This window comes from Oreochromis aureus, linkage group 23 (assembly GCF_013358895.1).
Source record: "Oreochromis aureus strain Israel breed Guangdong linkage group 23, ZZ_aureus, whole genome shotgun sequence".
Classification (NCBI taxonomy): domain Eukaryota; kingdom Metazoa; phylum Chordata; class Actinopteri; order Cichliformes; family Cichlidae; genus Oreochromis; species Oreochromis aureus.
In genome coordinates this window covers 45,094,421-45,381,506 of record NC_052963.1, presented here as the reverse complement: position 1 = coordinate 45,381,506, position 287,086 = coordinate 45,094,421, and the positions used below count along the sequence as shown (strand labels likewise).

The following is a 287,086-nucleotide window of genomic DNA, read 5'->3' as shown; positions in this document are numbered from 1 at the left end:
CAGGAACAGGATGCCAACCAATGATCCATTGTCATTTCACTGGACATTTACCAGGACACCGTCAGACAACTTATAGACTTTGTGCAGTCTGGATAAAGTCTGCTTAATGTCGAACACTTATGTTCTCACATACAGACACACCTGGCAATGACGAGAACGGCTCAGGGTCGCAATGCATAAAGAAAACTGCTCACCATTTTCAGAGCTGTCTCTTTATACGAGGAGTCTTTTCTAAATTAAAGCTGTGATGTAATCCCGTCGTGATTGCTCAGGTCTCAAAAAGGGAAAAAATCAAAAAACAAAACCAAACATTCAGAAAGTAAAAAGAGCATAGAGAGCTTTCATCCCTGAGGACAGGAGAGGATGGTTAACAGGACAGAATGTAATAATGTAACACAATAAGGCTACAAAGGTCATTACAGAACTGCTGAGAGCAGCTGAAAATACAGCAGACATTTCTGAACATGTGCTTGAATACAGTTATTCTAATATTTGGCTCATTAACAGCTGTGCAGTGTTTGTGCATCACATGATGTGATTGGCTTTAAAGTAGGAAACGAACTCACTGTCATGCTTATTTGAACGCCAGTGTTCCAGTCATTATACACACACACAAACCTAACAGTATACTGGCTAAACTGGCCGCGTGCCCACACCATCACCAATCCTCATAGTAAAACTGCTCCATAAATCCATAAAGTCGCGTTCAAACAGCTCACGTTTATGACGTTGTTCAGAGTCCAGATTTCAGCTCCGTGATGTTTCTGTTTACTTTGGTCCAACCTGATCAAATAAATGTCAATAATTACCTAATAATGCCTCATACTTTTGCTAACATCCTACTTTAAAGCATTTCAGTATATAAATAACTGAATTTCCTGTATTAAAAGGATGTGCTGATGACTACATGTGAGTGTAGCTGCACATTTATGCAACATGTTTGTGCAGGACTGGGTGTGCTCGTGAGAACATAACAGGTTATTCTACAGGCATAGCTGCATATAAAACACTTGTAGTGACATGTGGAAATGACAAGACATGACACCACACCACAATCATGCACTGATGACAGAACAAACCCAGTGGATTAAACCACTTATCACTGATACAAAAGCAACACACAAGTTTGACATGTGCTAGAAAACATGTCTTTTTTTACTTCTTGATGCGTGCTCAATCATCCAGGTAAATCCCCAAAAGCTGATTCTGTTCATCTGGATGTTTTCAGTGGGAGAAACGTTTGGTCGCTCATCCAGGTGACGTCTTCAGTCTCAGCTGACTGCAGGTTTACATCTTATAAACAGGACTTTTGCACAATGACTGACACTAGCACCAGTGAGGGAACAATGGGCTGTGAGGTCAGTTTATGATCAACTTTCAAGTTGATTCTGTTCCAGATGAACAGAATCAACTTTTGGGGATGTTTTTTTACTATAAATGATTTTCCGACACCACATGAATCGTGTGTTTTATGTTAACAGAGCTAACACATTTACTATAGCATGTAGTCAATCGCTTTTAGCTGATATACTGAATTAGTTCACAGCTCCAAATAAAGAGAACAAAATCACCTTCGACATGTGATCGGGCACCTGTGCAGGTTCTCGTTGTTGGCATCATGCCAGTTATATAATCACTTTTTATCTAGCTGAGAAGCAGAAAAGCAAGTTTTGTGACATATTTAGATGTCAAAGTAAATTCACTGGCATTCACTGAATTCAGTGAACTTGACCCAGTGAATAAACAGAAAATAAAGCTTTGTATATTATAAGGCACTGCTGGGTGGGGCTCTTCCCACCAGGCGTTTCTCTTTCATTCATAGTGCTGTTGAAATATGACTGGAATGAAAGGCAGCATCATGTGAGCATGCTCATAAAGCTTATCAGCTTTCTGGTGTAACACACAGGTTGATAAGCGATTGCAGTGACAGGATGTGTCGCATTTCTTTCTCTGCCTTGCTTCTGTTTCTGGTTTCCTGTCTGCTGATAACGAGCACATAATCTTTAACATCACTCGTAAAACTGTGTGACAGTGCACCGTGAGGTCACGAGTAATCTTTGTTAAAAGCTGCCTGCTGACCGCTCATAATATTTGGGTAACTGTAAAGATTTTATTTGCAGATGTGTTACAGCCAAATACAATTATACATGAAACAAAATGAAGATATTAGCTCTCATTGGGCCTCTTCTTTTTCTCTAGACGTTTGCAGGACAATCAGAAAATCTCTTTAATTTAAAATGTTCTATTTGCCTCATGAAACATTTAGACCAGGAATGTTAAATTCATTTTACACTGAGGGCCACAAACCACTGAAACTCTTTCCGCCAGTGCAAAGATGTTTAACTGGACATCCAAAAGTTATCCTAATATCATTTTTTAAATCTCAATTTTCTACATAATAACTGTGTAAAATGACAGAACAGTTTCTAGTAGCTCAGTGTCCAGACTCTCCCATATTTAAAAAATATAAAGCTTTGTTTGATTGATGAAAATGTTAGCCAAACTGTCGATGGCAGACAGTAAAAAACTGTTTTCTGTCATTTAATTGTTAAACTGTTGCTTGACTGATTTGGTGTAGTATAAATGGGGGAGATCTCTGTCAGCAGGAAAAGCTGTAAAACTTTTGTTTTTAAAATACAGTTAAGCCATTTTTTGCCCTCCTTCATATTTTCCAAAGCAGCCGAACTGAAGTTATCCCTGGCCCGTTTTGGCCCCCGGGCCTCACGTTTAACCACCAAAATTGCGATATCTTGTCTTGTTTCTATGAAGCGATGAGGAAACACCCCCAAATAAACAGAAGTGAAATTACAACCCGAGCAGAAAATCTCGTGAGCCTCCTCCTCTCGCCCCCTGTCGGCAGCACGTGGCATTGTCACAGTGAGTGGCTGAGCAGATTTTGGCTGGTGAGAAACGACTATGATCCTCATGTTGTGGCACAAAATCCAGTGCAGAAAATGATGATGATGATGATGACAGCACACGCCTCTCCATCCGACTGCCCGCTCTCCGCCCTCGCTGGTAGGAGCGGGGCGCGTCCACACGCTCCTCCTCTCTAAATTGCCGCTGTAGCCTTCGCTTTCCATCTTCCATCACAGGATCGCGGACAGGTGAGCACAACATCTCCTTTCTGCGGTGTGTTAGATACATAAATGCCGTTTAAAAGCTGAGTGGGTGGTTTGTTGGATGGTTGATGGGCCCGTGGGTTTGCTGTGCTTCCGCGACTAACAGCTGATGGATCAAATATTGCGTGTTTTAATTTGATGCGCTCGCCGTGCAGACGGCGCACAGTGGTTATGGTCTGTCTGGTCATCTGACTGCGCAGGCTTTCACATCTGCGCTCACGTTCTTCCACAGCTACGACCTGATCGATACGCGGATCGATTGGATCTCAGCAGCAGCAGCTTTTAAACCCAGACCGTGCAAACCGTCGACTGTTTACAGGGAATAACAGTAGCCAGCTTACAGCATATGACTGTGTGTGTGTGTGTGTGTGTGTGTGTGTGTGTGCAGACAGAGACTTGAATGCATGAAGGCTGCGCTGCATAGATTTTGCTGAAAAGCACGCAGAGACACGTCTGCCGATAATATCGATGCGCCTCATTGTAAGACGCTGCTCAGGTGTTTGGACCTGAACACCAGGTTTCTGTCTGTCCAACACTTAAAATGTTGATAACTGATTGTCCCATTCAATCAGGGGCAACGTAATCAGCAGCAGGTTGCATCTGATCCCTGTTTGTGGCAGGAAGCAGCTGTGCCGCTGTGGGGAAATGTAACCTGTTAAAGCCTGAAACATGAAATAATTCCAATTCATTTGGTGTTGTATTTGCTGCTGTGCTTTTTAATTTATTGCTTAAAAATGTTTTGTGAATATTTTCTGGGGAAAATAACGCACTGATGATACACTAGATGTAACGAGGTGAAATCACCGTTATTGATCACTGTTATTGATCATGTAATGAAATCATATTGCCATGTGAGCTGATGCAGCAGCAGCGATGACACAGTGCAGTTGTTCTTTTCCATCATTTCTGTGCGTGAGCAAACAAAGTGTTTCCTCTTGTCCTCTTTGTCATAAATTTGAATACGCTTCCCTTTCTGGTAAACTGTGTTTCTGCGACCAGACAATACTCACCTCTTCCTCTTTCATCTGCCCCACAGAATGGAGGCCCTGCTGAACGAGTGGCTGTGGCGGGAGGAGTTCTGGATTCCTCCTGGGAATCACTGGAAAGACATGGAGATGAAGGAAGGAGAGGGCCACTTTCCTCTACCCAGGGATCTCATGTACACCTTGCCACTAGCTCTGATCTTTATAGCCCTCAGATATATCTTTGAGAGGTGAGACCGTCACGGCCGGAGCGTGAAATTCACACATGCGAGTTCTGCTTTTTGGCGCACAGTTTTGTCCTTTTCAATTTTACCTAATTAGTTGAAGGAAGCATTTAAGTATGATGCTGTTTGTGGGGTAAAAGTAATTTTCTGCTTGACTTGTTTTGGTCTTGGTGACTGGCTGGAGGGTGTTTGCTGCTAAGCTGCTGAGGAGAACGGCTCCTTTCCCCTTTATTCATGTCCTATATACTGTGTGAGAGTCCCGTCTCCTCCCAGGCTTGTTCCAGCCTTGTGTTAAAGTGTGTGCGAGTGTTTCTGAGGGAAAATACCTCTTATGGCGACTACAGAAGTGATCTGTTTGTAGCTGAGGCTTAACGATGGGCCCCACAATGCATGGCTACTAATGCTGATTCTCTCTAAGCAGCCTCTGTAAGATATAGTCCACACCAACCACTCACTGACTGCTGCCGGGCTGATGGCACAGAAAATCCTACTAGTGCTTATTATATGTGTCCTCCCGGTGCTTCAACAGATTCCCTAGAAAAGGTCAGAATATTTCTGCTATCACAGCTGAAGGGATTTGAATGTTATCTTCAGATACCTGACATTTCTTAAAAGACTGTGTTTGGTTTTCAAATATTTCAGTTACAAGAAAGTAGATCTTCACTCCTCTTTATAAGCATTTCATAGCGTTCTACTTAAACGTAACCATTTGAACACGCTGCCCATTTGCATGAATTAAAGAGAAATAATAATAATTGGAGGCTACAGTTCATCAGTGAGATCATCTGGTCTGATGATGCGTTTGTCGTCAGTTCTCAGTGTTCTCAAACACCTTCTTGGTTTTACAGCATTGAATGTTTCAAGCTGTTGTTGTGTTCTGCCAATAAATATATGATCACATTTATGCTTGTGAGCAAAGCTGCTTTAAAAGGAATCATCACAGTAAACCTGTTTGTACAGGTAACTAGTTCTTCTGGTAACAGGACAAGAATTTATTCTGGGCTGGCAGGGACGTGGTCCACATGACCACAGCTTGCACGCCTTTCCATTATCATTATCATCATTGTCAGCTGCTGTATTGTCTGTGCGTCTTCAAAAAATGCACGAGCTGCCTTCGTGTGAGCTGAAGATTAGCATCCTCGTCTGTACCTTCATCAGCGATGTTGTAGCAGATTGGTAACATTAGCTGTAATAGTAGTCCGGGCTCGGAGGATGATGGCGTGCGCTGTGTGCGAGTCGTAGAGGTGGGCACTTTCATTTGTGCTCGCGTAGACGTCGGCCAGCTGGAAGGTGTGTCTCCACGCAATCTTCTCAGACCACAGCTGTGTGTGTGTGTGTGAGTGTGTGTGTGTGTGTGTGTGTGTGTGTGTTCCTGTAACCAGAGCACTGTGTGTCCCTCTGTGAAGCTGCCCTGACCTTCTCTCTAATCTCTCCCTGTGTGCCCACTTCAGGATCATTATCTCTGAGATAGAATTACACACACACGATTATGCACGCACACACGCACGCACACACGCACACACACATGTTTATCTAAACATCTCTTCATTGCTGATACCCTCATATTGTATTATTCTGTTGATCTTTCTGTCTCCTTCCGTCTGTAACACACACACACACACACACACACACACACGCGCGCGCGCGCACACACACGCCCACGCACACGCGTGCACACACACACGCACACGCGCGCACACACACACAGATCAAGTGTCTCTTGATGGGATAATGACAAAGGCTGTCTGGGCACAAACCGCCCATGGCAGCAGCTCTACAGGCTGTCAGGAGTAATGAGCTATCTTGTTGCTGTTCTGTGTTTGGAGCACATTGAGCAGCTGTTGATGACATCACACATTAATCCTTCAAGTACTGCAAAACTAATTACTCCCGTTTGTTTTATTAACAGGGTTGCATTTGCTATTATACACATATATACATATATATATGTAAAACATCAGAAAAATGAATTTCCCCTCCTCATCTCTTCTGGTCTCTGTCTTCTCAGGGTCATTGCCATCCCCCTAAGCAAAGTCTTAGGTGTGAAGGATCGGAATCGGATTCGAGCCCCTTCCATCCCAAAGCTGGAGGCTTTCTATAAACAGCACAGCCAGCAGCCATCGCAGGTTGGTGCTTCACAGGACCCTCCAACTGTCCATGGAGTGGAGTACTGTAATTATGGTACACGTAACAGGGATAATGCAAAGGAAGAGTCATTGCTTTAAATGTGACAGTCATCTGTAGTTTCTCAATACAGTAAATATTCCACCAATATATGAATAAATGAATTGTTGAAGTCACTTATAAGCATGCAGCCCAATAGGTTAAAGATCAGTGTGATGATCCCAGATGCACACAGATTTTTCTAGTGTGCTAAAAACATGAAAACCTACAAAGTATTTCCTATTTTTTAGGATTATACTTATGCTGAGCTTAAAAATGACATCTGTACCCAGAGCTCCGCCTTGGTTAAAGAACAACTACATAAACTGTATCTCATGATCATCTGTATAAATATGTAAATATCCTGCAAAGTCAATGCAAATTTAAATGGAAAATCTCACCTTGAGCCAGGCACTCTTAATGTTTAGTGTGTCCCTAATAAATAGGAACATCTGTTATTTGTGTCACAGAAACAGTTTATGCGTGCTGGTGTGGCTCCATCCAGGAGAAAAAGGTACGACTGTGTGCCAGCTTCCTCTGGAACAAGGAACAGTTTAAAAACAGGTCGTCCCCACAGAGATGCGGCTCAGTCCTGAGTCACATTCAGGCTACGAGGCTCGTGCTTACAAAGACGCAATAATTAGCATCTCAGTTTATAGCAGGCGTGTTTGCTGCACTGTGAGAGAAGCAATTTTCTTCCTTTTAAACATAATCCTGTCTGTCGCTTTAATATTCATCATTCCCTTTATGTTGCCGATAATCAGAATAATTAGTTAAAATCTGAGAACAAAACGGCGCTATTAGTCTGTAACTGTTACTTTTCTCCGTATCATGGAAGTCCTCCATCCTCCTCTTGGTGTAATTTGGCATTGCAGCAGAGCAGCCGTGTTCCTGTGCAGACAAGCAGGGTGTGCACCTGTCAGGACGAGACATGACTGAACACATCGAGTGGAAACGCACCGCTCCATGAGCGCCTTTATATATTGTTTTTTGTTTTTACACCTGTGTGTGTGTGTGTGTGTGTGCGCGCTCTGGCTTATTTGCACATCTTATATTTCCATGGGGCCCCGAGCAGCAGCAGCAACTAACGACTTTGCTGTTCCCCGTGTAAATACCTTGGCCACAAACACGTGAAACAAAGTAGATTTATTTCCCGAATACAAGGATTGTATTTCTATTGCACAACGCAGTCGTGGGAAAATCATTTCACTGCTCAGTGTGGTGTCACAGTTTATCCTTTGATACCGTGCTGGGGCTGGGGGTGCAGAGAGGCTGTGTAGCCAAATAAAAACATGCATGTGTCACACCTAACCCTGTAATTAGGTTTCACTCAGCAGAGGGACCTTCGGCGCTGTGATGTAACCCTGTGTGAAGTATCCGGGGGCAGGGAAGATCACACTAACAGCGGTCGTGTTTCACGCTCATTAGCAGATGCTTAGATTAAGCACATTTATCTCTGTGGGTGCGCAGCTACACGTTGGCAGGACGAGAGAGCTGTGATGAAGCTGTAACAATGCCTGCTATGAGAAAGCAGCTCGTATTTAAATAGTGTGTGTGTGTGTGTGTGTGTGTGTGTGTGTGTGTGTGTTCAGAGTGAAGTGGTGGGCCTGGGAAAGCAGTGTGGACTCTCGCAGAGAAAGATCCAGACCTGGTTTAGACACAGAAGAAACCAGGACAGACCCAGCAACACCAAAAAATTCTGCGAGGCCTCGTGAGTCTTTCCTATTGGTCACTCAGTCGTTGAGCCATTTCCTGTTGGACAGGTGTCACACCTGTGCCTGGTTACATCTTTGTCTGATCTCATAGAACAATATAGTTCATTTACACAATATCTGCTAATATGGGGGTGTCAAACATAAGGCCCAGGGGCCAGAATGGGCCCAGCAAAGACACCGATCTGGCCCACTAGATGGCTTTGGAAAATGTGAACTGAACTTTTACATTTTCTAACAACATTTTAGTTTTATAGCTTTTCTGAATGATAAAGACCTCCACATCGGAGCTTCATGCTACACCAAAGTAATTACTACCATATAAATGACATTTTCAGTCTCTCTGTGTAGATTCATCTACAAAACTATCATCCAGGTCATGATAGTTTTGTCAATCAACAAAAACTTTCTCTTTTATAATTACAGGCAGTCTGGCCAATGAGCTGCCAGAACTTTTTCTGTAATTTTACACATTTATTTCTTATGATTAAAGCCCAAAGAGTCGAGCTGTCAGACCTCTGACCTTGTTTTTCACATCTCAGAGACTAAATGTGGAGTTCTTGTCACTCGTCTCGCTCATTTAAAATCAAAGTGGGCCGTTTTGACATCCCAGCTCTGATTGATAATGGCGTCTGTTCTCATCTGTGCAGCTGGCGCTTTGTGTTCTACCTCACATCGTTCATAGCAGGGCTCGGCTCTTTAATTGATGTAAGTGTCACTTTTTTCTTTTAAAAGATTCAAATCCTTTCACTGAATTTTGAGAATCTACATCTGCTTACTACGATGTTTAAATAAGCTCGAGGCAAAGATTACTGTCGTGTAGAGATTTATCGTTTCCTCCATCTTCTAGACGCCGTGGTTCTGGGACCAGAGCGAGTGCTGGAGGGGTTATCCCAAACAGGTAGGACACAGATTTCCTTCACCTTTTCTCCAAAGTGCCGTTGGGGTGTAAATGCTGGGGTTTGCAGCATGTGTAAAATGAGTCGTAGATTCTTTCATTCATGGTGATTTGATTCTTTTCTCTGTTGTTAACATTCACATTCATGAAGAACTACGTGACATCTGTAGCTGTGCTAAAACTGAACATCTGCTTCAGCCGGTCTCTGCATCACTCTGATCATTTTACACAGCAGTGGCTAAAAACAATAGGATCTACTTAAAGCGAGGAAAGTGCAGAAGGAGCACACAGATCGTTTTTAATGCAGACTCCACACAGACTTTTTCAACTCCGACTTCCTTGACGGCAAAGCTCTGAATGCTTTTGTGGTTTCTTTTCAGCCTGAGTTTTTAACTTGCCGTGTGGATGATTGCACACATTCTCTCTTTATCTGCATTTGACTGATAAGCAGCAGGCTCTGCTACTGCAGACTTCATTTTTTTCTCAGACGGGTAGAAAAGACGTATTTTTAGGGTAAATACCTCAGTCAACGTCCTGTCATTGTGTCGCTGCAAACTTTGACTTTTGAGTCTTCTCCAAATGTTTTTCTTTGAGATTACGCCATGACTTCCTGTGCATAAAGCACGTCCTCTGTGCTTGTAAATGAGAGCAAGAAGCAGTTCTTACATGGCCACTGAACTTTTGCTAGACTTTACCCCTGAACCTTTCAGACAGGTGAAGCTGTAAATGCTCAGCAGAGCTGAATGCCTGCCTCCACTACCCCAAAAAGCCCAGACCTGTTTCAGCACACTTAAAGGAATCAGTTCAGAAAACTGTCTGTTAAACTCTTTCAGTTCCTTAAAAGCATGTAGTTAGATTTCAGTGATTAACAATCAAACACATCTGTCTGTGAATGCTGCTGCGTGCATCACCATTGTGTTTGAAAAGCTTCTGTTTCAACCACTGAATGATCACACTGACCTACCGTCACTCTCTCCCTCTCATGCATTAGCCTGTGTCTGAGGCTCATTACTGGTATTACATGTTGGAGATGGGCTTCTATTTGTCGCTGCTCCTGAGCGTCTCTGTGGATGTGAAGCGAAAAGTGAGTATTAGCTGAAAACACACAAAGAACACCTGTAACCTGGTTATTATTCCCCATTTTATCCCTGAAATGTAACGTTTTAGTCCAATGGTGAAAAAAGCAAATGCTGTTTTTCCCTCCTGCAACTATATCGAATGCAGTTTACGCACTGGATTATCTGCTATTACATCATAACTCTGTGTACTTTGAGTGTTGCATTAAATCTTTGGTCATCATCTAACAAAATAATCAGTTCAGTCCAGTTTTCATCCATCCTCTCCACAGAAAGCTGAACTGCACTGAATACTATAAATATTCACAGTCAGATAATCTCATTTCAGTGCTTCTGTCCTTCAGGACGCTTTGCTGCTGTCAGATTTGTTTCATATTAAATTAACGAATCAGTGCAGACAATCATTTCTGATATTTTAACCCTGCTGGTTTAAACAGCACACGTGGAGCTGCTGTTGATGCTGCTGCATGTTTTTACGTGTGCATGCATGTGTGTTTGTGTTTTAGGATTTCAAGGAGCAGGTGGTTCATCACATTGCCACCATATTTCTCATCGGTTTCTCCTACATCGCCAACTATGTGAGGGTGGGCACTTTGGTGATGCTGGTTCACGACTCTTCCGACATTATTCTCGAGGTAAAACACCACACCTGACTCCAGATACTCTGTGTGTACAAAAGCCACTACTTCATTCTTTGTTTTCTAACAAAGGAGAAGTAAGTGCAGCACTTTGCAAACATATTTTACTTTTATACGCTGCCTCATTCACAAGGGTCTGCCACAGCAGGGCGCTCTAACCAGCATGAAAGTCAATGTTTGTATGACCACCTTCATTTTGGAACACAGCCTGAACTCTGTGAGCAGTGTTGGGGAGTAACGGAATACATGTACCGCCGTTACGCATTCAGAATATAAAATATGAGTAACTGTATTCCGTTACAGTTACCGTTTAAAAAGGTGGTATTCAGAATACAGTTACTTTGTTGAAATAAATGGAATACACGGCGGTACTTCCCTGTTTCATATTGTCGCGGGTCAGGACTGTTTGGGTTTGTTTGACAGCTACGTTCTGTTGTTCCAGGCGGCAGCGTTACGGTTGCCATGGTAACAGGGTGACGCTCTCTCTCTCTCTCTGCGTGTTTCCTGGGTGAGAGAGCGCTTTTTTGTTGTTTTTGTGCTAAGCTAAAAGGCAGAATGCTACAGGCATAGCTCTAAAGAATGTAGCCTCATGGGCAGTGTAGTCCGTGCTGCAGCGAGAATGGACTGCCAGACATGTGTCTGTGAGCGAGGGAGGGAGAGAAAGGAAAAGTCCGAGCTGTCACGGAGCAAAAACGGGAGCTGGAAGCATGTAAATATAATAATAACCACTGCAGCCAAGAAGAGTGCCTGACGAGCCCAGCTGTAAGTAAGCTATTAAGACTCAACTGTACACTGTGTTCGTGTTTTCCTCCGGAAAAAATAAGTTCCGTTGGAGCAGCCTTTCAACGCCTCTCTCTGTCTCTGGCAAGCAAAGTTGACCCAGACAACAAAGTAAAGCTATTTTTCGGCTACCAGCCCGACACGGAACCCACAGTATTAGCCAGAGGTCCCTTTACTACGGTTCGGAGCCGCGGACCTTCAGTAACAGTAATAAATCACAGCAATAGGACATTCACGTAGTTTTAAACAGCACGATAATATATTAAGTAATCCAAAGTATTCAGAATACGTTACTCTCATTGAGTAACGTAACGGAATACGTTACAGAATACATTTTGGGGCATGTATTCAGTATTCTGTAATGGAATACATTTTAAAAGTAACCTTCCCAACACTGTCTGTGAGGCAAGATTTCTTTAAGCACACTTAAAGAATAGTCCCCGGGACGTCATGAGGCACATCCCAAAGCTCTCCTCTTAGATGCTGGCTGTGTTTTGTTCCATTCCCTGTCAGGATGATACCACACTGGAAACTATGAACAGGCTCTGGGGAGGCTAGTCCATGTTTTTCCATCTAGGTTTGTTTTGACTGCAGTGGCAGTTTGTTTGTCAGAGCTGCCAATCGGATGCTTTCCAAATGGTGAATCGAAATTTGGATCAAATGTGGATTCATCACTTCACAGGACTCGTTGACACCGATTTTCTTTGCATTTCTTGTGTAATTTGGTGTACCCCACCCATTTCTCCCTGTTTCCCAGCCTGAAGAGTAACTTTTTGGCAGCCACCCTTCCACTGAGACCATTTTTGAGGAGGCTTCAGTGAACAGTAGACGATCAGCTGAAGGGACAGGTGTATCCCTCAGGTCCCGGAACAGGTCTTTGCTGGTTTTTCCCAAGTTTTGAAGGACATGATTTCTTCTTGTCCTCCACGTGTTCAGGTCATTTATAAATATTCACAGAGACACTTCACATCATGCTGAAATATCCCTGTCAAACTCTGTTATGATTGGCATTTTCATAAGTTCAACAAAAGAAATGGGAGTTAATGACACGGGGTTTTTCAGCAGGCTGCTAATAACCTGTAAGTGCCTCGAGGTACAACTTGAGTTGGTTCTTTGCCAAGTTGCCTGTTTGTGTAGACACAACACTGGTTCATCCCTTGAGTTAGGAGCATTTTTTTAAATGCTTGAACAATTCATAGATCAGCGTTAAGTGACTCAGGTCCAAGGACTGGACTGAAAACGGGTGAAAAAGCCACCAATGTCCAGAGAAAAACTTTAAAACTGCTGCTCAAGACTACTTTTAAAAACTCCAAGGTTGTCTGGCATCTTGGAAGCAAAATATAAAACAATGAGTGGTGGTTCGAGACTTTTGCACAGCGCAGTATGGAGGAGACTGCATCGTTATGCTCGCACACAAACGTTTAAAATGGCAGATTATTGCACAAACGGGGAACTTGACATGAATTCAGCCTATTGTGTATTTTTGTGAATTTCCTTCTTCTTTCATACAAGCACACACGTCCTGTGAGCCGTGCACAACGAGAGGTTTTGTTCTATTGTTGCAAAAAAAAGAAAAACTTGTCGCGGTTGTAATAGTTTTACGGCCTCCACCCTCAGTGACAGTTGTTCCTTTGTCCGTGGGTTTTGTGAGGCTGTTTCAATGATAAGAAGTGACGATGATGATTGTTTTCGCGATACATGAGATGAGGAAATATGCAGTCGTGTCACCTCGGGCATGACAGGGTGTTGCCTGGCCGCTGATAAAAATCATAAAGGGAAAACGATGCTGGCTTCAAACCCGATAGATGATTCATTACGGCACATACCACACGAGTGCAGGTGAGTTCATCAGTGAGTCTGAGGTTTGATTTCGAGCCAGCCACACCCTTACATCACGTGATTCCCCCACTTGTTTTCTCTCTTGCTGCACTTTGAGTAATGCACTAAAAACACCTGGAAAGAAGAGATAACATTTGAGTCAATAACCTCAGGTGACGTCTTTACACTTTTACCTTCCTTTTTCTGACAGGTGGGTAAGATGCTGCACTACGCGCTGTGGACGACGACATGCGACTTCCTGTTTGTCCTCTTTGCTCTGGTGTTCCTCGTCACGAGGCTCTATGTTTTTCCAAGCAGGTAAGAAACTGTTAAATCAGACGTATTTTCATATGTTGGTATGTAAATGTCCAACTAGGTTTGATGTACAGTTTGTTTTTCCAACAGCAAGTTTCCCGTTATCGGTACGACACACGTTGCTCTGAAGCTCGAGAGTTTGTAGGAACAGCTGATTTCAGCCTCTCTGTGTCTGTGTTTGCTTTCCAGGATCATCCACACCACCCTGATCGTTTCAATGGAGTTCTTCGAGCCCTTCTTTGGTTATTATTTCTTCAACGCTCTTCTGTTCGTGCTACAAGCGCTGCACGTCTACTGGGCCTATCTCATCCTGCGCATGGTCTACAGGTTTGCCTTCGTGGGCAAGGTGAGACGAGGGGCTGTTTAACGAGGCAGCAATAGGAGGGAACGAGGGAGGAATCGGATGGTTAACTCTTTTATTCTTCTCCACAGATCGAGGGTGATGTTCGCAGCGATGAGGAGAGTCCGGTTGATGACAATGATGAAGAGGAAGATGGGGGTGAGTGCAGCTGGGAGCAGAGGAAGGATGCGATTAACTCCAGACTGGCATCGCTGGCTAACAACTGCGTCCTGAACAACCTGACCAACCAGACAAATATAAACAGCAGAGTACCCAAAACCAGATAGTGGAGCGGCTTCACATCGAGTCCGCAGCTTCGCAGGAAAAAGAAATCCTAATCCCTTCTGCTTCCATGTCTCCAACGAGGTCCGTTGATGATTTCGGGTCAGGGTAGGTTTGCACAGATGATTGTAGATCCACCGAATGTGACATCAGGAAGAAACGCCACTGCTCATAACACTAATATCAAAAATCATATAAAAATACATATGATGGGAGCGTGTGATCACTGCGTGAGTGTGCTGCAGGTTTTTTATTGATGCTGTTTCTGGTCCCTGGATTATAAAAACGTGTAAATATTAAGAACAGCGTTTTAGTTCATCTTTGCTTTTTTTGAGTGAGAGGTTAAAAAATATTGTTTGTATTAAAACAAATTAACTCTTGTGTATAATGTGGTGTAATCTATTTTAAATGGAACAAACTACTCTGACTGATTTGTCCACATGGCTGCTCATGCATACAGTTCTGATTGTAGTAAATCTGTTGATAAATCACTTTATAGGCTGTTTTTATTCATTATTCACTGTATTCTGTATTTGAATCCCTCTTATGATTAAAGAAGTTGTATTTTTCTGCGACAGAGCTAGATTTTTTAGGAGAACTGTGGCGCCCCCTGGTGCACAAAGCAGACGCTGCCCCTTTCTGATGCCTTTACAAAAAGTATTTCTTCTACAAACACGGACGTGAACCGTGTGTGTCTGTGCATCGTGTCTTTTTCTCACAGGCAGCATGATTTCCTAATCGGGTCTTTAGTTTTGTGCCTTGGCTGCTGTGTTTTAAACACTATGATATGAAGTCTGTGAGCTACTAGGGTTGCCTTTTTTGAAACAACACACAGGAAAGGCCTTATTGTAACGTGTGTTACGTGTTTTTGCGTTGTCATTTCTACCTTTGGAAGCCATGAACCTGATTCACACAGATGGGCATTATTGAGCTATTTTAGATAGTGGAGTTAAATACATAGATGAAATGCTCCTGTTTAAAATGAATGTAGAGATATTAGGAGCTGTATCTTTTAATATTTACCAGATTGTGTTCTGATGCTTGCATACATGTCTTTTCCCACCGTGCTGCTGCAGATGAACACATCATGTAATTCACTACCGCTGTATTAGTGGGAACTGGTGAAGGTGACTGGGTGAACATCCAGTCATCATTTATGTAACGATGGCTGTGATAGGGCTAGAAACGGGGCGTGTCTGTGCAGGGATGTGATGTCACTGAGGCCCACCGCACAACAGGGGGTTTAAAGTGAAACGCTGGAGCGCTAAAAGGGTCGATGCAGTGAATGAGACTGAGACCCACCGGGAGGTTGTTTTTAAGAAGACTGTTTTATTATGAGTGTTGATTTGTGACAACTTGAAAAGTTTAAATAAATGACTTCTGAATAAAACTTGTACAAATTGAGTCAAACTTTTATGAAACACTTACATTTTGTTCATACAAATGAACACACACACACACACACGCACACACGCACACACACAGGTAACCATACACAGTACTGTGCAAAAGCTTCTTTATGTTTTGCTATCGAGGTGACAGACTGTCTCGGTATGTTTTTAAAGTGCTCTTGAGCAATATTGCTCCAGGCTTCATGAAGGTTGGAGGTTGGCTGCTTTTTCATTCACTTTTATGTTGTGCAGTGTGTCCTTAAACATCTGAACAAATTGGACAAGTGGAGGATTAAAGAGGTGGCGGGCCTGTCTACAGCACATGAACAGTCTCTGAAAGTCCTGTCCTAAAGAGTTAAATGAAAAAAAAACACACAAGCAAAGCCCTGACACAGGACCTGAGAGATGCATCTGGCCCGTCAGCTGATCCATCTGCTGTTCGCTGAAGCCTCATCAGAAATGTTCTCAGTGGAAGGGTGGCTGTCAACAAGCCATTCTTAGGGAAAGGAAACAGGGAGAAAAGGCTGAGCTTTGCCAAATTACACACAAATTGGACTTAAACTTAGTGGCAACGAGTCTTGTGGAGTGAATCTACATTTGAAATGTTTGGTTCAAATCATGGCCAGTGTGTACAGGAGAGGTCAGGAGAGGTCAGGAGAGAGGTACAGCAGAGTGTCTACAGCCATCTGTAAAACACAGTGGAGGCTCTGTCACGGTTTGAGTCTCAGCCAGTGGTGTTGGGGTGTCCTACCTCACTACCTGCATGAATCTTTTCTGAGGTCGTCCTCTTTGCCTCCTGCTTGGCAGCTCCAACTGTACTTCTAGCTCCATCAGTCCTCGTCGCTCCAAATGAAAATCTTAACTCTGCCACCTCCAGACGTGCTTCTAGTTTTTTGTCAGGGCTAGTCTCTCCAACCTATACATCACAGCAGGTCTTGTAGCTTCTTGCTTCTATCCTTCTGTCTAAAATCACTCCTGACACTCGTCTCCACCCACTCCACCCTGACTGCACTCTCTTCTGGACTCTCCTTTTTCTTGGATGGTTGATATTAAACTGATCTACCTTCACTATCACTGCTCTTTGCATGTCTCCCTCTCATTCACACATGTGTATTCTGCTTCTACTGACTTTTACACCTCCACCTGCTCAGACTCTTCCGCCTGCTTCCTGCTCTCACCACACTTTACAACCATGCAGTAAAAGCATACCTGATAGAACAAAACACACTGGAACACTATCAGTCATGGACTGGCCTCCACAGAGCCTGGAACTCAGCGTTATTGATCTCTGGGATCATCTTAGTAGAGAATGGAATAAAAGAAGAGCTTTGCATGTCCTTCAAGAAGCCTGGAGAACTATACCTGAAGACTACTTAAAGCTTGCCTGAGAGTTCAGCCTGTGCTTTTTAAAGGTGGTCAGACCACATATTGACTTTCCCTTCATGTTTGCACATAAGTTGCTGCACCCATTTCCCATTTTCCTGACCAAATATAAAGAAAGAGGGATGGCTCGAGAGATTTGCACAATATTCCACATTCATCATAGAGCATCATGGGAGCATTCTTACGGTGACACACCCTCTGAGGGGCACGGGACAGGGTATGGCATCATCGACCTCAATGCAGGTGTCTATGTAAGGGTCCAGCAGCACCATGTTTGGGAATGCTTTGTTACTCTTTCTCTCGCTGACCAGGTATATCTGCCCAGTGACTGAGGAGCAGCCACAGAAGAACTTCTTGTTCAGACATTCCTCCTCCAGCACCATCCACTCATCTGTCTCCATGTCAAAACGAAGGGCTTGGCCCCCGAACAGGTAGAGGGCACTGTTGAGCTCCGTGGCAACCAGGTCATATCTAAAGAAGAATTAAAAAAATATGAATCTTTCTGTTTAATTGTCAGCTAATCATCCTGTATCCTTTATTTTGACATTTCAAACTTCATAAGAATGTAAACCTGGCAGTATCAGAAAGATACTCACCGTGGAAATGGAGAGTAGGAGACCACATCCCACTGATCCTGCTTCACCACATACCTCTGAATTCCACCATAAACCTCGCCGTTTTCATCCAGGCCGCACGCCACGTAGATACACGACCCCAGAGCAGCAGTGGCTGCCCTCTCTACGGCCCTGACCATGGGGCTCACTGCCTCCCAACCCTCCTCTGACCCAAGGACCAGCCTTTCTACATCATCCACAAGACCTTCGTCCATACTTCCCCCCAGGACGTACAGGACTGACTCGAGCCCTATGGAGCAGTGGCTGTGTCTGGACTTCTGCAGGGCTGGCCCGTCCACCCAGCGCTGGTTCCCACATTCGTAGATCCGGACCCAATCCACACTGAACCACAGAACATCCCGGAAGTAGCCACCTGTCACGACCACACTGTCTCCTAAATAAAAAGGAAATTTACAAAAATCTGTGAAAATGTAATGTCCAATATTCATGTAAGATAATAAAAACTAACTTAAGAATATTAAAAATACTGCACATGAAAAATAAGCACAATCTAACTTTTGCCAGTTTCATTATCATATTATCTTCATTATGCATCCATTACCCACTGCAGCCACGGAGTACTGTGTGAGGTTCTTCCTCTGCAGAGGCGCGCAGCTCTGCCATCTACCATTCATCGGGTGATACTGGTACAGCGCCTGTTCTTCCTGATCATGAGGCCCGCCCAGCACGAACAGGGTCTCTCTGGCCCTGGTCCTCCTCATTGACCGGCCCACTGACCAAGATGCTGGGAAATGTTCATTGAGCTTTAGGATGAGCCTGGCTCTGGGGTCAGAGCTTTTCATTCTGGTCAAGAGTTCAGTGATAAAAGGCAAGGACAGAGACTCGGGCCTCACCAGCTCAATGAGCTCCAGGAAATATTCTTCTCGTTTAGGGTCAAATGACACCCAGCGCAGTATTGCCTCCAGAGCCAGATCGTCTTTATGGATGGTTAGGTCATCGCTGGCAAGTAGATCTGCTACGGACTCTTTTGAGAGTGACAGAAAATCCTCTTCAGCTGAAATAGCAGAGAAGTGAGTGAGCACCACCTGTCGTGCTGCGGCATGAAGCTGAGTGCAACCCAGCTGCCAGGCGTAGGCCATCATCCCCAAACAGTTGCTGAGGTGCAGCTCACGCTCCAGGAACTTACAGCACAGCAGCCTGGCTCGCTCCAGCTGTAAAAAGTCGGACGTCTCGAGGATGCCCGTAACATTTTCTCTGTCCAAAGACAGGCTGCATGTTGTGGTATATTCCATCAAGGTCCTGAAATGCTGCAGACTCACACCTTTAATCTCTACCTGCCTTTTGCTGCTCTCCAACCCACAGCCAAAGAACAGAGCCCTGAAGTAAGGGCTCTGCAGGGCCAGATGTTGGCGGTTGACATAAAAAATCTCTCCTTCTACTTGTAGACTAGCATCAGGTGTTATATCAGCCTCAGAGTCCTTCACATGTGAAGCAGACTCATCCTCTTCTTCTGATACAAGCGTCAGTTCAAAGCTCTGCAGTTTCAGCTCATGGTCACCTCTGTCAGCCATGTCACAACAAACAGTCACCCCTCCTCCTGTCTTCTACACGGCTCCCCGTCCCTCTGCTCTCCAACACACCAGCTGGTGGTATTAATAGACTTTCCCCTTCTCGACCCACGTCTGGCAAAGGAAAAGGAGGTCAGATCCAAAAGCAGATGCTGATTATAAAACTGTGAGTTATAATATAAAAACTAACTCACGATACCATCCATATTAAATTAAATCATGAAGAGTCAATAAAACTATTTTTAAAAAGCAGTGACGTCAAGTAAAAGCGCTCGGTGTTTTGATTGGTGGAACATTCTTGAGGTCGAAATTTCACTTCCGTGTCACGCAGCTAACATGGCGGTGAGTTCGTGCATTCAAATACTTTTCTACCTTTGCACCCTTTGACGTTGTCAGATATGCTGTTAGCCCGTGAGTGTGTGTTTCAGCCGTAACCACAGATGTAAATCAGCACATTATAAGTAATATAAGGTGTTTTTGTTGTATCACGTTAGCTAACACGGCTAGCCTAGCTAACTGGGCTCATGCTCAGCTGGTGTTTGTGTGCGCGGTTAGCACACACGCGACTCACAAACGGCGTGTTTTGTTTTCTCTGCGCAGGATAAAGACAAAAAGAAAAAGGAGAGCATCTTCGACTTGTCCAAATACATCGATAAGCCGATTCGTGTAAAGTTTCAAGGAGGACGAGAAGGTAGGTGGATTAGTTATGATAACAAGCTAACAGGTAAGCAGCTAATGGAGACTTTACACCATGTATTTGTTTCCTCCTCAGCCAGCGGTGTCCTTAAAGGATTTGACCCTCTGCTGAACCTGGTGCTGGACGGCACTATTGAATACATGCGCGGTAAGTGTGCGCTTTAATGTCAAGACCATGGAAGGGGAAAATGGATTTACAGGGACAAAGAATGACACAAGACTGCGCCAGCACTGAAAAGTGTTTTGCGTTTCCTTTAACCTGAACACAAATGAATCATTTGCAACACTGAGGCAGAGCCCAGACTAACCTGAGTGGTGCTGTGATCACATCTACTCAAGGAGGACCCAGACTTGTAAAGTAACACTGCTGGTGATGATGAATATATGATGAAAGAATTTAGATGGTCCCATAGTTGGGAAATTTTATTTAATATATTGAGTCGAGCTGTGTGTTTAACCAAGCTTTGCTCACACTGAGGCTGGTGGTCGGCTGAGCTATGACTGCTGCAGCCTTCAGTCACACTGAGGAGTTTCTGTGCTAAAGTCATGTCAGCGTGTGGGTGCAAGTGTGAGCCCAGCTGAGTTAAATTAAAGTTTAGTTGGTGGTTTTGACACCACAGTGAAGTTAGGGTTGAAAAAACTGATGGTGGTGGTGGTCAGAGGGCCCGGTGGCGCCAGTGTCCGGCAGCCTCGCCTCTGTCAGTGCGCCCCAGGGTGGCTGTGGCTACAACGTAGCTGCCATCACCAGTGTGTGAATGGGTGGATGACTGGATGTGTAAAGCGCTTTGGGATCCTTAGGGACTAATAAAGTGCTATACAAATACAGGCCATTTATAAATACAGGCCATATATTTAAACTGATCGTGCAGCATCGGCTGCTGTTGTAGATAATGTGACGCTTACTTGTGTGCTCCTGCAACTCTTATGTTTAGATCCAGATGACCAGCTGAAGCTGACAGAAGACACCAGGCAGCTGGGGCTGGTGGTCTGCAGAGGAACCTCCGTAGTGCTGATCTGTCCTCAGGATGGCATGGAAGCCATACCAAACCCGTTCATACAGCAGCAGGACGGCTAACACACAAGCTCTCCCCTGCTCACTTACACGTACATGTACACGCTTGAATATTTAGTTGTTTCTTTCCCTTAGTTTTTATTTCGTTTTAACAATAACGGTAATCATTAATGGAGCCAAGCCGATTTAGTTAAGCAGCAAAAAAACGTTTGAATGCACTTCACTTTTATTTCAGTCTGATGTGCAAATTTGTAAAGATTTGTGTTGTAAAGAGCCCATAAATGTGGGATGTGTAAACAGTACCATTTTCTTTTTATCCAGAATAAGTGAACTTTTTACTATTCTTTGTTGTTTTGATAAGAAAATAAAGTGAAAATGTAATTATGCCGACTTTTGGAAGTTTTGCTCTACTCTCCTGGCTGCACAGCTTTACATTCAGAATTACAGTTGTGAAATCGACCACTTTAAATGTGATTTAGAGATTCCTGAAAATCGTCAGCATGACTCAGCTGCTGCTGCGAGTTAGATATGGCTCCATTTTTATCTCATACACTGAGTTTCACGTGTTCCTCTACGGCGCGGGTTCTCTGCCATTCCACATGTCAGGAAAAACTAAGTCACACCCCAAACTTTTAGTTTTTAATCATTCAGTGAAACCAAGCAAAGACTCAGAGATACAGACACAGGTGTGACTGCATCAGCAGTCTCGTATTTATCCTTCCTAAAAACGGCTTTATTGAAATGAGTTCCTGCTTTATTTTTCTCCCTTTATCCAGACTCCAGCTTCTGTGGCTCGCTCCACACTTTTGGACCCACTGCTCTACAGCTGAGCATCACTGCTTGCTGTCCAGCTTAGCCGGCAAAAAAATACGTCAAACGCTTAATAATGCAACGCCAATTCCAAAACAGTTGGCATGTTCTTTAAAATGTGCACAAAAACAATACAATGATTTGCAAATTTCATAAATCTGTATTTTATTCATAATAAATAATTTAAACGTGATGTTTTCTAAGAAAATGTGCCATTTTAAGATGTGATGGCAGCAACATGTTTCAGAAAAGTTGATATGGCAGCTACGAAACAGAAGTTGTGTGTGTATGTAGTTGTAAGAAACAACTGTTGAAAATTTTAAAACTTAAAGACTCAATATGTCATCAAAAGAGGCCACGAATCTGGGGAATGCCAAAAATTAAAAACTTTATTAAAAACAGACATGTGCCTGTTGTGCAAATCACTGCACGGGTTCAAAAACACTGCGTCATCCACAAATGCACATTGAAGAGAAGAAGAAATCATCCGAAGAGAAAGCCACACGATCCAGAAACATCCCGGCCTTCTCTGGCGGAAAACTCAGTGTGATGGAATTTGAATTTAAAATTCTTATTTGAAAACTTGGACTAAAGACGAGAGGGCTTGTTGTGGGCACCAAGCTCCAAAGGCTCCATCTCTGATGTTACAGGGGGGTGTCAGTGTCTGTGGACGTGGACTATCTATGCTGAAAGGTACTTACAGGTTTTAGACCAACACGTGCTCCCATCCACTGGTGTCTTTTTTCAGGGAAGGCCTTGCATATTTCAGCAATACGATGCTGAAACACATGAATCTATTACAGCAGCATCATAGTAGACAGTGTGCTGATCAATGTGCAGTCCAGTTTCACCAGCTGCAAACATCTGGAGCACCATGAAATCAGAAAAATACAACAAACAAGGCCAGAGCTGATTTCTGTTGATATGCTCCTCATCCCCCTGACTTCACAGAGAGTGGTCGTTGTACTTAAACACCTGACAGAAGTCACCTGGTTATGTTCAGTGATCCGTGTGATGATGTCGTTCGTGATCTTAAAGTTTTGAAATACTGGGAGTGTCTGTTGAGTGTGAGAAGATAAACCATTCGAGCCTGTAAACGCAGCAACAAAGAGGCTGTTGTGGCTTTGAATAGTTTGGGTAGTGCTTTCGCAGGGCGGGGGGATAATCCCAGTTTGCACCTCGAGCTTTACACGGAGCATTTCTTTGTTTACAGCAGTACGTGTCTATTTTTTTTTGTTAAAAGTAGATCCATGTGCTTTGAAATTAGGGACAACTGTTACTGTTCAAATAATTACACAGTAGTTAAACTGTGTTTACAGTTATGGAAACTATGAATAAAGCCTTAAATACACTTTAAACTTGTGACGCCATTAACTTCCATGCAAGAAGTCAGTAAAGTGACAGACTGGAGACGCTGTGGGCCTTAATGGTTTGCCAGCTTGTTGTGAGTGCAGAACTTGCAGCCAGGAACAAAAAGGCCGAATTAAAGGAGGCTTGGCCCCTCCTCCTCCTCCTGTTGCTCAGTCACTGTGTCAGTGGAGCACTGACAAGCAGCACCTCAGCCGCTCTGGAGCGTTTCGAGCCATTTTCATCACTGCTTTGTTCCAACTTGTTGTACTGAAGGATGCGTGTTTGTTATTTACCTGGAGACTGTGGACGCTGTGAGGTAACGGCAGAAACACCTGTGCACACCGGGGTGTAACCAAAGGGATCAACAAGGATGGAAGGAGGGTCGGCCGGAGATTTGTGAAGACTTACCGACTTTTAAAGGCAAACAGAAAAAGGTGAGTTACCTGCGGGACGGGAAAAAGGCACGCCTCCTGGCTAAAGGAACAAATAGCGGACCTCTTGGTCTCCTCGCCCGGTCTTCAGTCTCCGTGTCTGTTCTTGCTGGAACTTCGGGATGTTGTAAATGTCAGTGCTGAGAGCAACAGATGAAGAGGTGAGTGAGTCTACCTCAGAACATAAAGCCTGCATTGTTTAACGCTCCGCGGTGTGAGACGTACCTGAGACGCTGTGTGGAGTTTATCTGCAAAGATTTACGGACGTTTTCTTGTCTTTACTGTGACCTTTCCCCACATCGGATTTGTGATTGCCAAGCAACATGGCCCCCTTGGTTTATTTTACGCACTCCTCAGTCTGCGCCGCCGGGCGGTACCTTTTTTTGTACTTTTGAATAGTTTGAGTAGTTATGATCATTATTTCTTTACTGACAAACAGTTTTTGAGAGCTAAACGTATCTTTACATTTAACTCTGTGTGTGTGTGTGTGTGTCTTTTACTCTTTGAAGCTAAAAGAGGCCGCACAAACACATGAGACATCAGTGGAAAGGCCAGGATGTCTTCTATTAAGCACACCAGGACTTAGTAGCCCAAACAAAAGTTCATTACAGGGAACATAAATGAATAAGCTGGGTCTGAGGTCGATATATATGTCAGATAAACTTCATTCCTGTCTCTGCCAGCACTGTTATTTAGTCTCTATGTTCAGGAATATTAGCCTAATCATAAAAGTGTCTGTTGTTGATTAAAGTCATGTTCCCAGTCTCATGTCACACTAAATCCAGTGACACGCAGCACATTTCTTTCACTCAGGCTTGAATCGTTTTGTCTGTGAGGCATTATGGTGCTGGAGACAGTCGACGGTGAGTTGTGAGGCGGTGCTGTGAATCCAACATGGAAGCGCAGAAGGATGAAGGCCGAGGGCCGTGGTCATCTTCGCCTCCCGCTCCCTCCAGCTCTGTCTGCTACAGGAGCGGTCTCATACTCTTCCTCCTCTTCTTCCTTATTATTGGCATCTTTGTGGGCCTGGTTATAGGTGAGCCTGCACACGAATGTTGGGTGTAATGTTTTGTGACATTTCGTGGTATCAGACGTTTTTAAACTGATCCAGCATGAACCGTTTACAGATTTCACTGCAGATGCGATCACTTACTGATAACTTTGTCCTGCTTTACCCCCAGCGTACCTTGTGCAGGAGCAGCATCATTTCGTGGAGACGGTGGAGCTCAGAGGTCTGAAGTACGATGCTGCACTGCAGGATAAGAGCTCTGGTTTCTCCATAGTACTGTCCTCAGTTTTAAAGTCCAGGGTTAGTGCTGGTTCACAACACAATGAGAGCGCAGGTCTTTATTTAAAAGGTGTTCAACTGTTACTAATTCTCACCTTCAGATTAAAAATGTCTTCACCGCCTCATCCATAACACATCACTTTGTTGATTGCAGCGTTGTTGCCTATGGGTAAGCACTGAGTCATTTATTCAAGACAAAAACAGGATGTAAGATGGAACATTGCCAGTTTTTTTTTCTCTCCTTCCTAGTAACATTAATGGAGATGTGATGGCGACGCTCCGACTGGTCTTCAGGGTGTCCAAGATCCAGCAGTATTCGGAAAACTTTGTTCAGGACTTGCTGAGTGCAGGGCTCAGCTCACTGATGCACGGGAAACCGCTGGAGGTGCCTGAGTTTGGACGGATCGACACTATCATCCTGCTGGGTAGTTAAGCTGTCACCAGAGTCTTTACGTTTGTTAGGAGTGACAAAGGTTTAGTACATCAGCTGAGAGCTTCCAGGCCTCGTGGAGCTAACATTCCTCCTTCTTTGTAGGAGCCAGTGGAAAGTCATTTTATGCTATTGGAGACAGTATGATAGGTAAGTTACACACAGGCACAAAACCAAAGTTACATTTGTGCTTACTTACATCAGTAATGTACCACCAGCTGGATGCCAATAAATTACTGTAAAAGTACTTATAGGAAAGTAAAGTTACTGTAAATGAAACAGTAAAAATGTATTTGAACACTTTTAAATTTATAGCAGTGGAAAGTTTATCATTTACATCTTTATTTGTACAAGAAAAAGGTACATCAAACTCTATATCTGACTTCCATCACCTCAAAGTCTTTTCATTTCTTTTATTATTAGCCAAGCTAAACTCAGATGTTCACCTAATGATGGCACTTCCATCTGGAATGAAAGGATTTGCCGCACAGACATCCGTCCTCCTCCCAAACATCCATTTAATTAATTATCCTGTTAAATCGTGCATCGTGTACAACAAAGTCTCAGCTTTTCAGGAGCCAAAAATCGGCCTTTGTGTTCTGAAACAGTCCATTTTCCAGCTCATCCAGCAGGTTTTCAATGTAGTAATTTATCTATAGAAGTAAGAATTGTAACTTTGATAAGTCACCAGTTTTGCAAAAACTCTACTATCCACTGTTGTTGTTATTTATTCATTTATTTTATGCATATTGAAAGTTTTTTTTGGCTCTCCAGCCAGCTGTCCTGACAACACTTTCACCTGTGACAACGGAGAATGTGTCACTAAAGTAAACCCAGAGTGTGACTTCGTCCCAGACTGCGCAGATGGATCTGATGAAGCTCGCTGTGGTGAATTCCTCCTCAAACTACAGAAGACATAGCTAACCACAGCAGCTCCGTTATTCCCTCTGTTATTAATGAGTGTACATCGTTACCACAGACCTGAGCAGATTATACTGCGACATATCTGCTTTTAATCACTTACACTAGTTTTTCTTCACCCAACCCACAGCCTGTGGTACGCGTCCTGCCATGGGGAGTCGGGTGGTGGGCGGTGAGGACGCACGGCAAGGGGAGCTGCCGTGGCAGGTCAGCCTGAGGTTCCATGGGCAGCACATCTGCGGAGCCACCATCATCAATGAACGCTGGCTCGTCAGTGCAGCACACTGCTTTGAGAGGTAGCTCTCATTTAAATCCATTTAAAAACAATAGTTTGAAATTGTATTTTTGCTTGGTAATCAGTACAGTCATTAAGCTTTCAGCCTTCAAATGCTCAATACCGTTGGATCAGAGTATGGAGAGGTGAATGTAACTTGCAGTTTACAGGTGCTTTACAGAAGCACAGCACTGATGTACTTACTGTATACAGTACTGTAGTATTTGTATGTTTGGCTTCTTCCACACTATTTTGGAGGTAAATACTGTACTTGATTGTCCATGCTGTTCATTTTAAAGCTTTAACTATAAATTGTTTTTCAAACATACGTTTACTAGTATTTTTGCCTTGTTGGCAGATCATCATCATCATCACCTTTATTTATAAAACAACCACAGCTGACACAAAGTGCTGTACATTTGAACTAAATAATAAAATTAGATAAGATATAAATAAAAGCGAAAATAAAATAATTAAATAAATAACTAAGTCTCACTGAGGTCAAACACCAAAGAATAAAAATGGGTTTTAGGATGTGTTTTAAAGGTGGACAGTAAAGGGGCCTCTAACATACAAGGGCAGGTTATTCCATCATTTAGGAGCAAAGATAGAAAAGGCCCCGCCCCCTCTGAGCTCCTCCTGGATCTCGGTACTTCCAGGAGCAGCTGGTCAGCTGACCTGAGAGACCGACAGGGTGTGTGGGGATGAAGAAGCTCAGAGAGGTAAGGCGGGGCTAGACTGATAAAGATACCCAGCAGTACACAAGTAATTAAAGTTCTCTACCAGAGCACCATTAAATTAATTTACATATTACTTCATCATTAATTATGATGTATATGATTCTGGGTGCTTTAACTCTAGGAATGTTTTGATCCTAAGGTTTTCCCACTATTACTTAAACAGGGCTATGATGCTTCTTTCACCACTTTGCAATCAGTTACATAAAACACATGTTCTCATGTGCTGTCGTGCAATAAATCAGTATTAGGACACATGACTGCACATGAGCCTGAAAATGATTTTCAGTTTCTGTTTTTGATCAAATATTCTGTTCTGGCTTTTGATGCTAGAGAAGTCCTTAAGAAACAACAATCCCATTTCATGAATATACACCATAATTTATGATTGCCCTCTTCTGGTTTTAGGGTCAATAACCCCAAAGAATGGACAGCCCTGGTTGGGGCGACGCTGGTGAGCGGTGAGGAGCCAGAGTCCAGAACGATTAACATCAAGTCCATAACTGTGTCTCCAGACTACAACCCCATGACCACGGACAATGATGTAACTGTGCTGGAGCTGGAGACGCCGCTCACGTTCAGCTCTTCCGTGCAGCCTGTCTGCATTCCCTCCCCATCTCATGTTTTTGCACCTGGTCAGAGCTGCATTGTGTCCGGATGGGGTGCCGTGCACCAGTTTAGCTGTGAGTCCGCAGGAGTGCACACAAAACACAACAGACGAGTCATTTAGAGTCAAAACTTCCTGATATACTTTAAGAAGCAAGAAGGACTGTCAAACAGGTCGATGGGTGATTATTTCACACACCTGAAGTTGCATTTTTGACATTTTTGACATTTTGCATTTTTAGGATTTTCTTGCATTTTTGACAAGAAAATCCTAAAAACTTGTTCTTGAAAGCTGTCGTCTTGTCATTTAAGGTGAAATATGACAAGTGGGAGTAATCAGTGTGTCGTGCGTTCTTCTGCAGTCACGCTGCCTTCCACGCTGCAGAAAGCTGTGGTGAAAGTCATTGACTCCAAGGTGTGCAATAAGTCATCTGTGTACAGAGGAGCGATCACTCCAAACATGATGTGTGCTGGATTCCTGCAGGGCAAGGTGGACTCGTGTCAGGTCAGTGGTGGAAACGGTTCATATGCGGTGGCTGTAACAGGATGAGAAAGGGGGCGTCTCGATACGTACACTGACGATCTGAAGGTCTGAGGATCGCTAAAAATATTCACACCGTTCTCACCTTAAAAACTGAGACCTATAAGCCATCTGTTCATCTCAGCATAACCGTGTGGTGTTAATTATACAGTGAGAACACGAGGCTCAGTCTTAGAGAAATCCACTTCAAAATATCTTATGTTGCATAAATTTTGTAACATGTTTTGGAAAAATTAATTTCTCTGTATGTAAAATGTTCTTTTTTTTAGACAAAAATATGAACTTGTAAGAATGTGTAAAATGCACTTATTACATAATTGTTTCAACATTTAAAGCAATAACTGTGAATTAAGACAGCTGATATCGTTCCCCTTCTTGGTCGTGTTGTCTCCCTAAGAAAGACAAAATGCTCTTAGACATGTCTCGCAGTAGCTCAGTGAGTTTCAAGGTTCAGAGCTGATGCTTAAAATCGTGGTGATTAGCCTAATGATGCTAACATCCTGACCAGCCAGAGCAGATTACCTGATGCTGAATAGTTGAAAGTTACCAAAGATGACACTTTTCAGAGTATCATGTGTGTCCTGTGCAGGGGGACTCTGGAGGACCTCTGGTGTGCGAGGGGGCCCCGGGAAGATTCTTCCTGGCTGGGATAGTGAGCTGGGGTGTGGGCTGCGCTCAGGTCAACAGACCTGGGGTTTATTCCCGTGTTACCAGGCTCCGTAACTGGATTCTAAGCCGGGCCGATCCCACCTCGGTTCATGATTATGTTCCCACTGTGACAGAGTTTAATACCCCACCAGCACCCAGGACCTCAGCTGATAACGTGTCGTCTGCAGCAGCGCTGCCGCTGTCTGGTAATGTCAGCCTGAAAGCTCCTTAATCTTAAGAGCTTTATCAGTTACTGAGATTCATTTATTTAATCTCTCCGTGTTTTTCCAGCCTTGAATTGCAGTGGAAACTTCAAGTGCAGCTCCACTTCCTGCATCAGCAAGGTCAACCCGGAGTGTGACAGAGTCGCAGACTGTCCCAACGGGGCCGATGAAAGAAACTGTGGTAAACTTAAAATGCACGAAGGACGGTGTATGAGGAGGAATTTAAGGGTCATTCTTCTTAACTGCGTTTTTTTTTTTTTTAAAGACTGCGGCGTGCGCCCTGCACTGGGCTCCCATAGGATCGTGGGCGGAGTCACGGCTCGGAGGGGAGAGTGGCCTTGGATCGGGAGTCTTCAGTACCAGAGGCTTCACAGATGCGGTGCCACCCTCATTCACAATAGGTGGTTACTGACTGCAGCGCACTGCTTCAAAAGGTATTTCATACATTTATATCAAAACTCGTTTCACTGAAAGCTCAGGAATGATTCTAATATTAATAAGTTACATCTATAGTGACTCTACTCCCAATAACTGGGCCGTGAGCCTGGGATCTGTGCTGCGATCTGGGGTAGGAGCCCTGGTCGTTCCCATCCATAGGGTAATCATCCACCCGGCCTTTAATGGCACCAACATGGACCATGATGTGGCTTTGCTGGAGCTGGCCGTCCCAGCCCCGATGTCTTACACCATCCAGTCTGTCTGTCTTCCATCACCAGTACACCGCTTCTTAAAGAGCGCAGAGTGCTACATCACAGGGTGGGGATCCATGAGAGAGGGAGGTGAGAGATGAACCCACAAAACTAAACGTCCTGCATTTAGAGGTCACACAGAAAAGAAATGAAATGTCTTTAGTAAGAAATAAAGGCAGGGGAGCACGAGAGGCGAGATCATTTTCACGTTATTGACTTAACTCAGCCTTCAGAGGTAAGAAGAAAAGCAGGAATAGCTGCGTGGGCTGTTCGGCCTCTCACGACTGAATGTGATATGAATGCTTAGCCTCTGACTTATCTACCTCTGAAAGTCCTGCTGTTAAAACAGGACAATGTGGATATGGATGTTTGTCAGTCTCCATAGCAACAAAAAAACTGGTACTGTTGCGATCACACCTGTTCTGTGTATAATGCTCTTTCCACAGGTTCATTGACCAACCTGCTACAGAAAGCTGCCGTGAGCATCATTGACCAGACGGACTGTCAGCAATCATACGGTAGCGTTCTGACTTCAAGCATGATGTGTGCGGGATTCATGGCGGGAGGTCGGGACACCTGCTTGGTAAGATGTTCACACTTCCTGTTTTACAATCGTTAAAAAGTTCCTAACCTGGAGACTTGGTTAACATCAGGCTGGTGCACTGCATGTAGTGCTCGGAGGCTGGAGGAAATATGACTGTGCTACTGGTGTCTTTACAGTGAATGGTTAACCAGGCTGGAGCAAAGTCAGCCTCGATCTTCACCCTTTAAAGGGTTCTCCGCTTCGCCTTTGGAAACAGGCTGACGATAAATTATGGTTTAAAAACAAGAATCAGATGTAAGAGAAAAAAGAAAAAGAATAAATCTAGAAAATGTGACCACCTCACAAACATACGCTGATCTGATAGAAAATGTACGCTTTCTTTCACAGCAAAGGCAGGCCACCCCTTTGCACCCTCTCCATAATCTTCTTATGTAACGAAACCCTCATGCATTCCTGTTTCGGTCAGAGCACCTGGCTCAGCTGCAGACTGACTGACATTCTCTTTACTCCCCCGCTCCCATACTCATCTTCAGTCGGCTATTCTGCTCTTATAAATGCATTAAAGTTATTTAAATTCCAAATGAAACTGTTGATCTGTTTTTTGATATTGCAGGGAGACTCTGGAGGGCCGCTGACGTGCCGTCAGCCCTCCGGTCAGTGGTTTATTGCTGGAGTAACCAGCTGGGGACACGGATGTGGCCGAGTCGGTTTCCCGGGAGTTTACACTCGTGTGACGTCTATCAGGAGCTGGATATCCACATACCTACCGTTCTGATGAAGGAAGAACTGTGTCTGCAGAGAACTGAGGTCATGCTAAACAGCCACACACAAATACTCAGTGTACACAGCACTGACCTTTGTGACCCTCCGGTCACAGGTGCTGTCGGTAGTGCTGTGCTTTTACCTGAACTGGGCCCATCCTCCTCCCACCTGAACTGTGGCTTAAACATTCAGCTAGCACGGATCATTTGGAGTATTTATTACATTTATTTATTGTCATGGATGGTAAACACACTGCACATGGCCTTGTGTGGAGAACATTCATTTATGGGTCAATATAATGGTATTGTGATCTTTTACTGTAAGGTGGATTTGTGGGGAAAGTCTACTCTGTACAAAGTCAGTGACGTGGGACTCGGTGTCGTTCTGTTGGTGGATATTCGCTCTTTTGATCAGAAACGAGAGAACACCTGATTGATGAGATTTATTATTTTTTCTTGGGGAAAAAAAATATCACTGATTGCAAAAGATGTTCACAGAGCTTTTCTGGCTCCTCACACAAACTCAGGAGGTTCCCAGATATCTAACAAACCGCATGCACACGAGGCTGAGAAAGGTGCAGTACCCCGTCTAGGGCGAGGGAGACCCCGCTGAAACAAACCCACTACTGTGGAGGGCAGCAGATAGAGTGACAACCAGAAAACATGTCAGACAAAACAGTGTTGTTCTCCAGCTGTACTTTGATATAGGTCTGTTTGGAGGCTTGTAAATGTCAAATTCATGCTGGTGAAAACACCAAATTGCTCCTCGATTCTTCCTGATGATTTTTAAGCACTTTTTTTCTTTCCTTTAAGGGCTCCAGGAAATATTTAGTCTCGAAGCTCAATCACCCGGCAAAGAATGTGAAACAGTGTTTAAAGGAGAGTCTGCAGTGACTGGGAGAAGTTTACTGTTACTGGTATTACAGGCAGAAGCATTCGATGGGCAGGCAGATGAGTCACAGTAAGTAAGGCGGGCCTATTGAGCCAAACTGCATCTGGAGTCCTTTTAGCAGCACAGCAGGCTCAGCCTCCTGTCGCAGCGTCAGCAAACACTTTCAGACACATTCACACTTAAGCAGGTAATTTAGTGTTTCCAATCAACATGGCAAGAACACGCAGAAAATGAATTATTATATTTCTAACGTAAAACACAATCGATTTAACATTGGTAGTGAACTGTTCCTCAGAGCAGAAAAACTGTCCACAGAGACACTGGTATGGCTGCAGTCCACAGGCTCTGCTCTGCCTGTCACAGGTATTGTGAAAGATGTTGCGCCGCTGTCGTGGCAAAACTCGTGCACAGCGTGGGCCCTCCTGCAGAGCACTGCATCGGCCCTCGCTGTGTGCGGCAGCCTGAAGAAGGGAAAGATGAAGAGAGAGGAGTTCACATGCGAGCTCTTTCTCGCTGCAGTCTGGAGTTGTATGTTCGGGACACGGTGTTCCAGGCGTCCATATACCGGTCCATACACATGGCGATACACTTCTGTTAGGGACAAGGCAAAAAAAAAAAAAACACGGGTTAAAAGTCCAGAGAAATAATCCACTCGTGGTCTATAAAGAATTTAACCAATTTAAAACTGTGATTAATACCAAAAAAATGTTTCTGATGCACTCCTCCTTGTTTTCAAATATAAATATATATATAACAAGTTTATCCTAGGAGCAGTTCTGCAGGGAGAGACAGACCAACGCAGATCGACTCTAACCTGGAAACGAGACACTGATGAAGACTCGGGAGTCGATACATGTTGGTCCATCTTATCCTACGATAAACCTGTTATATTATTCTACAAGATGATGGAGTACCTCAGCAACACCTTATGTTTCTGGTATTGCGCTTGCATTTGACCCACTCAAAAACACCTGTCAGGTAAGCCTTTAGAGCCCTGCAGCACTTTCGTTATGCCCTCCTGTTTTCTTAAAAACGTGATCACTTCTTTGCTCGGAGCAGCAGTGCATCACTGAAGCAACTCAGTCCGCCAGTGCATACCTGCTCAGAGTTGTCCAGTGTGCTTCCAGGCTTGCCTATGCACTTCTTGAAGCATTTATCGGTCATTCTCTGAAATATGAAAAACAATCTTTTATTAGCATTTACAACTCTGACAGCAGCAGCGCAGAATATTTGCATGACTTTAAAAAAAAAAAAAAGACCCTCCAAAGTTGGTCTGGCTCAAAAGTATCTTTTTATGTCAGCAGCATTTCGGCTCGTGTGTTTATATGAGCCGTGTATTAACATGCTGACAGGATCCATAAACCTTACAGAAGTTATTGCGGGCTAAAAAATAAAATAGTCTTACACACAGGACGAAGAACAAAGCCATTGTACAGCTTTGACCCGTAAAGGTAAAAGCACTCAGCACTTACTCAATGTGTGCTTGCTAGCTTAGCAGCTGTGTTCATTGATTTACCTGCAGCAGCTCCTGAGCGTTAGCCACCGCGATCTGGACCTTGACCTGCTCCATGATGGTACCGGTGTCCATTTTTCCGCCGGACCCTCCTGCTGAGAAGTCTGAACCAAAGCCGTCCATTTCCGCCACAGTCGTGTTCTTCAAACTCACCTTTGCGGAGCTTCTTCCAATACACGTGCAAACAGCCGCTGCTAGCCTTAGCCGGCGTTAGTTTCCGATGCCCTTGACAGAAGCTGTGCCTGTTGCGTCATTTCCGTGTGAGCCACTCGGCGTCATGGGAAATGTAGTTTTTTTTTCCCAACAAAGGTTGTACTGCTACAAGTAGCATTTCTCCTACAGATCAGGTATAGTACTACTATTTACATTTTAACATTTAAAAACGGCATTTTTGTGGGACCATGTTGGCGATACAGGGAAGTACTGTGCAGGTTTGCATTTAGCATGTAAAAGCCAAATAAATGGTATTTAAAAGCAACTATTTAGCTCTCTTGCTAAGTAAATAAAATAAGGATGAAGCGGAGCTGAAGTTTATGCAATACTTTTTACATAGTCCTGTTATTTCAGCTGCTCTCCTGTCTGTTAATCATCATCATCATTATCTATACAATGTTTACTGAGCCAACGTTAGCATTTTTCTAGCCAATTAAGAGACACGTGTAGTGTCACTTTACGCCATATTTTCCCTTGCGTGAAAGTGAAGAAATTATCCAGAGGAAAAAAACGATATAAACCGCCGCTAAATTTTCTGTTGAATAATTTGATTCAAAATTTGCAAAGCGTGTAACGTTTAGGTGACTTCTCCCCTATTGGTTTCAGAGTTAGCGCATTAGAGTGTTGGACATAAAAACCCGACTTTAAAAAGTGCACATCCTGCAGAGCCGGTCAAAGTGCGGGACATTGTCTCAATATGCGGGACAGCGGCGCAAGGGGTAAAACATGCGGTGCAGTCCAACATGAAGGCATCTGGTCACCCCTACGGTTAACAGGTTAACACCTGATCCACCTTAACAAAAGTGCTTTTGTTTGCCACATGGTGGAGCTGTTCTCCGCTAAATACTCCCTCGAGTTGGACTAAGTTCAGTTAGGCTCTTTCACAGTGTGTTATCAACAGTTATCGATACATTTGTGACCGTTCATGAAGCAGATATTCTTTGTGCAGATCAACACTATGTGAGCTCAACTTTCCTGTCACTCCACATAATAAGACAATGACTTTAATCTGTAACGAGGCTAATTTCCTCTACTGAAATTAATTTTTTATTCATTTATTTTCCACCCATCAGTCATAATTTTGATTTCTTTTATTATTAACCAAAAACATAATAATAAAGTATTTAATGCACCCCTTAGATTTAGATTTTGAGCTGCTCCTTTTAAAGGATGACAGTGTGTAACTATTAAATAGTTACACACTGTCATCCTTTAAAAGGAGCAGCCAGTCTTTAAATTGTAGTCTGAGCACAAGTTTTCCTGATCCTCTGTGTGTTACTTTGATCAGGATACACTTCATCTTTTTAATAACTAAACTGCATTTCTCTTCCATCTATGGATGGGCTGTCACTCTAAAAGGAGGGACAATTCTGTCAAATCTACTTGTTTAAAGATAACATCATTTTCAATAAATGTTAGGACTAAACATGTCAGCTGTCCTTGATAAGCAGGTCATGAGCCAAAACATTTACTGCAGACTAAAATAAATGAAAAGCCAGAGTCGACTACAGGAATAGAAAGTCAGAAGAAGCTCTGTGCTCTTTGCGTTGGGGCCCAGGGTTAAGGATGGCCTCTCCAAGGACCCCCAGCTTTATGTTTCAGACTCGATGACCTCACTAAGAAGACCACCTGCCTTGAGCGAACAAATAAGTGGTACAGTGTAGTCAACAATGGAGTGGCGGTTACTGTCATCTAAACAGACGCTCACTGAGTGGTTTATTGCACTGTCGGGGGTGTTGATGAACAATCGTAGGGGGTCTGATTAGTGTTGCGCCTGCCCAACAGTAATTAATGACCAGTCATACAATGCTTGGAACAACACACACACACACACACACACACACACACACACACTCCACAGACCGGTTAGGCTTCAAGCCCTGGGGGTGGAAAGGGCCGGGGGAGGGGAGGAGTGGGTTAAAGTACAGCAAAATGAATTAACCCTAGATTACAATCATGAGTTCATTAATCTAATCTTCTTAAATGCTTAATCTCCTTCAGGCACACTTGTGTGCATGAAAGCATTTGGCTCTGCCAGCAATAATGAGCAGCGGCTACAATGGTTATAAAAATGAGAACTACCAGCCAGTTTATGACGGTCAGACTTTGAGGTATTGCACCAGGATGTTAGGTTACTCCAGGACGTTCCGGTGTATAAGAAACAGACATTTGCTTACTTGATAAATGAGATGCACTCAAATGTAAATCCCCTGTCAAGCAAATAATAGGAGAGGAAATGGTGGATAAAAGGGAAGACGGCTTAAAACACTGCTTCTCTTATCCACACAAACTCTGACAGCTAAGCAGCAGCAGCAGTTTGTAATCTTCAAAAGCAGCTGCTGAGCGACACTAAGAAGGAGTTCAAAACAGGAAGAGAGGCAGAGGAAACCCGAGATGTGTGGCACCCACTCTGGTGGACTTCAGTCTTCTTGGTGCACAAACAAACCAGTGTTGTTTAAATCCATGAAGTCTTTTATTACGCTTTTCCACAGCAGACACTGTGGCCTGTTGAAGCACGACAATCACTAATAACATTATCAGAAATTCAAATCCATTTAAATTCAGCCACTGCAACATTGTGAAACTGACACACCTTAACAGAATAAATTGTTCACATCATCAATCACACATGTAGACATGCCCTGACATGTCCCAGCAAAGGCTGGTACTCACACAGATGCTTAATTGTTACATTTTCTCACTTTAGTCTCTTTTCTAAAACTTTGAGTTGTAAACAAGTACAAGTGGGGTTGACTTAGACGACTCCTAACTGACCTGCTTCTCGTCCTGATAGGCTGCTTGGAACCGAGGCGCATTCTTTATGAATTCTTGCAAACCTCACGAGTGCTTAATTCCTGCAGAAAATGCCAAGAATTCAGCTGAAGAAACAATCTTACAGCCCTCAACCTGCAATCATATGATCATTAAGACTGTTGTTCCAGAAATTTTACTGATTGGCCGTCTTGTATGGTGTGCGAAAATCCTTTAAGAACTTCAGTATGCAGTTTTCTTACTCTAATCATTAATTTTTAAATTCTTTGTCAACCTGTATATAGTTTACATTCCAAAATTAAAGTGTACACATAGTTGATCTGTCCATTTTCTCCCACTTATCCTATTCGGCATCAGGAGGGGGCTGCTGGAGCCCATCCCACTGCATGGAACAGGCTCTATTATCTACATGGTTGCTATTTTAGTGGGTTTTAGTTTTGTGTTAAAAATAATCAAAAGTTTTGGAATTTACTGCCACAGTGTTTATTATGGAAGATTTGTGCAACACTGAGACCTCTGTGTTATAAAAATGGTGCAAAATAATGCAATAGCTGACCGAGTTGGAATAAAAATCTGAAAAAATGTCAGTAATTTAGGCAAAATGTTTGTGTGGTTTCTGGTCTGAATTGTCTGTGGGTGGGGATGGGTGTGCTGGATGGCCCTGTGACTTTCTACAAAACCTTCCAGAGAGCAGATTATTAAATCTTACATGATGTAACCGCCACGTAACTTTTCGTGGTTGGTTATTTACAACTTCACACCGCTGTCTTTCACAATCAATGCGCACCAGTGCAATTCTGGGTTGAGTTTTTCCAGTAACAATAGTTATTACATGAAAGCGTGTTTATACTGTTCATCCTGGTCTCATTTGACTCAAAGCTGGGTAAGCAGACTGGTCTGTGAAATGAAGGTCATTTTAAATGATATTTAGAGCTGTTTTGTGACATCAAAGTGTAAACATCTCAGCAGCAACAACTTTCAGGAAAACCTTTCCTAAACATCAGCCTGTATTACACGTGTATTTTTAACGCTGTGCGTATTTATGATGCCGCCCTGGATAGTTTTTCCTCCCAGTGATTTTTTCTGTCTATCGTTATGTCGTCTTTTTTCACAGAAACCCCCTTTCTATTGTCTTGTTCCGCTAAATCCTGTACAAACACAGGCTACTCGGCGTTCATTGATAGCGCTGAAATGGAGATTTTCTTCTTTACGCGCAAGCCAAGGAAAGGCGAGAACAAAGCAGGCAGGTGAAACATACAGTGACAGGTGTTTCGGGTGATTCATGGCGATGGTTTCTGAATATAATGACGGACACTGATCCAGGTTGGCAGGAGAATAAAGGAAGGCTTTGCGCTGATGTTCGAGCCCATTGGCCGGCGGGAGCAGGAGTGGGAGGAGCCAGAGGAAACACCACCACTGCTGCTTGGACTCTTTCTCTCTGCGCTCAGCTCGTCGCTCTCCGGCACGCTGCTTGGCTTCACCCACAGAAAACAGCGAGCGGCTAACTTCCCAAAAATTCTTTTGTTTCGGGCTCAAACCCAAGATTGTGAAGACAGACAAATGGCTGAACCGTCTCCCGCGAGTTTAGGGTGTGATACAGCTTTAAAGTCGGGAAGCGGACTCGCCTGAAGTGTGCCACAACTTCAAACACAAACCCGACGACGGGAGGAAGTTGTAGCCGAGATAAAGAAAGGAGTCGGGATCGCTCCCTTTCCCATCGAGGTAAGATCCAGTCCTACCACGGCGATCATGCGTGTTTGTTATGACTGAGCTGTAACAGTGTTTCCTCGGCTGATCGTAGCAGCCTGGATGCTTTGCAGCTGCTAACTCGGGAGGAAAGTTGAGCGCATGCTGGAAGTGCTGACCAGAGTTTCACATTTACTGCACAAAACGAATTGGATTTCACGCTGTTTCCCCCCCACCCACGGAAGTCCACCGTCCCTCTTTCAGCTGGGTTGAATAGCCGATTTAAATTTATCTGCCGTGAAACAATGGGCGCTTTAAAGCGGAAGATATTTATTTGGTCGTTTTCAAGTTATATGTGAGCTCTTTGTTAGCCCACCGCGCCGTGCCAGGACAAGTGGGTAACTGAAATACTTCCTAGAATTTTTAAACAAACCATATAACGTCACTCCCACTCAAGCTTCCTATATAAACGATCAGAAAATGCTCCCCCCTGTTTCTCTCTTGTTGCACTGCGGTTACATAATTTTATCCTAGAGGAGCTGCTCTGAGGTGTCACATCTTATGTGGGCTTGAAAGCTCCTGTATGTGAGCCAGCTGAGAAACAGAACAAGCTGGCAGGAATTTATTGGCTTTGCCGTGTTTGGAGGTGACTCACAGCCCTGAAATGGAAGAGGGTGGAAAGATGTGATACACCCAGGTGTTGCTTCTAGCCTAACCTTAATGGTTGAAGGTTATTCTAAGAGCCGGTTGTTCTCACAGGTCTGACAGTGATGCATGCTTTATAGATTTTTGCACTGTGTAAATCACTGGTGCACTAAAACACACCAGGTTTACGTGGGAGTGCGCCTTATCTGATCTTCTTTCATCTCTCCACAGTCTGAAGTCCGTTTCCGCTGCAGCCCGACATACTGATAAGAGTATTTCATGTAGAGCCCATTCATCGGGTGTTGGCAGAGTTTTTGTTTAATCATCAAATGGGAGGAGTGTTCACATCAAAAGATGTTGCATGACATTTATATCTGGCCAACTGTAATCAAAATAGAAATGTTAGAATTAGCTTTAAGAGTAACTTATCCATGGTTGTTTGTCTCTGTGTTCCAGGTTCAAGTCAAGATGTCTGTCAGCAACCACGAAAACAGAAAGTCTCGCTCTAGTTCTGGCTCAATGAATATCCAACTCTTCCACAAGACGTCCCACGCGGACAGCCTGTTGACTCAGCTCAACCTGCTACGCAAACGCAGAGTCTTCACAGATGTCGTGCTAAAGGCCGGCAACCGTTCCTTCCCCTGCCACCGGGCCGTCTTGGCCTCCTGCAGCCGGTACTTCGAGGCCATGTTTAGCGGCGGGCTCAGAGAGAGTCACGACGGTGATGTCAACTTCCACGACTCTCTCCATCCGGAAGTGCTGGAGCTCCTGCTTGACTACGCTTACTCAGCCCGGGTCATCATCAATGAGGAAAATGCAGAGTCACTGCTGGAAGCTGGAGACATGCTTCAGTTTCATGACATCAGGGACGCGGCAGCAGAGTTTCTGGAAAAGAACCTTCACCAGTCCAACTGTCTCGGGATGATGCTGCTGTCCGACGCCCACCAGTGTCAGAGACTGTATGAGCTGTCGTGGAGGATGTGCCTGGCGAACTTTGCTACTCTCTTTAGGACAGAAGACTTCCTAAGCCTCCCCAAGGACAAAGTTCAGGAGCTCATCCTTAGTGAGGAACTGGAGGTGGAGGACGAGAGCCTGGTGTACGAGGCCGTTATCGACTGGGTCAAGGCGGACATGGAGAGGAGGCACAGCGAGCTGCCCGAGCTGCTGCGCTGCGTCCGCTTGGCGCTGTTGCCTGAATCGTACCTGCTGAAGAACGTTGCTTCAGAGGAGCTGGTGATGTGCCACAAGGTGTGCCGGGAAATCGTCGAAGACGCCGTGCGGTGTAAGATGCGGATCCTCCAGAACGATGGGATCGTAACCGGATTCTGTGCGCGTCCAAGAAAAGTCAGCCAGGCCCTGCTGCTGCTCGGAGGTCAGACTTTCATGTGTGATAAAGTCTACATGATCGATAACAAGACCAAGGAGATCACCCCCAAAACAGACATCCCCAGTCCCAGGAAAGAGTGCAGCGCCTGCGCCATTGGTTGCAAGGTATTTATGCAATGAACCGACTTAAATGTGTCATTTTTCTTTTTGACCCCTCGACGATGTAAACACGCTTTGGTTTCAATCTCTGTCCCTCAGGTCTATGTTACTGGAGGACGTGGGTCTGAGAATGGAGCGTCCAAAGATGTCTGGGTCTACGACACATTACACGACGAGTGGTCTAAAGCGGCGCCGATGCTGGTAGCCAGGTTCGGACACGGTTCCGCGGAGCTCGACCACATGCTGTACGTAGTGGGAGGACACACTTCCCTCGCCGGATCCTTCCCCGCCTCTCCGTCTGTCTCTCTCAAGCAGGTGGAACAGTACGACCCTCAGACCAATAAATGGACCCTCGTGGCCCCGCTCAGAGAAGGAGTGAGCAACGCTGCCGTTGTTGGCGCCAAAAACAAACTCTTCGCTTTTGGGGGCACCAGCGTAAACAGAGACAAATACCCCAAGGTGCAGTGCTTCGACCCCTGCCAGAACCGGTGGTCGGTGCCGGCCGCTTGTCCACAGCTGTGGCGATACACGGCAGCGGCCGTGGTTGGCAACCACGTCGTCGTGATCGGCGGTGACACAGAATTCTCTGCCAGCTCGGCCTATCGGTTCAACAGCGAGACGTACCAGTGGTCAAAGTTTGGCGACGTGACAGCCAAGCGGATCAGCTGTCATGCAGTGGCGTCGGGAAACAGGCTTTATGTGGTCGGAGGGTACTTTGGGGCTCAGAGGTGCAAGACGCTAGACTGTTACGATCCAGCGTCAGACTCCTGGGACAGCGTGACCAGCGTGCCCTACTCGCTCATTCCCACTGCCTTCGTCAGCACATGGAAGTACCTCTCAGCATAGAGATGCACTGACTCTCGGAGGTTTTGCGGTGAGTAATTGTAGCTTCTTAAAGTGACGCAAACAAACAAGATGTCAATTACTGTATGTGTGCTATTCATAGTTCCCCCTTAAATCTTCAGATAATGTATGGGAGCTGGCTAGCGTAAAGGACACTGTTACAGTGTTACACTGTTACAGTGTTACACTGTTACAGTCCAGGTGAATGCCTCTTTAAATCGTACAAGTTCAGTTTAAAGACTCTTCTGTGTTTTCAGGGTTGCTAATGGTTACAGTGGTTACACATTATCTAGCTGCTGTGCCGGCTGGGTGTCGGATAAACATGGAGGAGTCTTGGTTTAGAGAGCACGAGGAATGTCAGCGGTGCTGATAATTACAGAGCGAGAGCTACACAACAAGACACTGACACTGACGGGAGCGAGGTGGAGAGGCAGGGATCAGGTCTGTGCTTGTAGTGAACAGCAAAAGGGTGCAGGGAGCTCTGCAGGCCCGGTGCTGCTAACGGAGTGCCTGTAACGAGTCGGTTTGAAAAGTCGATGCGTCACGTTCGCTGTGCTTTAGATAAGATCAGAGACATTCTGTTTGTTAGCTCGTGTGAAGCAACACTTAAGATTTCGACATTTTACAGGACGGGGAAACAAACAAGTCCTCGACTTGATCCCAGGTTTTGAAGTATTTTAAAAAAGGAAAAAGGAAAGATGAATTCCATACGTGCTGATGAGTTTTTTCCACCGTAACAAACAGTCAAACCGGTCATCTTATCAGGAATTCAGGAACAGAGAAAGTCTAAAGGGTATAAAAATACGACTGACTACAACAACTCAAGAATAATGGAGCCAACTGGCCTGAAGGGAAGGCAGGGACAGTTTTCAGTTTCATGCGAGTCTATCGATTGATGCTTTTCTCCTGAGGCGTTTTCAGCTTTTACATGGTGAAGCGCAGTCAGCAGCTTTATTTATTTATTTTTCACACGTTCCCAGTGGTTTGAAATTTCACGAGGCCCGTGCTGTGACCTTATTTCAGTTCTGGTGCGATCAGTGGAAAACAGCTGAATCCTGCAGCAGTTATTGAATTTGAAATTAAAGGGTTTTATCTTTATTACAGTAATAAAACTGTAAAGAAAAAAACAAGGAGGGGTTTTACGACACTGCAGCCAGCAGTCGTGTAGTTTAGCTTAGCACAAAGAGTAGAAAGAGCTAGCCTGGCTCTATCTGCTCTGAAGCTAACTAAGTGTTTGCATGTGACTCTGTAAAAGTAACTAAAGTTGGAAAAGGTCCAACTAACTTTTAGTCTTCATGCTAACTTAATTGTTTTCTACAGAGACTGTAAACAAAAAATGGACACAGCTAATATGACACCACCTGTTTCTTTGTAAATGTCAATTACAAAGTTTCAGTTTCAGTCTTCTGGCAGTTGCCATCCCGTGTTATGGAAAAAAATAGCTGTTGTGATGGAAATTGAAATTGTCTGTAGAGAGCAAATGCTTTCACTCCTGGCTGTTTTAATATGGGAGTCTGAAGCCTAAGCAGTCACACGAGGATCTGTGTTTTTGTTGCCTGCACTGAGGACATTAAAACAAAAAAACAAGCAGACTTCAGAGAAGCAGGAATGACTGCTTGGCCTTCAGGTCTCCAGTTGTCCGTATCCTCAAAGTATAATCCAGGCATAAGTGGACTGACTCGCTTTTGGGGCCAGACTCAAGTGGCCTCTTGAGAAACTACAGGTTTTGTTGCTTTGCGTTGGTTTCACTTTCCAGCCGGGGGGTTACTGCTTGGTCTCCTGGCTCCTGCTTCATATGCTGTGCGCCTCACCATGAGACTGAGAGATCGTGATTAAGAACCAAGTTGACTGAAACTAGACGGACTCGATCAGATAAACATAAATACAGCTGTTCTCATATGTACTTGACGAATGTTTGGCTAGCCAATAGCCAGAGTTGATACAGCTCAAGTTAAAATTCTCATAGAGCCGTCTCACTTATATACGTATGCGCATATTTTGTTATTTTCTGTTTGACAGACCCAGGTGCATCCTGGGTAAATCCTCCACAGTGCAAAAACAACTGTAAAGGCACCTCCTCTTTTTATTCTGCCGAGGAGTTTGAAAGTAAAGCAGAAGCAGAAGTGGAGGCTTATGTGTGACTTGTGTCGACAGTAAACAGCTGGAGATGATGGAGCTGGGGGCTTAGCATTATGAGGCTGCTGGTATGGGCCACTGTATCCATGGTAGCCAAGGTTTCTGGGGTGGGATGGAGACAGACAGGCTGCCTGTGAAAGATCAAGGAACCGCGTCTTTACGAACCCTCGCAGTTACAGTAGCCGTCCTGCTGCTGACTGCCTTTATGTTTAATTACTGCACAGATGGAGAAAGCTCAGATTTCCAGCTTGTTAAGCACAGTTCTTCCCCAGACCCTTGTTGACTTTTTCTCTCACACACCCAAGAAAGGAGGAGGGGGCAAAGTTGGAGCAACATACTGACACAAACGTACGCACAAACTGAAGGAGAGGAGGAGATAAGTGAGTAAGACCAGGAGAAACAAAGCTATATTTTCCACCGTTTGGCAGCCGAGTCTAACGCCTGCCTAAAAATACGTTGCTCCAGAGCTTTCAACTTTCAGCCGGGGTTAGAGAGAAGAATACTGTTTCTGCAAGTGTGTGTTTGTTCCCTCCCAGCAGTCTGGTGAGACTTTACACAATAGTAAAATCACTTGTTTTTCACTTACACACACACTGCTGGCATTGCCTTTCCTAGTAAAAGCCAGCCGTCCTCACTCTAATTTGGGAGGAATGAAGGTGTGGCTTGCTTTCCCATTAGTAAAGATTTGTTAATGTCGCCTTGTGGTTTGCGTGGCCTGTATGGGATTACCAGCCGTGCTGTGCCTTTCTTTTTCTTTTTTGTCACCACCTACTGCAGTTTGTTGCCCTGTGCATTTCCACCAGATGTGACTAACCGCAGACTTCAAGGCCAAGCCAGAACCCACTGTGGACGGGGGAAGAGTATTTGTAAAGGCTCAAGCGTTACGGCTCGTGTTTGTTCTGGGAATGGGAGTAAGAGCCTGTGACGTTCACAGACGGGTTTAAAACACGCAGAACTAAACGCGCGTAATTTTGTTTAGACTCTTTTGATCGTATGTTTAGTGCGTCTTCTGGGAAATGATAAGCTGGATGGCATCCGGGGGGATAGCCTGGTCAGTCGTGGGTGCCAGACTACAGGCAGACAACATGTAACAGGAGATCCCGCTCTCTAACCACTGAACTGTAATAGCTTTGAAATGCCTGTTATGATGCCTGAGCCTTTGCCCCCCCCCCAATTCAGCTTTTTAACGGCTTTAACCGACACTCTTGTGAGGTGGGCATGGCCCTCTGTGATAGGGTACACCTGGAGAGGTCAGAGGTTACCGAGGGACTCCTTGGTGGTTTGTCTTCATCCTCAAACAGCTGCTGTGAAATGGAAAGGTCACGGTGGGATCGGGGAGGAGGAGAGCAGAGGCCTCAGTCACTCAATACTAATGTTTTATTAATGCCTCGCTGTGAGGGCCACCAGGAGCACGGGCTGAATGAAGCTTTTATTGTGGCATCTGTGTACAACAAGGCCCCCCCCAGCTCACACACACACACACACACACATGCGCGCACATACAGTCAGAGTTAGCACGTGCACGCACACTTGGTCTCGGGTCCCTCGAGTAATCAATCTGCCACATTACAGCCCTCAGCACAAATGCTGAAATTTGCATAAACCTAATGGTGTTTTTATTGGTCTTTTCTCCACGCTGGGACTAACAAAAGGGGGAAAGGGAAGACGATGCTTAAAATGGCTGAATAATCACCCAGACTAATTTGATTACGCCCTTAAAAAGAGACGAGCTGTCATACAGTTACAGCGGCCCCCCTCAGAGAGCCAGCTGGGGAAGGACAGAGTGTGTCTGCCTGGTAATTAATCCGAATTGCGTAATATTTGCTGAAGTGGTGCTGAAAGTGAGGCTCGTCCAGTCACAGAGATGTTCTTTGTTCCCGTCTTAAACTGGAGTTTCTGCAGCGATTCATCAGGCACGCCTCATTATGCTTTAGAGCCGTACCAAGATGCCTGTAAGCCGGAGCTCATTCCCAGAGTCCTTCACGCATCCCTGAAAACAATGCAAACTCATGTAAATGAAGTGACTGCGATTCATGCATCGGTCAATACGCTGCAGTTTCAGGTGGTCATTAGTAAACATGGCACAGGCCTTGTTGCACACAGGGGACAGCTAAAGAAAGGACTGGGCTAAAGAAAGGACTGGCTTTGGTTCATTGGGCGTCTAGAAGATGCAGATGTGGGTTTTAGTTAAATGCAGCTTTTGCAAAATGCCAGGTTTCACTCTGTGAGCCGCTCCTCTCCAGGTGTCTCAAACTGGACGTTGTCGAATTTTATGAGACAAAAGCTTTTGTGAAAACATGAGGTGAACCTCAAAGTGGCAGACCCAAGCAGAGCAGCATTTAGTCCCAGCCCATCTGCAGTGGCACACGGCGGTTGCTCCTGATTGGACGCACACAGAGCACCTGGATAATGCCTGGGTTACAGTCGTGTCTAAATCAGGAGCCATACTTTGAAATGTGGGCAAAAGGTGAACGCTGTAAACGATACACCACGGTGTTGCGCAAAACTGACCTTGATGTGACGGGTAATAAGGAAGTGACGGTCTGGAGCTCATCCCAGATGACAGCGAGCTAAAGTTTGGTCATGTGAGACGAGGATATTATCTCTCAGCGGATGAACTAACCACGGCAGTACATTAGCTCTTTGTTGCTTTGGTGTCTTTAAACACTTTCTTCACTGTCTGGACCTGCGGCTCAGCTCATCGTACCCTGGACGCGATGGCCTGAAGGTCCAAATATACAGCCACAGTTCTTATGAAGCTTTGATAAACAGAACTGCCACAGTCGGAGCAAAGTGGCTGCGTGTTTGGGTTTCACCATCTGCACAGCAAACAGTGCTGCCAGTGAGCCATGCACATGTGCACTGACAGAGAAAGCAGAGGCCTAAAGTTACATGTGATGCAATGAGTGCTGCTATTCTTGCTTTTCAAAGCAGGATGAGCTAAGCTAGCTGAGGAGCCTAGCTGAGCCTAGCCTAGAGTCTTACTGAACCATGAACATGTAAAATTGGAATCATATGATTATTTGCAATAAAGCTAAAAAAGATAAAATAGTGGTTACAATTTAACAAAGCCAAGCTTTGTGTATATACAGTAATGAGTGCAAACTTCAGGCTGTTTAAAATGCTCGATTTCAGACGGCTCTTTCTTTTCCACGCTTGGAGCTCCACCCACCTGCTGTTTTAAAATCTTCCGTTTGTGAAAAGCAGCCAATCAAAAGTGGCTCATTTCACAAGGCAAAAGTACTCTGACAGAGTTCAAGAATAAATATCAGGACGTGGAATGCAGCATAACAATAAAGCTCCTTTTCAAAAGAAGGTTTTATAGAGATGTGGAAATGTCACCAATACGTCTGCTGCCATGGTGGAGTCAGCACGCTCGCAGCGATAAACAACTAGAGCCTGCACAGCTCCAGCCTATCACAGCAATCAAGAGTTTAAATGTGCAAACAAATATTCTCGTACTACTTCTTTGTTTCTTGTTCTCGTAGCACAGCGCTCCGACTGAGTCTTACTGTTACGCTTCAGCAAAGTATTCACAACAGTCACAGATGTGCGTGGATCAGTGAAGGCTTCTGTAGTATCATCGCACTTTGTCAGCCGTGGAAATTAGAGTCTTTAGGTTATCCAAACAAACCCCCAGCAGAGCCCGAGTACGAACTCGCTGCCTCCCGCTGCAGCGGCCGGGGCCGGGTTATCAGTATCTCTGCAAATGTGCAGTATGCAAACCACCAGGTTCAGGTTTCTGTCCAGCGTCCCAAATATCCAGAGGACGACTTCCTCATACCGCAACGAGAGGAAAATTAGACAGTGAGGTTGCAGAGGAATATGAGATTCCAAAGAATTCATTACAGTGTTTGTATTTTTAAAGAAATGCTGCTTGCAGATGCAGGAATTTGAAAATTGCAGCATAAAGCCTCCTATCGAGATAAAGCAGATGGTTTTTGGAATATGTGCTTTTTATCTGAGTTCACTGAAGCTTGTTTTCACTCACAGGTCCCCACTTCTGCAACCCTCAGATATTCATTACTAAGCAACAAAAATGGTTAAGGGTGTGGGGGGGGGGCTTAATCTCACATGCCAGGAGGACTGTGGTTAAGTGTTGCTGCATTCAGAGGTAATATTAATGCTCTGTGGCCACAGCCTGATAAAATAGCACAGTGATAAGCTGCTGTGTAGCCTGGAGGTCTCTGCGTTCCTCTCCCTGAGAATGTCCAGGCCCTCTGGTCATGTGCCCGGCGTTCTCATACAGGGTCCTTGTACAGCAGAGTTCACGGGACCCGCACGTTAATCCCTCTCTGTCTTTTTCCCTCAGATGAGCCACGGAGTCTGGTATGCAGGAATGTGCCTCCCTTCAGCGGCTCCGAGGAGGAGGAGGAGGAAGAGGAAAGGGTTTTGCGTGTTCCCGTCGTTTCTCCTTCCAGACTGATTCACATTATCTCCAACTGCACAGGAGTGAAGGCCTGGAAACGGCACAGAGACCTTTGTTTTTTACCTGATGTGTTTACTCGTGCTTCTTGTGTAACTTTGCCGTGTTGTCCCCGAATCTGAAGTGGACTCGCTGGTGTGTGTCCAGCAGGGCCTTGTGAGCACGTCTCTCTCTCTCTCTCTGTAGCTGCTGTCACTCTGTCAGCCCTGCACTGCTCGTCCGGAGACGTGCATCATCTCACCAGTGCATCACCGCTCTAACTGACACTGTAGCTTGTTTCACAGCGAAGAAGGAAGTCGAGATGTCCCTCTTTGCCCCCGCCCACTCCTGACACTGTTTACTCAGGTGTAATTTATTCCGACTGAATTAGACCTTTGCTGTGGCGGCATGTGGAGAGGGAGAGAAGACGTTTGGGGAAGTGTATGATTTTGTGAACAGAAACAATCTTCCTGTCTGTATTTTTAGAAGTTGGACTTGGGCTTCCCTCAATTTTGGTGAGCTAAATTTGTATCCTCTTCCTAACTGAAAATACAAGCTCGCAAAAAAAGAAAGAAAAAAGAGGGAATGTGGCCCATCACGAAGGAGATGCTCGTCTGTGTCGGCTTCAGATGATTTCTGTTTTATTTCTGTCTCAGGGTCATGTGTACTTGCTAAAGGAAGGGTTACATCTTTTGTTATCGGTCTTCTGAAAACAGATTTTTTTCTAGTGAATGTACTTTTTTTTTTTTTTGTGATACAAACTCTAATTTTGGAAATCTTCTTTATGTCGTTTTGCCAAGTGGAAAACGTATGATTGTGCTTAAAAGCATCGGTCATATTTGAAACAGAAATGTTGCCAAAACCTGAATAGCTAACTTTAGTGTTGTTGTGGACTTAAAAAACAAAACTTAGTGTTTTAGCCTTGTAGCTGCAATATTGTTTTTTTCTTTTCGTGTCTTTACAGAAGTCTTTAGTGTATATAGTTTTGTACATTTGCCTCGTAATTCATTTGTAGAAGGCTTTAAATTTGCACAACTCTCTTAATTGTCTTAATTTTGTATCTTTTGTCTTAACCCGGTCGGGTCGTGTGAGTAATCGAAGCCTTTTTGTAGCAAATCGTCAAAAATATGTTAATTTGCTCTCTGTGCAAGTCTCCAATGTATCGCAGTATACTCCAGATATACTGATATATTAAGCTATTACTAAAACAGTCTGTTACTACTTGTTCTATAGTTTGTTACTCTTCAATAAATGTCATCTTGTTGGAATCCTGCTCATCCTCTGTGGAGAACTGGAGTTCAGCAGCTGTGTTATTAAAAACGCTGCGGGCAGCTGCACGATCACACAGGTGCTTCAGATAGTTTCCAAATGCAGGTTAGGAGTGCTTTTGGTATTTTACCAAACACCCCGTCTCCTTCCTGCTCTCTCTGTGCACTGAGTCGCCGCTCAGATTAACTGCTCATAGTTTATCTCTTTGACGATATCACGTGTCATGATCACATGGTATGTGAAGCGGAGAAGAAAAACCTTCTAAAATCAACATTATAACAAATAATAATAATAATGGATTGCATTTATATAGCGCTTTTCTAGACACTTTACAGTTTCTCACATTCACACACCGGTGAGGGCAAGCTAGAGTTGTAGCCACAGCTGCCCTGGGGCAGACTGACAGAGGCGAGGCTGCGATAACACTCAGATCTTTAAAATATACCCTGATGATTCTCACCAACAGTCAGGAGATGCTCCTTCTATAACAACGCTTCTGCGGCCACGTTTACGTGACAAACAGTGCAGTCTGGGCGTTGGGTGGGAGGAAGTGGGGCTGGCACGTTTGTGTAGAAGAGGGAGGAGAACCACCAGAGAGGAATGTACCCACGCTCAATGTGAGGGCGGAGCCTGTGAGTGTGCTGCCTGCAAGCTCCAGGTTTGTAACAAACCTGCAGGATTTCCACTTCTGAGGTGTTTAAACAGTCGGGCAGCAGGACCTCTGTCTGTACTTTGACTTGTTTGGTGTTTTAGAAGATAACAGAAAGTTTGAAGAGACTTGGTTGGCTGTTAAATCTGTAAATTAGATAAGTGCATAAAGTCGTGTAACACAGCTTCACCACACACCCTGATATATTTATTTACTGAATTACTCCACAATGACAGATTTTAAGTTAGCCATAGATCAACTAGATCAAAACAGAAAACACACACACACACACACACACACACACACACACACACACACACACACACACACACACACACACACACACCTGTCATTAAAACAAAAACATTGCAACTGTATTATTGGATGACCTGCACTCGTGAATCAAGCATTCAAACGGTGACAGTGTTTTAATTTTGGCTTTTTGGACACAGAAACCGTAATTGTCACAGTTTGATGGCATCAGACTCCTGATCTCACAAACACAAAGTTGAGAAAAAAGTGGAAAATCACAGATCACGGTCCAGCTTTTCCAAGCTTCCTCTTCAGCTTTCACTCTCTGTCCTCTGGCTGCAGAATAACACACTAGCTCTCATTTTAGACCGTCACTATTTTCATCCCCTTCTGTTTTTCTTTCTGTTTTCTCCTCGCCTCGGCCTCAGTGGAGATGAAATGAGCTACCTTGACAATGCTTGAGAAGGACAGATGGATGAACAGTGAGTGCGCCTGTGTCGGCCTGAGAGTGTCAGACACAAAGAGGGAGACGGGAAAATAGATCATCTGAAGGTTTTTCAGTTTCTTAACATTGAATTCTTGTCTGCATAGTTGTAAATGTCTAAAAGGTTAATAAAAAGGCAGCACATTGAATCCAAAAGACTCGCTGTACACCAACATGTTCAGTCTTTGGCCTAGAGCGAGTGACATAATGCAACAGCGTCGTTAAAATATTCCAAAGACAGACGAAGAAACTTCAAAGTTCGCTGTTAATTGGATGTAAGCAAAGAGAAATGTCCCTCTGCAGCCGTTGCATCGTGTCTGGAACGGGCCATGTCCAGTCAAGCATGTGCACACGTTTGTGCCACCGATTCATCAAAAGGTTAATTTATGAATTTTTGGAAACAATGCAAAGGCGCATAAAAAGATGAAACGGCCTCTCTGAAAGGAGAGCTGGCACCGGACGGCGGGATGAGCCGGTCGGTCAGTGGCTCCTATTGTGATGCTAAACTGAGCGATTTCAAACAGAACTTGCCGACAACACAATTAAACCACGGCGAATAAATAGACGTTTCAAAGTCCGCTGGAGACAAAAGAACCTCAGACAGAGACACAAACACACAAACTGGGAAAGGGGGATGGAAGGTTGGATGAGCTGTCATGACTGGATTGGACGATATGTGGAGTCTCTGTTTATGTGTGTGTGGTTTTGGTGTGCATATGCATTTATGTGTGTCTGTGGTCGTGTGTTTGTGTGTGAAGCGGGGGGTTGTTGTGAACCCGTAAGAAAAGGAGCAGCGAGGTGGAACGGACAGGGACGTTGCACTCTGCCTCTCCACCCAAATATCGGCATGCGTCTGCTGGCCTGAGACCCCCTCAGCTGGGGGCCGTGCCTGCTTTGGACAGGAACAAAAGGAGACGCCTTGATGACGCGTTGGCGGGGGGAAGCCCGATCGATGGATCAATAAAGGCCTTCTGGGCAGCTCAGATCTGAGCGGAGAATAAAGGAGCTTTAATTCTGAATTTAAAACGCTACAGAGGGGAATAAATCAGCGCTATCTGTCTGCATCAAGATTGTTCAAGTGCTTAAATCTTCATCTTAAGATGCTTCAAGGTTTCCTATGATCTTGAGATATTAACGTGAATGGCACCGTTATAACTTACCTGGTTTAGGTGACCTGGGTTTGAGGTCATTTCCTCTCACTCTCTCCCTGCTTTCCAGTCTACTGTCCTGTCAATAACATTTAAAATAATCCCCCAACCTGCAAACAAAAACTTGCAATAGTTTTAAACAAAAGTTACAAATATGTGGTCCAAGTGCAGACGCACAAGGGGAATTTCTGCATGTGCAAGTTTGCCAGGACTGAAAAAAATCAGCAGAAACTGCAGAAGGGAGGAAACTTCACTCCTTCACTCTTACACAAGTCTCCCTTGTTGCACAGGCACAAATCAATCTTCGTCAACCGTGCCCCGCCTCACCTCTATCTCGTTTTACTACTGAGAAAATGACCACAAGCCTGTCCAGCCTTTAAGAGTATACAATTACCAAACAATGCCGTCCCCTGTCTCTGTGTCTGTGCCGTCTCTGCTACTGGTGTAAAATTTGTCCTTCTGTCCCCCCCCCCCCCTCCATAGCTGTGGGCATCTCTGCTGGCAGCCGCTCCACAGCTTCAGAGCTGGCTGGGTAAGCAAATGAGGAGTAAACAGAGTGTGAGACAGATAGACAGCCAGTCAGCCAGTCTAACCACTGGAACGAATGCAGGGGTTGTCTCGTCTCTGCTTTCTGTGTGTGTGTGTGTGTGTGTGTGTGTGTGTGTGTGTGTGTGTGTGTGTGTGTGTGTGTGTGAGGGGCTCTGAGGAGCTGACAGGTCGGCTAGAGCCAAGCACGCAGAGCTGAATCTCCTGAGTTAAATGTGTGCTGGCAGCAGACTGAGCCATATGCAGAGTGTTGTGTGTTTGGAATTTAAAGTAAATATACATTAAAAAACAGGATATTTGATTTAACGAGGTGAAATTTAGTCTTAAAACTAGAGGTGGTCCGATACCAATATCGGTATTGGTACCAATATTGGACTGATACTGCCGCGATAGGATGGATACTTGGTTTCTATCCTCTTTAATTATACACCTACTATACTGTGTTAATTTTTTATTTTGGGGGGGACGTGAAAACATTTACCTGAAACTATGAAAAATGTCTAAAGCTGTTTGTGTGTAATTTATTATAGCCTAAAATCACAGTGATCATTATTGTTGTGAGTTAAAAGTATGACTATCGCTGTTATTGGTAACGGCTTGTTATTTACTTACTCGTTGTTTACTTAGTTACTCCTACATGTAAGCTTTTATTACCTCCAGTCTGCAGCTTTGTGAAAGCTTTTATTTAATTGCATTTTTAGGTAGAGTTTAATGAAATCCAATACAGGTGTTCTGCCATGACGTTTACTTTCAAGAAGCCTGTAATCAGCTTCTGTTGACGTCCTCCAAGGTTTCTATAAATGGAAAGAACAATAAAAAGTAAACACCTATGCATACAGTGTTGTTTGGCACCTTTAATTAAGATCTCAGTGACAAACACACATGCTGTGCAGCTGAATTTATGCATCCGTGGTATTGAAAAAACTCCATTCACATGTATAAACATTTCACTCTGCGTCTGTTTCTGTAAACTTGTGCTAGCAACCTGTGACCCTCCCTCTCTCACTTTCTCTCCACCAGATTAATTTGTGAGTGTAGTGAGGAAGGGAGGGAGATGTGAGCATTGTGATGGAAGGGCGCATTCAGACTTGCCACAGAAATAGCTGTTTACACAATGGAACAATTACCCAGTAAACTGCAGGGGAACGAAAGGAGGAGAGGACAGGAGAGGAGAGGAGGACACAGCCCACCAAAGCTTTCAGGTCTTTGACGGGCTTCATATATTTGCTTCCTTGCACTCAGACTCGAGCTCCACCAAACAAGCGTCTTGCGTTTTACTGCTATTTGCCTGCAGATTCAAATTTCAAGTCGCCATGACGATAACAACCCCTGATTGTGGGTTGGTCCAGACTAAATGGTACTAAGTGCTGCACTTACTGTAAGTACAATTTTGGGGTGCTGTATACATACTCAAGTATTTTCATTTCCTGCTCGTGCTTCTACTATGGCGGGAAAACGTTACACTTTTTATTCCTCTACATTTATCTAACTGATGATATATAAGAAAGGAGATATAAATTCATCCATTCTTAAACATTGGAGTTGCAGAGGTCCTGCAGCAAAACCTTAACTCTAACCGATCCTATGACGAGGCGAGACGCAGGATTTAACCTGGACACGTCACCGATCTGTTGCAGATATTTAAGACTTTGGTTTTTGCAAAGCTGTCTTTATACAGCACTAATGCTGCTGGCACGTGCAGCACAGCGACGGTTCCTCTGATAGCGTCTTGTGGTTTCATTCAATTAACTGCACAAAACAGCAAAACTGTGAGAAAAGTGCAAAAACTTTTATTGATGTTTTTCAGCTTTTCTCCTTTAAGAAGATATGATTTCAAGCAAAAGTTCTGTATAAAATGGGATATTAACAAAATGTTTGCTAAAAAAAAATCGATAGAAGTATTTTGTAGATTCTTCTCCTCTGCTTTGAAGACAAAGGTGGGAGGACCATGTGAAGCATGTGCGTTGGTAGAGGAGCGGTATGCAATCACGTCACTATGGCTACGTTCACACTGCAGGCGAAAGCGCATCAAATCCGACTTTTCTGACCCTACGCGACCCATATCCGATCATGGTATGACAGTGTGAACGGCTCAAATCCGATCTGGGTCACTTTCGTATGTGGTACTGAATCCGATACATATCCGATGTTTTAGAAAGCGACTGCTGTTTGAACGGTCATGTCGCATTAAATCCGTCTTTTCCGTCACTGACACGAGACAGACGCCAATTATCAGCGCCGGAGAAGACATCGCGAACGCTTCCTGGCCATCCCGTGTAGATGTCAGTGAAACTGTTGGGAAGACAACTTTGGAGAAACGTGAACATTTTATTTGTACTGTATAATCTGCAGATTCTGACAGAAATCTGCAGATTATCCTTTGAAGCACAGCTCAACACGGGGACAATTTCATTCACAGGAAAAAACACACAATGGCTTCATCCGCCGATCGTAGCCGATGAGCAAAGACTGTGGGCAGAGCAGAGTCGGGCCAGCGGACATTCCAGGCAAGCCGGGCATTTTTGGATTCGTGTGGTACAAAAAGACGCCTTTCTCTTCCTCTACCAACTAAAAACACTGCAAAGCTCCTTTTTTCATCTCATGAACTGAGACTTTATTTCATGTAATTGCCATTTCCTCTGAGTCTCATTAATACAACAGAGAATTCCCAGTCGGCTCGGAGCGAGGCTCAAGGAGGGGGTTGCACAAGGTTGGGTCGGCATGGAAGGGGTTGATAGGTTGCCTGAGGTGACAAATTTATGCTCACGCACATAAAAACACACACACAGCCTCTCCAATCAGAAGCCCCCTTTTGCTCAGAGAGACGAACATCAAAAGCATCATCCACAGCCTGATGAGAAGGCCTCGGAGGCGGAGCAGATTTAAACCCGCCCTCTCTCACACACGCACGCCGCAGAAAGTCACACCCAAACAGAATTATGAAAACAGACCACAAGCGTGCGTGCGCGCTCGAGGCGACCCCTTCTGCTGAGCCGTGTCTGGCTGACCACTCCGGATGAGACGTGACACCGAGGATGAATAATACAATAGAGAGACACTCAGATGTGTCAGCAGCATCTGTCTGTGTCTGGGCCTGACGTGTGTCGTCCTCCCTCCTCATTCACAGCAGAGCGCAGAGGCTTATACAAAACTAATGAAGCAGACACGCTGTATTAACGCACACTGTCTCATGGATGTATGCACACATATAGAGACAGACAAACAAGTGTGAGTGCAGAAGGTGCCATGTGGCAGCATCGTGACCTGCATCTCATCTCAGACCCCTCAAACTCCCCTGAGAAGCTCGCTCTGCTTTTGATATACAAAAATGATTTCCCAGTCAGGAGGAAAGGCCCGGCGGAGGCCGGCCGCTGCAAGCAGAAGGCAAAACGCTGAATGATTCATGACAAATCTCACTGTAGCTGGGTGCGTTGTGCAAGGAGGAAACTGAACTGAGGAGGTTCTGTTCAAAGAAGGCGATGACCCAGCTGCTGCTGTCTGATTGGTTACACACAGCATTTCCCAAAGGGCCGAGGGGAGGAATGACAGCTCGAGAATAAAGAGCAGAAACAGCAGGGAGAGGTTTTCTTTATTAACAGTAGAGCAGTCTGCCTTTGTGTGGAACAGGTTTGGGTGCAAGTTACAGTAGATGACTGAGCTCTCCTTGGGAGCTGAGAGACATTAAGGTATGATCCTACTTAATGCCCCGCGACACTGTGCCAAAAATCGATGACATTTTAATGGCCTGAAATAAGATCCATGGATCAAAAGAGACACTGTGTGTTTGGGTAGGTAAGATTTAAAGTCTGCTGTTCACATGTCTGCACGATGAAGAGTGATTTCACAGCTGACAGTGTCGCCTCTGTTGCATAAGGTAAATTCTGAGGTGATGAAAACCTCAGGACACACACAGCTGTGTTAACTGTGCCGGAGGTCAAGAGGCGAGCAAAAGATACTTGGTGGCGTCTGCCTGTAAACTGAACTTTGTCTCTCTTTGTCTAATAGAAATGAAGCTTGTGGTTAAGTTCAGGAAGAAAGATCTGTAGTCAGTCATCTGCCTGCTTTTGTTCTTTACATGACTACCGCTTTCCCACGCTGTCAATCTCAGTACCGACATCATTATTCTAGTCCAATCATCTTCACGCCCACCTTCTTTGAACCAATCAGGCACCGCTTCTCATGGTTTAAATCAGTGCTCCTCCTCATCTCCACCTCAGTCTTCATCATCATCATCACCATCCTCGTCTAGACTCTGGGTGGTCCTGCCTTAAACCCTGTCCATCACCGTGATGGGTCATCAGAGTCAAATCGCCATCTATAGTGACACGATAGCATCACACAGCTGCAGACTTGTCGTACACCTTGTGAATCTTCTGTTGAAATCAGTTTTCTGTGGAGGCCATTTAAGCCCAGTGAACTCACTGTGAAGTTCAAGAAACCAGTTTGACATGATGTGAGCTTTGTGACACGCAGGCGTCAGAAGACATGTGCACTGTGGTCAACAATAGTCAGGTAGAGTGTGACATTTAAACAATACGTAATTAAGCTGTGCCGAGACCAGATGCATCCATGCTTTCCTGCTGTTTATGTCAAATTCCGATCCCACCATCCCAAATCGAGACTCATCAGACCGGGCGACTTTTTCCAAGCTTCTATTTTGCCTAATTCTGGTGAGCCTGAGGGAATTCAGTGTCCTGCTCTTAGCTGACAGGTGTGGTCTTCTGCATTGTGCATTCAGAGATTCTCTTCTGCATATTTTGGCTGTGACCAGTGGTTATTAGAGTTACTGTTGCTTTCCTAACAGCTCCAACAGTCGGGAGATTCGCTTCTCACATCTGGCATCAACAAGGCATTTAAACCCAGAGGGCCGCTGATCACGGACCGATGCTACCAGTATTTAAAGGAGCTGAAATCAGCTGCTCATGATTTGAAATGGATGTTTAACACTTGCAGAAGAAGCCACATTTTGATTGCTTTTCTTTTCAACATAAGATGGAAAAGTTTTAATGAACACATCTGCTAAATTTTCGTTTGCCTATAAAGAATAGGGAATACTTTAAAGGTCAGTCAGCAGCAATGCGAGGCATGACTTTGCTAATGTTTAACTTTAATATCCTGATCTAACCTTAGCCAAACTGCTTTTATTACCTGAAGCAAACTGTATACACCCACATGCAACTCCCTCCCTCAAACATGGGTGCAGTGGCTGAACAAAAGGAACCAGCTCTGAATAAACATTACTCATAGCCGAACAGCTCAGGTGCACGCAGGAACTGATATGCCTGCATCAGGCTGAGGTGTCCTGTGTTATTAGCGCTGAGTTTGGGGGAATTTGCATTATTTCCAGTCTCAGGGCCCGTTCACACTTTTTCAGTCATGGTCTCAGCTTTGTGACAACTTTTCTCATTGGATTTGTAGATTCATTTCTAAACTGCAGGGCTGTAACTATATAGAGGTATTTACTGCAGTACTACTGAGTAATTATATAAACAGATTTTTAGCAACAAAATTATTTTTTCCTGTGTGCAGGAAATCCGCCCGGCTTTGTCCTAGTCTGGTGTTTGCCGTTACAGCAGTTAGTGGCCTTTTGGTCTTTTGGCAGCGTCTGCCCGTCTCCACTCCCCCACTCCACCCGCCTTCCCCTCGTCAACAACAGCCGCCAGACAGCCAACCGATCCTGCCAGCTCTGGTGGGAGGCTGGCGACTGCTCCGTTCCAGCTCCTAAATCAGAGAGGCTGTGTTTAGATCCCCCATGTAGAGCTGAGCTGCACTTGCACTGGGAGCGCCGCTGTCTTCCAGGATGAAGGAAGGACGTGCCGATGCAGTTATTCTCTCCTGTTTATCCTTCAGATTTATAACCCTGTTTAAATCCTCACCTTCTAGTTACATTTATAAAAGACTATGAAACAAAACCCAGAGAGCTGCTTCTGAACGCTGAGACGTACTCAAAGAAAATCTCAAATAACAGACCATTAGCAGGACACAAAGGCAGACAAAGGAAACAGCTTTCGTTTGCTTTGATGGTCTGACTGGAGTGAAGTGCACCGCCTCGGGCTGCATTCTTCGAAACAACAAATCCTCACGCAGAGTTTAAGTGCACCATCAACAAAAGTGCATCTTGTTTACCTGATGTGTACCTGGTGAGAGCGTCTCTCCGCTCGCTTTTATTCCCTTTTGATTTGTTGCACATCACTCTGTGCGTATAAGGATTCCTGCAGGCATTAAAGTTCCCTTTTACCCTACATATACATGCATGCAGCCCCCCTCCCCCTCCACGTCTTGCCATTTACTTGGAAACATAACACATGCTCTCCAGACTTTCAAAAACAACTTTGATAATGGCGAGAAACTTTTACACAAAGCCCCCGGGTCTTTCCAGGGAGAGACTTAGCTTCTTAAATTGCCCACATCTTCACATTCTGACATGAAGAAGGTTTTCCATGCTTGCTGCCAGGAGGCTAATTTGCCTTGGCACCACGAGCATTGGACTTAGGTACCAGAAAATGTGTTTGAATAAGTGCGTGTGTGCGCGTGTGCACAGAGGGGGAAGTTCTTTTTAATTCTTTGAAATGCCACAGAGACCTCCCAGCCACCCTGCATCAGCCCTGAACAATACTGCATCCTGAAACACAGATGAAAAGTGCTTAAAGCTGCGAACAGAGAATCACCTCGTAAAATGTTGAAAGGCTCTTTATTGGCTATGAAACAACTGGAAACTGATCAGCTTTAAGAAGTGGAAACAACGTTCTTTAAAGGAATGCACTTTGGCACTAATGTGATGGAAGAAAAGGCTTCAATCACTGAATTACTCATTTCAGCTTATTCATATAGCCTGGCATAGAGACTAACAATAAGACGGCCAACACAAAGATGAGCTCATCCAACAGATTTCCTAAGCACACCTGTTCAACTGCATGTTAGAGGAATAACATCTAATCAGCCAATCACATGGCAGCACCTCAGTGCACTGGGATATGTAGACTTGGTCAAACTGTTGTTGGTGCCAGATGGGCTGGCCTGAAACTGCTGATCTTCTGGGATTTTCCAAACAGAGAATGATCCGAAAACTGGTCAGAAAAAGAGAAACTATCCAACCGAGCAAACACCAGAGTTTACCCGAGTATCGTTGCTGACCATGACCTTAGTGCGTCCATCTTCTGATGGCTGCTTCCAGCAGGATAACGCACAAAGCTCAAATCATCTCACGCTGGTTTCTTTAACATGAACTTAGCATGACTGTAGTCAAACAGCCTCTAACGGAGCACCTTTGGGCTGTGGTGAAGCAAGAGATTCAAAACTAATGTGCAGCAGCTGTGAGATGAGATGAGATGAGATGAAACTTTATTAATCCCTCGGGTGGGTTCCTCTGGGAAAATTCGGTTTCCAAAAGCACAGCACCGACCTTGTAAGAATACAAGGGAATTGCACATTTCAAGTATTGCACCGTTGACTATTAACAAAAAGGGTGAGAGATGCTGTGAGCATGGAGCAGAGTCTCATTGAGACTCCTTGTTGAATCAATAACACAAAGAACGAAGGCCGTTCTGGGACCCGTCGCAGTACTAGCAGGGTGTATCTAATAATGTTTGATGTTGATTTTGTTCATCTGGACGTAACGTTTTTGTGAGCGAGAGAAACCTTCAACCACTCGTACGAACTTCTTCGGCTCGTGTTTCACCCACTCAAACGTCCAGATGAACAAATCCACCTTTCTGAGTATCTAATAATAAAAGCAATTAAACAACTACATGAGGATGACAAAGCGATGGTCATCATTGGTTCTTTTGATTTCCCCTAAAGCCTCTGACTAACTGTAACAATAGCAAACACGGAGCCGGGCAACGTGTTTTTCAGGTTCCACCTGATGTGCTGAACGGTCCAGGGGAACAAAAGACCCCGCGGACACGGGAATGACTCCGCACTGTTTACTTGAGCAATCGGGTTTTCGGTTTCTCTGTGAGATCACAGTTTCTGAGCCCACCCTTCATCCTTTTTAAAATGAAGCCCTTCTGATGATGCACAGACAAACTGACACCAACATCTGAACCAACCATCCAGATAAGTACTGCTTGTGTTCTCGCACTGTGCCCAGGCTTTAAATTACACGCACTGGTGTTACAGCGGTGTCAGTTTTCTCATCTAATCCTCGGTAAGATAACAGGTGCATTTCAGACTAAACATTGTTTGTAGTCGAGCGCAAATTTGTCTTGGCGAAACTCAGACATGACAATATGAGACTCTAATGTTTACGCTCCTCTTCAACGGGCTGATCTGTGACAATGGGGGCCATTCATCACTTCCTCATATGGTGTAATCGGCACTCGGGCACACGGGAACAAAACTGGACCAACGAGACAGTCGCCGGGCTGTAGCTGACTGCAAAATGCAAATCCTGTGAGCACAAAGGGCGAGTCAGCACAGAGCACACTTCCTTTATAATCCATCGGAGCCTTTTCGACTCACCTGAGGCGTCTCTTCCAGCAGAACAATAGCCCTCCACCTGATCTGATTTCTACCTGGTATAACCTTTTCACCATTTCCCCCGACACAGGGACCTTTGTTGATCCCAGATGAAGGATCAGATGAGCAGGGTTGAAGCAACAATGATTCTCATTCATGTGGAGCAAAACTTCGCTTATAAACATCGTACTTTACAGCTCGTGAGAAACGGTGCCTGCAGAGACATACATGCACACAAGCTGTTTCAGGCCAGTGACCTTCACTGTTCCGCTCTTTATCACTGATAACAGTCAAAACTCAAAATACTGCATCCCGCACAAGCTTCCCTTTCCCAGAATACACCACATCCTGCCAAGAAGGTTATGTAAGCCAAATCTGAAGCAGCCTTGGCTGAGAGACATGTTTTACTGCTGGCTGTGTTCCTGTTATCACCTTGGGTGTTTGAAAAGAGGACAGATAGAGTCTGCTTTGTGTCTTTTCAACAAGAGGATCCTTGTGTCAGCCAGGAGCGATGAAGAAGCCGTCAGATAAGCAGACATGTAGCACATTCCTTCATAGCATTAGTTTCAAACACAGCGAGCAGGACAATGCTGAGGATGCAGGTTTAGAAACGCTGCAGCTGACAAATGAAACGAAAAGGTCACGAGACGGTTTGGGAGAAAAGCTGAAAAAATGTTTTGGCTACAAGACCCCCCCCCCCCCTGCGTTTGTGTCAGCCTTACAGCATGAAAACATCATGTGTCAGTGAAACCACTCGACCTCCATACTGAAAGCTTCCTTGGCCACATTTTGTGCAGATACTGTTTCCTCTGGACTTTCACGCTCTCATCGATTTGCATGAAATTATTATATCTACCTGTTAAACCATAATCAGCTCAAAGTGGGAGCTGTGGGTTTCACTGGGTGATGCAGTTTGTTCCTCAGCCTGTTTTTTAATCACACCAACACGATCTTAACTCACCACCTGTCCAGATTTGAAGATTTTGCTTTACTGCAATTCATCTCCTCCAAACTGAAATTCAATTTTTGAGGCATTTTTCACACACAGCAGGAGAATAGTGCACAGAGGACAGGAAACTGGTATTAATGCTGGTAGATGTGCACAAAGCCACTGATATCAAAGGGGGTCTGTGGACACATTTAAATGTGTTTTGTCTTTTATGCGGGGAGATAAGAAACCATTTCAGAATAAAGTTCCTCAGTGTAAAATTGTGATCATCATCTATTGTACATAATATCATCACAAGACTCAGAATCTGGAGAAATCTGTGTGTGCAGGAGACGAGGCTGAAAATGAATAATGGATGTCCCTCACTCCCTCAGGCACGACTCTGTGCCTTACAGCAGGCACATGTGAACACGATCATTTCAAATGGACTGAAGAAAAATCTCTTCAGTGATTCAAAGTTTGAAATTCCTTTTAAAAACATGGACACCACGTCCTCCAGACTAAAGACGAGAGACACCATCTGGTTTGTTATCAGCACTCAGTTCAAACGCCTGCATCTCTGGTGATGGGGGTGAATTAGTACCTATGGAATTGACAGCTTGCACATCTGGAAAGGCACCATCAGGTATATACAGGTTTTACAGCAACATAGACCGATCAAACATTATGACCACTGACAGCTGACGTGATGAACACTGATTATCTCTTCATCGTGGCACCTGTTAGACAACGGCCGAACTGTGATGGCCAGACGACTCTCCAAAAATGCAACCCTTGTGGGGCGTTCCAGGTCTGCAGTGGTCCAACGAAGGAACAGTGGTGAACCAGCAGCGGCTCACTGATGGGCCTGATTACCACCTACCTACCAAACCACTGCTGCAGACCATGAACACCCTTTCATGGAAACGGTATTCAGCAGGATAATGTGCAATGCCACAAAGGAAAAATGGTTCAGGAGTGTTCGAGGAGCACAGCGATGAGTTTGAGGTGTTGACTTGGCCTCCAAATTCCCCTGAGCTCAATCTAATCCAGCATCTGTGGGACGTGCTGGACAAACTAGCCCCACCTCCCAACTTATGAGCAAACTGCTTTCTTAAAATGGTAAATTTTAAGAAAGAAACTGGATGTTTTTTTCCAGTTATTTATGGGAGAGAAGATGCTGTACTTTAGAGCAGCTTGAAGGAAATTTTGAAGTTTAACAATTTCTTTTATTATGAGAAAATATTTTACGTTGAAGAACAGCTGATTTGTTTGTATATGTTTTATTTATTAGAATTCAATATGTCACAAAATTTGGCACTTAACATTATGTAATAATGCGACAGCAGCGGGGGTGAGGAGGTAAATAATTTTTGAGTGATGACAACAAAAACATGACTCCAAGGGTCGCAAGTAGCCATGATGACCTAACGGCTCCTTCCAGCAAGCAGCGCACTGAACAACAAGTAGAAAACCACAGCGACACAGAGTCCATCAAACCAAGATTAGTCAGTCTGATGTTTGTCTGCACGTCTGGGCTCTGCGGAGAATCTATTTGTTTAACTCTGTGGCGAGAACAGGCTCTGACTCCTGACTTCCTGCAAACAGCGTTACATAAACCGCCTTCGAGCTGTGAATCAGTCGGGCTGAGATGGACTGGAGACGCTGGATGAGAGAAGCGGGAAGAAACAGGGAGACAGGAATTGGGCAGAGCAGTGGAAGGACTGAGACAGAAACAAAGACAGATTAAAACGCAGCTTCCCTCCGCAGGGGAAGCAGCCTGGAAAAATAATTGTCGAGAGGAGACAGAGGAAAGCCACTAATGACAGCAGACAATAAAAACTGGCCGCTGCTGTAGCGTCTTCCCAGCCAGAATGACAATAAGGGAGGAGCTGGCAGCCCCACTGTTAGCGATGTCCACGAAAGGATTGAACAGCCTCAACCGCAGCACCTGAATAGATCCTCGTCTGGGAATAGACTGTTATTAAGTCGTCTAAACACAGAGTCAATAACACCGCCACGGCACCTCCTAGACACTGGGAAATGGCACGGGTGCTAGCTAATTGGGTGGTCAGGATTATTTTGACGAGCAGTGAATAAAAGTGCATATGAGTCAGAATTATACGCTGCACGTGCACGGCGAGCCAGTAAACACAAATTTAGTTGCGTCCTCGACTTTGGACTAAACAGCAATGTTCCAAACGCTTTGCACAGAGGAGAAAAACAAACCAAATTATTTCAAGACTTTTTTATTACTAAATGTTTCTAATTCAGCAGTTTGTGTCCGCAGGTCATTCTAAATGTTGCAAAGTGAATAAAATAAAAGGGTACAAAAAAAAAAAAAGATCAGTTTTGCCGAGTGCTACAAATGTCATTAGACAGCTTTCACTAAATAAAAGTTCACATAACAACAAAGACGCATTCTCAACATTCATTTTCCCTTTCAAGTATGCTACTATCCAAAGTGACTAGTGTAAAGTTGGCAGAGGAAATAAAGTATTTACACATTACAGGTCCAACAAATATGTGTAAAAGCAAAGCAACAAATCCACACACACCGTACACAGGGACGTGACTGACCGGCTTCCACATTGGAAAACAGAAACGAGACTACAGCGAAGCAACATTTAAGACTCGAGTTGATCCACAAGGCAGCCTTCATCTCCCCTTTGAGGTTTCATTAAAGTCTCGGACCTGAAGCAGAAGCAAAGCACTCGTACACGAGCTGAAAACACAGAAATACAGACGTACCGAAGGAAACGTCCCGAAAAGTGTGACAAAGCTTAAGTGGCTTTTTCAGCTGACATGATCTTCATGATCGAGTCTCACCTGCTAAAGAACCACCAGAGTAAGCTGGCTGATGAACCTGTGAGCTTGCTGGGATTGATTGTGCCAAACTCTAGAAAACTACAATTCTAGAGCTTCCACCCATGTGAGCGTCAGTCCATAAATACAAGAAACTCACACACTACATATTAGGTGGATAAAAAATGTAAAGAACACAATAATCATTTGTGACTAAAGCGATATTTGAGATGAGGCGGCAAACGGGGGTGGGGTGGCTGTAGCTCAGGCGGTAGAGCAGGTCATCTACTGATCAGAAGGTTGGTGGTTCGATTCCTGGCTTCCTCCAGTCTGCATGCGAAATATCCTTGGGCAAGATACTAACCCCAAATTGCTCTCCAATGCATCCATCAGTGTGTGAATGTTAGTTAGAAAATGTGCTTGTGTGACTGGGTGAATGCACAAGTTGTATAAAGCGCTTTGCTCAGAAGGGTAGAAAAGCGCTACATTTAAATGAACCAGCCCATTTAAATGGGACCAAAGATCTGATGAAGGGCATGAGCTGTAAACACAGCTGTTATGGACACTCAGTCAGCTGAACGCCTCTTTGGTTTAACCAACTGAAACAAGCGGATCATTTCGTCCATGAACTCGTTGAAACTGTGACTAGTACCAGAGACCCGACAGGCAGCGTACCGCCGCTGATTAAACACATTCGTTTACACAGCAATGATGAATGATTGTGATTTGTGCCAAGGTTGTATTCAGGAAGGTGAAAGAGTACCAGATTGTACCTACACAGCCATGTGTGTATTTTAAGTGTATATACAGAAATACACAAAACAGACACTGTGTAGGAGGAGGGCGACCAGTATGTACAATAATATACATAATATACACAAAAACCTGCTCCAGGTCGAGCCTGTGATCACAGCTTCAGCAGCTCATTTTGGATCAACAAACTCTGACGTTCCCCACGCGTGCAGAGGAACAAACCACAGCAGGCGACGGCTGTACCTCCACAGCTGTCACAGTATCGCTCTTCTGTCAGGCAGGCACAGAGATTTAAGACAAGGCTGATGAAACGTCTTCAACAATAAATACAGTCAACAGAAACTCAAACCTCAAATAAAACGTTTACCTCAAACTGAACTGGCTAAAATGTACCCAGCCAGACTTTGTTTTTTACAAACTGTAAAGTCATCAAAATGAGCTCGAGTGGCAAAAAACATTTCATAAACAGATTAACATATCATTAAACCTAAAAATAATAATAATAATAATAATAATGATAATAAGACTCATGTGGATTGAAATGGAAAATAAAGAACCTTTAAACCGCTTCCTTCCTGTGTGATCGTTTATCTTATTCTGATATTGGAAAAGCTGACAGGGTGAATGTGACCTACAGCACACGTTTTTATGTCTGTGTCAAACAGACACTGTTGATTCCTTTGACATTTGTCCTCTCCAGACAGACAGCAGAGAGGATACGGTGGGCCAAATCATTAAGTTCTCCACTGTGTGCAGAGCATCTCTCTAGCTCTGTATATATGGAATATGTCGGGTGTATGTGTCCACTCAGAGAACCCGGGTTGCAATGTAACCAAATGTAGTCAAGAATCCCTGTCCACCCTGTATATTCCATATATATGGAGCTCAGAGAACTGGGGTTATATTGTAACCAATTGTTCCATTTCACGATATATTTGATACTTTTCAGTGTCTGAAGCCCACATCCTCTCCTGAAATGGTTACATTCCAATATGTCGTCTTATTTTTCTATTCAGGCTACTGACAAGAAAACTAAAGCAGTTTAAAGATTGCTTTTAAAATAGCTTACAGCATGAAATGTACAGTACACCCACTCGAGCTCTAATAAATGTTTCATACAGATGTGACTCAAAGTGATGATGGGGGCGGGGAGGGGGGAGGGGCTTCCTGCGGTGAGACAAACTCAATAAAGTGATGACTAACTCAGACATCTTCAATTAGCTTCCTGAATAAGTATAAGTGTGGGAAAATTATAGCCTTAAAATTAAAGCTGATGCTAATAAATTTGTATTTGTTATGTTTCAGAGTCAGCAACAAACGGAGCGTAAAGATGGGAAAAGACTAATTTTTATGAAACATTTATTTGTTGTTATTCAACACAGAGTGTTTGGGGGGAAAATGATGCCAAGAGTTCAAACTATGTGACAAAGATTCCGAGTTTGTCTCACTCTGCATGAGTTTCATTAGTTGTACAATTAGCCCAACTCCCCCTTGGTTGAAATGAAGTAATAGGATGCGACAGCTTAGACAAGACGGGTTTCATAAAAAGATGAAAAACCAAGGACATAATCCTCAGTTTGAACCTTCAGCGATAAACACAATTAAGACAAATAACAAAATGAAAGGAAGCTTCATCATTTTAACAGCTGTACAATCAAACAGTACACAGTTTGTCTGTTCATCCATCAGTCTGGGCTGAAGTATTTACACTGTGCAAATGAAACATCGAGCAGACAGTGTTTGTGTATTAAGAGTTTCTTTTACGTGGTTCAAGGTCCCGTAAGATCTCCATCGCTTCATCGACTGTCCTGATTTCACTCCTCTTGACAAAAAAAACAACAGTTTCTCTTCCTTTCAGTCACATCCTGGTTCAGCTCTCACGGCTAATGTCTTTGGATCGGTAAAACTTCATTTACACCTTTTTTTCCACACTCTGGAAGGAGCCTTTGTTTTCCCGAAGGTCTCTCCTTCGTGATTCAGCCGATTAAGTTTAGATATAAAACTAAAAATTAAATAAAATAAGATTAAACGATTACACTAATATTGGCAGTTTAGGACCAAATGAGGGTTATTAAAAACAAATGTCGACTTTCTTTCTGTGTGTGAACCACTGCAGCCCTTCTCCCCGCAACAAACTTCACCAGTCTTACTGAAACAATGCGTCTGCCTGCATCGAACGTCACATGATCGCATGGAAGGTGCTCTTCGTAATGGGCCGTATGGTTTAATGGGGATCACCATCAATCCCTGGACTGGTTTCTCCTCTATCAGAAGAAGATGACATCCTCCTTATTGAGGTCCTCTGTGGTGAACTTGTAGGGCGGCGGCATGCTGTGGCTGTGGCTGAGCCCTTGAACCTGTGCACCGGGATTGAGGCTCTGCGGCTGCACGGGGGAGTGGAACTGAAGAGCGCCGGTGCTCTGGGAGTGGGGAGGTATGATGGGAGGCTGCACGGAGGGTTGAGAATGGGACTGTGCAGGAGGCATGGGGGGCTTCTGAACATTTGGAGGGTGGGAGGCAGACCCGATGTCTGGTCCAGCGTTGTCTAGAGAACTGGGCTGATCTGCAGGAAAGGCAATAAGAGAACAAAGAATTACTGCAAATACAGTTATTCATAGCAGCTCGATGCAGCCAGGCTTACTCATACAGGAATGTAATCACATAAAATCCTGCCAGCGCTTTTTTCTTTGTTAGCTGCAACAGAGAGGACAGGATTAAAGTGTTAAAATGTCTGTGTCAGCAGCACAGCTTGATATTAATCATACTGCAGCATGTGAAACTGATAGGTGTTTACACAGGGTGAGGCTGGGCATGAAGGCAGACTTTAGAGAGGAATGTGACTGGGTGGGGTCAGGTTTGTCCAGGTGGAGAATGCAACTCTTTTGTTTGCGTCTATGAGAACCAAGATTAATAATGCAGCAGGCAAAGACGGACGAGAGGAGATTGTGTTTGAGTTCGTCTGATTGAGCAAGCGAGCGCGTGCGCAGCGATACCTGCGTGGTGATGTGGGGTGTGCGACTGAGGAGGGGCCGACATCGGGACCTGCTGGTGGGGGCTGACGGAGCGCTTGACCTTGTGGGCGTTGTCCTCTTTGGTGGAAAGCTTCAGTGGGAGCGCCTGCTTCATGTCCAGCGAGGCTGCGGGGAGACCGAGGGAGGGGACGGGAGCAGAGAGAGATTAGATGAGCAGCCTGGCCTCTTTGATAAGCCTGACCCAGTGAAGACTGCCAATGTGATTCTAATGAGGCTGATCAGGCCGAGCGCAGGTCAGGCAAGGAAAATCCATTTTAACAGAGAGTCTGCTGCACTGATTAACATCACCTACGGGAGGAAGAGACTTAAAACCTAATGGCCTAAATCCAACATCCAGAGTGCTTTGCTAAAACAGCTTGCACCTCATCTTGAGCTTTACAAACTGCTTTGAGTAAACAGTCTCTCATGAGTGTGAGCAAAAGACGACCCGCACTGTTATCACCTTTTTTGGTACCTTTCTAAAAAGGACTGCACTGTATAGTATTTACACCTGTGGCCATTTAATAGCAAGTCTGCAAGTGCTGGAATTTCTGATCAGCGGTCATGATCCCGACGCCTCACCGGTGCTGTCGGTGCGATGGGAAGCTTTGCCGCTCTTGCTTCCTTTCCCTTTGCCGCTGTTGATTGCTGCCAGCTTGGTGGGGATCTGCTGCTGAACCCCGACCGGCTTGTGCAGCTGGTTGGTGGTGCTGAAGAGATGAAGCGGCACATCTGTCTTTAGCGACAAAGTCGAGGAGCCCGTCTCACGTCGCACTATCACCTCGGGACGCTCCGGATAGTCGGCTTGTGCCACGGACATGCTGCCACGCACCAGCGGCTTCGGAGGCAAGTCGGTGGACCCAGAGGACATGAGGAGATCTCCATTTAGACTTCCAGAAAGGGGAGCCACCTGCAGGACAGGAAAGAATGGATTATTATTAAGGTGGACTTTTAAGCTCATTTTCTATATCGATGCATCGATTCAGCTTAGAATCACAGTCGCAAATGTTTGCACGGCCCGTGTGTGTGTGTGCGCATGAGAACAACTTCAAACAAATGCAGGGAATACACAGATCGCACGCCATAAATCGTCTGGCCTCTGTAATGGCAGGGCGTCATCAAATCTGCTGAGGCGCTGGGTATTTACAGGCTAAAGAGGGAATCAGAAACACATTGGACTCTTGCTGAGCATGCATTTTGGTACATCTGGTGCAAGCTTTTGATTCCCCCCCAAAGCTGCTTGAGGACAATGCACACAGAGACACAGACACAGAAAATCAGAAACATAAAACCCTTAATAATCCGTGAGCACACAAAGGCGTGTTGAACAAAACGAACAGGACTGCTAAACAAGCAGGCGAACAAGAAAACGGCTCCGGTGACATGAGCGGATAATAGAAATCGCATTGTCCACTTAATTACTAGAAGGGAGGAAAGATGATCTCGAGGCCGAGTCAACATTAGCGTCCAAGTTGCATTCAGTGAGACTGACCAGGAGGATTTCTGCAACAATGCAGTGATGCGGTGTTTGTGTGAATAATCCCACAAGTTTCATCGCCACAGAGGCTCCTTTCAGCGGGCTATTGTAAGAAATACTACACAACCAAACTTTGCTAATCCCCCTCTGCAGCACTGTGACCCAGTTATGGTGGAGAATGACATTTATCTGACATCATATAAGAAGTCAAAGAACAATGGGCCGACTACAAATCAGCCAGAAGGGGTTAACTCTTCACCGTTCCTCTTACGTGATAATGATGATAGTAATAATAGCTGCTTGGGTTTACTGGACAGGAAATCTTTGGGGATTACTACGATGGTCTTAATTATAAAAATAAACGAATAGCTTTCCTCCAAACAGTGTTTAATGTCGTAATAATATCAACATCAGTTTCTCTGTGACCAAAGCTAAAGCCTGGCATCAGCCTGTCTGGAAGCAGTCCATGTGCAACATGATTGATGATGCTGCTGAGCACTTCCTGTGGTGATGGGGAATGCCTGACTGAAGGCAGACTCATCTGAACGCTCTCATGTGTGGAGACTGTAGCTTCCTCTAGCCGAGACAGTAAAGGGGCCCTCTGTGGGCAAAGTCTCCATACATCCTTTCTTGACCCCTCGGTTTTCCTTCTCCGTAATTTTTCCTCTTTCGGCACTCACTCATCTCGGCACACAGATCCTTCATTGTTCCCACAACAAGGTGATCTGCTTTAAGCGACGCAAACAGCAGGTTTCCCGGGCAGTAAACCATGCACAAGCTGCCGAGCACAAAGAGCTCTGACTGACAGCACATAAACAATTAGCACTGGCTGCCTTCCAGAGGGTACTGCTAATGGTAGGTTTGGACTAGCTGATTATAGAGCCAGGTTCCTCTCATCCTGAAAACTGCCTGGATATTCCCATATCATAATGTATCCACGAACCCTGCACGAAGACTTCTACATACTGGACAACACCAGCTCGGGGACTTTTAGCCAGGAGTAATTTATGTGTTGAACAGTAACGTTAAAAAAAATTGTTTTTTATGGTTAATTTGTAGCTCTGATCCAGGGTGAAGTCACGAGATTAGCAGGCAAAACACGTGTAATCCAAAATCAAATTGCACCTAAGTAAATCATACAGTTCCTGAATGCGGTAATTACTCAGAGAAAGTACCATGTTGGAACACGGTGTTTCACAGCAGCAGCTATTCATGGCACAAAATTATTAGGCAACATTTTTTCTTAATGCCTGATGAATCTTTTAAGTCTCGCATCAATCAAAAGTTCAAACATTCTCCGTCTTTTCCACTCGGTACAAGTTTTACATTTCAGTCGATTCTCTTTGGCTACAAATAATAACAAACATGTGGAGGAACGGCATCACTTTAACCCATTTATGACATTACAGTGACTCACCAGCTGCAAAGAAAGAAAGCAGCCGTGTCTGTTACAGACTATCGCAATATGTTTGGGTTTTAGACGCTGTTTTCACATAGACAACATCTCCTTCGACCAACAATGATCAATACACTGCAGCTTTTTCAATAACATGTTACAGCCAGTTATTACCTTAAAAATCCTCATTAAAAAGCAACTTTCTCCAAGACTGTGAAAAAGTACTTTCCTCTCTCAGAGCAAATGATTCAGTTGGACTGTGAGTAATCTGCCAATATTGTGGTTAAAGAGTGAACAGTACTGCACACAGTGTACAGCTAACAGGTGGGGAATAGCTACAGTGACAGATGGCTTAGAGAAAATATCTGCCCTCGAGCGCGGTGCTGCGTCTGAGCTCCACAAAGCAACTGTTAGCAGCTGATTATAGAAGAACCCAGAAACAGGCCTTTAGGTTTCTGTGCACATGGTGAGGTGTTGATGAGTGTTTACTGCGAGTTTCACAGACAGAAACACACTGAGACCAAAGCAATTAATATCAGTCTGGAGGCTAAAGCCAAAGAGCAACTAGTACTTTTACTTTTTTCTTTTGCAGACTTTATGTTTTAGTCACATAAAGAAATCATAGAGGATCTAAATAAAACCGTTATGCATGTTTGGCTCCTAATTATTCCACCTTTGTGCTTTCATGCTCACTCTGAGTTGCTCCTATTGTCTTGCACTGCCCTTTACGTCACATTCACCCATTCAACTGCTCGTGAAACCAATCAGCCGAGTCAGCAGCTCAATGCAATTATGCAAAGAAAATATGAGCAGCAGTTTTCTGGGTGAAAATGCCCCGTTGATGCCAGAGGTCAGAGGTCAGAGGAGAGCGGCCAGGCTGCTTCAAGCTGATAAGAAGGAAACAACTCAAACACTCGTAACAACTGAGATATGCAGAAGAGCATCTCTGAAGGCACAAACTGTTACACCCTGATGCAGCAGAAGACCTTTACTGTAACTGAGGCTACGAATCGTACGAGCGCACCAAACATGGCACTACACAAGATTAGGTTGCTGAGTTGATTATTGATTGTGATCCTCTCAATAGCACAGACGGTGTTTTTACACTGGTGTTCTGTTTGCAGATTGAAACTCATAAGTCTTTTAAGAGCATAACACTTTAACTTTTACAAGGTGTGATCAAAACAAAGAATATGACCGTGCATGCTTATCAAACCAAGGAGACATAAAGGCTTATCTCTTATAAAAGCCCCGTTACAATCTGCAGGTTCCTCATGAAAGAAGCAGTCGTAAACTGCTGGGAAAAAAAAATATCACCTTTCCCTGCAAGCTTCAACCTTTGTCCTTGTTTACATAAGACCGTTTCCCAGCATTTAGGTTTTTATCAAAGAAAAAAAAAAACAACTGGTGCACGGAGCAATTTGGCCAACTGTTTCTTGATCTGCCCCTCATGTTGTTTACTTTCACTTAAACCTAAAAATCGAGATGTAACCTCAGCAACTCTTGGCTTTTATGACCTTCCAATTGCAAGAGTATTGAGCAATCAGACCACAGCCAACCCAAATCCCGGGGCCAACTACGATCAGATGAGATAACACAGATCAAAGAGGAAAAAGTGCTCTCTGCAGTCAGAACATGTCAAAACCTGCACAGTTCTTGCTCACGTATGTTAAGAAATGCACACACAGAAGCATGTCTTTTTATGAGGTCTAATCAAAGCTCTCTGGGATTGCTGATGAGTCCTAAATTTGGTTGGAGGCAAATAAATGTCTGTTGATATCAGCTTGGCCAGGAGCCTGGAACAGATCCTGCGGTTGTAGCTAATGAAAAGACCGTTTGATGTGTTTGACGCAGAGGGAGAAGAAACCACTTCCAAATCTCTCAAAACCACAGCCAAAAAAGTCCCAGCCAACAGTATAGAACTGAAACCCATAGACACTGCACATATGTACAAAATGCATGCACAAAGACTGATTATATAGTATGTAAGTGTGATATAGTTCAGGTCTGAACAAACTTGACAGAAATCTTTTTCACCGTCACCGTTTCTGCAGAGGGCTCTATAATTAGAAGAGGATTACTCATGACAGAGGATTAGGTCAGTTCACCCAGAGGCTCTGCTGCTTCATCAGAGCAGGGGATGTGGTTCTCCTGGAGCCACTGTGAAGTACTCTAGATATAACTCACAGTCAAAGGCCTCTGCAGCTTGTAATGAGATGATAACTGCAATAATTCACGTCAGCTGGTTATGTTTGTGTACACTGTGAGTCAAGACTCCCGTTAACTGAGTGCAAAAGAGCACTGTAGCGTTTTTTGGGACGTGTCTGGGCGTGAATGAACAGCGTCGTGTCAGCTGACAGTTACTCAGCACGGTATGCAGGCTGGAGACACTGGCCAATCAGCAGAGAGGGACTTATGACATAACTATAGATCGCAATCAGACAGAAATACATGCATATGAGCCCATGTAACAGCACCAGTGGTTTACGGTCAGACTTGAGTAATTGCAGTCCAGTGGCGGTGAATCACTGTGCTGCAGTCAGAGTCATCACAGCATCATTAGGTGTGTTTTGCATTGGAAAAAGGCAGCACGCAGATGTGGAGTGCTGGGAGCTTTTCACATTTACGCTTTAATATTAGCATTTGAAATTAGCTTTAGGTATTTCTAGTGGCTGTGAAAGAACTTGAACCAACACATCGCGCTGTTTCATAAATCATAACACTTTTTCAGGTAAGCAGGGATGCAGCAGGACTCAGTGAGTGCAGTGAGTCCCAGGTCTGCACTGAGCTGTGTCAGACTGAATGTGGCAGCTCTCTGTTCATGGATTCATTAAGCTTTGCTGTATCAGCTACAAATGAACTACGTAAATTAAAAGTATGTGATTCAGGTGGCGACTGTAAATGCTCCATCCACTCATATATTTTTTCTTTGACAAACAGATAAAATCTGTGTCAAGACAAAAGTTGCCGGTGCACACAGACACCCATCCAATCAACTAAGCTGTAATTGGTTGTTGCAGACCTTTGAAAACACTAAAGGCTGATATTAAGTAACTCCTTGACAGATTTGTTAACATCGGGCATGAAATTACAGTCAGTGGCTCTTTCTCAGAACTGCTCTCCCATGAAGCTCACAATGCAATGCATTGTAGCGTAAGGAGGGGAGGTATAAGCAAACACGAGAGCGGCTGGGGGGTAAGGAGATGACCCACACAGAGGTGGAGTTCTGGGCTGAATTGTAAGCCCGTCTATGAAACCGATGCTTCTGTCCCACTCGTAGGAGACCTGATAAGCAACAAAAAAAGGGTCCTGTGGCAGCTTATTCATGTTTCCGCTGTAACTGAAATGTTTCAAAATGATAAACAGAGAAAGGGCATTCTGCACACTGACACACAAATTAAGCATCATGCAAAAGCAAGCACAAAGATATTAAATGCGTCAAATCAAATGCATGCAACACGTGTGAGCCCGTAATACGTCATAACAATAATAACAGTAAATGTTGCCACATGCGGCCACTAGCACGGGTGCCCCACCTCAATGGTCTTCCTCTTGATCTTCTTCTGGTGTTCCAGGCGTTCCTTTTCTTTCTCCACAGCTCTGGTGGACTCTCTCAGTCTCTCCAGGTCCTGCTGGTACGTCTCCCTCTGCATGTCCAACTCCTCCCTCTCTTTTGCCAGTTGCTCCTGCGTAACAAGAAGTGATGCTGCAGCTTAAACTTCGTTAAATATAACCTCAGCAAGTTTAGTCTTCAGCAAGCAGAAAACCAAACGTAACTGTTCTGCAGCTCTTAGGTAACAGAGAGCGCCTCACCTCCGTCCTCCTGCACTCCTCCTCTCTTTGTCGTAGCCTGGCCTCGGTAGCCTCCACCTGCTGGCGGTGCCTCTCTCGCTCCTTCTCCCAGCGCTGCTGCTCCTGCCGGTGCTGCGACTGCAGCTTGTGGAGGCTGGCCAGCTCCTCTCTCTGCAAGGCCAGAGTCCGCTGCTTCTCCTGCTCCAGGAGCACGTTCCCCTTGTGGCGGCCGGGCAGGGAGGCCCGCTCCGTCAGCGAGGCCCGCTGCAGCTCGATCTGACTGTCCTGCTGTGAAACGATGGCCTGAAGAGACACACGAGACCAGGTGAAACAACAAAAACACTGCAGACCATTTTTGCACCGAGACGATGACGAGCAGCTGAGATGTTATTTTAACAACCAAAACATACTAATGCGTTTCATTTACAGAGTGAAGGGGAGACTTTTACCTGCAGACTGTAGAGCCTCTGTGAGAGCATCAGCACTCTGTCAAAGAACTAGAGTGCAAAGAACAGACAAGGTCAGCATGCTCAAATATCCACAACACAACATTTTACTGGGTTAATAAACATCTCATGGCTCCAGCAGGCACGACTGTGAGCATCAAACCTGACATTGTTCTGTAGCTGAGAGATAAGAGGTGAGACGCTTACTTCAGCCTCTGGGAACGAGTCGGACCAGATGCGATTCCACCGGGCAGGAGAGCTCTCGTCCACCTGAGTGTGAGATACACAGCAAGGCCATCATACTGCAGTGCTACACGTTATGTACAGTACAATATATAAGATGTGTCAACATATGACCTCAGCACTGAATTATTTAATTTCAGTTTAGTAGAATTAATTTTGTGAACTAAATCCAAAAGTGATTCCAGGAAACAGCCGTGGAAAACAAATAATAATGTTTAATAAAAAACGAAAACCAAAACGTGTGAAGTATTAGTCGGTATTTCAAACTCAGAGCACTGAACCTGTGTATGAACCACAAACTGAAGTCTGCTGGCTTACTGTCCAGCAGTGAAATTTACAGGAATCAAATGAAAGTTCAGAGAATTTGTTTATCGAGGCTTCATCTATGTAGAAACAGACGAAGTCACCTGCAAACACAGGGTCACGCTCAACATCGACACGTGGAAATTTCCAGAGGACTTGCTCTGGTTCTTACTATTTACAGGAAATAACAGCGACTCATCCCAAGAAGTGTGTGTGTGTGTGTGTGTGTGTGTGTGTGTGTGTGTGTGTGTGTGTGTGTGTGTGTGTGTGTGTGTGTGTGTGTGTCCCTACCGTCTGCTCCAGGGCGTGGCTGCCACAGAGGTCTTTCAGCTGAGGGTCAGAGCTGGCTCTTTGACTCCTGTCTCTGTTTCTGGACTCGCCAGAAAAGTTCTTCTTCACACTGCCATCTGGCACACACACAGACACACACACACACACACACACACAGACACACACACACACAGACACACACACATACAGACACACACACACGCAGACATTAACAATTCTGCGGGAGAGAAACTGACCAGCAAACAGTCATAATCTAAAAGAGTTCCACAGAAACTTCACACATACAAACAGATTTGTGTGTAAAACTGTCCCCACAGATTTATTTTGTTTTGTTTATACATTTTTATTTATCTGTACTGTATGTACGACGTGAAACAGACTTCTTTGCTGCTCGCAGTGTGCTGGACTCACTCTTGTTGAAGATGGCGGGGGTGCTGTCATAGCCCCCAAACGTGTCGGCTCGCCTGGGCAGAACCCCAGAGCCGTTTCCCTCCTCCCACCTGGCGGGCGCAGGAGGCCCCTCCCTCACTCCAGACTGCAGCAGGTTCTGAAGGTTCTCCACTGAAGCCAAAACAAATCAATAATATTACTACCTACTAATTTATAAACCAGCTGAGAGAAGAGAATGTGTGTAAATGTCATTTAATTCCCTTTGAAACTTCGACAGATGCACATATCGTCATGCGGCCTAGTCCTACCCTCAGTGATAGCTCCTTTGAGCAGGACCTCCCCCTGCTGGAGGTCTGAGAAGTCTCCTCGAAGCAGAAGTCTGGAGCGCGACGCTGTGTCTTCCAGCCCTGCCACAGACTCGGCCATGTCCGCAAACAGCTGAAGCTTCTCGGTCAGCGCCTGCAGGATCACTGCATCCTTCTGGCTTAGCCGTTCTACAGTTGGGAAACATGACACAGAAGACTCATGGGGCTAATTCCTGGAGAATAAGCTTTAATATTCTGGACTTCTATATATTATAAGGGTAATATAACACATGAGCACCACCTTGTGGCCTCTAGTTACCTCGAAATTCTTTAAATCTGGAAGCTCGTGCCTCTTCTTCCTCACTGAACAGCCTTTCCTCAGTGTGAGGACAGCTAATGGGGGAGAAGACAGGAGTCAGATGAGGGAAGGATCCTGGCTTTGATTGAGGTGTGTGAACACTTTCTTTGGATTAGCCTGAGTGATAAACAGATGCGTGTTTGTGTGTTGCTGCAGCTACCTCTCCGCAGCTTGTCGTATTTGCGTCATCCATGCGTTTCGCTCCTCCTTCGAGGCGGTGTGGATCTCATACATCTCCGGCTCATTGGAAGAGGCACAGATAAGAAACATGGCTTTCTCCTCGTGGGCAACCTCCCTGACTATGAGCTTATGGAGCGAGATAACTGACGGCTTGTTATCCTGGGAGGACCAGAAGAACAAAAGGGAGGAGGGGGCGGAAACGAGAATGAGAGCTAAACCGATGAATTTACAAATCTGTCGCCCATCACAAAATAATTCTGCTCCTTTTTACAATTTCCAAAACACACTGAGCACATTTCTCTTTGATGCCCTTTTATTTTTCATAGATACCGACGTACTCACCACTGCAGCAAATACATATCTCTGATCTTTTTCTTGAAGCAAAAGCAACACATCTGACAGCAGCACGGCAAGAATATCTAAAGGAAGAGCAACAGAAATGACAGAGATGCATTATTGATTTATAGAACCAGAACACGTGCACAGACAGCAGATGAGTAACAGTTTTATTATGTGATAAGCGAACCTTTGAGTCTGCCTGAAGCAGCTCTCCAGCTGACTGTGCTCTCATGAAGCAGCCGTCTCCGGCCCGGCGCGAGGTCCTCCCTCCGAAAGACACGACCGTCTTTGAATTTCCCCTGTGCCTTGGGCTCCATCCTGCTGTGTATTTCTCCGAGCCTGGAGTTCTTCTCGTGGAGATTAACCAGCGTGTCCACCTGTACGATGGTGTCTTTGATCAGACCCAGCGCCCGAGTCAAATCCACATGCTCGTCCGTACCAGCTAGGAATGAGGAAGAAATGATTAAACACAGTGAACCAAGTCATTCTGGGCAGTAACTGTGATCTACTGAGCAGAAATACCTTCAGTGTTGTGAAGAATGCGCTCAACTAGTACCGGGTACTTTGTAATCCGCTGTGTCACCAATAAAATACACTCAGTCACTCCGAGCCGCCGCACAATAGACAGGTGACTGATTTTCTGCAAAGAACAAAAGCAGAAATATTTTATTTAACTCTGCATGGTAACTAACGACTCTTTAATGTGATATAATACATCTAATTCTGTATCTATGCATCGTACTCGTATGATGATTTGGAACTTTTTGTTGTTTTGCAGCTGATCTTTGTAGTAGCTGACAGCTTCAGGGTGGTGACTGCAGAAATCTCCATAGCTGTCCTTCATCTTCTCTCCAATTTCACCTGAGAACTGGACAACCAAGAAACGTCAGCTCTGTCACTGAGAAAATCGATGGTGGGCATCAGCGTGCATGCGTGTCTCCTCCATACCTGTGCGATCAGGATGTCTGCCAGTTTGTTGATAGTGTAGTTCCTGTCGCTGGGCGGGACGAGGCTTTCTCGGCGCCGCTCTTTGAGACGAGACAGGAAGTTTGTGTGAAGGTCGAGGAGGTTTTCCAAGCGGGGGAACAGACAGTCCAGCCTTCCTGCGTCCATCTGGAGGTTCTCCTTCAACTCCCGGACGTAGACGCGCAGCATTATCTTCAGAGTTCTCACATGATGCATCTCTGTCTGCATCAGCTCTACAGGACGACACACGCATGTTCTGTAATGCACATGTGTGTGTGATGCACTGCAGTGCACTGAGGTGCTGGATGTTACGTAAAGCTCCTGGTTTTCCCCTCATATATACACTTGGTTATATTTAGGCTTTTTAAATATTAACACACATATTTACACATTAAGGTTTATTTACAGCTCTCACCAAATTAAATGTGTGATTCCAGCTGTGTTATAGTTGAAGTGCACGGCCCAATCAGTGTGCCTTTCAAGGTAAAAGCGCCATCTGCATCCGCGGGACAGGCGACTCAGTGGCCCGACGCGTACAGGAGCAACGAAATCACACTTACCGTATATCACATCTTGTCTCTTCGTCGTTTCTTTAGTGTGCTTTTTGAGATACTGCTGATCAACCGCCAAACTCCACGAGTCTGCCTCCAAATCCTGAGCATCAGACTCCAGATCAGCCCGCACAGCTGCATAGTGAGCATCTGAGGGGAGCAGCAGAGGCATCAGACCTGCTCTGTTTTGTTGGATTATAATTATTTTTAAAAGGACTTTTGAATATTGTTACCTTAACATGAGCAGAATTTTATAAATAATGAAGAATCCTAAATGATTCTTATTGTGCAGGGTCCCTGTTTAACAGCTCATCGTTCTGCGCTTCGACAGGGCTGAACCAAATTATTTTTAGGCCCGTTGCCTAAATTAGACATTTACAGTTTATAAAATCATCAGCTCTGCCGAGACGACGCACGGCTTTGTTTTCATCTTTTAAACGATAAGTAGCAACTTTCTGTCTCACTAGAGTAAACTTGGTCACCTCTGCCAGCTCACACTTTGCGAGCAACACTAGTTCTGACACACTACAGTCGATCGCTTCCAGCAAGGCCGAACCTGCGTCACACGTTATCATCAAGGTCACTTTCCTCAAAGGGCCGATAACAACAGTGTGACTCAAGATTTCTGCCCCTTTCATCAGTTATCCATGAGCACAGTGCATGCTGTGATGTTCTTAATATCAGAGATAATATAGGTGATTATCCTCCATATTTTTAACAACTGTGTACACAGTGAGGAAAAACAATCATCCTGCCATGTCATACAAGCGTGGAGTAAAACAATAAAGATGGGTATCGGCAGTAGCCCTTTCATGAATAAGCCCATAAAAAAGACACCGTGCTCTGTCTCACTTCCTCACTCCAGCCTAGAATACAGGTCGAGGTCACTCCTGAACCCACAAATCGCAACCAGCAGGACACACTCTGGGTTTGGGGAAAAAAGCCCTGAAGGCGAGCTGTCGCTCGAGCAGGTGGCCCTTAGAAGACTCAGTCTGAGAAAAGCTGGTCAACAATTTCCCACCGAGCAACAATTCCAACTGAGACTGGAACTGTTATTCGAGTAATTCCAGTTCAAGCCGCACTTCAGTCACTCACACAGCTGCTCACCTTCTACAATGATGGACTCGGTGGTCGAAGGAGCGAGGGAAATCGCGTCTTCATTGTAGCGTTTGGATCGGGGAGTGTCCGTCTCATCCATCTCCCCAGGGAGGGATCTGAGGGAAGACAACCACAGGTCCAAGGTGGCATACATGGTGAAATGGAGACAACTGAGTCCTGCTAGCAGCCAACACGTTAGTTTAAAGATCCAAAGTAGCAAATAAATCAAAGAAAGTAGAGAAAATCTTTCTTGATTTCTTCTTCTCCACTTACTGTTGCCCATCTCTGGCTTTGTCTTCTGCTCATTTACACCTCTCCCTTTCACTGCCCCCCCCCCCGCTACCGAGCCATGCAACAGGAAAGCAGGCAGCTGCAAGCAGTCTACACTCAGCTTCAAAGGGCGTCACATTAGAAGAGACAGCCTGCCTTTAAGTGTCGACTATAAAAACATCTTACGGTGGCAACGACTAAATATTGTTTGAGCTAAAGAGACGAGAATCTAAAAATATGAGACATTTACATACGGCAGAGCCTGCAAACATCTACAGTACAGCAATATACATTTAAGAGAAAGACTGCTCTGTGCTCGTCTGTGAACTTTTCAACTCGCTGCAAAAAAATAACCATCTCTTGAAAAGGAGACGAGTGAGGAAGTTTTTGAAAGAAAAAAAAAGCTTTTCAGGGGAGAAGTGAATGAAGTCTGTACTCACGCTGAACTATTGTTGTAATGAAGGTTGTAGCCAATGCTGGAGGTAGCAGCCGTGGAAGTGCTGGTGGCGAGGGCGGTTTGCGAAGCGCTAGATCCCAACGCACTAATGGTCATGCCTGGGCCACTGAATGAACCTCGATGGCCATCCAGGGCCTGAGATGCAGCTGGGCCCGCCTGATCCCACTCTCTGTCCCGGTCTTTTAGCGCTGGGAAAGAAAGACGAGAGACAGGTGATCGGATGCAATTAGAGGACACAGAAGAGGAACATGAGGACAAACGAGGAGAGGAGAGAGAGAAAGGAGAAGATGACCAGCGAAGTGGAGCGGAGGAGGAGGAGCTCTTCGCGTCCTGCCCGAGCCGACCCCAGTACTTTCGCAGCCAGGATCGCGGCAGGGACCGGAAGAATCTGCAGGTGATCATGTCGCGGTGCATCAACATTCGCATCCCCACACGTCCAGACAGACCCCACGAGGAGGCGGAGGACGATGGGGAGGACGGTTTAACGACCCTGGAGCACGCTTTGAAGGGTCCCTTTGTTTGGCAAGCTCTTTTAGCAACCACCAGCTCCATTGCAAAGGTCTTCAAATCGGATGAGTGACTCAAGGAGAAGTGCAATAATCCAAACTGATACTGAGATATTACTGTACAAGCAATAGGCGAGGTCACCAGTGTAAAGAATGAGCCGAGAACAGTGCGAATCCTGCTTTTATACGCAGCCCACGAGACTCTTCAAGCCCGAGCTCCTCAGAAGAAGTCACTTCTAGAAAGAAGCACGCCCTTTGGTGTTTCTCGCACTTTCTGATCCTTCACGTCTCCTCAATTCCTCCCTCTCTTGCTGATCTTCCTGACCCCCTGCACAAGCTACTGATTGGCTGGAGGCAAGACATGAGGCGAAATCAGGCGTGGGTGACAGGTCCCCAGCTGTTCACAAGAGAATAACAACTGCTCCAGGAGATTAACTTAAGCTGCTGCTGCCGCCGCCGGTGCTCACATCCCCTGTGGGTTCGGTCGCATGCAACCGGACCTGCTGCATGTTACAATTAGTGATGAGTGACTTTTCCTAGGATAGACGGCAATGAATAAAAGCAAATGATTTCATACATTTGTATCATAGTCAGCAAAGCCCATGAAAAGACCAAAACCACTTATATATTCATCCTGCTAAGCAGTATGGTCTGTGTAGCCACAGGGTGATTAGCCTACTCAGCTGTGCCATACAGCGCCATTGCTCAGATTTAACACTTGCCTTTGAGAAACTACTTTAAAGAGACTAAAATGTGCAGATTCACCCAGTCTTTTATTTTCTTCATAAAAGCTTTTGTTCAACAATGACGCCCTACGGCAAAGAATAAGATGAATCAGGTCAAAATGCACAGGTGACACTTGTGTAACACTTCATAGTAGTTAGATGTAGTAGTATTAGTACAGTAGTTCTCTGTGTCTTTATATAAATTCGGTACATAAACAACATTTCTAAATCAGAGTTTGGACAAAAGGTAAACCAGAAGTAAATCTGACTGTTCTTAACGGTGGCTAATCATCACCTTTGCCTACCGGCTGTTGGAGGCCAATCTCCCCCTCCTATGCTCAGTGTGTAGGCGCACACACCACAGAGAAACAGACCCACATACACACAAACCAGAAAGAAATAGGACAAGTCCACCATCAGATGTCTTGAGGGTTCATGTTTTTAATCCTCTGCCAACCACCGGTGTGGCAACCAGCTTTCTAATTAGACATAAAGGGACTAAAGCCACCTTCTCAGCCATCGATGAACCCCCATAGTTACACTGATACTGTGTCAGTGGGATCTGCGAGCAGTACATCCGCACATCAGCGCTCTACTCACCAAGGTTAGGAGATCCCGATGAGCCAGTCTTCGGTAGCGTATCTCTCTGCGTGGAGAAAATAAAGAAAGACGACATTTTTAAGGCCAGTTTCTCGTGCTTTTATCAACAGAGATCAGATTATAAAATTATTCAAAATTACACGCAGTTAGTCTTTATTAACAAGTTCATATCAGGCACAAGAACAGAAAAGCCGAGCTTCCTAAAGCCCGGCCGCAAATGAGCCGGGAAAAGCGTCCTGACAGAAGTAGGTTTATATGTCTCTGAGGGGATGAAGTAGCTTCATGCACCATCTTAACATTTTTTACTATTTCGTTCCCAGTCTTCTGTCTTACTCTTACATTTTTGAATGAGACAAAAAAAAAGGAAATAATGTCATAAAATGTACAGTATAGAGTTATATTTCAGTTTAGTTTGTTTAATAAAAATAACAAATGAAAAACAAATGTGATTATTTGTTACACTTCCTGATATAATTTGGCATTACAGCCCTTTCAAATAAGATGTCGTGTGCTTAAAACCCAGAGACGCGTCCACACGAGTCACTGTCCCTGCTTTCTGATCAGCGCTCCATCAAATCAATTAACACTAAAAATCCCCCAAAATAATTTTTAAGAAGTATGACTTGTAGACTAGGATAACCTTAGTCCTCTTTAGCTTGATGCTCCAGTGAGCTCATATTGTGCACATGCATAAGAGACGGTCACGTATGTTTTGAAGTCATGGGCGCGGTTATTGCAACATGTTTCAACAACCCTCGTATTGAATGTGGAAATTACATGCAGCAGCAGCAGCAGCATCATTGAGACTTTACTGTCACAGTGAACACTGAATGCTGCCATCACGGTCAAACAGCAAATTCTGATGTTTCATCGTCAATCCAAAAGTCATTTTAACATAAGCATTCCTCCAAATTTCTCATGTTTGACAAAAAAAAAAAATCCCGTCTGAAGGTTTCTACGTGTCATCACTGACTCACTGCCATAGTGTTGCACAGAAGCACTAATGGTAATCGAACCACAAGAAGAGGACACAGGAAGTGATATGCAACTCCTTCATGCAACATCACATTAAAGTCCAGGCCTGTAGAGTGCAATCAAACCCAGCGTGGCCTAATCGTGGCTGCTCGCCGTGTTTCGAGTGTTTACCTTATTCTTGCTGCTGGTGCACTCTCCCAGCAGAGACTTGCAGCTCTTGTGAACGTTCACAGCGCAATCTGAAAAACACCAGGGCAGAAACTTACAGTCAGTGTATCATTAGTCTTTGCAGGAGCAGGTATATACAAGACCACAAAGTTTTGGCAATGATGCATGTTTGAAATGAAAAAGAACAACATTTGACCAGCTCCTGAGGGCGACGCCATCACAAGTAAAAAGCTGGGATTCAGACAAGGCAAAGAAACAGAAAGCTGAAGGATAGCACTTTCAGCTCATGCAAACAAATCACAATGTTTGTTTTCAGATGTGTATTTGCAGTGTAAAGTAAAACTGGTGGGACTGGTGCAACAGTGGCTGTGGCTTCTGTTTGTTTCCACATAAAGACAGAGTTAGAGCGCAGTCGGGTCAGGAGCTTCCTTTTTCTCAGTAACAGGTTTATATTTCCGTCCACCTTTCTGTCTTTATTAAAACCAAAGCTGCTGCTGCCTGCGTGTTTAGATGACATGCCTGTATATACCTCTCTGCTAATTACACAGATAAAAGCTGTTATGGAAAAATATACTGGGGGCAAGAAAAGTTCTCCTCCATCGTGTACGCGCTTACTGAAATCTTGCAACCTGGCAGCGTACAGTACAAACCACATACTGTAAACGCCCTGCCTGGTGGACAAGGCTAGCCAAACAAATGAGTTATGCTTCAGCATGCAAAGCGTGTTCCCATCCCTTCCAGGTAAAACCACGATAATACAAACAAGACAGACAAGCACATGGTTGCGTACGCAGACTGAAGCCGTAAAACCTTATCTAACGCTGTGACTGGTGAAAAACAAACTTCAACTGACTGCGTCAAGTCAGTGCATCACAAGAGAAAGAGTGACGTCGTAAAATAACTCGTTCATTGATGATGTTTTATATCCTAAAGCTGCCTACTTTACACCGATCCCCCTGTTACACGGGGAACAACGCAGGCAGTGTGGTGAGTGTTTAAAATCAGGCTTCGTAGCTGGCTGACAAAGGTGACGCTGGCGTGAGCCGTACCAGCAACTTCCACTAAATGCTGAAAGTTTCTAGTCCTTACCCCTCCCTTCTAAATGCTGGTACCACACTAAAGCTGCTACAATGGAGACAAATGACAAGTCTGTATCTTCTTACCCAGAAAAAGCCTGAAGCAGAGAGACAGGTGATCGTTTGTGTGTGAAAACGCTCTGCGTGCAGCTTTTTGCCTTTTAGCTTTTTTCTCTACTCCCCCTCTGTGTCTGCTGCTCACTCGCTCTCATAATAAATGAACAATTGCTGGCTCAGCTGAAGGAAAAGAAAACAGAAACTGGCTTCTGAATAATCTAAACCAGCACCGCTGTGTCTCTCTTTGAGCTGTGCTGAGCAGATATATACATACAGTTATGAATAGCAACTAGAAGCACTTAGATTGCATTGAATCTGAGCCCATTTTCCCCTTTTGGACTTTGTTTAGCAGCTAAAGGCTGAACAAGAAGCAACTTCAGAAGAAACTAGAGTCAAAATTTCCAACTTTTCATCCTGATTCAACTAAAACACGAAAAATAAAATAAAATTTAATCTTCTTGCTAATCTGGCTGTTTGACAGACCAGCTCAAATTCATTGTTTAATGAAGACAACCAGCCCCATGGGCAAGGCTGGGACAGGTACTGCTTCGTCTTTTGGTTGCTCCCTTTAGGGGTTGCCACGGCACATCATTTGCCTCCGTCTCACCCTATCCCATCACGCCAATCCTCTGCATGTCCCCCATTATATCCATGAACCTTCTCTGTGGTCCTTCTCTATGCTTGGAAGCTCCATATTCAGCATCCTTTGTCCCTCCACCTGCCTCCCTCTAATTCACACTCATACTTCGTCTTGCCTCTGCTGACTGCACGTGCCCACACTCTCTCAGCCTTGCTTGTTTGCCTTCAAACTGCTCAACCTGAGCTGACCCCAGGTATTTAGGCTACGTCCACGGGTATTTTTGAAAACTGAGATTTTCCGTTTTCGTTCTAAAAAAAAAAATCCCGTCCACACGTAAAAGCCAAAAACGAAGGAAAACGCTGCCAGGAACATGCCAAAGCAACAGGTGGCGATATATTCCTAACCGTGTAGAAATGTTGGCCAATCAGGAGTCTAGAAGCCTGGGTGGGAAAGAGTAAACAAAGATGGCGCATAGAAGCAGTACTGAGTCGTATGTGTGGAGGGACAGTAACTGTCTGTGTATATGTAAGCATTTAAACACTGCAGAGTAAAATTAACAGTAACAGTATTTTGTCTAAGTCCACCATTGTAGAAATTCATTTCACCGAAACAATAACGTGGCGCACAGTGTGACGTCAAAAAGGCGCACACCTTTGACGCTGCGTTTTCTCCGTTTTCCTCGTCCACACGTAAACGCAAAAACAGTTTTTGAAAATATCCACCCTGGCAGGAGTTTTTAAAAATCTCCGTTTTCAGTGACCAAAAACGCCGTTTACGTGTGGACGAAAGGTGCAAACGCACAGAAAAATCTGCGTTTTCAAAAATACCCGGGTACGTGTGGACGTAGCCTTAATCTCATCCACCCCCTTCCACCTTCACAGGTACACCTGTCTCCCTCTCATTCACACAGACATGCATCCTGTCTTCCCTTGCCTAACTTTCATTCCTCTTTCTTCCAGAGCATACCTCCACCTGTCCAGGCTCTCGTCTACCTGCTCCTTACTCTCACTACAGAACACAATGTCATCTGCAAACATCACAGTCCTCAGAGATTCCTGCTTGACCGATCTGTCAGCCTGTCCATCAACACTGCGAACACAAACGGGGCTCAAAGCCCACCTCGAGCCCACCTCTGACTCCTACCACACAGCTCACCACTGTGTCACCGTCCTTTTATGTGTCCCGCACTTCCTTATACAGTACGGCAGTTCCTCTCTTGGAAAAGTATTGCTAAGAAAAAAAAAAACGAGAAGCAGACGGGATTAATAATTAAGTATATCTATGTGGGCTTTAAAAAAAAAAATCAATGTCATTGCAATATTATCACTCAATAGAAGTAAAAGATTAACCCTAGATAAGCAAGAACAGTAGGTTTTCTGTTTACTGATATCACCGAGCTTATCATTGCAGCTTGTTAACAATAGCACACTGTGCAACAGTCATGCTGAAAACACACCGGCTGTGAAAGAGAAAAAGATCAAAGTAAGCAGAGCTCAGGTGTGAGGACGGGATCGCGTATCATCAGCTGTGAGCGTCTGATACTGTTGAGAAATGTCAGAAGTTACAGTCACTGATGTCAGTAGCTGATCCACGGGACACTCGGCTCCCTAACAAAACCACGACCACACCCAACATCTGCTGACACCCCATCGCACAACAAGTCTTCTTGTGGTACAGAGTGCACACTTCAGTGAGTCAGTGAACTAGAAGTGAAAATGATACCTAGCTCTCTGCTGTAACTGATAGAAAATTAGAAGAAAAAAAAGCTGTGCTGTTTCTCCAGTTCTAGAGAAAATGTGTTATCTCACATGACCGGCAACTGGATTTGGCAGAGGTGAACAGAAGAAAACATTATTTCACACATCACATCATGTAAACACTGTTTTCACACACGGCCCAGAAACGCCGTCAGGTTCAAGACAGTGTGAAACTGCAGTTTCCGTCGCAGGTGGTTTTACAACATGCAATAACAAAGGATGCATATTTTAGATCCTAAAGCAGCTGCGAGTTTGCTGATGCTGGCTTTGAATCCATTTAGAAAGAATTTAAGAACTCCTGGCTACCTGATGGTGCTCGGGTGGCTCAGATTCAAGCAGCTGTGCATTTTTGTCAATCTTAAGCTCTCGTTGCGAGCGTAATCCTGCTTCACACATACACAAATTAATTTCTTTACTTTATTCCTTACTACATGAAAGATGCAGATTGAAGGTGCAGCCTGGTTTGTGGAAAATATATATAACTCATAGCAAAGACAAAGTGCAAAAACACAGGAAGCTGTTGTGTTAATTCATGTGAAAGCAATAACCCTGTCACAGATCTAAGTATAGGCTTTAAACCATAGAAGCTAGCACTGCAATCGGTGTCAACGGCCACAAGAGCTCATTTTAGGTCACATCCACTATTCACTTACGGACTAATGACGACTTAAACAAAAAACACTGACTATAGACGCTTGCTGTGAGTGGATCCAGTGGCTCTGTTATGACCAGAATACCAGACATGGCATTCAAAGTTACTAAGGCAGTCCATTTGGTTCCAATGACTTAGAGAACCAGAACCCTTTGTATGTGAACGTCGTTCGATTTATGTGAATGAAAAGCACTTTCAAGCATGTCCTCTCTGTCAGGTAAGTTCCACCATGTATGAATTCTCTTAAACGCTTGTTCAACTAGGCTTGCAGGGGGTTGGAGTCTCTCCCAGTTGACCCAGGGTGAGACGGGGTACTCCGAGGACAAATCCCCAGTCCACTGCAGGGCTGACACAGACAGCTATTAAACCAGGGATATGGATATCCACAGTTAACCTAACATGCATGCCTATCAACTAGATGGGAAACCGAGAGAAAACGCATGCAGGCACAGAGAGCATGCAAGCTACAATAGAAGTTAAACACATCACCCTTCCACAGAATAACTTGGACATTGCAGTGTCACAATTTGAGAGGAAATTAACTTGACGGTAAAGTTCAATAAGTAGGCTACTTATGGTTTTGAACCATGTGAAAACCATGTATGACCCCAATCATTCTTTTCAGTTCAAAGAAAAACCTTATTACCGCAAACAGCTGAACAGATCGACTAAAGGTAAAGAGGAAAACAGGTCACTTTAAAAAAAAAACATTCTAACACAAAGCTTCCTGTGCAATCATGCATGCAAAAAAAAAAGAAAAAGAAAAAATAAGTTACTCTTAATTCCCCAAAACAATAGCGACAAAAACATTTGGGGCAAAGTCCAAAGTGGCCAGCCAACCCAATGACATCATCTAATGAAACGGGAGGGAAGCGGAGCTTCTCTGCTGATTGCAGTTCTCCACCAAAAGACCACCACCAATAATCTAATGCACAACATAAATTAGCACAACAACTATGCCTTCATTGGCGTACACTTGACCTTGCTTGGGTTTGAACTATTAGATTAATCTGGTTCACACTCCTGGAAATAATGGTCCAAACCATTCTACTTTTTCTTGGTAATGGTGCTTTTTTTCCCCATTTCCTGATTAATTAGACCAAAGGTTACCAGTACAAAAGTAGACAACAATGGTCCACAGGAGAATACTACTGTGAGAGCCAAACCTTCAATTGTGTAAAATGCAAACATGAAGAGAGCCAGGCATGCTTGAAGGAAAGGCAGTGATGCATAAAGAAGTGGTGTGCTAACAGGCAGAGATGGGTGAGACCCAGAGTCAGTGGAGTGGGCTGTTATGCACTGGTAGACCTGCCAAGCACAATTAGCACCATGTGACCCAGTCAGAACAGAAAGGCTGAAGAGTGAGGTGACAGGCTGAATGGTCACCCCTCAGCCTGGGGCATTCCTATCGCCTGATGCCAACAAAGCTCTGGCAGACAGACATCACCTGCCCGGCTGAGGAATGGAAAGCATCCCATTTTATACACTGAAGAATATATAATTTAAAAAAGAAAGAAAGGAGGAATAAAAGCTGCCTGGGTCTCAGTCAGCTAAGGGGAGGGAGCAAAGACAAATAAAGGAGGCTGATGAAAACGAAGTGGAGACAGCCTAGGTCAACACTGCTCTAACATTACTGCTGTAGATGTGAATACGCTCCGTTTCAAACACGTTACATGAGAGGAAACGCCAGTAAATTAGGCACACCAAGTTATCTTGGAAGCTAACGTTAGCAATCACCTGTTGAGCTTCGTGCAAAGTCTACGACCGGCAGCAGAGCAAAGTCACCGAAAAACCCACGTAAAGTTGAACTAAAGTTCAACAAACAGACGAGTTTCGTGGCGTTATGGGTTTGTTTACGCCGCAAAGACACAAGCTTTCAGCTAACCTTGTGTTTCGAGAAGGAGAGGTTGTTCGCGAGCTAGCACGCTAAGCGCTGCGTGGCTAATAAGTAGCCAGCACTACCCTGAGAATATCTGGGAGCTAATTTGGGCCAGCTAAGTATAAATTAAACTCTCGGGAAAGTAAGTGCCTCGCCCTTATTATCACACCGACTCAACTCTGGAGGGGAAAAGAAAAAAGCTCCTAGTTGGCTTTGATTAGCTTTTAGCTGGCTTAGCTAACGACAGGGATGACTGAAAAGTCCACAGAGGGAAACAACGGGAGTTATCCACCTGATCCCGCTTGAGACCATCGCTACAGTCGCCGCTTCTTACCGCTCCAAGAAGACTCGGATTTGCCTGAATCAGCTGCATCCGAAGGGAAATGTAGTCTGTCCGTAAGTTAAATAAAACACACTGGCCAGTGAGATCAGTAGCAACAAGTATCACACATACTCGGTTTTGTCCAGTTTGTGTCTCCACTGGGAACAATCTCTGGCATACAAACGACGCATTCCACAGGCTGAATCCCCACAGGGCTGAGTTCAAATTAAAGGGACACTCACTTGTTTTCTCACGCCTGTGTCCGCGGAACAACAACACATGAGCATCTAGGGTTTGTGACTTCATTCAGCAGCAGCAGTGATGATTGATGGATGGAGAAATGTAACAGATGCATTATTATTATCATTATCATTATTATTATTATTTTATCCAGATTGTTTAACACAATCTTGGAGAGTAAAAGAGTCTGAGCATCGGAGGAAAAGTGTACTGGTACTGATTTTCAGGACCAAGGCTGATGTACAGAGCTGAGGCAGCTATAGAGGGATAAAGCTGATGAGTCATACCGTGAAGATATGGGAACGAGTTGTTGAGAGGTGACGATAAGTGAACAGCAGTGTGTCCTCATGCCGAGAAAGGGCACTACAGATATGTTTGCTTTGCAAGTGCTGATGGAGAAGTATAGAGAAAGTCAAAAAGAACTGCACTGTGGTTTCTGTGGATCTATGAAAGCAAGAGAGGAACTGTGGTACTGTGTGAGGAAGGATGTGAGGGGTGTTAATAGGAGTGACAGGCAGGTTCAAGGTGGGGATAGGATTACACCAGGAATCGGCTAAGACCCTTCCTTCTTCTCTGACACAGTGATGGAGGCTCTGTGGACTATGATATTCACAGCCAACAATGTGATCTGTAGTGAGAGCGGGGAGCAGGTGGATGAGAGCCTGCTTCATCCGCAGGTATTAGGGATCATTTGCGGCAGAAAGATAGCAGCAAAATGAAAGAGAATGTTTACAAGATGACAGTGTATGGTTGAAGATGCTCAGATTTTCACTGGGAGTGACCAGGATGTACAAGATTAGAAATGAGCACATCAGAGGGACAGCACAGGATGAGCAGTTTGGACATGTGGATATGCTGGGCAAAGGATGTTGAAGGCGGGAGGAGGGAAAGGAAGGAGGACCAAAGAGAGGATTCATGGATGTAGTGATATATAGAGGGTTGTTGTGATGATGCTAGGGACAGGGTGAGATGGAAGCAGATGATCCACCGTGGCGACCCTTAAGGGGAGCAGCTGAAAGACGAAGATGTCTTAATGTTTTCTGCTGATGTCAAAAAAGAGGCAGTCCAAAGAGGAAGACACTGAATGTGTGGCGCACCGAGCCTCGCTGAAGGATACCAGAGCAGCTCTGTTTAATAAGCAAACAATAAGAAACAACCATATATTACATCCTGACCGCCAGACTGCATGGTGTATAAATATCCTGGACATATTATGGCCTTTGTCTGCCACAGAATAGAGGGAGCAAGGAAATATTGGGTTATAGTCATGAAATAATGAAGCAATAGCACAGAATGACTAAATGCCCCCCAGTGCTCCCATCCACATGTGCCAGTGAAAGGAAAGAGAAATGGTGATGATATTGAAAACACTTCTGTTTCCTTGTTACTGGAAACTTTATTTGTTGATGTGAAATTCTCAACAGCCAGACCACATGGCTTATGAGAAGACGGTCTCTGGATTACAATAATGTCAACACATGTGACAAAAGTCCGCACCGCCAGCATCAGTCACTGTGATGGAAAGGAAATACCCAGTGGGAGTTTAAAACTGTCACTTTAACAAACCTGTATAAACATAAATGTAACATCAATACTGAGAGTTCGTCTAGAACCAGCATCGAGTTTAAAGGCATCACTTTAAACACAGTTGTGAGAAAAATAAAGTTTTCACTGGACCACCTATAGTAGGAATGAGATAGTATGACTTTATCAGTCTGTCTCATTATTGTGGAGGAATCCGAGCCCACTCTGGAGCTCAGCTAGAGCAGGTCATCCACTATGCTAAAGTATCCTTGGATATTGAACCCAATGTGTTCATCAGAGTGTGAATGACTGCTGTATAAGAGCCGGGCCATCGAGCGTTTACAGCATTGCTTCAGTTCATTGAGGTTTGTGGGCATTTGTTTATGCTCTTAAGGTCCGCCCACAGCATTTCTGTCACTGCCCCTCCTAGAGTCCGGAACGAGATTTCTTCCTGTTTAAATGGAGTTCTTCCTTCCCACTGTCACCAAGTGCCTTCGCCTTCCAGTATAAAGAGCCTTGAGGCTGTTGTTGTAATTTGGCGCTGTATAAGTTAAACTGAATTAAATTTAACTGACCTGACTTGACCGTGCCATCGAAACACCTCGATTCTTTTCTTTTTCAGTCATTCTGCTGTAAGATTTGCTGCTGTGCTTGGGATCATTGTCCTGTTGCGTGACCCAGTTTTGGTCAGACAGACGGTCTCACATTTGCCTCTAGAATACTTTTGTATACTAAGAAGTTCACAGTGGACTCAGTGAGTGCAAGGTGTCCAGTCCCGGGGCTGCAAAACGAGCTGAAAGCATTGCCCCGGCCACCACTGTGCCTAACAGTTGGCGTGAGGTTGTTGTGCTGGTATGCTGTGTTTGATTTTCTCCAAACGTGGTGCTATGCATTGTGGTTTGGTCAGATGCAGTTTTGAAACCTGTGCTGCCATCATGTTTATCAAGTGAAGAGGCTTTTTATCATTTTACTGACATGAAACTTAACATTTGACATGCAAACTGAGGCCTGTAGGGCCTTTTTTGTCATTTTGTGTAGCACCTTGCTGCTACTCAGCCTCTTAAAATCTGTAGAGTCAGTTACTTAGTTTAATTATACATTCTAGAAATTTGAAGAATGAGTTTTGCTTGCTACTGTCTATTGTTATGTCGTGTTACTGCTAGTTTTACTTGAGTAAAGTTCACTTCAACATGACTTGTCAGACACGTTATGGTCAGATCAGCACGAGATGCTTAAGTGGTATTTGGGCTGTGAATAATACAGACTAAAGGTTCTTAACTGCTGTCTACATCCACTAACACAACTGCCATTATTAAAGAGTTTCATTGGTAAACTTTCTTCATGCACGGTACAAGTAGTTTATCAGAAGCTGTTACAGTTATATATAGTCCTCCAAATGTGCAAAGACACATTCAATAACAATATTCTGACTAGCCTGTACGCTGCCCTTGATTGGCTTAAGAGTGACAGACCAATGGATTCATGAAGCTGTGGTTACCTTGAGACAAAGCGAGGCTCAGCTTTTTCACTTCGAGCTCATCCAACACATACAAGACGCCAGAAATCTGAAATATGTTGCAAACTAGAAAAACAAATCTAAGGCAAGCTGCAGCTTCACAGAAACATCTGCAAGAATTTTGTCCAAACAAGTTCACAGAGGTGTGTGACCTGATGAGGTAAAGTAATGATGAGGCTAGAGAAGGGCAGGCTGTGTCATCCTAACATCTAACAAAGGAAGGGAACGCCTTATTTTCAGCAAAATGTCTTCCCGGCAAAAACAGTCCCAAAGAGGAGCCACAGTCACTCTGACGAGTGGTGAAAACATTTATGTGCTTTAGCAAAGATGTTGGTGTAAAGAGGCTGAACGGGTGTTTAGTGAGCATACGCTCTTCGTGTTGTATGTGTGTGTGTGTGTGTGTGGTTCGTTTACCTGTGTGCATGAGTGCGCCACTAAGTGAGTGTGCATGCAGTATAAATAGATGCGAGCTTGTGCATGAGCGCAGCACCTGTGCACATGTGTGTCCGACTGAGAACAAGCGTGGGTGCGTGTACACCTGTGGCTGTGGTGTTACTCACTCGTGCACTGCAGGCCATGCTTTTTCTGCAGCGCCTTGCTGCACAATGAGCACGTGGCACAACTGGAGAAGGAACCTGGCACCAAATGATGCCCATTGCTGTGAATGCCACACATTTTCTCTTTGGGCTCCTTGTCCTTCACCTTCTCTTTCTGAAACTCTTTTTCGCGGTTCTTACCCTGCAGAGGAACAAGGAAAGAGGGAGATTGTTTTTTTAATCCAAATGTTGTGTTCTTCTGACATAATGAACATGACATCTCATGGCTGAGGCAGGACATACAATTAGGATAGAGAGCAGCGATTGCAATCTGCTTTTAAATGCAATGATTCGGCCAAACGTGCCACGCACTTCAGTGCAAAAGGTACATTTATATTTCACCATAAAGTCTTAGGGGCTTCACGGGATTACCTTATCTTTATTGAAGGAGCCGGTCATCCTGTTCCTGAGAGAGCTCAGAGTCCTTTTTACTTTTGTGCCCCTTTCCACCTTCTCTATACGATCCTCCTCTTCTTCATTTCTGGTAGATGAGCAAGAGAATACAGTAAAGTACAAACTACAAGCTAATGTAAAGACACCAAAACATCTCTGTGGCGTCTTTTTCTTCTGCTTCCAGCTGCTCCCTTTAGAGGGTGAGATGGAAGCAGATGATCCATCCCTGGCATTAAAAGCATTGCGCTCTTTGTTGAGTTTCATTTTACTTTTATTGTGTAGCATCAGGTCATCTCAGGGTGCTTTACATAGTAAGGGAATAAAAACCCAAACATTTTCCCCTGAAGCACACATAAGAAATTCATTCTGGCAAACATTGTTGATTAGTAACAGTTTTTCTGATAGTTTCCATAAAAACAAACCACATTATTGCAGAACCAAGAGCAGCCTGCACTGTATCAGCACTTTGTCTTTCACTGCTTTTAGTTTTGTATCCCGTCACCGATGGCTAATAAAACACCTCTCAGGACTCGCTGTACCTGTAGTTATTTTATCACAAACATTCCCAAATGTGAAACAATCAGCTTCAGTCACAGGGGATCAACGATGAGGGCCGCACTTACTCGTTAGAGAGGAACTCGTACCAAGTGACACTTCCTGAATCTTTGGTGTCTGATCTGCTGTTTCTCTGCTTCTCTCTGTCAATGACAACAATGACAATGAAATGATTCAAAAATCTGCCAAATGTGAGAAACATGCTTGTCATGGCTCGAGTTTTTAAACTGTACAAAAACAAAGAGTGTTGTTTCGACTCAGTGAGTGTTTTCCCCAGTGATAACAGCGGTGTCACTGCACAATGTCAACATGCAAAACATGGCAAAAACATGCTTGCACTTACAGTGCAGTGTGTGCACACGCACGCACGCACGCTCTACAGTCTGGCTCTGCTGGTGCTTTATAGACTGGGACGCCGCTAGAACAGCAGTGAAAGCACGCAGACCTCCCTCTCCTGTTTACTTACCCGTGGTACTTCTTCAGCTCCTGCAGAACTTTCTGTACCATCACCCTGAGACAAACAAGACACTGAGACTAAGTGGAGGAGAGGAGAACAATTCTAGGAGCTGGGTCAGACTGTGATTTTGAGAAGAATCCTCCCCCGTGTGCTGAGTCCTCACACCGCCCGGGTACATATAAAATAACCCCCCACACACACACACAGACACAAAGGGGCCATCTAAGGAGCTGGGAGAGGGAACTGTGGGAGGAGGAGGTTGCTGACATATGACATGGAGCAGAAATGTCAGCAGAGAATGGGGAAAGCCCCTCTGTTATGTGGGAGTGAGATAGCTGCAGCACACCATTTAAAGCTACAGAGCAGGATTTGCACTGCTGCACTAAAGGATTTAAAAACTGCAATAATACAATTCAGCACAGTTTAGAAGACGTGTTTCCTCCTGTAAATCAAACCACTTCCTTTGCTTCTTTTAAACATCTTTAAACTTGCACTGCCAGTCGACAGAAACACCTTCTCGAACGCCGTGAGAACCAGCAGCTATTTCGCTGCTCAGACTGCAGATGTAAATGACGTGTACTCACATATGGGTCTGTCCTTCAGTAGAATGCAGGTTTTCTTCCGGGTCAAATTCCTCAGCTACAGGTGATAAAGATAAACTGATCATTTATGAGAAAAGATGCCTTCAGATGACAAAACCTAAACTGAAATTTGTTCTACAGGCGTTAAAGCACCCAGCCCCACCTCCTGCTGCCCTGGCAGCCTGTTTGGATGTCTGTACAACACGAGAAATGTGTGCAGCACGGGAGCAATCGTCTGTAGCAAGGATCTCTGAGCGGGAGTATAGCTGCCTGCCGGGCTCACCGTGGTCCTGAAAGAAGAAGAATAAATGCACCTGTATCCACTCCTCAACAAACAGCAGATACACACTTACTGTATACGATAGATTTTTTATGCAGACGGCAATTTACATTCAGTTATTTTGGTCAATGTGGTCAGACAGTTCTTTGCGGTTTAGTTAATTTGTTGTTTAGTATCAAATATCCAAGCTGTGGTCACCTACAGTTTTCCTATTGTCCATATATCCCAGAAAAAAATCCTCTGTGACTTCTAGTTTTTTCCAAACACTATTAGAAGCCCATTGGTTGACGTGTTCATTCACTGCAATGCCACAGAAATGCTCTGTTTGCACCTGCTTGAGTAATGTTCTGAAAAATGAACAGCATCCTGCAGTTTGAGGAAATCACTGAGCTCGGGTTCAGCACAGAGCTGCGTGTCCATGACGGGTTTCCTCTGTCTTCAGAGGGAACTAAATGACACAGGCATTGTTGCTTTTGGTTTGTTGTGAGATTACTTTAAGTTTAGTTCCTCGATGACACTTCTGAGTTATTACCACCATAGTGCCCCTGATTATTGGGCAGCTTACCCTCAGGCTGAAGCCATCAGGACTGCCGGAGTCCTCCTCAGGACACGGCGAGCAGCTGTAGGTGGACTGGAAAAGACTATTCTGTCGCTCCTCGTCATCATCATCTCTCTCTCCATCACTGTCTATGGCCTTGGTGTCGAGACTGAGTCTGGCAGCACGGCAAACAAACACAAAGCAAATAGATTTACATATACAAGTGTGTGTGTGTGTGTGTGTGTGTGTGTGTGTGTGTGTGTGTGTGTGTGTGTGTGTGTGCGCGCACGCGCGCGCATATATATATATATATATATATACATACATACACACACATACATATGTGGGAGACAGAGAGTCTATGACTTGTGTATATTTGCTGTTTTGTCAGTATTTTTGTGCATGTTTCATTTTCACAGGTCAAAGAAGCTTCACCGTCATTATTTAAAAAGCTGTGAAAGACCAACCACAGGAAATGTTCAGCTTACTTAAATAACACAGACTAGTGTTTTTGTTTTTGAGTGTGACAGCCGTGCTGAGTAATACTGAATCAAGAGGTTTCTCTTCCTATGTAGAAACTTTATTATATGACTTATGAGTCAAATAGATGTGGACTGTAACGGGAGACGCTTCCTCTGAAATGTTTCTGCGTATCCGGCTCTTTGTCTTACCTCCTCCCCAGGTTGATGGGGGACAGAGGGACACCCCAGCTGTGCCTCCGAGATGTAGACATGGATCTGATCAGAATAGGAAAGCTGTCCAGGTCTGGTTCTCCATCAAAATCCATTGAGGACCGGTCCTGTGCTCCCTCCATCGCCGCTGTCGATGCGGTTTCCATTGATCCCGACAATCCGTTCAAATTATTTGGTGAGCTCCGACCTACAGCAGAGCCTCCCCAGAGAGAGTCCTCGCAATCAGTGAACCCACCTGGTAACGACTTAGGACTGAGCTGAGTGACCACAAGGTTGTGAGGAAGTTCTTCTGTAGGCTGTTCGTAGGATGGGAATGGTGCATTTAACTGTGGGGAGTGCGTTGTCAGAAAAGTGTGTGCAGGTCGGTTTAGGGCTGGACTGTTTGTGTCTAGAGACTCCTGTAGGTCGACGCTCTCCGGGGCTGCGGTCACTGTGGATGCAGTCGTCTGTGAGGTCGGCGTACCTCCCTGCAGATCTTTTAAGTACTCAGAATCCCTGAGAGAGGGGCTGATGCTCTGCAAGTCCTCCACACTGCTGCTCTCCTCGATGCAGGGGCAGTCATAGTCGCTCACCACTGAACATGCATCCTGAACAGAGCACAAAGGCGCCCGAAGACAACAAGACAAACACAGCAGACGTGAATAGAAGTCCTAACACACTTTGGGAGCCAGGTGTATAAAATGTTAGTGTTTAGATATTCTTTGAACGAGTTAAAGCTGAAGCTGACCGGCCTTTGCTGCTAAAGGTAAAGTCAGACAAAAGGGAAGAATTTATTTGTTCATAACGGACCTCGGATCACTATTATTTTGGTAAATTTCATGGCATTTGTTGAGAACCTAAAATAATAGTAACGCTCAAAAAGGAGTGTTTAGCTTCACCTGGTCATCACTGGTGCAACCAAAGGAGACATCCTCAGTGATAGAAACAGGAGACAATGAGGAGGAAGATCCTTTTGCACTGGTAGGCTGGACACTGAGATGAGCACTGGGAGGCTCACAGGGCTGACTGCAGGGCTTGCTCTCCGATGCTAAAAAGAAATCATTTGGCATTTATTAGTCTCGATAAATACAAATTCACAATCGACACGAGGAGAAAAGGCAGACATGATCAGCTGTATAACACCTGTGGAATGCATTTGAACAGTTGCAGTGCATAATGGAAGAAAGGCCCCGCTGGCAGCCCTGCTTCAGCCCCTCGCTGAAAGCTCCTTTACATTTCCATTGCATAAACAGATTCCTCGATTCACATGATGCCACAAACCGCCGTCACCACTAGCAACTGCTCAGTGAGCCAGCATTAGTCTCCATGTCATTTCTGGAAGGCTGGCGATTATTCCCTGGCTGAGCTTTCAGCAGCCCCAGAAGCGGCTTGCCTGTAATAAATCATATAATATACCAGTGTGCTCATGTGACATGAAGGGAATAGACAGAGAAGAGGCAAACGTGGAATTTCTGGATCTTATCCTCGAGCTAAAAGTGTGTCATTTTATTACTGATACACGATAAGGGCAAACATGTCAGAGTTTCACAGCATCACGTCCACTGGTGGGGCTCCAGCCACACGATGCACATTTATTCTGTTTTCCTCATTCAATGTAAAAAAGGCCTTTTTCCAATGATATACGTGTAATATGTGTGTAAACTCAGTAGGAAGGAAAAAAGAGGATATGATGTATGTAGTTAAAAAGAAGGTGTAGATATAAACACTGGAATTTCCCCTCAATAATCCAGTGATGAGTAAATATTTTACTCCACAGACATGGCAACAAACAGCTCGGTGCTACAGCTGTGCTCCATGTTTCTCTGCGCTATGCTTCGGCAGCCCGTCCTGCTGTTTTGCTGCTCAGCCACTCTCTGTGGGCCTCTCTCTTATCACAAAACAGGCTCAAAATCTCGTCTCACTGTGCACATCAGGGCCAATCAGTGTGTTTTTCAGTGCTAATATAGGGCGAGACGCAGCTGATGTGTCTGTTTGTATTTAGTTCAGATGGTCATACAAATCCAGTCACTTCTGGTGTAGGAATAAAACACCCAAACATCATATATACAAGAGCAGAAACCATCATGAACAGCAATTGTTGCTTTTCTGTCTAAGAGATAAATTTCAGTCTGAATACTTGCCAGATCCTGTAGAAGATGCCTGGCCTTTAGCTGCTGATTGCACCAGCGAGTCTCTTAGCACAAATATTAATATAAAAAAAAAAATGGATCAACTTAAACGACGGAAGCTTAAAACCTGAAAGACAACATTACATACCTCGATTTTGGATGGTTTATCCTCTAACTTTTACTAAAACGCTGAAAATGATCACGCAGATGGTCACTGCTGACAACAGGTCATCTAATAATCTACTAAAGGTTGGTAGTTTGATCCCTGCTGCTCCAGTCTGCATGCCAGATATCCAGGATACTAACCCCAAATTGATCCATCGGTTGTGTGAACGTTAGATAAAAACACTAAAGCATAGAAAACTGTGCCTGTATGAATGAATGGATGGATGAGGCCTGTTAGTGCGCTTGGGTAGAGCAGGACCAGTCCATTTACCAGTTACCATGACATCTGGGATGCATCAGCCGATCTGAGCTTTAATTTCTGTAAAACAATCCAAAAAATAAATCATATCTATATATCTATATCTATCTATATATCTATATATATATATCTATATATATATATAACAGAAAGCTTGCCTATTTTGTTACTGTTGAGTTTTTATTATGTTTACCAACTATTATTTCACACATGACTAACTGTATGCATGATTCTGGTCTTTGATTGCTTATAAGAACAGTGCCTGTAAATAAAATTATTATTTTATTTTTTCTATTCCTACTTGAGTTATATCATGGTTACTGTGCGCTGGTGAAGGGTTGTTTGCAATGAAAAGTTTTATTTATTTCTATTTATCATCATATGTGTCTCCTCTTTAGTGTTGTGTTGATTTGATGCGTCTTCCAAAAGACATCTTGAGCTCAGTTAGACTCGGGGGGGAAAAAAACGAACCCTTCTAAATTACCGTTAACCATCAGAGTCACACACACACACACTCCACTAACTTGATGTCTGTTTTTCCCTCTCTCAGAATCACTTTTGAGTAAGAGACCTCGGCAGTAGCTGAACGCTATGATGAAACGCAGACATCGTGTCCTGCTGTAAACCAGCAGCATCCACTCCCGGCTTCAGCAGCACAGCCAGGGATGCTGTCATATAAACACACAGACGCCCTGTAGATCCAGTTTTCTATATTACTAAATCACAGGCTGAGGCTGCAGCGGTGGCAGTGTCCTCACTGGAAGGAGAATTTGTTTGCGTCCCAATCCCACTCGTGTTGTGTAAACTTAAGACAGCCAGTACAGACGCTGCAGCGGTTGCTTAATGCTGCCTTGCAGCGCCACTGTGGCCTTTTATGGTCGGCCTCTCATATCTCCCCCGACATGACACAAAGATGAAACGTCCGTGTGCGTCCTCAGGTGAGCGCGTTTGCATGTTTGTCACCATCAGCTGTTTTCTTCGCAGTCCGGCTCCACGTACTAAAATAAACAACACCAACGACATGAACGGCTTTAAAGTTTTACATCTGTGATTTACTCAGCATCAAGCCTCGTTTTACTTTCTAAGCAGCACACTCATTTTCTCTCCATCTCTAAAGAGGTGTTTATTATTCAGCTGCTCTAAAGTTAAGTCAAATGAACTGTGCTCGATCAAGCAACCGCAGTGAGCTGCTGAATGAATGCAACCGCTAATTAAAAGGAAAAACAAACCAGAAGCTGTGCATCACCGCTGCAGCCGGTGTGATGAGGAGGAAACGAACGCACGTGTTTGCCACAAAGTTTGTCGTCCGTTTGCCTGTGAAGCTAATCACAAGAGGAACTCATGTGATTATGTCAGTTGATTTTGTGATCTTGATGTTTTCTTACACCAGTGTGGCGATACATCATCACCCAGTGACACAAACCACAGGAAATAAAACTAAGCTGAAAACTCATTTAATAAAACTTACAGCTACTGTCTGGTTTACCTCTGAGACACAGAGCTCACATTAAGGTTGTGGTGACCATTTAGTATCTGTCACCAGTGCTTGAATCACACAAAGTGTGGGCTTCTGTGTCTCTGTGTTTGCGTGACGGGCTGTCGTGGAGCTGTTAGATCTGAGGTTGAAGCAAACATCAAAAAACAACTGCAGAGCCTCTTTGATCACAAATGCACCTGATTGCTGTTTTCAGAGCTGAGCGGCCCGGGTACTTTGGACGAAAGCAAAATGGAAACGCTGCTCGTGTGCTAAACATTACATTAAAACCATGAAAGCACAGAAAGCAGGAAACTAGCTGTCGACGAAGCTCCACCTGTTACTCATGCTTTCTCTAAAAGGATAGAAGGCAGCAAAACCACACCAGTGCCACACCAAGTCCCACTCAAAGCTTCACTCGCACCCTGAACTGTCCACGCACGTTGCTGCACCACCGGTGGACACAAAAATTCAGTAATAGGAGATTTATGCTCAAATTTGAAAGGTGCATAGTGACACTGCACGAGTGAGAAATGACTCACTGAACTTTGCACCAACGTCTCATCTGCTGCACTAACTGTCACCGACCACAAACCCCAACCAGGTCAAACCGGTAAACAACAACTCTGTGAAAATGGCCAAAGGAAGCCAGGAGAACATTAAAATAGTCAGCAGCAGTAGCCAGCAGGTATAACACACATCTCTGGGTCACATCCAGTCTGCAGCCCATGCTGGGTCACCTCCCCCCATCCACCCAACATGCCCACGATGGCTGAAACATGAAGTCAGTGTAAAACCAGGTTACCTCTCTTGAAGGACCATCTCTTCATCCAGAGTCTGGAGAAGGACGGCCAGGAGTTGTTAAGAGGAGAGTCCGCCATAGGAGCAGCACAGTGGGTAGGCCAGCAGGAACTGGAGCTCGCTCGCACTCGAGCTCTGGCACCCAGCAAGAGGAAGAGGGAGGTGAGAGAGGGAGGGAGTGAAGAAACGAGCGAGAGAGAGAGAGAGGGCGAGCGGCTCGGAGCTAAGAATTACCTCCAGTGGAAAGAGAGAGCATGTCAGCATCAAGAAGCATATCAGTATGGTTTCTTTAAAAGGGGGGAGGGAGTGGGCTCTCAGACTTTCCCAGGGGGAGGCAGAGCTCTTGTTTTTAGATTAATTTGAAGCTGATTGAATGACAAAGCCAAGTAAGAAGGAGGGGAGATTTGCAGTGTTTTATTTCAATACGCACTCATAAAATGGATCTACAGCACCGTGCAAAAGTCTCCAGTCACCACTTATTTCTTTCCATTTGGATTCCAAAGCACGCAGGAGTTTCTTGTCATGTTTTTCAGGTGATCTCGAGAAACACTTGTTCAAACTTTCTGAAGCTCTTGCAAAAGTTTTTCTTTTTTTTGTGGATGCTTTTTCCCTCATTTTCAGTCCAGTCATCGTAGCATTTTCTGTTTTTCTTGGTCCACTTAACACTGACCTATGAATCATTCAAGCATGCAGAAGACACCCAACTCAAAGGATGAGCCACTAACGGAAAAGTTAGCCAAGAACCAATTTAAGCACTTTGCACTTTCGGGCCTTGGGGGGAGAAATCCAGCAAAGACCCGACACAGGACGTGACGGATGCATCGGGCTGTGATGGAGAATAAAGGTCCGGTCATGCCAAATCTGACTTTCAGGCTTGTTAAATTTGTACAAACCTCTTGCTTTAGACCAGTTAACAGACGCAGCTGTTTTAGAGAAACAAAAACAGAAAAGGAGAAGGAAGCATACGCAATGAAAGTACAGGGTAATGATCCATGCTGGGTTTTTCTTCTTTTTTTAGAGTCAGATTCACAGGGGAACTGCACACTACAGAAAAGACCAAGTCTAACAACTAAAGCAGTAAATTTGAGCTAAAAACACTGCACAGGAGGTACTGTACAAACCGCTGTCTGCTGCAGCTGCTAGACATGGGGCTTGGCATTTCTTGCAACTATTTCCTTTGCACCAGCGTAGCTGCGGACGACTGTCTCAGCTCAGTGCAATTCATGTGGAAGACTCTCCCTACTTTCCCACAGATGACACGGCTTGAAGCGAATTACAACTGAAATGCGCTGCACATCATCTCACATTTGATCCACCTCCAAGTCACAACATGGGTTCCAGTAATGACGACGGTGCTTGAAGCCTGTGAAAGTTTTTAAAAAAACTAAAAACACACATAAAGTGTACTTACACTGGATGAACGGTCACAAGTGACAGCGTGTAAATTCCTCCTGTTGGCCAAAAGAGTGAATTAAAGGCAGAAAAAAAAACAAAAAAACAGATGTTTTAAATCCTTCAGATTAGACTGTTCTGTAGGAACGTCGAGCTAGTACTCAAACTGAGCGCAGACAGCCAAAACAGTCGCCGTCTCTCAACCCCGCTTCCTCTTTCTTTTTTTTTTTCCCCTTTTTTTGTGTGTCATTCGGCTCAGCTGAGAAGAACCGCACTCTGAGTAGCCCACACGTACAGTTTCACACATCACTGCAGCAGCGTGATAGCTCAGCTTTTTCTTCAGAATGACCTGTTGGCAGTAAACCTTTGCCCTGACATAACTTACTCACAAAAACATACCCAACTCTCACTCACTCTAAGATCAATAGTTTCATCACTGACCATCAGCACACACATATACGCTGAGATGCAGTTTGACATCTCTGGTGTGTGTTTTTCTGCTCCTATATCTTCTTATTGTGCAGCTTTGTGCTTCCATGCAAAGCATTTAGATAAAACGAGTTCGGGAGGAACTAGATGTGCTCATAGTGGTTTCCCCCAGTGCATAACGACGAATGCTGCACTGCTGCTCTTTTACTTTCAGATCTTTTTCTGAATCAAAACTAAGGCTTGTGCAAACCGGCAGTGCAGTCTTTGTGTTTTTCCCCTGAAATCCAACCTACATGCAGAGAGAATGGAAAGAAAAGTATTTGCAATGTGCAGCTTTAACACGTCTCTGTGTTTCAGATTAGGATTTTGCACACACAAAAAAACCAAATGTAGTTATTTTTTTCAAGAAGCTTAAATTGGCCAGATGGGGGTGCATCGTCTCACCTACTCTTCTGCTTTCCTTTGCAGTGCATGGGTTCACCACAACAGGTCTCAGGCTGAAAAACATCTCAACGACGAGAGCAAATAGGTAAGACTTAGCATCCTTCTCAACCACCATCAAGATACCACTCTGCAAAGCTGTTTAGGTACATGACGATTTTTATCAGTTGCCAGCCACAGCTCTGTGTCTGAACTAGGATGCTGAAGTGTGAGAACGCCACAGGAATGCTTCAATAATGTTGAGGTCCAAATGTGCAACTTCAATGTTTTTCCATTTTTATTTACTCCTTTCATTCAATCGTTGCATCTACTTTCCATTTTCCGAGAAAAATACATTTTAAAAATGAGGTACAGTAGAGTGCCTCTCTCCTGACCTCTCTTGAATAAATTGATGAAGATCTGATCCAGAAATTTCACATTTGGATTTGTCACTTTGGTGTCTCTCAGACCATTTCCCTTCTTTAAGAATGGCTTCTTGACAGTCACGCTAACACTGAGACCATTTCTGATGAGACTTCAGTGAACAGTAGATGAGTCGACTGAAGGGTCAGAGCCATCTCTCAGGTCCTGTGTCATCGTTGCAGGACTTTAAGGGCATGACTTTCAGACTATCATGGATGCTATCTGCTGTACATTTGGTTTTTTAGGCTCATCTGTCACTTGTCCTGTTTCCTCATTTTTTTAAGAATATACTGCACATCACACCAAGAAAAGCCAAGTTTTTGGCCAAAACTTCTTTGCGAATCATCTTGTTGGTGTAATTTGAGGCATCAGTGTTTTAGAAAATACATAATTTTCTTAACCTTTAATATGATACAAAATGAGTGCATAAGGCTTAAGGAGAGCAGCCAAAGCAGAAGTCTGTAGTAACTGTTCTGCACACCGGATTAAAAAAAAGAAAAAAAAAGTAGTAGTCAGCAGATTATGATCTGTATACAGCATTACTGGTAGTGATGGTCCAGTGGACCTTAAAAAGCCCCGAGGGCCCAAATGAGGATCAGTTTTTCCTTTTCGCTCAGAGTAATTCAGCTGATGACCGACTTTCCATGAAAAGAAGCCGACAAGGATGCTCAGCTCTGCCCTCCCCGGCCTCCAGGAGGGCACGCCCACAAATGCATCCAACCAGCATCTTAAAAGATTTCTACAATTTTGAGCTGCAGAATCAGAAGCAGAAGGATTGTGCTTCATCGTACGAGTTAAAGCAACATGACAGCCGGGAGTCCAAACAAAGGGAGCGCTCCTGTGCAACAGGATGGTCAAAGGAGCCACCTCAGAGAAATGACTACAAATCTGTGGTGATGTCCTGCTAACCCAAGAAACTCCATCAGCTCATTTTTACATGCTGCCACAGGACATCCACCTGCTGTCACCCGAGCCTGGACTGCCAGCTAGTCCATAAACAATACTCATATTTCATATTTATCAAATAACTTAAACTAAACTGAAGACAAATCCAGAAGAAAACAACCACAGGGCGAATACAGTCACGCAGCTTCCTCCCATCATGTGAAAACACTACCAGTATCTCTCCACCTGGGAAACACAGAAGTCCCAGCCAGTACTCCCAGTGCTCCCAGTCTAAACACTTCAACCACATGGACAACAAACAGTCCCTAAAGCAAAACATGATCAGCAGTTTTCCTCTGTGAAATTGTCGTAACTGATACTGCATGACTGGCAGGTTTGGAGCCAAACGCAGGGAAGTGCTCAGAAATACAGCTTTATTGCTGAAACTCACAAGGTAACTCTTCAAAAGCAAGTACGCCAGGAATACAAATATACTGGGAATATGAGGAACTTGGCACTTACTACAGGACACTAGGAAGACACACAGCAGAGACAAGATGACAAGGGAACAGGCGACAGGTGAGGAACACAGCTGAGTAGAATCTAACTAAGGAGACAGAGGAAGCAAAACTGAACATGACATACACGGGACAAGGACCTAACAAAATAAAACAGGAAGTAGCTAACACAAGGGTTAGACATGCTAACTTGACAGAACAAAAGGAAAAACGAGCGACTACAGAGACGGGGCACAGAAACACACACAGGGACACAAACATGGACACAAGACTGATTTCCACAGGAGACAGAGGACACGGCACAGAGACAAAACGAGGACAGCCTGGACAAAAAAGGAAACTAACATATTCAACCATACAAAAAAACAAAAACTACACATGTTTCTATTTCTTAAGAACCAACAGCCCAAAACATCTCACTCAAAAAATCAATTAGCCTATTTTACAAGCTTAATTTTCTAGATTTAAAAACTTGTTCATTTAGGGCATAACAAAGAAAGGAGAGCCACATGGTAACAATTTTTACCAAATAGAAATAAAAGTTCAAAAAGGTGAAGAAAAGCAAAACAGGAGCTAACCTAATGAACAATAGCATCAAGGCATTCAAACCAGTGGTGACCAGTGCACAGTGAAAACAAAGCAAATAAAAACCAAGTTGGAAACCATCTTATATGGAGAATAGTAACCAGATGATGTCATTTCCTGTAATAGATGACAGAAGCAGATAATTAGGACCTGAAAAGGAGGAAGCAAAAAGCAGACCTGACCACTGAAACCACAAGGCCTGGAGGCTGTCACATATCTTTGGCACTTGATTCACTCACATAAGTAGTTTTTAGAACAGGTAGCAACAATGTAACAGTTGCTGTTGCTGCGTTAAGTTTAGGCCCCACCAAAGAGTCCAAAGCTGCTCAAGACATCTGGCTCCTTAGACACAAAATACGCTCATTTATTAATGCAGCTCTACATTTATTTATAAAGTCACTGGTGTAGTTTGTGTTGTATTTGAAGTTCCACTCACTCGTTACATTTAATGAACATCCTAATTTAATCAGTGACAAAACCAACAAAACGGACCGTCTGATGCTGTTGCACTCCACAGGTTTTCTATGGGGCTGAGATCAGGCGCTCACTCATTCTAGTGCTGCAATCCCGACAGCAGATCCTTTTATTCTAACCCTGTGGTGCTTTTTATTCATTTTATATGGCTGGCAGTGTTTGACAAAGGAGTGCTCATGTGAGATTAGTTGGATAAAGGCATTGTGACATTTTTCAACGAAATACTCTGAAACTTTATTTTGAGACACAGGACTACTCGCAGTAATCAGTCAGCCCAAGGTCCCAGTTTAAAGCTCTGCTCTTTGCCAGACTGGAAGCAGAGTCAAGAGAGTCTAGCTCTGGATCAGAGCTCTGAGTTACAGAGTAATGAAAAATTATTGATTTGTTGCATTGCCAGCTTTAAATGTTGGAATCGAATCAACCTGGAGATAATGTTCATCATTTTAATGGAACAGAAAATACAACATTTCCCCTGAAATGCAGCAGCAGGGTTAAAGTGTTAACAGCAGAAAACAGGATTAATCCAAACCTCGATAACGTGACTGAAAACCATGAAAAACACAAAGTCTGCGATCAGTTTAACTCCCCAAGCTGAAAAAGTGCACAAAGACACATATTCTCCAATAATTTTATTCATAATTTTAATATAAACAGTTAATTGTTGAATAATTTACACACAGCAAGATTTTTATTTTCATATCATTGCAACATTGTCTGTACACGTCACTACTTGGCTCTCCTTTGAAAACATAGAAAAAATAAATTGTCAAGCGTTCATTTCGTCATGGCACATTTTTGATCCTGTACAATATGCATTTGTGTGTGTGAGACCGTGTAGTCGATATTTTGTGGTACATAAAGATAATGGCACATTTGGATCCAGTGTGAGGGATGAAGCGATCTCTTGCGGATTTGTGAGTTTTGGGGGTGTGTCCTTTTTTTGTTGTTTTTGTTTTTTTGCACTGCACATACGCACATATACACCTGCTGTATGCGTACGCACTGACATTTCAACATAACGTATACACAACATATCCCAAAATGAATACATCAACATATTCATCGCCAATAAAATGACATTAACAAAGAGGTATCCTGCAAGACTACACAGAGCATTCTGGGGACCACCTATGTGCACGGAGGAGAGAGGAAACGTGAAGTAACAGGAGGAGGACGAAGAAAGCGCTCGTGAAGATCTCAACCGAGGATGACACACTCGGCTCCACGTCGCGCGGGGAACGGGACAGAAACGAGCATCGCACACTGGTGTGTAAACTGGAGCAGACCACTGGAGCGACGGGTGACTCTCAGAAGCTCGTCCTCACGTCTGTCACCTGACAAAGGGCTACGACACACAGCACTGGAATTCATTTATAGGAGAGGGCTTCAGTCTTTACGCTCTTAAAAAGCTTGTTCATGTTATGGGGGAACACAAAGTCTGACCGGGGCTGGAGAGCACGGCTAGTGTGGCTCTGGGCAAAGCTACGAAAGCTCGTTTCCACCAATCGAAGACGAATGAAGCCTGTCAGACAGACCTACGTTTAATCTTTGACTTATTATCTCAAAATTTAAACTTACTTCTGAATAAGTCACATTTTTATACTTATTTAGAAGTAAATTGATATACCTAACTTAAACTGTCGAGCTGAAATTCCGAGATACCCAACTTTATTTATTTTTTAGCAGAAACAAGCTTCCATACAAAATCAAATACATTAAAATCCTACAGTTCAGTATTAAACACATTATACCTAATCTGTTTAGTCCACGCACATACACACACACACACACACACACACACACACAACTAAACAGTGAGAAACTCTGAATTTAGTGCAGTCGGCAAGGACATGGTTCACCAATAACCACCAGTAAATATGAAAAACAGTTGTCACTGGTCTTCTGTGGACTAAACCATCCAGGTGTGATGTGTTCATCTGAAAGGTGGATTTAGTTCATCAGAGTCACGCTCGCCTTTTCTTCCTTTCTAATCTTTATGTGAGCGTTTAAAGAGGACCCGCTACAGTCGCTTTGAAGGAGTCCTTTATCCAAATCTCAGGGTTGGTCCAACCAGTTACTTTATCCACTGCCCGAAACAACACTAGCCCCTCTCTATGACATCACAAAGAGCCAAGAGTAGAAAAAACTCACAGGGATTGCATGCACATACACTGAAGTCATTTTTTGGGAAACTAGCTTAATATGAGCATTCACCCCGTAACAGCTCATATAAAAATAAGTGCATAATAGGCCCCCTTTAACTCTCCGTGAGGGAATTTACCAAAATATTGCACGACTCCTGTGACAGCCTTCCAGCTCTGCAGTCGAGAACCTGGTAGAGGATACGCTTCTCAAATAATACGTTTTCTCTTTAGCTTATTCAGGATTTTCTCGCTTGTGTTTTTTTGTTTTCTTCTTCAAAATAACGCACAGTGGTCTTTTCCAGTTTGTCCACACTCACAAATAAACAACAACAACAAACAAATTACCTGGAAACATTTTCACACAAAAACACCTGCAACAGGTGAAGCATCTGTGACGTGAGAAAGGCTTTACAGGTGACACGGTGGCATGCCGCTGGGGCTGGGTGGAGGTGGGGGCGGGCCGAAATCGCACGACCTCTCGGGCCAACATTCAGAACATGCATCGGACTAAGAGCGGGCTTGGTGTGCGGAACATTTAGGGCCGCATACAGTTTGCGTCTTTTCCGCAGCGTGAAGCCCTCAGACTGGAGCCGTGCTGCTCCGGGTTAAATACAACAACAGACTCGACTGCGCTCTTTTCTGTGTAGTGGGTCGTTTCGTGAAAAACAAAAAAAATCTTTTTAAATTTAGAAAAAGTTATATACACATTGATAACAATGTTAAATTCAAAATGTACAAGAGTAGTAAAAGTTTACAGTCAGAAAAGGTCGTCGTATTCGGCCTCCCTACTTTGGCTAAAAAAAAATAGATATCAACATCTCTAAAACGTAATACTTTTCTCTTTAAAACGAAACAATACATACAATGCTTTGTTCTCACCCTGTGCTGTTACTAGCATGCTCTGTCCAACCAGAGCTCAGCAAAACAACAAAGCTAAACTTCCCTAAAAATGAAGTGCTCTCGTTTTGTTTCGTTTTTCCAGGGACGAGAAGATCTGCTGCTATTTACACGAAAGAGCTTATTATTGGGTTCATTCAAAAAGAAAATGACAAACATACAAATCGTGCAGCAAACGAACGCACTTTTGAATGTTTACGCGCTCACTTGTTGCTAATTGCGGGTGTTTGCGTGACTTTGGGCTGTCAAAATACAAATAAAACAAAAAAATGAGTAAGCATCAAATTATCTGCTGGTATAGATATTTCATTTTCATGCACAAAGCAAGCCAGAGCTTAGCAGAGTAGCGACACAAGTTCAACTATTATTTTCCCTCTCCTTTTTCCCGGGTGGAGGGAAGGTTAAAAAAAAACAAAAACACAATATGTTTTCCTAAAACAACAAAAAAAGCAGAATAGTTTCGCCAAGAACAAAATTTATGTGATTTTCATTTCGTGTTCGGAGGTGGGAAAATCCTCTTTTGTGATTGGTGGACTGTCAGGGGCGGTTCTGCTCAGGAGGGGGTCAGACGGAGCTTTTCGTCTGAGCAAGGCACTGTGGGTTGGCGGAGGGGCGGGGAAGCAGTTTGTCTTTGCCGCCCCTGATGCGCAACGCTCCCATCCGACCGCTAGAGGGCAGCCCACACCAGATCACGTGTGAGTGGAGAGAGGAGCGGTCCTGATTGATTTCACAGGCCGGGAAAAAACTGATTTATGAAAAGAGTGTTTAGGTTTTTGTCGCCTTTTGCTTTTTTGCAAGGATGCTGAGAACTTGCGCTTCAGTTAGAGCAGATAAAAGGTAGGTAGGTAACTCTTCCTCCTCCTCCTCCTCCTCTCTCCAACCGTAAGCATCGGGCCGCCTCCCTGAGACGAAAAAGTTACAATCGAGATTTCATGTCAGTTAAAAGTTCTTATGGCACACAGGATGGTCCGAGTCCAGCTTTTCTCCTTTTCAGAGGCGGAGGAGGAGGGGGTGGGGGTTAAAGTCCTCCTCTAAGCAGCCCGGACGTCTGCGTCCTGATCAGCCACGACAGACCCAATCCACGGCATTGACAGAAAATACAGGTCATCACTTGACATTCACAGTAGACAAAGCAAAAGCATACGTACAGAATAGAATCAGAACAGAGAAACAAAAGTACAAATGGAGGAGACTCGAGATGTGAACACAGCGACTGTTTGGACCGCACGGAGACAGTTGGACACGCCGAAGAAGATAAAGCAGCGTGAGGTCCACGGCTGAGCTTGGTTAGCCTTGGCTGCGTGAAGGCAATCACAGATATGACCCGAGTCACGATATTATGGTTTTTTCTTTTTCGGTGTCGACCCACGCCAGTGTCACATTCTCTGATATCAGAGCCGCTTTACGCACGGTCCGGAGGCCCGGTGTGCGTGGAAAAGGGGAACAGTAAAGCTACGGTGCTGCTTCCAGTGACCGTGGGAAGCTTTGTGTGAAGAAATGTTCATGAAACGTGCAGAGGAGAGGGGCGATGAGTGCTCTTAAAAACGCGACGCGCGGGCTTGAAAATAAAGCACCCCACGGACGCAAGACAGCAAACTGGGAAGATTAGCTTTCACACGCCATCCGCGGTGTTGGTGATGGTTTTTAAACGGTGGGATGATTTAGGCTCCACAGACTGATTCCTCCGTGTGCACTGAGGTAGACTCCGGCCAAACACACAGACGACAATAATTACTTACTAACTAACTAACGAGCACTCCTGCCGCTCACCAGCGCCGACTCCATCTCTACAGCTAACCAGCCTGCTGCATTTACTCCGCCCTCAGCGGCCCTAAACATGCTGACGGTGTTCTTGTTTACAGGATGATGATCATAAGAAAATGTTCACAACTGCAGGTGTGCATGAACACCACCACGAGACGTGTCGTGCAGCCCGAAACGACTCCAAGTGGGTTTTGGCTGCGTGATCGGATCATGATGCAGTTTGAATATTTAACGACAAACGTACACGCAGCTGATGTTTGTCTGCTTTTATCTTTCCAAACTATCTCACAGACTATTTACAAACTACCACAGCCCCACGGCTTTAACTCCTCAGTATGATGAGCCAAAAGCGACTCCATTGTTTACGGCCCATTAAGTGGCCACGGCGCAGACTCGGACGGATCCGTGCCGGGTGTGATCGACGGTGTCTGCAGCAGAAACACCGCCTCCAAAGACGAGTGATGCAGCTACAACTATATCAGCTTCATCATAAACCCAGGTGAGAAAAAAATGTGAGAAAGCACTGAGTCATCTGTGTGTGTGCGCGCGCGCTGAACTACAGCCAATAGATTTAGCCTGGAAGAGGCTCAGGGTTTGAGAAGGCACTGGTAAATATCTGGAAGCAGCTTCCCGGCTTTCTCTGACTCGACTCTCTGGGTTCTTGGTGAGAGAGCAACGCTTTGGCTATTCTGTAAGTGCTGTTCAGTGAGATTGGCACCCGCACTGCTCTGTGTGTTCAGGGGGAGGAGAAAAAACACCACGATCGTCTCCGCTGATCCGCTGACTATCGGCTGATGCCTGAGGACGACAGAAGAGCGGCCGCGGGCTGGCCCGCTGTGAAACACCGATGGCCTATGGGCTCTGGATGAAGGCCGCGGCGGGTCAGTGAAAGGTCAGCCATAAGGACACTTGACTTGTTTTGAACTCTGAATCAGGGATCAGTGGACAGGAATGTTTTTGAATCAACGTCAGGAGCAATTTGACAAGTTTCTTCTTGTGTGAATGTTCAGAAAAATCTGTCTGCCACTGTACCTCTAGAAGTCGTCTATTAAGGAGGAAAATCAAACAAGCAAATGTCTGTCTTGTGTGTGTGTCTGATGGTGTGAGCTCTGCCAACAGGCAGGAAAAACTCGAGGGTGAGGGAACGAGGCGCTCCAACTCAACTGGAATGTCAGACCTGAGTGAAACCGCTGCTGCACACACTCTGCACGTGATAGCAGGGAGAATAATGGGATTAGCAATCAACTGGCAGGCAGCCCCCCGCGTGCTCTCTCAAAAATACAGGGAGAGACTGCCCCCCTCTGCGCTTCATCTGCAGTTTTTCCTTCAGGCTTCGACCACAAAACCTGGACATTTCCACCAGGCTAATCTTGAACATCAGCAGCAAACAGGACGCCTCGGGGAGACTAAGGAGGAGCACGGGTAACACGTGAATCTGATAAACCCCTCCATCTAACGCAGAACGCCTCCCTCCCTCTCTACCCAACAGCTGCTGTCAGTTCATGCTCCGCCTTTACTGAGCAGCACCGCGCCGTCTAACCTCGCCAACAGCTGACACAGACGGGCAAACCGGCACCACAAAAATAAATAATAAAAAAATGAAAACACCACAAACGACGTCACAAACCTGCAGGAAGAAACACGTGGGAGTCTCAACGCCACCGAAGACACGAGAGACGACACACCCGAACACGCCGACCTACAAACGCCTCGCTCATTAAGCTTCTTTTTCTCTCTTTTTTTGGTTATTTTGCTTTTAGTTTATTTTCAAAGCTGTAGTGAAGTATTGAACTATTGTGCACTTTGAGAGGGAACCAAAAGAAATGCAGTTAGCTTACAGCATTTCCAGGTTTTCCCCTTTTCCATCCAGACGGAGCAAAGACTAAGAGGGAGGCCTAAGACGCCGAGAGCACTGACGGTAGGTTGGAGCGATTTCTGGGGCTATAAAAATAAGGAAATAAAAAAATTTGAATAATAAACCTGACAAAACAAAGAACTAGCAAAGCTGATGAAAAATATTACAAACTATTTACAATGCCATCTATTTTATATATATATGAAATACTGGTAGGGAAATACCAATATTCCATATATACTATATATATATATATATTATATATACTCATATAATTCTATACCCACTAAAATATATGAAGCAGCAGTTATTGGTCAGTCTGAGGAACTCTTTTTGTCCAATTCTTAACTGTTTAAATATCCTTCAGCCTTATAGTGAGGACACAAAAAGAAACGTTTGAAGCAAATAAATTAAAAGTTGTCACCAAACACCCGATGAATCTGTGTCGTTTGGAATTCTGCAGAACCAAAACAAACAAACAACAAAAACATTCCTCTAGGAATAGATGTTTGTTCTACGATCAAGTCTTTGCAAGTCATCCCACTGATTAAGTCATTGTTCAAAAAGGAAAATTAGTGTGAGCGCTGACGGACACTTCTCTTTGTTTACAGGCCACGTATACAAAGGCCACTATCTGAGTAAAAAGAGGGAAAATAAAATAAGAAAAGCACAGAATTGTGGAAATGCGGATCGGTGGGAGAGGAGGAGGGGCGAGTCTCGAGGTCAAGCATGAGCAGCCTTCTTGGTTGTCTAAGGTTTGTTGTGTTCACAGTTTTCTGTTTTTTTCCCCGTTTCCGTCACAAGGAGTCCTGGAAACGTGGCGTTAGTGACGAGCGATAGTTTGGTTTTCTGGTCTGATGTGTTACACCACGTTTGCATCCTCTCCTTGCCTGTGTTCTCGAGCCACGAGGAAGAAAATAAAAAGTCCTGAGATTTGTGTCTCTTTTTTTGTTTTTTTTGAAGGGCTCCTCTGAAGAATAAGAAAATCACGATCATCGAAAATGAGGAGAGGAACACGAAGGAGACAGAAAAATAGATCGGAAAGGGAAAAAGGGAAAGCTTCAAAGAGTTCTTTAAGGAAACGGGAAATGTTAGGAAGGGCTGGATCTGGGCAATGATAAAATTCTTCCATTTTTCTTGCCACCGTTCATGTGTGTGTAGGGGACGTGCTCCTCATAGTTCCCCCTCAGGGCCACCGAGGGCCCGCTGTCCCTGGATAAGCTCTCCTCTCTCTGGGAGTAAGAAGACGGGTCCAGGGGGATGCTTTCCATGTTGTCCAGATCTAGGTCAAACTCCTCCGTCTCAGGGACTTTGTTTTCATCGCTGTAGAAGAAGGAGACCTCCTGGAAAGACGGGTCCAGGTCGTCCCGCAGCATCTCGATGATCTCGAGGAACGTCGGACGCATCTTGGGATTGTACTGCCAGCACATCTGCATGAGGCTGTGCCTGGGAAGAGGGATGAAGAAAGGCCAATTTAGCCGTGTGTAATGTGGAAGGCGGTTTTCCCAGCTCTGTATCTACTCACATCCTCTCAGGGCAGTTCTCCGGCCGATCCAGGAACCCTCCTTCCATGACGAACTTCAGCACCTGCTCATTGGACAAACCCTGGTAAGGCTGCTCGGCCAGTGTGCTGATCTCCCACAACACAACACCGAACGACCTGCAGATGCACAAACGCACAAACAAATGAGATCAGGCCGAGTGACGTGCAGCTGTACGGTAGCCACTGTGTGAGCTGTGACTCACCAGCAGTCAGAGTGGGCGGTGAAGACTCCGTCCTTCAGGGACTCGGGTGCCATCCACCGGACAGGAAGCAGGCCCTTCCCTCCTTTACGGTAGTAGTCCGTCTCATAGATGTCTCGTGTCATACCAAAGTCTGAGAGGAAGAGCGACGGAGACAAAGGTTAAGACAACACCTCCAACTACACGGCGGTATCGACGACACCAAACACGTTCTGGTACCTCCGATCTTGACGGTGAAGTCCTCCGCCACCATGCAGTTCCTGGCTGCGAGGTCTCTGTGGACGAACTTTTTGGCATTGAGGTAGGCCATGCCGTCTGCGATTTCTGCAGCCATCTGGAGCATGTCTTTCAGAGTAGGTGGCGGGGAGCCAGACGGGTTGTTCTACAAACCAAAAACAGGTTAGACCGACTCAATGCTTCCCACAGGTAACGCTGTGCTAGCCATCGGCTGAAATACCCGTGCATAGTTTTCAGTCATGTGACCGACTCGCTACGCTGGCAAGCGAAATATTACTGCATCATGACTACTCGGATCATCTACCCATGGAGGGAAAATGAAGACGGAGACACTACAGATTTTGGGCGATCCATATTCTGCCCCAGTAGCTCTCCCAGTAGCAACGTCTCTCCCAGAGCTGCAGTGACAGAATCCCAACACCACCGCCAGAATAAAAGGTTTCAAAGAACCGACAGCTACATGTACTTTTCTCTAGATGGGTACATAATGCCCATGTGGGACGTGAAGAACAAACTACCACATGTAAATCTTGCATTTTGTTGACTTGGACGTCTCCAGCATTCGACCAGAACATTTCCGGTCGTCTTAATTTGTCACATTTATGTCGTACTGACAGAGTGTTATTCCAGTGTCGGGTAAATCACTCCTACAGTTAAGATGATGGCCTGAGTTGCTGTGGAGAAGCAGGGATTGGTGATATTTGGCCAGTAAGGCAGTGTTAGCAGAGGCGTGTTCACATGCTACCCTACGCCCGTCTGGCAGCTGTAAGTAAACGCTGATTACTGCATCCAATATCACAGCTACTGTCTGGCATTTTAAGTTAAACTCAAAGACATTCGTAGGATTGGTGGAGTGCAAAGGTGGGGTGGCTGGAGCTCAGGAGGTAGCCTGGGTCACCTGCCAACTGGAAGGTTGGTGGCTCCATCTGCAGTCTGCATATCTGTGGGATACTCTTCGATCCATCGGAGTGTGAATGTTAGCTAGAACACACTTTAGTTTAGAAAAAAAATCAAGTATGAATGGGCGACTGAGGCATGTTGTATAAAAGAGTAGAAAAGCACTACATAAGAACCAGTCCGTGTACTATTCAGGTTACTTGCAGCAGGAGCAGGTGAGTCTATCGTTTACTGACGGATGATTTCGCCTACCTTCATTACTGAGCCTTAGCAGAAGGATATTAGCTTAAATCATAACACGTGCACGCTTCTTTTCATCCTTCTTTGAAATTTTATGAACAACCATTAGACGAACCAAATGTCTGTAGGCTTTACTGCATGTCCCAAATCATAAATACTGCAGGTGCATGGGCCCATCGGTCTGAGTGACTCGTTATACAGCGGTGGAAAAACCCAGAGTTTTGTAGAGCCCTACTTTGCTTAGTTTTTAGCAAACAGGCTTCAGGGAGTGCATCCATATGTAAATAACACAGGTATTAAACCACATGAGTGGTGTTTGGGGGCGGGGCTTAAATACCAGAGTGTGTAAATAGGTGGGAGCACAATAATCAGGACTACATACCTCCGAGTCTGGCCTGAGACTCCTCAGGTAGCTTTTCAGGTCCCCGTGGGTCATCAGCTCCATCACTACCAGGGTGGGCTGACCTTTGGACACCACACCGAGCAGACGTACCTGCAAACAATTCATTTTGTTAAAACGGCGTGCTCAAATCTAGTAGTAGACCTTGTAGCCAAAATTTCAATTTAAGGACTAGAAATAATAAAGTTCTCCTCTACACCTCAATCTGATTTTTACAGCGGACGTTTTAACATTTGGCAGTTAAACTCGTGACAAGCCGGCTCTGTAGGACCACAGTAACAGTTACAACATTTGTTTGTAGAGTCAAACTGTGCGTGAACACGGCAGCGCCAGCAAAACAAGACACGACTCTGAGTCAGACGTGTTCCCGCCGCTTTCAGCGAGACGATGGAAAAGCTGTAATTTAGTGTAATTGATGAGCAGCTGCTCCGGTGTCCTCTCAGCGTGCCGTGACGCCGTCTGAGGGTGTAACGGTTTAAAGAGTCGTACCACGTGGTGACAGCTGAAAGCCTTCATGACGGAGGCTTCGTTGAGGAACTCGATCCTCTCTCGCAGGCTGGCCGATTCGTTGACCGTCTTGACGGCCACGCGCGTCTCCGGATCGCCTTTGACGATGTCTTTGGCGACTCCTTCGTACACCATACCGAAGGAGCCCTGACCGAGCTCTCTGAGCAGTGCGATCTTGTCCCGGGGCACCTCCCACTCATCAGGAACGTACACTACACAACACAGGTGCAAATGACCGTTTTGACAGAGTGAACTGAGGGAACAAATCATCGTATGATGGAAAAAACAACTTAGCAATGATTTTATTCTTACTGTCACCAGCGCTGAAGTACTCGGGGTTTGGAGAGGTGATGAGATCTCCTAAGGGGCCTTCGGTTTGCCTGTAACACGACCACACAGAGTCACTAAGAGTCACTGAACTTTATGGCTGTAATGGGTAGCCTGCTGGTTAAAGACAAACCTTTTTTTGAAGTACACAAACACTCCACCTCCCGCGAGTAGCAGCAGGATGAAGCAGATGACGGGACCCATGACAATCCAAATCAAACCTTGATCAGCTGCAACAGATAACAAGTTGTCACGAGACAGTAAATTTGGCACATCTTCCACTTTTCTGTTAAGTTCAGAAGTCTGACTCTTAGGCTACGTTCACACTGCAGGCGAAAGCGCATCAAATCCGATTTTTCTGACCCTATGCGACCCATATCCGATCATGGTGTGACAGTGTGAACGGCACAAATCCGATATTTTCAAATCCGATCTGGGTCACTTTCGTACGTGGTACTGAATCCGATACATATCTGATGTTTTAGAAAGCGACTGCTGTTTGAACGGTCATGTCGCATTAAATCCGTCTTTTACATGCAACTGACACAAGACAGACGGCAGTTATCAGCGCCGGAGAAGCGCCGGAGAAGACATCGCGAACGCTTCCTGGCCATCCAGTGTAGATGTCAGTGAAACTGTTTGGAAGACAACGTTGGAGAAACGTGAACATTTTATTTGTACTGTATAATCTGCAGATTATCCTTTGAAGCACTGCTCCTCTAAAACAGCAATAAGGATCATTATCAGGCCAAATGTAAATAACAAAATAACTTTATAACTTAGAGCAAAATTGGGAAACGTAAAGTCCGAAACAAGTCTTTATATTAAGGCCATCAGTCAAACAATACTGTTTGCTCTGGGTCTAAACAGAGCGCGTTGTGAGTGACGTCTTCTTTTGCACATGCGGGCCGCTTTGAGCTTTGAGTGTGAACAAGCAGACAAAGAAATCGGATTTGATCAAAAAATCGGAATTGAGCATTAAGACCTGCAGTGTGAACGTAGCCTTAGAGTCAAGTCTTACGGTTGGGCATGAAGAAGTAAATTATCTCAGTAAAAGAGCCATTTCCTGCCAGCGAGGTGGCGCGAACCCTCACGCTGTAGTTTCCAGGCTGAACAAGGGAAAGCTTGGTGCCACCTAGCTTCTGATAGGCCGGCCGTGACACACAGGTCGTGTGAACCTAGACCCAAAAAGAAAAGAGAGAAAGTCCATGTTATTCTAAACGTTTGCTTAAATAAATAATGGAAAAGACTTTCAGGACAAACAGATCCGGATATTTCCAGGTTACTTTTACACACATGTGGCACACAGCAGGAAATACTACAGTTCAGATGTGCTTGCATTACTTCAAATACTGCAGGACGTAGCACGTATGATGCTCACTCGCTGCTCTATTGACACCCAATCAAAAGTGACCAAAGTATTTTTGCTGTTGTGATTTGGTGCAAACCTGAATGTTGTACTGAACTGAGAAGAACAACCAGAGCTTTTTGTGTCCAGGGTCCCACCAAATGAGTCACTTCACTACTTAAACTCACACTAAGGAGCATTTTTTTTAAGTGGATACAGTTGAATTAAAATGTATCCAAAGAGCTGGCATGTGTAAAAACATAGAAGACTGTGTAATCTGAAACTTGGCCTGTAGCCCTCTGATATAAGTGAAAAACAGCAAAAGCTGTTTGACTCTGTAGTTGAGGACGCGTATGGCTGACTGATGCGCGACTGCATCGTTGCAGTTGAAGTCCGTTCCACTGAAAGCAGCAGGAAGTGATCACTGCAGTGAACAAACAAATGTGTCTATAAACATAAATCTATCCAGCCTTCATAAGTGTGTCGTAACATTCTCAGTGTCGTCATCGATGTGAGCCTCCAACGCGCTCCAAACATCATTTTAAATGAATCCACATCAGTCCGGGGCACGGGCTGTTTTTCAGCGCAGCGAGATGTCGCGTGAGACTCGAGTCCATCGCTGCCACTGCATCCTAGTCTTCCATCCTGCCTCTGTCACTATGGTAACAGATCTGCTACTGGCTCCTGGGGTCAGGCAGTGCAGCAATGAATAGTAATGAGTGATGAATTCACACATTTAGAGCAAGTAAACAACAAGACTTGGACACGCCGTCACAGACGAGCACTTATGCACGCAAACTTTCCCAGAATTTCATCCGCAAACAGACGCAGCACCGGGAGGCTGTAAACAAACATTTCCTTGTCCCCCTCTATAATGAACAGACAGAAATTGGGGTGTTTACAGGAAGCCTTTCCTTTCCGGCGTGCCTCGCCTCCCTGGAGTCTACCCAGATCACTCCTTGTCTTCTCACCTGCATCTATTTTTTCTTCTGTGTATCTCTTTCCAGCAGAGCGAATCGGGATCACTTCTGCTGGCTGTTTTCCCACATCACCTCTGTGCCCTTTAGTTTTGAAAAACAAAGAACCGCGACTCCTCCCACTGAAATTTTCCAGGCCCAGCGTCTCTAAGGTTTGCCAGTGGTTCATACTGACCTCTGAGTCTCCAACCTTGCTGTAGAAGACCTCGTACAGGATGATGAGCCCATTAGGGTTGATAGGTGGATTCCACTTAATCAACACATAGGGAGGCTCGCCTTGCACGATCTCGTGGGTCACGGGCTCTGGGATGTCGTCTGCTTTCTCTGCAGGTGTCACACAGAGAAAAGCACTTCACAGTGAGGCGCAGCCGATTTTATCTCCAGAATCTGATATTCGGTGCACCAGCAGCCTATTTGCAAATGCGTGCATCCCTTCTTACCCTCTGGCATAGTTCGGGCACTGATATAAGTAGCCATGCTGCAGCGTTTGGGATCTGTCGGGTCGTTGCAGGCTATGATCTCTATCTTATAACTGGTAAAGTGTTGCAGGTTGGAGATGACCGTCGACTCCTTTGAGAACACCTTTTGTTCCACCTGGGCAGAAAAGAGATTGAACTTCGACTGCAACTCGAAATAAAGCAAAGGGAAAAAGATTTGGTAAACATAAATCGCTCGATACCTTGGATTCCTCTTGATCCTCGCCATCGGGGGAGATTGTGCCTGAATCCAACTGCAGATTGGGAACTGTGGTAAGGAAGAGAGGAGGCTGGGTGGCATTAGCAACTCCCACCGAGCGGCGCCGCCGGGATGGTCTGCAGAAGTAAAAGTTAGAATAGGATATGAGTGAGTGACAGAGCGCGGATCTGCAAAGTTGTAAAGTTTCATGTGCATCAAGTGTTTGCAGATGACAGATGGTGTTTTGTGGAAGCAAGCCCAGACCTCTGCTCGCACTAACCTTTCCTGTGTGTCTAACTTCAGGACATTTATCCACAAATACCATCCTAGGAGACATACCGACTCTCACCACTAGGTGGTGCCAGGCAATCCAGATGGATCTGAGTGGAAGCACCATCCCAGCTAACAGGTCTTGAGCTCAAACCAAATCAAGACTCAGAAGAGCTGATGTTTCACCTGATGTGCAACAAAAGGCAGATTTACCGTGTATGAACTCTTGAAGAGACGAACCCGAGTGCTGCATTTAGGACCAAGTGAAAGCAGAAAAAACGGAAGCTCATGTCCGTTTGCGTGACAAAATACGAAAAGCGTGAGCCGCTTCTGGTGTCCCGCACTGTATGGAGCCGACCGTGGCCAGCTCAGAAGCATGAGTTCAAAATGCGGCTGATGTGCGTGCAAGTGTGTCTGTGTGTGCGTGCGTGTCTCCAAATGGCAGTGTGCATGACTGCGCTCCTGACCGGCATGAATGATAATGGGCACAGTAATCACCCCCACAGGGAAGCAGAGGCAGAGACTGGGTGTTTGTGTGTCCGAGAACAAGGTAGGGGCACCGGGGCCCAGACACTCAGCACCTCCCCTCCAAGCCCCCGACGGTGGGTGCCCCACAAAAACAAGTGCCTACAAAGACCACACGCAGTGGTGGAGGGGACAGGACACAGAATTGGCACAGACGTGTTGGAGACTCACACCAAGCAATCTGGTTTAACCCCGGCCACGAGGAGAAACAAACGAGACAAGAAGCTCCTTTTGGTGCTTCGCTTGGTGTGAAGATAAATTCACAGCAAAATAATTTGTTACATTTCTGCAAAACTAGAGGGCATTAAGTGGTTCCAGGTACATGAATTAAACTTAAAGTGGCTTTAATTTAGGTGGTGGGGTGCGTCTCTATTTAAGTTTTCATTTTGTTTTCCGAAATAAAAATTTAGCATGTGGGTAAACGATGCAGCCGAGGCATCGTTGCATGTTCAGATGCTGGGAATGAACCTGCTCTCATACCTGCTCTCAAAGACTTCATTGTGTAGGTAGTTCTCGAAGGTCTTGCGGTACTCTATCTCCTCCTGCTCCTTCTTTAGCTGGCTGTCCGTCTTGGGGCAGGCGCAGCACCTGCCGCCCGAGGTGGGCTCATCTGTTTGGTTCCACTTCTGCTCATCCTCACTGTCCAGGTGGGTCGGGATGCGAGACGGCACTTTCATTCCTGGACGGGAAAACACAGCTGTCAGGGAAAGCCCCACAAATGACTGAAGAGGGCGAACCATTTAAAGGATGCAGCAACCTTGTAAGCAGTAGTCGAATTTGTACAGGTCGCTGTCCTCCTGCTGCTTTCGACAGACCACCCGGTAGTGGGTGATGTTGCCATTGGGACTGGTGGGCGGTTTCCACTTCAGGATGATCTGAGAGGAGGAGTTGGAGGAGGAGATGGGGTCCAGAGGAACAGAGGGTTCTGATGGGGACAGAGAACAAAATGTAAGTGCATCAAAAGGACTTTAGCTCCATCAGATTCAGCACTTTGCAAAAGTCTAGAGGCACCATTCCATTCTTCTTCTTTTTACCTTGTTAGGAAAATAAAATAGGTCCAACGATTTATTAAATGTGCAAACATCCATGGAAACACTAAACATAACAGTTTGCACAATTCTAACGAGCTTAAAAGTCTATTTTTTTTTAAACACCTTTATTCCACAGCGCAGTGCAGTCCACCCTCCACTGAGACCGGATGGATCAGCTGAGGGGACGGATGCATCTTCCTGTGTCGGAGCCTTCCCAGATTATTTTCCTGTTTCTTGACTTCTACATGCTGCTCATTTGCTGTAAACGTTTTGTTTTCCAGGCCTCCCACTTTCTCCTTTGTTCTTCTATTTTCCTCACTCTTTTAAGGATAAGCTGCATGCCGTGAAGTTTCTGGCTAATAGCTCTTTTGGAATCTGTTTGTTGGTTCAAACAGATTATTTTCTGCCTGTCAGACAGCTTTTGTTTGGCATTTTTCACAGATTCAACTAAAGAAATGTGTTTTTGCCTCAGGTAACAGAGTGACTACAGGCACAATTAAAAAGTGTCTCTTTGCTAAGTCGTCTGGTTCATCCCTCGAGTTTGGTTCCTTTTTTATGCTCCAATGATTCATGGTTCATGGTCAATGTTAAGAGGCTTAAACAAATAAAAAAAATCCCTGAAAATGATCAGGTACAAACACTGCACAAACGAAAACTCTGACAGACCTTCAGAGAGCCTGCTCAAGAGCACTTTAAAAAGTTACAATAAAGTGGAGCAACTTGGAAAAAAAATATAAAGAAATGAATGCTGACAGTACTGTGAGGGCACCCCCCCCCCCAACATTTTTCTTTTTACTTACGTCATCAAGCAAGGTTCATCCAAACGTGAGCAAGGTCCCAAAATTGTTTCAGTTTAAGCCCAAATGGCTTCTTAATACATCCCATCATATAAAACAATTAACAACAGTTGGAGTGTTTACCAAAAGTCCACCAACAGAAGTCCAAAATCATTTTATACAATCATTTGTAAAAAGTCAGATATTCTACAGTTATTGAAGTATCCATCAAAGCACAAAAGTCTGGTGTTCATGGCGTTACTCACTGGAAGCATTCGTCTGAACGTAGATGATCTCGGTCTTGGCTCCGTGGACCTGGTGCTCATCAGACGCAGACAGCTGCGTTTTGACCATGATGGCGTACTGGGTCCAGGGCTTCAACGGTCGGATCAGGTACCCCGGGTCCTCTGCCTTCTTTCCCTCCGTGGAACGAGGCGGCGGATCCACATCGGCGATCACCCAGCTGTTAGAGCCGCAGGCGTCCTGTCCATCAAACTCGGTCACGTTCTTATACGGCCTGTTGCACATGGAACGAAAATGACCCAACGTCCCAACATTGTTAGGCATCCGTGTGTCATACAGACTGAAGAGTAAAGTGTTGGGTTTTGTGTGTCCTCATCTGTACATGAAGCAATGATTTACTTACGCCTCTTTGTAGAGAACCATGAATCCCAGCAGGTCCCTAAAGTCTGCTGGCCAGAATGGCTCCCACCTCAGTATAATCATATTCGACTTGGTCTTTATCAAAGTGAAGTTCAGCAGCTTCGTCTCACCTAAAGGACCAAACACACAATAATCATGTTCATGTTAGTTTTTGGTCCGAGCGATCCCCAAAACATGGCGGTCCCCAGTCTCGTATTCTGGTCATCTTACAGGAAGCTTGCTCCCCGTTGTTGCGTAAAGCGATGTCGTTCTTTTGGTTTCGATCCCGGGTTCCAGTCACCGTCTCCATCTTTCGGATTTCAGACATGCAAAGCTTAGAGTTGTAGTGGAAGAATGTGCGACCACGCAGGATGGTTAGATTGTGCTTGGACCAATCCCAAAGCTCACGGAGGTTCTGGTTGTCCAGCGCATAGAAGGCATAGGCACTGAAAGAGATCGGACATCGGAAAAATAAATCACTCACAGCGAGGAGAGGAGAGGAGAGGAGAGGAGAGGAGAGGAGAGGAGGAGACTTACTCTGCCTCAAGCTGCTCCCCCCTGATGACACGTAGTTTGCGGAGGAATGAAAGGGAGACCAGGGCGTAAGCTCTGCGAATGGTCAGATAGCCTGTGATCTCTTCAATCTGACCCAAACTCGCCTCCAATTCGGCTGCTATGTTATCTACAAAGAAGAAGACAGTTCATCACACAAACAGCTACCAGCTGATGAGAGCAGACAGAGGTCAGGTATATACAGATAAATCATAAGGCTCAAAAAGTTCTAACAAAGAGGGCAAAAAAGTCAGGAAACCCAAGTAATGGATAAGAAGGCGACACGGAGAGAGAAACAGGAGGTGAAGTGTAGTGGTACTCACTGCCTCCTCGAATCTTGATGATCATGTTGCCTTTAAGAATGGTGCACCCCCTCAAAGCCTGGGCCGACGTTACCGAGTCGATGGTCTTGTTTCCCACACACTCTTTAGGACACAAGCCTGCACACCGTGAGCAAGTCAGCCTACACAGAGAAACACACAACATCAAAATCCTAATGAATGAGCTTTGTGTGTGAGCCACGACTAGCTGAAGGTCAAGACTTCTGGAGACATTGTGGACACTGCAGAGAAACGCTTTCAGTTAAAGGAAACAAAACTTTTTTGAGCGAAAACACACAGAAAATGCCTCAAATGTTTCTGCGTGCAGTTATCAGAATTGGAATGAGGCAGGAATGCTCGGTGACATAGCGGAGCGCCGTGGGTCGGGGCCGGGGATGACATCGCAGTTTTAAACAACAAGGACGAATCTGTTCAGTAGTTTTTCTGAGGTCTATTCAGACTTTTCTACACGTGCAGACATCCATCTGCTCTGTTATAGCTGCTGTTCTTCTCCCTTAGTCCAAAGGAAATTAGAAAACAAACACAAGCCAACGTTCAAGTGTCTAAAACTGCAGTTCCTCTAGTGTCCACTTGAGGCTGGCTGAGTCAATCCCCACAGACATAAAACGAAAATGTGGATTGATTGTTTACGCTCCGCCATGCTGTGATTGGTTGTTTGTGGGGTTCCAAATATGGATCTTTCACTTTTCATTTATTGGCCATTGTAAATGCTAAAACCTGTATGTATCGATAAAAGGGTCATATCTGTCGATATCAGTATTGACCTCCAACTGATATATCGGTATATTGGTGGGGCTTTATATAATCATATATATCTGTTTTTAATGATTTTAATGGAAGTGACGGTGGTGAATCAAACAAGAAACCATCAAACGCGCTCAAAAAGCTGCTGCACTTATGTGAATCTCTATAATTCTCTCAAATGATTTAATAACCTCCAAAATAAATTATTTATCAGGATTAATGTTCTGCCGTTAGTTTTAGTGCAACACACAAGCAAAGAATGTCACAGAGAAAAGAAACAAGACTCGTGCACCAGCTGCAGCTCTCAGAGGGATGTCCTCTCACTGCAAACATGTGCTTTTGCACGTAATCATACGCACACACACGCACGCACTAGGCGATGAGGCCTTGATAGCGCCCTTCAAGAAAATCATTCACAAGAGGCCTGGCATGTGTAGCGAGTAGTCTGGTACATGCTGCTCCATTCACAAATGAGCACTGTTTATTTTTTTTGAAGCACTCTCAAAAGAGCAGAATCCAGCTTTCATTTCCACCCTCGATGTTCCCAACCACCAAGGTCTGCTTTAGCCATACACTTCATACTGCACACTGGCTGAAGGGCAAGGAAGCCTCAATGTATACTTCCCCATTTCCTATTTTGAAGGAATTGAGGATGTTTGGTTATAATGTTTTTCACGTAGAGTGCATGTCAGCCGGGCAGGGGATTGCTCTGGATCATTAGAAAAGATACCGATCACCAAACTCAGGCCCCGGGGACGTTTTTAAAGGAGCCCCTGTGCCCAGGAAACAGCCAACAAAGGAAGCTGTTGTGTTGTACTGCTATTCATAAGCTCACCCTGCTATAATTCTGTGCAGCTCCTATTATATTCCCTCTCTGCAGGAAACACAAACACACATACACGCAGTTATCCAAAATAAGCCCCCCACCCCTCCCAGACAGCCAGGCTGCGATGAAGACCCCATTTACCACAGTCACAGTGGCACGAAACACCCCACGGGTACTGCTTTTCCCATCTACGCTGACAGATCCAAAGGAGCCCCTCCACGCCCGGCTCCTCGTGGTTTCCACCTTATCAAGCTCCTAATTTCTCCCACTCAGTGGACGAATCATTGTTGCCCCTCTATGACTTGTGAGTGAGTGGAAATACACTGTAATGAATTCTGCAGAACAACAGTGACTTTTAAGAAAAACTCAAAGCATATTTTGTGTCTCTTTCTCCCACATGGAAAATTGTATATTCAGCTCCTCAGAAGTAACGCTCTAGTTGCAGCGTAGAAAGACAGAATGTTTTGGGTCGTTGTAGTGAAAAACACAGACACACAGGCAGACAGGCCGCGTCCAACGGGAGCTCTTAAAGGGACAGTGTTGATCTGTCCGGCTGAACTCTGTGACTCCCCGAACCGTCGACAACAGAAGCGAGCGTACGCACACACACAGCGGTACTACTGTGCTGTCACAGCATCCAGGAAAGATGAGGAAACTCTTTTTATACTGGCAGAGGGGGATGAAGATGCAGTAAAAATACAGTTATGTTTCTTCACATCTCTCTTAATATCTACCTGGAAAAATGAATTACAGGGCAGCTTCCATCATATCTAATACCTCTCAATGTCTTTGTTGCTGCAGATGCGTGCTAACAGCGCTGCACATACACACATGCACAATGCTGCAGGCACCAAAGGGAGGCAGGGTCTCCTACTCAGCAGTCTGTTAAGAGTCACAGCAAAAACATCGTGATGCAAACCGATGGGTGGCCCATCTTCACGTTGGACGCCGTGGGTGTGAAAGCAGTGGCGGACGGGGCGTGCTCGTGTCTGTCTGGGTGGAGCTGCTGCCAGATGATGACACGTGTTCTCGTTATAACCAAAACAGGCTGTAATGTCACAAAAATCAACAGATTCCCAATGACGCCGTGGACATCGAGCCTCGCTCTAGGCTGTGGACGCCAACTGGCGACCAACCAATATTTCCATTTTGTGTAGTTCATTGGCACATAACAACCAAGGCATTCTTGACATGCCTGAAAGTACTGCCCAGGATTATGCATCGATGTGCAGGGACGCACACAAACAACAACACGCGCACATAAAGGCTGCTGTTCGGCCTAAAGCCTCGGGGTGTGTGACTGAGATTTACAGCGTGTGCTCTTTTCCGTCTAAGCACCTGATATTCCCTGCAGGCTGGCGAGATGCATTTCTCTCTAAAGCGCGTGAGGTTTAAATGCAGTTACCTTTTCTGCTGTTTGTACTAAAAGCTTTAAAACACCTTAGTTGGTATTGTTTATCTAATAAACACACAATATGACTCCGTCTTCTCTGTAACATCATGTCTGCACCTGGAAAAAGTAACCCGTCTGTACACTTTGCTGGTAATGAGCCAGAACCTTCTGCACATATAAACACTAACGCGTGTTTGTGCACGTGCAAATATATAAACAAAAAACGCACGCGCACAAACGCAGGTACGCCAGAAAAACACAAACACAACATCAATCATTCAGCCACCTGTGGCTGTAGCGCACAACCTGCTGCTGTTAGAGCCAACGCTGCTTTTTCTGTCACACTCGCCACTTTTACTCTTTTCAACAGTTGTAACCATCTGTCTGCAAACTTTACTCCACTTCTTCTTCTTCACGCTAGGTAACGACCCTGTTTGCAATCAAGAAGTAAATAATAATTAAGTCTGAAACGCGTCTCTATCGATAGCCGTCGGCCACAGACAGACTGCAGGAGGATTTCTCCGAGCTGCTGCTGACAAACATGTTGTCCTCGCTGCCTCGGCTGTATGTATGTGCACTGAAAGCATGTAAACACGCACTTTCTTCAAAACAGACACACGTCCTCCGTGTTTAGCAACAGCTACCGAGACGGGGATGTTCTTCTCTCCTTTATCCCCTTTACTACAAGTAGAAAGCTAAATAAGGTCACGGCCTTGCTCGTTACACATGCAGACAAAGCTGTGAGGTAAACAGGATCGTAGGTCTTTTTATTAAAAGCTCTTGTCACATTTAAGGCATCAATAAGATAAGGTTACGTGTGCACTGTGGAAAACTGTTTGTAACTGGTATTTCGACCTTTGACTCTTCTCCTGTGTGGCTCCTGACTGCAGTATATCTGGATAACAGAGGCGACTGAGCTGAGGCTCCAGATTTTTAACACCGGTCACAGCGATGGCCGCCCCTCCCCGAGCCTGGATCTACCCGAGGTTTCTTCTTCCTGTTCATAGGGTTGGTTTTTTTAAACGCTCCCCAATATCGTCAAGAGTTTGCTTTTAGCGCCGTGATTACCAAAGTGTGGGCAGCGGCCCCATGGTGAGCCACGAAGGTACTGCAGGTGGGGCGCAGTAAAAACATACAATTATGTACAGCTACATGTATTTCTATACATTTATTAAAAGTGGTAATAGGAGGTGGTTAGTTTGTGATATTCCTCATTACTCTGACTTAAATTTTCTGCTCCTGTATTGAAGTTGGTGTCCCGGCTGTATATGACTGGGTAGCATTAGCAATGTTAAAGGAAATACATGATTTTCTCTTGTATTTTGATTTGAGTGAAGATTTAAGACTAGGTGGGATTTTATAGGGTTTAAGTGGACCGTAGCACTCTGGCATTTGGGGGGGGGGGTTGTTTTGGTGACTTTTAATTTTTTAAGGTCTTTATCTTCCAAAATAGAGAGCCTTGAGGGGACAGTTGTTATGAATTAACATTATAATATCTCTCTCTCTCTCACTCAGAGAGAGAGAGAGAGAGAGAGCTGACTCTGAAACTCTTGTTGAAATGCACACAGAGTGTTTTGCTAAATTTCACATGAAACTGTACGAGACGCGCTCACCAGCACAGACTGTTTAAACGTTACTGGGAGCACAGGACCCTCATATGTGGTTTCCAGACTAATCAAAACTCTCAAGTGTTTTTTGCACGCAACATAAAACCTCATTTAAGCAAATTAGAAACACATATAATCTCCGTACTAAAAGTTTTATAAACTTCTCTGGACAGCGTTGTGCTTGCCAAAGCTTTCGCCGATGCAGCTGGGTAATTACCGAGAACAAAATGTGACGGAGGCTGTGAAAACAAACCGGGGACTTATTTGCAGCAGCTGAGATTAGAGGACTCATTTGCATATGAAATTATGTAGCCTAATGCCTAAATGGAAACTGTGTCTTCGGCGCTGCTTGGTAACTTCTCGTACAAATATTGCCTTTTCTTTATTCATATGATGTGCTGCTGAGTTTGTGACTCATCCAGCTCAGGTTTCCAGTGAAATAGTAACGCACTGTTACTAAGGACTGCACAAAGCGGGGCCAACAATCACATACAGGTTTGCCCATACCTGCGTGTGCTTTGGTATATTTATGCTCTTTGTCCCATTTTAGATTTGGTACTTGAGCAGAAGACATTAAGAGACAACACGAGGAGAAGGTGACTTACCTGCATCGCTACGAAATTTATTGAGTGTAACAAAAAAATGTAAAATTCCCTTCTGTGCAAATGTTCCCGAATGTGTTCGGTGACCACAGAGTAAAGGTGGGATGACATTTACAACTCTGACCATGTGACGACAGCTACCATCAGCGAGGTTTGTGCGTGCGTGTGTTTGTGTGTCAGCCAGACGTACGTAGTGGAATTTATACTGGAATATCCGGAAGGGCACTCTGGGATACAGGCTCCATTGTGGATGACGTATTCATGGCAGCCCGAGTCCCGGTCCTGGTTTTGTTTCCGAGTCTGCTTACACTGGTTGTGGAGGTCCTGGATATGAAAATAAGTACAACAAATGGGGGAAAAATGTAATTACACTGGTGTACGAGTTTATTAATTAACTGTAATTTAGGTGATTAATTGTAATTATTACCAACCTGACAGAAAGCAAAGCTGACACAGCGCCACCCTCTGAAGATATAGTATCCAGGAGGACATTTCTCTACACAGGCGCTCCCGTGCTGGAGGTTCCTGCAGGCCACGCAGCTGCTGGCGTTACCCGGCTCAGAGCAGCCGCCCAGGCACTGGTCGTGGCAGCACTGGCCTTGGGGGGTGCAGGCACTGTGCTTGCAGTTGTCCGAGCACACTAAAGGAGACGAGCAGAAAGGGGAAAGAGGTGGTTAAATGTGAGCTCATACATATTCTCCTCATACGCGTTTTATCCCGCTTCCCCCGCCGGTGTCACCGTTTGGACGGCTTCTATGACGAGCTCAAACACAAGGCTGCGCGCTGACAGAGATATTTCTCACTGCTGCTCTTTTTAGCATTTAACAGCTCACCAAACATCACAGCAAAATGGCCACCAAGCTGTGGTTTGCACCGATCTGAGAGCAGCGAGCGAACCGCATGCATATTGGGTGTTTATATACACATGTGAACTATAAACAGGTGTTTTCTCCGCTCCGCCTGGCCTTCTGTTATTGCTGCAGTCGCTCAAAGAGAAAACAGGAGCGGTGCGCAGCCATAAGGAAGAACACAAGGCTGCAGACGGAAAACATTTGACCTCCACACAAAGGTCATAAGAACGTCAAAAAAACCCCAAAACACGATGACTTCCTTGTTTGCTCGCTGGTATTTGCACCACTGATTTTGTCATCTCACACCTAAGAGAAGCCACAAAGGCGGGAGCTCGTCTGCTTTTCAGGCACGCAGCTCGCATTTGGGAGGTGATAAGTAAATATCCCAGTGTTCACTGCAAGTGGATACTGGGAGGGGTTGAAAGAGCAGAGGGAGGGTGTGTTTGTATGTGACGTGAGTTTGATGGACTGAACTGACTAACATGGTATTAGTGAGTATGTACTTTACGTATTTCACAGACACGTGACTGCACAAATCAAACCAGCTCAGGCTGGAAAACTGTACGACTTCACCTGAGCAGTTTACGCCCGAGGGTCGTCAGCAGCAGCCGGTGTTGCCAAGGAAACCGGCTTAATTGCTGAAAGGCTGAACACTATGTGACACGGGCTCACGCCAGATTTTTTGGACCTATTGGAAAGAGCCTAAGAGTCAGCTGTGATCTGACCGGTGACTGTAGTAGTCTCTGACTGCTGTTGTCCTGTCTGTGGGACTTTACAGACTCAGAGCTCACGTTACGCCGGCCACCAACCTTTTTATCATTGGCACACAACAGCACCAGTAAATCGCCCTCAGCTGTGCAGTGGAGAAGTAATAACTGAAGGCTGGAAGTTGGTCTTTACAGTAAAATATTGGCAAAAAAAGAAGATTGAATTGATGAGTATTTTACGCCTCAAGCTCAGCAGGTGTTAGAAAAGGTGGTAAAAATGTAAAGAACACTGTTTCAGAGAGTTCCTCTTAATTCAGAGCCTGTTCAGTACAACATCAAAAACATTGTGTCCACATCTCATCTCACCCTGACGAGCCCTTCGGTCATCTCACCGTGTCTGCGGCGGGTTCAGCTCGGATACTGTGTGCTAACAGCACAGACAGATGTAAAACGAGCTTCAAACATTTTAATGTTCCTCTGTCCTGCTTTGTCTGGAGGATGAGGGCTCCATGTCCATTAACCACGTGACGTGTGTTTGTATAGTATGTGCCTGTCGCGATGTCTGAACTGATTGCGTGAGCCGAGCCGAGCTGCGATCGCTCTTCTGTAGCAGCGAAGAACTGAAGGGGAAACATTATTCAGGTGTCACGCTGATGAGCAGCCTAAAAAGGTGCCACGGGGGCCATGTTTGCAGCTTTTGTGGGATGCGGCCTCTGTTGAGGACAACTCTTGCTGCCAAGGATACATCCAGGGCCCCCACCTTCCCACCCCAGCATGCCTCCTTTTGCACGAGAGGGCGGCCCATTGTGCTGCCTGAGTAAAAGCGGAGGGGACAGACAGGGTTGTGGCAAGGGGTGAGGATGGGGTGGGGTAACGAGGTTAAATAAAGGAACAATGATGAAGGGAGCAGCCGGGGGAAAAACCCCGGAGAAGGAGAAGGAGAATGACTAATGCAGGGAAAAACACCATCTCCATCCTCTGGGGTAGTTCATGCAGGGGTCGCTCCTCTACATCTTCTTTACTAAGTGCCGTTAAGCCGCCGCTGCTGCACACAACCGAGAAAAATGCACAGCTCCTCCCCCGCCCTCACCCTCCACTCCGCCGCAATGGTGAAGGGGAGGGCCGATCCAGATCCATGCCGGAGTACTGCTCCAGCCCTCTGGATCCACCCTAAGCTTTAGCCAATGTGCTAGCTGGCTGGGGGAGTCAGCCGCTGAATGGTCTCTTCCATGTTGGAGGGGAGAGACGCCCAGGGTTAACCCTGGCCGTGCTGAGACAGGTGGGAAGGAGCAGATGCAGCTAAGAAGCCAACACGCCAGGGAAGACCGACTGCCGAGGGGGGCGAAGCTAAAGGCTCGATCTGTTTATACCCAAGGCCAGAAACAGAGGCTCATTTTGTTCAATCAAATCCATGCAATGAGACGACAAAATGTCTGTTATTCTTCACAGAACTAGCGTGCAGTTTGCACATGTGCAGCACAAACACCACCACTGCAGCAGGACTGTTCCCCATTCTGCTCACACTAACGCGGGTTAGCTACTATGCCAAACATGCTCCAGTCAGCTCACTCATTCATCCCCTCCTCCCTCCTACTCCACTGTCCTCTCCATCCCAGTCTCACCCTGCCCTGCACCACTATCTACTGCTCTATCTGCCTGCCTGCCTTTCTAGGCCACTCTGCCCCTCCCACTTTCATTCATACAGCGCCTTGTTTTGTTTTCATGCTGGCTGGCTGGCTGGGTGGGGAAGGGGAGGGGAGGGGAGGGGAGGGGGAGGCACAGATGAAGGGATGATTTCGCTGGCACAACAAGACGAGGAGGCAGAGGCAGCATCCTGGAGAGGTTCTCTCTCATTAAGCCAAACACAAACACACGGAAAACCTCACTGTGTCATTGAATAATTTGCCCGCCGCCTCCTTACGCATGCACACAGTTCCAGTAAGGGTGTTTAAATGCGAGGCGTGATCAAAGGTGTGCTACGTTTACCTTTCATTTGGCCACGGCAGTAAAAGCCCCGGCTGCTCGATCCTCGGGGGAGAACGCGGGAGAAAGCCGACAGCCAATAGCGTGCAGCCACACACGGCAACACTTCCTGCTCATAACACTTAAAACCTCCCCTTTAATTGGCCGTGCTGTCTACAGGCAAAGAGCTGGGAACAATAACAAACACGTTTTTACCCCAGAGCCCTTCACTCAGGAGAGCACACGCACGCTCTTACTCATCCTCACACACAGTTGCTGGATTCACGTTTACTATATTTGGCCACAGTGGGAGTCCTGAGCTTCAAAAGCATTGCTATAAATGCTTCGAGTGATGTGATGTAAGATATTTGTCCTGAGAGACTAGAGGAGAGACTGGAGGGAGTGGAACGGGTGTAAACAAAAACACGCTGATTGCTGGGAGGGACCAGAGTGACACCGGCGGCGTCAAGAAGCAGGAAAACCACGCTGCCGTTCACGGAAATACAACACAGGCTAAGGAAAGAGCAGAGGGGAAATAAGACGGGAGATGGAGAGGAAGACAGAAAACAGCTGATGTGAGGAAGCAGCAGGTGAAGGAGAGGTGAGTCGGGCTCTGACGAACACCAACACCCAATCTTTTCTAACCCCTTTATGCTTTTCGAGCTGATATTCCCCCAAAGGTCACACACACCAATCACGTCTGCTGCCGTCTCCCTTCCACTCGGATAAAGAGGAAAGAAGCCACTCTCCTGTCAATAATCGGTCTAGTGGATGAAGTCCGAATCAGCGACTACAGAATCAAGGCTGAAAACTTGCTTTTGAACAAGCTACTCGTTTTATCTCAAACAAAGAAGAACAAAGTATTAAATCCTTATAAAGCACCGCAGCGGGTTTGTTACAAAAACACCCATTAGGAGCATCCGTGGCATAAAACAACAAAACTTTATTTGTTTTTAATCTGCCAGAAAAATGTACATCGTCTTTTTATTTAGTGAGCTGTTGCCAAAGAAACAAGACTAACTTTATATAATAAACACAATTTCTCACAGTGCAGTGAACCAGAGGAAAGCACAGAGCAGCAAAGGCCGAGCTGCAAACAACATTATTCAAATGAGCTCTCGGGAACTGATCGGCGTTTCCTGAGAAGCGCTCCGTGTATCACTTCTAATAAGTAAATACTGAGATAGCAGAGAGGAAAAACAAACTGGAGGCAGCATACCGCCACCACAGCTCCTCCCTTTCCATCAGCGTTATTTTTATAATCCTGTGGATCCGTCACCGAGTCAGTGACGGCCGTGACGCCGGGTGTGTGTGACTCACACACACACACTGGAGCCCGGATCCAACATGTTTGGACGTTAAATGAAACCGGGTGGTTTACCGAGCCACGGGGTTAAACTCTGACTGTAGCATGTCCCCACCAACAGCGATCACGTGTGTGGTTGGGTGGTGCAGCGGTGAGCAGAGTCACCTTACAGCGGGAAGATTTTGGCTGTGAACCTGCTGCTGGAGGCTTTTTGGGACGATGGACTGTTTGTGCCAAGCTCTGTTCAAAGAAACGCTCACGACCTGTGTCTATAAAAAGAAACATGATACAAAAGTGACATGAAGAACAAAGGGCAACATGTGTGTGCTCTAATGGCAAAATCAAATGAGACTGGATTGGGTTACCGAGGGCTGGAAGTGGCTGAGGAAGAGCAGGGCCTGGTTCATCTCAAACACACACACACGATACGAACAAGCACACATGTGCTTTATTATACAGCCGTGCAGCTATAACGCATGCTCCTTCTACAGCTGCGAGTAAGTGCTAAAAAGTTTAATCGAAGCATCCATCGATCGCAGTGAAAGGAAACTGAACAGCGGTCTGTGAGAACGGAGAAACCTTTTCCTTTTCCACACGTGGCCAGACTTACAGTTTTTTCCTTATCTTGATCGCAAACGCAGCCTATTGTGATCTCCAGCTCAGCCTGCTGCAGCTCAGCCTCTCTGTAATGTAAGGCTAATTCATTTTCAGCGCAGAGCACGAACACACACATGAAGATAAACTATTTGAAAAGGGGGGAATGTGGTTTAACGAGCGTGGTTTCGCCCGCTTTGTCTGTCTGTTCATCGATTTCCTCGTCTGTGTCTTCCTGTGTGCTGGCCAGCCCTGCTGGCCCATCCTGTTACCATGGAGATGAGTCCAGACATAGACCGTCTGCAGTAATTAGCTGCATGCTCCCAACAGACATTTTTTTAGATTCCCCTCTGGTCGCCGTTCGTGTCCTGTCCCGTCTTTCACGCTAACGTCTCACCTTCTCGTCATCTCTCTGCCCCATAAAGATTTACAGTCACTTTGACCTATTCCACTGTTTCTTCTTCTTTCTTTTTCCCCCCCTTGACCCTCCTCGGCACCTTCCTTTCCCTCGGTCCCACCCCACCACAGTGCGTCTCGTCGCAGGTGATAAATCACCTCGCCAAGAAAACCACAGTCACTGGATCTGACTGCAGATGCTCAGGGTGGAACTGAACTCACACCGATGGCTCTCTCTGCAACTTTCTGATTCTTTTCACCTACAATGCCGGTGTCGTTACCGACCTCCCAACCTGCTGATCCGTGTTAACCCTTATCCTGCGACGAGCGTTGCTCTCCCCTCCTCTGTGACGCGGCTTTAATGTTGTCGCACTGCCACCAGCTCGAGCTTTTCTGACATCTAGACACAAACATGAAACACACACACACACACACACGCTGCTGCAGTCAACACTGATTTTCTCTCACCGTCACACACACAGAGCAGTAGACAAAACAGTCAGACATCACACACACACACACACACACACACACACACACACACACACACACACACACAGAAGTCTAGCAGGATTTGCTGACTGGGTAGTTTGGTGGGAAGGTGATGGAGAGACGCAGCGGACAAAACATTCATGTAGACAGTGAGACACCTGCATCACAGACCTCAGGATTTTCATTAACACAGAGGACTACTCATACGCACACACACACACACACACACACACACACAGCAGAAGACGAAGGTCACTTGTGTCTTCAGCCGGTCAACAAAAGCTCAGAGCTGCCATCAGGTCCAACAGTCTCTCTCTGATTCACCGAGCATGTGGCCCAGTTTGGACCAGTGGACCAGTTTGGGACACCACCAGTGCCAGCCAGGATTATTCATCTCATTTTTTTCCTGCTGCTGGATCTTCACTAACCACCGAATCAGCAGCGACCTTTTAAATAAAACTCAGACACAGATTCAAACAGCCTCTAACAGTTTACGATGAATCGACGGTGAAAGCGACAGATGAGGAAAAAATAATCCCACAGACCCAAACTCTGCCATCAAACGGAGGAACTCAAACACCTGCGTGGATTCAGCTGCAGCTCTTGTTTGTCTGAAGCTGGTTACATGTAAAACACTCGGGCAGAGCTGCAGACGGTGACTCGACACCTTTGCCCGGGCGCTGCTCGGTGCAGTTTTATGGACTGTAGCCGTTCTTGGATAAATACCCGTCCTCATCTGGATAATTTAATCGGCGGTGCTGAGCCGTGGCCCGCTCGTGACTAAGGTGTTTTTTTTAAAGCATTCTCCTGCCTCAATGGCCCATTATCTCCTCATATTAGACACAGAGAGAGGAAAGTCAAAGACAACTCAAATTGCTCTCTGTCCTCAGCACCGCAGAAAAAAAAAAAAAGTGTTTTTCAAAGGCCCGATTGTCACAGTTCTCCCTTTCTCCTGTCCTCTTTCCTTACTCCGTCCTTCTTCCCTGCCTCCTTTCCCTCTTTCAGGCTTTCTTGTATTTCAGGGGCGTTGAGTTCGTGTAGACCTTCTGACCGAGCGAGGGCTGTGTGTAGTCCAGGATGCCAAGAAACTGGACATTTTACTGAAGCCTTGAAAGGATATCAATAAATTGTATAAGTAGCGAATAAACAAACAGATTATCTGATTAAATTCTTGTTATTAAGACACAAATGAACCGGCTAAACTTTTGCTTGTTGTGTTTTTCTCTGTTTGATAATGTTTAATGTACAAACTTGTGAGCTGACAAACCGATACTGAAACTGGACCATGTGCTCTTTATTCAGCGACACGATGAAAGGTGAAGCCAAGTTTCTGTTTTCCTTTAACTGGGTTACACTCAGCAGCACAGATGCTGTGTGTAGATTAAAATGTAGCAGCGAGCATACGGGCAAACGTGAAGACAAACACGCACAGAGCGTCTGCAGGTAAACACAACGTCTGCCTGAAATCAAAAGCAGGACAAACAAGGAAATGATTTCACACAAACAAATGAGCAGACAAGAAAACACAAGTGCGCACACAAAAGCTCCGTGCTCGTGTGTTTGTGCAGGCTGACCAGCTGCAGCGAGCAGTGTGAGGCCAGGGCGGGATGGCTGCAGTGCAGATGCTGTCTGTCCTATTTCATATTCACAGCATAGCACTACACAGAGCGACGGTGCATGGGGAGAGGTGTGCGCACATGCGTGCACGCACATGCCCAGAGAAGAGCACAATGTGGATGCACATGTCAATCGTGCAGCTTCAGAAAAGATGGGAGGGCTTCCAAATACTTGAGGAATTTCAAGGGAAGGCGTCGTTCCGACAGATGGAAAAATATAGGCGGCAAAAAACAAAACAGCTAAAGTTAAAGAGCTCTCATTTAAGAACATGCCCCTCTGCTCTTTTTACAAAAATCAGAAGACTCCCATCCTGCCCGTCTCCTCCTTCCTCTCGCATCCCACAAGGCCTCAGGAAGAACGTTTTAGTCTGGGAGGAAGGAGGGAAACTCTTAATCACGACTGGGAGAAACAGACCTGTCACATGAGGTCACATTCACACATTCCCAAACTGAAAACACAGCACACGGGTCACGTGTTGCAAACGTGTTCTAATAACGTTCCTTTGTTGGAAGAAAGCAGACCCTTCCTTCGTGCCCTTTAACCCCTGACCCCGACACAACAATGGCAGTGCTGTTGCTGCTTGCTTGACTAAAATCTGGAGGCATTAGATTAGATAAAGGGCACAAATGTTTTTAAAGCTTTGTAACATACCAGGCTGACAGTAAATAAGATGCATATCAGGTACACAATGTTCTCTAAAGTTGACCCCTCGTGTGTAGAGAGCAGCCACCGAGCCTGAAACATACCTGGGTTACAAACTGTAACATATACAGATTATAACATTTTTCCCAAGGAAAAATAAAGTTGTGGTTATCAAACAGCGACAGCCATCTTTCCATCGGCGCAGCGAGCAGCCAATGAAAACAGCTGAGACAACCGACCGTGGTGTCTCCGGGGGCCGGCGTGCAGAGGCTCATCATGGAGGGTGTTAGTCATAATCACAACAGTGAGAACTCAGAGACTCAAATGGATCAGAGGACTTTGGGAAATATCGAGACATCCCGTACTCTGGCGTTCCATCACGTTCCCCTTTTTCTTTTGTCCTGACATGGAAGTGCTGATGACACCAGTGGGGAAACCTCAGGACTGAATCCACCAGGAGAGAAATGCCTCTTTTCCACCAGCACCGACCCTGGTCAAGTCCCACCTCACTGTGAGTGGCGATCGAAAGTCCCGTGATGCCATTTCTATGCGACACAAACAGAACCCAACGATGGAGGCGATCGCAGCGATGGTACACCTGCTGGTAAACGTCTGCACGGTGTTGATTTATGTGCAGCCATTACCCTCGTTGCCAGGTTTCAAAAAAATGGCAGTCTGCTGATGTCACATTTTTGGCCCGAGTCAGCTCGCTTGGAACCTCAAAGACCTAGCACAGTCGAGTCGAGTTAAGTAACTGCGACTGGAAAAGAGCGTTGGATGTGCACTGACGTGATTCGAACTACCGGCTACATCTCTGGGAACAAGGTGTGCGATCAGGTGACCAACAAACAGTTCAACCAAATCCAAGTGTCCACAAATCCAGTCTGAAAACACGACAAACATCCCGTTCCTGTGTGAACTCTGCAGGAATAAAATGCATACCACAGAGTTTACATGTTCAACAGGACTCTAACATCAGCTGACTGGGATGATAACTTACTGTCTGCTCGCCAATCCACCACTTCAACGCGCTGTAACATTAATGCAGCGCACGCCGCTCTGAAACCTCCCCCAATTAAAATCTTAGTTTCAATAACTGCCAGAATGAAGAGATTTGCCATAAGCACACATAATTAACTGCCAAACAGAGAACCGGGGGATTACACACGTGTGCATTCATATAACGACAAGCTTTACATATGGAAGGGGAGGAGATGGGACTTTTGTCAGGGAAAACAAAAAAACAACGTTGCATCACTACAGCTTACCAGGAGCCACGTGTATCATGCAGCAGCACCTATAGTGATATGGACGTGCTATAATAAGATCTGATCTGACTCTCTGTGCCCTGGCATGACGACTCAGTGCTGACGAGCGCCAGGAAGGAAAAGCAAAGGCCAATGCAGTCTGTGTGAAATGCATCCGCACGCAGCGATACGGACGCACAGGAGAGGCGACGGGTGAACGGAAGGTGGAGGGCGAGGCGGAAGGTTGAAGCTCAAAGGGAGGAAAACGCGCTGAAAGGAAAGATCCAGAAAAAAGCCTGGGGTGTGAGGGGTCGAGCAGACGGTGCAGGCACACGGCCACTGTGGGGGAAACACTTAGCAAAGCATGACAACCAAACCACGTGGATTTACCAGCACAGAGCGTTAGGACTGTGTCCCCCTCCCTCCCTCTGATCAGATCAACACCCCTCCCCCAGGCTTGTTTTCCTCTCCTTGTATAGGAATTCTTGGGGCGTCTCCTCCAAAGCAAGATTAAGTAGCAGACATATTATTCACTTAAGGAGTCATTACGATGATTTGTGACTCTTTGCTTTTTTGTTTTGCAGCTTAAATCAAAATCAAACAGATTTATGGTCTATTTAAAATATCAAAAATATTAACGATAAATATGTTCTTGCATTTATATGGACACCTGAAAACCATAATTAATACATTCACTCACTCTGGTTTACATGCTGTTATCTAAGTAAATGCCCTCATAAGTATGCAACACTGCTGTTTAAACAAATTAGCAAAACAAATAAAACTTTGCTTTTGCTTTAGCTTAAAAACACTATTTGTAAAGAGCACTACATGAAATATTGAAGCCCGTCATATACATCTGTTTAAAAGTACATGACAGTAACTCCGGGTTAGTGCCGCCCTCGGTTTCTCTCGCTGCATGTTTCTGTCAGTAAACCTGCCGAAGCTGCTTTTTCACCGTTGGCAGCAGAAGACAAAGAAACAAAACCTTTAATTTTTGCAAATGTGACTCTGAACTGAGTAATCCTGAATCCTGCGTTCGAATATTCCATCCAAGTATCTAAAAAACAAACATCTTCATGTTTATGGTCCACTTTTATGCCATAAAGGAAACAGTATCCTCTCTTCTAGGTCTGGGCGATATATCGAGTTTTTTTAAAATACCGATATATTTTTATACGAGATATAAGATGTGACAATATCCTTTATATCGATATAGTCTGTGTTACGTTATAATTATAGTTGCGGAGCCGCAAGTTTGCCTCTCTTTCGTCCACTTTTGTCTTTACACAACGTTACTCGGCCTCGCCTCTCCTTCACTGAACACAACTCCCCCTCCTCCCCCATCGCTTCACCTGCAGGCAGCGACAAGATGGACACGGCAAATCTCCGTTAACGAGTTACTGCGCATCGCCCCGTGCGTGGGGCTGGACGGCTAACCACGCTAACGAGCTAGCCACGCTAACGCCATGCACGGCCTGAAATCCTTTCATTCTCTCAAAAGTTGACTGCGCGCCTTTTGTATGAATTCTGGTTGTGCTTGATGACCGCGAACCGATTTTATGTGATACACAGCGCTCAGCAATCTGTCAATAAATGTTTTAGTTCGACTTTGGTAAGCTACGGAGCTGCACCGCTTGATGGATTGTCGGAGCATTACGGCTACCGAGGAGCCTCGCGGAGTGATACGTACTGTGCTTCAACGTATTGTGTGTGTATAAGGACCATAAATGGCTCCTGTTCAGAGACATGGTTACGAAGCGGATTTCAAACTCCAGGCTGTCAGTCACGCAGTAGAAGTTGGGAACAGAGCAGCTGTGAAATCTGTCTTTGTTATTATGCTCAGCGTCTGTTAGTTTACATTTTGACTGCACAATTGTGAGCTCTTTGTTATGCACAAAACAACATAGTTTTATATAGAGAGCATCATTATTTAATAAATGCTCATAATTTATTTTTGAGTAGTTTTTTTCATGTACATCTATGCTGTATGTTAATAAAAGTGCCTGTGTGACATCTGGGACACAGCTTTGACTAAGAACTCTCTTTTTGTTCTTACTTTATGGCTTTAAAAAAATATCGAGATATATATCTTATATCGCCATCCAGCTAAAAAATATCGAGATATGAATTTTGGGTCATATCGCCCAGCTCTACTCTCTTCTGTAAAATCTGAGAGTGATCGAAGAGTTGCACAATCAAAATAAGTGAGTCTTTGGAAATGACAGAAAGTGTTTTAAACTCCAGATTGGGAGAAATCTACATGTGCATGACTAACACCTGCAAACGAGCGCTTTAATTCTACTGCAGTACATCCTCCAACAACACAGGAGGTGCTCGCTGCTATTATAGCTGGAGTCTGGGCCTCATGTGGACACTGAAAGCAGAAATAAAGAAGAGCAGGATCTTAAGCCAGACTGAGGCACGTGGTGTCCCTTCAGGGGCCTGGACTTGGGGGGGCGATAAAATCAAGCTGAGGGATTTTCCCAGCAGGTGACTTCTGGAGGAGAACCATCCAACCACAAAGGAGTACCTGATTGTGTCATAACGCCATATGTGTGTACGTGTGTGCATGCACATAAATAATACATACATACCAGCATAAAGGACAAAAGAATAAAGAATACAGGACATACAATACAAAAGGGGGGGGGGGGGGGGTGTCAGGGGACTGAAGGGGCCCTGCTTATTCTTGGAGGTGCAGGTGTTGTCAGCAGAGCCCCCCCCCCTCTAACAGTCAGTTGGAATGAGTGGGTGGGTGTGTGGGTGGCACACAGAGCAACACAGCAGGCAGAGGTAAACAGGGAGAAGCCAAGCTGACATCGTCTCTTGGTAACAACAGGGATAAATAACAAAGACGGTCAGGGAGGAAAAAACGTTCCTAAAACTTAACGCTGCAGTTTAAACACACCAGTTTATTTCTCTGTAGCACAAACTGGTGAACTGGGCCTAATTTCTGAGGCAGCCTGTTTATCCCAGCGATTCCCACTCAAGCATGGATTTGACCTCAATGTTACTGCAGCCTCGTGTTCCAGTGTACACCGACTACTTTACTGGTTTCCATTCTCTCATCGTGCTGAATGCTGAGAGACCGTCACCCGAATGGCATACACTGTATTCAGTGTAAGAGATGTGCTTCAAAGGACTCCTGCTATTATAACACGGCACTTTATAGTCGTACAGCAAGAGCATTTCTAAGAAATAAGTACAAGAGTCCACACTTGAGCTCCTAAACTAGCCTCTGTGTGTTTTACCTGTGTTAACCTGTGATAGACTGAAAACTGTCAGGACGACAGCTTACGTACTTCAGCCAGACTCCATCGAACCAACGATCCTCGAGCCCCAACTGGCTCAGAATATACCGCACCAAGGCCAGCGGCGTGAATAACATCACGCTCCTAAAGTGGAGGTGTGAGCGTAACATCACACATTAGAGTAACTGAACCATAAAGTCACCCTAAGCAGATTTACACACAAACGTAGCAAACAATGAAAGACAGTACAAGAATTTTCTCTCTAGCTGCTGCCAAAACAAACACGATGAGAGAAAAAAGAAAAGCCCGGCTCCCTGCAGCTCGGCTGGCTGCTGCACAGTTGTTATTCTAAGAAATGCTGCTGGTGTGCAGATCCGTGTGTGAGCGGGAGGAAAAGCATTCGCATGTGATGCGCAGGGAGAAGTTTGTGGAAGTGCACTTTTTATATAAACTGCTCCAGCACCCGTCGACGGGGAGCGATGGGAAAACGTGAACAACGAGCTTCGCAAACAGATCGCTCGGCCGCTCGCAGCGTAACAAAATAAGCAAGAACAAAGTGTTCAATCAGTTTTTAGTGTGCAGTAAAACCCAAGCTTCTGCGGCCAGCTTCTAAATATGATACTTGCTTCGACACCACAACACCACTGTATAACAGATGTGATTCTCCGCCGCAGAACATTGGACAGGCAGAGGTAAACAGCCGTGGATGTGTGTGTGTCTTGGTAATGAGATTGTAAAAAGTAGAATGAGGACTAAATTAAATCAGTACAGAGGGGAGCGTCTGAGCGGTCAAGGGGAGAGCGGTTAACGGGAGACAGTAAACAGGTACCGCTGACTGATGGCATCAGCAGCCACGGCCAGCTCGGGGAATAAGGAAGTGTTCACCTGTCGACAGGCCCGGCTGACCAAATGTAACAAAGAGGAGAGCATCCTTTATCATTCTCGCAGTAAACAGAACTGTGACCACAGAAGAAAAGTGTCGAGCCAACGCTCATTTCTTTATATTTTGCTAGGAAAATAGAAAATAGGTGCATCCACGTATTCAAACCTGCATGTAAATACAGTATATAATTCTAACGAGCTTTAAAGTCAATATTTATTCTTCTACATAGCATGAGCGCCGTGAGGCAAGCTCTCTTCTCATTTCCTTAAGAATAGTTCTCCGTGCTTCTTGAAGGACATTCGGAGCTCATTGTTGGATGTTGGCCGCCTTTTGTTCTCTTCTCTGTCGAGATGATCTCATGTTGAGGTCCGGGCTCTGTGGAGGCCATGGCTGATTTATTTACTTATTTATTTTTAATCCAGGTTTGTTTGTTTTACTGCGTTAACAATGTTGCCGCCCTTCCTCTTAGCCCGTTCATCTGATGATGAACTGAAGCGACCGTGTCAGCTCTTTGCTGGATGTTTTTCCTGTCACCTTCAGATACTCTTTTGCCCTTCATTTATCCAGCTTCCTTGAATTTGAGATATGGTTAGTGCAAAAATATTGCTTTATGTCTTTTAAACCGTTATCTTTGGCAGAATGGGAACAAATTATTTGCTTACAATTAAAAACCGGTTCTTTGCTAAATTTTCCGTTATGTGTGGACACAACACTGGTTCATCGCTTAGGTTAGGTGTCTTTTTATGCTTGAGTGATTCATAAGCGAGTGTTAAGTGCATAAGCATTTCTATTAAAACGGTCAGGTACAAGGACTAGACTGAAAATGAATGGAAAAGCAGCCAACGTAGAAAGAAACACTTTATAAAACTTCAAGAAACCCTCGAGACAAGTCGAGAAACTCTGGCTCCTCTGAAGCAAAATACTAAGAAATGGGAGCTCGCTCTAAAAAAAAGATTTACAATGAGCTGAAACTTAATGTTGGAATTAATCACAGTTTAGCTGGTAGCTAAACTAACCATCATCAGCCATAAAAGCTGTAATCAAAATAGGAAACATAAATATTAGTGCTATGATAACATTCAGTCAAATTAAATCAACTTTACCCTGTGTAAAAACACCAAAATGTCAAAATGATTTCAACTTGCAATAAAGATCAACTTCAATATTTTTTGCTAAAGATCAAATAAACACAGCCATCATGCAGATACGGTCATCTTGAACTGGCGAGATGCTCCATGTGTCGTAGCTACTGACTCATTTTTCGCTGTCAGTGGTATACGTGAGACAAAGAGCCGAGAGCATCTGTCTCAATCAACACATACAGTATGGAGAGCGCCAGACAGCGCCTCCTACAGACATACGTCCACTCGAAGACGACTAGGAGCTGAGTTTGTCATCCAAGCTGTTCTCCACATCCATCACTGCTATCCAATAACGAGAGGGGTCACAAACGCAGAGGCGACCTTGAAGGCACACAGACTCCGAGCTACATCAGAGGGACCGTTGAGGAAAGATGTTCAGAAGAACGCTGGTGGACGTTCATGCGCTCGCAGGCTGCTCCACTGACGCAGCATCATCTTCGATATTAAACAACCACAGTAGAAAGTTTAACGAGGTAAGGTGAAATATTTATCGCAGGTGCAACAGATTATTTTCTGCTTTAACCAACAAACAGGAACACGTCCCAATGCTTCCACCTCCTGTTTGGTAATGTTGACCATCGCCCTCTTCCCAGCCCCGGCCCAGTACCTCAGTGTTCCTCAGTGTTCCCTTTCTTGCCTCCTGGGAGTAAAAGAGGCACAAAAACAGCCAATGGGACGCAGCTCTGGCCTTGCTCACATATTTGCACAGGGACATTCAAACTCAGCTCGCAAACTTGCATCCTTGTCCCCCATGAGTTCAGTGGAACCAGCCCCCCTCCCCCCTTTCAGGCTCTGCTGTTATTGGTCGAGGCAGGCAGCAGGAAGAGAGATGGTTGGCGATAGAGGCGACTTAACCCAGCATTCCTCCTGGGGGCTTACATTTTATGTGGGAAACAAGCAAAGCCATTTGTTAAAGGAACAGCTTGAACTTCACACTCATTTTGCAATTCCAACACAGTGTATCATCAGCATGTAAAAAAGGCAGTAGTATAAACTACAGCCTTTTTTCCCTCCTGGGTTTCTTATTTTAGAAGCAGCCGCACTGAGGAAACAGCAGCTCCAAAATGGTGGTTTGTGTACTGGATTAGCTGGCTCGTGGCCTGCTGACGGACGGGTGTTGTTGTTGTCATGTGTCCGCTAATGTGCGCCGCTCCTCGCTCACGATTGATATGATTTACAGGATCACATGCTTGTTGTCCACACACTGGAAATACTGTGGTTCCACTTGACCTCATTAACCTAAATTCAGTCTATAGGTCAGATGTTGGTGCACATCAGACGCACACTAAAAGTGGAAAACTGACAGCACATGACAGCAAATTCCACATGGGAAAAAAAAAAGTCCTCATTCCACTCTGTTTATGTCAGGACACAAATCACACAAGGAGAGGACAGATGATATACGGGCACGCTCAGTGCACGCACAGGAACACAGGTGCATCGCTCGTCATCCAAAATACCAGCAAACCATAGCTGCAGGAGTCGGTGCAGTGTGTGCGGCGCACACTGCGGACTGCAGCATGCATGAGTGACAGGTTGCGAGCAGTGCCACAGAGCAGAACCTTTTTTAGTTGCAACAATGCCTTCACGAGGCTAAGAGCACGCTGAACATTAGCTGGGCCGGACGTCACTCTGCGGGTGATACGCGCACCAACACATTCATCGTAAGAGACTAGCTCACTAGTTCATAATCTAAATTTAGGAACAAGTAACGGGCACTACTCAATGTCATCTTCAGTATATACAAGTGCAGAGGCTGTTTAAAAAGTGGCTTTACTGCTTTGACATAACTAATCCAGCAACACAACAGATGGTGGAAAAGCTGGTTTTTGCTTACGTTTGACTTTGGAGGCAATAAGGGCAAACCTACAGAATATGAAGACATAACAGCCGCTCTTTTCTCCAGGGTGTCCAAATTTCAAAGCATGTGTATACACGGTGTCATGCAGATGTGCAGAGAGCATAAACCGGGTCCGAAGCTGAAATCTACAGATGTTCCTGAAGGCCTCACTTGCAACTTACAGTTTGAGACTGACTCACATGCAGTTGTAGTCAATCAATGCGAAAGCTTAAATCTCAAACACACAATGTTAGGTGGCAATAGTTTATACAAGCTGCATGCAAAGAGCCAAACGGCCATGGATTTGCTAAATACAAAACATAAAGCTGCTGCTGTCACACATTTCACTTCATCATAAATACATCCTTCCCTGAACATGACTCGAGTTTTTTTCACAGCCATCTCAACAAAAGAAACAAGATTTTGTATCAATTTGTTTTTGTTGAACTCAACACATGACGGCAGGTCAAAATCTTCACACTGGCTTCCCATCGACTTCCCACTTTAAGGGGTCTTGATGCATTCTCAATCATCCAGGTAAGTAAATCTCCAAAAGTTGCTTCTGTTCATCTGGACGTAGCGTTTTGTGGGAGAAACGTTTCGTCACTCATCCAAGTGACTTCTTCAGTCTCAGCTGACTGCAGGTTTCCCCAATCTTATAAACAGTACATTTGCAGAATGACTGAAACCAGCCCACTGGTTTCAGTCATTCTGCAATTTCAGAATCAACTTTTGGAGGTTCCCACTTTAAGATTCTGGTTTTGACTTTTAGAGCTTTACATGCCCAATCATCCCCAGCAGGTCCCTGAGGTCTTGTGGTCAAGGCTTACACCCAATGGAGATGCAGCATTTTGCCACAGTGGCCGTCTGATCTGCCTCCCACCGACTCGGAGATCTGTGAACTAAAAAGCTTTATTTTGTTATGAAGCACTGTGAGAGATATACATATGGCTCTGAGGTGCTATATAAATACTATTTTTCTTACTTTGTTAGACTACTGTTAAATGTATCTTGACAATGTCATTAAGTGATGACTGAATGATGCACGTGTATCGCTGTATTTGCTGATAAAACTGCACAAAAACTAAAAACCTATATTTCTAAAATCTAGTATTTTTCTCAAACCTGGATCTTTGTACAGTAACTCAATGGGGTCGTTTTATTATAGGTATAATTGACACGACTTTTACACTACACCTAAACCTAGCGGTGAGTGCAAGAACACACGGCAGCACATGTGATCCGAAATCACACACGCAACCGAGCCGGAGAGAAAGCAGAAGAAAAGGCTTCCAGTCACCGAGCGCTCGCAAACTGCTTCTGCCAACAACACATGAACTGTGGACAAACACGTTACAGCCAATCACATGGGGAGTAACTCAGACACGCACCAATCGCCGGCAAACACATTGCCAAGCAGCCATCTTTAGTAACAGGAGCCAGGGCTGACAAGTTTGGTCTATCATTTTGAGGCCCAGAAATTCCTGCATGTCTGCATACCACAGCGTGCAAGGAGAGAGAGGGGGGGGGGGTAGCGAGGAGGGAGAGAGGAGGGAGAGAGTACAAAGTAAAAGAACGGGGGACAGAAAGGAGAAGAAAGGGAAAAGGGAGGAGGTGCAGAGGGAGGATCTTGGCCATAAGGTGGGGCATCATAAGCAGTGAAGAGAAATGGAGAGAAAGCAAAAACATATTTTTGTCCTCTTTAGTGCTCTGTCTCAGCTGTTATCTCTTACACAGACCAGATATCCAGACACGGTAAAATTATTCACTGCTTTCATTCGTCTCGAGGGCAGAGGGGCCATCAAAGTGTAGCAAGAGCTCGAGGAGAGATGGTAATGCATACTACAGCAACTACTCGCACTTCTGAGATAACAGGGAGACAGCAGCAGCCATTGTTACTGTCACCACTCCGATATCGACAGAAGAAACGGGGTTATCAAAGCATTCTTATATTTGAAAAGCAAATTTATATTGCTGTTCAAGCTATCAGGCTGGCAGTAAAGATGAGAAAAGGCACCAAGCGGCCTTACGGACAGGACCACTTTTATTCTACTGGAGCCGTATCATCAGGACTGACAAGCAGAAAGGCAGAAGAAACCAGGCCCAACACTAAAGCACATCCTGTTCATCGCGGCGTGACAACATAAACACAAACACCGGTGCCACCGAGGTTTATCTTACAGGTTGCGTTCACTCACATGTGAACGTTAAAGCATGTCACCCACTTTTGATTCTGCGTAAACATTTCTTATCAGTTACACAATAACTCGGGCAGATGGCCTCTACAAGCTCCCGATGCTACAAGTCTCAACAGAAAAGTGGTACAAGGTGCAGCCCAGAGGAAAGTACCGTCTGCACATTGGAGCCGTGCCAGTCGATGTACTCATCACCAAAAGAGCAGGGGTGATGAAGCCACCACAAGCCTCACTGGATGAGGTGGTGGGTTTCTAAATATGGAAAACTTTACTACAACCTTTAATGGCACAGCTTCCTCTGGAGCTCTGCTCATCTGAATAATAGGATGACAGTGAAATCAGGAAGTTTACACTGCTTCATATAAATCATCCTGGAAAAATATGACTAAGTTTAGATATGAAAAGCGCAGAAAGTCACTGTGGTTATGAAGAGGAGGATGACAAAAAAAACAATAATTTTTCCAGCGTGTCTGCATTTAAGCGACACAGCCGGGAACATGTGTACTGCTCCACACTGGCACCTCCCATCTTTGTGAGTCACACTGCAGTGTGTGCATGAACATATGTACCCATTTATGTGTCCGTGTTGTTGCCTCTATACACGCTCACCCCCAACCTCGGTGGTCCCAAATTCTCCCAGTGACGCTCCCCTGCAGTTACTAACTCATCTGAAGTTACAGAAGTATCACCTTTGACCCCAGACACAGAGGCCTAAAGACCGGTCAGCAAACATATGGCAACGATCGGTCGACAGGGAAAAATGTGTTTTCTTTGACTGGTTGGCAAACGATTGCTGGACACTGCTGACAGATTGATGACTTAAGCCCTAATCACCCAGGCCGGGAGACCGGTCAGCGACCCTCTGGCAACTCCGGGTCACTACGGAAAAAGTTGACGAAAAGCTGGCGAATAGTTTCTGAAAGTCACCAGATGAAACTGGTCATAAAGAGGTTTACGGTGAAAACCACTTTCAGTTTGCTTTGGTTGCTAGCAGGTTGCTGCTCACCTGCAGTTGAAATCTGTAGCACAGAAGGTGTGTAATGTCTGCAAACACTTGCCAACTACTCTCCAAGCTGTAGCGAGAGTGAAAAGTATGACACAAACAGGAAACAGAAACGTTCACCTTCAAAATAAAAGTTGTCCCTTTTGAAACGTGTTGGGTGCAGCGAGGAGGCACCAGTTTGACCACACTTCAAGTTTCCACTTTGCGTGGAAGACGTCGATTTCTGTGCAAACACTAACCACAAGCAAACTGTGACCAACCAATCAGAGGCTTTTGGCGCACTTTGCAACCTATTTCGCCTAGCAACAGCCAGCCACTTCTAGGAACCACTCGCCACTTGTCAGTCGCAGAATACAAATTTTTAATTTGTGACCAGTTATTGCCAATTATTTGCTGACTAGCATCCAAGCCTGTGTGAGCGGGGTCTTTAATAGGCTGACCGTCAATGCTCCCTTCACAGACACTTAACACATCCTGGGTACGGCAGGACTCTAAAGGATACTCTGGGTTTTTCTGCCCTAAGAGAAACCTGTTAAACAGTTTAAAGGAAAGAGGCATTTCTTTAAGGCCAAGGACATGAGAAGTGAATGATCCCAGTCTGGACAGAGCAAAGTGGAAAGAGTTGGGTTTGGAAGGAACTTCAAGGATGGCGAGGTCACATGAGGACAAACGAGTTCAGCTTAGGAGAAACGAAGTTTCATTTCCAGCACTGACTTTTGAGGTTTCTTTTTTTTTGCTAGAGTGAATCAAGGCGCATGTATTTATTATCAAACAGAGTTCTCAAACTGTGGGAAACGGTACTTTCCCAAGGAGGTGATATAACAAAAAAAAAAATCTCGGGAATTTCGAATGTCCAAACATTTCACCCGACCCCTTCAGTCAAGCCACTGTACCACCTCAAAGCAAGGCATGAAATTCCAAGTACTTAACAGAGCATAACCATCACGTATCGCAAACGCAGCACGCACCAATAGCTGTGCTTACAGACTACGTTAAGCCCCTAACAGGACTTTCTCAGATCACGTATGCATGAGCACAGAGGATCTATGCTCCACTGAAGCCAGCAGTGTTTGTTTTTACAGCGAGTTAATGAATGTACAGGTAGGTGCTGCATCTGCTGCGGCTGAGGAACCCGGGACTTCTTTGAAAGCTGTCGATGGCGTAGGGAGGACTTGACTGTTATCAGGTCCCCATTATATAAAAATACTTCAGATTTAATGTTGCACGTCTGTTTGGAAATACGAGAATCAAAACTGCGATTCTGCATGTATTTGTATCCAAGCAGTGCAGAACGAAATGACCACGTTTGTCTTGTCAGTGCACTAAATTTATTACTTGTTAACAGCTGCAGCAGCAACCAGGGCAGTCTGTCATGTGCTTTGTTGCTGTCACCCTTGTTTCTGTCCTCAGCTCTGTTTCACTCACGCTGAGCAAATCTAAATTTCCCAGCACGTGTGAATCTGTCCAAAACCCAAAGGTGAGCACATGTTAGCCTGACATGTCTGCTGCGTCAGGACAGAAAATGTAAAAAAAAAAAAGACAAAAATCCTTCATATATAAATATGAGTAAAGTCGTCTCTCATGGTCGTTGCAATCAGAATTTTCCAAAGTTGCATCAAAAGCAAACCACTAATGCATGAAAACAGAACAAAGCTGGTTTCAGCAATCATTTAGTACCAATACATTTAAGGTTAAAGGTCAAAGCAGCTTTCACTGAGCAGTAGGAAATGTCAGCGCCATGTTATTTGTTACAATGTAATGCGGTTATATTTGTCACCTGTCAGCACGTTGGGACAACTCTATGACAGCGGGCTACTGTTGATCACGCCGAGTTTTTAGGGAATGGATGGTGGCCCTGAAAGGTCAAACCCCAAGCAGAGAAAAGTGCTGCAAAAAGCAGACAAAACACAACGGAAAAGAAAATCTCACAGAGCACAACAGAAGTGTTTCTGGGGGCACATTAACATGGCGGACCAGGTAATGACAGAAACCTAAAGACCAAAACACACTTTGCGGACGTTGAGGGTTCATCGGTACAAGTTCACGTGTCTTAATGATGATTCATAAAATACTGCAGATACATGTTTACTGTTAGCATATTAGCATCTCCCCAAAAACACTTTCGATATGTTTTTTTTCTTACTTATGTATTTGTGATATATTCATCATCTGCTGTGTTTTTTTATGCTTTTGCAGCCGCTTTTTGCCGTTTGACCCCTCAGGACCACCGTAAAATAGGGAATACTCACTAACAAATGTGTTTCTGATGTCAGAGCTAGAAGCAGCTGTCACCTGATCGGCCAAAACACCCGACAACAATCCCGTTCCCTCCGACCCGAAGAGGGGTCGTGTTATTTTCCTCCCTCTTACACAAACATGCTCACCTCTCATGTCAGCCGCTTGTATTCCTACATGCTGCTTCCTGCACTGGAGGTTTAAAGAAAACACAGCAAATGTAGCATTTCTCTGCAGCTCTTTAATCATTTAACTGATCTTCCCTTTCCATCCACCACCCTCACAAGTACATAGCCCTTCCTTCAATTCTCCAGCTTTTCCCCGGAGCTGTACAGCAGTAGGAAGTACTTCAGGACAAAGCCAGGAAGTAATGAGGAAGTCCCTTCAGACGGCTCAGGCTGCAACAACCGTTTGCTTGCCAGCATGCTTTCCTACACAGGGAAACACATTCAAGTGACACATTACAAGCGGATAAACCACTGGTGTCCTTAATGATGACGTCAAGTTCCTTCTCAGTCTCCAGCTGCACTGATTTAACAAATGATAAATGTGAGCTTAAAAACAAAACAAGAAAGCAGTAGCCATGAATGCTCGTGCCCTCAGAAGCCCCGCCCTCTCCTCGCTATATGAGCTACTGCCATTTCTGCTAGCAGACAGGCTCATGTTAAGAGACGTGGGCAGCGGTGTCAGTGTGCAGCACTTAGTCTGCAGCCATGTATTTTTTGTGCATGTGTCTATGGGAATGTGTACCATTACACATTGTGAGTGTGTGTGTGTTCCTGTCTAGCTATCTTTGTGAGGACCACAATGTCAATGAAGGTCCTCACTAAGATAGCTGAACGGGCTTGTGTGTGTGTGTGTGTGTAGCAGGTTGTGGAAGTGCCAGTCCATTGATGAGCAAGCGGAGAGAGGAGAGAGAGGAGAGGGGGGAGTTTTCCTGATCCCCCGGGGCGCTCAGCTAGCGCTACTCTGTACTCATGAATGCACAAATGGAGGAGGCTGGGGGAAGTGTGCACGCACACACACATACATGCACATACATAACTGATGCCAGCTTATCAAAGTTAATTTGGATTTGTTAACAAGGATGCAAGCTGCCGGGAAGGAAAACAGGAGCTCGATTGCTACCTCTCCCCTTCCATCTGTCCGTTTCAGTCCTTCCCTCCGCTCTTCCTCCTCTCTTAGTTTTGCCTCTTGCACTCACTCTTTGTCCCTTATAAGATATTAATGGTAATCCAAACTACAGCGAGTGAGTGTGTGTACTGATGTAATGCAAGCCACTACAGGGAAGCTTTAACTATCGCAAACAGAGAGCGTCGGAGAGAAGCGTTCCCGTTTCTATGGCAACAAACGAGAGAAAAACAAGAGAACACGTGTAAAGCGCTCCGATTTGTTTCACTATCAGGACGGCCTCAGTCGTGCTTTAATTATTGGAAGTGGAGCAAGTCGGGACTAAGAACTAAAGAGAGCATCTAGAAAACTGGACATTTGGCTGTAATCTTCTGAAACGAAACCTTCAGAAACTCTCGGCGTTTGAGATTAACCATTTATAGCTCGGCAAGATGCATAAAACAGCGCATTACGCAAATACCACCGTATGTTACAAGTGCAGGCAAATCCTCCACTTTCTGCTTCGTCTTACTGTGTACAAGTTATTTATTTAACCACTTCCAGGCAGCCGAGCTAATTCCAGTGAGGGAGAGGAGGAGAGCAGCATTTGGAGGAAAACATCTGGGTCACAGTTCACGTCGCCCGGGGGACTCCTGACTGATTATTTGGTTGCGTTTCCCAAACAGCTTTGACACAAATATGGCCTTCGGGTATTTACTCCATACATTTATGTTCTTTTTCCCTCCTCGTGGTACACTCGTCCCAACTGTTGTTGACAGAGGGAAAGCAAACCTCTCTCTGTGTGTGTGTGTGTGTGTGTGTGATCTCGACAGGTGACTGGAACGCAACAGGCATATAAGACAAACAACTCGCCTTCTCCTCCAGATGGAGGCTTGTGTGTTGAGAGCAGTGACTCAGTAAATGTGCAAAGGTTGTCGCTTCGCTGATCGGCGACGTGTCCAATTTTACGTGCGTTCAGATGCTTCGTTAGAGTTGTAACAGTTTGCACTGAATCCACATGGGGAGGTGATATAGTTTACAACATATAAAAAAAGGCTGAAACTGATACTTTAGCAGGGCAGCAGCTTCCTCGCATTCTGCTGCACAGCACCAAAATGACCTGAAATGAGACGCACCACTGACACTTTAGGACACGTGTCAACATAAACCACTGAAATATAGATAAAAACACACCTTGTTCCCTTTGAAGCTTTTAACAGAACTGACACTCTGTCCCTTTGTGTTTGTATCCACGTCGTCTCCGTGTCACTGACTTTAATAGCTAATTAAGAACAGTAGCTGCAGGAAAACTCCTTCGTTTACCTTTCATTAGAAACAACTGCAGAAAGTAAATCAACTGAAAACAGTTGAGAAGGATCTAGAGAGACAGAGTCAGGCAGAGACGCTATCGCAATTAAAAGGCCGGCGAGCAGCGCGCAGGCCAGCAGCACGCTCGGTTGAGCCCCTCCATCCTTAATACTGTCATTTCTGTCTCTCTTTAGCCGCCTGTAACTGGGCCGCTCACCTCTTTGGCAAAAGTGTGTTTGTGGCTTTTGAGTGTGCGTTTGTGCGTGCACCTGGGAGCCACACTTGAAATGCCCCGCCATGTTTGTTTTGCTCTGTTTATTTTGCGCCCCCCAAAATCTGGACCACGTCTTATCCCGGCCGACGCTCCGGCTTCATTTGATAGCATGAGAAATAAAACACCGATGGAAATATCAGATGAAAATTTCCATCAGCGTCCAGGCCCACGAGCTGCAGCTAAGACAACAATCACAGACACTCATATGCTCAGTGCATGTAAAACACTTTACATGAATTTAATATAACACACTCATTTTTAAAAAAGAAACATTGTGACAAATGAGGAAACATTCACACTCATTTTTAACTTTATATGCAAAGACTTATGCAGGATCGGGTTTCTTGGCCATGCAAAGCAACTTCTGAAGTCTTTTAAGTACAAAAATACCTGGTGCACTGTTGCCAGGACACCACTCTGGCAATAAACGCACACAAACAGAAAAATGACACCAACTTGGTTAACTCTGAAACCTCACACTGGCTTTTTTTCCCCCCTTTTGCAAAGAACAAAGCGTACAACTTACACATGCCTACAGCGACATGCTAAAATCCCCTCTACACTGTTTTACTACCAGTGAAAACACCTGCGTGCACACTGCTTCAGCTGCTTCGCTCACAGCTTTTTACTGGTTTTTGGACGTCTGTGTCACAAAGTTGAAATGCACCGGTGCTGGGCGATGTCCAGCTTGAACTCAACTCTGGTCAAGAGGACCACAAGGTCATTTCAGATGACGCAGTTGGATCCATTTAGAACCACCGTTACGGGTTTAACCTGCGGTGGCCTCGAAGGGGCACGGGTAATCTGTTTGTCGCTACGAGATGAAGCCGTGACTCGCTGCGTGTATCTGAAAACAATCGCAGCAAACAACAAAGCCCGTAGGCGTGGGCAGAGTGAACTTTGACCCGAAAAGCTTTCCATCCTCCTGGTTGTGTGGATGTTTTTGTGTGTGCGAGTTGTGCAAGCAGAGTGCAGGCTGGTGTGGTTGAACACAGCGTGCCAGGCCTCGGCAGCAGATAGAGCTTATCTAAACAGGAGATCGACTGTTTGCTCCTGTTCCCTCGTTCGCTCGTCGCTGACTGTCGCCCTTCCTTTGTTTCCGCTCGCTTTACCTCCTTTTCCTTACTCAGTTCAGACACCTGTGAATATCTGTCTCCTCTCAGTCACACAGCTTTCTTCTGACTTTTCTGGGTGAATTTAAACCACTTTCGAGTGATATTGTATCTACACTACTGTGCAAAAGTCTTGAGTCGCCCCTTTCGTGTCATTTCTTTTTTTAAAGGTGGTGTTGAGGAGTAGTTCTCCAGGCCTCGTGGAGCTCTTTCAACATTTTCTTTTGGACATTTACAGCTTTTCTACCCATTTTCAGTCCAGTCCTTTTACCTGACTATTCTCAGAGGAATCATTTAACCACAAAAAGGCGCCTGACTCAAGGGATGAACCAGTGTCCTGTCCACGCATAACAGAAAACTTAGCAAAGAACCGTTTTTTATTATATTGTCACAAAAACACTCAATTCCATTACTTCAAATGAAACTACAGAACAACAGTGTGCGATTCTGAAATAGCCACTAGTCAAAGGTAGGGCACATCTTAGCATTTAAGTCTCCTTAAAAAAATCTGAGGTAACTGGAGCACGAAAGAAAAAATGGCAGGTTTAAAAATAAAAATCTATACTAACAGTATTTGATAGTCATGTTCTTACAAAACAGGAAAAACAAATCCTGAAACAGGACCTTCAGGTGATCCACAGAAATGGTCTCAGGGGAAATGTGGCTGTCCATAAGGCTGGACAAGCCTGGAGAAGAGCTTTGACTGGCCTTCAAGAAGCCCGGAGAACTCTTCCTGAAGACTACTTACAGACATTACAAGAACGGTTGTCTGAGAAAGTTCAAGTGGTGTAAAAAATACTGCATTTCCACATATTTTTGCACGTTTCAATAAATCGCTGCATTTTACACTCTTAGCAAAATATAAAGAAATCAGACTTTTGCACAGTACTGCGGATCATCTGATGAAACAAATCTCCACTCCTACATTCATCGAGTTAAAAGCTGCTTCGTTATATTAATCTGGATTTCCACAAACTTCAGATGAAAAAGTTCCAAATCAAAGCAGATCCGTGTACGCTGTCACTTTACTTATCTTGGGTGAAACATGTGGGTGCACAGATTATCATCATACCTACACACCTTGTCACAGATCCACAAGCACCACTGATCCGACACCCTTTCCGTTTCCTTTCCAGAGGTGTGTTTGTGAGCTGCACTCGTCTTCCTGCCAATCCGATACTTGAGCACTGTCAGCAATTTTTTTGTCTTTACTTAAAAACCCTCAGCAGAGACACAGTTACTCTGACTTTCTGGTTTTTAGCGCAGGGTCCTGCACGGAGCTGCAGGCGGCAACTAGGTGCAGAAAACCTGCCAATCGCTGCAGGACTCCAGAGCACCATCAGCTGTTTTAGAAGAAACATTTTTCTTACACAGCAGAGAAAACAGACTGTTCACACTACTGTTGGTCAGAAAGCAACCGACTGAGAAACTACTGTAGCAGAGCTCCACATCTGAAGCTGACAAAGTTCTGCACATACAAACAAACAAATTAAACACACACACCAGAAACACACAAACAGTACTGGGCTACGAACCTCAGAGGTCATACATGCGGTTTGAACAGGTTATTTAGGGGCTCTGTGCAGCTAAAAGCTCCATGTCTTGAGTTGCAAACACACACACACAAACACACACACACACACTCGTTGCAGTGGTTTTCCTGCTTGTAAGCAGCAGTGTAAGATCAGAGGAATGCAGGCTCTCCCTGGCTCTTACCTAAGGCCACTGCAACCCTATAAAAACACAACAACAACCACCCCACAGTTTCCACTCACACATAAACTTTAATGCCGCGTCTAATGTTCCTCTGCCCTGCACCCGCGCATGTGTCTACGCTCACACATGTCCAAGTTTGTAAACTGCCAGTGTTCATTCACAGAAGCCTTCATTAAACATCCTATTAGTTTCTCCGTCACGCTGCGGATCCGCAGCTACATCTGCATCAGTATTGAATGGATACAAAACGCACTGCTGCTACTGCGCTGCTGTTATCATTACGGCTGCAGCTGCACGTCGACTTATAATATTTAAGAAAACAGACAAGAGCACGTGTTTGCAGCTCTATGTTAGTTGCTGTAGGCTGAAAACACGCCTGTGGCGATGTAGCTCTCATTTAGAGAGAGCAGAACAGAATATCAACCATACATCAGCGTTCACGTATCACCCCTGTGTGTGACACACACGCTGCTGCAGGGCAGGCAGGCATTGCATCATATTCTAGAAATGGCTCCAGCTTTGACACCCAGCTCTTTACTAAACTGGTGTCGGTCACATTGCGCAGAGCGCAGCGTCATACCTGCGCCCCTGAAGCAACAGATGTGCACGCTCACGTCTGTGTCAGTGGGCTTTTTGTTTGTGCTGTTTTTAATGGACACAGCTGTTTGACTTTTTAAAGCATGGTTTAGGGTATACAGGGTAAACCTAATCAGCTGTACAGTAAATATGGATTCTACTAGATTGATCACATGACTCACAGTGCATTTAAAAAAACAAAAAAACAAACAAACAGTCCTTATTTATTTCATCCTGGACCCTCAGTTCAACATTTTGAGTACCTCCTCCTCCTCCTTTGGAGACAGCCCTTCGTCTTTTTGAACAGCAGGTAGGCTGTTTAAAAATCTGTGTGTCAGCACTTATGCACCTCCAAACTCGGATGTCAGAGTTTGGGAGTGACGTCATGTTAGCATGTCCAAGAAAAATCCAGGAAACACAATTTGTTTGGTTCCTGGTGAGGTGGAGCCATTCGGGACTCACTGCTGTGCACGTGACTTCTTAATGAGTCAAAAGACTTTACAGTTTTAATTTCATTTAGATTCAGCGCCACCATCTTGGATTGTAACAACGCTGGTCTGCTCTGACTTTCAGAGCGGCGTTCCACAAAATATTTCCGACTGGGAACTCTTTACGACTTCCAGCTTATTCAGGAAAGCACGGTTAGGGCAGCTCTTGGATCACTTGTACACAGGCCAACACCATCGTCTCAAACTGTGGCCACAGTAAAATATCTGCACTGTGAGTTTAAATAAAACACTGATAACAGCCACGTCCCATTTCTTTTAGACATCCAGCGTCGGTGAACGATCTGCACTCAGCTCAAGTCAAACTATCATGTGTGAGAGGAAGACTGAGACGTGGAGAAAGGCACTTCCTGTCTTATTTTCCTGACAGCCAATCGAGGAGGCGGGACTACACGCCAGCTGCAGCAGTCGATGTTCGAGTATAAACACGGCCGAGGTTGTCACGCTTTGAAGGCTAGCCTGTCTGTCAGACATGAGACAGAAGAGAAAAAAATGTTTAAAAAAAACAAACAACACAGGCTATAATCGCCTTCAAAAAATAATAAGCATCCTCTCAGTGAGTCTTACAATAGAGGACGATCTCTGTGTTTATGGTAGGAAAGAGCGAGCGACTGCAGCGCTGAGCAAACCCACAGATGTTTTTTTGGTTTTGTTACTTTTTTACTAAACATTAAAACAAAAGAATTGTACATTTTATAACAAACGTTCACCTCGGCTCTAAAAGGGCATTTCATCCCATAATGCCTACTTCAGATTTTCCTGTTTTCTGACCCAGCATTTCACTCGAGTCCCTTCGCACATGAAGCAGATCCCGATCCTGTAATTACAGATCACCTGCACACATCGAATGCTAATCAGAGGGCGTGGCGTTTCCACGACCCCTGGCTGCTTACACTAAGAACGCAGAAATCATTGCATAAATCATCAGGAAGCACGTGTGCACATTCAAAGACTGATCAGCACCAACACTTACTTCTCTGGCAGTGATTCTGTGACCAGCATCGTCCCCTGAAGTGTCCGTTGATGGTGCTCTGAGGGCAGATGGTCTGACCTTGGGCTATGCCTGGACACACGTCTCCACACTCCCTCTCATTCTTATTGGCCACGATGAAGTTGTCCTCCACCGAGTCCAGGATCTTGGACCAGTCCAGAGTGGCCAGGTAACACAGGTCCGGATTCTTCTCTATCCTCACGGCGCCCCGGGTGATGTTCATGAGGCTGTACAGGCCCATCTCCTTCATCTGCAGCATCTCATAAAGCACGAAAGCGTAGTTGAAGAAGAGGTTGTTGCCGCGGATCACCGTCAGGTTGGGGAACAGATCGCTGAGCGTCTCGAGGCCGTAGACCCTGAAGAGCAGCACGTAGTCCGTCACCACTCGCAGTTTCGGGTAGCTCAGGCCGCGGAAGTCCTCCGTCCTGGTCTTAAACATGAGCAGGATTTTTAGGTGGCCCTCGATGATGGTGCAGTTCTCCAACGACTGGAGGTTGGTCACGTTATTCCGGATGTCCTTGCTCGAGCAGACTGAAAGGACAGACAGAGGGAAGCACATAAGAAACAAGCAAGTTTCAATTAATATAAGCTTATTACTTCTTTATTAATGTTCTTTTAATTAGAAATGTTCAAATGTAATTTTGATACAGAACAATCAGTTTTCACAGATGAACTTGAGCTTCAGGACTGAAAATTTTCCATAGATGTCATTCCTCACACACTGCAGCATGCAGCGGGTCATTTGTGACTTTATACTGGAGATTAGGGCTGTGCGATATGACCAAAATCTCATATCCCAATATACAGGGTTCGTACGCCTTTTTCAGGGTCAAATTCAAGCACTTTTTAAGCACTTTCAAGGTCCCTTTTCAAGCTTTTCCAGCACCCCCCCCCCACCCGCCAAAAAAAAAAAAGAAAGAAAGAAAAGAATGCATGTTTCAATTCGCATCACCTCAGTAAGACCATGTGAAAAGACACCTTTGCTCCCCTTTTGTTAAGACATAGAAAAATACCCCACATAAAAATACTGCAAAAGGAAACGGCCGCCTTATATACATAGTGTATAAACTCAAAATGCACATTTCACTTAAAAATTAAGATGTGAAAATGTGAACAAATCAACTTGTTAGATATTCTTCTCCTGTTGAAAAAACAACAACAAAAAAACAAAACAGAAATAAGTCTTCTCATCAGATATTGATGCTTCTTTCCTGTGTGACAAAAAATAGATGTTTGTTTGTTTGTTTGTTTTTTTAAGTTAATTCCCAATAAAACTGTTTTATTGCTAACTACATTGCTGTCTGTATTATTGCTGAAGTCCTAAATGATCAGCTTTAAAGTGTTTGTGCTAATAACATCATGTCAGACAGGCATGGAGAACAGCACTGACTGAGAGGCTTTGAACAGATCACATAGTTCAATTCAACATATAAGACTTTAAGAATGCACAAGCATCTACTTAAAATCTAATTTATCACCCGTGATATTATTATGTACAATTCAAAATATTTTGTTCATCTCCTTAAATAAACAGGCAGCCTTAAAATATGAAATATTCATATACAAATACACATAAATGTGTGTACTGTCTGAGTGGCCTCAGTGTGAGCTTGAAGACATTTATAATGTTTAAGGAGTTTAATGTGTCGGTGCTGACGATAAACACATTTTGAATGAAAGCCGGGAACTTTGGTAGCACAGAAACAAGTGGCTATTCTTTGTGACCATATGGATCAGTCCCTCATATTACCATTGTTTCACCCAAAGGTACCAAGTTAATACTTAAAAAGCTGCAGCAATACACACAAATATAAACAGTACTTTTTGACTACTTTTGATTTGGCCTCTATATTTCACCTTTACCTTTACCTTTCACCTTTATTTCATCACAATTTATCTAAATTCAGGCATAATTTAAAATACGAGTAAAAGTGATATTTTTAACTGTAAAACCACAAGCATGTTTAAGGAATCATTTTCATAACTTGAAATGCAAATTGTACATTTTTTTTAAAAATATGCACAAGTTTTGCAAACAACAAAGTTATATGGTACTATTTACCTAAAAAAAAAAATGCAGCCAAGGCTCAGACGTTTTTTATATAACCATTTAAAACTATTTACAGAACAATCAGGTGCTCTGCGTCAAATAAGAAGGCACACAAATTATTTATGCAACTCCAAAAATAGTTTGTGTCCACTATAACACAGATGAGAACAGCACAGGGATAAACCTGCAGGTTTGACGGCAGGTGTGTCACTCAGCGTTTACACTGCAATCTGCCTTTGGTGGCTTTTTGCAGCAACTGTGACGTTCACTAGTAGAACTGACACACAAAACAAAAACTACACACTAACTACACAAGACAACACACTAACTTGAGACTCCAAACACGCAAACGTCACAAATCTCTCACGTATCAAAACTCTGTCTTTCGCTCACTCGCTCTCTCTCTCTTTTCACGGTCACTCCTAAAACTTCTCTCTCTTCCCAAACAACCAAATTGCACATGTTGCCATATCATTTTTGATTGGTCGACATGGTACATTTTTCCACCAATAGGGAAGGAGTGTTTTTCTTTTTCTTTTTCACTCACAAGCAAAGCGTCTTTGCTAGCGCTCTCCATAGAAAACGCCGTTTTTACCGCTTTCTTCCCGGAGTAAACGCCACTGTTTTATTAAAACAAAAACACCGGTTTTACGTGGCTTATCAACACAGTTTAAACACTGGTATATAGCTTGAAGTCTGCACGTTCGACCCAAGTTGAAATGGAGACTCTGGGTCGACAGAGGGTTAATCAGAAAGCCTTAAGTTAGCTAGTTATGTATCGGGCTAATGTTTAAAGCTTTCACTTGAGTAAATTAACTCATATCACTGCTAAGTAATGTTAGCTAAGTTCACAGCATATTCCATAATAGCGCTGCCATACTGCATCACACTCAGTGCATTTCAATCATTTCTCCAGCGAGTTTGATAGCTAGCAAAATAATAATCATAATTTTAAAAAATTGCATGCGTAACGCACACGTGCTGGAAAATTATTTACTAGCACTCACCTATCATGCGACTGGAGAGCGCAAACTCCGCCACTGTCGCTTTTCCATCATACACTCATTTAAACAGCAACCTACAGGTATGTTAGCGCACTCATCCCCGACTGGCCGAGGGAGGGCGGGTCACATATTGAAACAGACGCAAGGCAGCCCAGGCGGAAATTTTGCTTTTACATTTTATGCGACTCATTTTTATTTCTCTATCTGATAAGAAAACTATTTAATCAGATAGTTATTTGTGGTGAATGAAATACAGTTACATTTTCAAGCACTTTCAAGCACCACATGTGAAATTCAAGCACTTTCCCAACCTTGAAAAGACAACATTAAAATTCAAGCATTTTCAAGGATTTCAAGCACCCGTACGAACCCTGAATATAAGAATTCTATCGTCCCGATAACGATATAAATCACAAAAATGTAACATTTTCTGTAAATTCTGTGATTGTCGGGCAGCTCGACTTGCGGGAAGTGTTTCCGGCTGCGCGTCGCGTACCTGGAGTCGAGTGTTTTAACTGATGCATGAAACGATACATTTTTAGACATAGGTTGTAATGGCCGCCGTTTTCTTTGTGAGTATTTATTACACAGCGTGCTGCGGGGAAAAGCCTGTTCTAACGTTTGAGTCTAAGGTTTATTTTTTAGCACCTGGCGGCTCTTTTTTGCTTCTCATCCGTAAATAATCTGCTCTTTCATGTGATTGAGTTTATTTTGAAAAGTCTCAACAGGATCTTGAGCTTTATTGTGAAGGGTTTATGTGGAACATAAACAAGCGGACACGCAATGGTGATACCGTCGTTGTTGCTAGCCGCAACGTTGTCGTGCGCTTGTCCGTCAGTAGTGTGGTTATATTAAATATAAGAGAGAGAGAAATTAAGAAATTAATATAGCCGTAATATACAGTGACCATCAAAACGATGAAAAAATATTGCCGTAAACAGTTTATTTTGCGACACCACGAAACAAACGATAGACGTTTTTATATCGTCATCCGATATATATCGTTATATCGAACAGCCCTACTGGAAATGCTGTGTTCGTGACTGAAGCGAGGGTGCTGCACAGGTCAGGTGAATGCAGCACAATATTTGCCTATTATATTCATGCCTGTCATCACGAGGACGATGGAAACCTGTCCGCAGGACATTTGCATCCTTCAGAGAGTTGCTCATTTGGAAAATGTTGCTTTGGCTTTAATTCACATCAATTAGCCCGACTGTGGCAGGCTGAACAGACAAAAGCGTCATCCTCCGTTTGCAGCGGCATTACAACAACTGGATGTGAACATCAGTACAAACTTCTTTTTCCCCGTTTCAGCCATGAAACCAGCGCCGATTTGCATTAAGGTGAAGAAAGCCATTCACAAAGCGGCCACTCAAGTCCGAAAATCGTACTCTCCGCAACTGCCTCTCTCTCTCTGAGACACACACACACAGTCTCATTGGCTGCATTATTGTCATTGACAGTATTGTACAGCAGCGTTTGATCGAGCGCAGCAGCCACGAGGAGGTTAACAGAAACGATCCACGCTCACTCACACTCTTCAGCTGCTGCAGACACAAGCTTACATTTGGACAAATGCATGCGCACGCATCAGCGCATGCATCAGAGGAGTGGAGAATTCATCAGCAGACAGTAACTTTGGGAGAGATGTGCAGCGAGTTTCTCGCTCCACATAATAACACATTAAAGGCAAATTACAGGAGGAAGAAACACTTCGTCGTTCAGATTATGCAAGACAGGTGTAACGATGAAAACAGTATTTCTATTGTTGACGTGACAAAGCAGGTTTCGAACTCCAGGGCCCTGTTTCAGAAAGCCGGTTTAGTGCAAACTCTGAGTAAGTATACCCTGAGTTAACGAAAACTCTGGGTTTTCGGTTTCACAAAGCAAGTTTAGATTAATTCTGAGTGAGTTACTATGACGACACACTCCGTGAAGCTAACCTGCCCCCTAGCAGGTTTACTTCAACTAACCCTGACCTTCTCCGCCTCTTTGTCGGAAACCTGACTGTAGGAAGTGTCAGACATGGTGCCCCTTCCTTGAAGAGCCAGTAGATGTTGAAGCCCAAATTCTCCAGAGCTCTCCGCCGGAGAGAGTGATTAGAGCGCTTTGGACATTTTATCATTTCCTGATGATTTTCTGTGTGAACGTTACTGTTTTTCAGCACAATCCATAATTTATTTGAATAACATCCTCAGGCCTTATATTGCTCATGTGACACATCGCGGACATTCTCTCAGTTCTGTACATATTATTTGTATTGCACTTCGTTGTTTTGCAAACGGGAGCTTTCTGTATAATATTGGTGACGCTGAGCACGTTTCCAAGGCTACCGTCTGTCGGGCAGTCAGGAATGTTACAGTTGCACTGAAACGTCTCCTGTACTCGTTTGTGGTGTTCCCCGGTCATAGACCCACAAGATTTATCAAAGAGGATTCCACAAAATTGCAGGTATCAGGATGAACAAAACTTAATTCATGATGTGGTGATACTTGAACTACTACTTAGATTTTACATTTATTTTCAGGGTTCCCAGGCGTGATTGGCTGTATAGATGGCACTCACATTCCATTCTGCTGCTTGAAGTGTTCCATTTCCAAAAGCATTTTTTATTTTCTTGATCAAACAGGTCTTGTACAGCTGCTTTACAGGGAGCTATTGAAACACAGAAAATAGCACTGACATTCATAGTACATGCCTACTTAGGTTGGTTGTAAATCAGTGCTGAACATCTAAAGGTTTGTTGGAGAAGTGGCTGGACCCTCTTCCTCTACATTTTTTATATTTCATTTTTACTTGCTGCCAGGAACGTTTGGGGCCTGTTGGGTTGCACCTGCGCTCACATCACATCACAAAATAAAATGTATAAAATAAAAAATAAAATGAAATATAATAAAACGTGTTAAATGGGTGGAAATCCCTAGATCAATGTTTAAATTAACACTCACGCATTGACTCTGTCAGCTATGTTTTGCCATGCATGCTCCCTTTCTTTTGCAGCTGAGGCTGTGTTACTTTTTTTCCCGCAAAATTTGCATGTTATCGGCATATGCTGCCATCAGAATTTCGGCCTCAAGCGCTGTAAAATACATTGACCGCGCCTTCTTTCCCTCCGTCTCCATGGTGACTCGCTTAATCTGTGCTCCACTAATCAGGGCTTTATGCGCGTGCTTAACTTGGGGTTAAAGCAACTCCGCGTTGATTGAACTAATTGTTATCAGCCTTTCTGAAACCGAATATTCCGAGTTGGACAGTTCGGGGTTACTCAACCCTGAGTATCATTTTTAACTCTGAGTTTTCTAAACCGGCTTTCTGAAACAGGGCCCAGGTCGGCAAAGCGGCCACAAAAACAACAACACTGCCATTTCCAAACCTGCGGATCCAAACCAACAGCTGTCACACGACAGAAACCATCTTTTCAAAGGCAACCAGCTCGCACACATTTACTGGAAAGAAAGCTTTGCCATCTATAAAGCATCATATATACACCCCAGCCTCAGAAACACAGCCATTTCTCCTTAAACGTCCTCTTTCTTTGAACTACCTTCAGCAGAAATGTCAGGAATAAGCACAGAGCGTGGATGTTTCTCCAGCAGAAGCAGGTGTTTAGTTTACATGAACCGACTTGCTGTATAAAGTGGAAGAGATGTGATTTACTGGGTCACACAGTGACGCAAAGGATGACGGCTGACCGCAGATTCTGCCCTGTTGCCACACCCATTTACATTTCACGAGCGCGCCCATTAAACTCAGTAGTTGTGAGACATAAAATCCTAATTTGCTCCCTTGATTTAACTATGCATGGACTGTATCAGCCATGACAACAGCCATCACGGCCTAAAAACAGATAGTCGTGGACATAAACAGCACCGACTGATTCAAAGCAGCCGTCTGACGGACGATGAAAATCAGGAAAAAAGGAAAAAAGAAAGCAGCACAAAAAACTCTTCCCCATATTCAGTATAAAGGAAGCTCGTAATAATTTGTGCTAATTATTCACTCTGTTGATGTTTTCAGTTAATGTAGACTGTTTCTTTAGGAAAAAGTGAATCTCAAAGCCAGGCTCGAGCATGTGTGCGCACCGCGCTGCTCGCAGTCGCTCATCACGCTCAGAGCTTCATGCATCTAAATGCGTGAACCCTGGGGCGATCGTGGCTCAAGAGTTGGGAGTTCGCCTTGCAATTAGAAGGTTGCCGGTTCGATCCCCGGCTCGGACAGTCTCGGTCGTTGTGTCCTTGGGCAAGACACTTCACCCGCTGCCTACTGGTGGTGGTCAGAGGGCCCGGTGGCGCCAGTGTCCGGCAGCCTCGCCTCTGTCAGTGCCTGTGGCTGTGGCTACAACATAGCTTGCCATCACCAGTGCGTGAATGTGTGCGTGAATGGGTGGATGACTGGATATGTAAAGCGCTTTGGGGTCCTTAGGGACTAGTAAAGCGCTATATAAATACAGGCCATTTACCATTTACAAAAAAGACGCCAATAGCACTAAACCCTGAATCCCAAAATAGGGAAGATTTATTGCAGTACATTGTTTGGAAACTGACTTCTCACCTGAGCACGCCATTTCCCCAGGTGTGAGCTATTCATTAACTCAACATTTGGTTAATGGTTAGCAAGAAAAACATGTCAACAATTCAGGTTCAACCTACGACCAGAATCACGCATCAACAAAGTGTTTGAAGTGGCTGCTCATAACACAGAGCGCCTATAAAACCAGTAAACTACTGAACCACATTTACTACAGATTGACGCTGGTGAGAAGGGCAGGTCGAGTTAAACTTTGACTTGTAATCATAGGAACACACTTTCCTTCCTCTGAAAGCATAAAGACTGAACAGTAAATGATGCCATGTCTGCAGTGGCGTTACGCTTGTTTGCAGTAACTCTTTCAGAGAAACAGAGTGCAGAAAAATATCTTCTTCCAGCCGAGACTCCAGTAAGACAAACGTCAGTGCAGCAGGAGAGAAAGAACATGTGGCGAGGTTTAAAAGAAACAAGTAAAAGCAACTAACATGAAATAATTCACACTTGTTTGCATCCCTCCACGTATCCACTGACCAGTACGCACATTTTGTGCTTCTACTATAAATCACATCCTTCACTGTCTTTAGCTCAGTGCTGAGATTGCTTCCAGTGAGAAGACGCACAACAAGCTCAGAGAACTACACAAACTGTGCTGCTACATGTATCCACATTTGTGTGGACGCAGCCTCCACCAGCTCAACTTTGTACTTCCCCCTGCAGCGAGCGGCGCCGGCAGCCAAAAACAACTCATAAAAGTAGTCAATAAATCCATTTTAACTGTTAAGCATCTCATCAGATAACACTCGAGTTTGAAACAACAACAGTAACTCATTCAGCGAACCGGTGTTGACCACGCCTCGGCGCAACCTGCATCGCAAAACACCAAAACAGGCTTCTTCCTCGGCCATGCGGCAGTTGGTGTAATTCCCAGTGATAACGGGAACCTTACACCTCTCTCTGCCCCTCCTGCCTTATCTCACGGACACATCAAACAGACCCACAGGCCGCCCGCTCGCTGTCAGCCTGCAGCACTAACCGGATACCTATTGTGAAACACAACAACATAACAAACTGTTACGCAACTGCACAGGGGCCAGGGTGCAACTCACCCCTGCCCCAAGTTATCTTCAAGTCACACCAAGAGGACGCGAGCCTGACCCTTTCACATGGAGGGCTCTCTTTTTTTTAAAGAGCGCAGGTAAGAAATACACGAGTGGCAGTGAGGTGTTTGTGGTCGCCCGGCATGCTGACATGCTCGGCATGTCATGCTTCCTGTTAGAGAAGCTTCACTGACACAAAGAAATGTTAGAGGGCCATGAGGGCAAGCAGCACATGGACGTCCACAGAGCCTCTATTGCAAAATGGAGTCTTGCTTTCAACTGACAGGAGTGAATGCTGAGGGGGGGGGGGGGGTGACAAAAGGGAGGAACAGCAGTCCGGGGTTGGTTGTGAGAGCCCCTGTGTCTAGAATAATGAGCCTTCTCCTCCCAGGTTTGGTAGCAAGGAGATCCAGGAGTGAGCCAACAGGGAGAGGAGGGGGCGTGGCCATATGGAAAGGGGGTCACGCGGAAAAAAAACAAGGGGTGAAGGGGGCAGAAAAATGGGTGGGAGGGACGCGCAGGGGGGTGAAAGTGTAACCTGAGCCCAGACAGGAACGCAGAGTGACGTAAGGGACCTACAGGACGGTTGGTGATCACATGCATGAATGAAGAGCCGCTATGGACACACACACACACACACACACACACACACACGGTGGGAGAGGGCAGGGAGGCCTACCTGAGTTCATCTACAGCACATGAAGGATGAACGTGACAGGCTGGAGGCAGACTCAGGAGGTTTTAAAATATTTATTTATATTTAAGGTATAAATAAAAGGATTCAACAGGTTCAATAAATCCACATTTTAATTTAACATTTGGACTCCAGCTCCAGCTGTGTTAAAGAACACAACAAATAAAAACCAATAAATCTAATGCAGGTGGGAACTTTCCAGCAGACAATGACCGTGATCCCTCTACAGCCCACACCGGCACAGAGGACCACCCACCAGGGAACAGCCCGGTGCCCTCACTACACGTACAGGATGTCATAATTACAATAACAACCCAATCAGCTGCTAATGAACCGGGGTGGGGGGGTGGAATAACAGAGCGCTGGCTGAAATGTTCTGTACCATACTGCAGACCTCTATAGGAGACATGTGGGCCATCAACCCGCCTGCCTTGTCTGTTTGACACTTAATTTGGCAGCAGGAATGAAGAGGAGGAGGGGGGGGAGGTATATTTGAGGGGGTTCAAACAAACAGAAAGAGCAGAGAGAAGCTTGGATTTTAAGTGAAGTCGACGCGTTAGAGCCTTTAAAAGGAGATTAAAGGATCAGAAAAGTTTGTGCTCTTGTTGCTTGAACAGTCATGAGGCTTATTGAAGTGGATAAACTGTTGCAGTTCAGTCGGTGGTTTCTGTTGTTTTAATGTTACAGAGACACGATTTAATGTTAGTTTGGGAGCATCAGGAAGAAGCAGAGGATTACTAGGAACAGCTTCACAGGTTCTCATATTCCCACGTTGGTGTTGGCGTCCAGGATTAGCGCCGCAACCAACCAATGACGTGTGACTATTCCGTTAGCATGAGCCAAAAAGTTAGCTAATGCTATTATAATCTATTACTACCAAACAAACATGAGTAAGCCAAGTTTGGCTAACAACAAACTGAACTTGATACATTTACATTTATTATATTCTATAAATTAATATAGAAAACACCTTTTTTTAACCTACAAACCTATGACATCACAGCAACATGATTGGTCAGTGCTGATCCTGGATTAACACCAAGATCAAATACACCACAATCCTGCCTCAATACAAAAGAAACTGATTTATCTTTAGCTAAACACCAAATGTGTAACTTGATATATAAGTTATGAAGGATAACATATGACCCGTGCTCCTTTTGAATCACAGGAAACTCCGACATGACGGCTTTAAATCAGCACAAACTGTTTTAATAAGTGTGAAAAAGTGCGCTCTGCGATTAACTGTCACCATAAATCAGTCGTTCTCAAACCGTGGACCAGAGAAAGATCAGGTGATACCAGGTTAAAGGAATACTATGTCCAAGTAAAATTCAACCCACATGGGTAATGTACATTTTGTAACTTCTAAATTGGGACACGCACGCTGCTGTTTCGTTACTGCCTCTTCACCTCAGACGTGAAGCAGAACGAGCCCAACATCCTCTGTCCAGCTCGACGTGAGCTCAGCTCCCTCGGGTACATCTGGTGCAGCCGAGGTCGTGTACCCGCTCTCTCGGACAGAAACTGCCGTCCCCGCGATTCGGCGAGCTCTTCAGGCAGATTCTTCTCTTATTTTTAGAATTGTGCTCCCTGCAGAAAATTTAATATGCAGCAGCTAACGGTGATGAAAGCATATCACGGTGGCGCGCAGGCTGCCCTCTATCGCCCGTGAACTGCAGCCTGAGTCCAGAGTGACGGAGGGCAGCCTGCACTTTAGCTTAAAGTGAAACCAGACCGGTCTAGCATGAAACCAGGTGGCAGCTAACTCTGGACTGTGAGAAGTTTCCTCTCACTGTCAGCTTAGGCACATGCTGCTGCTGATGAGGTGATCTGCTGATTATAGATATGTCAGCAGCTCAGTTGCTGAACAAACCCCAGGGGAGGGAACGTGCGGCCGCGGTGCCAAGTGGACTGCCAGTGGAAAAATGCGTTTGTTTGTTAATACAACTGTGGAAAGTCCTGAGAAGTAAAGCCAGCTCCCCGTGCGCCCACTGCCAAGCTGTGGCTTCCACAGTGAAAAACGATGCTGAGAAATTGCATGAAAGGCATTTTGATTAGCGTGTACCAACATGTACCTCCAAAACAAAGAGAAGTGAGGACCAGAATAACAGTACGTGAGCCAGGGAGGGGGGTGGGGGCATTTGAATAGTGGAAATAGGCTCAGAGCCACCAATAACACAAACACACACACACACACACACACACACACACAGAAAAATATGAAAATCTATTTTCTATTAAGAAAAAGTGGGAACGAAACGAGAAAGTGGAGCTAACACGTGCACTGTGACTGTCCTGTCCTCAAGACAGCCGAGGACATCAGATAAAGGTGGAGGGAGGGGGGAGGGCAGGGTTGGACCGAGTGGAGGCAGTGTGTGGGTTGGAGCACCTGTTCCTCTATTGCCTCAGCTTCCCATTGAGGAACATGGCAAAAAGGAGTCGGCCTAGCCTATTTATACACAACGCTGGGTCCCGTTACAGCCGTGGCACGGCGCCAGGCTGTGGCAGATTGAAGCGGGTAGAAAAGAGCAACATGCGCTGCCCTGCGCTGTCAGATGGTCTGCCAGCAGAAGAGGCCCAAATCAGATCGCACTGGTGACTTTGGCTCGCCTCCTTCCCTTTTACCTCCAGCACTGGCAAAGAGTAGAGAAGGAAAAACGGAGAGAGGGCGAAGAGGCGCAGACAGAGGGAGACAAAGAAGCGAGGTGCTGTGCGACAGCGAGTCGCCGTTTTCAAAACCAGCGGCGACTGTGTTTCTGTGAAACACACATCGAAATCAGCCACATGTGAGAGTGAATCCCATCCTGTTGCTGCTGTGTCAAAGAAACAAGCTTTTTCCTCCCTCTTTCCAAAACGTTCAGTTTTACATAGCAATAAAAAGCTAATGCAAACTGCACCTGCAAGCACATGTTAACAGTCACATACAATCACATGGATCTGCAGTCAGTTGAAATTCGACCACACCAGGTGACACTCCAACATATAAAAAGCATTGTGGGCATTCCTGACATAGTCAAAGCATTTTGGAGCCTACGCAGGACTGACTGTGAAACGGGAGCAGGTAAGCAACTGAAGGCCAGCCTCTGCTGAAGACACAGACAACACACACACACACACACACACACACACACACACGGAGTGAGTAATGCAAAAAACATCTGATGAGCCTTTTCATCTTCCTACGTTAGCGAGCTCAGCGTCTTAGTGCGGTGAGCCTCGGCCTGAGAGGGAGGCAGCCGGGGCTCAGTCACCCTGTTTGACTTGCAGCCACAACGGCAGCAGCTGCAGGGCTCGGCCCCACCAGCCCCACCAACGCTTTGACCCACAAACCAGAGCTACACATGAGGCTGGAGGAGCTACGCCTGCCTGGTGGCCCTGCCAAATCTGCTCCTTCTTTCCCTGTATGGCTCCCTCTCTCTCTTTCTTCTTCAGACCCGTCTGCTGCCTCTGCGGCTGAAAAATGGTTGTGATGAGACATTTCCAACACTAAACTCCTTCATTAAGCACCGTTTATGCTTCAGCCAATCAGCATTAGGAAACACAAAGAAAGACAATACAATAGCTGTGATTACACAGCTGCCCGCGCTGTAGCTCAGCGTGGTAATGGCTCTTCTACACGCTGTGCTTCTAATGTCCGGCTCTGACAGTTTAGGGGTTTTAGCTGAGGTATTCCCTGTGTGGTGAATGAATGAGTAAGCTCATCCCAGGCATGGCAAATCCTATCGATTTGACTGGATTGCTGCTGGTCTGCCAACTCCAAGCTCCAGCTGAATCCAGCATTTGTTCCAAGCAAAGAGCAGGAGGGGGAAAGGCAAAAAACAACACACAGACACAGAGAGGGGAAGAAATGATTTGATTCTAACTGCACTGAAATGAAACTCCAGCTGCTCGCATAAGGGGAATGCCTCTGTGTGTGTGTGTGTGTGTGTGTGTGTGTGTGGCTGAAACTATTAGGAGGGACGAGTCAAGTTAAAACGCAGGACGTGGGAACGGAAGGACGAAAAGAAAGAAGCAGACAGAAGAAGGAGAACACAACGACTACCAAGACATCAGATTTGATGTCCGAGGGGTCGACAAACACGGACGGAAAATGGTAGAAAGCAGAGGCCAGAGGGACGGCGAGCAGAGGGGCCGGGGTCAGTTTAATGGTCCGTTTGTCTGCACCGTCAGACCACCAGCTCTCACTGGCTGCTGCAGGAAAACTTCACATAGCACACAAACATTTGCACAAACATGCAGACACACATCCTTGCCTCACTCCTTCACTTCTTTCCATATCTCTCCCTCCCTCCCCCTTTTCCATTGCTCGGGCCTGTACCCACACAGCCTCAGTGCCTCCTTCCTTTTACCAAAGCACAAACACGCCGCCAATCTGCAGAAATCCAGCCTTCCACCTTTAAACGTCACGTTCATATCGCTACACACCGAGCAGCGGCGTGATCAATAAACGCTCAGACCTTTGGGCCTTTTCATTTATCAAGAAATATCCCCTCATCCTGTTTGTTTTTCCAAAAAACCCACCTCTGTTGGCTTTTCCATACAGAATATCTACGAGCATGCTACATATAATACTGGGATTTAATACTGACATCATGTTAATGTTCAAACAGCCCAACCAGCCAACAAATCACTGGCTGTTACCTAGCCTCTGACAGACAGGCCCCTGGAGTGGAGCGTCTGTGGCCACGGCGGTATTGTAAAATGACTTCCATTCATTACGCTGTCATTTAACAGCAAGGCATAATTCAATATGGGGCTCCTTTAACTATAACGGAATTAGGAACGCTTGATGCGGCCTCATAAACTGGTTGCAAGCACTCCATCTCTATGTCCCCTTTCACAGCGTCTTGGCATCCGTCTCTGGCCCGTCTACAGCCTCAGCTCCGCTCAGCCACTCCTTTTACTCCGTGCTGTTTACGGGGAGGAGACTGTGTGGCCCTCTGTACTAACCACATTTAATTTATTCACACCAAAAATCTGAATTCCTTTCGTTCCTTTCGGTCTGACTGGACCTCGTTTCTACATGGAAATAACGCCCGTCCACGGGTCGGTTTGTGCAGTCGTGCTGTGACCAGTTTCGATAAGGGAGACGACGCCAGGTTTGCTCCGCAGGCCCAACGAATCAATGTTAAGGCTTAGAAATAAAAGTCTGTTCCCTCAATGCTGAATAAGCCAATCGGAGCAGAGTTGTAAATCTGGGGCCTGTGGACTCACTTCCACGCTGACACACTAGCAGGGGTGTGTTTAACGTGAGGAAGCAATGAGAGCTGAAGAAGGATGGAGAAGGTTACCGCTTTAAGGAGATGCAGGACGAGCAAAGCATCGTTAGGCCAAATTCAGACCCTACCAGTCAACTGCAGCCGCAAAAACAGACTCATCAGATCAGAACATTTGTTCCAATCTTCTGGTGAGCCTATATGAATCAAACCATCTCATGTCCTTGGCTGACAGGAGCGGTACCTGCTGTGGTCTTCTGCTGCTGTAGCCGACCTGCTTCAAGGCTGAACAGTGTCGTGAGTTCAGAGATGCTCTTCTAAAGTATCAGGTCATCTCTGGTCTCTGACATCAACAAGGCATTTTCACCCACAGAGCTCACACTATGTTTAAATAAAAAGCGAGCCAGGATAACCAAATTGAGTGTGCAATAGAAGGACCGCTTCAGGTGTTCGGTCATGCTTGTTTTTGCACATTCAGTTCAGCTAAACTGTAGCCTGTCTGCACTTTCAATTAAGGATCTAATTTTCTTTTCTGGGACCCGTTTCTTCAGCCCAGCATCAGCAGGGCTGTACCTGCAGCTGTTTTCTAATAACTCTTGCCAATTTCTATTAAATCCTCTGACAATATCGGTTTCTACAGGTTGAGAGTCATGACTCACGTATGTGTGTAGCTCAGCAGCTGTGAGTCATGCATCTATACACTCCCCATAGTTGGTTGTTTGATCCAGAACAAATCTGAGGAGGCTCAACTGATTAGCTGTAAATGTTCTCCAGATTTAACAAAAACTTCCCCAAGCAAACGTATCCTGTTGCTACGTATTAGTAGCTCCATTACTGCACGTGTGACTGCCTGAAGGTCACCTGTTACCAAATGAAGTTATCAACACTCCTAAAACGCAGAAACAGTTAACGGTTCCTTTTTTTCAAAAGCCCTAATAAAAGCCGGTAGATTTGTGAAGCACGGCCAGATTCTCACTTTGGTTTCATGAAGTGGTGCAGAGGTGGACTGAACAAAGGAGCGATGTCATCAATTGTCATTTATAATTTGATCTTGATTGTCTGGATTACCAGAATTAAACAACTGTTGCCCTGCTTTGTGTTAGAACTCCAGCATGTTCTTTTGGTTTCCACCAATGAGCTCATTTCCACCATAAAAGCACAAACTCGCTCACTGATCAGTTCAGCTTAAGCCAGGGGTCTGCAACCTTTTACACCCAAAGAACCATTTGGACCCGGTTTCCACGCAAAAGAAAACACTGGGAGCCGCAAATACTTTCTGACATCTAAAATGAAGATAACACTGTATATATTGTTTTTTATCTTTATGCTTTGTGTGAACAACTAAGGTGTGCTGCTTATGAAATCCATGAAGTGCTACAGAGAAAATTAAATTATATTTATGTAATCAACACATTTTGAACTCTTAAAGAAATATAACAAAAGGAAAGACACCCAGCTGAACTAAAATGATCCATGTAGCAAACAAAAACTGTTGTCAGCCGCCACCCTTATATCGCCTTTGGGCTGTTGGAGCCTTGACCTGACTCTTAAAAAATAATTGGAAAAAAGCTCTATGCTGCTGAAAAATGAAAAATAGATATTTGCAAAATTCTGCCTAATTATGTATTTTACCTGGTTAATGCGTGCGGCGGGGCGTGGTTTGCAGCGCCGCTGCAGGGGAGGCGGACGCACCTGAGCGACACCCGCAATCACGCCTCGCTGCCTTTACGTCTGCGCTATCTGTGCTGTGTTGGTGGTGTATGTCGGGCTGTGAGCTGAAAAGCTACAGCCGGCTGTATGCGTACAGCAACCGTGTGTGAAAAGAAAAGTGCCCAATAAAGAGATGCTCAAAAGCATGTTCATGGAAACATCGTCGGGTCTGCCGTGATTTGTTTACAATGGGACTTCTGCTCCTGAACCTCTGTGCACAGAGTCCGCAAATCGGGGCTATACGAAGTCAGTTTACGCAGGACTGTAAGCTGTCATCTGTCAGGCGTGAGCGGTGTTTGTCTTTAACATAGTTCACGGTGGAGAACAGCTGCTGACATAATGTGGATCCGAAGATCCATAATTGGCCTACCTGGGGTTGAAAGTCTCGATAAATGCACGGCGTTTCAAGTGGGTACACCGGCTTCCGCGAGTGTGTGACGCTTATTTTGAGCGATGAAAAATAATAGAATATAATTTTATTTTTATATTTCAATATCACAATAATCTTCCAATTTAGAACTCCGAGTTAAAAAGAACTAACATAAATAAAATACACTTCAGCTAAATGCTTCTAATTTATTTGCCCAAACCAGGCGGAGCCGCACTTTAAGGACTAAAGAGCCGCATGCGGCTCCGGAGCCGCAGGTTGCCGACCCCTGGCTTAAGCCAACATGACAAAGAGAACCTTTGGTCCATCTGGGAAATGGGTGTGACCCTCCTCTGTTGGAGGTAGTGCAGGTGGTAGTCTCCGCCTCCGTTTCCAGCTGTTGTAACACTGCTGCGGATGCAGAGAAGTGGCCGCGTACTATACAGCAGTGGTGCCCAACCCCCCGGTACCGGCCCAATCACGGCCCGGCTGAGGTGAGAGTATAGGCTGGGGTGTGAAATGTATGGCTTTCGGGGGTTTTAACATTAACTCAGTTTCCCTGGGTCTTTCCCGTGTTGTAGTTGTGTCTTATTTTGAAAGAAATATTTACGCGTTACCATAGCAACCAGAGAGCATTAAGGGGCAGAGAGGAGGATGCTACTCTCAGTGTTGTTGGTGCATTTCAGGAGGACGCTGCTAATAAAGTTACACAGTGAATTTGCATTTATTATTATATTTACAGAATAACACAGTTTGTGTCTCGGCCGTATCATTTTATTTTGTTGTATTTATCTGCCACACCTTAAAGGCCGGTCCGTGAAAATATTGTCTGACATTACACCGTCGGTGGAGCAAAATGGGTTGGGGAGCGCTGCTGTACAGTATGTTATCAAAGAAGAAGAGGGGCATTTTGCTGCAGGTGAGGAACACCACAGTCTTTAAGCAGGACTCCTGTGGGTGTTTGCGATCATGCAAAACTGAAGAGTGAATCACAGTCTGCATTTATCACAGGATTATTAATCAACTGCATCACTTCTTTTACTGCAGCAAGCCTGAGACAGAATTTAGCTTTAAGGTGCTCGGCTCTCAGCTGTTATTGACAGACCGTGGGCGAGTTAAGGCCCGATCACTACAGGGCCGATTGTGGAAGGAGACAAGAGGCTCACACTTCAAGTGCTTTGAAATATAAAACAATCACAAATTATTAGGTTGCTTATGGTGGACATTCTTAGGTTAGAAGAGGGGAAAAAGCCACGGTTGGCAACTTAAATCATCAGTCTAGAGCAACTAAACAGCAAAAATGATTCATACTCCCTCTCTCTCTCTCTCCATAATCACACATTAAAATGTATAACCGGGTTCAGTGCAGTGGGGCTAGACGTGTCTTTAGACAGGAAGAGGCTGGGTTTGGAGGGCTCTGTAACTTACTGCCAGCACAGCCAGTGCTGTCACCATAGTAACGCATCTCATGCTACTTCATCAGGACAAAAACAGAGACCCCAACCCGGCACACGGAGTCACCGAACACTAAACATGTAAGCATGAGCTCTTGTAAAAAAGGACACTCAAACATGTACAGACACACGTAGCCACGACGCAGCAAACAACATCATCTCAGAGGGCCACGTGATGTGGCGCACAACGTGCAGGTGAACACGTTAAGCATCACTTAGACCCAGCTGGAGCGCGCGGGGTTAATAAGAGAAAGCAAATAAAAAGAGAGGCGTCAAATGGATGCTGTTCACACCTTTAAGAGGCCTGAAAGAGGAGGCTTTCCCACAGCGCACAGCGGGATTAGCAGGTGTGTGCATGCGTGGAAGAAAGGTCTGCAGGCTGTGTGCATCTGCAGTGTGAAAGAAAACAAACGAGCCCAGGACGGCGAACCCGCTTACCCCTGAACGCAAAACGAAGGGAAGGAAGGAGGATGGAGCTCGGGTTTAAAGGAGGAGAGGAAGGAGGGATAGAGGGAGCAGAAGCTGTCGTGGAGGAAACATGAAAAGCTGCATCACATTTTAACATCTTCGATTGTGTCCATGTTTCACATGATATTTAAAAGGCTGCCGTATCCACATCACCTGCTCATTTATTTTGCTTGTTTGTTTTTTTTAACCGGACATGACCCAGAAATGTCAAACTTATATGGCAACAGTTCATCTAACCTAGACAATATTTAACAAAATCAACACTGTAATTAATAAGGGATTCAACTAGAAATGTGGCCCATACACACACTTCAGGAACATATTTAATAAGGTCATATATTATTGTATTAGTTAAACAGAAGAGTCTTTTCCCACCTTTTCTTTTCAAACTCGGAAGCTTTGTTCATCTTTTATATACAGTCTATGCAGCTGTCATTCAAATGCCCACAGATGTGATTAGTTGCCTGTAAAAACATTAGCTGCTAATTTTGTTGCCATTTACAATCAGATAATGTCCACGATTGTAATACTCGTCACCTGTGCACCGTTTGATTCGTTTATCATTTGCTCCGCCCCTCAGCTCAGTAACTGACCCGACAGCACGATTGTGTGCGTGCAGTTACATTAACTGCCAGCAGCCTCGCAGGGCATCAAACACACACTTTTCAGTCACATGACAGGCCTCCAACTTCTGTGGAGACTTGGTCCAAATCGCTCCACTGGCCTAAAGCGGGAACATGACAGTAAATCCAGACTCGTGTCACAAACTGCAAAGATTTTTGATCAACTTTTCCTCTCCTGCCGGGCTTCATGTCATCTCAGATACAGACGTTACTTTATAAACTGGCCCAAACAGTATTGCAGATGTACAAATCTGTAACTGGGATCAATTAAAAGTTCTCCATCGCAATCAAACCCAGACGGGTATTTTAAATCTCATCTGTTTTGGGGGGGTTTTTGTTTGTTTTTTGGGGTATTGGCGGGGGAAGGGGGTGGGGGGCAACTGCTATGCTTTTTTTTAAAGCCAAAGAATGAGAAATCAGTTACACGGCCTTATTCGGTTTATTGTCTCATCTGCAAAACATCCCTTTGTTGATCCCTGCGTTACAGGACTGGCTCAGCTCGGATTTTACAGTGTGAAGTCCCCAACGGTTAAAATAGGGCAGATCCAAACAGCAACAAGGACTATCAAATCAGATTGTTGCAGCATGGCGTAACGGTGCTCTGCGTGTGTGTGTGTTCATGTGTGTGTGGGTGTGACCCCATCCCTCCCCTCTCAGCTACACCACATTTCTGTGCAGTGAGCAGGGGTTTACATAAACGGCCACACTCCTCTATCTAGGAACGGGAGTCGGAGAGGAGGGCATCGGCTAGGCTTTGTGTTTAAAAACAACAACCTATCACAGAGCTGGCAGCCAGTGTTGGGCTGGAAACACGTCACCTGATCACGGCGACGGCCGTTAGATGTTACAGCGTGGTTTCCTCTTCGGCTCTGTCAGATTGATGTCTAATCGCATAATGAAAGGTTTATGTCGGGATCAACGTGTTTTGACTGTTTCCTTATTTTGCAAGGTGACAGCAGTGCGGCAACATTTGTCTCCTAGCATGTTAAGACTGGCTAAAATTAAGATAGCATTAGGGACGATTTTTCTGACATCTGGCACTTCTGAGCAAATTCCCAGGAAAACAGTGTGGAGAGCTATCGTCCCTAAACTCACAATGCGCGTAAAATCATTTAGAAAGTCCGTCTAAGACTCATTTACCAAATACTTTCATGCTTTGTTCTGTTTGGAGACAGCGTCTTTAAAGCAATCTGTTTTTAGTGTTGACACTAATACAGTTTTGTTAAACACACCACAGCAGCCGTTATGTTATTTTCAGTGTTTAACATCCAATAAAAATCTGCTGCTCTGCTTTGGAAGGCCTTTGTCTGAAGACTGAAACTCACGCGGTGATTAGACGTTGTAACTACCTAACCTGGATATTATTACCTATAAATAAGGATTAGAGGTGGGCGGGTCAATCCAAATATCAACTGTATCCATATCAACGCTGGTATCGGTATCGGACACCAGTAGTGCTAGTATTGCCACAGTATTGGCAAGTCACGATACCAATGGTAAATATCAAAACCAGTAAAATTGCACAATTTTCATTTACTGTGATTTTAAAAAAGAAGAATTCCAAGTAATTACATATTACTGTATTAAAGTTCATTTCAAACCACTGTCATGGTGGTAGGAGCCTAAACTTTGTGTCTGAGGTTTACCATTTAAGCACAGGTGCACATTTTGAGCTACGACTGCACTTGTTGCCAAATCCAGTGATCTGATTGGTCAGATCAGTTTATTCAGATCTGCAACACCTGCATTAGAAACAGGGGAGTCTGAAATTTTTATTTTTTTTTTACGCATGAAATATTCGCAGATTTTACAGGCCTCAACTCTCCAGCAGAGACACCTGTTAGAGGAAACTCATTTCCACTGCTCATATCAGCAAGCTCCTCCTTTCAGTTACTACCCACAGCTTGTGACCACAGGTGACAGTGGGAACGTAGCTCGACGGGTAAAGCAACAGCCTTGCTTTCACGCTCGGCTCTCCCCTCACTCGTGAGCAACATCCTAAAATTCTCCTAAACTTCTCTAATCAAGGTAGCAACTCGTTCCCAAGTCAGAGTGGGCACTACACCTCTGACCACCTACTAACTGCAGGTGTCTGAGGCTACTAAGCATAGCCTCAGACACCTGCAGGCATGTGGTGTCAATCAGACTTTATGTTTATTGCATTTGAAAAGTAAATCTAATATGTTAGCACAGTAATGATGAGCTGCAGAAATGCATTTGCTTGGTGGCTCATCAAGCTGTGAATTTGTGGGAGTCAGAAGAGTCGGCTCGTGTTTTCCATCCCCCACTTGTTCCACTGTTGATAAAAACTGCCGGGAACATGCACACAGTGGCAAGTTAGGAGAAGCTGAAAGGGATACTTGGAAAGATAAGAGCAGAGGAGGAAGCACTTAGCAAAGGCACCCCAACAGTTAATTTCCTCTAGCAGTACATATCGCCTTCCTGGCCAACACTCAGGACCCTGTACACAGCTGGTGGAGGCTCAGTTCATGACCCCGATTGTCCACCACCTCTGTGAACGAGGAACCGTGCAAAATAAACAGCAGCAATTTGCAATCAACGACGGGCTGCGATATGAAAGCCTTGAAGATTCTGTGTGTTGCCAATGAAACAGGCAGCACAGCCTGTTCCAGCAGCAAACTATGGTAAAGGCAGACAGAGAGGTAATAGTGCAGGTGAATGCTAACGCTAAATTAGCCTGTAAATAACAGCTTTCTCTATGTTTACACTTTTGTCAGATGTGAAGATTTTCTCTTCTTTCTTATCCAGAAGTCCGAGGACGTCCACACACCTGCAGTGTTTAGTCCCTTAAAATCAAACTTTTCTTTGTTTTGTGAAAGCAGTAATCGCACCCGGGTGCCGACAACCATACCGAGACCCTTTGGAGGACGTGGTCTCAGCAGCGGCTGTTTACGGTGCGAACGTGAACCGACCTCAATCCGAACCAACAAGCAGGTTTATGCTCCCGGTTTGAGGTGAAATAACATTTCATAAGGAGGAAGGAACTTTTGATTTGCAAAGGTCTGCACAGGTTCGCAACCAGCCGTGAAATGAACGTAAATTATCCATGTTGCTCCCACCCCAGACAAGCAAACTGAACGTTCTCACGTGGTGATGTATTTTGGTTCACTTGGATGTTTCTGCGAGAGGAAAAAAGCCACAAGTTTCACTTATTAACTGATCCGGACGAGAGGAAACGACGAACGAGCGTGAAAACACGCCAACTCAGGCTTTTGTCAAAACAAACTACCCATTTAAAAATGAAAAGAAACACCAATATTCATGTGGATGAAGCCTAACACACAGTGTTCTCATCAACGCCCACACACACATAAATAAATATAAATAGAAGACATACATTGCCCGGAAGTGGGCTGGTCAGTAGCTGAAAAATGAGATCCTGCAGACAGCAAAGGGTGGCTGGGGCACACACACACACACACACACACACACACACACACACACACACACACACACACACAGGCACCTACATGGTGGGCCACTTCAAAGACATTCCACAACGTGCACAGCATTGTCGGAAAATGCCAATGTGCACTTCAGTGAAGAGTGCCTGAGTGTCCAAAAGGGGCTACAGACAAACTCGCAGACAAATGGAGGCCGAGCCTTCTCGATTTTTATAACAGCACACGGTTCTCCATTAGCTGAGCTGTCAGAGCAACTCTTCAACTGCTCCTCCTGAATAAATGACACCGCTCTGGAGGTTTGATTCAGACAGCGAGAGGGGAAGTGCCAATCTGTGCGACCACGCTGGTTAAAGAAATACAGACGTGCACATATGTATATTCATGCATGCTCACAAGCAGCAGAGCCGTGCCTGAGAGGAGCCAGAAGTGGGCAGTTGCACAACTTGTTTTTCACAAGTCAGACCAGGAGACAGCTCAGCGGCAACATCTGAAAAACCTTTCCTGATTAACTGTGACAAATGGGCCAATCACAATCAAATAACAGCCTGTAAACGCTGATTTGTTACATGTTTTCTGAGGTGCAGTCAGCTACAGCGTGGGTTATTTATCAGGACAGCTTCTTCTCGTTCTTGTGTCTGAGATGGAGGTATCAGGCAGTGTGTGGATCCAGAATGAAATATTCAAAGTATTTTGGTTGTTGCCCCGACCCCACCCCCTTTTTTTTTTTTGGCGTAAACATCTCAAAAGTGCCAAATATGGTCACTTCCCAGAGTCCTCACAGCCAATGACATGTACCCCATTCCCTGAGAGAGAGACAGCGAGAGAGGGAAAAAATAAAAAAAGACCAGGAAGGAGGGGGTACCAGCAGCCCTGTCTCATAAGACCCCCTTTCAGGGGCCTCTGTTCTGTCTGCATACATGACCTGTGTAAAGTAGCCAGATCATTTCCTTTCAACCTGGCCGCCGGGAGCCATTTTAAGCAACACAACCTGAAGCTTGAAGAGTCCCACCATTGCTAACAAGAAGAAAAACAACAGGTTCCACTTTATGAATGGGTGCCCACACATTTACATGGTCTACCTGCTCACTTGGACTAAGTTCACATACCCAAAAAAGCAAAACACTCAGGCTTGGGCAACACATCGTCCAAAAATCACTGAACACAAATCTCACAAGGATTAATGTGGGCCAAGGGTTAAACCGCTGACAAACAAGCAAAATGTTCAATAATTGATTTCAGAGGCGCTCCAGACTTTCTGTTTGTTTCACAACGACTCATTCATTCATTTAATTTGAGATAACAAGACACAAGTGACCTATTACACGGTCAAATGTATTATCTAATGCCGGCTTCAGAGCTGGCCTTCCAATTCTCATTTCACTGAGATCACCCTTAAAAAAATAAGAAATAACACAAATAAGAAATAGCAGAGTGGGTAACAGTGTTTATTAACTTCATTCGGCCCATAAAATGTGGGCATCTGGGCTCAAGTATGGGCACTGTGTCCCTGTGTTAAAGCACCAGCTGAAAGCAAAACAGCGCACAGCTGGATCGTGATTAATCTGCGGCACTGCACATCTGTATAGCTGTAATCAACCTCCGCGCTAATTCATTGATAAAAAGAAATAAACCCAAGGCGCAGACTCTGGGGAGGAAGGCAAATGGAGCCGCCACCTATGAAGAGACTTCTGAGCGTCCGCGGCTAATTTGTTTACATTCAGGCTGTGTGCGCGTGAGAGGCCTAGCAAGGCTCGCAGGGCCAATCCTGCTGCCCCCAGTTTAGACTCGCTGCCGCGGACCACCCTCGTCCAGTTACAGCCACTAATCTGGCCCTCGGGGTGGCGCATTTAGCGCGGGCCGCTAAAGTATGTACCTTTAAGAGCCGGCACGAGAGGGGCGGGGTTTATTAGCCGATAATTAATATTTGTGCGCCAAGTTATCAGCCACAAGTACAAAACTGAAATTACGAGCACCTTAATTAGACCTGGAGGAGAATCTGAGCATGCGCCAAAATGAAAGCAACAGTCCCGTGACTCACATTATCACGCTGATTGATAAAAATAAGAATACCCCCCCCCCCCAAACAAACATCTTCGCTTAGGACAGGGTCGTTTCAAGAAGTCATTAAAAAAATGAAACAATACTCACTTTCTCCGTTTATTAGTCCACATTGGCATATAATGCAGGTGCACATGATAAACAACACCATTTGTGCTCGCAGTTTAAGCGTCAGCCGCCTCATTTTGGCTGGAGGATAAGTTGTACTCTCTTCTTGAAGTCTTTCAAAAAACAAAAAAACTTCCAGTCTTCAGGGAGAAATGTTCAAAGTGAACTAGGAAATTGCTAAAAACTTAAAAGGGTCCAATAAAGCCAGCCGATTTGAGCGTTCCTCCCCCTGTAAGGGGGGTTATAAATTTATAATTGTCTTCTGTGCCAAATTTGTTATGTACATGAGACACTAAATAACGTGATCCTGGGTTCTGGCGACACATGTGCGAGTAAAAAATTTCATTTTCCAGAAGTGAAGTCGACAGTCCACGTTCATCTGTTTGATTCTGGTGCCCCGCTAAATCGAGGGGGGGGGGGATTACTATTATTAATAATAATAGTAATATCCCACACACGCAGAGAGCTAGTTTGGAGATCCTCTAAGAAGGTCCGCTGGCCCCGGGCTCATTTCACTGTCATGTGCTGCTCCAGTGCGGGAGGACCTCGGTGGGTATTTCAAAAACAAAAAGCAGTGTTTTCCTCATGCAGACATGGGCTGGAGTTATGAACAGCACCCCCAAAAAACACAGGCAGCCTTTGAGCTCTCGTTTTCTTTCAGAAGTCTTTATATCACCTCCTGCGTCCTGGTGTCTTCACACAAGCTCGCCTCCCGTTTCTTTGAGCAGGGAGCACATCCCAGGAAACTCCGGCAGGAAAAAAAAACGTGCAGCTTTCCTCGCTTCGACCTTCCTCTGAACTCCTTCACCCCCGCTGACCACCGCAAGCCCGTAAAAACGACAAAACGGCGGAGAGGGGAAAAAACTAACTCGGGAAGGTTTAAAAAAAAAAAAAAAACACGCCACTTTACTCTCAAATTCCCCGCGAGGAGTAAAAGAAGCCAGAAAATAACAACAACAATGCCCGCATTCACCGTGCACGCTGCCGCCGTGAGGTGAGAAAAGTCGCCACACCACGCCGTCCGTTTCTTCCCTCAGATTAACGTTAGCTGAAGGGGGCTAAACGGCTAACGTTAGCTAGCTAATCCAAAACAAACGAGGTTTCAGTGTCGGCGATGAGAGTTCAGAATAAAAATAAAATCAAAAACACGCTGAAAGTGAACAGCCCGAGTCCGCCAGCCCAGGAGAAGAAGACAGGAGAAAAAGACGATGAGGTGAACGAAACGTAAAAAAGACTTAAAAAGACGGGTCAAGTGTAAAAACTTGGATTCCCGTTTAGCGATCGCTCTCCCTCAGGTTCCCCCTCTTTCCGTCTCTCTTTCTGCGAGTCTCCCCACCAGTAAACAAGTCCTGCCAGTCACCTCAGCTGGGCCACGCAGGGTCTGCGGGAAAACCCGGAACGGAGCGCTTTGTGACACTGCGCTGCTCACTGCGCTCGCCGTCCTCGCATAGCAACACGTTTTTATTACAAAAGCAGACACAACACAGGGAAATAATTCAAAATATATAATTAATGTGGAATAAAATCAGATGAAGCAGAGCGAAGAGTCTGTGGACAAAATAATAGGAACACACTAGCCCAGACCAGTTTTACAGCTGCAGCAAATTATTTTCAATTTCTCTGCCTTTTATTTTATTAATAAACTGTTAATCACCCCATCGGGAAAAAAAAACAAAAAAAAAACATAAGAAATACAAATAAACGCACTATTTTCTCCAACATAAATGAATAGAGCTGATATTTAGATTAAATTTAGGGTTTCCTTATAAAATGAGTTAGCCACCAAAAAACCCGAAACGGGATGTGTTGTGTCAGTATCTTACCCACTATTCACTATATTTTCCCAACATGTCCTTTAGACAGACAGATAGGAAAAGATCACTGCATCTTTTTATTGAAGTAATATTTTGTACTTTAAATGACCAAAATAGCTTGATGACCTGCTGAAGTTCAATGTGAGCAACAGAATGGTGGAAAAAGGTGATTGCTGGTGCCAGACGGGCTGGTCTGAATATTTAAAAAACTGCTGATCTGGGATTTTCCTGGACGATCAGGGTTTACAGAGAATGGCCTGGAAAAGAGGAAATATCCTGTGAGCCGTAGTTCTCTGTGCGAAAATGCCTTGTTGTGTTCTGAAGTCAGAGGAGAAAGGCCCGACTGCTTGGAGCTGATAACAAGGCAACAGTAAATCACATAAGCACTTGCTACAACTAAGGTATGCAGAAGAGCATCTCTGAATGCACAATATGAAGCAGATGGACTACAGCAGCAGAAGACCACACCGGGTCATTCTTGTCAGCTGAGAACAGGAAACTACAATTCACACAGCCTCAGTCAAACTGGACAACAGAAGATTTGTAAAATGTTTCCTGATCTGATGAGTCTGCTGCGACATTTGGATGGCAGTGTGGGAATTTGGAGTGAGCAACATTAAAACTTGGATTCGTCCTGCCTTCAATCATTAGTTCAGGCTTGTTGTGTTCGTGTAATGGTGTGGGAGATCATTTCTGGGCACACTTTGGATCTCTGAGCATAATTTAAACACCACATCCTACCAGAGTATAGTTGGTGACCAGGTCCATCTCTTTCTGACCACAATATACCCATCATCTGGTTGTGCTTCTAATAGGATAAGATGACATGTCAGTTCATCAAGTTCAAATAATTTCAAACTGTTTTCTTGAACATGACTGTACTCAAAAGACTTCCACAGTCACCAGATATCAATCCAGTAGAGCAGGATGTGGTGGAAATTCCCACTGTGGATGTACAGCTGACAGACCTCAGCAGGATGGACAAAATCTCTGAGGAACATTTCCAGCAACTCGTTGAAGGCAATCCCGAAGACAAAGGGTGGTCCGGAGAACGTGTACCTAAAGAAGTGGCCACCAATAATACACTGTACGTGATGAGCCAATCAGGCGCTTATTATAACACCCATACCACTCTGACAGAGATGATAAAGAACCACTCCACCACACTCATTAAAGCCACTGCTCAAGCAAACAATCATATTTATATTTGATTATTTGAGATGGACCAACACTTAAAGACATCACACAACAGGATCATACGCAAGTGCCTGATGGGAACATTGGTCCCATTGTCATACACCATTGACACTGTGGGCTAAACAAAGTCGGTCAGCGTCACCGAGGAGTGTAAACATTACACACTGCCCAGGTTTTGGCAACCAGAACATACCTGCAGTAAGAAAGGTACACATTGTTCCCTCAGATTTGCATAGCAAATATCCTTATAATGAAACCAGCGCTATTGACGAGGCTTATCCTCACACAATACCTGGAAGTTCTTTTGTTTTTTCTTTTTCCCCCTACGGGATAGCCGACTTCTACCACAGTTTTTTTCCACCTGAAGCCGAGGCTGATATTTGTATAGAGCAGAACAACGGCTTCTTATTTATCACACAGAGGTGCAGTTTGTGTGCTTGGATGGGTACATGCTGCTCTGCTCCACTAAAGGCTTGTGGCGCGGGCTTGTTGTTAATCTTAGGAATGTTGTTACCCGGTGAACAGAGTAAATGAGGTCTTAGTGAGATTAAATGTCACAGGTCTGAAGGACTAAGTTTGTGGAATCTACTCCAAACAGATCTCTTTGTGGTAGTCACGCTGTCTGACGCCAGCTGGAGGCACACACATGCCTCCTCTCCTCACACTTGTCCCACTTGCTCTCAGGTGCTGTGCATAGCGCCAGTTTATTTTCTCTTTCAGTGGGAGTAGAATAGGTTGAGTGAATGGCTTTTTATCCCACTAACCTACCTAGAGTGCTGTTAGATGAGTCTACACATGCAGCTCCTGCTCTGTACTACGAATTCATTTCAGTAGGTGGCACCAAAAATAACCGCCAATTCACTCACTCCAAATGTCAAACAAGGACAAAGGGACACGACGTTGTGAACAAATAGGATTAAATCTGACCCGAGAGGCCAAGTGAGCGGAGCTTTGTGCTACATCTGATGAACGTAACACACTTCTAAGGTCGTAAGGCTTTTTCCCGAGCTTTTGAAATTCCTCCACACCTTATTTTCTCAGCTCTCGCTCACAAAGTCAGTGTTCTCCACTGAGATATTGTGAAGCAGTAGCGCCTGTCGTGAATGGATTGACATTTCTCTTTTTATCACGTCAGGGCAAAATTGAGTTTCCACCTGTCATTCAGACTGGATGACGTGCAGACATGGCTGAACCTCTACTCTCACTGCATCAGAAACACTATTCTTCAAGCCTTCGGATGGCCTCCTTCTTTATTTTATTGTATTTCTTCCTCTGGAACACCGGCTCCCATATCCACATATAAAACTGTCAGTGTTGCCACAACAAAAGATAAGAATTTCCTTTCTTTCTTTCTTTCTTTTTTTTTTTTATCAAGGTCTGTTTTGTTCACTCAGGTTCTAAAACAGTATCTGAAGTATAAACGAGTCAAGTGTTATTTTCAGCCAGACAGAGTCTTCTTTGTAAAACCCAAAACAGAAATGTCCTAAAGCAGGAGGCGTCTGTGCCGAAGTTCAGCACGAAGGCCAGAGCTCCGGTTTGCCAAAGACTCCTGCAAAGCTTTTCATTCGATAAGCCAGTTGGAAAGGGGTTGCAGACTAATTTGTACCTAGCAGTGGACATTCTGGTTTTGTGCAACGATACCTTGCTCACCATATGCTTACAAAAAAGATGACTCTCTGTGTAAAATAACTACAAAGAAGGACAAAAACAAGCCTTTGGCAAATGCAAGAACTCACTCTGGAAACTGCGACATTTCAAGCTCGCCTCCTCTTTGTCAGACACGTAGCCTCTCCGTCCAAATCGCACCGTCTATCAGCACGATGTCCAACAGGAAACTGTGAATCTATCGTATATCGAATAAACAACTTACAAAGAAAAAGAAAAATAGCACAGAGGCCGTTCTGTGCACAACAATCTTTTGTTGGATGACATACTGGAATTAAAAATAATAATAATCCCATAAAATGTCTTTTTTTTTTCTTTTTCTTTTTTTCTTACAAAAATCTACGAGTGTTTGAAAACTGGAGGAAAAATTGCTGCAGTTTTCAAAGCCACTGCCTGGATTTAACTAAACAAACAAATAAGGGCCTTGCATTGGATAATTAATGCATTCATTAATGTGTTTCAGCTGTGTTATGTAACTCTAACTGATGCAGTGAATAGTTTCTCAAACAACCATGTTGGAAGACATGGTCGTGGACAAAAACAGCTTCAGATGGGGCAAATTATTGACCTGAGTCAAGCAAAGAAAACAACTGTGATGATTTAACAACTAAAATGGGCTAAGAACTATCCAACTCATTACTAACACCTGAACGATGGTGATGAACCACAGGTTCAGGGAATAATTGTGGTCAGAATAAAGTTTTGAGTGATTGTCATTAGAGAAATCACAGAAACTCAACAGCAGAACTCACGGCCATGTTTGATAGTAAAACCATTTCCACACACACAATACATCAAGGAGCTGGGACTAAACAGCTGTGTAGCCTTAAGAAAACCACTTATCAGTGACACTTATTGGAAAAATCTTCAGTTTTCAATGGAAACAATGGAAAAAGGTTTTGTGGCCGAGTGCCGACTGTACAAGCTTGTGGAAGCAGATTGGTCTGTTTAGGTTCAGCAACATTATGTTTCCAAAAACTGAGGCCAGCTGACCGCCTGAAAACACTGAATGGGCAGGTTTTTCTATCAACTGATGTTTTTCCCCCTGATGGCATGGCCATATTTGAAGTTGACAATACCACAATTCACTGGGCTCAAATTGCACAACAGTGGTTCAAGGTACATTTTACACACAGGACTCAGGTCAGTTTTAATTATACAGCACCAAATCACAACCACAGTCGCCTCAAGGGGCTTTATATTGTAAGGCAGACCCTACAATAACACAGAGAAACCTCAACAATCAAATGACCCCCTTTCAACCAGCACTTGAGGACAGTGGAAAGGAAAAACTCCCTTTTCACAGGAAGAAACCTCCAGTAGAACCAGGCTCCTGAGGGGCGGGGCCATCTGTCGCAATTGATTAGGGGTGATGACAGAAACACGACTGATAATGGACGACTGGAAAACGTCCCGCACTATACTTATAGTCCCCTTTCTTACTAATTTCCCCAAATCTTGTTTATCTATGACACCATGATGTATGAGAGTGCAGTGACAATGAAAAACTGAACTGGACTGCCTACTGTGAGTCAGTGAACAAGACACCAAATTTCATGACACTGACACAAACACTTGATTGCTCACATTTGATTGCCCCCTCCCCCTCTCTCTCTCACCCGCTCATTTAGTCACAGATGCAGATGAAGAAGGCAAAACAAACTTCCTGCAGCCTGTAAACAGGGGGATTAATATGTTTGAATGGAGAGCGTCTCTTTCTTTTTGTTGGCGTGGAGGGCTCAGTGATTGGCTACATAAGGAGCCAGGAAGCATAAGCCTCCATTCAGCCTCTGCGTGTCAGAGTGTTTATGCAAAAGGGCATCTGGGTGTGCGTGTGAGATAGGCTGTGACCGCAAAGGAGAGGGGTCATGAGCTTAAATGGACAAAGTGTTCCTAGAGAATCGTCTTCGAATGGCTCCCTGCACTAGTTATTTATTTGGATTGTTTAGTTTTTCAGGCCTTGCAGCTTGCAACCAAGGCAAAACGGACAAACAGCAGGATTTCTCACCATCTGATTCACATGTCTTTTCACACAAACACAGCATAATCACACACAGTTTACTATAATTCAAGCCAAATGGTGCACACCTTTTCCTCTTATGTCCACTTCACTGGAGAAAACTCCCGCGATGCGGAGAGAGTGCTTCCAAAAGTAAATACAACATAATATATGCCTGATACCGTGCATGCACATTATCAGTTCAAATAGGATGCGGTGGGTTTTCATGCATCTGCAGAACAGATGTGCATCAAACGAGTGGATTTCCATTTGTTTCATAACACAAGTGAAGTAACTGAGGTTCAGCTGTACTCAGCATGCAAAAACAATGAGCTGTGTTGTTGTTACACTCATATTGGAGAATACATAATCAGCTCTACACTACAGAGGTTGCGCAGGTAGTCCAACTTCTCCAGAATGGCAGAAGGTTTCCCAGCACAGTCTGAAGAGCATGGAGAAGATTCCAGGAGACAGGCAGGTCCTCTAGAAGAGCTGGACAGGAGAGCTAATCCATCAGCAGGACCTGTATCTGCTCCTTTGTGCAAAAAGGAAGAGGATGACCACTGCCAGTCCTAACAAATGATCTCCAGCGTGTGAATGTCTCTGACCAAACAATCAGAAACTAGTGGGCCCTGTGCTCACTGCCAAGCACTGTGGACCCTGATGGGCATTTGCCATATAATGCCAGAAGTGGCAGGTCCACCACTGGCACCGTGGGCTTTCCACAGATGAGAGCAGGTTCACCCAAAGCCCACGTGACAGATCTGAGGACGTCGTGCTGCCTGTTCAGAATCACTGACTCGGTGGTGGGTCAGTGATTGCCGGGGAGGCACAGACCTGTACAGGTTAAGCAAATCTCCAGAGGTTAACATGGAGTTATCACTGGGTTGAATGGCCAACCGCTTTTGTCCAGACTGAAATATCTTTGCTGTACTTTGAATAGATCCTGACTTTTGTGACTGTAAACTTCTCATTCATTTATGTTTTGCTCAGAATCGATACTGACCTCGATCACCTCTTATTGGTGCCATCGTGAGGCTGAAAATGTAATTAGTCCAATGTCTGGGTGTATAACCTACAAAACCATTCCCATCACCCTCGGCTGTGCTTCAGTCCGAACATTTGCCAAATTTATGATGGACGTCGGTTTACAACATGGTAACTGGAGACCTTCTTGGACCCGAATGAGATTACACCATTTGTTAAATTAAGCCTAGATTGTGGTGTCAGCTACATACCCGCGAAGTGTCGTCACTGTAGCTCGCACAGTTGTGACACCAACCCGATGCCAAAATCTGTCCGCAGACCAACGCGTACATTAGCGCCACATTTTGCCATGATGACACACACGAAGACTCACAAGCTGAAAACAATGTCTGCTATGCTGCTGCGGTTGGTAAGAGTGAAGATACTTTATATGGGAAGTCACAAATACACCCTTTATTTAGTACTCGTGCGTTAGACTGGATTCACACTGGTAAGGTTTAGCGACTGCATCTTCCAGAGTTGTGACACTATCACACCCATAACTGTCTTTGTGGTTATTCCGGCTTCAGTAGGTTCTCCGGGATCGGGATATTTTGGATGAAATTAGTCCCAACCTCCCATTGCTCAACATGTCATGCTGAACAAGTGAATTGTCAAATCGCTCTGGAGGTAAGAAAAGAAGAGTTTTATTTTCTAAAGCAAAGACTTTACTTCCTGTTTCACACAGCTCTGTCTCTGACGCAGTGTCACCCGGCCTCCACTCTTATTATAACCTGCTCCATCGTGTGTTGCATGTTCCTGTGTCTATAGAGGCCCATCTGTGTGTCAGATACTTAACCCTGGGTCACGCGCTTGTTCCAGAGCGCCTTGTTTTCCCACACATGGATCACAACACACTTATCTATAAACAGATTAGACTGTCAAGGTCACTTCTGCTGTCCACTCCTCTGCAATTCCCCATTCCAGCTCTTATCACCTGCTCTTTCCTGTCATACTGCCAAGACTGAATGAATTTTTTTGTCTTCCGTTTCTTTCTTTTGCCCCTTCATCTCTCTTCTTTGTACTTGTCTCTTCGCTCCCTCCTCCTACTCACAAGAGCAAAGGGAAAAAACGGTCTCACACTGATGGGCAGTTCAGCAGTGCACAGAGTTAAACGATTTGTTTTAACATAGATAAGGAACTGGGGAACAGCGCCTCGATGCCTTTCCTTAGAGGATGTGTGAGCGACAGCTTTATCCAGGTATTGTCACAGTGACATTAAGAGCAGCACATCCAGCGTAAGAGGCAGAGAAAATGCATAGTACAGTCAAGGTCAGTTCAGAGTTACAGGTCCCTGAGCAGCATGGGCTCGAGGGGAAAATGTGTGTTGGCTGCAGGAAACTAGTATGTGCTGCACAACATCAACGTATGGCCATGTACTTCCTCTCACACTGGGAATACGTGGACAGTGTTGTTTTGTTACTTCCTTGCCACGTGTGAATATGCAAGCAAGCTCAGTTCTTGGAAACGTTTCCTCCGGAAAGAGTTGAGATAGTCGGAAGAGGCACGAAGAGGTGAAGAGGAGAGTTGTCTGTGATGAAAAAGAAAATGAGACGGTCATGTGAAAATGAAGGTTTACACAGGACTCTATGCACTCATGCGAAAAACCATGTACACCCCAGGATTCAGTCAGTATTAGAACCACATTAGCAGCAAAAACTTCACTGTTTTCTGTTTGACTTCATCAGTGGACAAATTTTGGCTCGCTCTTCTTTTAATGAAGCTCGCAGACATTTGTTTATGCACAGCCCTCTGAAGGTCCTGGACTTTAACTGGGTCTTTGAAGCACCTTGACTCTTTTCCCTTTCCTCCATTTGACTCCAGAATACTTTGGCACACAGAGCAGTTCATGGTTGACTCAGTGACTCCAAAATATCCAGGTCCTGGTCCTGTGGCTGAAAAACAAGCCCAAATCATCACCCCTTCACCAGAGTGCTTGACAGCTGCTGTGAGGTGTTTGTGTTGATATGCTGTTTTGTTTTCAGCAGATATCTGAGGTGTAGCTCTTCTCTTTCACACAGTACAATGATGGACTTCAAATTGTTTGGAAAGGGGTTAATAACGCTTCCCACCAGGGTCCGTGCTGATGTCTTTCTTCCTTGGCTTTATGTTAACAAACACCTGACAAACTGCCAAACCCTCAATTTTTATAGAGAACCTCACACTTGCTGATAATTGGTTAATAAAGTGCATTTGATGAACAGCACCTGGTTGCAGTAAGGGTGCAGTGGGTTTTTCACACACTAGCTGTGTCAAAATTCATAGGCCGCATCCTCCTGAGGCCACATTTGTAGGCCGATTACCTACAGTGGCCCTGAGAGGCCAAACGGACTGCAACTTAAGAAAACACCAGCAATAAGAAAAACGCTGCAAAAGCACACAAAACACAACAGAAATAGGAAAAAAAAAAAAAAAAAAACAGATTTCCAAAAGCACAAGGGAAGTGTTTCTGGGGAGACAATAACCTGACGGACCAGTTGCAGGAACCCAAACATGCTAAGAATTGCTCTGGGAGACACTTGATAGAAGTGGAGGATCCATCGGCTTTGTGAGGAAACAAAAGATGAGAGGTAAGTATGTTAGCCTGACTATTAGCCTAAAAATCCATCACCAGTATTATATGAATCATGAGATTAAAACACACTTACCCAGCATGTTTTGGTTCCTGCAACTGGTCCGTCAGGTTATTGTCTCCCCAGAAACACTTCCCTTGTGCTTTTGGAAATCTGTTTTGTTTTTGTTTTTTTCCTATTTCTGTTGTGTTTTGTGTGCTTTTGCAGCGTTTTTCTTATTGCTGGTGTTTTCTTAAGTTGCAGTCCGTTTGGCCTCTCAGGGCCACCGTAGGATTATGTCACTTATGAATTCCCGGCACATCGTTTTCTTTGCCTACTCTGGTTAAACATGATACATAAGTCACTTAGATAACTTAAAAATGTTATTGTTTGGCTTTTTTCAGTGTTTTATTTGTTCCTGAGTAAATCGGTTTGGCTGAGATTAAAGTTCTAGTTTTCACACAGCTGAATAAACGTCAAACAGAGAACTGATTAAACAGAAGTGTGAGACGGTCGAGAGTTTACTCCAGTGTCCTGTTATATTTTAGATAGCAAGGAGCAGACGGCTGAGTTTATCAAACTCCACCGAGACAGCGGTGACACAAATCTGAAGGCTAGACCATCCCATTTCACAGTCTCGCCCTTCCAGCCTACCCGACCCACGTAGACCGCAAAGGCCGGGTCCTCAGGAGGATGCAGCCTATGAATTTGGACACAGCTACTGTCTCCTTGAACCCGGTTCTACCAGACATTTCATCCTGTTCCTGTTCTTCAGAAAAGGGAGTTTTTCCTTCCCACTGTCACCAAATGCTTGCTCAGAGGCTGTTGTTGGGGGTTTCCCTGTATTATTGTAGGGCAGGGGTCAGCAACCTTTTACACCCAAAGAGCCACTTGGACCCAGTTTCCACGCAAAAGAAAACGCTGGGAGCCGCAAATACTTTTTGACATCTAAAATGAAGATAACACTGTATATATTGTTTTTTATCTTTATGCTTTGTGTGAACAACTAAGGTGTGCTGCTTATGAAATCCATGAAGTGCTATAGAGAAAATTACATTTTATTTACGTAATTAACACATTTTGAACTCTTAAAGAAATATAACAAAAGCAAAGACACCCAGCTGAACTAAAATGATCCATGTAGCAAACAAAAACTGTTGTCAGCCGCCACCCATATCTCCTTTGGGCTGTTGGAGCCTTGACCTGACTCTTAAAAATAATTGGAAAAAAAAGCACTATGCTGCTGAAAATGAAAATAGATATTTGCAAAATTCTGCCTAAATATGTATTTTACCTGGTTAATCGTCGCGGCGGGCGTGGTTTGCAGCGCCGCTGCAGGGGAGGCGGACGCACCTGAGCGACACCCGCAATCACGCCTCGCTGCCTTTACGTCTGCGCTATCTGTGCTGTGTTGGTGGTGTATGTCGGGCTGTGAGCTGAAAAGCTACAGCCGGCTGTATGCGTACAGCAACCGTGTGTGAAAAGTGCTCAATAAAGAGATGCTCAAAAGCATGCTCATGGAAACATCGTCGGGTCTGCCGTGATTTGTTTACAATGAGACTTCTGCTCCTGAACCTCTGCGCACAGAGTCCGCAAATCGGGGCTATACGAAGTCAGTTTACTCACGGTGTTTGTCTTTAACATAGTTCACGGTGGAGAACAGCTGCTGACATAATGTGGATCCGAAGATCTGTAATTGGCCTACCTGGGGTTGAAAGTCTCAATAAATGCACGGCGTTTCATGGGTACACCGCTTCCGCGAGTGTGACTCTTATTTTGAGCGATGAAAAATAATAGAATATCATTTTATTTTTATATTTCAATATCACAATAATCTTCCAATTTAGAACTACGAGTTAAAAAGAACTAACATAAATAAAATACACTTCAGCTAAATACTTCTAATTTATTTTCCCAAACCAGGCGGAGCCGCAGTATAAGGACTAAAGAGCCGCATGCGGCTCTGGAGCCGCGGGTTGCCGACCCCTGTTGTAGGGTCTTTTCCTTATAATACAAAGCTCCTTGAGGTGACTGCTGTTGTGATTTGGTGCTGTATAATTAAAACTGAATTGAATTGATTTTCATTAAATAAATAGCAAGTTTTTTCATTGCATTAAGTCCAGTGATCAAAAGTTATTTCTGTCATTTCCCCCCCTCAGCCTCTTTCCTCAACTGCATTTGAAATTAACAGTGTGGAGACTTGTGAGTGCAGATCAGAGCGGTGATAAAAATTCCCAGGATTCCAGTGACGTGGGGACCTGACAATGACCCACTGTCTCCTCGCTAAATGGACAGATCCAGCACTTCAAGGTCTTAAACAAATGTCTTAGCATGCAAACGCAAATTGAAGCTGGTGTTTATTTGCAGAAAGGAATCTCAAACTAAAAAAATGAACACATTGTGCTCATTTCCAGCACCAAGTAGCTTCGGATGATTCACAGTTTAAAAAAATCCTTATTTACCTTATATTGAGCCTTGGTGCAACCACCATTTTTCGTTCCTCTTCCTTCCTTCTTTGTGATTGGTTGCTTTGTACAAACAGGAGATATGGACATGGCTGTGCTGGAAGTGACCATGTTAAGGACATCTATTCTCTGTGACATCTAAGAGTACACAAAACCTCTGAGTTTGTGTGTTTGGAGCAGTTTGACATCTGAGCTTTACTAAAGACATACACCGACCTTATCATACAAAACTTTAGCCATTGTTATGTATGAGCATCCACTACTATAAGAGTATATATGGCGTTAGAAAATACAACAAGTCCCTGATTATTGGGGTAGGAATTAAATTTCCATGTCCAGCATCTTTTCAGCTTTTCCAGCATTTCATTGGTCACCAGGGAAAAATGTGTACTCCTTGACTGACTGGTTGCTAGAGGTTGCTGGCAATCATTAGGTGAAACTGGTCACAACAAGGTGTACAACCAGACTGACACCACTGCCTAAAGTTAGTTAGTAGTTAGGAAGATGTTGACTTGTCTGCCAACCTGCACCAACTACTTGCTGAGCAGTTGAGAAACTGTGAAGTGTGTCACACAAACTGGAAATATAGACCATGTGCCTTCAAAGTAAAAGCTTTTTGAAGTACATTTCAGCGCCAAGGGACAACTTTTACTTTCAAAGTGAACATTCTGTTTCCGGTTTGTGTAGCACTTTTTCCAAGTTCTCACTTAGTTGGTGAATGTTTGCAGACAAGTCGGCATTATCTGTGGCCACCAGCACGCTCCAAGCAGCCAAACCAATGATAAAGAGGTTTTTGGTGGAGCACATTCTTTGCAACCAATTTCAGTCCATGACTGCCAGTAGCCACTCACAAATCAGTTTCCCCCTCACAACCAGAGATTCCCAAGGGTCCGCAGACCAGTCTAGTCCTGTGTGACTGACGTCTTAAGCAGCACACCTGTGGTATTTCAGGAAGTACCAAGTCCCAGACTCCAGGGTTGAGACTCCAAAAGTCAGTCCCCACAGACAGACAGCTAAACCAACTTAAAAACTTTATAATGTGTTATTTCTGGATAATTTAAAATATCTCTTTGTAACATCTGTTCAGTCGTTGATTTTTTGGTTTGGGTGATAGGTGCACCAATATATCCTCTAATTCAATTGACTGAACTGCAACCACTGGTTGGGTACTCTTTGGACTCTTCCGACTACCTCCCGGGGCTGACGACTACTGATTGCTTGGTCAACCACTTCCTCAGCTTTCCATTTCCTCCCTGTTCATACCTGGCTGCTAGATGCTCTTACCAACTGGTCTGTGGTTTCCCTACGCTCCAGACCAACGTCAGAGAAACATCTCGGCAGCCCCAGACACTTCTGGATGTAACAGCCCATCTTCTGTACTACAGAGAGGGGGAAGTTGCTCATCTTCAGATGCCACATCACTCTTTGAACGAGGATGAACTTGTAGCTCCATAACTTATACTTGCCAGGGAGCTGGCTCAGGTCTATCTTGGCCAGTCCATCTGAGAGCTGTCTCTTGACTTCTCTCCCCATGTGTCTGTCTGAGAGCTCTGTGTTATACACTCTCCCCAGGCTTTGGATGGGTTGCTATGACAGCAAGGGGCTCTCCCCCCTTACATGTCTGTTATATATGTCTGTGAACTGGAATCATGCAGGCTACATAGGCAGCTTGCGGTAGGCGATAACTCCACCCTCTTATTCAAAAATAGTGGTTCTAAAAGACCAACATAGCAGCACCCACAGTGCTAGCTTTCAGTTTTCAGAACACAGAGACTAAAACCAATGGGCTACCTGTGGCCATCTTCCATGTACAGTCTATGGGCAGCTGCTCTCACGTGGCAGCAGTTTTCTGTTTTCTTTTAATCACTTCATGCAGCAGTAATAACACTGACAAAGCTCTAAATATTTATTAAAAAGCATTTTAATCAGTGTGTTTTCCTGATCCATGACCTGAGTAGGACGTTAAGAAGTTCTTTTAAAATCCTCTAATAAAACTACAAATGCTCCTGACAGCAAACTGCACTGTGCACTGCAGAGATGTGTTGTGAAAAAACTATAATAACAATAATACAAAAAGTCAAGTTTCAAGTTTTCCTTGAAATGTATTTACAAAAACAAAGCTGGCGGGCGTATGCAGGTCTGAGCACGGTGGGAGTTTTCTCTCACACGATCGCGTCCAAATGAGAGAAAGGGGAAACACTTAATTGCTTCCTGAGTGACAGAGGCATGGTTATGGGATAAATGCAGCAGCATTGTATTAGTGTTTACAGAGGAAACAGACCCAGTGCACACCACCCATCTTGGACGTTGCAAACGCCACATCGAAGGTGAGAACTTGTACTTCTGTGAGGATCAAAGACAGATTGCAGCGTTCACGACAGCATCAATTACAGGGGAGCGGGAGACTAACTGCTACTCTTGATTGTAACATGGGCCCAGCGGCTGCAAAGCTACTTCCTCCATGAACTCTGTTCCACAAACAGAGTCAGAAGAAACACAATCACCAAACAACTGGCCAAAATCTTTGATTAGTTTCTCCAGTTTGCCTTTTACTGTTGTTACTGACATTGAGGAATGAAGCCTAAGTGCTGTCCCTGAGCTCACGTTTGACGGAGAGGTTTGTGCGTGGGTGGGTGTGGGGTGGGGGGGTCTGTTATTCTCTGACCCACAGAAGTGGTGAAGCCAGGCATCGAGGCTTTAACTGTTCACTTTTCTCAGGTCCTATTTGTAGACACAGCCCGGAGGCAACATACTTCAACATCCTGCGACTCAGGCCTGACTGACCACAGCGCTGCTCTATGACCCCCAGGGCCAGCACGCCGCACACTGGGAGCGGGGAGGGACCACGGTACGGATCAGGGGGGAGGGGTGTCTTGAAACTTCCAAGAATGACTATAATAAAAACACTGTTTGTTTATGTTTCTCACAAGGAGAGAAAGAGACGTGAGGAAGTTGGGGATCAGGGAAGTAGGATGAGTGTAAAAGTTCAGCGAGAGGTCTGGGAGTCAACAAACAAACTGCGGCTGCAGACTTACGCAAGCTGGAATTATTGTAATGCAATGGCAGCGTGCTCGCATGCCTGAAAGAGGCCGCCTGCATGGGAGTATAGTGTGTCTGCTCAACTATAAATAAACCTCAGTTTGAAAACATTAGAGAAAAATAGCTCAAATTAGGACATAAATATTCAGAGTGTGCAAAAATGAGCACTTGGACCAAGCGTGCAGGCTGAGGAACACGCTGTTACGACATGTCGCTGCATTCATTAAATACTGACATGTTAGGCAACTTTTTTCTGTGACACAGTGATTGTGAAATTCACTTATTTGTCTGAAACAAAATGCACCCTGATTACGCCCAAAGGTCACACCTCCCTGCAATGCTCCCAATGCATACGGCACACAAGTCCAAATTCTAAGGTTACATTTTAGCCAGAGTGCTATCAAATAACCCCCAAAATGGCTTTTGTAGTGGCAAAAGTAGAGTCACAAAAACATTGAATACTGCCCATAGACTGTATAGAAAAGATGGATGTGGCCACCACGACTTCACCTGTTGGTTTGTGAAGCCTGAATATCCTGAATATTAACATTTTGGCTTTTTGGAGCCCAAACTGACAGCAAGAAGGTTATGTTAACCAGTAATTCCGCCAAACTCAGTCAGAAAGGCGCTTTCTTCAGGTTAAAGAGTCCAGTGCACGAACACTTATCAGCATGAAGTTGGACATAGCTACCACCCACGGATTTGGGACTCGTTTTTGGAACATGGTGTTTGGAAACTGGGCGTGGCAACGAGGTCATATCCTGGATAATCCTCCTTTCGGACACTTGCAATTACCAAAATTTACAAAATGGACTTTTTTCCCAATCGAGTGAGACAATAAACTCAGCAAGAACATGTTTATGGAGATAAACTTCTGATCTCAGCTGTATGTGTATTTGCTCCTCGGTGCCACGTAAAACATAAAGCTATTAGATACCTCACCAAAGCTGAAGTACAAGCTAGCTGGATCGTCTGGCTCAAACAGTGAGCCATGATATTAGTCAGAACATTTATAAAAAATACTCCAAAGGGTCCGATAGCACACACAGGAAAGAGTAAAGAGTTGTTACACAGGCAGAAACTTTCTGTGGAGGTGAAAACTGTATGTTGTTTGCTTTTTAACACTTTAAAGATATTTTAACGGGCGAGTCCGTAGAGCCGGCGTCAGGAGGAAGTTGTTGTTACTTCCACGTTGCATTTACAGCTCCTGAGGCTTCTCTTTGGAACAAACTCACCTGTGTTTCCATTTGAGGAACATTCTTACACACTTCTTTTCCTGCTGACTCCAGATTTGTCCGTGGGAAAAAAACATTTCAACTTTGTTTATAATCTTCTTGTTGGAAATGGGAATTCAGGAAAAATATCAAGCGTCTGACGAATACTGGACATGCAGTATAACCTCCTTCACCTCAATATTCCACTGCAAGGTAATGTTTGATGGCATCTTTGAGCCGTGAGCTATGATCACCTGCCTGTTTCAGTTGCTCTGAATATTTGATATGGTGGCAGGAGTGCAGTTAGTCTTTATGTGCTCAGCTATCAGCACTGGTAAGGATTTAACCCGAAGATCTCTGAGTCTCTGCATTTCAAAAACACTCCACTCTGTTTGAGGTCAAAGCTTCTTCCAACCTTCTCACTCATCCTTTGAAGTTTTATTTAGCTTTAACATTTCCCTTCTTGTTGTGCGGTGATGTGAGACAGATGAAGACAGAAACAGGGTAGAGCGTAAAAGTACGCAGGGAGACGTGAGCACGGCACAGGCGGAGGAGACGCAGGTGGAGAGATGAGAGAGAATGACATATCAGTGGTCGAGGTCAGCCTGACATTTACTGGGAAGTGCAATTTCTCACCAGGCTGTGCAGGAAAGCCCCCAAAACACACTTAATAAAGTCTGTTGTGAAAGAGCTTAAAAATACTCCAACTTTGACATCAAAATACTACAAACAGAAACTTGTATTTAAAGTATTTGCTGTGCGAGTGCTTTACATGCATTTACATTTTCAGCAGAGGTGTTTTTGACACAAGCTGTTCTGTTGCTGAAGATGTCGTTATTGCCTCCAGGAAAGCCTTCGGTCAAACTAACACCTCAGCGGGATTTTGGGGTAACTTTCCCATTCACCCAACTCCCACACCCACTCTTTGGGAATGAGGAAGAGATGAGCACCTCTTCCTCATTCCCAAATCACTTTGCGAGTTCCCTGACAGACTGTCCTGTTTTCTTCGTTGTTATTGTTGCTCTTATCCTCTAATTTGGGTTTTCAGTCCTGTTGCCTGGTACTAACCTGGTAAGGCCCAGATGATGTTTTATTGTCCTCGCTAAACACAAAAGCTTAGGGCATACTTTCTCTTTCACATGACTGCACCTGTGACATTTGCTTCTGATAAATCCAGTTTCCGATAATATTTAGAGAGAAGAATAAAAACCAGACTACAAGAGCTGGTTTTTGTCTAACGTTTGAACAAGTCACCTCAGTTTTCTTCTGGGTCGACTGGGACTGTGGTAGCCCGAAGAACACTGTGCTGTCCACTCCACTCACTGGGGTACGAACGGATAGAAAAGCTGAGAATATGACCAAATACAACATTTGAGTTTTGTAAAATAGAACTGTTGAGTTTGAAATGACATTCATGATTCGATCTGCGCTTTCTCGAAGGCTTCACATGAGAAAGAGACAAGTTGTTGAAAACCTTGGAGAAGAATTTTGTGAAAATGTAGCATGTTTGTATTTAATCACGGATCGTCTGGCCGGCCTCGAAATACCACGTCTGATGAATGACGCTCACGCTAACCTTGAAAGAAACCTTGGCTTGAAAACATCCTCACAAATAACAGCACAGCCAAGGATTCAGTCCTTGTATCAACAAAGTGTTTTGCATCCATGCAAAGACGTCAGTTTTAGTGTTTCTATGTCAAACATTTGTTTCCGAACAAATTTGGTCTTTTTCTGCTGGGAACCTGGAGAAAACCTGACGGATGAAAACAAAAACAGAAAGCTGCCTAATCTGCTACCCTGAGCAGCCTCCCTTATGTCAGGAGGAGCACCTGCTGTGGTAGACTGGGAGACCTGGGGTTTTGGAAAAGGGGGCCCAGATAAGGTGTGCCTGGATCAAACGCTTTTATTAAAAAGACATTATTGCTGGGGTGCACACAGCCCAGTCTGGCTTAGGCCTCAGCGTCACCCCACAGCATAAACAGCCGTCTCCTGCTACCTCACCTCATCCCATCTGTAGCACATTTGATAGTTTTTATCCTCAACGTTGTCTCCGTGTCTGAACACAAATCCCCAGTCCGAGGCTCAGTGTACCCAGAAACGAATGAGAGTGGCATCTGAGCCAACTGCAACTTCCTGTCGCATTTACTTCTAGATTTGAAGGAAAAAATCAGCAGTTTGTGAAACAGCGTCTTTTTCCTACGAGAGTTACAGAGGAAAGCTAACGTTTTCGTTTTGTGTAAACTTGGTGCCAACGAATGTTGGAACCAAAAAACAAAACTTGTTCTCACTTGTTTTTGTTATTTTACACTTTATGCTACTTTCCAAGGCTGATACCCCCCCCCACCCCCCGAAATATGACCCCTCACCAGTTCTGTCGGACTGGATGAGAGCATGGATAGGACCAGGAATACTTTATAGAGTAATATTTTACTTTCTACTTCTACTCCACCATATTTACTATTTATTATTTATTACTGTAAAGCTTTAGTTACTCATTATTTTTCAGACAGTATATTCTTAGATCCTTTTACCCTTACATAGCAATACGTAAACAGTTCATGCGAATCATAAAATAATTTCCCCCAGGGATCAATAACCTTTGCGATAATTTGTCAAATGCAGCATTTCATCTTTATGCAGATGATACAATTATTTATTGTTCATCCCCTTCAGTAGCACAATCCCTGCAATTTCTGCAGTCTGCCTTTGATGTCGTTCAGTCCCATTTAACTCAACTTAAGTTGGTGTTAAATCCAGAGAAATCCAAGTTCATGTTATTCTCAAATGGCAAAGAGTTGTTAGCTACGTCTCCTAAGATTAAAACAATTCAAGGAACTGAAATTGAAATGGTCACATATTACAAGTATCTAGGGATCATTATAGATCAGAATTTGTCATTTAAAACTCACATTCAAAAGCTTGTGTCAAAGTTAAAACTAAAACTAGGTTACTTTTTTAGAAATCAATCCTGTTTCCCCCTCCAAGTGAGAAAACACTTGATTCATGCAACTTTTTTACCTTTATTGGATTATGGTGACCTGCTTTTTATGAATGCACCTGCCCACTACCTAAAGAGGTTGGATACTGTGTACCATTGTGCTTTACGTTTTATTACTGGCTATGGAAATCGTGTACATCATTGTTCTTTGTATGCTGCTGCTAAATGTCCATCTTTGCATATTCGCAGACTCTCCCATTGGTTGATCTTTATCTATAAATCTCTCCTTGGGCTGGTTCCATCTTATTTATGTGTTTATATGTGTAGAAACCACAACCAATACAGCCTTCGTTCTCACAATACCATACAATTGATTGTCCCTAAAATCAGAACAGAATTGGGGAAAAAGGCTTTTAAATACGCTGCCCCTGCTTCCTGGAATAATCTGCAGAAGGAACTGAAATTATCAGAATTGGTTACCTTGGGAGAGTTTAAGTCTGTCTTAAAGGAACGAGAGAACAGCTCTTTTACTCAGTGTGATTGTTTTTAATGTACTCTTAATTTGATCTGTTATTGTATATTTTATACATGTTCTATGGGATATTGTATTTGTTTTAAATGTTATATACCTATGTGGTATGTGACTTTTGTTGCCATGATGCCAGGTCTCTCTTGGAAATGAGATTTTAAATCTCAATGAGATTTTTACCTGAATAAATAAAGGATTAGAATAAAGTATTCTGATTCTGATTCTGATTCTGATAAGTCAAAATTTCGAGATAGCTGATCAGGCCTTCGTTATTTATGTGTGGGTTTCTGTTTTTTAACATGTCTGTGTTGATATTGTGTTTAAATTGTGTACATTTGCTACTTTTAGCTTCATTTCTCTGGCCTGGAGGTTGACGTTTTGCTCCACCGGTTGACTTGTTAGCTTACTTTAGCTTACAGACTGGACAAAGCGGGAAACGGCTGCGTTTACACTTTGGCTCAAAAATGAATGAATAAATGAGAGACGTGTTAATAAATAAGCTTTAGAGATGCAGATCAGAGTTAAGCTAGCAGTTTCCCTGTGTGATTTGGGTTTTTTGCTTGGCTAATCTAAAGTAGTTCCCTATTAAAGTGAATTAGTTCATCTCTTTGTTTTGGCAAGTTGATAATAATCTCTCCTCCCGGATAGTTAACAATGAAATCTGCTGTTTTGTGGCCAACAAGCTTGTCTTGCCTGCTTCAAGCCTCAAAGCCACCAGTAACACCAGCAGCCGCACTCCCACTGGGAGATCCCGAATCACTAAAAGGTGAAGGAGCAAAGAAAGAAGAAATGAAGCCTCCCAGCAGCAGCACGACCTGAGCTCCTTACATCAAAGGCTGAGCAGAAACCAGCAGCGCTGCCAGGCAGACAGGCTGGAAGGTTCAGCGCTTTAACCCACATGTTGACGCTGGGAGCAGAGAGGGCGATAGGTGGCTGCAGGGAAGGACGTGTGGCTGCAAAATCATATGTGCATGCACGGAAACAGACCAAAACCAAAAAGGTTATGTCTGTGTCAGGTGATCTTGTGCAACTCTTAGACACTGTAGGTGAAAGTTGTCCTTCTAGATGTTTTATTTTCTTTACTAAACCCACAACACAGCTGTGTGTGCGTGTGCGTGTGCGCGCTCGGAGAGGAACCCTCATTAGGCTGTTAAGACTGAGGAAGAGCCACAGACACAACACAACCACACAGTCAGACGGGTGCTGCCGAGGGAAACAGTAACGGCAAAATGAAAGCACACAAACTTCCACAACACCTGTGTAGGCGAGAGATTATGAGATTGTAATCAGCAGTCTGATAAAGAAAAGTTGTTCTACAAAAACTGTTTACCAAATTCAGGCTTTTGGTTATTGACAGATTTGTTTCGTGTAACTTGTTTTTCTCAGACACAGAACGATGAAAACTACCGTCATCATTTCAACACCAGCCTTTGTCTACACTCACACTGATCTAAGAAATACATAAAAATAAATGAAAGCTAATAGCTGGGAAATTAAACCATAAAAACAAACAATCAATAAAAAACACATTGAAGGGTTTATTGACTGGTGGAGATTCCGCTATAAAATGTATAAATTCTGCAGCTCCGAGGAGCTGGAGTGTGTGTGTCCAACACAGCGAGTCAGTTTATAAGCTTAATAAGTGCAGCTTTCTGCGCTCCCATTAGGTCATTAACGTTACAGCACATTCAAAGCATTGGCAGAAAGAAGGAGAAGAAGGGGGGGGGAGAAAAATCCCTCTTAACCTCTTTTGCTCCCTCAAGGAAGTGCATGGAAAAAAGAAAAGAGAGAATGAAAGAAAAAGCTCCTTCATCTCTGTAGGCAACCCAAATCCTCACTGAGACCGCGGCCAAAAACCAAATTAAAAAGACTGGAGTGTTGGGATGTTTAACAGGCGCAGCCGTAGCGGAGAGGCCGGAGGTTGTCCCCGTGCTCTCTGGCTTTTAGGGGCATCACACCAACTACAAGAAAAAAGAGCGCACACACGTTTTTCGTGTCTCCGTGAGGACTGACGCATTCCCAGCTAATTCCAACCTTAACCTAGGACTGAGTCACAGCTATCAATCAGCCTTTGAAGGGTGTGAAGCTTTTGTTTGAGCTCAAGCAGCTTTCGTTTTAATTTCGGCGGCTCAGAAGTTATTGTTGTCGTCAAGGTTTATAAAGAGCTCGTAAAATGTGTAGTCGCCAAAATGAAAGCCATTAATTCATCGGCCGTGCAACACTACAACCATACTGAAATACAAAGTAAACCTCAGATGCAGATTTTGATAAGAAAACACATATTATCATATAGATCCACCAGCAGAGTCCAAAATCGATTGGACAGTAACACCATCGCTGCCAGAGCTTACCCTGAAAGAAAGATCCAGTGCGCAGCAGTTCTCTGGGTGAGAATGTTTCCAGCTGATAGAAGGCAACAGTAACTCCACACATTACAACCATGCAGAAGAGCATCTCTGAATGCATATGTCAAACCTTGAAGCAGATGTGCTACAGCAGAAGACCACACCTGGTGTCAGTCCTGTCAGCTAAGAACAGGAATCTGAGCTACAGATCAGAAAAACGTTTCCTGATCTGATGAGTCGTGGCTTCTGTAGCAACATTTGGATGGTGGGGCCAGAATCTGATTAGACAGATTGGATCCATCCTGCTTCGTTTTACTGGTGATGATGTAATGATAGGGGGGGTAAGCATCATTTACACGCACAGCCTACCTGACTACTGTTGCTAACCGTGTCTGTCCCTTTATGAATACAGTCACCAGATGTCATTCCAATAGAGTAGTAGAGAACAGGAGATTTGCATCTGTGTGATGCTGTTGAGTAAAATGGTCCAAAATCTCTGAGAAATGTTTCCAGCACTTTGTCGAATCTTTGATTTAAAGCATTTCCAGGGGCACGAAGGCTCCAACACGTTACCAGCAACTAATACAATAAAATAACAAGTAATTAAATGACTGGTGAGTTTATATCAGAAGGTAACTGCAGGATTAGAAGCTGTATTCACACGGTCGTTTGCTTTACTCATTCTGCTAGAAGCTGGAACTTTTCATTTTACAAAGCTGACTGGAAACAGTAATTTGAAATGAAGGCTGAAACTGCGTGACCCATTAATGCCCATGAAGAAAGTAGCTTTTGCTGGTAGCGCGTGGCCATTAAATCACTCAGTGCTTCTGCAGCCGTCGATGCTTATCTGCACTTGTAAATGAACTTTGTAGAGAGTTTGAAAGGGAAGTATATAAATTAGCGTGAAAAGTGAAGCAACTGTGTTTTGTAGGTTTTTTTAAAGGATTGCTGGTTAAGCCCCTGTAATGAGCACCCTATTAGGAAATGGCACTGAATTAAGCTAAATTTACTAAACACGTCTGAGTGCAGGCAGTCCAACACTATTTTCAGCTCATCCCTGTGGGAAAAGACTCCAGGAAGGAACCCATTCAGGTTTCCTGGGTCAGAGGTTGAAAGCGCCCTCAACAGGCGTCACAGGGAGATATATTTTCTGACTCTAGGAACTTCACACGTCTCGGTCCCTGCTGAACTTTGGTTTTCTACGTAGCCTCCGGTCTCGTTCGGCCGTTGGGGTAAAACCATAATGAACATAGGAAACCGCACCAGGGATGAAGTCATGCGCTGCCGTTTCGGTTCAAAAGCGGCACCGCACGCTGGCAGGGCAGATCACACATCACACGGCCAAGAGCATTAGCGAAGGCCTGAGAATGGAGGCACAAACAGCTGTGATTAAACCGAGGGATGACGATCCTCTGCTGAGACACGGCCTCATTTGGTCTCCCGGTGGCCTGCATACCTTGGCTCCCAGCAGGCGAAATGCCCCCCAGGGATCCTAAAATACACAGCAGGCCAGGTCTCGGCAGCAGTCTGGGGCAGAGCTGCAAGCCTGGACAAGCTACTCAGCCTTACAGACCTCAAACAAGAGTCAGGCTGACAATACAAGAGCAACTTTAACCTGTGAGAAACGTTCAGACTTGAAGCTGCTGTCAGGCTAAATTAAGGAGGAACAAAAGCCGACAATGCAGATTCACACACGATCGCCGTGTGCCTTCCCCTCTGCAGCCAGCGGCTTTTATTTAGCTTTACTTCATCCTTAGAACACTCCTAAATGAGTAGCGGCTTTAATTTGGGAATCACTGCTCGCTCGGGCACCGGGGTCACAGAGGTTGTTGCGTGCGTTGATACTCAAAGCTCATGACTGACGCACACTGGCCGTATGATGCCACTGCATTAGTTAGATCCACACTGACACCTTCAGGCATCTATCAGAAAAACACAAACACACTCTGGACTCACAATGACAACAACGGAGGGAAATTAAATTATTTTATTTCTCTCTTGAATCAGACGACATTTTAGTGATACTACGCACAACACGTGAGCCCTCAAACAGGAATGGGACGTGAACCTCGGCTTCAGCAGCCGTCACAGTCTAGAACAAACACGATCACCTGACGCAGGAAACAGACTTAAACAGGGCTGACGACGCCGGCTCTGAACCTTAACGACGTTTAAACATTTAAATGATAAACACCAGTGCGAGTTTACCGAGCTGCGTTCAGTGAACAGCTGGTAATGCTTTACTTTAAAGAACATCACTCACCCTGTGGTTTGTGATTTTGGTCATCCCTACGTTGTTGTGTTTTTTGGACTGGAAGCCACCACATGTGAGAGCAAACTTCACTGGAGGTGAATCACAATAGCCTGCAGCTTCCTGCCTCACATTCACCTCCTGCCACTCAAAGTGGACTCAGCCCGACTTTAAGCCTCAGGAAAGTTTAAACAAGTGAGGTATGAAAGAAAAAAACCAGTAAAGTTGTCAAAAAGGTCAGAATTTAACTGTTTCTAGTAGCAGGCTGTTAATGTGCTTATTTCTACTGTAACGCCACATTTTAACATGCGAGTCTGTGGGTGAACGACTCAATCCTGGAGCGGGCCTCAAGTGGCCACAGGTGGAACTGCAGTTTTTGACTCTTCATTTTTCAGCCCCAGAGGTCGGAACTGGATAGTGTAGAAACGTGACATATCATAAAAATGTACAGCATGTTTATATCTGCTTACAGCCACATTACAGCGTGTTATATGATGTTTATCAAATCAAATATACTAAACTGGGGATTTAAAGTAAAGCATTAGCAAACGATGGCACATTTTACTTTGCGTTCAGTTAATGAAATGTAACAAACTGATTTACAGCTGACGGCGGCCTTTCAGTGCACGAGTATGAAACAGCTGCTCCACCAAAGACGACTGTGTGTTTGTAGTTTCACTTGGTGACAAAGTACATACATGTGTTGACTGGCTCGCAGCCGTCCTGATGACGGTTAAAATAGTTAAGGCTCAGGTCCCGTCGTCCGTGCATTAAGACTTTGCTCCCAGTAGATTCTGCTGTGTCAAAAAAAGAGAATTCTGGCGCTTCGAGCCATGATTTAAACTTTAATGTAGAGGAGAAAGATTTCAGTTTCAAAAGTGTAAAGTGACAGTCCGTGAAACTGATTTGTTTTGATACTGACAGCTACTGATCTGTATCGCTGTAGCTCTACGGAGGCCTATGAAGTTACTGCTCTTGTAAACACGGGAGCATGTTGGGACTAAGAGTTCAGAGGATGATCACGGTCATCATCTGAGTCTGGGGAAGATTCTGATGAAGAGGATCATGCTGATAAAGGTGAAGGAGACTAGGATGAGCATCAACCACAGCAGCCAGTTCACAGACTTCTTAGTGTGCTGCTCCAACCGCTCGGACTCCGTCTTCAGCTTCTCGAAGTTCAGGTCCGCCTGACGCATGGACTGGCTCAGAGTCTGCGAGGCAGAGGGAGACATCGCTGATATAAACATCACAACCACAGACAAACAAGCCCAGTGACGGGAACACTCACTCACAGAGACTGCAGCGTTTATGCACAGTGTGGCTCCAGAGGCCGGTTAGCTGGCTTATACTGCCCCCTTGTGGTCAGAATCAGTTAAACTCCTCCAAGTTTCTCAAATGGAGGTAGAAATACCTCTAGAGGTACCCTGAAGTACTACTGAAGTACGGTTTTGTGTTGCACAACTTTTTTTCTTTCTAACACATAAATAAATAAATAAATCTTAAAATAAATGATTTCAAAGATTTAATAAATGTAAATACTGCCAGCACGAGAGGAGGAAAAAAAGGATCTTGAATAAAAATATCACAATTAGCACTTTGTCACATTTTTATGATGCCCTGAATTCTTTAAGTGTGGGCTTCACTCATGGAGAACTATTTTTTTTTCCATTTAAGCTGGTTCGAGTTTTCCTGACGAGCAGTTAAAACATATGTTTTGTTATGGACCAAGTTTTTCCAAGTTTCCATCATGCACAAAACGATCCATACGAGTGTCCCCTACTCCAATCAGGGAAGCTAACAGGTAATTATGATAAAAATCTATGTAGAACATAAAAAAGGCCCACAAGCTGTTCTTCGAGTTAATATATTTATTCCGAGTGCGCTTTTAGTGCTTATTTCTAACATTACAGCTTAAACGTTACGCCTGTCCTGCAGCCTGATGCAGCAGCTGCAATTCCAGCAGCTTAAAAGAGATTCGGCAGCAGATTAGAGTCAGTTTTTGACTTAACAGCCTACTTATATAAAATGTATATAGGTACAGCAGAGGGTCTATACTGCACTTAAAGGCTGCTGTAAATAAGAAGTCGGTGGAAATGTGGCTCTTCCAGCATCCTCTGCTCCTACAGATATTTCCATCACAAGTTATCTCTGTGATGTAGTAAAAAGAAAGGCCCTTCTGTGACACTGAAACCTCTGATTTTAAGGATGATGTGGCTCTCCAAACCATTAACCTCCCTTCATAGCACACCCCTCTGCTTGGGCTCTGTATACTCTGACTTCACTTTAATTTCTTACTTCGAGCTTGTATTTATATCGGGCAGGATGCATCATCACCCTGAAACAAACAAAGTGCCCAAACTTCAGCTAATCCTTCCCATAGCTTTTACCAACCCAACCATCATAAAAGTTTGTTCCCAGAGTCAGAAGTGAATCAGGGAGAAAGGCTTTGAATGTGCCACCCCCGTGTCCTAAAGAAATCTACAGGAGCTGAAAGTGTCAGAACTGGTCGGCGAGTTTAATATATTTAAATGAGAACTGTTCTCGTTGTGCTTCCATCTTGACACAGCTAAAGTTCCAGCATCATCTCCGTGGCCACTGCACATTCAGCCCACTGTGTGTTTTCTGCTGTTAAGTGTGGGAGCTGACTTCCTGTTTAGCTTCAGCGCCACACTGACTCACTGTTCTGACTACCATATGTTCCCACAGTCTTCCCATTTTGCTCCTGAGTTTAGACACAGCTGATTGGGAGCAAACAACATTTCCCCACACTCTGTGTTGGATTTCCATCTTGGAGGACTCCCACTGTTTCAGCTGAAAGCGCTGTTGCTTGGGGGCGTGCTTTGGCTCAATTAGCCAGGTGCAAAAGCTTGTTGTGGTCTGAAAACTGTCTGTTTGAACTGCAAACTATTTTGTGCGTTTAGATTTGTGCATGCATTTAGTTTAGAGATGCAAATTAAAAGGTGAATTTTTTTCCCGCAACTTCTTGATCTGGAAACAAATCTGCCATTAAACTTTTTTTCTCACAAACCCAGACGGTTCAGCTACGAATCAAAAACAGCTTTACGTCAAATCTGTGATTTATTTATTCGATATATCTGTCCGCTTACCTGGTTGTCTTGTTTGATGATGTTCTGCGCAGCCAAAGTGTTGTTCTTCAGATTTCTGGCCAGGTTCAGCATGTCTTCAGCCAGCTTCTCCTGCAGGTTGTGGTGATGCTGCAGGACGGCGTCCAGCTCTGCGGCAGACTGACGCTCGTCCAGAGGAAAACATCTGCGCAGAGGTGACACAGGTTGAAGCTTTTACACCAAGTCCCAAAAACAAGTCTAACACATGAGATCATTTAGAAAAGCTCGACTTTACCTTCGGTTCCTCAAGTCTCCGTCTGACGTGAGGAGAGAGAAGAAAAATAAAATCACCTTTTTCTTAAAAACAAACAAATACAGTCCTATCGAAATATAATTCGTCATATTTCCATCTAAATGTTATTAAATCCAAGAGGACGAGTATTTCGTACCTTTTCCCGACGACCCCTGTGGCGACAGAAAAAAAAACATTTATGAGTTTAAGACAAAATGTGGGAAACTTTTTATTTAAACTTTTCTACCACACTGCTGTAGTTTAGGAGGCGCACTGCAGTTCACACAACAGGTCACGTCTGCAGTACTGTGAGAGCGTCCTACCGTGCCGAGCAGCTCGTCCCTCATCTCTCCCGTGCACCGCGCCTTCGTCTGCGTGTGGACTTTTTTAGTGACAGACATCCTCTCGTTGGCCATCGTGGCCGTCCGGCCGGGGGCGAGGAACTGATTAGCTAAAGCTTTTTCTGTTGGTGAAGACTGAAGCAGAGCGGGAGGGACAGGAAGTCAGAAAACTCAAAGACACAAGAAAACACAGGTGTGTCGTGCTAAAAGCAGAAAAAACTGACCAGCTTCTCTGCTTCTAGAGTTCCTTTCAGAAAATTGACTTTTCTGGTGTATTCAGCCAGGACCTCTGGTGTTGGTTTGCTGGAAGAACACACAACCGCTTACTGACAAAACTTTGTGTTATTAAGCTGAAACCAGCAGATCAAACCTCTGTGCTCATAACACGTAAGCCTGATGTGACCTGTTACAACCAAACATATTTAAAATAGGTTCTTAATAATATATGTACCTTTTCAGGCAAAAAAAGAAAACATGGAGACATAAAAGTGGAGGGTGGTGTTACCTCAGGCTTTTCCTCAGAGCCACCAGCATCTCTTCCAGGGCGCCCACATACTGGAGGAGACCAAACAGAAACAGTGATGCTGCTCACATGCTCTCATTTATCTCATCAATCAAATCTTTATTTCAAAGTAACAAATATTAATACATTTAAAAAAATAAATATCCATATATCATGGACTACACTGGGCCAAATAACAGAGTCTAACTGACGAGGTTTCTTGTAAAAGTAGGCTGAGTCTCTTACAGAGGGTGGGTCACAAACCCAAACAGGACACAGAAGCTGCTGCAGGTGAACAGTGTAGTCTTCACCGACACACACACAGTGATAATGCGGAAAGGCTAAGATGCAAAACAGCTGTGACCCTGCAGAGACGGTTCCTGAGAAAAGCAAATGACTCGGTGCCAGTAAACAGCATCAAGTGGAGGATCCTTAAATATATCTTTAATAGTTCCTGTTTGCAGCAAAGCATCTTTGAGGTTACACTAACACCAGGCTGGAACACATCTTCAGTTTGCAGCTGTGTTAGAAAATAAGTCACGGCAAGCACTAAATATGTAAATGCACCGTATTTCAAACTCCAACCAACGCCCAGTGGCCGCTGATCTCCACCAACCAGTCAAGCTGCAGTTTATAGCCATGCTGGCACGGATGAGTCAAAGTGTTGATTTGGTGATATAAAACTTAAGTCAGTTTACTTAACTTCACAGCACGTCTGCTGTAACAGCGAGTCGGTTCACTGAGAGAAAGAAGTCAGCCTCCGACAGACCTCTCACCACATCAGGCCACGTGTAAATGTGGTCTAATGATAAATGTAATAAGGAGGAAGCAGTGCAAGAAGAAAGTGTTTGACAGCTGTCAGGGTCGTACTGACTGTTGTTACTTTAGTTACTCGAACCTTTCATCTACTCTAAAAGTAAAAATCAAGCAGCTGATTGGTTTATCCTGCTGGTTCAGATTAAAGGGTCTTCACTGCTCAGCTGTAGGGAGCCACTCGGTACACCGTGACACGAGGTCACCGAGAAGAGGCGTTTGGATTTATTCAGTCCCAAGTGGCCTGGTGACGCCTGTTGTTACTCGTTTGCGTTAAAGCTGCAGGTCACACATTTAAATCAGCTACTGTTCCTTTAAAGCTGCTTATTGTTAATTCTTGGGTTTAAAATGGTAAATGGTAAATGGCCTGTATTTATATAGCGCTTTCTAGTCCCTAAGGACCCCAAAGCGCTTTACATATCCAGACATCCACCCATTCACACACACATTCACACTATTTAAACCTCATAAACTAAATTAAAGCTTTCAGTGGAATTTAAACAGGCAACTGCTCTGAATTTAACCCAAACACATGTGTGCTGTGTCAAAGATAAAAGCTGCACTTTGTTGTAATACCACTTTGCACCACAAGAGGGTGCAGTGTGTCACTGTAACCTTTATTTAAAAACAGGCACGTCTGTATTTTAAACGACAGCCTGGCAAAAGAGGAGATCTCATGAGGAGCGGTTACTAAAAAGAAACCTGTTAGTAGTGCTGCCCCCTAGTGGTCAAAGTTTTAGTAACAAAAGTTAGCAGTAATTTCCCTTCACCGAACAACCACAATCACATCGTCCATGAAAACAGCAGTACAAATCTTTACGTTATAAAAGTCTCATATAGCAACTCTATGCATTTATGTTTCCCAGCAAAACAACACAAGCCGCGTAATTAATTGAAAATAAATCAAAACCGATGTTCAGAACCCCCAACTGATGTGATCTGGTCCATGTCATTTTTTTTGTTTTAAATTTAAATTCTGTTAACATTTCACCCAATGAGAGTTCACGCAGTTACGTGCCTCCATGACATGAAGCATGATGTAAAAAGACCTCAACACAGTTTCAGTGTCCAAAGGTAAGACCACCAATCTGTTTCAACAGCTGGAGCGCGATCACAATATCGCAGCTTTAACCGCTGAGCACATTTACAGGTCAAACCCTGTCAGCAAACTATGGGGGCAAGAACAAGTAAATAAAGGAAACTCCTTTGTTAATGTTAATCGAGGTAAAATGTTCAACTACTTGTTTTGATTTGAGGCCCCGCCCAAGCATATCTGAGTACGAGAGCAGTGTGAGGACTTAATAAGGGAGCTACTCAACAACTTCACTGCTCTGCAAAATATGAACGAGAGCTGTTCCTGATGAAGGTGGCAACAACAAACATGTTTCACCACTAGAGGCACAAACACTACGAAGGAGGAGATGCTAGGAGCCGGTGTCTTGGGTTCGAATCCAGTGTGGGGCCTTTCTGTGTGGAGTTTACACAGCACAAAGACATGCATCTGTGGTTAACTGGTGATTCTAAATCGGGCCAGTCCCCTCACCCATCGGCTCTACGATCTCTACTGCCTACTGGTTAAGACTCAGAGATCAGATTAGTTATACAGGGAGTCGATCCAGACTCCCTGTCTAGGGTGTGCTGGTTCCACAGATCAACAGTGTGGGTGTGAGTGGTTACCTGTCTCTCCATGTAAGCCCTGTGACACACCTCACCTGGCCAGGATGTGCCCTCCTTAAGAATTACAAGTTTAAGTTACTTTAGTTTAACAAAAACTAAATTTCCACAGAAAACTCGACCCAGAGTATTTCACTGCAACTCTGCGGCTTTCAAAGGAGTAAGGAGTAAAGGAGGCCATTTATGTGAAAAAGGAAAGACCATCTCTGAACCGAGGAGGGGGCCTAAGAGTACGTCTTTCACCTTTCACCTACCATTCCCCTGTGACCTCTGAATGGTTCTCGCGCCCACCATCAATGATTATGACAATAGTATATTAAAGATCATGAAACTTGGCTGGTGCTGGTTTTGGATGATATGCAAATGTTTAAAGGGCTGGGGAAAACTGCAGCGAGGTGAGAATGAGGAAGAAGTCACAGGTGAGTGATGAATTGTTTCTCCCACTGAAAACAAAATGCCCAGATGAACAGAAACAACTTTCTGGGACTACCTGGAGTACTTGTGTGCTTACATTTGACTTTTGCTGTGTCACTGCTGCTGCACTACAACACTGCTGCTTAATAAAAGCCACACTTTAAGGTCAGCAGCTCACTGGAAAAGAAGAAAGGATGGGTGGATGGATGTCCTTCACCCAACATGATGCGCACTATTTTTCATAGCATAATAAGTATTATCGCAAATATTTCTCTAAAATATCGCGATGTAATTTAGAGGCTGCATCACACCCCGCTGGTGCACATGACCTGACTGCAGCTCCTGACTTAACTTTCTATAAGGCAGCAGAGGTTGGACGGCTGGAGGAAAACTCGGGTTGTAGCTGATTCGCAGCCGATCGTTTTTTAAAAAAATGCTATAAATAAATAAAGTTACTGTTAAAGATATGAACATACGGAGGATCTTCTGCGAGGAACATAGGTGAAAGGAAAGCTTCAGAAACGAGATTAAACACTAAAATACAGCAAATCTGGAGTAGCAGACTGCGCAGACTCGCCGTGTGTCGCTACGGTGACATCTCGGCTATGATTGAACCTGTGCGCGAGGGGTGAACAGCTTAAATGTGCCTCCCGACACCAAACAGAAAGGTTTAGGTGACGACGTGGCTAACAGCGGCTCACAACAACAACAGTCAGGCTAACGTCATCACGACATGGTCGTTACAGCCGCTCCGAGCCGTGCCGGGTTACCTTTTCAAGCCTCCACTCCGTCTCTCCCCGTTTCTCCGACGCCAAAGACTCACAGCGAGACAATAACCTGATGAAATTGATTTCTAGTCGGGAAGCCATGTTTGGTTTGAAGCCGCACAGCGGCGCAGCAGTTTGACGTCAAGCAGAGCGGCGCAGACGTTATGGGCGGAGCGTCGCCCGCCTCTTTTTTTTTACGTCGTCATTGAAAATTTCAATTTAAAAAGCTAGACTCATTATTATTATTATTATTATTATTATTGTTATTATTATTATTGTTGTTGTTGTTATCAATAAGATCTCGTTAGACCCCAAAGTTTTATCTTAATCTCTTTCTCTCTATTCGAGAGAAATAAAATAAAATAAATATAAAACACACCATTCTGGCACGAAAACCACAACATGTCTGTATGTAGTACTTTTTTTATTTATGTATGTTTTGTATGTGTTTATATACAGTTCTTAAAAAAATACTGCCATAAAAACACTCAAACATAACCATTTTATGTATTTGGGTAAAACTAAAAGTTATATTGTTTTTAAAATTTTATTTATTGGGCAAATAAAAAACTAAATTCACTTTTTTATACCCCAATTTGAGGCGCCATACTGGACTTCTCTGAGAGTCAAGCACAACGTTCAACAAAAAAAAACAACGATTTTTTCTTTTCAGCAATGCCATTAAACAATAATAATAATAATAATAATAATAATAATAATAATAATGATGATAATAATGATGTGGTTTGCTGTTTTTCAGCTTTTTTGTAAAAGATAACATTAATAAAATGAAAAATATCATTTTTGAGTGTCAGGCTTGGACACACTGGTGGCTCAGCCGTTACAGAAACATAGAAAATGAGTTTGATATTTTCAGTACTGTTAATTTAGGGTAATTGTGGAATAAACATTGCACTGGGTGGTGGCCTGATAGTTTATCAAGTATCCATGTATGCCTATATTGACTGATTATGTTTTGTTTTATAAAACATGGGTTATATTTTGCTGTACGGTATCTATGACACTCAAACTGCCTTACATGTAAACAGATGGAATGAAAGATTAGCACTTGATATAAAGTCATGTTGTGCTTATCACTATACTACAGTGCGTAAAGTATAATAGGCCATTCAGTACACTGTCTGCATCACTTTATTTAGTGGCGCAGCAAAGATGAGTCAGGGCACTCAGTGTTTAGACCTTTTCTTATGCCTATCATCTACAGCTTCTAGAATCATAGCTATTTTTGCAGTGTGGAGCACAGATTGGAGACAGTTGTCTGAATCTTCTCACCAAGGTTCTTATCTGTGGCTCAGACACTTCTGCACCACCAGTGGGCTGAAGTTGGAGCTGCTAAAGGCGTTTTCCAGATATGAGGCATCTGTGGATTCCTGTGGATAAAGTTCAAGAAGGTGGTCTGTCTGCAGTCCGGCAGGTCACATGACACAGCCCGTTCAAATCCTCAGAGCAGCAATTTTAGTCTTCATGTCAAAAAAATAGTCCCAGTCTGTTCAGGCCTTGATCGCTTCAGGACTTTGTTTGCACCTGTTAGGTGGGATAAACACTTTGAACTAGATTAACAAATAATTATAAAGACCTCACATAACTACCACTGCAGCGCCCTTCAACCTGAACATGCCCAGCTGTGAGGGTGGTGCAGAGAGGAAAACAATCATCTATCAATACTCACGTATACCAACCTGCATGGAGGTAAGTGAAACTACATCAACTTTAATTTGCTTAACAGTGGATGGTGTGCAAGGCTGATAAATCACCCACGACCAGGAAGGAAAATGCTGACCGCAGTTCAGGGCGTAAAAATGGTAAAAATAAATGTAACCACTTCAAGGGGCGCATTGCGTGACACTGTTAAAACTCATGTTGGTGTAATTTCCTGTGTGCGGCTCTGGTGCAGCTTTATGAAGTCTGAAGAAATAACTCGTATGACATCACTTGAAAAACAGATCTTGCATTGTGGCAGCTGATCCTGAACTGTGGAGCCTTTGTGTGCTAAAGGTGCATCAATTCCACTCCACACAAAACACCCACAAAATCAAAAACAGTGAGGTCTGTGCAGACGGCTGCAGTTTACTGCGACAAAGAAGCGGCTCATTTAAGAAGACCTGACCCGAGTTTTAATGACTGTTTAATGCAGGGACGACTCTGAAAGACTAAAATTATACCCACCTCTGGGAGTTTTAGCCATCTTAAAGCAAAATGTTAAACATACACACTCCGGCCACTTTATTAGGTACACCTGTTCACCTAGTGGTTAATGCAAATATCTAATCAGCCAATCACACAGCAGCAAGTCAGTGTATTTAAATATATAATCAAGATGACCCGCTGAAGTTCAAAATGAGCATCAAAATGAGCAAGAAAGGGGATTTAAGTGGTTGTTGGTGTGAGGATTTCAAAGACTGCTGATCTGCTGGGATTGTCCCACACAACCATCTCTGGGGCTTACAGATAAAGATCCAAATAAGAGCAAATATCCAGCGAGGGGCAGTTTGATGCTAAAGTTCAGAGGCTGGCCTGACAGCTTGGAGCTTATAGGAGTGCAGAAGATCATCTCTGAACATGTTAAACCCTGAAGCAGATGAGCTACACCAGCAGGAGACCACACCAGGTGGTCTGTACCCAGTACTAGCAACATGTACCTAATCTAATGCAATGAAGGGAGTCTATGGTGAATGAATTTTGAATTTAGGTGCAGTATTTCTAGTTTCATGTTACTACATTTTGTCTGTGCTGAAGGTCCAAGTCAACCTATGAACCTAATTTGGAGCAGACTAACTCCTGGAGAGTTTATAAACGTCCTACAGTTTTATTTTAATAACCCTTGTTTATCACCATCGTCTGTTTCCAGGGTAAAAGAAAAACGTTCTAATTGTGCGTGATGGAAACACACAGCAGCGGACGTTACAAGCATCATGTACTGTATTTTCATGTTACTACTAATAAACATTACAGCTCATTCAGTCAAAGTCACCATGCACTCTGTTACACATCAGAACATCTTCCTCATAATCCAGACAAACCAACATCATCATACATCATCATCATCATCGTCAGCAGTCAGAGAGGAACATTAGTATTACATTTCATACAAAGTTGGCCGGAGCTGTGCTTCAGCACTTTTCTAATAATGGGACTGAGTGATTTTAGAGGAGGGGAAGTTCAAGGACACGTGGTGCCACCGCTCTTGGATCACGGCTGGGTTTGTGTGGGTTTTTTGTCGTTTCTGTGGAGAAAGTGGCGTGTGCTGCTCCCGTTCCCTTTGCTGCATGAATGCAATGATTTCCTATCTGGTGTGTGTTGTGCGGCGGGTAAAACATGAAGGTGAACAGAAAAAGCTGTTTGTTTTTGTGTGTGTGCAACAGTCACAATGTGCAGGTTTAGGTCCTTGTTTTCCACAACAAACACATCCCTCCCTCTACGAGCACCGTTCCATCATCGTGACATGAGAATGAGCTTCTTTATCAAGTCAATGTACAACATCAAGGCACTAGCTAATGTTTCAGCGAGCGAGTTTCACTCACTGGGAGAACTAAGAAATGAAAAGTGCGACTGAAACCTGCAATATTTTCTTGAATTAGCACAAATTTAAAAAAAAAAAAATCATTATGAGGCTACGGGAGGAAACTGCCTCTGGTCCAACTGAAGCAATCAACAGTGAGGACAATATATTAAAAAGATTGAAAAGGTGCTTGGCAACATGTGGTCCAGTCCTTTTTACTAACGACACGTTTGCATTGGCTGATCGAGTTCCCTCAGACAGCAGCAGCTGCAGTTTGTGTGAGCTGGGTTCATGCATGTGGAGCCGCAGCAGCTGCGCGTGTCGTCGCGTCTCTCCTTTCCTTTCATACACACATCAAGTTCCAGCCTCTCCGAGCGCTCTGCTGCCGCCTGCGTCGAATCTGAGAGCGTTTGAATTCGTTTCGTTTGTCTGCTTGCGGGTCGCCGCCCTTAATCCTCTTCGCCGTTCCAGTCGTTTGTGCTCCTCCCTGCTCAGACTTCATCATCCACATACGGGATGTCTGGGTCAGAAAACCGTCTGTGGACATTTGGGACTTTCGTGCCGCTGTGCTGGAGCTGAGGAGTGGGCGCAGCCGTGGAGATGGAAGAAGAGGAAGAGGCGGCTGAAGGAGGACAGGAAGAAAAACGCAGCACCAAGTCGCACTCTGAGCCGTCGAGGTAAAGGGACTGGGTGCTGTCTTTACGGCGGCCGGGCTGCTCTCGTCTCTTGACCGAGAAGGCGGGCGCTCGGCTTCCAGGAGGAGCGTGAGAGTGAGGCGGACTCGAGGTTGCCGCCTGGGAGCAGACTCCCTGCGGGAGTTTAACTGTGTTTGGGATGATGGGGTTGCGACGCTGAAGCGGATGCCTGAAGGAGGCGTTGGAGGTTTCAGAAGTTGAAGAAGTGCAGCTGGCCAAAGAAGAGGTGGAGCTAGCAGGGGTGAGGGTTGACACAGAGATGCGTCCGCCGGGGACTTTCGGCCTCTGGGTCAGATCTGAAGGTTTGGGAAGACAAAGCGGTCTGGATCTCCTCAGCTGATGAGCACCTCGTCCTGGAAGAGAAGAGGATAGAGGAAGAATGAGGAATATTTAACCAAGAGGCTCACAGCAGTGTGAAAGGGGAAAAGGCAAATGGAAGATCATGCAACCATGATTTGCAAGAAAAAAATCAAAAAATACACCCAGTGAGTTACAATTACAAGCATCTGATCTGATGTGGACGGCAAATGTTCAGCAAATCAACTTTGGGTGAAATTTGAGCATGCAGCCGTGCCACACATGCATTTACATGCACACAAACACACAAAAACACGGTTGCCGTTCCTCCGACCTCCGACAGAGCAGACGTCACCGCCCACCTTCACCATCACTGGTCCAGACCTGTGCCACAAAAGACAGGAAGGGCCCCGCCCAGCAGGCCCCGTGGTCTGGTCAGAAACCCGCAGGTGACAGAAACAGGTAGGAAGTCCAGACTGTACCTTACTACTGACCTTCAGGCTCTGAGCTGTGAGCAGAGGAGCGCTGCTGCTCGTCCAAGAGGCTCTCAGAGCTCAGCGAGGCTTCGGAGTCCAAATTCTCCTGGTCTGAACCAGGCTGCTCCATCTCTGGCAGGCGATAGGCGAGATCCTCTCTGAAGGTGAGATGAAGAGGAAATCACATGCATTAGGAACTGGACAATGAAGACAGCAGAAATGAGGAACTGAAAAGTGCTAAGAGAGCGATCTTACTTCTCCTGCTTGATGGACTTGATACGTTCCATCAGGTTCTTCTCGGCCTCCGTGTCCGAATCCAGAGGCTCGTTCTCGGGGACCACGCTCAGATCAGTGCTGACCTTCTCATGCATCTGCACAAGACAGAGGATCACACCTTCACCCAAACTGAAAACACCACACTAGACTATAACAAACACTAAAGGAGAAATGGAAAGCACACATGTATATGACTTTAACCCAAACCTGAAACTGAACCAAAAGGTGTTAGTGAGGTCGAGAGAAAGGCAGGGTGATGGTGAGGTTTTCATGCACCTGCATATGAATTCTTACAGCAACAGAGAGTATTAAAAGAGATCAAAGTGAATGCACACTTTTACTCTTTTCACCAAAGTGTTTGTGTTGCAGAGTGATTGCTCTGTAGATAACATGACCTTCAGAGCTCTGTGGCTTTCTTTCCTCTAAAGGTTGAACAAATCAGTCACAAAACAGCTGTTTTAAGGTAGTAACAGTCCTTCAAACCCAGAACCACGGTGTCCTCTCACATCACAAGCAGGGCACAAACCAGTTAACAGCAACATGCAGTCTATTCCCAGTTAGTATGGAAGAATAAACAGTATTAAGGAAAGAAAAAAACCCCCCAAACACACACACGACAGCCAAAGTTTGACCCACATCTTACATGCCATGCACAGGCGCCTCGACATGGCAGACCACTACAAACTACAACTACAAGGTCGACTCTACCAGGAGAAATCGATGATACATACCGCCGCTCCTTTGTAAGGAGCTGATAACCTGAGCGGTAAACGCCAGTAGTGCTAAAGAGAGACAAGGAACATTGGACACGTTACGCACGGAAGCTAAGGATATCAGATTCTGACAGTGGGGTCGACTTTATTATGTGACCTTCATCCAACATCTCAGTGTCGACTTAATTTTGCTAAATGGACAAGGACGCGGACAGAGGCGAGCGGCGCTCTCTTCCTCACCGTGTTCTGCCTCTTGAGCTTCAGCTGGTTAACGGCTAAAGCCTCGGCGTACTCCAGCTGCTCGATTTCCTCCATCTTCTCGTTGTAGCGCCGGATCTGCTCGTTGATGAGCATCTCCACACACCTGCAAACAAAAGAGCCATCAGGACCCACACTTCTTCCAGCCTTCAGGAGGTTTTGGACATTAAAGATTAGACGGCTGAGCCTGGATCTTCCTGTTAAAAGGGAGTTTTTCCTTCCCACTGTCAGCAAGTCCCTCTCACAGGGAGGGGGTGTCATGTGATTGGTGGGCTTCTTTCTACTATTTTAGGGTTTTAAATTACAATATAAAGCCTCTTGAGGCAACCGTTGTTGAGGATTGGTGCTATATAAAATAAACTGAATTAACCGAATAAATGAAAATGTAAATATTTCCTCTTTCAGAGTCCAAGTGAACAAAGGACACCCCCCACCCACCCAATTCAATCCTCATATTGCATTCATGAGATTTCATGGTGGTCTTACGTGGTTGTCTTGGCAACGTCTTTCATGCTGAGCAGTGGGTCTGCGCTGTCCGGGCAGCGGAGGATACACGGTGCAAACACTATGGCCAGTGAGTTTGGAGACATGCGGTTGTGAGCCTCTTCTTTGCACACCCTGCAGGAGAATCACACACTGCTGTAAATGATCACCTCACTGTTTAACTGAATACACGCATAACAAATAAGACAGGAGACAATGAGCCAAGCCATCTCAGTGCAGTAGGAGTGAACAGACTTTATGATCAGAATCAAACAAACGAGGATCCCTACCTGACGAGGTGGAAGACGAGCCTCTCCAAGGTGTTGTAATTTGCAGTCGGGAGCTCATCCAGCACTTTATAGATGGCATGAAGCTGCTCCTGCTTCTCCGGCAGGTCTGACAAGAGGAAAATGCAACATAAATCAATTCTTCAAACACAGACAAAAATGCAAAGACACGAGCACACTAGTGAGAAGTGTCCTCCTCACCGACTGCATGCAGGAAGTCATTGTAATGTGTGAAGGTCATCAGTGGGTCTGGCAGTTCCCTCAGCCATTGCTTTACCAAGCCTGTCACTGTGTGGATGGGATAGTCTTCGAGGCAGGCCGAGTTGGGGTCTAAACACAGAGTCGTCATCAGCTCAGTGATGTAATTTTATGAGTCAGAAAAAGAAGAAACCAAGTTGACGTCTGACCTGTGTCCAGTTTCTGGTGAAGCTCTTTTATTCGGTTGGCAGAGCCCGATTTGCGATAGATGCCCTCCGTGTAGAGGCCGTGCATCTCCACGTGCTCCAGCATCATTTCCAGCACCATCGGTACCGGATTCTTTTCATTGAGCAGGTGACACACACGCACCCCGAAGTGCTGCCCGGTAAACTCGTCATCATTCTGTGGAGTCACCAGACCAGCGGTCAGTCAGACCTCGCCACAATCCATCCACAGAATCACACATTCTTCACTACAAACGAGTCACTCTGCCGTTATATATAAAAACATGTTCCCAAATATGACTGAACACGTGGAAGCGTGCTTCACAGGCAGCTTCTTCCTCCCGAAGGGCCGCTTCCATTAATTTTATTTAACGTTTTAAAACACTGCATGTCTATGATCAAAGATAAATATGCAGCTGATACAGATACTGCAAATTAAGTGTCGACTTTTGAGCTTTTTAAAAAAGGTCAGAAGAAAAGAATTACTTAGTTAGAAAATTACATTTTTTATTCAAAGCTAAGGAAACTTTTTATGCACAGTGTTTATAACTAATCACTAACGCAGCCCTGTATTTTATTTCATGCACAACACAGACTGTATATAAAAGATGGACACCACTTAAAACTGCATTCTCTCCAGTGGCCAGTAGAGGGCAACACTGATGGTAACGAAAAATGACTCGACTTTAGTTCAGTAAACACTTCGGGACGAGTTTATGGTCCCAAACATGAGTTTCAAACTTCTTCATGACGATAGGAAATAGTAAATTTTGGTTACGTTTAAAAACAAAAGCAAAAAGCAAAGTGAGGTTTGATTCTGGGCGTGGCTACTTTGTGATTGACACCTGGCTATGAGATGAAAGGTGCTTGTGCTTTCGTAGTCTTACTGACCTCTCCACGCAGGTTAGACTACACGCCACATTTAAACATACATTTACACACAATGTCTGTAAACTAGTACATCATTTTTATTATGTTTGTGCTTTTTTAAAATTAAATTAACAGGAACAGGAGGTAATTTTAAGTAGATGAGAATCATTTAAAACACTGGATTAACCCGTTTACGGTATCCTACAAACTTTAAGCACTTCATCTTCCTCTCATCAACTTCAAATCACGGATTAACCAGATGTGAATGTTTTCAGACGGTGGGAGGAAGCAGGAGTATGGAGGAGCTACGAGGTGACAGTGGTAACCACTGCACCGACATGCTGCAGGAGCGTGCAGTCAGATCTAACCTTTGGTGGGCAAATGCAAACCAGCAGGCGATACCACACTAGGTACAGCCATCCTTTACTTACAGTCTATGATGAAAACCCACCTTTTTGGCACAGAAGGTGGAGCAGTCGGTGTTTATCTTGGAGATGCACTTCTTGTGGCACACCATTTTACAAGCTGTGAGAAAAGATGAAGAATTAAACTCAGTCGAAGCTGAACTTTTACAGCATGCTGTGTTGAAAACGTTTTGTTGGGCGCACTCACTGCTGCACATGTAGGCCTTCTCCATGCCCCAGATGTAGGAAGTACACTGGTCACATGACTGCATAATGTTGACCTGATAGTTACTGAATATGTGATCCAGGGGACTCTCCACCTAAAAAGACAACCACTCAATTAAAAACAAAATCATTACTGTGATAAAATAAAAGAATTCAAACACAGCACCACTTACACTTTTGTCTTTCTTCCTCCTCTTCTTTCTCGCTTTGGCAGGCTGACGACAGACAGGCAGAAAACACAGGTGTAAACACTGTTTTTCTTGTTCGCAGTAACGAGGCTGAACAACTCGAGTTGTTTTGTTTTTACCTTTGCAGGTTCAGCCTCCTCCTTCTTCATCTCTCCTCTGATGAAACCATCCAGCACCGACTGGAACAGGTTCACCACCAGTTGGACTTCCTCCTTCTTTTTGCTCCCTGCCAGGTGCATCACTTTGTTCTGGTAGCCTGACATTAGACCTTTGTAGCCGATGGTGGGTTTCTGTTAGGAGACGGGAGGGAAAAAGAGGAAGAAGAGACGATGGTGAGGGTGAACGTCGATCGGTGTGATGAAGCTGCTTTGATGGCAGCTCAGAGACTTACTGGAAGAGAATACATGGCTTTGATATTCTCTCTGAACTGCATGGTGGCTGTCACAAAGATGTTTTCTGTCTCTGACAGCGTCTTGCCCCTGGAGCGGAAATCATTCACCTTCAGAGGAATAAAATCCTTTTAGAAACGTGCAAATCTCATTTCCTACATTGAGTCTGTCATCTTGTCGCCTTTCGCTTACCTGGTTGCCCAGAAACTCGTCGAGGTGCCGCAGCTCGTTGGCGTTGGTGATTTCTCGATCCAGCGAGGCGTTCCACTGTTCAGAGACTCGTGTGGCTCGGCTGATTTTAATGCTGGGATTTCTGCCTATAGCTTTACTGCCGCGGTCACCGGATTGAGATCGGGGCGCGTGTCCGGATATCGGGGCTGAAAGAGAGAACGGCCATCCCGCACGGTACGAGTCGTTAAGGCCAGAAACTACAGCAGGTGAGCAAAGAAGCTTCAGTTATTCCTCTGGTACGATTTACCTTCCCATGCCGTCGGCTTCTCGTTGAGAGTCTGAGCGAAGGTCAGCTCTCCGTTGTCTGGAGTCTGGGCATCTTTGCCTTTTTTAAAGATTTTGCTGAAGAAACCGCTGGGCCTACGATCCACAGAAGCAAAACACATAAGAATGACCACACACTTTGAATCTTCACGTCACAGACACATCAAACTGCGCCTGACATTCGTTTGTGTTTACACTCCATCAGCAGCTGTGTGGTACCTGTCAGGTGTGGATGTGACTGAGTGGGCTGAATCCTGGTACCCAGCAGCCTCCTGCTGTCTCTTTCTCATGGAGCCTCCCTTTGAAACATCACCAGAGCTGTCAGTCGGGGAAAGCTGTTCAGCAGAGAATATCGAGTTACTTACACAACATCAGGAGTGCAGATGTTTTCACAAACTGACGAACGTTTCTCTATAACGGTTACTTTACATTGAATCAACTGAAAATACCTCTTTGATGGAAGCGCTGGCATCAGAGCCCGGAGACAAGCTGTCGATCGATGAGGACGTTTCATTCCTGAAACGGAGACAGAAGAGGAAGTCGTCAATGAAAGAAAAGCTGAACTGAACTAACTAAATGTTGTAAAGTAGCTTCAGCCAGCAGACCGAGGGCGACAGAAGACGTACAGCTTTTTGGTCTGTTCTCTGCTTTGAGGTGGAGAAAGGCTGATGTTCTCAGAGAGCTCCCCGTTACTCCTCCTCCCCTTCCACTTTTCTGGCTTCTCCTTTATCGCCCCAGACCGACGCTGCAGATTTACTGCGCCGACATTCTCGCTGAGGCCATTTCTCTCCGGCAAAGAGTCGGTGGGCGCCAGAGGTAATGAAGACGGACGGACGGGACCGGCTGATGGAGGAGAACTTTTTGCCTCCTTCTTCGCTCCCTTGTCTTCCTTCACTTTCCAGGCCACAAAGGTGTACTGGTCCAGCTCCTTGCTGTCTGAGCGCTCCTTTAGCTTCGATGCCTCCTGGTTTTTGCTCTTCGGTGTGGTCGTTGGATCCTTGATGGTGGATGAAGAGGAGGCGACTCGCTCGGACTCTCTGCGGCTGTGTTCCAGCCCTCTTTGCCTCCTCTGCTCCCTCTTCTCCTGGCTCCTGGTTGACAGGCCCCTGATAACAGTCGAAGTTTGTGGTCTCTTTTGTTCAGCATTGGGAGGTGTGGAGGTTGTGCTAGCCTCTTTATCCTCGCCCTCAGCTGGACATGTGGGTGTAAGTGCATTGGAGATGAGCCTATCAGAGGCCAGATCAGCTTTTGACTCTGACTCTTCTAGTGTTTGTCTCTCCAGATCCTCCTCCTCCTCATCCAGCTGGGGTCCAGCCTCAGCTTGGTTACCGCAGGCTTCCGAATGCATTTCCTCACGCTCCAGCTCTTCCTCTTTGCCATGTTCTTCCTCTGAATTTGAACTTCTATTAACATCTTCACCCTGCTCCTCCTCCTCTAACCCCTGTGCATTGAGGTTTTTATCCAGCATCTCCTCAGTGACCAGCTCTATATCCGAGTCCTCTCTCGTTTGAGGTTCCTCTGCAAGTCTTTGCTCCTGCTCCTTTGCTTTCCTGGCTGCCTCTTCCTCCTCTTCTGCCCTTCTCCTCGCTGCTTCTTCTTCTTCCATTCTTCGTCTTTGCTCCTCTTCTTCTGCTTTTCTTCTTGCCTCTTCCTCCTCTTCCCTTCGCCTCCTCTCTTCTTCTGCGGCCCTCCTCCGAGCCTCTTCTTCCTCCTCCTCCTTCTTCCGTTTCTCCTCACGGATTGAATGGCACCTGAAATAGACAGCAGATAATACGACACCAGACTGTCAACGTCACCTCTCACACAGCAGATTACACGGGCAGCCCTGCCGAGAGTGTTTTCTACCTTCTGCGTGCAGAGTGTCCTCTGACCAGGGCCTGGATTTTGGTAGCACCTCTTCTTTGCTTGGCGTTCTCTGATCTCTGCCTGTGGCCTCTCCACACCGCCTGGATCAGAGTGGCCGCTCGCCGTCTTTGCTCCTCTCTGCGGTACCGACGCCATGAACGCTGAAAGAGAGGACGGCGGCAAAAACAATCAGGACCGTTCTTAAAATACCTCCCAGAGTTTGGAATCGGGTCTGTGTTTACCTGGATCGTGACGGCCGCCTGCCTCAATTCTAGAAACTCTTTCCTCTGCAGGTGAGCTCTGACCCAGCGCTGAAGGAAGATGATCTTGCGCATTACATCCTTGTGCAGCACATCCTGCAGCTGCTGTCGCTCGAGCTCCTTCAAGAACACCTGAAAGGATAAAACACACCAGGGTGGCATCACGAATGCGGATGCTAATGGTGTCTGCAGGACCAAGTTTATAAGAGTATAACAGCCTGTACCTTTGTTTTGCCTATCTGGTATGTGGTCGGGTCGAGGCCCATCTTCTTCTCAAGCAGCGCTGAGATGTCCTCTTTGCAGGCAGTGGCGTTCTTTGGCAGCAAAACTCTGAACTGCTCCATGAACTCCTGCAGGAACAGAAAAGGACAGAGTACATGAATACAGCAGTTGGAGCAGTTTCCACTTCTGTTTTTCACGTGTGCCCTGATGCAGACCATAATATTAACATCAAGTGAATGCACGTTTGCAGTACCTGGAATGTGTACTTGGCTCCGTAGCCGGACCTCCTGATGCGAACGGTCTCCAGCATACCCGTGTACCGCAGCTGCTGCAGCACCAAGGCTTCATCCAGATGCATCTCCTTCTGCTCATAAAGTTTCACATAAATACCCACGATCATCATTTACACAGTGGTAATAATGTAAAGATTACAGATTAAAGACCTGTGGAAAAGTGGGAAATCAGACTTACCTTCTCAGCATTGGAGCGGATACACCGAATGAAGAAAGGCTCGGCTCTGTTTAGAGTCTCTAAGAGTTTGGTCAGAGAAGTCTGAGGACAACAAAAACAGCCGTTTGCCGAACCTTCACAGAGGCGATTGTTTGCAAGCAGAATGTGCAGATAAGGTTACAGGTAAGGTTACCTGGAACTGGGCACTGATGCTGGGAGGCTTCTTCTTCTTGTGCAGGTGGAGCAGAGACTTGGTAGTGCGATCCTGCAACGTCAGGCTCACGATGAACTTTAGAGATCGAGAATCCAGCAAACTCTGCAGAGCAATAAATGGAAGATGAATTCCTTTGCTTGCAATCTTCATGACTAAACGTGAATCTCAGGTTTATCTGCCTTTACACTTTATTCGGGTTTACCTTTGGGATGGGTTGCCTTATTTTGATGCCCTTGTTTTTCCTGCAAAAAGTGAAGAAAGAAACTTTGAGTCTGAGGGACAGAAGTGCCGAATGCCTGACGACTTAATGAGGAAGCGGATGATGTACGTGAAGGCTGGGTTAGTATGGATGGGTGACTCCTTCATGCGCAGTCAGTGATGAACATTAGGCTTGGACCTGAATTGGATGAATGACGAGCGTGAGAAGCAAGGCTGATGAGAAGTTGAGTGACGAGGGAAGGACGACAGACAGAGGAAGAGGATGTATGCTGCGGGAGACGGGATGTAACTCTAAACAATCAGCCCAGCAGAGGCTCGTACTCAGACATACTCTCTCTTTCATCACTGCATAAAAACAAAACCCTAAATTTCAAATCCTCGCCGCTGCTTCTGCTGTAAAATGTAACATGCTGCAAGGCTGCTGGGCCATTACTTCACAAGATGCTCTGAAGGACCTTGCATGCCAACAGTCTGGAAATTCATGCAGCAGCAAAACAAAAGTATTCGTGGCATTTCAGCCTTCAAGAAACCTGAGCACCTACACACCAGAGCTAACAATATGAAAATGCAATAATGAAATATTTTTTATTTGATCAAATCACATCAGACTGGAATCATTTCTGTAGAAAACTGGCTTTAAATGTGACCGCGGAAACTAGTCATTGCTGGAAATATCGACTCCAGCTCCAAACACATGTGATCTACTTTAATAATTTAAATAAAATAAAGTTTAATATGAGCATGGTCTGCCTGAGCCGACTGGACTGATCTGAGCAGGAGCTGATGCCAGGTCTGTCTGCAGACTCACTGAAGGACGTGTCGCGGGAAGCGGAGGCGACCCCAGGACTGCAGCAGTTTGCGAGGGTCCTCACCATCCAGCTGCAAGTTCTTAATGGAGCTGATGATCTCTGCATGCATGTTTCTGATCACACCGCACGCACACACACAATCAGCGTAAACGGGGGGGAGGGAGGGGAAGCAGGAGAGGAGAGGTGGGGGGAAACAAAAAACGAGAAGGGGCAAAGAAGGAGGGGAAAGAACAAAAGATGTCAAGCGGGGTGTGACAAAACATCTCTGTTAGGACACCTGAGAGGAAAACAAACCACCAAAAAACACACACTCAGGAGAAACGTCAGCTTTCACACTCTGAAGAATAACCCACAAAACTTTTAGTGTTCATGTAGACGGAAACCACAAGACACAGACGATCACACAACCATGAAGCTAAATCCCTTATTAGAGCAAAAAAAAAAAAAAAAAAACAGAGAAAGAGGTGGGGGATACAGGGTTGGACTCACACACACACACACACACACACACACACACACACACACACACACACACACACACACACACACACACACACACACACACACACACACACACACACACACACACACACACACACACACACACACACACACACACACACACACACACACACACACACACACACACACACACACACACACACACACACACACACACACACACACACTTATGCCTGGCACTGTGGTGAGTTCACATGCAGAGCTGATGTCCCATCTGTTTCCATGCTGCGACTGTTACTGGCTTTGTGGCTGTTGGATGTCCTCTGGCACTTTTAACAGAGGCCGGTGAGGTTAATGGTATACGGGGCTTTTCCGTGTCTCAGATCTAGTCCATGCATTACTTTTGCAGTACTTACCATGACTGGACATGAGAACAAGAGGTCAGGCAGTGAAGGAACAGGCAGCAATTAATGTGCCACGGTGAAACATAACCTCTGCAGCTCACTGCTGCAGATCTGGAAAGCGTCGGGCGATTGAATATTGGTGAAAACTGAATTAAGTTAGGGTGTTTTTGAAACATAATTTCAGAACTGCAAGCAGGAGGCAGAGGTCTCAGCAGACCAAAAATATCTGTTATGGTTTTGTTCCAGTCTCTGAAAGCTCTCAGCCGTCTTTGTCTGTGTGAGCAGGGCTGCCGGCACGTGCAAGTAATCCAGGTGGCTAATCAGAGCGGACCAGCACAAACACTGTCCTGCGCTCTATAGCAAGAATAATAAATACGAGGAAGAGGAGGGATTATTGCAGCTGGAGGGATTACAGTAAGGGAAGATGAAGCACGACTCTGCTGAGCTCTGTTCTGCTGCTGTGCTGGGCTGACTCCATATTTAAGGGCGCAGATATTTTAGCACGTAACGTATCCGAGTGCTTTGTTGAACTGACAGCTCGAATTATCGTTTTGTTAGTAAACGAGAACAAACTCAGAAAACGGCGCAAAACAAAACACAGTTCCTTCCTGCTTGGCCTCGTGCTCTCTCATGTCTCACGTCTCTCACCTGGCCAAACAAATTCACTTACTTCTTACTGTCAAAGCTAGCAAAGATGTCTTCAAAGGCCTCTAGAGGGCGCTCCTCTGAGTGATCAAAGTAGAAATCGAGCATAGAAGCTCGTCTGTGGAGGGGAAACGGAGAGGAGAGAACCGCACACACTTGGGTCACCAAAAGGTGGAGAGGATATGGGTGACGGAGATAAAGTGAAGGAGGATTTATCTTTGGTGGCACTGGTGAGAGATGCGTTTGTGCCAGTGCAGCTTTCTTACAAAGCAGAAAGGATCAATGTGGAGGTCCAGATCTTTCACCTTCAACAGGAAGCTGGTGTGTGTGTGTGTGTGTGTGTGTGTGTGTGTGTGTGTGTGTGTGTCATGAAGGGTGAACATTATGTTGTTCCCATTTAAAATAATCAGTCTGCGTTTCGTGACAATGCAAAGTAACACCGTTATTAACGGCCACGTCCGCAGCGAGGCAGAGATTTCCTCCAGAAGAACCTGAAAGTTAAAAACCAGCCCGAGCACAACACCCAGAAGGTGAGTTTCATAGTTTCCTGTTGAATTACGGACGTTACTTACTTGTACATTCTTTCTATTGAGGTATTGGACCGCTGAAGCTCTCCTAAAGGAGTTCTGGTGACTGGACGGATAACACCTGACACCCCAAACAAAAAGAGAGAAAAATCATTATTAACATTGGGAAAGTGTTTCGATTTCAAAGTTTCTGGCAGGAAAACGGTGTTATCAAAGTCACATGACTCTTTTTCCTCTTTTTTGTGTGTTCAGTATATTTCATCCTGCTAATGGAAATAACAAGGCACCAAAACAGACTTGTGGGAACAGTTTTAGAGAAACTTTAACCTCAGCTCTGCAGTCTGCATTACTTCTATGTGCAGAATGACAGAGCAGAGACCCTGCAGGAGTGAAATGAAGTCCTCAGACTGATTACTTTCACTGAAACCAATGCAGTCTTTTATAATTATCAGCTTAACAATTCATTCATCTGCAGAATTCAGATTATTTTGCAGATGATTCAGCTCAGTTAAGATTAATCATGTTAAATAATTACTCATTGATCGGATTTAACGCACACAGCAAAAGTTATCTGGCATTTAGGAAGTCTTCACACTAATAATGCACCTGCAGTTTTTGCTGCCCAGGTGCGACCGGCCTCGTTGAAAGCAGCGAGGCCCCTGATCGTAGCTCTCAGGATGCCCCATCGAAACATGGCCACCGGGTCCATGCCTATAAGCTGCCGCACGTACGCTCTGTCGCTGCTCCGCAGCAGCGCCACAATGTCCGGGCGCATGTGGTCTGTGTTCTTCTCCCGGAAATCCTGGTGAGGTGAGAGGCAGTTGGGAGTGAGACACAAACCCTCACACTCAAACCAAGGTCCAATCGTCCTTTTCTCTCCACTCCCTACCTTTATGTGATATTTTACTTTCCCAGCAAAGTGCTGGATGACGAAGGCGGGCTCCATGACCGGCGTGGGGACAAAGTATTTGTTGCACTGGTGCTGCTGCTTGAATTTGGCTAATAATGTCTCATCTGTGGCATGTGGAAAGCTGGGTCACAGGCACAGAGAAGAAGGAACGATGAGAGAAGCATAGATCAAGGAAAAAGAAAATCAGAATAAATGGACACAACGTCGATTAAAATAAACTTTTCTTACTTGCTCTCCTCATCCAGGAGGTAGAGCAGGCCTGTGGGTTTCTTGCTGATGAGATGGATGCAGCCCACGTTGTCTATGTAGTCGATGTTGTGCCAGGTGATGCCCTCTGCTTGGTACTCCTCCTGGATGTGACAGGACAGAGCATCAAGAGGTTAAACGTGTCAACGCTGCTTGTTTAACCCAAATATCTGGACTTTTAGTCTCAAAAAGAAAACAAACTGCACCATCATGTGACTGCAAAGTTATGTTTGACAAAAAAAATTCAATATTATTACAATAACTTGATTTATAAATTAGCACGAACTCACACGTAACAGTTCTCCTGCGTGGAGATCAGGAAATCCTTCACATGCTCGATATTATAAACAGAGATTCGTTCGTTTGAGGCGCTCGAAGGCAAACCTCCCAACAGCGCAGCATTCACTGCACGTCTCACCTGCTCCAGATTGAAGATGTGATGGTTGAAGTAATACTGCAGCTGCTCATTTGCATAGTTGATGCAGAACTGCTCGAAACTGTTGGTCTCAAAGTCCTCGAAGCCAAAAATGTCCAGGACACCGATGGATAAGCACTGGAAAACAATCAGAACGCCAAGTGAACACCAGCGCGAGCACGAAGGGAACGAAGGGAGGCGACGTAACTGGACTTTTCATGTCTTTGCACTTTCTGATGTGTGTGCTTCTTACTGGAACAGACTCCTCCATGTCTTTCTTATTGAGCAGTGCGTGATTGATGCGCAGGACAATCCAGTCAAATAAGGCGCTGTACAGAGATTTGGCCATAGAGTCTCGTGCTGTAATCGCCTGATAGGAGATAAAAGAGGGGGCGATGCATAGAGCGTTAGAGGCAGCTTTGCGGCGTGTTGGGCAGAAAGAAACCCAGAACACACCAACAGGAAGAACAAATCCAAAGCACAAATAAAGAGGAAGTAGACGCTAATGAGAGACTGATGCTGTGGAGCCTACCTCAGAGTGTCTGTAGGGGAGGATCAGCTTGTCGTTGACCGTCACCGTCTTCCTCTTAGTCAGCGCCTCCACCAGCAGCTCCTCTTTAACCTGAGTGACATCAGCAGTTTAACAGTGGCAGTCGCACACACCTAACTAAAAAACAGAACAAAGACTGAAGCACAAAGTCACAAACACACATTAAAGTTACCTTTAGTAGGTCAGAGAGGGTTGCCAGGACCTCTGGTGGGCCCACGTCCAAGCCTTCATCTCGGCCCGTTGCCTTCTTCGTGTAGGTCACGTTGCCAAGGTACAGGATGGCGGAGAGCACAGAAAAGATCCTGCGACACAATAATAAGAATGACACACGTTAGAAAGAAGACAAACATGAGACACGTGTGGTGCTGTCTTCAGCCCGAGCGTCCCTTTGAGTTGTAAACTGAATAGAGCCATTGTAGTAGCTGCACGCCGTCTCTAATAAACTGGTTGATTGGCTCATTAGCTGCAGAGACTGCCAGGCTCTGAAAAGCATCTTTGTTGTAATCTGGGGCTGGTAATGTGACTCAGAGCTCAGGCTAAAATAACTCGTGTTTACAGGACTGAAGGCAAAAATGCTTCTGTGTGGAACAGCGAGGCTTTCACTTCACTTACTGTTTCTTGGTGGCGGGAAGGAAGCCGACCATTTCCATCGCCTGCTGCAGCCGTTCAAAATCGTGACGCAAATCTTCCTCATCTTCAATCTTAAAATTTTGCTGCGAGGAGAAGAACGAGGCAGTTATCGAGAATGTTTGGAGATGGAAATAAAAAGGTGAAGCGCAAAACGGACAGACGGGTGAAGGACGGAGACGTGTGAAAAGGAGGCGGAGGAGAGGGGAATAACAACAAGTGAGAGAACAAAGAGCGGCTCATTAACATGCAGGACACACGGACGCAGTACGCTGGGAGTGTGTCCTGCAGTTTATTCAGAAGCTTGGCTGCATTCATGAATGTATCAGGTCACTCACAGTGTGAGTGTCGTGCAGGGGTCGGCAACCTTTCTGATGACGAGTGCCGTCTAAAATTTCCTCAGAAGTCACTGTGCCATATCAACCACTGCATTAGCGATAAATTTAACAACGCTCTATATCAACAGCTACACACTATATAGAACAACTTTATAGAACTATATGTGTTAGCAGATGTTGGCATAGTGCAGTATTGTATTTGTGTGTATTTCCGTGGCGCTGATGCTGAGCGGACAGATTCCTGAGGCGTTTGAAGTGTCTAATGTGGAAATTTCAACATCGCTTGAAAAACCTGCCAGCTAGCAACGTCCCTGTCACCGGTAGGCGGAGTGATTTTTAGCCAATTACAAGTTGAATCTGGTAGTTGGGGTCGTTAGCTAAGATACCGTCATTAAGAAGCAGCACAACTAATGTGTCTATGTGAGCTAATCTGCGATGTGTACCGCTGGCCCGGCCATTTATTTTCAATGCACCTTCTCAGATTCATTCACTGCGTGTCGTGCCTTCAGTTAACCCTTCGCGTGCCAGCTGTGGCACGAGTGCCCAGGGTTGCCGACCCCTGCTGTAAAGGCTACGTCCATGACCAGGTTAAAAGGTTAAAAATCAACAGGAAAGTTATTTGGTGGGCCGAAAACAGGAGACTTAAATTATATGGAGAAAATAGTTTAGATAGGAAAGTTTGCTGATTCCTGATTTATCAAAAGAGACGACAGACTTTATCTTAAAATGCTTCATTTTAGGTATAAATGAGCTCATCAGCCGTCCTGATAAGTGTAACTCAAATCTGATTACTTAATACTTAAGAAACTTTCCCATTACTGCTGGGAAAAAACCAAAAGCAAAACTTGAGCATGCTATGAAACAATGATGCAGGCAGCTTCCTAAATAAAACCTGCTTTAAATGTTATTTTAGCTGAAGCCCAGCTGCAGATCGAGCACATGCTGGGGGCCAAAACACCAGACAAATATTTTAAATAAATAAATGTTGTTCATGTCCATATTTATCAGATTTTGTTGTCACAGGGAGTCGCTGGAGGAGGGCGACTGAGCCCCCCGTGGCGCCGGAGCAGCGGGGCGACTCTGTACCTGCTTGAGGTAGAAATAGTCTTCAGGCGGCAGCAATTTAAACTCCTTTCGTTCTTCCTCTGAAGCGCCCAGCAGCAGGTAGTAAAACACGTGATAGTTCCTGGAAAAGGAGAAAAAAAAAAAAAACATGAACTTTACACCAAGTTATTACTGAGGGAAAAAAGTTCCCTTCATTTTTATACCATTGCTGTTCATTAGTAGATGTACAAGTTTATGGCCATAAAGGCTCATTTTAGTGACTGAGTCAACACACTTTATAAGGCTAACAGAAAGAAGGCAACGTCTGAAGCTCAGTGCTGTTTACAGCAGTTTTCCACTTGTGCTATCAGCGAGCAGGTAGCTTTGTTGTATGAGCACACGGAGTAATGAGTTTCCACACTTATCACTAAGAAACAATAACATCACCCAGCAGACTCACCGCCTGACTAGACGACGCACCGTCAACTGTAACTGCAAGCTATGTGATTAACAGCGCACACGGAGCGGGCGGCAGTGGGTGGAGGGTAAGGTGACGTAATCGGCAGCGGTAGGTGAACAGATTTTCCAAAACTAGCTGGGAAAACCTCAACAGGAAGCTACTGCGCACACAGCCGTCTTCCCACCTAAAAACAGCTACTGTAGGTTTTTCTACATGTACAAACACAAAGCATCAGCTGAGCTCCAAAGTTTAGGATTCTGAGTTTAAAGTGTGTTGTTAAGGGCAGAGATATGCACACCTACATGTGGTACAGATATATTACACACAAAGGATAAACTAGCGCCAGTCTCACTTTTTAGATCTTTTAATCTTGTGTTTCTTTTAAAGATCATCTTCCGAGAAAAATGCCACAAACATTTTTTAATTGATCAGCATTCAGCAGGAACTACCGATGTCAATATCAAGTTTATCTGTTGCTCTCATTGATGTGACAGCCGGCCTCTTCCTTTGACTCATCCATCACTGATATATCTCACAGAGAAAAACGAAATGATGAAGCAGGATTACGTCGCTCTGACTGCATTTCTCAGTTACCAAAGACAAATAACTGTTTGTATATTAGTCACACGAGCAGCAACAAACTAGCAGTCTAGTTGGTAGGGAATAGTGCAGTGAGTAACACGAGAGGAAGCGTCAAATCGACTCTCCGGAGTCAGGAAAGGACGACAAGTTAGTTTTTCTTTTCACTGTGCAGCAACGAATCATTCTTAACTGTTGGTCAAAACTTGCTTTTTAGTGTTTATTATCTGCAAATAAACACACAATAACTGCAGAGCCTGGGTATATAAGACGACCTCATGAGGGTCGAGACCCCATCCATCCTCACCTCTCATTCTTCTCCCTAGAGACCAGACGAGACTTCTCCAGGAGGTACTTCTCCACCACTGCCCTGCAAGATGGAGAAAAACTCAGTGAGGGGGGAAGAAGGAGAAATAGCAGAAGAACGAGGATGAATCATCTGATCTAAAAAAGGTCACTCGGCTGTGTCTGTGTCTCTCAGGTCACTTGTGAAAGTATTAGGCTGCTAATAAAGACTGAGGGGAGGAGCAGGGGAAGTGAGGGCAGATGGTCAGAACAATCAAAGAGTGAACAAAGCTCTCAGATATGGTTCAACGTATGTCATCACACATGCAGCACACAGCAACACACCGACCGCAGACAGCTTAGGATTCATGCATTTGACTGTATAGAAGGAGACGGAGGGGAGAGGCTGTGTTTTCACTGCAGTCGTGAGATACGCGGCTTTATTTACCCGCTGCACCAGGCCAAGGCCATAAAGTTTGCTAAATCAGATTTTATAAGTCAAAGTTGGTTTTTCAGTAGCCAAGCAAAAACAGCACTGACGCCAGTCCTCCTGACTCACTAAGAATAGAGCAGTGCCGTGAGAAACCGGCCTGCAGCTTCGACTACAGATAGACAACGTAAAGTTCAAACGCTAATTTACGTGCTCTGTGACGTCGGGGTGTAATCAGCTGTGCCCATCATGACCACAAAAACACCCACAAAATGCTGTTTATCATTATTATTGTAACAAACAAGATAGTCTGACGGGAATCCTGATTATGCTGCCCGCAGATACTGAGGTAAGTCCCTCTTGAACCTGTTAGAGGCTTCTGCAACGCCTGTGAATATGCACAGGCATGCAGGAGTGTCCAAACAATACAACAGATGGTGTATCAATAACAATCTCTACTCATTAGCTGATCTGAGAACAGCTGATGTTTGCTGAACATGAGCTGAAGAAGGTTCAGAAAGGGAGAGAGCATAAAAACATCCAGACTGTCAGTCAGCTCGGAGAGCAGAGGCGAGCAGCAGCTTCCTCTTTGTTGATCCACTCCACTGGAGACGGACAGACAGCCTTTGTTAAGTCTACAGAGCTGAGCTGTGGTGGCCTCCTGAGTCCTTAACCGCCTAGAAGTGGAAGTCGCTACGCTAGAAAGAATAATGGTGGTGAAATATGTTGGGCGGTGTGCTTTGAGTAGATATGATATTTTCTGCACTTCATTATCTTTGGGGAAATCACAGAAAAGCCTCAGCCTGCTAAAATCGACTCCTCGGATTGAATTACAGAACATCTGAGGCTGAGCAATGAGAGCTGGTGCTATTAGGGGATAATCAGGCTGGGGATACCCACTTAGTGTGGAGCTGAGCATCTGTCAGCACAGGCATCAACGTGTTTTATTCACCGTCTATTTTAAGAACTGGAGAATTAATCTTAGAAATATGACCATATCAGTCATTAGTCTGAACACTGTACTAAATGTTCGCTGCAGTTAAAACTCGACGTGTTGCCTTTTTCTAAACACAACACGTTGAGCATCTGTTCCTCTGCCTTGATGAGGAAATGAGGAAGTGACACGGCTGACCAGACTTTGATGCAGCTCCTAACCAGAGTCTGGCTGCTGAGAAAAAGGAAGGACATGCTAGTGGTTGAAAGTTTCAGTCCATATACACACACAGTGTACATAGGAAGAACCATGTGACGCGGTAAAAAAGTAAAGAGGAAGACGCAGCGCTGTAGAGAAGAAAAGCAAAACACAGAAACATAGAAACACTCATTTGATTGCTCCAGTAATTTTCAAAAGGCTCCAACACACACACACTCACGCACACACACACACACACACACAGACACACAAACCTGGTGTTACTTACCCTCTGACCACGCCGCTCTCCAGATAATTAACCTGGATGAATTTGCCAAAGCGGCTGGAGTTGTTGTTGTGGGCTGTCTTAGCGTTCCCAAAGGCCTGAAAGAGAGAAGAGGATTAAAGTCAACTACACAGAGCACATTGATCTAACCAATCAACAATTTAGCCCAACGTTCTGGTCAAATAATAAGTAGTAATGAATTAAACTGCAGTCGGACTTCTGTACAGGAGAAGATATCAGAACACGCACCGCTACCAAAGTCATTTAAACCTCTGCAGCTTTTCTTTAAACTGTGTTAAATTTCAAACCATAAATGGAATCAGGACCTTTACTGAAGTCAACAAAAACAACCCTCAGTAACTACAAAGAGGCTGCACAGTCCTGGGGTTAAACCTTGTTTTGAAGCTGAAACCGTAGAAGCGGGTGGGAGTGAGTGGGGTGAGCATCTGCAACTCATCTGAATTTGCCCTTTTCTTACTCCCATTTAATAGCTCTTTGCACCTCCTCAGGGTCAATGTGTGTGAGAAAGCATAGGTCAGTAATGATAAATGAGGCTGGGGCAGACCCTCTGTACAGCGCTGTCACACCAACGTTTCTCTCCAGGTCTCAGGCCAATTGCAACCCAGCCAGAGGCACAAAGACCCCAGGCTTACCAAGCCTCACTGAGGCGCCTTGTTTGTTGCACAGATACGTTACGAGAATAGCACGTTTTTCCCCCTCTTCATGATGAGATGTTCACATGGTCACACACAAACACAAAACAAGGCCACCACAGGGGAAGTTGACTCACTGCATGTTAAATAGGAAGTACATTCAGTTTTCTAAGGCGGTTGCAGGGTGAATTTGACACACTGGTGTCGGGGATGATTGGAATAAAGACTACAAGTGCCCATGCACACACGCACACACACACACACACACACACGCACACGCACGCACGCACGCACGCACGCACACACACACACGCCTGCCTGAGATTCCTTAGGATGAACCGTTGACCCATTTTCCTTTCTTCTGCACAATTACACCCCTTGTGCTTTAGCTCTGTTCGTTTACGGTCATCTGCTCCTTTTTGTTCTTTAAGCAAGAACGACTTCGATCAATTTTCATGTTTTAGTGCAAAAAAACAGATCTCAAAATGTGATTTTAATACTGCCTTGAAGGAAGTGAGGGAAGAGTTGTTACTTGTTGATGGATGATGAAAGATGCTCATCTGAGGTGTGTGTGTCTGTGTGTGTGTGCGTCTGTGTGTGTGTGCGTCTGTGTGTGTGTGCGTCTGTGTGTGTGTGCGTCTGTGTGTGTGCTTGTGCGTCTGTGCGTGTGCTTGTGTGTGTGTGTGTGTCTGCTTGTGTGTGTGTGTGTGTGTGCGTGTGCGTGCGAGACCAGAACTGTCTGCAGCTCTGAACTTGCGCAGACGGGGCCTCCACTCACCAACTCACCAAGGTTTTTCACCTTTTTTCTGCACACATAATTTAACCAAGCTGTCTGCATGCTTGCTCAGATCAACCATGCAATGTTTTTTTATTCTGTTTGCTTAAATTGTTTTCATTTTACAGAGTGAAATGCCGTTTCTTCTATTCCCTATATCAGTTTGTGTGTTTGGTGTCCAGCACCAAACCCTGGGAAATCTGTGCAGGACCCAGGCTGCTGCACGGAGGGAATTCTAAACATGTCGCAGCATCATTCGTATTCAAACATGCCCTTCAGCCGATCGTCTGATTGGTTTGAAGCGCAGCAGGTATGAGGAAATATAGCAGCCGTTTCGCTGCACGTTGTCTATGGAAAGACGAGTAGGAACTCTTACACAATACGGTTCGCACTCAACAAGTTCGTAAAAGAAGCAGAAAAAGAAAGAGGTGGAAAAAAAGGCACAACTAGGTGAAAGGGACCTCGGCAATCTACAGTGAGCACACGTGCTGCATACAGAGAGCTTTCAGGCCGCTTCTGTTTGTTTCGTCATTTATTTTAAATGAGCCCACAGACAACACCCAAAGTATGAACTCCAAATGTGAAAAGACAGAAAAGCCCATTTACAAAAACACTCAGAGGGTTTGTAATGTGTTTTTTTCCCTTCTCACATTCAAGCTTTAATATTGGTGAAACGATTCACCTGATATGAACCGTTTAAAAACATTATGTGGTTTCTACAGGCTGCGAAATCTGCTGTCAGTGACTGGACATCAAACATCTTAGGGACTTTATCCTATGTTACCTTCAGCTACACTTCTGTATATATTCACAGAGCCAAACCTTTAAAGGGACGGAGGTTAGTCAGCTCCATAGATACTGGAATTTTAAAACCGTCCCTCAAAAATGAAAAACATTTTATACAATTCCCATTAAAGAAGATTTTTCACCTGGAATTTTTTTTTCATTTGTGATGTGAGCTGGGAAGTTTCTGTTAACACTGATGAACTGACTGAGTGGCGAGACTTCGGCGCCATCACAGGTTTTTCAGTGATACTGTGTAGCTAATAAAAACAGTAATGTTACATCTGAAAGTATCGTGGAGATGTGAGAAACCTGAGAGCGACCTACGGGGAAACATAAGCACGGTGCAGATTTCTTACTGATTTCGACCTGCAGAGAGCCGGTTTCACTGGTATCCCACTCCCCGTACATTCCCACTTTATTGGAGCCAGACCTACCAGTCTGAAGACTCACATCCCTATTTAGACAAGCTCGTCCCTCCCTCTCTCCGTCTCTCCCTCACACACACACACACACACACACACACACACACACACACACACACACACACACACACACACACACACACACACACACACACACACACACACACACACACACACACACACACACACACACACACACACCCTTACAAAGAACACTAGGGGTGTGTCTTTCACTGTGCAGTTTATGAGCAGTTTGTCTCAACAAGCGAGTGTGACATGATATAATTTAAACACAGCTTAAACATGAGATGTAGTGAAAGCCTGCATAAACATGAAGAAACCAAAAGAAAAGAAAACCCAGCGTGGAGGGAAAGTTTGATTTTGCACAAGATTGGATGTTTCTGTGGACTTGCTGCCCTGAAAGTTGTTGTATTTCCCCATTTTTTGCATAGTTTTAGCATGCATACTGATGGCAAAACTGAAAGTTAAGACAACTTTGTAATCAGTGAAGATGTGTCCCGGAGCATCGCTGCATCCTTTCAGGTTTTGCAGTTCAAAAGAGCTTCAGTTAAAGTTTCCACAGGCGCTGCCAAGGCCCTGACACCGACACCTCGCTACAGCAACTGCCAGTTCCCACATTCACAGTGGACAACGGCAGTCACTCATGCAGAAATGACTCAAACTGCTAGGTGGACATGTTTACTTGTTTGGCAGCAGTAAGTTTAAACTAACAAGTATATCTGTCGTGCTTTTTTAAAGCCTGAGACACACTCATCTATTACCGGTTAAATTGGAAAACCAAGCAGCAGGGATCTATATTATCGTTGGCATAACGCTGAGGCGAGGCCAATTGGTGCTTAGAGACAAAATAATCAGTTTGTTGTTGACATGAATGTGAGAAATGCTTTGGAGAGATCACATGATGCTGGCAGCGATTGAATCCAACCACATCTTTACACAGTTCTTCCTCTATGCTTGGCTTTGCTTCAAGCTGCCAATATATCCCACTGACTACACTTAAACCCTTCGAGCTCATCTGAACCGCTGACAACAAACGGATTCTTTCAAGTATCACAACGCTGTCGACATCAGAAACAAATACTTCCATTTTCTGTAATCTTTCTAGACAGAACAAACACAATGATGACAGTTTGGACAGAGAAAAGTTGTAATAGTAATTTGGGGGGTTTTCTAATTAGATTTATTGATTATTACAACAATTGCACACAGAAATCGCAACTTGTGCTTTTAAAAAGGGGGGCAATTATCACCTGGCAGCTACACAGCACTAAATCAATTACTGTGGAGACTAACTCGCACTGGATGCATGGCGGTAATAAAGCGGTGGTGGTAGTCGTGGTCGAGGGAAAAAAGTAATTGCTTCAGTATGCAAAGGCTGATTGTAACAGATTATCCCTATTATTAGCAAAGCCTGGAAAGCAAATCAGAAACTGACAGGAACCAACTTAAAAGCTAAATGATGGATTTTTGCTCTGGTGTAAAAAGGCATTAAAAGTCATTTTTAACTCTAAACCATCTGTGCCCAACTTAAGTTTCACAATAAACTGCACAATTGTCTATATTTTAGGAACAGGATCTAAAAATACTGGCACGTACGCAGAAGCACAGGCATACTGAATCTGCGAGCAGGAACAGTTACCACGAGAGGAACCAACCGGCGGGGTCACGAGGAGTCATTCTGCACAATCCATGGAGGAGGAAACGGGCACACACAACTTTTTCTCTGATTTTTATTTACTGCAAGAATGTCAGCAATTCTGATCTTTGTGAAGTGTGTTTAGTCTGAACTAGGGTTAAGTGACGAGTGCAGCCGCCAAGTCGGTCGTGGAAACGGCAAACAAGCGGTGACGACGAAGGAGGCGCAGAGTTAAAGGATGCATCAGCAGGAACATCGTTTCAGTCTGCTATGCGGGAGCATTTTGTGCTCTCCAAAGATGACAGCGGATAAACTGAGCGTGCTACCACTGTGCAACACGTGGGGCTCATGCTATCGGCGGCACGTCACCTACGGAGACATCGCCACGGTATGTTTACTGGCAGCGCAAGGAAGAGAGAGCCAGGTAGGAAAGAACAACGTCTACTCCCTGCAGCTTTTAAACAGTCAGACAGGGCTAAAAGCTACAACAAAAGCAGGAGTATGGGAGGTTTCACAGCTAAGGATGCAGCCTAAAGCTGCTGTAAAGTATTCAGGATTTCAGTGTATCAATAAAGTAACAATATCCCCTCCAGCTGACGCTTCAGAAGAGACACAATGAGGAACTTTTACATTGTCCCCCACACCATGTGGAGCTCTTACTAGAGTAACCCCTAACCTTAACCTGCAGAACCACTGAAAGTTTTCTAACTACTTCTAACTGTTTATTACATAATACCGGAGCGGGAGATGAAACATGTCGCTTTGCAGGCTCGGCCACACACGTTAGCGTCTCTCTGAAGCACTGAAAAAAGGTGATGGAACGGAAATGAAGGGCAGAAGCACATCCCCATTATTACAGATGAAACAACAACACAACGAATGCAATCAATGCAGCAGCTGAACTGGGGCGTCAGATTGTGTGTGTCAGTAAAACAGGCTCCTGCTTGCTTTTGTCCACTGAAGCACAGCAGCCAGCCATGCCCTGAAAACCAAGCAGGAGACGCTGGAATGGCCTGTTCACAAACACGTGACAGGCCGGAGCGCTATGTAGAACAGCAGGAGAGTCTCATGCACAATGATGTCAGAAACTATGTCAAGGATACTGGAGGACCTAATTAAGGTTCTCAAACCTCTGAAGAGTATAATGACTCTGATGAGCACAGAAACCTATCAGCCCTTTGCAGAAGGCGATATTGAAATCCATGACAGCTCCACCATCACAGAGCTAAAGTCCTGGAAGGCAGACGCAAAGATCTGCACAGAGCCAGAGGCCTGGATCCAGGATTTAAGTTTTTAGGGTTCACAGATTTCAGAACTATTTCCCCTTTTATTTAATGAGACAATCTTTGTAAAACCCACAGCAGTTCATTCTGATAACCATGGCCGATATGCCACAGTCAGTTCAGTCTGTGTGATGAACTTGCACAAAAGGTATCAAGCCTGCTGTCACAACTGATAATGCATCTGCAGCTTCTGAAGGAAGGCCTTTGGGTCCAGAGCCTCGGCGCTGAGTTCAAGAGGAACCTCTCACTGTAGTCATCAGATTTCTGACATGACTTATTTTTTCAGGCTGAATAATTTTTGATGATCATCTTTGGAAAAAAGTTTTATGAGCGTCAGTGTTGCAGTCTGCAGGAAAAAAATGTTGCTAAAGCCAACGTTTGAAGTGCTGCTCCCACCCCAGAGCCTTTTTGGGTCCATCTAAAACAATAGATGTGAGTCGGCTAAGCTGATTCATCAGACTGAAAGGTAACATTACGCAGGACATGAAACATGAAGTAAAAAGGTTCAAGAGGTATGTTAAAGTTTTCAAGTACCAGTTTTGCTCCTCTTGTGGTTTGATGTTTTACCAGATTGGAGTCATTTTAAGCCACTCCACCCATGTCTAGATGGGGACCACATCAAACCCCAGCCTGTGGTGTGGTCACAACACACGAATAGACCCTGAAGTGGTACAGCTGACATGTAGCCTACTGCTACATGTCAGCTGTGTGCGGACTGCAGGGCGAAGCATGTTCTGCTTTTCAGCAAGATGCTGAACGGTATGATTACATTAGGCCTCTGCATACGTGTGTGTGTTTATAAGACGGTTGACTCATGGGCTGGCACTGTGACTTAATCACAGTAATGCCAGCTTTTCCCAGACTCACACACAATGCCACCCAGCCTGAATAACTACCCATAAGCAAGAGATAAACAATGGATCAGCAGATGCTATGGCCAGCTACTCCTCTGCACTTCCTGAACTACAATACAATACTCTGGCCTGCCCACACCCCTCAAGACTCTGAGCTAACAGTAGACAGAGCTACCGCTGCTACTTCCTATGTCGTAGCGATTTCCTGTTTGGTGGTTCGGGATAACAGGAACTTCCTGTCTGAAAGAGTGAGCGTGGCAGGAGGAGGCTTAGGATCTTAAAAAGGCATATGTGCTTAAGTAAGATGTTAAGCTTCAAACACAGAGCTTATATTACACAACCAACAGGCCATCTAAAAAACTCTAATGTATTCATGTCTCTGCCTTTATTTGAACTGTCGTACAACATTTCTCAACTAATTTCTTTGAATGTGTGTCACATTTTAGAAATGACCACATTTAGAAGAGAAAGTGACAAGCGTGCCCTACTTAGACGGGCTGATTGTGTGATTATCCGCACAATGACCCACATTATTCATCACATAATTGCATTAAAAGACACTGAGGCCACAAAAAAGACAGCTATTTGCCATAGCTGCCAGTTATTGTCCACACTGTACGGTTCAATACAAGCTAAGCCAGCACATATTCCACGATAATAACTGTTTGATTTTTGTTGTGATAATAAAGGTGCTATGAGCGGTGCAGCATTGTGGGTCTGTAGGAATTCACTCACTTTCAGCGCCAGCTTCAATTAACAGAACTGATGTTCTGCTGGTTTCATTATCCATTATTTATTACAGCTAGCACACATCCTGTTGCTGCTTACAGTACTGAACATATTTATTAGACCACACCACCTGTCACAAAAACTCCTTTTTCTGTTTAGGAATGCAAGTAAATAACTAATTTGGTATCTAAAAATAGCAATGTGCTTTACTATTTTTGCTAAAACATTAAGTCTATAAATTCACAGATGGCAAAAATTATATTTTAGCATTAAAAATTAGGATCTTGCAAACACTAGTGGACTGACCATTAGAGAAACAAAATGTATGACATAACTAAGGAATAATGTAATCTCTCATATCAGGAGCTTTTCATCTGTATGAGAAAACAAACTAAGGTTTGCACAGTGTTGCCTGGCTTTCTGTCTCTGCATCCGTTTGTGGGACCATGATTGACTCAATCATGCTTTTATCCTGAGCAAGCTGCTTAACTGCTAATATGCTTGTGTTGTTGAAATGAGACGTATTCAGCAAAGTGTTGCAATGGACTAGAAACAGTTGTATTATCACCTTTTTTAAATAACCGAGAAGACTTTAATTCTCTTTCCACGATGCATGAATCTGCACCGAAATATAATCAAAATATTTTGTCTGTTCTAACGTCTAAAGCTGCATATTTCACCCTCTCAGGACTATAAGATCATTCTTAACCACAGCTTTTAAATCCACAGTTCTCCTATATGAAAGCCAACTTGCTTAAACAGAGCCAGGCCCTACTGACAAAAAAAAAAAGAAAAAAGGAAAAGATGGCTTTAGAGTCTGGCAAAAGAAAACAAAGAAGCCAAAAAAACACGTAAGAGAGGATCAACCAGTCGAACCGGTTCACAAGTGGAAGCACAGCTTTATTGCTTTTCTGCAGGCTGAAGCTTTTATTTGTTCCATTATTTTCAGGACAGGAATGAAAAATGAAAGAACAGAACAGCATATAGAAAAAGGGAGGTGCTAAAGTAGGACAGGAGCTTTGCAGATGGTTTCAGGTTGTGGCCATTCAATCTGCCAGCAACAGCACGCAGCCAGCACCACACATGATGATCTCACCTCGTCAAAATGTGGGCCGGACCTTCAGACCTCCCCTATAGCTCGATGACACACACGTGTTCGGACACACAGTCACACACTTTCCACTGCTGTAACCTGACCAGCCTCCAAAAAAGGAAACAAATAAAATCCTTTTCTAAAAATTCCTCCATTTGGGCAACAACACTAAAAATAGTATAACCCTCTAATGATGTCGACAAACAGAGCCGTGAGTGGTACGAACCTTAAAATGACCAGAACTTCTACACTCATTACTTATGAAGTTTTTGCTTCATCCAACTCAAACACAACCTGACTCAAGTAAAAAAGATGACGAGTAATCACTCATAGTGCAGGCTGAAAAGATAAGTGACCAGTGAGATCACTGAGATCGGATTCTTCTTGTAGAACCTGCACAATAAAGAGGAGGAACTATTACGCTATGACAGTTTAGTTATCAAGAATTCTTGGATGAACAGCCGTCTCTGGGTCATGGGTCTACATTGGGTTAAGGTTAAGACTTTGACTTGGCTGTTTCCTAAAATCCCTTCTTTGTCAAAAATCACCTTACTGATTTACTCCTGTGCTTTGCGACATTATGTTGGTGACTCACCCAAACACTCCTAAGCCTCTGGGTTTGGACTGCTACTCTAACAGTCTGAAAAATGCTCGGATGCAATTTTTAATACTTATTCCTTGAAATACTGCGAGACATCAAGTCCCTGTAGAAGGAGAGCCCGAGTACCCAAACCACGATGCTGCCTCCGCCGTGCTTCACAGCTGGGTGAGATCCTCCAAACACGTCTTTGTACATTTTTGCCACAAGTTTGACTTTTTTTCTCATCTGTCCAAAGAGAACTGCGATGTGGGACATCCAGGTGGCCGTTTGTGCCACGGTGGTTTCCTTTGTGGTCTGCTAACACCAGTGTTTTTTTCCATACTGGTCAGACGAACAAGTATTTCAGCAAGCTGCAGATATTTTTATTCATGAGGTTTTTCTTTTTTAACCCATTTCAGATACAAAAAACTAAAAGAATGTTTAAAGGACACATTCTTACAAATTCACAGCATTTTCTACAGAAAAGTTTCAGGTACATGTCTCGCTGCAACACTTTTTCTAAGACCCTTCCTAAGTTGTTGCGGCATTTCAACCATGCCTTAATCTTATTCACACAAAGTGGCACCAACACACCCCACACATTCAATCTTATGTCCTTAATTGGAACAAATAACTACAAGAAGCTTTTAGAGAAGTTGTTAGCACAGAGATCAACTCAACAATTCAGCCTGGACTGCATGTTCGCCGTGTGCCTGGTACACCTGCAACCTAAAGACACGTGCATTAAGGTAACAGGCGATCTTAAACTGGCCACCTTCCTCTATTAGCCTCATATCCTGCCACGTGCCCTGAATTTGATAAACAGGACAAAAATGGATGCATGGCATTTTGGTCCATATTTAATAAGTAAATACTACAGAAATCCTGGTAAATCCAAAGGGTTCCCATTACATTTGTGTGGTATTGGTATACAGGGAACATTTGATTTCTGAGTAAAGAACATTTGTTTCATGTCAGCCGTCTCAGCTGACACGGTGGCCATTTTCACATGAAGGATCTTTCAGCAGGCTAACGCTAAGGAGAAAACCTTAAAAACACTGAAGTTTCCACGTCTCTAAGTAAAAACCATCTTTAGCTGCTGTAATGATGCCAAGAGGAAATGCACAGCTGGTCAATATCCCGGGTGATTGCGTGACTGGTCCCAGATGCAACCCAACCCGATCACCATTTCCTCCGCTGACCAGGCCAGTAAAGGCCAAACTCGTCTCCCTGTCTGGCCCTGCAACCACAGCTCTGGACTGACAGAGCACACATGCACTGCATTCTGGGAGTAAACGGCAGAGAGGCGCTGTGTTTGCCAAAGGGACCAGAACTCTGCTGATTGAGGGGGAAAAAGAAAAAGGGGGGGAAAAAGCCTCTGCTGCCTCCTCCCCTTGTTCCCTCAACCTGCCAACCAGAACCAAAGACTCTGACAGAGTGACACACGTCAAGGGACCCAGGCTGCGCTCATTCAAATGCATCTGAATAAAGCAGCAGCAGTTCTGTGAGGAAGAGCTTGAATACTGAGTCAGGGGTGGCGTCAGAGACGTGACAGATAATAGATGAACACACTGAGTTACTGCAAGTTATTGCAAACCCTCTATTCTTGCCATTCAGCCAACAGCTTGTGGCCAGTTCTTGTTAAACTTCTTTTTTTATCTAGTTCTGTTTCCAAGTAGTGCGTGCTCTACAAATTTACTTTCAGAGATCGGGGTGGGGGGGAGGTTCGCTTTTCAGCACCATTTTGTACTCTGAATAAACCACATTCCACATACGGCTGTTCTGACTAGAGGTTTATTTTTAGCCCCACTTCTGCAACATTAAAACTGAAAAATATGTAGAGATTTACTTCCAAATCAGGACCGAGAGTAATCACTTCCCCACTCTGACGAAGGCTAGCAAACTAAAAACAAGTAGTGGGATTTCTGCTTTTTGTCTACTTGGCATTTAGGTGAATGTGCAGCGACCGTGGGCTTTCCAGCCTGAAATCTACTTTGCAGCCGCAGACAGAAGCTTTTTATCTGTCATCATCTGCACACAGCATTATGGTGAATTCAGCAGAGTCGATGCTGCAGGCCTAACACTGCACACTGTGGAAAATATTCAAAGCTGACTTAATCTACAAAATACAATGTAAGACAACACTCACGTTGGACAACTGCTTATAAGAGAGTACAAAGAGGCGGAGTGATGTGAATGCTGAAAATGACTTGACAATAATAATGCTGCTCGAGGTCTGACCAGAGGTAAATTCTTCCATATGTGAAAGTGGAGGAGACCCCGTTTCTCATTACGGAGATGAAAAATAAACACAACGAAGTCGACTCTGTTCTTTGCCACGTAGCTCGCAGATTCAACTCGAGCAGAGGCAACAGCTCGCACTTTATGCTGCACTTTGTTAAAACAATGTAAAAGTAGGCAGCTGTTAGCTTTTACCTACATATTTGCATGTTTTATGTTTTTTGTTTTTTAAACTGTGATAGCAGCCTGACGGACAGAAGACTTCATGTAATGAGCAAACTCAAAAGTGGACATTTGAATATGTGCATTCATGTCGTGGGGTTCATCTCATTAGCACCACCCTTTCCTGTCCTAAGACGCGCTGTTCAAAGACCCGGCAACGCCTCTGTGCTGTTTTTATACTATGGAAAATTCTTTTTTTTTATCATTCGTGATTACCCACCAGCGACTTACACCGAGTGTTACGCTTCACTTTGGTTATCGTTTTTGTTCAGTCTCAGCTGTCAGTGGCTATTGAGCGAGTCAGTACAAGTATCCAGTTTCTCACAGCAGAAAGCAGGAAGAAGTACGGTCACCTGACCGAAACTTTGACAAAAGTCCGTTTGGTCAGCTTCAAATTAAATGTGCACATATTTCTGCTGTCAAAGACAGAAGTCAGAAAAAGCAGTGTTTTACCTTCAGCTATGTAAACCAGCACTGCAAATGTAATCAAAATCATCTGTGTGCTCAAAAGCAGATAGGAAACCAATACAAAGCCTTTTATCTTGCCTGGCTTCCCACGGCATTTTCAAAGGCAATGAAGCAACATGATGGTGTTAATAAAGCAACTTCCTTTTTTTTTCCATTTCTTCTTTCTTTACCTGCTTCTTTCTTTATGCCACAGACATTTACACTGTACAAAAACAGGCTCTGTCATGTTAGCCCACGCAGCAGCCTGAAAATAGATTTCCTCAGTTCGGCATGAGATCAGATGTTTTCGCCATTCATAACTACAGAGCTATAAACCTGTGAAAGATCTCCAAATGTAGCTCGCTGCAGTTGTTTCATCTCATGTCTGTGCTTTTGTACGTCTAAGCAAAATCATGAGTCACTTCTGAGGAAGTGCTCTCACCACTCGATGTGACCTAATCAAGAGAGCAACTGACTGAAACCAGTACAGTAAATAAGTATGGCACTCTGAGGAGCGACGCCCATGTGGAAGCACCTTAAACCTGCACTGGTTCTAAGGAAGTGGAAGTGAGATCGCGTAGAAGTCTATGGGAAAACTTATGTGACCTATTACTTCGGTAAACATTTTCCTAATGAGTTTATAGTCTCGATTACTAATTTCAGGTCTTCTTCAATACAGACTGATGTTCATTTTGTAAATTATGGTCCAATATAGATTAAAAAAAGACAAAGAAGGGTATGCCTAATGATGTGGCAACCTGTGTGGAATTCAGCTCTCAGTCCAAACCATCTTTTTTCTGCACCCGTGGGTCTATGTAAACATTTTTTAAGATACTTTTTTTTAGTCCCTGCAGCTGGATCAACTAAGGTTTAAGGCATGGGGGGGGGGGGTTACACCAATTCAAATTAGGTGAGCTACGGTTCAATTAAATTGTCCAATGGAGTAGAGACAGACCCATCACATATATTAGCATCTTACCTCCAGAACTGGTCCAGCACCCAGGATGGTCCTCTCCACCCCACTGGCGTAGCCCTTCTGGCTGAGAGCAGTCAGACAGTGGATCAGGAAGTTGGTACTTTGGGTCTTGCCCGAGCCACTCTCCCCAGAGATGACAATGCATTGGTTGACCTTCTTCCTGAGCATGGCATAGTAGGCCACATCTGCGATAGCAAAAATATGAGGCTCCAGTTTGCCCAGCTGGTGGTTCTCGTACATCTTGACATACTTAGGGTTGTAGATGGGCAGGAACTTAAAGGGGTTGATGGCGATGAGGATGCTCCCTGCATAGGTATAGATCTTTTTCTTGTGAAACCGTGTGCGCAAGTTGTTTAATATGCTGTCCTCACTGAGGACGGGGAGGTTGCAGAGGTCTGCAAAATCATCCTGGGGAGGGGGAAGGAAGCCCCTGGCAGCGAGCCGCTGTGCCTCCTGTTCCTTGGACAACATTGGGAGGTGGACATAACGGATTGAACCATCACGATTCCTCTCCTGGATCAAATTATAAAGAAAAAACAGCACGTATTAGCTGTCTACTCCTCAAGCTGACACACTGATTTCTTGAGACTGTTAAAAATATTCTGGGCTGTTTGCATTCCTTAAAACCGGCCAAAATCATCAAGCGCAGGGCCAAACAGCACTCGTCTCACAGATGCTGCTGTTACATGTGCTGGAAAAATGATACTTAAAGATTTTCTCGCCTTTTCTGTTACATTTTCCATAAATAGTCTGCAGACTAGTATCTAGGGTTTAACAACTTGCTGTTTTTTCTCACTAACAGAGGAACAGAGAGTAGAAGTAAGTTGACTGGAACGGTCAAACAGCCTTCAACAGTCCACACTCACTGACCCGGCTGTAAAGTTTTGTGTGCTGTCAACTCTACCTGTAGTAAGAAGTAAAAGCCAAGGCTCTGAGGGTGTTGCTCCTGTGCTTTTCGAGGCCACAGCAGGAACCTCTGTACCGGCAGGTCTCCGGCCTCCAGCACCCACTCTTCCCCACCACATTCCTTCACCTCTGCCAGCACATACAGGCGTCTGGGGTCCAGCCCCAGTGCCGTAGTGGCGTCCGAGATCACCGAGGCAGCCGTTGCATCCTTCTGCACTCTGATAGAAGCCGGGCAGATAAAAAAAACAATTATAAACAAGTTGTGCAATAAGTTTATGTATATAAAACTAAATAAGGCAATGACAAACTAACTAAATCGTTGATGCTGATGTTTATTTTCCAGGTGAGATACTCACTTAAGGTTGCAGCAGGTGGATGGGTAAGCAGCCAACCTCGGATAGATCTGGAGCGTGTATGAGCGGCCATCCTGATCGACAGGGCTAGCTTGCCCGCCTCCACCGCCTCCCCCACCTGCAGTCGTTGCCATGTTGGCAGCGCCATCTCTGACACTCATTCTGAGCCAGGGGGTGTGGCCTCAGCATGCCGCACACACCGCTTCTCTCTCACTACGCAGCACCTGAAAAAGACAGATTAGCTGATGAACAACAAATATTTTCATCTGTTCGACTATCACTGTAATTACTGATCAGATACAGACACTACTTTTGCAGACATTAACAGGTGATGGTGCATGTGTCTAACTCAATCATATCGTCACAACTGCATGCATCGATTTGCCTCAGTCTGAGTATGGCGGGCAAATATCTTCAGTTTGCCTCCTGCACACCTTCACACAGGGAGCCGCTGCTCAAAGTATTTCCAGTATAGTCACAAAGTATATGAAACGGGACATCTCCTCCCACACGTTATATGTTAAAATAAAAACTCTTCTCACATTGTCCAGAGCTTATTTATGAAAATGACTTTTTGAATGCCCTCGAAAATAAATCGTTTTAGCGTTCGACAGGTCTAAACAATGAATCAAGAGTTTTAAAACACAAGTGAAATAGTTTCTTTTCAGTATCAGATTTCATCTGTGGTATTTCACCCACAGAATTTCACTCTAAGTATCCTGCTGATTAACCTAGAAGAGAGCTCTATAAAAGTAAATGTAAGAGTTTGGTAGGTCAATATATGTTGATTTAAATATATTTGGCTGAAAGAAAAAAGCTCTTCCGTGTTTGTGGTCTTTAAAAACAGCTCAGTCATCTAAGTAGGTCAGGCACACCCATTTCAACAAGAGAGAGAAAAAAAGAGATGCGTTTGTCAAGCATCAGATGCATATTATTGTCACATCACTTACGTCACACGGCCTTGCTAGGGAAACCATAAGTTGCAGCTGCAGATGCTGCACAGGAATTCAACCCTTCCGCTTAGTGATAGCAACAAAGACACAAATGCTGAGAGCACTTAGGGCAAGCCACAACTGGGGTAATGACTGCACATGATTCAGTCTTAAAAAACAACTACAGTACAGTAATGAATGCTGCACCACTTGGTTCAGGTCTAATTAAGTTAAGCAACTCTGGACCACAACAACTCATCTCTACCTGCGAATGACTTGATTTTCACTGCTGACATGGTGCCAACACAAAGCAGTCTTTGCACAACTTCCAGCAGATCACCGAGAGAGTTGTTCACTCCTTACTATAGACTTGACTGATTTCATCACCACGGGGAAGCTCCCAGACTCGCCGTCATGCTGTAAGGGACAAACGTCTTAATGACGAATCACATGATTGGCACTACTGCAGTAACATTTACTGCAGTTAAACCGTAACACAGTCATGCACCAGTTCATGTATCGGCTAAACCGTTTACAAGAAGATGCAATAATGCAGTTCAACAGCCAGCATCATCTCATAGTTCCAAAGGTTTATTTAAAAAAAAGAAAAGAAGAAACCACGCTCTCATTTCAGGTTACCAGTGTATTAACCAGTGAAACCTGCCTATTTTTATCACAGTAGAAGATCTGCGTATTTAGGCTGTATGTATGGAAGGTTATTACCTGCATTAACATGTTTTAATCTAAAATCTATTTTAAAAGAACAGATTTGCCCACACAGCACACCCTCAGTAGAACTAGGACTTCTCACAAGTTGCACCAGAAAGTGATGATGATGATTTTAGTGCACTGGCAGTTTAAGTCTTTTAATGGAAACACACATTTCCACATCATGGGCTTTATCGCCTGTAAAGCAAAGAAATACTATTTAAGTGACATAGTGTCAATGTGTGAAACTATATGAAGGGAGGCGTGACTGAAAACAGGAGCTCCACTAAGAAAAACGACATTATCACTCCTGCTGCCGGAGACTGAAAACATCATAAAAAAAGAAAAATAGATGGTGATCTTAATTCTCTCAGAAATAAAGTTTCTTTAAACGTTTGTTTGCAGAGGGCATGAAGAAGGTTTTCAGTTAGAGTTTTTATTGGTTCCCTGATGTCTTTTAAATAAACTTTGTATGGCTTTAAATCTGTTTGTGTGTGTTTAGCTGTATCTTTAAGTGAATTGTATGACATCAGCTGGGACATTATTTTAGCCCCACCCCCAAGTTAAGCACTTCTCCAGTTGATGCACCACACGTGGTGCCACCCAGGTTTTCTATTGGCAGTTCCCCTGTTAAAGTCATTAACTTCCACGCCCCAACAGCATCGTTACAGACTCATGCAGAGCTTAACATTACTGCATTCGAATGATTGTAAAATGTCACTTCTTTGTATTCTGCGTGTTTACTTTAGACTAAAACAACTCTGGAGATGTCCGTCGTTGTAGTGAGTATCCAGGCTGGCACGATGACAGCTTTACATCACTGACAGAAAGCCTGGCTGTTACTGCTGATTCATTAGAAGTCACCTGGAGCAGAACTGAAGTAGTGCTCAGCACTGATTCACTGTAACATCCAGCTGGGTCACAGCCAAAGAATATAATCCAAGTTAATGCTGTCTATCACAAAACGTAATGCAGAACAGTGATCTACAGGTCAGCTGAGTGTGAATCACACGAGAAGCAGCTGGGTAAAGTTTGCTAATGATGGATCACGTAGCGTGGCTGCGCATCAGTAATGCACGCTGCGTTCGCTGCGAGCCCCCTCTTGGGGAAACGTGAACCTAGCTTAAATCGCTGCAGGGTGAACAGCCGGCGCTGCTTTGGTAAACCGATCCTGGCTCGAGTCCTGTAAGCACCAAGACGCATAGTTTATCATTTCTGTCATTCTGTCATTGTTTGTTTTAATGTACCTTTTATATTCTACATTTATATTTATTATTGTATTTTTGCACCAAGGGAGTGGCACTCCAATTTCGTTGTACCCTGTACAATGACAATAAAGGCTATTCTTCTATTCTAAGCAGACGCAAAAAAAGTGAAAGTTTTACTCACAGAAATGCCCAAAATAAGCTCCCCTACAGGAAGGAGGCACTGACAGATGAGGTTTTTCAATTATGAATTCAAATTCTTAATTTCGCTATTATTAAGTTTATTTTCAATTAAACTCTTTGGTGAATGTCAAAAATCATGACTACAGAGTCAGTCTATAAAGAGGCATTTTGCAGATAGTTGACTAGCTCAGATAAGATAATATCGCATTTCATGTTCACAAATATCCAGTTGTGTAACGGGAGCAAAGCCAATGTTCTGGCTTTTCCTTGACTCGTTAATTGCGGGAGTGTCTGCTGAGGAAAGAATAATCACACAACAATTAGCATCTCATGAAGAAATTAATGTTTTGGATTAACTAAGAAAGCAAAGCAAACCACACGAGGCTACCCAGCAACTGATGTGTTCTAACCAATAAATCTGGAGCCTTCATTGGTCGTTTTGCATTGTGTTTCATGCAGTTTTCTTTTGCCTCTGTGATAAATGAGCATTAACTGTTCACTTTAAGTTAAATTGAAAAAAAAAACAAAAACATAGCAGGGATTAACTCTATAACGCGTACAAAAGAAACTACATAATATAAAATGGAGAAATACAAAAATGCAACAACAAAGACATCTTCATAAAGCCAAGTCTGTAATTATCGAGGCCACAGTTGAGAATTAGAGGAAAAGGAGAGCAACTTAAGACTCATGAGCTTGTGCCTCTGCCAGGCTTGCTGACCACAGTCCCAAAAACATGCAAGCCTGTAAAATGCCAAGGCATGCAAAAGTTTAGAGACCACAAAGGACAGCATAATCATTATCCTCCATCATGAGCTCCGTCTGGTTTGAATCTTTCAATAACTCCTGAGCGGCTCTCTCTACACTAGCTTTAACAGAGAAAGCATACGGCTACAGTATCTGTATGCAAGGCATGAAGATTTGCAGCTCAATTTGTGCAGCAGTGCATAGAGGGAAAATCAAATATCTTAAAATAAAAAGGTAGTGACAGAAAAAAAGAGAGAAAAAATCTGCAGACACAGGCAGGAAAAAGTAAATGTCTCTGAGTGGTCTCAGGGGACAATCAAAGGAGAAAAAGGCTTTGAGATAATGAAGCTTCCTCCCTGCAGAGGAGATCCTCGGTGACGATGCCACGCATTCCTCAGATAAGACTCTGGGTCGTCTGCTTTGCGTAGGCTTAGCCTGGCACTTTAGCTGCTTACGAGGGGCTGATGGGAAGACACCACAGCAGAGAGCTACAGATGAATAGAGAGTGGCTTTTTACCTGCTTACTGTGGGCAGCAAAACGCATTAATAACAAGTACTGCTGCTAATTAAAATCAGACACCACTCACCCCCACCTCTGCATTGTCCAGCCAAGAAAAATGGGCTTGCAGTAAATCGACTCAGCTGCATGAGCAAAATGTGACTGAGCTGATTTGTTTGCATGCAAAAGCATGAGAAACCCAAGAGAAGTGACCCGTTTTTTTTAGTGAAAAGAAGCCGACAGACATTAAAGTGGAGGCTTGCATCAAATGTTGATAATAGGGATGCAGCACTCCTGACTCAGAAGGCTTGGCAGGCTAACGTGAGCCCTGTGGTTACTACGTCAGGTGTTAGCAGGAGCTACAGTAGCAGCGGAGGAAGCCAACAGCAAAGCAGACATTTCATGCTGCTACACAAAGAGCTCTTTGGTTGTTTGCAGCAGTTTTGTACTCAACGACTCTTCTCTCTTGCTCAATTGCTCCTTTACATGCTTTTCAGGAAGCTTCGATTCCACTTATGGTAACGTAAGTAGAATCGAAGCCTCGGTTGTCAAGACAATTAAAATGATTTCACCTCAACCATCTCTAGTCACATCCAAAAGCAGAAGCTATCATGTCTGTAAATGACAGCAGTACACGGCCGCCTTATGACTAGACTAATGCAAATAAATCAAAATGACACAATTTTCTAATTTTCAATGCATTTATGTTTGTTTAATTTTAAACAAGGATTAGGAAAGCAGTGGTTAAGTCAAACCTGCTGCTGTCTTAAATAAAGATTTTCCCCGTATAGAGAAACACAGCTCATTTATTTAATCCTGGTATCTGCAGATACTCACAGCCAAGGTATCAGTATCATATTAAAAACTGAAGAAGCCCAATTACTCTTTCATTTCATGGGAAAATAACAAATAGAAATTCATAAGTAATTGTAGCAGGTGCAAAGGTTCGGACATCCAGGGGAACATTTACTTAATAAACCACCTTCTGCAGATATTACAGTATCTCAAGCCAAGAGGCTTTCTAATGTTGATATATTTATTTTCCTCGCCCACTCATTACACGTTCATGCACAGCCTGGACAACTGTTCAAGTCAGTTGTGTGGTTAACATTTCATTGAGCTATGCTGTTTATACTAAACATTTCGGTTCTTCTAATACGTCATGTTTCAGACAATTTTAAAAGAGCGATGATAAACACGATCCAGGAAAGTGTACAGTAAAGAAGAAGTCGATTACCTCCTGTGACAGACTGAACAGAGACCAAATAGCTTAATAAAACAAGCACTTCATCATAACAGAAGCAAGACTTGGCAGTAAAACAAGAATTTTTGCTGGAAAAGTGAAGTAAGCCATCCAGGTCTTACTCACTCTCCTGCCTTGATCCGCTTTAGCCACGTTCAAAGAAAGCACCAAAAGGTCCACCCAGAGACGTGGGAAGACGAGCAGGAACGATGCTGATTAGCAAAGAGAGAAAATAAATATTTTGCCTTTATATGGAAAGTTAGTGTAGTGTTTATAATCCTACTTGGAAATGTGTGAAAGCCTTGGACATTGTGCTCTTTGCGCTACAGACGGTAAACCTGACGCCTAATGGAGCTCCAAGCACCAACACACACCCTCACAGAATAAACACACACATCTCAGCCAATTAGTAACAACACATGAGCTGACAGGAAGTGAATGGTTTAATGACACATATGGTGGGGCAGAAGGCTCATGAACTTCAAATACTATGGGACTCAACAATGACCCACAAGGACGCAGGCTATGATGTCAGCAGTGTGTGTGTGTGCGGACTCCCAACATTCCTCTGCAGCGCCATGAGAAGACGCCTGATGATTCCCATGAGTCATAGCTACAAGCAGCTCCCACCTCAGACATGACGTTCCACTGACATGACCATTAGAGGAGACTGAACTGAAGCTAATCCTAAGGTTTTTTTTTTTCAGAGCTGGGAACAACCAGGTTGTTTACATTACATTATATTTATATTACATCGTCTCCATTATCTTTTTTATTCTGGTTACCACACATAGCACTTTACTATTGCTATTCTTGTTTGGTGAGAAGATATTTGCTTTATATATCTGGGATTTCTGTTTTTTAATGTGGAAATATGTACCATGTCAAAAGATTTAGCATCTTCTTATACGGCTTTAGTGATACCACACTTCAGTGGCGCCGTAACAGATTCACACTCCATTCATCTTGTATGTATGATGACTAATTGCCAGAATATGCGAGACCTACAGCTCAGTGCTGCACTCCGTGTGCAGACTCATGAGCTGCTCACACTACACCTACTGGCTTTATAAAATGTACTGAGTAAATGTTGCAATGAGTGAAGATTACACTGCTCATGGTGAGTGTCAAAAGCAGACACTTTTGGATGTGACTCACCATGAGAGCAAGTGACAGTGTAACAAGGTTTAGGGGAATGAGATTTTGGCAGATTCATACGTCCACATTTCTGCCTCATAGTGGAGCCAAACTCATGAAAGGTCGGAGAGGTTCAGACTCTTGTCAAAAAAACAATCAAAGCACGATAAAATGTTTTCTGCAGTTTTGTAAAAACTTTTTAGATATACCGTCAGGGTTTTTCCCAACATGCATACAGCTTTGCACACGTTTACACCCCCTCCAAAAAACCGTGACTGTGTACTTTAGGTTTGTATAGTTTGCTGGTGGGAACTTGTTTTTTTCTCCTTTCAGGTTAATTGATTTCTTAATTTGAGCTGACCAACTTTATTTGTGACATCTGATACAGATATCCTGAAAATCCCCAAACCTTTACAAAACGTTAAACAAAGCTTTGCATTTTGTTTTGTTTTTTAGATGTGCTTGTAGATAGACCCGGCTTTGTGAAGTGAAGGAAATTGTTGAAAAGTCTGAACATCTGTGTTGAACTTAAATGCGATCATTTGTTTTACGATGATATTCTAATGACTATCTTCTCGAGTCTACGTACGGCCATTACGGGGAGCATCTGGGCGGCTGGCCTCAATGCTTCGAGAAAAGTGCCTTTGCTCTCCCGAGGGAAAGCGGAGCCGGGGCCGCTGAGGTATCCATCACCGCTACACTCTCTCTGCATGACCTAATGGGGATGAGAGGATCTGGCTCTTTGCCAAAGCAAGGCAGCATTGTACTCTGTGAGACTGATGAAAAGGAAGTTCAGATTCACCGTGTGTGTGTGTGTGTGTGTGTGTGTTTGTAACTTTGTATGTGGCTTCTGGCTAATGCTCACAGACGCACTCAGAAAGACAGACAGAGATTGCTCCTGCTGCTGCAGAGTGGTGGTAAATCAGCCTCAGGGCTGAGGCTCTATAGGAAGTGCAGTTGCACCCAAAATGGCAGTGAATGGCTCCTATTAGAGCCATGTGGTCTATTCAAAGACGCAGCCTTTTGTTTAAAGGGACCAAAAACCTCAATCAGGGAATTAACTCATCCAACAGTCACCAACTGGGCTGAATACCACAACTACAGATATAGAGAGAGAACTGTGGAGAGAGTGGAGGAAAAAGAAGAAAAGGGCACTAAAAGCTCATCTCCTCCCCCTCCGTCTTTAAGTCAGCTCCCAGGCTGGCCAGCCACAAACAATAAAACCAGAGCCGAGGAGCATCTGCTGCTCCGTCTAAAGAAGAGGATAAAGGAGAGAGGAGCCACAGGGATCCAGTCTTTGACTTGATAATATTACCCCATTCATTCAATAGAGCTCACGGTCACAGTCATCTTCCCCGCCACACGTAAGAGCAGAGGAAGACATTATTAGAGATGATAAATTTAAACTCAGCTAAGAGAGATGATAAATATTTAACATGACAGCGAGCGCCCAGTTCTTCAAAACCATAACCAAATGAGAGTTAGCCAGCAGTTCATAGCCGTGATGGACGGCGCTAATCAATTATAACATGGTCATCTGAGTGCACCGCATTGATCTGCTACTCCCAATATCATGTGTCTGAGTCATGTATTGACAAACGGGCAGCTGATCATTTGACATCCCTCGGAGGAAGGTATGACCCCAAATCTCCCACAGAGGTTTAAAAACAACGTTACAGTCTTTGCTGTATTCCTCGTCTAAGGCCTCCTGCTGTGCTGTGGAGGAGAGCTGACATTTGTAAACTATTACTTCATGTACATTTCACAGCTTCGCAATAAGCCAGGAGGCCCAGGCTACGGCCCTACACTCCCCCTCGTCTCACCAACCGTCAGCCTGATCTGCACTGCTGGGTTTGTAACCGCTCCCTTTGCTGTGCCCCTTTGCCTCCATCTCTCCTGTCCTATCATTGTCTGTCAGAGAGTTACCTCCAGCTCCTCCCATTCGACCCCCCCGCTGGTCACCCCCTCTGCTCACAACATTTGGTGCTGCTGGTTTAACTCGGTCCAGATGCAAAGTCTCCTCGAGTAGAGGAGAGTGGACGAGCTTGAGGAAACGCTCCTTACTATAAAAAGCCCTTGTTCAGGTGTTTCTGATTTACATGTAATGCCTCTTTACTAGTCTGTAACCCGGGCGGGTCAGACCAGAGGGCAAGCACCAGCGAGTGAAGCAGAAAGGTCAACAAAACAGTTATGAATGTAACACAAAATATTAGGAGTGTTTTATATTTCATCAAACCTCGGGCATTGAGTTGCAACAGAGAAATCGTGATCTTAATGCAAATAAACATGCAAAGAGTATCCCAGCTTTGGACGTCTGCACTGCACAGCCTCCAGTCCCAAGGATGTTTCACCTAGAGATTAATCCAAGGAAAGGATGGAGAAATATATGGTTTCAATCAGCGCGATGAGCCGAAACGTTAGATTCAAAGCAGCAGCATGCACATGAAATACACCAGAGCAATGAGGCTGTTGCATGTCTGACTTAATGCAACCCAGAAGCTTCTGCTTGGTGTGATTGGCTTGCTGTGGGAACCACGCTGGCTGGTGGCGACACGTTATTCCGGAGGGCTTTCCGGACAAGTCATTGGATCCACGTACGACTAATAAACCAGTTTTGGTCGGCAGTGAACTCTTCCAGGATGCTGGCTGTTTTTCCTTTCTAGACTAAAAACGTTTATTACGGTGAACAGAACAACAAATACCAGCATAACATCATTTAATCCTTGAATATATTCTACATTCATCAAAATCGTCAATAACTAATAATGAGGTAAGATCCGGCTAAAATGTTTCCACTCTGTTACATTTTTAGTGATTTATTAAAAAACAAAACATTAGCTTCATTTGATCAAATGCAACTTTGATTTCAGAAGCTATTATTCACCATTTGCTGACATTTAAATGACTAAGTGATTAATAACACTAATCTGATTACTCCGAATCATTCATGAAAATATCTGCTGACCTACATGAATTTAGTCTCTTGTGTCCTATGTCATGGACCGGTTAATATGGTTTGAGTATGTAATGAGATTTACTTGGGAAAGCCCCGAGTTCACCCGAGTTCACAATAAAAGTTGCTATTTGGACTTTTTCCACATTTAAAATAGGAAGTCATTATTAGCACCTTTCTGAGAGGCTTTCTGGTATGAAATATGGTGCTTTGTGTTGCACTGACGTTCATGTGTGTCCACCTTCTGGATGCAACCTGGTTTACAGAAACCCATTTCACCTGTGTTTATTAGATAGGAAACGCTTCGCCCCTTCTTAGCGCAATAAACCGCCATCGCAAGCACAAACCTACAGTCATCTGGAGATGTGGGGCAGCTGCAGACAGAAATCAGGAAGGAGAGAAAAGGAAGCGAAGGGAAGGAGGCAGACAGAGGGGATTATTGTACACGCTCACTCATGTGGGCTACCCAGCACTAAAAACACCTCCCAAACACATGACTCCATTGTAACACCAGAATAGTCGCTGCTCTGCACCAACTATATGTAAAATCCCTTACTCCCACAGCCAGTTCACATGCCACACTCAAGACACATGCCTTTGTTCATCAGAGGAAATTTAAACAGCCAGACAGGTGGGAACAATGCCATGTACTACAAAGCTGATCATAGTAGAAACACAGCAGCAAAGAAACTGAGATGTAGTGTCTGTGGTTCACAAGAGCATGTTTAAACCACCTTAAAGCCACTAACAGTACTCATCCAGTGTCTCATACACGCTTTGACCTCAGTTTCAACTTCGAGAATCGTGTTGTTCAAACACAACCCGCGTACATTTCCGCAAAGCTTAACGAACACAAACGTAAGAGCAAAACGACATAAATTTATGACCACCGCCACAAGAACCCTGAATTACGCCAAACAGACGAGGCAGCTAAGGCTATTTTCCAAACAGCACATGTTCCTCTCCAGTCCTCGTCTTCCCTCCTTAATGGACCGCATCATGTCTCCTAACACTCCCACCTGAGCCAGACATCCTGAATGATTTCTGTGAGATGAAATGCAACTTACATATGGAGCCATTCATCAGTGACCAGTGTCAGACTGCACGGTAAAAATAGAGCAAAAACAAACACGGCAGACCGGAGTTCAGCCAATAGCGTGCACGTAGCCAAGGTCCACTGTTCCTGCCCTCGGCTTGGCTCGTTCTTTCCATCTCTTGGCTCTTCTATGCCTCCCTTGTCTGTGCTCTTCTGTCTTTGGTTTTTTCTCTTTCCCCTCTCTTGTCACTCTCCACAGCCCTTCAGGCATCCAGTGGTGAGACTAAGCTGCAGTCGGCACAATGGGACACACAGTTCAACCCTTAAACTACAAAGCTGTGCCAACACGTCCACTGTACACACACAAAAATAAAATAAAAGCTAACAAACGTCAGAAAAGCTGTACCAAAAAATAATAATGCAGTTCTCATACGTGGTATTGCATTTTCCAAAGATCAACCTACGTCATGTTTAAATGGACATCTGCTCAAACTGAAAAAAATGGATTTTACTTGTGTAAAATCCCCTGTGCTTCACGTGGCGCTGTAAGGAAAGCTGTAAGCAACCATCTCCATCTGTGCCACTTTTACCAATGTCCTCTGTAACACACTGGCTTCTTTCTACCCTGGCACAGGCAACAGGAGAGATTTGTCACCTACATGCCCAGCCTGGATGAAATAATCCTTTTCTTTTCCCCTCAGGTTATTCCAAAAGGAATGACTAAGGAATGATGCTAACGTCCTCTTCCACCAACATATAAACAAGCCCAACCCAGTTTCTGCTTTTTGCTCTTTGAAACTTGAAGAATCTGAGTGAAGTTGTTTAAAATGAGCTTTTTTTAAATAGTAAACTAAAATAAAAACACAATTTAAACTGACCTTTTGTGGTAGCTGTGATACAAGTAAAGCTAAACTACAGAGGTGCCTTCAGTACTACAGCAATAGACACAAATTTAGCATGTTAACGTAAACGTGCTTTTTGGAAACAGCAATTAAGACAAAGGTGATGCTGCTGGTGAGCATACAGGAGAACCCAACAGGTAGAGAAAGTAAGATCTCACCTTGTAAACACACGATAGATTCACTCAACACAGAATGCGACTGGCTTTTATTAACCGTGCTTAACGACAACATTTGACACTCAGGCGCAGAGCAACAGCAAATAAAGCCTCAGGGTGTGTCCCTGTCGCCCATAATCCAGAGCCAAGGGACAGGATCAGTGACCACGCAGAGGATGGAGGGAGAGGTTACAGCTCACCGCAGCCATCAACCAGGCAGGCTGACAGTAACCTCCTACACAGGAAGGAGTCACAGAAAGACTCCAGCCAGACATGTCAGACTGGAAATCAGAAAGCCGGCTAATATAACGACACAGCCTCACAGCAGTTTGTGAAATAAACACAGCCTCTCATCTATTGATTTGTATGTTCTACTCAGAGCGTGAAAAGATCCACATTTGATGGCATGAATCATTTCGCTGCTCACACCAGACGCCACAGGGTTTTATTTTACTTAATTTGCATCACTTTTATCATCTTATGAACTGAACAAAATGTCATTAAAATCTACTCAGTTTGTTAGGACAACGATCTGGGTTTGGGCTAAAAAGCTGCCGCGTCTCTAAAAGCCTGTTCGCATGGTTGCCATGGTGATGCAAACAGGCTCTGAATGTAAACAATCGTGATGCAGCACGTTGACTTGAACCTAATGCCGTACGAAATCACTGTACTTGAACTGCTGGTGGTTTAAATGCACCTTTTAGACCAATTTGCACTTTTACTACGGAAAATTATTGATTTGTATATTTTGGATAAACCACCAGCTTATTACTGTGCCTACACTCAGAACATAAACTGGCACATTCGTCATAATCATAATAATCCAAATCAGCCTTCTCATCTTGACCTGATGTGTTTGACAGCTGCAGTGATGACTGAGCGAAGAATAAGTCGCAGCAAACAAATGCACTGTAAGTAGGCCATCCATAAACGATCAGCCTGCCTTTTCCTCACTTGTACCCTATCATTACAGCTGGGACTATTTATAAAGCCCATAAATTGAGCTTACCACATTGAAAGAGCAGACTAGGAGAGTTACCAAGGAGTTTTTGGAATTGAAACACCCCACCGCTCGCCTTCATTTTGCCTCTCTTCGGCTGCTTACATAAACCAACTTGCTCACTCGCTCCCTAGTTCAGTCTCAACAAAACCATGACTGCATGCTACAAATGTCAGCTAACAGTTTCTGCAGAAAGCAAAGCTTTTTCCCCTGCCTGATGTTTGCCACAGAAAGGCCGGAGCTTTTCTGTAACAGAAAGCACAAACATATAGGTGCACGCTGGTGTCCCACTTCTTCTTTCTGCATGGATTCGTACTCCCAGTTTGCTTTACCAAGTGAAAAAGTAGCACTAAAGGGACTCATCAAATCAGCTGATTGGTATGTCATCTTTGAGTAATGATGCTATAATACTGCCTGAGCACACAAAGAGTCAGAGTGAGGCCCGTCCTCTTCAGTAGCATTGTAAGCACACACACACACACACACACACACACACACACACACACACACACACACACACACACACACACACACACACACACACACACACACACACACACACACACACACACACACACACACACACACACACACACACACACACACACACACACACACACACACACACACACACACACACAGGTCTCTACATGTCAGGCTCTTCTGGCCAAGCCCTTTCCACTACACCTCATGCAGTATAAAACATTCAGGTTTTATACTGCATGACTCTCCTGTAGTAGGTATGTAGGCCATTACTGGGTGACAACACACAGTACGAGCATGATCAACAGCTAGAGAATAAAGAGTGATTCTGTGGGCATATTTAACAGAAATCTGTGCATTTTCCTTTTATTTGTGACCTTTTGATGAACAGATATTATACTCAAATAAATCAAATCCCTGCTAACAAAACCAGTAATGAGATTTGATTACGACTTATGAGGAGAGAGTAAGGGATTTTCCTGTGAGGAACATCTGCTGTGGGTGCAACAACTTCCTCTATACATAATCAGTTTGTACAGTACAGTTTATTATCCACAGTAAAAGTCCCCAAAATAAATCTGTGATTCTTCTGGTACAATTCAAGTTTCCCCACTGCTTACAGAACATAAAGATAGCTGCGGTGGCTGATCTATTCGACCTACTGAGGCTGCTCTGCAGTGTCACGGGACTGCAGGTGTCTGCATCATTTCACAGGTAGCCTGTATATGCCAGTACACCAGCTGTATGTACAGACGACGCATGCTGCGACAGTGACTTGTTAGGAAACACTGCGGTACCACAGCCCGCTATAGCTCAACCTGTTCCCCTGTCCTCATTCTGTCAGAAAACTTTAAAAGTAAAAGAAGGATGCAGACGCACTCTGCATACTTTATGTACGAAAAACTGAAAACGCAGTGGATGCAGTGGCCATTTTAACCCAATTTCTCACTCTAATCATGAGTAGTGTGAGAAACCAAATAGCTTCTGAGTAATTCACTTTTAGAAACCCTCCCCCAAAACATGTGACCATGAAAACAGTTGAGATAAGATATACTAGGCAGAGGTGCTGGCCGATCCTCTGCAAGCTACACTGCTGCTTTAGCCGAGTGCCAAGAGAAAATAGCCTCACACTTCTCAAGTCACCAGTTCAAAATAAGATGATTATGAGTAACTAGCTAACCAGAAGTAATCTTATATCACATCAATGTAAAAATATACCAGTATATTTGTATTTGCTTTCTACCCCTTCGTAACCTTGAAAAGCAACTTCCTGGCTGTGGTGTCGCTGCAGAAAACAGCTTGATAAGCGCAGCATTTAGAAACAACAAAAGTTCCTGTAATGTGGTTCACTTTAATGATCCCAATCAGCCACAGCTCTGCATTTATTTTACATACATTTAAAATAAGTAGGCCAATGCCTTTGTACAGCTCTATTGGTTTACAAACTGATATCTGTGGGAAAAACTAACACACCGAGTGACATTTAATCAGTCAAAGCCGAATATGAAAGCTGGCTCTCCTGGAGTCCTCCGTGAGAAATAACAGCTCAGCGATATAGAAGCAAATCTCTTTTAAATTCACAATTTTACGCAATTACATCCAACAGGATGTTTAGACAATTAAAACTGAAGGCTGATCTGGAGATGTGGCTGGCTTTAGGTCCCCTCCCCCATCTTTAAACCACTGTCAGATCTGCAGCGGGGTTTGGAGAGAACAAACCATTAGTGGGGGCCATATGGCTCTTTTCTTTCAAAGGATGGCAGAGGGCCATTCTGTGGACTGGCTGAACGTTTACATGCATTTTAAGGAGGTCTGTATAATTTTGGGGGGTTTGGCCGTTTGCAAAAATTTAAGTTGGTGGGAATTTGGGTAAAGTGGGGGAAGAGTACGAGTATCACTGCATCTCTGCTTTGGATGTGATTCATGTGAGAATAAAGAGCATGGTGTGTTCACATCTGAGTAACAGTGGCATTCATCCCATTTCTGGAAATAGCCAACATTTCTATGAATAGCTATAAAACAGGAAGCATTTTTAATAAATGCAAATTGAATCTTTGAGCTTTCTCTCGGGGATCGGGGGGTTAATTTAATTTTGAACGCGACAGACGGGGACGCCAACGGTACGGGGTATCCTGATGTTTAACTGGCATCACTGTGTGGTCAGCAGGTCCCATATAATCAGATCTGTAGGTGCTGTACACACCCACAAAAGCTTCACACTTGTCTCTGCCCATTACAGCTGGAGAATGTGGTCAACACCTTGTTTCAGCAAAATGTATTACACATGCAGTGATTGTGCATAGAATAAAATTATGAGGTGATGTTTATCAGCTGAGCGGCACAATAAACAACATTAAATTTAATGAAGTCGTGCACATTGTTGTAATCTTACTTTGAAAACTGGTTACAGGCTGTCACTAAAACATTTTTGTGCCCTCGTAAAGGACCTAGCCAGATGAAATTTATAGAGCTAAAAAACTGTATTGTAATCAGTTTTGAGCATCAATATTATAGTTTATATTTTCAGCTAACCAGGTGATGTAGACTAACACACACAAGCACTAGTCCCCTGCATGTTGGATCTGTTTTAATAATTCACTGGAGATAATGTCACAAAGTGTGTTTGTGGTCAACTTTAAAAGCTCACAGGTCCATGTGGGGTCAGCCAATACGAGATAAAGAAAGGACTCCATTTTTCTATTTTTCTAAATCCACATTTTGATACTAAGCTCATCTTCCAGTCATGATTCCTTCTATCCACAAATAATTTCAAATATAATGATCCAAAACCCCGCAGTTCCCACTCAGTCTGTACTTTAGACAGATATTTATCTAAATAACATACATTCAGGATACATAATAAACATAAAGTCCATTCTTAAAGAGTCTTAAAGAGACACAATTTCTTTTTAATCACTAGAGTAATAAATTGCATACAGAAGCTTTATACTTCTATACTAATGATACTAGGTGACTGAGTAAAAGCTACTCACACATGTCATTGGGATCGTTTTCAAATTTGTCATTTAACACGTACAGCAACATTATTAATATTTCTATACTAAACCTTTTAATTAACAACATGTGAAAAGTGTGACACACATGCTCATGCAATGAAAACACTGTGAAAGCCTCCTGTCAACAAGTTATTCCCCCACCCACTTCTATAATGCCTAGGTCACGAGGTAACAACCTGAAGCTGTGCACCCCTACACCAGCTGACAGGTGACAGCTATAATTTTCCACTTTCTGGTCTGTCCCCTTATTTCAACCCATTCCTGAGCATGTGATTGCCAGCGTGTCAAAAGGAAGTGTGAATGCAAAATTGCAGCAAAGGACTTTCTAGTTAAACCACAATTCAGTAAATGAGAAATGGAAAGAGGGAAACAAGGAGGGAGTAAATACTGCTCTGTGTGATTACTTTTTCCCCCACCACTGAGACGGTAGCAGTCATCACAGAGGTAATGATTGCTACCGACACTTAAGTGAAAGGATTCATTAAGGTTCTGCATGCATTTGGACATGCCTATACTTAAACAATACTGGGAAACCTCTTTATAAATGTTACCCAGATAACACCACCACGCATTTCCTTTAAACTGAGTTAACAGTAGTTCCCCAAAGCAGATGCAAATGAGAGGTGGGAAAGTTATGTAGGGTTATGATTAGTGATATTACTAAGCCAGACAGTCAGTGAACTGTTTAAATCTTGGCTCACTGCAATGCTGTCCTGAGACGAAGGCAATATTTAAGCTTGATATGAAAATAAAAGTACCACAGAATACTTTAATACTACAGCAAAAGTATGAGGTTATCCCTCATTTCTTTATATTTTGCCTCCAAGGAGCTAGACTATCAATTTTTTTTTTTTTTTTTTTTAAACTGGAGATTTTTCAGATTTTTCCCTCTGAGCTGCCTGCAGCCTTCATACCAGAGCATTTTCAGAGGAATGCTTCTTATTGTTTGTTTGTTGTGTCACTGACCTATGAATCACTAAAGCATAAAAAAGGTACATAACTCAAAATATGAATCAGTGTCATCCCCACACATAACAGAAAACCTGGCAAAGAACCCGTTTTCAGCTGTGTCTTTAGGCACTTGTTAATAGCAGCCTGTTGCAAAAACATGTCATTTGGTCCCATTTCTTCAAGCATGAAGTAGTATTTTTGTACCAACAAGGTGATTCGCAAAACTATTATCACCACCCCAGAGCCCGAACCTGAACATTACTGAAACACTGCGGGACAAAAATGGAATAAAAAGAAATCAACATCCAAGGATGAACTCTGAGTGTCCTTCAACAAGCCTGGAGAACTATTCCTCAAACTACTTTAAAGAAATCATGCCAAACACTGATTTTCAGGTTCATTAGAAAATTGGGCCATCTCTGGTTTAGCCCTATATAATGGACTTAGATTTACGGTTACACTTTTCCATAAATCGCTGCAACTTTTCCTTCGTTTTCCTACCAAAATACAAGAAATGAGGGTCGACTCGAGACTTTTGCACAGCTCTGTGTACGAGTACACCTCACGTTTGATTGTGCAACAATAATGAATTAGAACTACAATCTCTCATGTCTTCATGTGCCACATGCACAACAGTTTGCAACAACGGCTGACACTTCCTGGATAATTCTGGCTGGATTTATGTCACCCAACACAAAACAAGTGGGATCCTTTCATAGTGAGAAGACGACAGCCCGGTGACAGAAAGGTTAGTCACCTAACCGGGCCCGCGGCCACTGCAACAAGTCTGCCTCGATTCTCGCTGCGTTCACACATCGGATGCAGCTCCGCTACTGTGTGTCACTGACATGCTTTGACAAACAGACATGCTGCTATCACCCGCGACCACAACCGGTCCAAATAACTGGGAATGCTGCCTGATAGCGTGTCTTAAAATGGGGCTTTGAAGGGGGACGGTGAAAGGGTTAACACACTATGAGCCGCCTCACATTAACTTCCTATAACAGCTCCGTCAAAGCCTGGTAACCTTAAAAATAAAACACATAGCAACAGCAACTAAAGTAAAAACAGTACAACACATTTAGGACTTTACTGTAAAAACTTTTTCATTAAAAAAAATAAAAGGAGCTCGTAAAAAGCTAAGAGCTCAAGCAAACTGTCTTTAACGTACCTTTGCCGTCTGTTTTTCTCATCGTCGCGGTGTAATCCTCAAAAGCATTCCCCGCGATTCAACCAACTGCTGACAAATAATAATAATAATAATAATGATAAAGTAAAATAATAATCTACTCTTCTTCCCCCTCTGCTTTCTCCTTGGGTGAAAATAAGGCTGATTTACAGCACGCAGGCTAAGAACGGTGAAGTCCCAACCAGACAAAGCTCAATCAGTTTGAAGGTTTCAATCCGAGGAGAAAAGAACCTGAAATGAAAGAGAGGGAAACGCGAAGACTACTTAACGCGCTCATTAAACAGCAAAGAATCGTTTGGGGGGGATAAAAATTTCTCCTTCCCCACAGACGGTGTGATTTCAGACCGGCTAACCAGCTAGCCTGTAGCTACTTCCTTTCTCTGTGCCTAAATAACAGCAGCGGCAGGCTGAGCTGAGCTGAAAAAGTTGAGGAAAAAGCCACACACACCAGATTCTATACAATAAAGACACCCTGTTGCTCAGAGGCGTTTGTAGGAGAGCAGCGCCCCCTGCTGGATTAGCTGTGGTACTACAGGTGTCACGCAAAGGCTCTGTGTTTCATCCGTGTTTTCTTTTTTGTTTGTTTGTTTTTTCCGCCTCAGTGGGAGGTGGCACAATTGACTAGTTCACGTAAGCTACATAAAATAGCAGCTAAAATAGCTATTGACATCTCCACTTTGTTTTGAGACGTATTATTTGTATTCTGACACCACTAGTTTTAGTGGAGCGTTCCGTTGTCCTAGCAACTGCGTCTGACTTTTTTTTTTTTTTTTTTTTTATACCTAATAAATATACTCGGGATTCTTTGAACGTCGTCTCTGTACAGTCCGTATGTATATGCTGCTGCGTGATCGCTCGTTTGCTATTATTCCAAAACCTTTACACCAGCCTCGCATAGCAGAACCTTTAAGGGACAATTTAGGCTTCAAAAATTGTATTAAATAAATAAATAAATAAATAAATAAATAAATAAATAAATAATAGTAATAGAATTGAATTGAGCCTTTATTTTATAATTTTAATGATAAATCCATCAAACATATATATGTAGATATATGGAGAGAGATAGGATCAATGATATCAATGTAAAAATAAATATAGCATAAATAATACAATTTCTTTATTCTATATTACATTTTACTTTAAATATCAAATTCGACTTTTTCAATAGCCACACATTTTTTGTTTTCTTTACTTTTAAAAAATCATTTTCACATATTTGCCCAAATACACTATTCATATAATAATTCACACTTATGCAAAGGTGCTGTATTAAATTCTTGTGAGTTAAGAAAAACATTTATGACTATTTTATTAAAAGTGATAACAGGATAACATGACTAAGTGGCTATATTAAATTTATTTTTAGATTATCACATTCATGTGACAAATAAATACTCCGGGCCACAGATTTAATAATATTTCATATGCTTTTAACATATATTTATAACGTATGGTATCAGGGTTGCACATCAGTGCTGGTATTAGTGTTTTCTCTTAAAAACATGCGAGCAGTGGATGGTAATGTACTGTGAATGTCAAGGACAAATGTAGTTATATGAATAAAGGAAGGAAACTTTGACATTTATTTGTCTTCCTTTGGTAATGCGGGTTACAGGGTCACAGTGGTTACAGTGATGCTCGGTGTCATCAGAAAATAATGGCAAAATACAAAATGTGTCAAAGAGGACTGACCTTTGACCTGCACGGTGTGAGCAAACGAATGGACATGTCACCTCTTCTTTGTCATGCCATCTCACTGTTTTTGACTCTTTCTTAAACAGGCTAAATATATTTTAGCAACAGGGTTGCACATGTGTTGTGGGACACAATTTAATAGTGCAGAATTATAGTTGTTATTGTTGTTGTTGATGATGTTTAAAAAGCAGTTTAACAATTATAATAGATGTGTCAACAAAATCAAAAAGAAAAAAGTGGAGATATAATTTTTTTGATTACAATTTTCTGCTTATGTAGGTTATTGTACCTACTATGTGCTCAATCCACTTAAATGATCTTTATTGAACTGTTATGCTATATTTGTTTCAGTTCCTGCTGCTCTCTTGGCCAGATATCTCTTGAAAAACACATTTTTACCTGGATGAATAAACGATATATAAACTTCACGTTGCCAAAAACTGATCCACCTTGAGACAGGACTGTTCATTCTGACTTAAAATGAACTGATATCATTCATATACTTGACATATAGCTGACAGATTATAGGCCAACATATTCAAAGTTCATGTTGTCCTGTTTACAGCAGCTTAAATAGCAGAAATAACCTTTCGGCAGATCATCACTGTACTCTTTATATAATCTGGCCTTCTTTTCCTCCTGTAGCAATTTATGCTGAAGACAACGTTCTCGCACCAAAACGACTGCTTGACTGTGGGATGAATGTTGTTAATTTTTTTCAATGTACATTTTTATGTTTTTGAATTATTTAGAAAATTGTTGAAGCTAGAGTGGAGAGCCCAGAGCGGGAGAATAAGAACAATCCATCTGATTTTCAATCTGCCAACCAAAAAGCAAAACAAAGCAAAACAGACATTTCTACAGCTAATAGCGAAAAAAACAAGAACTTCTCTGTCATTTAATTCTTTATCTGTTACTTAATTACTTTGGTATAGTAATAATTGTCACAGCTGAGCTCTTTATCAGCAGGAAAAAGCTGTAAAACATATTAAAATACATTTAAAAGTTGAAAATAATCCCCTCTTCATTCTTCATTGGCCAAATTGGAATATTTGCTAGGCCCCCAGGCCTAATGTTTGAGACCCCAGTTTCACTGCATTCTGCATAGGACCCGAGCTAAGACGGACAGGCACATGGCTCCGTTCTGAGCACAGAAAGGAATTTGCAGGAATACCAGAGCGGCAAAAACCAGCTGCTGGTAGATAGAGTGACTGTTCAAACTTCAAGCCAATAGCATAAGTCACCATCAAGTGTGGGATCTACCAAGGTGCAGCTATACCAAGTGATAGCAACACCAGGGAGAAGAAACACCAGAAGCTGGAGAAATGCTAAAGACTTAGAGAAGAGCTTGAAAACCCAACTCACAACAGACTGAGATTAAATACACTGTTGTGTACATTCTGTTCTGCTTGCTACTTCCTGGTAGGAGGGACAACAAAACTCATTTATTTTTCGTTTCCTTTATTCGTTGCTGTAGCTTACTTGGCAGGCACTTCATTCTTGTTTATGATATTATTAGCACAGCGATTTTCCAGATTAAGGAAAAACACCAGGATTGTAATAAAAATGCACATGAGAAAAAAAGCACAAAATACATCTTTTCTTTACTTAAATGACAAAATGAAAAATGCACAGACTTCTTTTGAGTAAGGTAAAGCAGATGTATTGTCCCCATTCCACAGGCCCATTTTGAACAGGGAAAGAAACAAACTTGTGATCATCCTTTCTTTTACCATTTTATCGCGGTCTCTAACAAAGATTTTAAACGCAAACCTTCAGTCTTTATGGGGGAATATGCTTAGCATAGCTCTATTGTGCATTTGTTTTCATTGTTTCTTTGTTTTATTTGTCAGAGTGTGGTGGTTTGTGAGGGATTTTCCCACGGTGTGATAGAAAGTGTGCTGAATTTACTACGAAACCACTGTTCCAAATATACAGATGTGAAACTGTGAGTTAAAATTGACCTTTTTAAAAAACAAAACCAAATCTGCCATCCATAGCTTAAATAACTCCAGCATCCTAAAAACAGTCCAGTGCCAACCTGTTTCTGTCAACAACAACAAAAGAATGTCACATTTGTGGCTCATTATCTGACAATTTGAACTTGGTAACTCAAACTTTTCAGTTATTTTCTCAATTTTGAGTTTTTTTCTCAGATGTTTGAGTAAGTAAGTCAAAATTCTGAGATAACTTACTCAAAACTGAGATTATAAACTTAGATTTTAACCTAGGAGTTCTTCCACACAGTCCATTCTTAGCAGGAAATTAACCGTAACACTGCTTTTCCACCACCAGATGTTGCTCTCTCAACACCAAACAGTCAAGTTCACCTTCTGAAACATCTGTTGTGACACCAGCTCGTGCCACCTTCATAATCTATGGTGACAAATAAAGGCCATGAGTCATTGCACTCACCTTTCTGCTCCTTCAGGCTCTTTGTATCTAGCACCATCACGCTGTTTCTTCAACCCACTGTGTCTAATTGGAGTTCTCAAGTTTCTTTACAGCTCATTTGATCTGTTTCACGTTTATCTCGTAGATGTCAAAGGTGACATCAAAGACCCAACAATTAGAAGGAAGGCAGGTCTCAGTCAGTTTGTACAGTCTAACAATGATTCAAGTATGTGATATGAACTAGCTGGTGGAGTCTACAGGCTACAGGCACGTGTTTACCAATATGTAAGCTAATCTAAATTCGCAGTATAGTGTGAAGTTTTCGTGTTCAATTCAATTCAACTTTATTTATATAGCACAATTCACAACCACAGTCGCCTCAAGGAGCTTTATATTGTAAGGTAGACCCTACAATAATACATACAGAAAAAAAACCAACCACCATATGACCCCCCATGAGCAAGCACTTTGGCGACAGTGGGAAGGAAAAACTCTCTTTTAACAGGAAGAAACCTCCGGCAGAACCAGGCTCAGGGAGGGGCGGGGCCATCTGCTGCGACCGGTTGGGGTGAGAGAAGGAAAACAGGATAAAGACATGCTGTGGAAGAGAGACAGAGATTAATAACAGATATGATTCGATGCAGAGAGGTCTATTAACACATAGTGAGTGAGAAAGGTGACTGGAAAGGAAAAACTCAATGCATCATGGGAATCCCTGGCAGCCTACGTCTATTGCAGCATAACTAAGGGAGGATTCAGGGTCACCTGGTCCAGCCCTAACTATATGCTTTAGCAAAAAGGAAAGTTTTAAGCCTAATCTTGAAAGTAGAGATAGTGTCTGTCTCCTGAATCCAAACTGGAAGCTGGTTCCACAGAAGAGGGGCCTGAAAACTGAAGGCTCTGCCTCCCATTCTACTTTTAAATACTCTAGGAACAACAAGTAGGCCTGCAGTGTGAGAGCGAAGTGCTCTAATAGGGTGATATGGTACTACAAGGTCATTAAGATCAGATGGGGCCTGATTATTTAAGACCTTGTATGTGAGGAGCAGGATTTTGAATTCTGGATTTAACAGGAAGCCAGTGAAGGGAAGCGGTGTTTGTTGATGGTTTTCAGATCAGCCATTGACTTCAGAACCAGCTGCTTATCATTACGAGGAGTCACTCCTTATAATGACAGTCTTTGACTGGAGTTGATTAGACTGTTGGTTGAGGATGGGACATGAGTGTCCATCCCTGAACTTACAACATGGAGAAACACGGACGTACCTTCTGGATCAGAAAAAACCTGAAACCTGCATTCAATTTGACCACCAGATGGCGATAGCTGTGGTTGCCGAACGACTTCTTGTCACATAGAAATCATTGGAGAGTAGCTCTCTGAGTTCAGTCGCTCATTTTGGGTCATAAAAAAATAAAAGCATCTTTTTGTCAGTTTTCATAAATGGAAGGCTATCCTTGGGGGGAAACAACACAATTTCAATTACAAATTAATATTTAATGAGCATGCAGAGTTACACTACTGTGCAAAAGTCTTGAGCCACCCAATGTCTTTATATTTTGCAAATCTTTTTACAGTGCTCTTCAGCTTTCTGGAGACGTTTTCTTTAGACATTTGCCACTTTTTCACTCAAAGTCCAGTCTTTGTACCTGATTATCTTCACAGAAATGTTTGCCGTGAGTAAGTGTGAATACCTAACTGAAGGGACAAATCAGTGTTTTGAGTGCACATAACAGACAACTTTGCAAAGAACACAATTTAACATGTTTAGACTGTTTATTGCAAAAACACATGATGTGTTTCCATTTCTCTGGCTGAATCTATGGAAAATGCAAAGCAGTCTGACAGGCGCAAAATGGTATTTTTGCGCCTGTCAGAATGTGCTATATAAATAAAGTTGTATTGTAACAAGGTGATTCCCAATGAGCTGCTAGCTGAAAACTCAGCATATGTTGATGCAGCGTGCAGTGTGTCCTTACAGAAACTGAGGAAACAAGTGGAGAACAAAAGAAGAAGTGTCAGCCCTAAAAACGATCAACAGCAGATAAACAGCACGTGAGAGTCGTGTTCTAAGGAAGTATGAAAAAGACTTGACGCAGGACCTGAGACATGCATCTAGCCCTTCAGTTGACCCGTTCACTGACTTTCAAGATCAGTAGAAATGTTCACACTCTGTTTTTGCCTCATACACTGCATTTCCATGTATTTTTGCACCTGTTTCCCATCGTGGGGTGGGGTGGCTGTAGCTCAGGTGGCAGAGCAGGTCACCTGCTGCACGGAAGGTTGGTGGTTCAATCCTAGTCTGCTCCAGTCTACCTGCCAAATATCCATCGGAGTGTGAATGATGTGTGAATGTTAGTTAGGAACCACTTAGGAAAACGTGCTTGTGCGATTGGCTGAATGAACAAGTTGTGTAAAGTCCTTTGAGTGCTCAGATGAGTAGAAAAGCGTTATATAAGAACAGGTCCTTTTATTATTTCCTAGTAAAATATAAAGAAATGACCCACCCATTTTTTACAGCCAAAATGGTGATGAAGGAAAAACTAATATCAGGGTCAAATCAGGACTTAATAAGATGGGTGACATAAACAGCTACGTCCACCCATCAGACTGTCTATCCACTTAACTTGGAACCTGCCCAGTTTGTATCACAGGTGGTTATTTCAGCTGCCGAGTGTCATCCACTCACTATAGTGTCTGGTGGTCACGTCACTGCGAATCTCTTCCTGTGTGGACTGCTCGTTTCACCTGCAGCAGGAGGGCAACTGCAAAAGGATTAGTAGTTGTACAGGAATCAATGGGGGCCCCCACCCTTCCACCCGTGACTCCAATAAACCTGATGTATTGCTGGACTCTGTCTCTAGTTTCAGGTAACAGTGAATATAAATTTGTAGGGAGACTATGAAGGCTTCGTCCATCAGCTGTGACTTGTTGATTAGAAGTTGTTAGCCAATAAGCATGCAGTGTCATCACTGATTTCACAGGCAGATGTGCTCCTTCCTCATCAGGTCCACTTTAGAAATACCGAAAAGTTGATGGTAAAACGTTCAGCTCGAGCTTTCATAACAGGTGTTCTCAAATCAGCGGGTGACATCAGCAGGTTAGAGAAACATGTTCCACAGGGTCTGTGTTGTCGACCGGTCTGTCTTCCTTTGTGCAATGACGCTATAAACGACTTTTCTACTGTCAGTTTCTTCAAGTGCCAAAAGAACTTGGACCTAAATAAAATGGAAACACTGCATTGCATGTCTTGAAACTGCACTCCAAGTCCTTCTTTGGAGAACTTGCATCTTAATAACTGATACTGCTGTTATCACTACTTTGCTTTTAAGAATGCTTCACATGTGATTACGCCATCAGTGAAGAAAGCGCAGGTGTTTTCAATCACTCGTATCACTCAAAGGTTAGTGATGTCAGTGACACTGGCTGTGGTGAAAACAGTCAATAATCTGATGTAAAAACTGGCACAACAGCAATTTTCTGTTTTTTTTATCTTTCATTGGTTAACCACCGCAGGAAAAAAAACAAAAACAAAAAAACTAAGCCAAAGTGCATCACTCCGCATTTGTGTTAATTTCAACAGAAAACTTTAAAAATGTGCCATAGAAAAACAGGCCTTCAGGAAGTTGTCACACGTGGATTTCCTAAGTACTCACCGTCGATTATATTTTCACATGAAGAAAGAGAGGAAGTCTGAAATCCGTAAACAAAGACCTGGCAAGAACAAATTTTGTGCGTACGATATTGTAGCAACATGGCGACTTGTTCTTTAGAATAATTGATTCCCTATTGGTGACCCATCAGCTGCTCTCCTCTGCATTCATGCATTTTCACCTTAGCTTTAGTTTGCATGCTGGTATAGGTTTTCCTCTGCAGGCCTGAGTCTGCTGGTGTTCCCTTTCCCCCACTGCGTACTAGGATAGGCACAGGCCCTTTGTAATCTTCAGCAGTACACACACATTTAAAAGCTGCTTGGCAGTAATTTGGTGGCTGTCACTGGAAATACAGTAATATCACTGGTCATAGTTGAGGACGCACTTTTGTTTAAATCCCTTGAAGTGGAGACCTGCAGAGCTGGCCTGCTTATCACTGAAGAAGAAAAAGCACACACTCATGCAGTTGTGGCCAGATACGCACATTGTGGTTTTGGAGTGCTTTGAAGTCGTATTTTCAGAGTAAGGGCGTTTTCAACAGTCGTGGGTGTTGTTGACACCTCAGGATGTTGTAGCCTGTTGTACATTTTCCGGGTGTTTTTCTTTTTCCTCAGTTTATTCACAATAACAGTCTCGCCACCACCTTTAGATCTATACAGAGTAACACAAGTCCTCTATCAACCATGATGGAGGACGTGTCTTCAACACTAAAAAAGAAGAAGTTGTGGAAGTTTTGCAGGGGGACAGCACAGAAATTATGTAGTTAATTAAAGTACACACAATGTAGGTCAAATGATTCTGTGCATTGTTTCTGCATTTGCATGGGCGACCTTGTCTCGCCGTTTGGTAAAGAAACTGTGCAAACTGGAATAATTCATGCAGACGCAGGCGACTGCGAGAATGCAAAGGGATATCTGCTTATAAGAATAATTGGGCGCTGATATGATTGGTTTCATTTGACTTTTTTTGGCATCTGATAAATGATAATTACAGTGCAGCAGCACAATTACAGCCTGCTTGGCTGGAGCATTAAATATATAATAACAGCTCTTTGAAAACGTCACTCGTGTTCGGCCACGAGCTCTGGTTTTGCTCATATCTGAAATTTGGTTTCTTAATTTTGGGGTCTGCCACTGCTTTCTGCTTCTTGCGGGGCGCCTCTTGTGTTTTTTGTGTTTATGGCTTGAAAATTGTCACAGCTTCAGCGGTAATGTCTGCCTCGTGGCATGTGGTTGGGGGCCCACTGGTGCATGGTAGGGGGTTTATTGAAGACAAGGGTTTCATGCGTGGTGGCTATGTGTGAACAATGTAAGTGCGGCCTGCACACCCAAGCCAACAGCCCCAGCTGCAAGAGAAGATATATAGTGTGAAACCTCACTATCTACAGGGAGGGGCACCTTTTCATCTGAGTTCCTGTTTTTCTCTTGTATTTTCCCTTTTATTTTCTTATATTTGAGAAAAGAAATTGTCATAACTCAGCAAGAGGCCAGGTCTCGTAAATGAGTGAGTCTTTCCCCATATCCTTATTGCATAGCAAAAATTTACAACTAGTTAACAACTGGTGTGGCACGGTTTTGAAACAGTCTTTCCCGTTACAGGCCATAGAACGACTTAAGCAATAGATTTGATTGGTTGTAGCGGTAACAATGCACGGCGTCCTGGGAAAAAATAAATAAGGATGTTAATAAACCAGAAAAAAATGTTGGAGACGGGTAAATGATAACTTGGTTTTTCTTGTTACACAGTGATGGAACATGTGCAGCCTCTCTGTTATGCATGTGTGAATGTGTGTGTGTGTGTGTGAATTTATGTGTGTGTGTGTGTGTTTTGGGTGTGTCGGGCTTACTTCCCCATGTAAGTAAGACTGTACTGCAAAAAACTCTTTAGTCAGCGACAGCAGCTGCACTATCATACACTCAGCATCACCAAGAGCGGCCAGAGGTAAGCACTCACCACTGCACCTTCACCTCACTGCAGCTCTGCAATGAAGTCAAATTCAAAACGAATCAGATTTATATTTAGAACAGGAAAAAAAAGAATTTACACCCATAACTTTTAAACATAAATTCCAATTAAATGCCAATGAATTAATTACATCGTTTGCTATAAAGATTAAAACTTGGTGTAAAATGTAGTCAAATATATATTTTTTCCACTCAGATATTATTGAATACAATTTCAGCACAACGGCAAAGCTGCATTTCTTCAAATATTTTTATATATATAAAAAAGAAAAAAAAAACACTTTTTTTTTTAACTGGTAATTATTTATTATAATTTCGTTAATTTTAAGTGAGGGAATTTTAAGCAATTATTGTTTTGCATTCTTGATAACAAAAAAAACATGTTTTTCCTTCATGTGGTGATTTAAATGCCCCCACGTCTCACTCATCCTGTGTTAACCGCAGATACGTGGAGACTGTAGCGTTTGGGAGACATTTAAATGAGGCCTTTTAAACTGACTGAAACTTTGCAATGAAGCGGCTCAGAGTGCAGTACTGAGAGTGAGGGAAATTTCTTTCATGGCTTTGATTTTCATACAGAAATCACTATTGTTTCTTTGTGTTCTTCTGCTTTTATTCTCAGGTGTTTGTTGCTCACAGGCAGCGAGCTCCAGTGGTTAGAGTGCGCCCATAGCCTGTTTACTCACAGGAGTTTCGCACTAATTCCCGTGCAGCTCGGTTCAGCCTGTTCTCACCCAAATCCTTCATCCGACCGGCCGGCTCAGTTTTCCCATCATGAGTGCCTTGTCTTCCCTCACGTCCTCTTCCTCCTGCCCTCACATGTACAACTTACCCACCTACCAGAGCAACAGCACCGCACCAAATGCCACCAGTGCTGCAACTGGGATCAACCATGTGATCCTGAGGCATTACAACTACACCGGCCGTCTGCAGAACAGGACCATCGCGAACACCCAGAACCAGATCAGTGTCTCCGTGGCCGTCTTCCTGTTCTTCAGCATTGTCATCATCCTGGAGAATCTCCTGGTGCTGGTGGCCGTCATCTCCCGCATCCGCCGCAGCCGTCGTTGGGTATATGTTTGCATTGCCAACATCACACTCAGCGATCTCCTCACCGGAGCCGCTTACCTGGTGAACATCTGCTTGTCTGGCAGCCAGACCTTTCGCCTGACGCCTGCTCTGTGGCTCTTCAGGGAGGGCATGCTGTTTGTGGCCCTGGCAGCTTCCATATTCAGTTTGCTGCTGATTGCTGTGGAGCGTTACACCACTATGATGAAGCCACTTCCCCAGAAGTCAACCAGAAAGACCTACTATCGAATCTATGGCTTGGTAGCGCTTTGTTGGGGTTTGGCGCTGGTTATTGGCTTTCTCCCCTTGCTGGGCTGGAACTGTGTGTGCAGCCTGGATGGATGCTCCACCCTGCTTCCTCTCTACTCCAAGACTTACATCTTTTTTTCTCTCATTATCTTTTTCGTCATCCTTCTGGCTATCGGTGTGCTCTATGGTGCCATCTACTGCCACGTGCACAAGAGTGCTCAGCTAGCGCCCCAGCGCAGTCGCAAGCGCTCCTTAGCTCTGCTGAAGACTGTTATCACCATTGTTGGGGTCTTTATGCTCTGCTGGGGGCCGCTCTTCATGCTGTTACTGGTAGATTTCTTCTGTGTCTCCCGCCAGTGCGCACTGCTGTTCAGCGCTGAATTTTGCATCTCCCTGGCCGTCCTCAACTCGGGCCTGAACCCCATCATCTACGCCCTGGGCAGCAGCGAGATGAGAAAAGCCATCGCTGAGCTGCTCTGCTGCTGCTGCCTGAGGGTTGGCCTCTGCCACCCAGACACATTCACATCAAAGGAGACCAGCAGCACCTCAGAGAGCAGGAGGGACAGTCTGAGGAACAGTTTTAGTAAGGTCAGGAACCTGAGTGTGGCCTCCCCGCCATCCACCCCAAGCAAAACTCGCAGGGCACCTAGAAAATATAGGCTGAGCACCACCACCAGCTGCCTGTCAGTTTCAAGTGGTTAAACCACAACGTTCCCCTCCCAAGTAAACCAACCTGTGTGCACTGATACACATCTAACCGTTTCCTCTCAGTTTTGGTTTGAATGTTCACTGCTTCATGAAATGCACATGCACTGCTGACTAAACGCTCCAATAATATCCTGAAAATATTCCAGTTTGCAATAATGTTACAAGAAAAAGGCAATTTTATTTTTTTTTGCATAACAATGCATTCTTTTGTAACTGTATATGATCATTTACATTCACTGTAGTTTTCTATTATTGCACGATATCAATAGATTATTGTTTATATGAATATAAAATATGTACATTTATGTTGTTTTTTGTACTACTTCTGTTTAAGAAATATAAATAAAGTTTATTTTGCCTTATCCATGCGTGCCTGCTCTTTTCAGTAGGATAGTACCTCTGCTTACCTCTGGAGGGAGGCACGTCATCAGAGCTTTGACCCCCTCCTGTAAATGATCAGATGATTCAGTATCACTTAAACCTTCATAGACTGAAAGCAGACATTATACAGACCTTAATATCAATTCTAGATTTACTAAATATACCAAATATACAAATTCCAGCAAGTTTAAGTGATGATTTTAGTCTGCCTAAAGAAAGTTTAATCTGTATTTTGCAGGCATGTCGCTGTACATGTAATGCTTCTTTCTGTAGTTTCAAAAGCTTTTCCTAACAGGCTTTTCAAGAGGCCATTTCCAGCCTGCTCACCATTTCCTGTGTTTCTGACAGAATGACTGATTGGAGTTCAGTGCAGAGGAGGTGAGGGCTGGGACTGCAGCCCCAAGGGCATACGCAGCCAGGGCTAATTGATAAATTCATTATGACTGTCTGGCAGCACGAGGAGATAAGGTTCAGCAGATAGTATGTACCCTTAAATTATACAGGCTACTGTACTGTACTGTATTTCTCCTGCTGACGCACACTGATCTGAGATGGAGGAAAGTATTTTTGCAAATCAAAAGTAGTCGTCTGCCGTTCTGCAAAGGCGCAACATGCGAGCAAGTGCTTTATTTGTTTTTACAAAAGAATCAGTGCAATAACTCCAAGCGACAGGGGGTTTCTCACTAGCTGTAAACTCAAAGCGATCTGCGGTTCAAAAGATT

General features: G+C 44.4%; 11 protein-coding genes across 30 annotated transcripts; 5 read left to right on the top strand and 6 right to left on the bottom strand.

The window, feature by feature from the left end:
• The first annotated feature begins 2,891 nt into the window (after positions 1-2,891).
• LOC116324836 (ceramide synthase 2-like) lies at positions 2,892-14,926 on the top strand. 2 transcript variants are annotated; one of them, XM_031745604.2, is made up of 11 exons: positions 2,892-3,107; positions 4,159-4,335; positions 6,338-6,455; positions 8,085-8,203; positions 8,855-8,912; positions 9,055-9,105; positions 10,094-10,186; positions 10,685-10,813; positions 13,626-13,732; positions 13,919-14,075; positions 14,162-14,926. In XM_031745604.2, the coding sequence occupies exons 2-11, from the start codon at positions 4,160-4,162 to the stop codon at positions 14,354-14,356; spliced, it is 1,203 nt and encodes a 400-aa protein (XP_031601464.1). In that variant the 5' UTR covers positions 2,892-3,107; position 4,159; the 3' UTR covers positions 14,357-14,926. The 2 variants fall into 2 exon arrangements, with proteins under 2 accessions (XP_031601464.1, XP_039462912.1); XM_039606978.1 differs by lacking the exon at positions 2,892-3,107 and adding an exon at positions 3,119-3,132 and having other exon boundaries at positions 14,162-14,356.
• A 734-nt stretch (positions 14,927-15,660) lies between these two features.
• On the bottom strand, positions 15,661-19,390 carry LOC116325027 (kelch-like protein 23). Its single transcript, XM_031745832.2, has 3 exons — positions 18,302-19,390; positions 17,722-18,133; positions 15,661-17,596 (listed from the first exon to the last, which is right to left on the bottom strand). Exons 1-3 carry the CDS (start codon positions 19,269-19,271, stop codon positions 17,293-17,295), a joined length of 1,686 nt encoding a protein of 561 aa, XP_031601692.1. The 5' UTR covers positions 19,272-19,390; the 3' UTR covers positions 15,661-17,292.
• A 140-nt stretch (positions 19,391-19,530) lies between these two features.
• On the top strand, positions 19,531-21,979 carry lsm7 (LSM7 homolog, U6 small nuclear RNA and mRNA degradation associated). The gene is made up of 4 exons (XM_031745150.2): positions 19,531-19,610; positions 19,869-19,959; positions 20,041-20,112; positions 20,897-21,979. The coding sequence occupies exons 1-4, from the start codon at positions 19,605-19,607 to the stop codon at positions 21,037-21,039; spliced, it is 312 nt and encodes a 103-aa protein (XP_031601010.1). The 5' UTR covers positions 19,531-19,604; the 3' UTR covers positions 21,040-21,979.
• Positions 21,980-23,452: 1,473 nt separating this feature from the next.
• Positions 23,453-31,526, top strand: tmprss9 (transmembrane serine protease 9). 5 transcript variants are annotated; one of them, XR_005610285.1, is made up of 17 exons: positions 23,453-23,570; positions 24,381-24,603; positions 24,749-24,876; positions 24,957-25,024; positions 25,105-25,280; positions 25,391-25,435; positions 26,060-26,173; positions 26,337-26,502; positions 27,626-27,900; positions 28,186-28,328; positions 28,954-29,218; positions 29,304-29,417; positions 29,502-29,670; positions 29,750-30,015; positions 30,372-30,508; positions 30,646-30,763; positions 30,857-30,996. XR_005610285.1 is itself a non-coding variant. In XM_031745615.2 (16 exons), exons 2-16 carry the CDS (start codon positions 24,462-24,464, stop codon positions 31,242-31,244), a joined length of 2,370 nt encoding a protein of 789 aa, XP_031601475.1. In that variant the 5' UTR covers positions 23,453-23,570; positions 24,381-24,461; the 3' UTR covers positions 31,245-31,526. The 5 variants fall into 5 exon arrangements, 3 of the variants coding, with proteins under 3 accessions (XP_031601475.1, XP_039462908.1, XP_039462907.1); XM_031745615.2 differs by lacking the exons at positions 30,646-30,763; positions 30,857-30,996 and adding an exon at positions 31,083-31,526; XM_039606974.1 differs by having other exon boundaries at positions 30,646-30,996.
• Positions 31,527-31,660: 134 nt separating this feature from the next.
• timm13 (translocase of inner mitochondrial membrane 13 homolog (yeast)) lies at positions 31,661-33,888 on the bottom strand. Its single transcript, XM_031745634.2, has 3 exons — positions 33,639-33,888; positions 33,221-33,289; positions 31,661-32,713 (listed from the first exon to the last, which is right to left on the bottom strand). Exons 1-3 carry the CDS (start codon positions 33,756-33,758, stop codon positions 32,615-32,617), a joined length of 288 nt encoding a protein of 95 aa, XP_031601494.1. The 5' UTR covers positions 33,759-33,888; the 3' UTR covers positions 31,661-32,614.
• Positions 33,889-33,926: 38 nt separating this feature from the next.
• On the top strand, positions 33,927-49,088 carry enc3 (ectodermal-neural cortex 3). 3 transcript variants are annotated; one of them, XM_039606977.1, is made up of 3 exons: positions 33,927-33,982; positions 39,408-40,442; positions 40,536-41,282. In XM_039606977.1, exons 2-3 carry the CDS (start codon positions 39,420-39,422, stop codon positions 41,280-41,282), a joined length of 1,770 nt encoding a protein of 589 aa, XP_039462911.1. In that variant the 5' UTR covers positions 33,927-33,982; positions 39,408-39,419. The 3 variants fall into 3 exon arrangements, with proteins under 3 accessions (XP_039462911.1, XP_039462910.1, XP_031601504.1); XM_039606976.1 differs by lacking the exon at positions 33,927-33,982 and adding an exon at positions 37,996-38,342; XM_031745644.2 differs by lacking the exon at positions 33,927-33,982 and adding an exon at positions 47,728-49,088 and having other exon boundaries at positions 39,420-40,442; positions 40,536-41,310.
• Positions 49,089-63,789: 14,701 nt separating this feature from the next.
• arhgef18b (rho/rac guanine nucleotide exchange factor (GEF) 18b) lies at positions 63,790-106,614 on the bottom strand. Of its 4 annotated transcripts, none has more exons than XM_039606652.1 (31): positions 106,535-106,614; positions 98,535-98,683; positions 97,636-98,243; positions 96,992-97,139; positions 96,310-96,436; positions 96,150-96,204; positions 95,177-95,251; positions 94,533-94,641; positions 94,125-94,302; positions 83,965-84,032; positions 82,819-82,864; positions 80,971-81,175; positions 80,270-80,376; positions 79,172-79,312; positions 78,594-78,844; positions 78,388-78,513; positions 78,168-78,285; positions 77,833-78,087; positions 77,649-77,725; positions 77,287-77,465; positions 77,088-77,161; positions 76,772-76,957; positions 76,485-76,634; positions 76,074-76,189; positions 75,444-75,506; positions 75,240-75,287; positions 74,812-75,093; positions 74,535-74,684; positions 68,708-69,035; positions 68,108-68,251; positions 63,790-67,677 (listed from the first exon to the last, which is right to left on the bottom strand). In XM_039606652.1, exons 3-31 carry the CDS (start codon positions 97,800-97,802, stop codon positions 67,382-67,384), a joined length of 4,269 nt encoding a protein of 1,422 aa, XP_039462586.1. In that variant the 5' UTR covers positions 97,803-98,243; positions 98,535-98,683; positions 106,535-106,614; the 3' UTR covers positions 63,790-67,381. The 4 variants fall into 4 exon arrangements, with proteins under 4 accessions (XP_039462586.1, XP_039462587.1, XP_039462585.1 ...); XM_039606653.1 differs by lacking the exon at positions 106,535-106,614 and adding an exon at positions 106,464-106,487; XM_039606651.1 differs by lacking the exon at positions 106,535-106,614 and adding an exon at positions 102,468-102,616.
• A 1,589-nt stretch (positions 106,615-108,203) lies between these two features.
• On the bottom strand, positions 108,204-187,071 carry insrb (insulin receptor b). Of its 2 annotated transcripts, none has more exons than XM_031745682.2 (23): positions 185,658-187,071; positions 160,851-161,399; positions 131,341-131,549; positions 131,100-131,233; positions 125,720-125,859; positions 125,382-125,526; positions 125,076-125,290; positions 124,849-124,975; positions 124,469-124,719; positions 123,153-123,320; positions 122,876-123,074; positions 121,605-121,737; positions 121,366-121,519; positions 121,101-121,249; positions 119,622-119,778; positions 118,734-118,830; positions 118,586-118,653; positions 118,256-118,485; positions 117,749-117,859; positions 116,212-116,374; positions 115,996-116,125; positions 115,775-115,909; positions 108,204-115,695 (listed from the first exon to the last, which is right to left on the bottom strand). In XM_031745682.2, exons 1-23 carry the CDS (start codon positions 185,749-185,751, stop codon positions 115,341-115,343), a joined length of 4,113 nt encoding a protein of 1,370 aa, XP_031601542.1. In that variant the 5' UTR covers positions 185,752-187,071; the 3' UTR covers positions 108,204-115,340. The 2 variants fall into 2 exon arrangements, with proteins under 2 accessions (XP_031601542.1, XP_039462588.1); XM_039606654.1 differs by lacking the exon at positions 185,658-187,071 and adding an exon at positions 163,926-164,000 and having other exon boundaries at positions 115,341-115,695.
• Positions 187,072-210,429: 23,358 nt separating this feature from the next.
• On the bottom strand, positions 210,430-218,717 carry use1 (unconventional SNARE in the ER 1 homolog (S. cerevisiae)). The gene is made up of 8 exons (XM_031745706.2): positions 218,581-218,717; positions 214,913-214,962; positions 214,632-214,710; positions 214,390-214,542; positions 214,224-214,239; positions 214,070-214,091; positions 213,817-213,979; positions 210,430-211,920 (listed from the first exon to the last, which is right to left on the bottom strand). The coding sequence occupies exons 1-8, from the start codon at positions 218,677-218,679 to the stop codon at positions 211,738-211,740; spliced, it is 765 nt and encodes a 254-aa protein (XP_031601566.1). The 5' UTR covers positions 218,680-218,717; the 3' UTR covers positions 210,430-211,737.
• Positions 218,718-220,705: 1,988 nt separating this feature from the next.
• On the bottom strand, positions 220,706-256,106 carry LOC116325043 (unconventional myosin-IXb). Of its 9 annotated transcripts, none has more exons than XM_039606315.1 (44): positions 255,915-256,106; positions 255,557-255,776; positions 254,656-255,165; positions 241,938-242,032; positions 240,109-240,171; positions 238,805-238,904; positions 237,366-237,466; positions 236,926-237,055; positions 236,736-236,825; positions 236,457-236,573; positions 236,207-236,341; positions 235,771-235,892; positions 235,522-235,663; positions 235,239-235,434; positions 234,678-234,753; positions 234,131-234,223; positions 232,594-232,707; positions 231,769-231,808; positions 231,546-231,668; positions 231,374-231,454; positions 231,156-231,266; positions 230,905-231,030; positions 230,663-230,812; positions 230,421-230,581; positions 229,202-230,326; positions 229,025-229,091; positions 228,795-228,910; positions 228,559-228,671; positions 228,273-228,457; positions 228,083-228,190; positions 227,811-227,981; positions 227,677-227,718; positions 227,487-227,598; positions 227,326-227,399; positions 225,990-226,182; positions 225,784-225,912; positions 225,586-225,691; positions 225,299-225,430; positions 224,795-224,918; positions 224,573-224,623; positions 223,821-223,936; positions 223,584-223,723; positions 223,424-223,473; positions 223,004-223,145 (listed from the first exon to the last, which is right to left on the bottom strand). In XM_039606315.1, the coding sequence occupies exons 1-43, from the start codon at positions 256,070-256,072 to the stop codon at positions 223,460-223,462; spliced, it is 6,372 nt and encodes a 2,123-aa protein (XP_039462249.1). In that variant the 5' UTR covers positions 256,073-256,106; the 3' UTR covers positions 223,004-223,145; positions 223,424-223,459. The 9 variants fall into 9 exon arrangements, 8 of the variants coding, with proteins under 8 accessions (XP_039462244.1, XP_039462245.1, XP_039462247.1 ...); XM_039606316.1 differs by having other exon boundaries at positions 223,011-223,145; positions 223,452-223,473; XR_005610065.1 differs by having other exon boundaries at positions 223,012-223,145; positions 223,398-223,473.
• Positions 256,107-283,833: 27,727 nt separating this feature from the next.
• s1pr4 (sphingosine-1-phosphate receptor 4) lies at positions 283,834-286,336 on the top strand. The gene is made up of 2 exons (XM_031745717.2): positions 283,834-283,935; positions 284,581-286,336. The coding sequence occupies exon 2, from the start codon at positions 284,733-284,735 to the stop codon at positions 285,975-285,977; it is 1,245 nt and encodes a 414-aa protein (XP_031601577.1). The 5' UTR covers positions 283,834-283,935; positions 284,581-284,732; the 3' UTR covers positions 285,978-286,336.
• The last annotated feature ends 750 nt before the right edge of the window (positions 286,337-287,086 follow it).

What these genes read in the sequence shown, in the direction of transcription:
- LOC116324836 (XM_031745604.2), top strand. Translation starts at nt 4,160, where the DNA reads ATGGAGGCCCTGCTGAACGAGTGGCTGTGGCGGGAGGAGTTCTGGATT. An exon ending in GGCTCGGCTCTTTAATTGAT is followed by an intron (nt 8,913 to 9,054) that starts GTAAGTGTCACT and finishes TCCATCTTCTAG; the next exon opens with ACGCCGTGGTTCTGGGACCA. An exon ending in CTTCCGACATTATTCTCGAG is followed by an intron (nt 10,814 to 13,625) that starts GTAAAACACCAC and finishes TTTTTCTGACAG; the next exon opens with GTGGGTAAGATGCTGCACTA.
- LOC116325027 (XM_031745832.2), bottom strand. Translation starts at nt 19,271, where the DNA reads ATGGCTGACAGAGGTGACCATGAGCTGAAACTGCAGAGCTTTGAACTG. An exon ending in GTACTCCGTGGCTGCAGTGG is followed by an intron (nt 18,134 to 18,301) that starts GTAATGGATGCA and finishes CTTTTTATTTAG; the next exon opens with GAGACAGTGTGGTCGTGACA. An exon ending in TCCTACTCTCCATTTCCACG is followed by an intron (nt 17,597 to 17,721) that starts GTGAGTATCTTT and finishes ATTCTTCTTTAG; the next exon opens with ATATGACCTGGTTGCCACGG.
- lsm7 (XM_031745150.2), top strand. An exon ending in GTTTCAAGGAGGACGAGAAG is followed by an intron (nt 19,960 to 20,040) that starts GTAGGTGGATTA and finishes TTTCCTCCTCAG; the next exon opens with CCAGCGGTGTCCTTAAAGGA. An exon ending in CACTATTGAATACATGCGCG is followed by an intron (nt 20,113 to 20,896) that starts GTAAGTGTGCGC and finishes TCTTATGTTTAG; the next exon opens with ATCCAGATGACCAGCTGAAG.
- tmprss9 (XM_031745615.2), top strand. Translation starts at nt 24,462, where the DNA reads ATGGAAGCGCAGAAGGATGAAGGCCGAGGGCCGTGGTCATCTTCGCCT. An exon ending in GCAAGGTGGACTCGTGTCAG is followed by an intron (nt 28,329 to 28,953) that starts GTCAGTGGTGGA and finishes TGTCCTGTGCAG; the next exon opens with GGGGACTCTGGAGGACCTCT. An exon ending in GCAGCGCACTGCTTCAAAAG is followed by an intron (nt 29,671 to 29,749) that starts GTATTTCATACA and finishes TTACATCTATAG; the next exon opens with TGACTCTACTCCCAATAACT.
- timm13 (XM_031745634.2), bottom strand. Translation starts at nt 33,758, where the DNA reads ATGGACGGCTTTGGTTCAGACTTCTCAGCAGGAGGGTCCGGCGGAAAA. An exon ending in ACGCTCAGGAGCTGCTGCAG is followed by an intron (nt 33,290 to 33,638) that starts GTAAATCAATGA and finishes TTCATATTTCAG; the next exon opens with AGAATGACCGATAAATGCTT. An exon ending in CACTGGACAACTCTGAGCAG is followed by an intron (nt 32,714 to 33,220) that starts GTATGCACTGGC and finishes TGTCCCTAACAG; the next exon opens with AAGTGTATCGCCATGTGTAT.
- enc3 (XM_031745644.2), top strand. Translation starts at nt 39,420, where the DNA reads ATGTCTGTCAGCAACCACGAAAACAGAAAGTCTCGCTCTAGTTCTGGC. An exon ending in CCTGCGCCATTGGTTGCAAG is followed by an intron (nt 40,443 to 40,535) that starts GTATTTATGCAA and finishes TCTGTCCCTCAG; the next exon opens with GTCTATGTTACTGGAGGACG.
- arhgef18b (XM_039606651.1), bottom strand. Translation starts at nt 102,543, where the DNA reads ATGGCGGACTCTCCTCTTAACAACTCCTGGCCGTCCTTCTCCAGACTC. An exon ending in GCTCCTTCAATAAAGATAAG is followed by an intron (nt 94,303 to 94,532) that starts GTAATCCCGTGA and finishes GTTCCTCTGCAG; the next exon opens with GGTAAGAACCGCGAAAAAGA. An exon ending in TCAAGAGGAAGACCATTGAG is followed by an intron (nt 69,036 to 74,534) that starts GTGGGGCACCCG and finishes CCTGTCCTGCAG; the next exon opens with GTGGCTCCCCTTTCTGGAAG.
- insrb (XM_031745682.2), bottom strand. Translation starts at nt 185,751, where the DNA reads ATGAGGCGGCTGACGCTTAAACTGCGAGCACAAATGGTGTTGTTTATC. An exon ending in TGGACTAATAAACGGAGAAA is followed by an intron (nt 161,400 to 185,657) that starts GTGAGTATTGTT and finishes CTGTCCTTTCAG; the next exon opens with TCTGCTCGAGCAAGGACATC. An exon ending in AATGAAGTCTTTGAGAGCAG is followed by an intron (nt 121,738 to 122,875) that starts GTATGAGAGCAG and finishes TTACTTCTGCAG; the next exon opens with ACCATCCCGGCGGCGCCGCT.
- use1 (XM_031745706.2), bottom strand. Translation starts at nt 218,679, where the DNA reads ATGGCTTCCCGACTAGAAATCAATTTCATCAGGTTATTGTCTCGCTGT. An exon ending in CTCTAGAAGCAGAGAAGCTG is followed by an intron (nt 214,543 to 214,631) that starts GTCAGTTTTTTC and finishes GCTCTGCTTCAG; the next exon opens with TCTTCACCAACAGAAAAAGC. An exon ending in TCATCAAACAAGACAACCAG is followed by an intron (nt 211,921 to 213,816) that starts GTAAGCGGACAG and finishes TCTGCCTCGCAG; the next exon opens with ACTCTGAGCCAGTCCATGCG.
- LOC116325043 (XM_039606310.1), bottom strand. Translation starts at nt 256,072, where the DNA reads ATGAGTGTCAGAGATGGCGCTGCCAACATGGCAACGACTGCAGGTGGG. An exon ending in GCTAGCTTTGACAGTAAGAA is followed by an intron (nt 232,708 to 234,130) that starts GTAAGTGAATTT and finishes CGGTGTGATCAG; the next exon opens with AAACATGCATGCAGAGATCA. An exon ending in AGGCGGCCGTCACGATCCAG is followed by an intron (nt 230,582 to 230,662) that starts GTAAACACAGAC and finishes CCTCTCTTTCAG; the next exon opens with CGTTCATGGCGTCGGTACCG.
- s1pr4 (XM_031745717.2), top strand. Translation starts at nt 284,733, where the DNA reads ATGAGTGCCTTGTCTTCCCTCACGTCCTCTTCCTCCTGCCCTCACATG.